General features: G+C 46.3%; 1 protein-coding gene across 1 annotated transcript; it reads right to left on the bottom strand.

Moving 5' to 3' along the window:
- Nucleotides 1-79,697: 79,697 nt before the first annotated feature.
- LOC146789811 (netrin-3) lies at nt 79,698-261,368 on the bottom strand. The gene is made up of 7 exons (XM_085632167.1): nt 260,822-261,368; nt 203,423-204,430; nt 133,720-133,908; nt 108,312-108,461; nt 107,977-108,030; nt 85,498-85,572; nt 79,698-83,305 (listed from the first exon to the last, which is right to left on the bottom strand). Exons 2-7 carry the CDS (start codon nt 204,387-204,389, stop codon nt 82,977-82,979), a joined length of 1,764 nt encoding a protein of 587 aa, XP_085488293.1. The 5' UTR covers nt 204,390-204,430; nt 260,822-261,368; the 3' UTR covers nt 79,698-82,976.
- Nucleotides 261,369-288,358: the final 26,990 nt, after the last annotated feature.

Genomic DNA, 288,358 nt, shown 5'->3' with positions numbered 1-288,358 from the left:
TTAGGCAAAGTATGAGTTTCAGAAGGCCAAACTCAAATTCTCTGGGTACATATTCCCTGATGGGGGAATGACTCCTGGTCCAGATAAAGTGCAAGCGCTATAAGCTACCAGCCTCCCACAAGATGTTACAATGCTGCGATCCTTCTTAGGCATGGCTAGTTATTGCTCGGGGTACATTCATGACTTTGCTAATGTGAGTGCCCCATTTGAAGGAAGTGGCCCGATTAGTCACCCAGGTCACTCGCAACCACCTCTCAGCCTTCCATACAAAATGAAGAGTCGGTGAGACAGTAGAGAATACAAACCAATATCTGTTTATTCAGGTCCACTCAGAAGGGAGCCCAGTCTGCCCAGTCGCTTAGGAATGTTGGAGAGGGACTGACTTCAGCTAGCATAAAGATATGTTATGTACATTTTAGAACCAATCAAGTAACGCCCACTGGAATTTTCCAAGCAGATGCAATAAAACAGTGAATTAAAGAAAATAAGTTTTGATTCTGAGGCCGGGCACACACTATCTACTACTCAAGGTCGCTCTGCCCGTGCCTGCTACTAGACAAGTGGGAGAAGGCCCCTCTAAAGGGAAAGGTATGCGCTAATAAGAACAGTGTATTCATTAGTGAAGCAAAACTTAGCCGTGGAGAAACACTACTCAACAGAGGCCTTTTCTTGGAAATAGCAAAGAATATGTTTCAATTATAACTCAAAATGGCGCCGACAAAATAAAATGGCGCAGCGAATGCTAATATACATAGAACAATGCGCAAACATGAATTTTTCTATTCTAACAGACCCTTCTTTTAGCATGAGCTAAAAAAATTCTAGTAATAGCAAAGAGCATAAAAATCAATAAAACAGAAAATCATAGGTAAACTTCTTAGGAGCACTCCATGTTGTTAACATCAGGAAGAGAGACGTATGGTCATCGATCTCCTTTTGAACCATAATTGCAGCATTGGTGTCATGAATCAATATTTTCCTCTTAGGAGTGAGAAGAGTGGTGCAAAAAGAACAACAGAAGGGAAGGCACTGAACAAGGACACAGCAAGAGACCAAAATCACAATGAAATAAATCACCTTTTGAAGGATCCAACTCCAGCTGCCAAAAAGAGGCCAACTCCAGTTCCCACTTTCCATTCCTTTAACATTTTCTAGGACATCTAAAATGTGTTAGGGCATATTGTTTTTCATATTTGTGATCCCGACTACACACTCGTTTCCTACTACCGCACACATACCACCACTCTTAGCTAGGATGAAATCGACTGCATATCTAGTCTGCTCGGAATATATTCGCATACTTTCCAATTGGGTGGTGATGTCACGCAAAGGTGCTACTGTGGAGTTAGACAATATTTGCAGCTTACAATCCTAAATATTCTCTAGCTTTCTCACCCCTGGCCATAGCAGTACCACCAAATGTAATTATGGAGGGAAGAATGTATTCAAAAGTAATACCATTACTATAATGATTGACTTCAAGATCTGTCACTCCTTCACATAATTCTTTGGTCAATGTCCTTTTAACCCATCCTAATTTAGGCTTTGCATGTTTGCAAGATACACCCAAAGGCAGTACCATCCCAATTGCCACATCATCTGTACCATTATGGACATTCGAATAAGTCCAATTAGACAAAAAGAAAAACCCGGGGTGTGCATACACCGGTCTATTATAATGTGCTGCAGAATACCTGGTTTTCCTCCCAAAGGTAATGGGGTCCTCTGGATCTACCAAAGAGTACGTGCCCTTAACCAATACTATCCCTGAACAATTGACATACAATATAGTGTCAGTAAAATTGATAATTGGACAACAAGCACGGTAATAACCAGATTCTCTGGGAACTGTCAATTCCTTGTACTGATAACCCACCAGAGTTACATTCTGTTTTTCCATATAGAAGTTGTTGCAATAAGTGTTGTTGTCACACCCCGGATAACCCATGCCTTGTGGCTTTCTATGATATAGACAAGAACCTGGATAGCGAAACCCAAATACTCCTTGCACTTCTACGAAGTCAAGGGGCCGAGTATAGGTATAATTGACAATTGACAATGGATATACTGTCCATAGACTAGTGACGGATTCAGTGGGCTAACAAACAGTCCTTTCTCCAAAGAACCTCGTGTGTATCTAGAAACACATTGCTAGAGCTGTCCTTTTCTTTCGGGCTTGAGGAACAACCTTATCCATACTATGTAAAGTTACACTTTGATCACTTTTCAAAACCCATGATACCCCACATAACATGATTAATAGCAAAATCACAAGGGCAATACATGTTAACTTTTGTTTACGGGTTCACACTGCATTGTGCTGGGCTACAAGAATCACTGGCTGCTCTCCCTTAGCAATCATTCTACCAGAGGGCTGCATAACGTATGATGAAATGGGTGCAAAATACAAGGAAATATACAAGTTCCCAGTGTCCGTCAGGGCCTCACTGGTACAGTCTCCTATTGTCCATCAATACATTGGCACTCTTGAGCACCGGCAGTGGAGCTTGCTCTGTCCTAAGCTCGTATCCCATGTCAACCAGGATAATATACGCCCAAGGGATACTTCGATCTATCCTGTCCAATATTTAAATAGTGCATAAAACACTCATCACCCTAAACTAACTCTGTTGGTACTATAGCAAAGTACGTCCTGACTTACAAAGTCCATCCCTAACTAATCTTTCTTCTCATTTGGTGCACCGTCCTCCAGCCGAGGGCGCATATTGTACCTAGTGCCCCCAGACACAGAGTGGTCAAAGAAGAGGGGCTCCTGGATAGCTCGTACTTCCGGAGGAACTGCTGCATTCAACACATCATCGTTTTCCTTGTCTGTTCATGTCCAGGTCAGTTTGGCATCTCTAAAGGGGACAAACGGAGGTACCATCTCGCACTCAGAGACTCCTACTCCATCCTTCACCCTCTGGTTGTAGGGCAGGGGCAAAGGTATCCTGCAGCAATGAGTCGCGTGAATCCAGTTCTTACGGCCAGCGACTTTTACTGCGGTGCGCGTAGCTAACAGGACCTGTTCCGGCCCCCTCTAACACGGCTCCAAACTTTTCTTCCTATGGAACTTTTTTATCAATACAAAATCTCCAGGCTGAATGTCGTGCCCGGACCCCTCTGGTGCAGCTGGCAGGGTATCCCAGACCTGGTGGTGAATAGAAAGCAAACTTTCCGTTAACTGGCCAAGATCATCAAGCAACAATGGGTATTCAATATCAGAAAACTGCCGAGGTTGCGGGACGCCCCAGGCATTTGCCAGGCGCCCGAACACGACCTCATATGGTGACAATCCTGTCCTAGAATGTGCTGTCGTTCTTGTTGACAAAAGAGCTAACGGTAAAGCATCTGGCCACTGTGGTCTCCTGAATTTTTGCCAGTTTGAGCTTGAGAGTACCATTGTACTTCTCAACCAAACCTGCTGACTGTGAATGATTGACAACGTGGAACTTTTGCTTTATGTGTAAACCAACACAAATCAATTGGATCACTTTTGCATTAAAATGACTTCTGTTATCACTCCAAATCAATCGGGGCAAGCCGAAACGAGGAAAGAACTCCTGCAGGAGTACCTTTGCAGTCGTAATGGCTGTATTGTCTTTAGTGGGATGAGCCTCAACCCATTTACTAAATGCACAGACAATCACCAAAACATACTTCAAATTATTGCATCTCTCTGGTTCAATATAGTCCATTTGAAGAACTTCAAAAGGAAAAGTGGGCGGTGCAAAGTTTCCAGGCGGTGTAGGGGTACCCTTTCCAGGACTGTGCATCATGTATACCATACAGTACTTCACTAAATCTGAAGCTGTCTTAGGGATATTGTCATTCTGCCATATAGTGTCCAACAATCTGCAAATACCCTTAGCACTAATATGGGCAGGACCATGGGCCATCGTAACCACAGGGAGAACATATGCATCGGGCAACATCCATCTCTGCTTCCCTGCCTTTTCAATCAAACATCCCTCATTGTTCAATTGTGCTGTACTTTCCTGCCACACTGCTAACTCTTCTACTGTGGCTTAGCTTTGTATCTCTTTTACATTCTCATGGGTGTCCTCGAACATCACATCCTCAGGCACCCACCTAGCCGGACCTTCTACAAACCGTCTTTTCGTCTTTGTCCGAGCCGTTTCCTTAGCTGTCTGATCTGCAAAAGCATCCCCCTTACCTATATCACGGTGACCTTCCGGTAGGCGCTACACTTCACTATGGGCAATTTCTTGGGAAGCGTTAAAGCGGACAAAAGCCTCAATATAAGGTGCCCATGCTGGATTCTGGTACCATGGGAAGTAAGGAACCCTCTCTCAGCCCAGAGTCGCCCAAAGTTATCCGCGACCCCAAAGGCATACTGGCTGTCAGTATAGATATTGACAACCAGTCCCTCACTCAATTTGCAAGCTCGAATAAGGGCAGCAAGCTCAGCAGCCTGAGCCGACTGATAAGGAACTTGTGATGTCTCTACTGCTGTATGCAGTGTGGTAATAGCATAAGCCGCAGTTGTAGTACCATCTGGTAATTTGAAACAAGAGCCAACATATAGTTCCCCTTGTGGGTCAGATAAGGGAACGTCAGCCAAGTCTACCCGTCCTTTCGTCTCTTCTTCCGTCTGGAAGATACAGTCATGTTGGTTGACTTCATCACTCTTGGAAGGGAGGGGTAATAACGTGGCTGGAATCAGAGTAGCACATCTTTTGATCATGATATGTTTAGCAAACAATGTCAATTTATAGCCAGTAAGACGTGCACTGGTGAGGTGCTGTGTTTTTGTCTTATTCAGAAGTGTATCCACAGTATGGGGTACCATGACTGTGAGGTCAGTCAGTATCTTGTACAAGTCCACCCGATTGTCTGATCGAAGTGTCCATGGAGCGACCGCTCTTAGACATCTCGGGAGGGCTCTCGTGACTAGATCAAGAACAGCAGAGAAATAAGCACGCAACCATTGCTTAGCTCCAAATGATTGTATTAGGACAGAAAGCGCACAACCAGCCACCTCATGCACGTACAACACAAATTAGGTGTGCCAAGTACTAGAGCTGAACAAAGAGCAGTTTTCAATTGCTCAAAAGACTACTGACATTCAGGCATCCAAAGCAAAGGCTCATGCACTTCTTTCGTTGTTAAGGCAGGGTTTGATTAGTAGGGAGTAGTTAGGTATCCACTGCCGACAATAGGAAATGATTTGTATAAAATTGCACACATCTTTCTGAGTCTTTGGATTAGGCATTGTAACAATGATACTGATGTGCTTAGAGGTCAACCTCCTACCCTCCTGCAACAGTAGGTGACCTAAGTAGGTGACCTCCTGTCAACAATACTGAAATCTAGAAAAATAAACTTTCTGTCCATGTTGAGCCAAATGCAACAATAATTTAACTGTACTATCTTTACACCCCTGCTCTGTATCAGAAGCAATATGGAGGTCATCAGCATATTGCACCAATACATTACCTGCAGGGAGTGAAAGGGAATCCAACTTACTCTTTAAAGCCTGACTGTAAATACTTGGACTCTCAGTATAGCTCTGAGGAGCTCAACAAAATCTAAAGCTTCTGCCAGCTAGTGTAAACCCAAACAAGTACCGGTCATCCGAATGAATAGGAATACTAAAAAATGTGTTTTTCAAATCAATCACAGAGAAGAATTTGGCAGTGGAAGGAATCATCGTCAAAAGTGTGGTAATATCTGGAACCACTGGAAACTGAGGAATCACTATTTTATTAACTTCGCGCAGCTCAGTCACAAAATGGTAAACATCTTTTTGATCAGCAGGACCAAGGGTGCCCATTTGAGAATCAGAAAAATGGGACTATTACAAATATTGGCAGACATCTCTTCAGCCACTCCTTTCTTAATCAAATCCTTAATAATTTACAATAAGGCTCGCTCTCCTGCCTGTGGTATTTTATATTGAGGAATACGAGGCAAAATAGTATTGTCTTTGACCTGTATCGAAACCGGTAGTATATGCAACAGCCCTACGTCTGTATCACGCGTCACCCACAAAGTGGGTGGCACATCAGCAAATTCAACAGGAAGAGACGCATCCTTTGACAAACACTGTTTAACACCTACTACATCTGGGCCCATTGTCATATAGACACCTGCCGGGAACAATAAATAGTGACATGCAATTTCTTCAACAAATCTATACCCATCAAATTCTCACCACAATTAGATGACAACAAAAATGGAGAATCCACAGTGAAAGGACCAATAGCCAATACAAGGAGTCTTGAAATGGGGCTCACAACGGGTACACCTGAAAAACCTACCAAAACATTATTATGGCCAGACAGAGCTGCCCCAGGGACCATATTTCGAGAAACAGAACTTTTTGTCGCACCTGTGTCCACCAAAACGTCCTCAGTCGAACCTTGCAGTTCCACTGTTACATAAGGACCATGCTGGTCTACAGGTTTTGGAACTAGTCCCCCACTCTGTCCCTGGCTGTCCTAGCTGTAAGACATTCCTGTCGCTTCATCCATATCCTAGTCATCATGGTAGTACTGCCCATCGAGGGGTCATCAAAATAATTATTAACAGAATGACGCTGTGAGGCTGCATCATTCTGAGCCCTATCAGCCCCACCAGCTCCACAACCCTGTCCACAAGAACCATGTCCTCTATGGACCGCCAACTTCTGCAAAAGCACAGGACACTCACTACTCCAGTGACCCTCCTACTTACAATATGCACACTGATTCGGCCCCAAATACATGAAATTCGGTTGTCTACTAGTGCATGGAAGCTGTCGGGCAGGACCACCACATCCAGAACCATTCCCTCTAAATGCCTGTTGCAACAACACCTTCGTCATCAAATCCTTATGCTTTTTCTCCCTCTCTTTCTCCTCTTGGTCCGGATGTTCATAATATTGAGCCATATTCAAAATAACACAAGGGGAAGAGGTTGACCAGGTACTTTCAGAAGCCTGTAAACAAGTCACAATTTCAGGAAGTAAATTAGAAACAAACCTGTCGACAAACAACAGAACACTCTTTCAATAGACATATCCTGCCCACTGTAATCCAAAAATGTATCCTCAAACCGAGTGAAGAAATCAGACACACTCTCATCTTTCTTTTGTCGGCACGCCGTCAACTTGTTCCAACTTACTTTCTTCGGAGGAATAAGACAATGCATTCATGTAATAATGCAGCCTGGCAAAGCAAGTATCTCTGCTCGGGGCTTATCACCTGGCTTTCTTTCCTGATCCCTTGCTTTAATTTGATCCCATGTACCACCCAACTCCACAACATGATCTTGAGTATGAATCTGCCTCCAGATATCAACCGGAACAAGAAGACCAAAAAACATTTCAATATCAGCAAGAGTCATTACAGTCGAAGAGGCAGCTTCAGTCAGTTCTTTATAATAAGTAGTAGGATTTTTCCTCGGATTGGGCAAATGAGTCTTACAGGATAAAACCTCACTTCTTTTCCACGGAGTATAAACCCATTGCTCCTGGAAATGGGCCGCAAAACCCGATCGAATAACATTACCTCGTTGATCCGTTAACTCTGGTATCTCTGGGTGATATATGGGATGAACTTCTCGCATCGGAAACTGACATAACATGGTAGGACTCTTCTCATGCAACCTGCCCCTATAGGCAACCAACGTGGTTATATTCCCAAAAACATGGCCTGGGTCCAAACCACTGGCATACACGCAATCTCTTATATTGAATATACTTTATGGCACATCATCCCCAAAATGTTTCTGTCAAAGGCCAATCAACGTAGAGGACATATGTTTAGGAGCATGCTGCTGTATAAAAGGCTCATAATCTTTCATCAAACCCCAAACATCCTCCAAACTGTAAATGGGATTACAACCCCACTGCTCAGCCTGATTAGCTACTACATTTTTCTCCTCATCCCCCACCGCAGACTGTACAAAAGGGCCCATACGCTCATTAACTTTAGGCAAATCTCTATCCTCAAATCCGCGTGTTGGCGTCTCAGCCCCCAATAATGCTGGGAAATGAACCATCAAAGATGGAGAAGCAACAGAAGCAGTGGGTAGGATCGTCGCAAGCGGGTGCGGAGCAGCAGAAAGAGCTGGAGACAGGGATGCTGAGACAATAGGTGCTATGGGGTGCTAACAGTCACAGTTGCCACAGACGACTAAGGCAAAGAAGGAGGAGGAGGAGCCGAAGCCACAGCCATCGTGACGACAGCAGTAGATACAGGGACAGTGGGACCAGCTGGAACAGGTGGCTGTGATGGCACAGGGACAGTGGGATATATCTTTTGCAGAGCATATGGGGGTGGTGGGAGGGTGTCTAACAATTCTTCCACAAAAGTATCTGTTTTTTCCTGGGCCATATACGATTTATCAACATGTAATCTAAATCTCCTATCTTCACATTTTACTCCCTTCTCCTGTTTTTCTCTATCATATGCTACAGCTTTCTGAGTCAGTGTCTGCATCTTCCCTTTCCGTGCCTCTTTCTCCGTCTTCATTCGTCTCTGCCTAGCTACCTTCTGCCACGTTCTGAGGGAATAAAATAGACTGTCTACTTCGTCTCTTGAACAACTGTTCCTGTGAATACCCAAATTGTGTTTATTTAAAGCGTCCATCAATGGCCACTGCAACTCTGCATCATCCCTCATATGTTTGTGCTATAATGTACTAAACATAATAGGGCCAAGACCATGCTTCACATACCTATCAAAATGAGGGGTGCCTTCTGGAGGCACCGGCTGAGCTTCTTCCAATCGAGCATCTGCAGAACAATAGCAACAGCACAAAGAAAACAGTTTACTGATACCAGGCATTCTCCAAAGAAAACAAGTTCACTATTTATGCCTGGAAAAGGAATTGCAAATGCTTTTATCCCAAAGACGGTCCTCAGACCGTACCAAATTCAAACTAAAATGGTACCATTTCCACAAAGAACCAAAACAAACTGACCTGATATATGTAGATCAGGCGAACTAATTCTCCACTGCCGACTCTTCAGACCAAACAGTCAGATCCAAGGGTTTCACCGTTTAGGACTCCAGTTGGGATGACCGCTGGGTGAGGCACCATCCGGCAGGACGGAAGGGGCAGCTACTAGCATACAATGCTGCTTACACAGGGATCTCTGAACCGTCATTCTGACCCGACAATGGCCTCGCACTCCCCGCAGTCCGCAGAAGGGGATGGTTCACTCTCCCTGTTCAGATGCCAACTGAAGGAAGTGGCCCGATTAGGGTCACCCGGGTCACTCGCAACCACCTCTCAGCCTTCCATACCAAATGAAGAGTGGGTCAGACAGTAGAGAATACAAACCAATATCTGTTTATTCAGGTATACTCAGAGTGGAGCCCAGACTGCCCAGTCGCTTAGAAGTGCTGCAGAGGGACTGACTTCAGCAAGCATAAAGATACATTATGTACATTGCAGAACCAATCAAGGCACGCCCACTGTGGAATTTTGCAAGCAGATGCAGCAAAACGGTGAAGTACATAAAATAAGTTTTGATTCTGAGGCCGGGCACACACTATCTACTACTCAAGGTTGCTCTGCCCGTTTCTGCCACTAGACAAGTGGGAGAAGGCCTCTATCTAGAGGGAAAGGTATGCGCTAATAAGAACAGTGTATTCATTAGTGAAACAAAACTTAGCCTTGGAGAAACACAACTCAACAGAGGCCTTTTCTCTGAAATAGCGAAGAAGAATACGTTTTGATTATAACTCAAAATGGCGCCAACAAAAGAAAATGGAGCCGCAAATGCTAACATACATAGAAAAATGGGCAAACATGAATTGTTCTATTCTAACACATTGAGAGACTTGATAAAACGAGATGTCCCTTTCCAGTGGTCTGCTGAATGTGATCAAAGCTTCAAAAGAATAAAATGTGTTGAATATGCAACCAAGATTACCTATTTTGATGCCAAGTTACATACTGAGATCACAGTCAATGTGATCCCGGTGGGGCTGGGAGCAATCCTTGCTCAACATAATGGTCATCTGAATGCTCAGAGACACATTGGGCTCGATTCACAAAGGTAAACTTAAACCAAAAGTCTAAGTTTACCACTGTTGCTATTCACAAAGTTAAGTTAAGATTAGTAAGTTTATTTATGTCCACACCCAGGCCAGAATCTCCACCCGAGTGCAGAGATTCCACTCTGCACCCAGAGTGTACTCTCCGCGAGAGTACACTTAGTTGCGGAGCAGAAGCTCCTCATTCAGGGCGGAGATTCTGGTCCGAGTGTGTATGTAAATATACTACTTGTACCTTACCTTTGTGAATTCCCAAAAGTCGTAAACTTAGACTTTTGGTCTAAGTTTACCATTGTGAATCGGGACCATTGTGACCTATGCCAGCCGTCGCCAGTCTGACACAGAATGTGCCTATTCTCAGCTGGAGAAGGAGAGTCCGGCTGTAGTGTGGGCCTGCAAACATTTTCATGTGTCTCTATACATAAACCGTTCCACTTTCTTTACAAACCACCAAGCGCTGCACACTATTTTTGGAAACCTAAAAGCAAAGATGCCCCCTTGCATTGAGAGGTGGGGGTTGCTCCTGCAAGAGTATTACTATGCAATTGTACTCAAGTCAGGTAAAGATCAAAACCCTTCTGATTACTTTTCACAAGCACGGTTACAGTGGCACAGTTTGATTTCCGAAACGGCCGAGGAGTACATTAACTTCATTGTGAGGTCCATCAGGATAGCAGCCCTATCCATTTAACAAACCATCATTAATTAATGATTATTTATGTGCAGGAAGGGACACCTTCCTGCACATTAACAATCATTAATAGCGTTTCGCAGTTCCAATATGCGCTGTGGAATGCAGCACACATAGAAAAAGCAAGAAAAAGGTAAAATAAAGGTAATTTTCTTGTTGTGCCGTTCTAATGCCTGGTGTCGCGTAGTGTTAGTTTTTGGTGCTGCCTCAGATGTGCAGATCCTTGTAAATCTGAAGTAGTGTTAAAAAGCAATGGGTATTGCGGTGGAACCCCCACAGCAACACTCATTGCACGCCACTTTCACTCAGATACCTGCGTGAAAGGGTACCATATTTACAAAGTGCCCTTAAGCCATGCAAAGTGGCTTAACGCCACTTTGTAAATATGGTGCAGGGCTTTGCACCACCGGAACGTTGGTAAAAGTGACATGTCGGTTGCAAAATCCCCTTGTAAATATGCCCCTATGTTTGCAAGGCCCAGCGCTTTAAGAGGAACTAAGATGACTTGAACAAGCTCCCATGACATCCAGACTTCATTCTTCGCTGTAACAGCTTTGCTCCTGGGATCAGTCAGCTCTGCTGTGTCGCAATCACACTATCGACCTCTGTCAATTAATCCATGTTGATGCACAAGTTTAATTTCGGCTTTACATTTCTCAAACAGCTTTCTTTTCATATTCTCAAGTGTTCTTTCATGTCTTCCTGTCTCCCTATTAAATGCATTTTAAATATACATCATTGCTTTAAAAAACACAGAAGCTTAAGTTTTCACATCCTTTTCCTGTTTATGATCGATATTTCTTGAGAGTCATGTTACGGACTGGAATCATAGCCTTATTCAACTCCATGTAATTGTGATAATTCTGTAGATCAAGCAGCTCAGCAGCCTTTTTCCTGCTGTTACCAACACACTCAAATGGCAAATCAATGTAATTTTCACTCTCTCACAGGTCCTCATTTACAAGAAACTGACACTGTACCAAATGCCCTTGCGACACCATGGAAGTGCTGAATTTACAATACAGGGCTCCATGGCGCAAGGATTAACAGATGCAACAGAAATTCAGACACATCTATTGGCGCAAAAGTGGCAAATTGCTGGAGTTGGTTGTAAAACTGTTGCAACTGCAGCAATGTGTCAGAACACATAGGCAAGTCCCTTTGTAAAAGCCCTTACACCTGGTCTGAGCGGGCGTAAGGATTTTGATACAGTGAAGTCATAGAGTAACGCAGTGAAATGTAATCAGATCTACGTGGCTTTTTTGCGTGGGAACGCCTACCTTGCATACATTATACCTGATGCAGGTATACTGTGTCGCAGGGCTCTGCAAACTTATGCCTTGGATCCAATGTTTAGAGATATGGCACAGTGTGGCGCATTGATTAAGCTGCCGCTGCATTAAAAAAAAAAGTGACGCAGCGGCAGTACAAGGGGCTTGTAAATGAGGCACAAAGAATGTACCATTATGCCACAGATTGTGTATTATGAAGGAAGGGCAGAAAATTCATAATAATGTGGAAAATGAGCAGCCTTATATTTACAAAGTGGTCCTGATTACACCCCTCTTCTACACCACCCCTTTCCCCACTCTCCCATAGACTAAAAGTGTTGTTTCTCCTCTCTTCCCCTGAATATTGCTCTGCTGCACGTCAAAGCTTTATAACATCAATTACTAAATCCCGAAACAAAAACAAATAATTTCTATTGTCCTCTATTTAAAATGGCTCCCTTAAAGTTGAATCTCAGGTTGCAAATGTTTGTACTGCTTCTTGTTTGCATCATTGCTGCCATTGCACTCTGTTTCCACAGCAATTCTGCTTGCAATTCTATTTTTTTTTCCCGGGCTCTACATCCAGTTGCTGTACCACACATTGTTCTTCTGAGCGTGGCTGCTGCACTTGTCAGTCTGCAGGCACGTCCATCTTATGCATTTATTTCTGCCACTTCTGTTCTAAGTCGCAGGAGCATGAAGCCATCATTGACACACACTGGCTGCTCTATAAAGAGTTGTGTCTGACAGGGCTCTTGGCACCTATCAGGACTTGGGGGTATCATGCCCATGATTGAACCCATCTTCTGCACCTCAACATATGTGGCTTGTGCAGTTTAGAGCTCGTCCTGGTCTCTTCCTTATCTGGGTCAATGGTCAGGAGTGCAAGGTCATTTTTCTCTTTTAAGAGTTTCTCACACCAAACATTGTGACTTGTTATTTTATTTAAATGTGTGGTGTTGCAGATTTTCATGGGTAAATAATTGCCCAGGAGAGGACCCTAGAACATCTCTTTACTCAAGCTTCACTTGACTTGACTTCGAGGCAATCCTTGCCTGCTCGTATTCCTTTGGTCTCTCTGAAGCCACAGATGTTATGAATGTTGAATAGCTTTATTCTTTTCAGCTTGAGCCATAACAATATAGTATTTTTTTAAACACAAGATACTGCTAATAAAAACGCAATATAATCACTGGGTTGTATAACCATATAACACTTTTACATTTTAAAAGTTTTAGTATTTTTAGTATTTGTAAGAAAGTGGGTTACTGATTGACAAGGGTGTGAGCCTTGGTCAAGCAGTACTCACAATCCTTGACAGGGAAAGGCACAAGGAAACCCCAAGTTAACCTGTGCTCAACCTCCTGGTAGCTTGGCACAGACCAGGCAGGCTTAACTTAGAGGCAATGTGTGAAGTATTTGTGCAACACTTCAAACAGTAAAACAATGAAAACACCACACAACAAGAGCCCACACAAAGCAAGAAAAAACAGAGCAAAATGTAATAAATGAAACAAGACCAAAATGACACAAAATCCAATCAGTAGAATGGGAGTTGTGAATTTTTAAAGAATAAAGTGGAAACCAGAGCTTGAAAGCACAAGATGCCAACTGCGGTTACCTAATCGTGCTGGCCCGAGTCAAAGTCAAAAGTTCCGTGATGAAGCGCAGGTGGGATATAGTCCAAGATTAGTCTAGCTGGAGTTTTACCTTCTCAAGTTTGGTGCCAATAGTCTGGAGAGGGTCACAGGGAGCAAGGAGAGCATTGCAGGAGTTTGTCGGCATGGCACAAAGAGCAGACTGGGTGTCGCGGATGAGCAGGCTGGAAGCTTTGCATTGGCAGTCCACTGCGGGCTGTCGATGCCGCAGTGCGAAGAGACAGGCTGGCAGTGGTTTGTGCTGATTTAAAGTGCAAGCGGAGTGGTCTTGGTGCAAACGGGCCTGTTAGCAGTCAAAAGAGACCAAAAGCTTGGTTTTTGAGCCTGTGAGTCACACCAAGGGTCCAGGACCTGAGAGGCACAACTTCGGGGTCAGGAGCTCGCTGCAGCTGGGTCCAGGAGCTGGTTAGGGAGCCTTTTATGGCTCAGATCAGGAGAACAGCAGACTAGCCCTTGGAGACATTCTAGGCTCTTGGGTTCAAGATGAAGTTGAAAATCCAGTTCTTCTTCCCCAGGCAAGAGGGCAGCAGGCAGCAGATCAACACAACAGGGCAGCAGTACCTTTAGAACAGCCGTCCAGTAGAGTTACAGTCCTTGTAGCAGTATAGCAGTCCTTCTTCCTGGTAGAGAATCCACAGGTCCAGAAGTGTACTGAAGGTTTTGGTGCCTGACGTCCAGTATTATACCCAGTTGTGCCTTTGAAGTGGGGGGAGATGCTTCTAGAGGTTTCCCATTGATCTCTTCGGGCATCCTGCCTTCCCTGCCCTTGCTCCAAGCTAACTACAGGGGCTATGCAGCATTGTGTTTGTAGGCAGGACACAACCTATTCAGGTGTAAGTGGGGCTGTGGCCAGCTCCTCCCTCCCATCCTGCCAGCGATGGGCCATCCAGGCACACCTAAGCTCCCTATTGTGTGTTTAGGAGGACTACACAAAGCTTAAGTGTTAGCTACACCCAGTCTTGTGACCAGAGTCAGGCTGCAGGCACTGAAGGCCAGATGTAGGGAACAATTTTGCATTTCTTAATAGACCGAATTGCTATTTCATTCCATTAGGAAATGCAAAATCGCATTCGGTATGTACGAAAGCCAATAACGCGGTCGCAAATGCAATTCCCACCTTGTAGAAATCGAATTTTGGAAATTGGCGAAATAGGAAAGCACAAATAATGATTTCCTATTTACAAATCTCAACCGCATGTAGGAAGGATTTCCTAATTGCAACTAGTCGCAAAATGGCTGATTAAGAAATACAATTACCATTGACTCAGAACACTGGTAACCATGTGCGAACTATAAAAAGGCACGCAAAATGCATCTGGCTCTTTCACAAAGGTAGCATTATACATTCTGTCGAAGAGGATGAGGATTAGGCTCTGAAGGACAGAAGGAACAGAAGAAAGTAAAGGATATTTAAGTTGATGGTCACACTACTTAACCAGACAGAGGAGGAGATCATTGACAGGTACAGAGTGAGTAGTAAGGTCATACATGGCATTGATAGATGAATTGTGACCCCAGCTACAGGCCCCAACACTTAGGAGCAATGCTATACCTCCCCATGTGCAGGCATTGTGTTGCCTACACCTCCTAGGGTCGGGGAGTTACCAGACGGTCATAGCAATGGCGGGGGTGTCACAAAGTGCCTTTTTAAGGTTCTTCCACAAGTTCATGGATGTAAGGGTTGGAAAGCTATACCAATACATATATTTCCCCAACACTCCCTAATCATTGCAGCAGACAAAATTGCGTTTCTACAGGGTAGAACAGTTCCCCAATGTCCTTGGCTGTGTCAATGGCACAAATGTTGCCGTATAACCCCCTTCAGCTGCAGAAAACATCTACAGGAACGGAAAGAGCACACACTCACTGAATGTGCAGGTGGTGTGTGACACCTCCTGTATCATCACAACCTTGTGCCCAGATTCCACAATGATATTCACAAACAACTGGCACAGGAGGAATTTGGGGATGGGCTCCCACTTGGAAAGAGAATCACAAACTCACTGAATGCACTAGCCAGGAGTGCATTAGTGATGTGACCTAATGGTTTCCCCCTCATGTTCTTAAGTTGACAGTGCTTATGTCTCATGGCCCTGGCTCCTCACACCTTACCTGACTACGATGACATCAAGTGAGAGATGATACAGCATATAATATGACATCATGGAAATGAAACTCCATACGTGGGGTAGTGCTTGGTGCATAACTGAGTGACCACCTTTTATTGAGCTAGCTAATAAGACATGAGAAACATAAATGTAACAGGGCAAAATATGGGCAGAACAAAGGAAACTCATAACACTGAGTTGTGCGGGAGTGAATGGTTTCATATTCTCTGATGTTTTTCCAGCCGCACTAGGTGGTGGGACAGACGCCCTGACAAACCCAGAGGGATTGCGGCATGTATGTCTGTTTGGGCATGGCTCCTGTACAGACATGCCACTGATGCTGGATCCCTACTCACTCTCATGTGATGCAAGGTTGTTGGGGAGGCACAGTTTGTGTGTTTGATTGTTTTCTAATGCAGTTGTGACCTGCACCAGCCCCGAGCGATGCCCTTACCTCAGTGGAACATGTCAGTCTGTATATTAACTGTACGGCTTGTGAGGCTTGCTGTAGAGTTTCCCACCCAGTTGATAGACCTGGGGAAGGTGTCTACATGGGACATGTACTGCCCGCGCCGCATCCGCAGCGCCTGATGCTCACGGTTCATCGCTGCTAGTCAGAACTCCTGCCCCTTCTCAATTGTCTTTGTCAAGCACTGCAGCTCGCTACTGACAGGGCCTATTTTCTTACTTTGCAGGTGCTGTGTCCTTAGGATGGACCTCTCCAGGGCACCATAGATGGACGGGGTAACAGCCTCTTCGGACACAGTCTCAGTGCATTTTCTCACTGACCTGTACTCTGCTGGTGGTGGGGCCTGTGAGATTTGACTGGTCGCCATCGCTGTCCTCAAAAGTGGGCAGTTGGAAGGTGGTGTCTCTCCTGCCTGTTGGTGTTGAAGTTCAAGCAGAGGGGATGGTGATGTGGTGGGCTCAAGGATGATGTCACTCCCTTTCATCTGCCACAGGTGCAGACACGTCTGGGCTATGATCTGTGGAATATTTATGTATATTGTTATTGTCATTAAATGGTTAATGTTTTAGCACTATATTGTTGTGACTCTGATGCATGTGTTTATGACATGTTTGTGTTGTAAACATATGTTTGTTGTGGTCATCAGCACTCAGTACAGCATGCTAATGATGTGCACTACAACTCCCATGATGCATTGTCTGGGTGGGCCAAGCATCTCAGTGGAGTATTTCATGCTGTGATGCATGTTATGTGGATTGCCTAACTTCATGTTATGGATAGTGCATAAGGGAAGATGACTTAGCCTGGCCGGTGTCTTCTGGAATGGAGGTGTCAATTTCCACAACAACGGCAACACTCTCTGGTACAAGGGTGTTTAGGTTGTCCTCCTCCAGTCCCATGTCCCTCTGCTATCCTGCTAGCCAGCATTTCTTTAGTACAGGATTGCAGGTCGTACCACCGCTTCTGTATCTCAGGGATTGTCCGTTGCATCACCCCTAGGGAGTTGACCTTCTCAAGGATCCCCTTCCAGATAGTGGTTTTCTCTGCCCCAGGGCTGAGAAGGAGGCCTTGCCAAACAGCTGGTCCATGATCTCCATGCACTCCTCTGTTAGGACCTCCAGCTTCTGCTTCCTGCTGCTCCCAGCTTTTCTCCCCTCTTCAGTAACCACGGTGTTGTGTGCTGCTGGCCTCCAGTGTTGGCGGCAGTGTTGCAGGGCCACTCCCTGCTCTAAGAGGGTGAATTAGGCCTCTGTCTGGTGGCCACACCCTGTAATTATAATCTAGCTCGGCTCTGACATCATCAAACTGTTTCCAGAAGTATTTGGGCCCCGGTTTCTTAAATTGTGTTTCCCTACTAGGAATTTGCATTTTAGCAATTTCTTAAAAAGCAATTTTCTAATAGCGAATATGAATCCGTAGAAATCGCAATTAGGAAATTGCAGGGTACCTACATTTTCATTCAGAATCGCTATTTTGGAGTTGCACTTAAACATTTGGTACATCTGACCCTATATGGCTAGCGCAAGAAAATGGCGACTTTCTAAAAGTGAAATTTTCAGAAGTGCACTTTAAAATCCGACTTCACCATAAGTCAGGATTTTTAATTGTGGTTCTAGAGACACCAAACATGAACTGATTATCTCTTTCCATTTGGACATTACACTCATAAAATGTAATAAGGCAACTCAAATGTTATCCTATGAGAGAGATTGGCCTTGCAGTAGTGAAAAACGAATTTAAGAGTTTTCCATTGCCAGGACATGTAAAACTTAAAAGTGCAAGTCACTCTTTTTAAATAAATTGCACCCTGCTCTCTGGGCTTTCCAGGGTCTATCCTTTGGGGTGACATATGTATTAAAAAGGAAGGGTTGGGTCTGATGACAGGTTTATTTTGCCAGGTCGAAAAGGCAGTTTCAAACTGCACACACAGGCTCTGCAATAGCAGGCATGAGACATATTCAAGGGGCTACTTATTTGGGTGGCACAACTAGCATTTAATTTACAAGCCCTGGGTACATGTATTGCCACTTTACTAGGAACTTACAAGCAAGTTAAATATGCCAATTGGGTATATAATAATAATAATACACATTTGTAAAGCGTGAAAAATCACCCGTAAGGGTCTCTAGGCGCTGGGGGCCGTCGGGAAGATTAAGCAAGCTATTGCCCAGAGTCACATGGTGCTGGGCTAATCTGCCGCTGGCGATCAAACCGTGATCCCCGGATTCCGGAGTCAGTCGCCCTGGCCGCAACGCCACACCTCTTCCTCACCTATAAGCCAGTATTATCATGCTTAGAGGAGAGAGCGCAAGCACTTTAGCACTGGTTTGCAGTGGCAATAGGAGAGCAAAAACAAGGTCAGTAAAAATGGAGGCGGAACTAAGGAAAAAAAAGTTTTGGGGTAGACTAAATTGAAGGCTGACAGGTCTAACAGTATTAATACAAGATACTTGAAAATAGGACAATGTCTGTGATCATTACAAACATGTCAATTGCTTAACCCCTTCGCCGCGGGGGTAATTCCCCCACAGCACGGGGGGCGGTGTGCGGCGCCGCAGTGCTCGTGACGAGCCTAGCTCGTCATGAGGCACAGTGGAGCTGTGCTCATGACGAGCTGAGCTCGTCACGACTCTGCCCACTGATTGATTCCCCCGCACAGGCGGGGAATCAAACGCTCATGGGCGGAGCGCGGCCGTTATGACGAGCCCAGCTCATCATGAGCACAGCTCCACTGTGCCTCATGACGAGCTGGGCTTGTCATGAGCATGCAAGAGGTTAAGCTTCAATCACATAACTGTTATCGAGAGTGAGACATGCAGTCCAGATGTTTCATGGTATGGACATAAACATTGCAGGACTATCTTTTCTGTAGTATAGGGCCAATGCAGTAATGCATGATATTATGCAAAAAGATCTGAATGACACCATAAGCCATTTGTGGCAAATGGCACTCAGCTTTGTGCAAAAAAAATATAAAGTGCATTACTGTGTTTACTTCCCCTGCCCCCGTTCACAGTTACAAAACCCATTGCTCACAGGGCCTCTACTGCCCTGTGGAAAATATGCTGTAGTTGGAAGAGAGCCTAATCTAAATTTAACTTATGAAGTTTGACGTGCCTCTGGCTGGATACAGTCAAGATAATGCCCGGGCCCTGGTAGTTGTTTTATTAAGTGGTAACTTGGGGTCCTTGAGGCTGACTTAGAAGACTTAATCATTCTATAGCTTCTATGATAAATATTCTCCTTTGACTAATTTGATCGCATCCGAGCAGATAGTTGCATTGTTATTCCAAAAATAACCGAGCCCTGGGTCCATAAGGATGTTTTTAACATGTGGTGCCCATGGATGGGGGTATACTTCTGTTATAGATTTTGAATATATTTCGCCATGACAGTTTCTGTTCTGTTGTAGCTAAAACTGTAAGGGATGAGTTCAGTTGTGATGATTTGAGTGTACTATATGATATGATGTTCTCCTTAGAGAACATAATTCTTCATCCAAGTTTCATAAGAAACTTTAAACATAACAAATTTGAATTCAGTCTAATAATCTAAAGAGGTGAATCAAATTGAATACTCAATCCAAAGTTTATTACCACCTTCAAAGACGCAGTTCATTGCAGAGAGGTTCTCTTCACATTCATGCAAATAACATTTATAGTGATATTGTTTGTATCTCCTTTCCTATATCTATTTTTAGATGTTTGCACTGTAAAGAACCAACAAGTTAATTTCATAATTCAAGTCCACCAAAAGAAAATATCAGATAAGTCTGTCAAATAATAGTACTGGCTCAGAAGCGCATTACCCAATCAAAGAATAGTTTTCAGCTTTGTAATGACTTCCTCTTTTTCTTGCAAAAATAACAGCCAGCCTCCAGAAAACACAGGACAAATAAGAAGTCCGACAGACCTGATGAACTACGACGGACTGACGTTCTTCCAGGGAAACGCGAAGGAATCAAAAACAGGAGGGAAAGCTACGGACGCAAGATGCCAACACAGCTAAGGTGATCTGAGTTCTGGAATGACGAGCAGTCATTTTTGTAGTCATTTGTGTGTAGCGTGCCGTCTTAAAGGTTGCGCGTTCCACCCATTAACCCTTTCGCTGCGGCGGGAACTCTGCCGCAGCTCTGGGGGGGGTTGGGGGGCAGCGCGGTGGCGCTGTGCTCATGACGGAGCCACTCCGTCATGAGCCACGGTTGAGCTGTGCTCATGACGGAGTGGTTCTGTCATGACTCCGCCCAGTTGCATTGTCCCCCCGCACAGGCGGGGAAAGAGCGCCGCCTGGGCGGAGCGGCCGCCAACGGTCGCGGCATGACGGAACCACTCCGTCATTAGCACACGGCAATCGTGGCTCATGACGGAATGGCTCCGTCATGAGCAGGGGAGGGGTTAAAGAAACCGCTCCGTCGTGACGCTGCTACTAAGGCGAGTCTGATAGGGGCATTATTGTGAAGTACATTCACAGACACCTTCTTGGATCCAGTCAGTATTGTTTACTTTACGTTAAGCTCAGCCCTGGGTAGCTGTGGCTGGGAGCAGTAAGGCTTGGCATAGGAACTTAGTGTGAAGCATTTAACAGCACCAAACAACGAAATAAGAAAATCACGCACCAATAAAAAGACACGAAAACTATTTACAAAAATAGAGCATATTTTTATTCGTTTTTAGAGACCTTGATCATTACAATCCAAAAGAGGGTTCTGGAGATACATAGTTTAGAACTTTTTGCCACCTTTAAATGCAAACACACACAAATGGCAAATGTAAAGTTTGAAAACGTTTGGAAAAGTTAGTGCTGGTACTCTGGCCCGACTTAGGTGACCAAATCCAGCAGAGAGGACCATATAGGATACTTTCAACAGTTATCTGGCCACCAGAGCATTTTTTCAGCAAGATCCAAACTTTACAGGACAACCGCCATAGAAGTTAATGTAGTGGTCCTGATGCTGAGGGATGCAGAGATACTCGAAAGGATACTCCGGTTGATACTCCGGTTGTGGTGCGGTCAACGGGGGTGTCTCAGTGGTGCTATTTTAAATCTACTATTAATACTGCTGACAATCTTACTTCTACGTGTACTACTATATCTACTATTACCCTTACTGCTACTATTAATAAATCTGTTAATACTAGTTACACTTTCATCATTTTTAATACTACTATTACTACTCTACTACATCTACAATTACTCATGTGAATAACATTAATACAGATGCTGTTACAATTTTTTTTTAAAGCTTTTACTGGCTTCACATTCTTGTATAGCAAGGATCAGAGTTCAAACATGTTACAACGTGTACATTGAAAGCATTACAGCTGATCTTTACACTTCAACTAGTTTAGGAGCCTTTTTATTTTACCCCTAGTGTCTTGCCCTTCGTAGAGCCAGTGGCGACTCCTCCACTAAGACTGAGAAGCGTTGTCGTACTGCTTTAAAGCAGTGCAAAGGACAGTGGAGGCTGGCACAGATCGGGGGTGGCGAGGCAGAGTGCGGGAGGTGGTGTAAAAACAAACAAATCTATGTACCTTATCACTGTGTCTCTCCTCCATCGACTCGGGCCGAAAACAGGAAACACCCAGGCTCCCCTGAGCCAATCAATGCAATGCAGCACTATGATTGGTCTGAGCACTGTTATTCAGAGGTCAACCAGGGAATGGGAGCCTGGGCATGTTCTCCACCCAGGCTGCAATGAAGCCTGGGTGGAGAACATGCAAAGTGCGCATGACTGTTTGGCTGGATCGAGACGGCCGGCCAAACATTCATGTGCACTTACAGAGTTTGCTCACCTCTCCTCCCCATGCTCTGAGAGCAGAGCAGCCCCACCCCACCCCACCCTGCAAAGCTGTTGCAGCAGGAAACAATAAAATGATTAAGGGTGGGCGTAGTTCGCGAAGTAGCACTTCGCGAAGCTACGCAAAGTGCAGTTCGCACTACGCGAGCTTCGCGTAGCACTTCGCGAACTGCGTAGTAACATGTTCGCACTGTGCAAGATGTTGTTTTCAATGATTGCACAGTGCGGACAAGCAACCGGCACTGTGCAATCATTGAAAATGGCATCTTGCACAGTGCGAGCTGTAGTTTTCTGCTGCTTGAGGAGATTTTTACTCGAGCGGCAGCTTTCTCAACGCGAACTGGTAGTTTCTCATCGCGAGCGGTCGCGAGCATACGCGACCCCTCGCTATGAGAAACCTGACCTCCTCGCGTTGGGAATCTCGCCGGAAGGTTTATTTTCCTTGTTCGCGATCGCCAACTTGATGTTGCTGATCGCGAACAAGGAAAAAGTCTCGCCGGGATGTCATTTTGCTTGCTCGCGGTCGCCAACTTGACGTTGAGGACCGCGAGCAAGCAAAAAATGACCGCAGCACTACGCAAGACTACGCTACGCGTGTTCGCACTGTGCTACGTGCAATTCGCGTAGTGCGAAGTAGCGCGAACTTCGCAAACTTCGCGAGCGTAGCGTAGTGCTTTGCCCAGGCCTAAAAATGATGATACGGTCAAGTTATTATCATTTTATTTTTCCTTTTTTTGCACTGTGAAAAGCAGTGGGGCAACACTCTTCCGTCTTAGCTGAGGAGCCACCACTGACAAAGTTGCACTGCAGCCAGGTTAACGTAAGCTGAGGCGGGGCCGGGCTCCTGTGACGTCGAGGGAGGAGGAGTGGTGGCTGCACCTTAAGTGCGCCTGACTGTTTGGCCAGCCGTCTCGGGCTGTATTGCACAGCCTGGGTGGAGAACATGCCCATCCTCCCAGTCCCTCTCTGAGCGCCGAACCACGGCGCTCAGACCACTAATAATGCTGCTGTACGGCAGCATTGTGATTGGTCAGGGGAGCCTGGGTGCTTCCTGCGTTGGAGGAGAGGTGGCATCTGGCGACAGCGACTACCAGGTAAGTTTTCCTTTCATCTTTTTCCCTAAACCTCCACCTTACCCACCCCTTCCACCTTTCTCTACCAGCTGCCACTGTGTAGATCTGAAATTTAACAATTACGTTAACAGTTAGCAATCACAACACAGAAACCTATAAACCTAAACTCAATCAGCAAGAGGGATTGGGATAAGTAGCAGAGTACACTTTACAGCAGTTTCTTATTTCTTGTAAGTCATCATTGTCCATATTTAGTCACCGCATTATGTAGCCTAATAGCCCATCACTATTACAATCTACTTTTTCTGAAACTTTTATAGGTTGATTACAACAATGCATGACATTAAAGCAGACCAAACGATATGCCTGGGGCACTGAGTTAGAAGAGAAACCAAAGCGTCACCCTAATGTTACTCTCTCAATTCTCTGTCTGTTTACATCTCACAGGAGGATTGTCATTGAGGGAGTACGTCTCTTGTATTACATTTCATACAGTACAAGTGCAACTCAGGACTTGCGAAAGGTTTTTCTCTTATAGCTCAGTCAGCACGTTTTAAGGGCTCATGGTGGTCCATGGTAATTTTTAGGCCGAAGCCTACCAGACAGCGCAGCTATCTGGTTTGCTAACAACATATTGGGGACATTCAGAGAACTTCCCTGGGAATACATTCTGCCTGTTGTTTACCACTGGCTGTGTGGTTTGTAACTCACTTCCTTTCCATTTGCTGCACTGTATGTTTTAGGCTGTCCAGCTCAAGTTCGTCCCTACCCTTGCCCAAACCCTATTTACTGTATTTTTTCATCAGTGCTCGATTTCTGTAAACATGCCTTTAAATCATGTTCTTATCTTGTCACATTTGCTGTGCATTCAAAGACAGAGGTCTAATGTCAGGCTCTCTCTTCCAGGGAGCTTGGTGTTTATATTTCTTCTCTAACTTCAAAGTGAGAGGATTTAACACAGGCCCCTGTGGCACGGGGGGGCCCCATTCAGGATGAAACCTATGAATATTTGCAAATACTGGAGACTCGGGCCCCTTTATCACATTCTGCTGGAGGGCCCTCCCTTTTTGCATTATCCCACTGATGCTTCTCTGCGGAGCCGACCCCCAGAGGTTGAATATATTGGGTCTCCAACGAGTAGCTCAGGAGCTACTGGTAGCTCATGAGCCTCCTCAAAGTAGCTCTCAGAGGTATAGCCAAGCATCTCATTCAGAGAGTCTGTGCATATTAAAGAAGGCGATACTGCTAATCTCAAGACCCTTAGAGAGACAGCACGGCAAACCAATGACACGCCTCATGATAATCAGATACATACTCTGCCAGCCTATAAGGCTGCAAAATCACCATCTGTCTCCAGTCTCAATCCAGCTAAGTACCAAGGAGATTGTACATGTTGTAGGGCCTGCTCAGAGTGCAGTCACACACTGTGTGTGAATAATGGGGCATGAAAGGAGTGACAGCAGTGGCCTGAGCAGTACCCAGTGCTGACCCGCCATGTGTCAGACGACAGAAGCAAGAGTGAATTTTCTTTTAATTTAAGTGCACGATCAGTCGCAGAGCGTAGAAGAATGATAAGGATACAGAGCTGAAACAATTAAGATCCACATGTGTGCACATTTATGTGTCTGTGTGCGTGATATTTTGTCCCTTCATAATAAACAGTATCGCTCACTGAAAACTTTAACTAGCGTCAAGGACAACAGAAATATAAGCTACCCCCCTCCCATCATAACAGGTTAATCTCTGGCACAATTGTTTGTTGATGTCTTAATAGTGCATATGGCATTATAAGGGTTATCCTCGACCATTCTCTGCATTCTTGGTCTAGCTGTGGCATTCTGGAAGCCATCATTGACCTATTAAGAGCATAACTGGCTAACTTGTAGCCATCCCTGACAATGGTGGCCGCCCCTCACATAAAAATGGGAATGCCTGATAGTCGAAAGATAATTCAAGCTTAGTTGGGTTGACCTATTGCTGTAGTTATGTTGTTTGTGCTCAAGGGTATGTAATGCTTTGGCTGTTAGTTCATTAATTAGGGAGATGCATTTAATACCAATTACATTTATCCTGGTATGTATTTCTTGTGGTAACCTCACCTTTATTGCTTGGGTGGTCACTACTGATAATCTTGCTTATGTTGTGTCATAGCTGGTTACTATTTAACAGTGATAAAATATGCTAGTAGCTCATGAGGACTGTACTTGATCAGAAGTGACTCCCACTACAGAAAAGGTTGGAGACCTACCATTTGGTTATGGTGGAGAGGTAGGGCTTTACCATGCTATGGTAATATTTCATCTGGTTAATGGTAACAATGTTGAGATTAGGACCATTGCTGCTACTTTATCTATTTAAAGGTGTTTAAAGATTTCCAGTACGCACATCTCCACCCTTAGCATTTCTGTCACACCCTTATACTGTTTGGGGTGCTTAGCAGATACTGTTACTAATACTATTTTTACTGCCACCATTATTACTTCTTAAGATACTACTTATGATACTACTTGTACTACCACTTCTAGGCTCCTGACTAGATATCTAACTTCCCTGTCAATTCCAGTTGTCAGGCTGCACAAGCAAAAACCATAGACCTGGCACCATGCCTTTATGGGACTCATCTTTCCTCCTGTACCCTCCTTATCCCATCATGCACTGGAGGTGACAGTTAGGTCAGTTCCATTATCCGGATACGGGCATCAGGATCATGGAGTACTGAGCTCAGCTTTCTTTGGCCTTTTCTCTTAATTTTTTTAAAACCTGGTTTTAATCCATCTCACTCTACATATTTTAGGACCAGGGTGGTTTTACAGCAGTTTTTTGTATGGAATATTACATTTTTCTTATTCTATCTTTTATGTTGACACCAAAAACACAGTCTCCATCAATGTCGAGGCCAAAGAGTCATTCCCAATTGGCATGGAGTCTTCCATCAAAACCAAGACCACATTCTCGATCTCCTTCACAGCTGAGGCTTTGTTTGGATTAGCTCCCCCGCCGAAAGAGAACAGGAGTGCCACGGTCTTCTGATTTGGAATAATCCAGGGGGTGCTCTTCCACTAGATATTTCATAACAGTGGTTAGTTTATCAATTACTCTGCCATGGAGCTCAGTCTTGCCACGTTTTTCACCAGTACCGCCTGCTTTTTTGGTACCTTTGACATTTATTTATATATAGAGCGCAACATTCATCCATTAGGATATCACGGCACTAGGTAGCAGAACTCATGGTAGAGGTGATATTAGGGTGTTGATGGATAGGCCAGTATTAAGTCTTAGGGAACAAATAAGTTTTGAGTTTCTTTCTGAAAACTAGGTAGTCAGTAGTGAGGCGAAGATCTTGTGGTAATTCATTCCAATGCTTAGCCGCCAGATATGAGAAGGTACGACCTCCTGCCCTTACTTTCTTTATGCGTTTTGTCCTGGCTTGCGCTTGATAGCGTGACCTTAAGCACCTTGTTGGTGCGTAAAATTCAACTTTGTTCCATAGGATTAAAGGCCCGCGTTGGTGCAGGGCCTTGTGTGTGTGACCGAGCAGCTTAAATCCTGCTCTTTGGCGCATAGGTAGCCAATGGAGCTGTTTCATACACTCAGACGCTGAACTGAATCGACTTTTGTTGCACACCAGCTTGGCGGCAGGATTTTGTACCACCTGCAGGCGTATGAAGAGGTAATCTGCCATGCCTACAAACAGTGCATTTCCGTAGTCTAACCTACTGATAAGCAGAGCTTGCGTGATTGTTCTTCTGCATTCCAGTGGGATCCAGGGAGCTAGCCTTTTTAGGAGCTTCAAAATCGCAAAGCTCCTTCCACATAGGACCCGCACATGGTCCTGCATGGATAAGGTATTATCAATAAGGACACCCAGATTTTTTGTACATTACTTGGGTGCTGGGGCATCTCCCAGTGTCTGGGGTCACCATGTAGCATCCCAGATTAGGTTGGCAACTCCAAAAAGCAGAATTTCTGATTTTTCTGCGTTTAATTTAAGGCAGTTATCTGCCATCCAGATTGCCATCTCCAAGAGGCAATTGTTCAATTTTAACCTAGGGTTCTCATACCTTTCTTCAATGGCTATCAACAGCTGTGTGTCATCCGCGTAGGAGCAAATGCTGAAACCCCATTTCTTACTGATTTTTGCCAAAGATGACACATAGGCATTAAAGAGCGTGGGGCTCAGGGATACTCCGTCTGGGACCCCATAGCTGATAGATCTTGGTTTAGATGAGGACGCGCCCATTTGTACACTTTGTGTTCTATTACTTAAAAAAGAACTGAGCCACTGAAGGGCTTTGGCATGAATTCCTTTCTCAAGAAGGATCTCCAGCAGAAGGTTGTGTGAGACCGCGTTGAACGCTGCCGAGAGGTCCAACGGGATCAGGGCAGCAGCCTTCCCTTGATCAATCAGATATCAGCACAATAGCCTTAGTCACCAGTGATCCACCAAGTAACATCAGTGCTAAATTGATCTGCTTCAAACGAAACTCGATCAAAAAGAGGAAGATCACGCTGTAGAGCTAAACCTCCTAGATCTTGTTCTCTTCCAAGGCACAATATATACCATAGTGCAGTGGTTCCCAAACTTTTTCGACCCACGGCTCCCTTGACCCATTGGCCATTGCCATGGCTCCCCCCCAGTAATTTGTTTTGGAGGGTGGGGTGGATGTAAGCCCGGCCTCGGGAGTACTTGCATTTTTCTCCCTGAAAATAATTGGGATGTTGCTGATGAAGGTATTAGAATCATATATGCAGGGTGTTTCGTATTACTAAGACGGCACCTCTAATAAAATATTCCTATTTACACTTCTGTGCCCATGCCTTTTTTAGAGTACCCTCTCAAACGTTTTTTTCCCACTTGCAGTGCTAGATAGCACCCCTATGCATGCAAGCCCCATTGCCAAAGTGTTTCTGCGCTTGAAGAATATTTGCATACGATGCCAATACACCTGTCCCAGCAGGGTGACTCATGGTTTTTTTAAACCACATACAGCTTTAGTTTTTGCTGTCCCCTCCCTAAAATTGCCTCCAAATCAATGCACGTAAAAAAATTCCTCTGATTTATTTTTTAAACGTCCATCTTTCTTGCTTCCAAATGTTGGCATTATGCCGTATATGGTGTTTTACTTCCCTGTGCTCAAGGAGAGAGCAGGCCTATCTGGAAATGTGTGTGTATTGAAAGAAATGTGTACTGGAAGTACCTATCATTCAAGTATAAATGTCTATACTTAATAATACTTAGTTTGTTTAATAGACAGGAAAGCTGTACTTTCCTGATAACTTGCATTGGTGTATAATGCATTTGGAAAAAAACGAAAATAGTAATGAGTCTAACAAAATAAATCTGGAATCTTCCGCTTACTTTGGGAGTATTGGAACATGGGGATCCAGTGAAATATGGTGGTCATCTCCCTCGACATGCCATCAATTAGACACTATGTTTACAGCTTTAGGCATGTCACTTTCAAATCATCAACATCATGTGTTTAAGTCTAATTAGTTTAACTGAAGCCAACAGACCCTTGAACATTAAATGCATTAAAGTGCTTGGGGTGCGGCTCCCCTGGCTAGGTTTGACGGCTCCCCAGGGAGCCACGGCGCACAGTTTGGGAACCACTGCCATAGTGGGGGGTCAAGTTCTCATAAAACTTCTAGGAAACATGGCGTCTCTCCTCCAAATTCATTATATATCATTATATATCAGGTCATTAATCTGTTGGGGACTATTCTCTGACTTTATCTGGCTCTCCTCCTTGCAGAATATCACCTATTGATAACATTAATACATTTATTGAGGTAATAGGAAGGGAGCAGCAAAGCTTACCAACCCTCTATCTGTAATTTTTGAAACACTGCATCACAGGCCATCCTCTAGACCTTCATTGTCTTTAGTCACAGGTCATTTGGAACCAGAAATTAAGTTATTTGCTTCTCCAGCATCTGCAAAATCTGTTTCTGATAGGCTTCAGTTACAATGTAAAGCTAATTTTAAAAAAACAGACGACTCTGGGAAACACTGTAGCACTCACTGTCATTCCTTTCAAGGGTGCCATCCTCCCTGGGACAACTGTCACCAAGCACCAAATAGTACAATATTTATATTAAGACGAGAGAGACTCTACAACGTTGCAACCGGCAGTTGTTTCCTTAAAGTGCAGCCAATTTTCTCCTTTTGAAATTCAGTTGGAAGGTCCTGGTGTTTTGCTTGTATCAAAAAACTGTCAATTTACACAATGGGGTACTGTTCAAAATATCTGTTCTTTATTGACTTTTCCAAAATAAACACGATCTGAAGCCAAAGTGTTTCATCTCAACACAAAGGGACTTCTTCAGGGCTGTCAATAAACAAATCAGAGACAACAATTAAAACCCAGACATATTAAAATTCATCACCACAATATTAATACAAAAAGCTTAGAGATTAAAACAATACCCTGAAGCAAATACATAGTACGCATTCTGAACCCCATGTTAACAGAACAATATACTATTCAGTACCTATTATTTGTCATTGTCCTAACAGTTAAACGTATATGACTGAGATGTCTGTAATCTTCCCTTGTTCTTTAAATCATTGCTGAAAACCATTCTTGATTCCTGTATTTTAAGTTCCAAGCATCTACCTTATTAATTCCATGTTTCTATAAAATATACCGAAACGTATCGGTAGATTATCCAAACTCGTGACACTCTACTAAAAACTGCCCTTTTTTCTCTAACCGTCTTCAAGGAGCTAACACCATGCCATAAATTTCACTTGTTCTCAAAAGTCAAACAAATAAACTCTGTCTTAACTTTGATGATTCCCTGTTGTTCATTACCTGTCTTTATTTCTAACACCTTATTATTACACCCAAGCAGTATTAGGAGTAGTGACACTTACCATCCTAATATGATTGATAGCCTATTGGATTAATTCTCTTTCATGTGTTCAAGTTTCACGCGAATACTGTAGTTATTCTTTTGTCACTTCTCCCTATTCATAAAACAATGGATTTGTTTGTTGCCAATTTATTGTGATAAATGTAACATTCTCATATGTATTCCTAAAAGGCACAAGACTGTAATAGGTTAAGTCATCTAACCTCGAAATTATAAATAAAATAGGTGTCACCATCTTGTAATGATCAAATGCCTATATAGGGTTTTTTGAGATTCTTGAGTTGTGGGGGGAAATACTCATACCTTAGCGAGCACTCATGCCATATGGTCAAAACAGCAAGTGTGCGCCATGATCTTACTTTAAGCCACGTTTTGGAAATACCACAACCGAATATCAGACACAAGCTCATATAATTGAACCCTGCAGTAATATTCACTAGATTAACATGCTGTGTAAGGGTGGTTATTCAGATGCCCAAACAATGCTCCAAACAATTACCGATCACTAGAAATGTGATCTCATTGTAAGTTTTTTTTTTAATTAGCATTTTCAACAATTTACATAACAATACAACCAACAAAATAAAACAGGCCAGTCATTGTTACATCGTGGTAGCATCTGTGATATGTCAGATGATAGATATTAATGCACATAGGTAATGGTTGGGCCTGTGAGCTCTGCTTTGAGGTACACGCACCTTAAAATATCCTCTTCGGGTTCGGGGATGTTCAACTATCATCTACATGTATGCATACATTAAAGCAGTCATATCGTTCCGAGTGCCAATTTGGCCACAGTTGCCTTCTTTCAGCATTGAGGGTAAACAACTCCACCCACCTTCCAAATATCCACCACGTATCAACATTTTATAGCCCGGAGTTTACATGCCCACGACACTATCCAGTATAGCCTCCTCCCGCCGCTCCCGAGCCCACTGCACAAAGGGTTCCCAAATGTCACGAGGACGGGAGGTCGGAGGCATCAATTCCCAGAACGTAGTTAGCTGTGAGTGTCCATAGACCACATCCGCTAACCAACCCTGTACCGAAGGTACCCCACTCCTACCCCAGCACTTCGCCACCTGTCTTTTAGCGAAAAGGAAAAGCAGAGCATGCAATTTACGCAATTTAGGCGGAGTATCCTTAACATACCCCAGGATACCCAGCTCCTGGGATGGGGCGTCAGTCCATCCCACAATCTGATTAGTCAATGAAAAAATTTGAGACCAAGTTTCGGGCAGGCCCATGCCATATGCAAAAAAGAAGCGGGTGAGTGTCTGCATCGCCAACCGCCAGCATCCTCTCTAAGCCCCATCTTATGCAGACTAATCGGTATCCTATAAAGTCTGTGCAAATATTTAAAATGTATTAGTCTCAATCTATAATTTGGAGAGAGGTCCGTCAGCTGGCCACAACAAAAAACCCACTGATCCTCCGTCAGCGGGGGATGATGCTCCTCATTCCAGTGCTGAAGCGACTGGGGTTGAACCACCGGCACTGTGTTCTGCATTTGTCTATATATCCTGGTGACTAACCTACGCGGGTATGAGGAGCCCACAACATTCTCCAGTGCTGGAAAGGTCGGAAGAGCCAGCGGAAATGCCCCGCTAAGCGCACGGCAAGTCGCCTGTAGTTTATGATACAAAAACAGTTTTGAAAAGGATACTTTCTGCCCCTCTTCCGCCACCAGAGGGGGCATAAATCGGTTGTCCGGAAACAAGTCAGCAAACGTGTGGAGGCGCATCTTCTGCACCAGAGACCCACCCACTCCCCCTGCAATACATGGAAGATATCGGATTCTGTGTCAGCGACATAGATGGAGCAAACAGAATCGGTACTCCCGCCCTCTTGCGCAATTCCTCCCAGACCCATCGCAGCATCTCGGCAGAATCTACGTCTCCCCTCGGACGTCGCGCCCTTCCACAAATGGCCACATTCAACGGGACTGGCGCCATACTATACTGCTCTACAGCTACATGAGGCTTAAAGGTAGTGGGGTGGATCCAAAAGTGTAAAAATTTAGCTTGTGCACATAGTGCGTATAGGCGCATATCAGGAGCACCCAGTCCACCCTGCTTCAGTGGTAAAGTTAGCATGTCCCAGGATGCCCGTGCTTGGCCGCCGGCCCACGTCAACTCAATCAACTGAGAGCGTAGCGTTGCGAAAAAATGTGATGTGAGTGGGATTGGAATGTTTGTAAATAAATATAAAAATGTTGGCAGTACGACCATTTTAATCAAAGCGATCCTACCCGTAAGTGACAGAGGCAGTCTTGCCCATATCTTCACCTTCTCCTCCAGCCAAACGACCGCTTGTCCATAGTTCAAATTCCAAATCTCCTGAGGGTGACGACACAGCCAAATTCCCAGATATTTAACCGCCTCCGCCTCCCACCTCAGGGGGTACTAAGAAGGGACCCTCGGGGTACTGTTCGTCAAAGGAAATATCACCGACTTTGACCAGTTGACGGAGATCCCCACCAACCCCTCAAATCGTATAAATTTGCGCAGCACTGGGTCTAGGTTTTCCTCCGGGTTCAGGAGGTAGAGCGTCACATCGTCCGCTTATAGCGATATTAACAAGCTTCTGGAACTGAATCCTATACCCCGCGCTGTGTGGTGCTGCCTAACACGAGCAGCCAGTGGCTCCATAGCTATTGCGAATAGCAGCGGGGAGAGGGGGCACCCTGGTCGCGTACCACGTGAGATAGGAAGTGGCTCGGAAATCATTCCATTTACCCTGACCCGGGCACTCGGCATGGTGTATAACAGACGGATTTTTTTTAATAAGGAGCGGGCTAAATTCTATTTGACCCAGTATAGTAAGTAAGTATGGCCATTCAAGAGTGTCAAAGGCCTTAGTGGCGTCAAGAAATACTGCCGCTGTGTGTACTTCTGGGCGCAAATAATGCAAGGTGGAGAAGATTGTGCGTAGATTGTGCGACGTTGATCGCCCCGGAATAAACCCCGATTGATCAGGAAGTGCTATCAGGGGCAGCATAGGCTGTACTCTATTAGCTATTAGTTTGGCCAAAATTTTCACATCAACATTTATTAGTGAGAGAGGTCTATACGAGTCCATTTCCGTCGCTGGCTTGTCAGGCTTCAACAATGTAATTATCAATGCCTCACGCATTGTTGCAGGCAACCTTCCCACCTCTAGGGCCTCCTCATAGACCGCCAGCAGTTTGGGAGCTAGTTCCTCAGTATACGCCTTGTAGAAGGCTGTGGTCAGACCATCTGGGCCAGGGGCTTTATCCAGTGGCAGACTCTTGATTACTTGGGCAACATCCCCCGCATCTATCGGAAGGTCCATATATTCCCTATGGGAGTTATTAAACCAAACCAGCTCAGTGGAGTCCAAAAAATCCTCCATCCCATCCGGGCATTTATCTTGAGTGGCCGTATAGAGGCCGGAATAGAAATCCGGAAAGGCACTTAGAGTTTCACTTTGGCCTCTGACCGTTTTGCCCGATTTAGTGTGTAGTTCACGAATGTACGTCTCTGATCTGGGCAGTCGTATCATAGTAGCCAGCGTACGACCCGGCCTATCTCCCTCCCCATACTGTCTAGCCTCCGCATATTTGCCCAAAAATTTCACCTCCCGGTGTGCTTCTTCGGCGTAATCCAATAGCTTAGCTTTCAGCAAGCCAACAGTGTCTGAGTTACCTGTCTCACAGAATTGATTTTCAAGTGCTTTTATGCTAGCTTCTAGTGTTGTGAGTGTACCCCGTATAGCCTTTAGCACTCCCGCTTGGCGGGCTAGGCATTGGCCCCTAATGACCACTTTAAACACCTCCCCAAAGGGAGGATTCAGTAGTCACCGACCCAGTATTCAACGCAAAATAGTCGATAATATCATTCCTGATCTCCTCTTTAAAAACCTCATCCGATAGGGCGTGGGGTGGGAGACGCCACAAAAAGGCGCGTCGAGGCAAATCCGGGATCGACAAATGTAACATGCTAGGGGCATGATCTGACAAGGAACGGGGCATATGCCTCACGTCCCTAGTCCACATGGCAACATCCCGGGATACCAACCAATAGTCCAAACGGGACCACGCATTTCGGTGCTCCGAGATACAGGTACCCTCCCTCACCGCAACATGCCTGCTTCGCTGTATATCAACCAATCCTCCATCTGATATAATTGCTTTCAGGGCCGTGCCAGCCATTGGATGTAAGGCTCTAGTAGCCCCGCGCCTGTCATCCGAGTCGTCAAGGACAGCATTGAAGTCGTCCCCCCAGATTATGGTACCGCAGCCAGTCGCCCTAGTCATTGCCCAGACCTTGTGGAAGAACTCAGGAGAGTCATCATTCGGGCTGTATACAGCCACGAGGACCACAGATATTCCACACAAAATCCCCTGAGCCAAAAAAAAACGTCCCTCCGGGTCCCTCTGTATCAGCCCTTCCTTCCAGTCCAACCCTCGTCTAATCAACACAGCCACTCCCCTAGCATAATTAGAGTATATGGCAGAGTAAACATGACCCCATCTATTATGTCTAAGGCGTGGAGATGGGGCGGTGTTCAAATGTGTTTCCTGAAGGAGGCATATATCAATCTTGTGATGAGTTAAATAAGCTTGCACCAGTCTGGACTTTCTACCATCATTCAGTCCCCGAACATTCCAGGTTAAACAGTTTAGGACATTAGCGGAGCTGCGTGTGTCACCTGCATTTAACATCTACCTAGTGATAGAACCAACAAAGCCCACATGACACAAATTTGACATCATCCACATATCTATCAAATCTTATACTGGCTAGAACCAACAAAACACATTCCCCCCACCACCCACTCCAACCCTCCAATCAGGTTGTAGATTACCCACCCCTAAACAGAACATATACAGCCAGAAAAAGAGGGAGCCTTCCCGCGGGGGCGTAACTGTGCTGGCGACTACCCCATATAAAAAAGGGTGGCCAGAAAATCTGCAGAGGGCTCAACCCGCCCAAGACCACATTAATAAGAAAAAATTAGTCACAACGTGGTGGTAACACATGAAGGAGAAATGTACATCCACAACAATAAAGTACAGCTTCAGTGTAAAGCACCATGACATAGCTAGTGAACAGTCTATACAGTATCCCCAGTGATCTCATTGTAAGTTGCCATTGTAATATTAACAACATTGCTAATGGGTGTCATCTTATAATGGTTCCATTCTTCATTTCTACATTTTAAAGAAATATAAATAATGTAACAGTCTAAGGGGAATAAGTACAATAGAAGTGGTGGAGTGAGGCTTCAGCCGTCATGGCTTGACACCTCACTCCGCCACTTCAGAAACACAAGGCTGCACCATATTTACCAAAAACACCATATACACAAGGGTCCACGGGGAAATAGTTTAACGGCTAACGTACCTTGATACCCCTAACTACATAGAAACGACAAGAAAAGGTACTAAGTCAAAGCTACAGAAGCTAGTCGGAAGCTATAAACAAAGTGAAAGGACCTCTCAAATGAATACATCAATGTGTCAGAGGCAAAGAGTCCATCAGCCCACCCTTATTGGCGGAGCATCGTCATTTGCGACTCTACGGGGTCAAAAGTCTGGGCCTACAATGTCGAACCAGCCGGCTCTACTGAGTGCCCGACCAAATGATCCCCGGTAGTGAAAACTCCTGACACAATGTGTAGACTCAAGAGAAAAGGTGCAGTGCTAAACAAATGATGGTGTACTAAAAATGACTACGTGGGCAAAAATATTCTTTAATAGAGATTGACCAGGTGTCATGTCTAAAAAAGACCAACTAGTCTTGAAAAAATAGACTATAACTCAATTTGGTCTCCAGGGTTCAACATGTTTCAGCCGAGGTGGTCACCTGACCCGGCTTTCTTCAGGACCTATATCAGTGAAACTAAAACTACTGCAAAAAGTGATATGTCAAAATGAGACAATGTGAAAAACAGGAAGACATAAGGTTTGTGGCAACAGCCACCCTACCGGGCAAGTAATTTTATGCTCGGGTATAGGAACTTGGTCCTCTTTCCTGAAACACACAAAAGAAAGGTACAACACACAATGAAAAACAACTCCCATAACCAGCTTCCACAGCGACTATTGGACACTGTCAAACTCTTGAAACCCAAAACATGGTTAATTTTTACAAAAGGGAGAATAGTAAAAAAAAATTATTTTGCAACTCACCCAACTTTCTGTGGGAGGCCAGCCTCACCTCACCCGGCTGACTGCTCGGAGAAGGAGGCACCGCTCTGTTGACAGGTAGGAGAAGACACAACAAGTTGCATATAGATACTTGTCTCTCTACTTCCCCTACTCTCCGTTCAACATCACAACCCCATTTAAAATAATAACTCTAAAAGAACCACCCTAAAAAGTCAAAAATAGGCCTGGTGTCTGAGAAACTGGCAATGTGTCGCCTTCTACCCAAACAGCTGTCTTACTCCCGGTGTGCCTATATATGAAGTTGTATGTCATGTAGTTAAAGGGCACCCTTCCTATGCTGCCAGAACCACAGCTTCATTCTGTGAATCCTAAAACACGGGACCCAACAGAGTTCTGGCCTTCCATAGTTAAGTTATTAAACAGAAGTGGTACCATGACATTAACCATTCCCCAAGTCCAAATGTCAAAAACTAGGGTCATGAAACAGAGTCTACTCGTTACGAGGTCAGACAATTCCCTCTCCTTACCTATCCGTCGATTCCTCGAGCCGGACTCCGCGCAGTCTGGGAGGTGACTGCAGGCAAGTGAGGCTTCTATAAATACACCCTCTGACACGGACGATCCTTCACAGGTGTAGGCAATCGTCTCGTGTCTATCGACGAGTGTCATAAGAGCGCATGAGCCGAAAGTGAAATGATAATCTCAGGCGCATGCGCAGTATAATATACGCGCGAGTGTGTACAGCATTTCCCTTGAGCCTGCGCTGTAGAAACTCAAAGAATGCATGACTCTTGCCATGAATGGGAAACTAGTCTACCACTCATGCGCGGTCTTCAGCACTGCAGGAAGATGAAAACCATCGCTCGAGGGTAAATTGAACATTACAAAGGTGAATTTCACTCCCTGCGATCAAACAGAGGGGGGCCAGAGTATAGTAAAAGAAAGCGTAAAACGATAGTGTTTTCACTCGTACTAACCAGCACCAAATAGTTAAAAAAACTCATAACACTGGATCACCTTGCGATATCCACACTCTCTCGATATCCCGAGGTGGAAACAATAGTATTTTAGGTGGTTCAGCCTCTCAATCAATTAGCCATCATTAAGACGGCAGGGCGAGTAAATATACTTGGACAGCCTATATAGCACAAATAGTGCTTGATCAGTCAACAGAGTCTCCAGAGTCTCAGTCAGCCAAATCAAGTAGCGACTCACACAAAAAGCATGGAACATCTCCTTCATGGGATACACCCCTCAGGTTCCAATGCACGACACCAACACCAGTGAAGTCTACCTGGATATTGTATATGCCTCGGTGTCAGGGAAGAAGGGAGGGCCAATTTATATACCCACTTTCTACAGCCACTCGGTGGCAAACTGCTCTGAGAGTTACACGCAGCCTGGGAGTAATGGTATAATCAATCGAGTATCCTTGTAAAAACGTCAGAAAATTTTACAAGACATATCTACAACGATCTCTCATTCGTAGGTATATACTAATACAGCCAGTGGAACCATGCATTCTTTGATGATTTCTGATTCAGGACAGTCAACGGCCATCATGCAATCTCCACTGTATTGTATGGGTCTAAAAAGTACCCAAACTCCAGTTGAGCAGACACACGGTTCAAACCAAAGTCCATGGAATTTTGTCATTTAAGCCATGTGTGTCGGTGCCCATCCTGAAAATCATCCTCTGCTCTCTCAGAAACAAGAAACGTGTGATGTCAGTAACATGCTGGGGAATCAGAGGTCGTTCCAGCACGACCCACCTCAGCTCATCGGCTCTATGTTGTTTAGCCAGGAAGTGATCCGTGAGGCAGGTGGACTGTTTCTTGCACCGGATCGTGCTTTTATGCTCACTAATGCGGAGCTTGACTTTGCGCGTAGTGTGCCCAATATAATGAAGAGAACATGGGCATGTGATCATGTATATGACGCCCTCAGAATTACAGTTCGTATGGCTGTTGAGTATCCAGGGACGACTGGTGCCTATGTCAACTGAGGTGGCTTTGGTGGTCTGTGGGCAAACACTACAAGAGCCACAAGGATAGTGACCTCGTACTGGAGGTAATGACCACAAGGTGTTATCAGGACGTAATGCCCGGGTCGCTGGTCGTGTGTGCACTAAACTGTTACGTAGGCTCGGTCCCTTTTTAAAAGCAAACAGGGGTGAAGGAATGTTGCCTGAAGCTACATTGAGAATATGCCAATGTTTACGGACAACTTTCTGTAGTCTGTTAGAATGGGAGCAGAAAGTGGTTACAAAGGTCAATCTCTCATTAGTGGGCTTGGGAGTACTGTTGTCCAACAGTGCATCCCGATTGTTGTTGGAAGCCCTCTTCCATGCTCTCCGCACCAGACGTTTAGGGTAACGTCGTGACTGAAGTTGCGATGCCAAGGCCTTGGCATGTTTCTCAAAGAGATCCCTAGTGGTGCAGTTCCTCCTGATGCGTAGGAACTGGCCCACTGGGAGGTTGTCTCTAAGAGCCCTAGGGTGGTAGCTGTCATATGCGAGTAAAGAATTTCTGGACATGGGTTTCTTAAAGAGTTCACTGTGTAAAATACCCTCAACAGGAAAGATAGAAATATCTAAAAAGGACAATCTCTCTTTACTGTGCTCAATGGTGAACTTAAGGAAGGAGTTTTGTAGATTGAGCCAGGTATGAAAAGCTTCAATCTCATGGGTCGTACCCCGCCATACCACCAGTACATCGTCGATGTACCTCTTCCATAGTACCAGATGTTCAAAAAAAGGGTTACTGTGGTTCAGTACATGTTGTTGTTCAAAAAGATGCACGTAGAGGTTGGCCAAGCTGGGCGCAAAAACGCTCCCCATGGATGTGCCAGAGATCTGTAAAAAAAATCTGATCCTCGAATTTGAAAAAATTCTCGGTCATAGCTATCCTGGCGCACTCCATGATAAAAGAGACTGGGGTAATACTATTGAGGTCACGTGCTTCGAGAAGTACCTTGATGGAGTCCAGGGTTTCAATCTGCGGAATACACGTGTAGAGGGACTCTACATCAAAACTAGCCAGAATATCGGTCCTGTTATCAAACTCGATATCTGGTAGCATCCGCAGGACGTCAGCCGTATCTTTCAAGTAGGTGGGCATTTCCAACACCATGGGTCGTAGAAAAACATCTACGAATTTGGACAAGGGCTCCAACAGTGAGCCAATCCCAGAAATAATGGGACGTCCTGGAGGGGGCCGTTGGCTCTTATGAATCTTCGGGAGGCAGTAAAAATAGGGGATCACCGGACTATTCGTCACCAGGAAACTAGCTTCCTGGGACGTGATCCACCCTTCTGCCTCACCTTCCTCGACCAGATGTTTAATCTCCAGGGTAAGTCTTGGCGTCGGGTCAGTTTCTAAGACACGATAGGATTTGGTGTCCATGAGTTGCCGAAGACACTCAAAAGTGCACACTTGAGGCGGAACCTGGTGTGCCAAAGGTGTAAAATTGCTTTTTAGGCGCAATCCAGTGTTGGCAAAACTAGAATCTAGTCTGGAATCACTGTCAACCTCTGGTGCCCTATTCTCGAAGAAGAAATGCAATCGAATCTTCCTAAAAAACTGCTCAAGCTCACGTCGCATCGTGAATGGGTCACCCAAATGGGTGGGCACAAAGCCCAAACCTCTATTGAGGACACTGAGTTCGTCCTCCGAAAGAGTCCTCGAACTGAGATTTACCACAAGATCATTTACTCGTTGGTCGAGCCGGGGGTTTGTTGCAGATTGCCCCTCCTGCTCCGAGTGTTCGGAAATGTCGACTCCGGTTGCCAATGGACGGTGGAATTCCCTCTCCGTTTGCCCCTCGTATGCCCTTGGCCTTGATCTAAAAAAGACTCGTTAGGGAAAAATTGTTGAGGTGGAAAAGATGGCATGTGTGGTGGAAACGGACCTGGTTGGTAGCCCCAAGGAGCAGGTGGCCACCATTGTCCTTGTCCGGGGTAGAAACCTTGTGTTCCACGCCGCTTGTTAACTCTCCGGGATTGCCCTCTCCCTCGCCCCCGAGAGAATCCAGTGTCGGGAGATTCAGAATCACTAGAACCAGGTTCGGACCCCGAAGATGAATAATTAGATCCGTAACGTCTGCCTTTATTGTTAAAGAGAGGAGCCACGTATGTATCGCTTGTGTAAGGGTAGATTTTCTCCCATGTAAAGCGTGCCAAGTCTTTTTTAAACTTATCTATCTTGTTGATCAAGATGTTGTCCCGATACTCTTTATTTGTTTTATTGGCCTCATCTAGGTGTTTTTTGTAAAGAGCAGATGTGATAGTGGTTTTAATCTGGCCCTCTAGTGTCTGAATTTCGATGAGGATGGCATCTGCTTGGCGTTTAGCCGTGCTGATAATTAAAATTAGCCAGTCACGGGTACAGCGCCAAGCTATGAGGGACCAGTCCCGCATGAATTGCTTATCCGTGAGGAACAGCCTAGGTGCATTGGTTACTATTAGACCAGTAAGGGCACATTTACCCCTCAAATATTCAGCCATAATAAGCCCATGAACGGCTGTACGTGAGTGTGTTTTCTTAAGATTTAGTAATGCACCCCAGTCATCCTTAGGGTGTCCCGTCATTTCTGGCAGGGAATCAAGGATGCTGGGATTATCAGAAAGTATGTTGTTAAGAGTTTCATCATCAAACGCTAGGCCGGCGAAGTCAGCCATTTCTGAGCAGGTGGAACTCAGAGTCATAAACTAAAAAATGGGGGAGCAAAGAAAGACCCCTAGGGAATCTGGAGTCTAAAATAAAGGACCCGCAGCCAAGGCTGCTCTAACAACCAAAAACACCATATACACAAGGGTCCACGGGGAAATATGGTGTAGCCTTTCATTTCCCCCTGTGATGGCGCTACACTTAGCAGTGTAGCGCCAACGCAGGCACCCTTGCACCATAGTGCAAGGGTGTCTGTTTGCAGGGGAGGATTGTTTATTGGGTAGGAAGGTGTCTCTTCCTGCACATGAACAATCCTGAAATGCCATTTTGTCACATTCATGGGTGCTGCTTAATGCAGCACACATAAACGTTACAAACTGGCATTTTTTTTAAAGATGGTTTATGTACAGGGGACCTTCCTGTACATCAAAAATCCATGGCATTTTGCTTTTTCCATGTAGGCTGCACACGGCAGCACACATGGAAAAAGCAAACATGAGGAGAAATAATGCATTTCTCCTCTTTTCGGCAACTTAAGACCAGGTTTTCCCTGGTCTTAATTTTGGTGTTGCCTCCATGTATGCTGCCCTTGTACATAGGGGCAGCTTCAAAATCAATGGGTGTTGTAGTGGAACGCCCACCGCAACAACCACTGCCCACCCCTTTCAAGCTAACCATAGCGTGATAGGGGGCATTATTTACAAGGCAGCGTTAAGTGATGAACGCTGCCTTGTAAATAAGGCTAAGCCCCAATTGCCACCACAACGTTGATAAACGTGACGTTGTGGTGGCAATAGGAGCGTGTACATATGCCCCTAAATGTGAGGAAAGTGGTTTATTATATGGTGTGTTTGTGCGACCTTGCAAGGTAATAAACTCTCAAACTCGTCTTGGGTCCAGTCTGGTTTGTTCACAATTCTTTAGCTCAACAATGGGTAGCTACGGCTTCTAGCATTCAGGCTTTGTCAAAGGAACAAGTATCAAGCATTCAGTAGAACCAAACAGCTGAGTAAGAAAGAAACAAGACACAAAGAAAATATGATATCAATTTATAGACATAGTTCTTATTTTCTTGAACTTTTGAACACCAAAATTAACACAATCCACCGGAGGGTTTTGGATATATAAATTATTAAGCAAACAATGCATCACTGCTTTTCCTTCAAATAGCAAACATGCACTGGCAACTACTGCCGGCAACATTTACTTTGCAAACTTAAAACAAACTGTATATAAAGGTTCATTTGGTTACTCCTGCCTGCTTGGACGACCAACTCTAGCAGATTGCAAGTCACAGGAGCCAATAGGCTTAGCAGGACAGCTACCTTGCAGCCAAAGCAGTCACCAGACTAGTTTCAGGATATGTAAGCGAACCACCATAAATTTAATTAGAGTGGTCGTGATGCAAGGGATACAGGATGCTGTAGATGCTGAAGGATAATACAGATGCTGATCCAGTGACAGGAGTCTTCCCGGGGTCAACCTTAGAAGTATGGTTGAAGTCCAGCCAAAAAACAGTTGCCACTGGATCACTGGTCTCCGGTTACAGCAAATCCAGCAGTTCCCATTTACTGAAACCAGTGTCCGTCTTGGGAGCCCATACTGCACTATGACTACTCTCCTGGGCCCAGCAGACTAGTGTACTTTTGAACATCAATCCTCTGTCCCTCGCTGCTCTTTAGCAGTCAGCAGTGATCAAGTGATTGTGGTTACCAACTTGCCAAGTCAGGCTTCTTCAGCTTTTGTAGGCCTGGAGCTGTAACAAGAAGTGAACCAACTGACTGTTAGAGCTCACTTTTTCTATCTGGGGATGACTTTTCCTCAAGCAAAGCACTACAGGCACAGTCCTCTCTTTGCTAGCCCAAGAATCAGCAGGTGCAATCCAATTTTTGGTGTAGCCTCTTGTCGGGTCCAGGGAACAGTACGGCAGTTCATCTTTGGTCCTCTCTCCAGTGCAGATGTGATAAGAGGTCTGGGTGCCAGGGGTGCTAATTTGATGTCCAAAACCTGACCTCGTGGGATGTGGGGACTACTAGCCAATGGGCTACTGGGCCCCCTCCTGCCTGATGACTACTGCAAAGTGTTTTTTTGGCTATCCAAGAATGCACTATTCTGCCAACTCACAAGATGACAGAACCCCTCTCTCTGTGTGTGGAGCTTCATAGCCCCTCATCCCCCAAGATATGGCTACCAGTTCAGGCTGGACTGTTCCCATTGGTTCAGGCTCAAGACCGATTTGCATATAGCTGGGTCAAAACTGAGGTGGTATGGTGTGAAAATAACGATGGACTGGGATGGTGGCCCGAGTAATTACCAGAAGCTGAGATTAATTCAAGCATTCTATCACTTTTTGTATAGTTTGATTAAAAAACAAAGAACGGCATATCTTGGTCACCATGCTGGGGTCCAAACCCTTTCTCAGAAGCCTGCCGCGGGTATCAACACACATCAGGGCTGCAGAAAACAAAGGCTGACTAGTCCAAATTCCACCTCATCTATCTTTTTTCCACCACCATACACTCTGCCCCTTTACCTCACTCTTGTAGGTTCTTTTTCTTACCTGCTTACTCCCTTTGTCATTCTTTTTCTGTCTTTATCTTTTTCCTTCTTGCTCTCTTTTAAGGCCTTCTCTCTCTCTTGTTCTTGGTTAAAGTTTGAAGATGAAAAGTAAGTCACGGTCTCCAAAAATGTGTGCCGTGGGCCCCACCTGCAATCCCTGGCTAAAATTATGTGCGGGGCAATGACTTTCAAAGAGGACTGTGCTGACTGGGCGCAACAGAAAGACGGCTGCCCCTTCAGTATTGGCCCATGGGTGATGGCGCCTCCCACATATCTTTTCTTCTCCTGGGCTCTTCTCAGCTGCCTCTGACCTGCGTCTACTGTGAGATTTGTATAGGATTCTCCACTCATAGACACAAACCGCTATTGTGGGAAATCTGACAGGTAACATCCATTATGGCTTTAGTCCCAGATTATCAGGCTGCTTACTGCTAGTATCTTTGCTTCTCGCAGTTAAAACTTCCTGTTCCACAAAGTAACTGGGCAGGAGACATGCTCCCAGAAAAGGAGATAAGGGCAGAGTCTTAGGGCACCTCTAAGTGGTGGTTTAGATTGCTGCACCTGGCCATTGTCTCAGTAAGCATAGAACTATTTGTCATAGTGTGCTGCAAGTCCTGGACCCTTCCTGGGTCTGGAGTCAAGATGCACAGTTAATGAGGTAATTTACTGTGAGTGCTGCCAGAACTACAGCATCCATTTTAGAACATACCAACCCATAATTCATGTTTCCCTATCCGTCATCCTTACCAAATCCTCCATCATCTACAACCATCATCCCTCACCCATTCCTCGTCCATCTGGCATTAGCAGAAACATTACAGTTATTGTACCTGTGGTCAAGCATCTTACCCAATTTTGCATTTTAGTTAAATGCTTCTTAATTCGCAGACTTCACAGGGGGCGCTGTTCAATATACAAACTCAATAGGGTTCGGATTCATTCTATTTTCTTGGAGAGCTGGCAAGGGGCCCAGCTGCAATGAATGCAGGAATTTGATTCAGACTACTGGCAGCCATCCAACCAGGTAAAGAGGTCAATATCAAAGTTTACAAGAGGGACAATTTGCAGGCTTTTTCACTTGAAGGCCCAGGGGGGACTGGCTCAGACTGGGTCTGTGTGTGTTACACACTGTTCCAGACAGTGGGAAAACAAGACCTTGGTCTTGAAAGTTGGAGGAGGTTGCATAGGCAAAGTGGTCTTTCTGCAGTTCATCGAGGAGAGCTACTTACACCGTGTGGCCTCCTGATGTGACAGAGTGAAGAACAGCAATGACTCTCAGTGGGCAACTGTGAGTAATTCAGGCACACTTCCCTACTCTAAAAAATCATACGCATGAAGGAAGTAACCCACAACACATCCATACAGTCGGTGCCGGAAAAGGCTGCACTAGGGATGACTACAGGGATTTTAAGGGGTGAACGTCATCTGTCGACCTCAATTCCATGTTTACAAAAAACCCTACTTTCCAATAGATGCAGAACAGTCACTAACCAGTAAGTAACCCCTTAGTTTGTAACAGAGATTACTCAGACCACCCAGATATTGTGGGATGGTTTATCACATTTTGGAATGGAAATTATGAAGCCCTCCTTTTGCTATTCTGCATTTAAAAATGCCCCCTTGACCCTGTTGTGTGCCCCCTGGGCAGTTGGCTTGAAACTACATAAAGAAATGCCCCCCTGGACCTGCTGCGTCCCCCATGGGTAGCAGGACCTACATTTAATTAAAGAAAATTGGCCCCTGGGCCCGCCGCATGCTCTATGGAAGGAAACCTTAAATTTAATTTTTAAAAATTGCCCCCTGCCCTGTGGCCACGTGCTCGAAACTGCATAAAAATATGGCCCCATGGGCCAGCCGCTTGCCACATGGGTGGTGGGCCCTAGATTTAATTGTTTTTTAATTGCCCCCTGGGCCCACCTCCTGCCCCTTGGATGGCGGACCATAGATTTAATTTTGCAAATTGGCCTAAAACTACATTTAAAAAATGCCCCCTGGGCTCGCTGTGTACCCCATGGGCTCTCGATTACACTTTTAAAAGTTGCTCCTTTGGCCCGCCACCTGCCCAGTGGACGGTGAGCCTGTAACTGCATAAACAAATGTCCCACTGGGACCGCTGCATATCCCTTGGGTGACGAACCGTAGATTTAAGTAAAAAATATTGCCCCCTTGGACCGCTGTGTGTCTGTGGATGGCAGGCCCTAAACTTGATAAAAATAAATGGCCCCTGGGCCTGCCACATACCCCATGGGTGCAAAAACAACAATTGATGGACAGAATGCAGAACAATGTCTTACATTCACCCCAGTACAGAGATCTGGGCCTAAATCCATCGTTTTTTTGCTCACCATGCCGTTCCAGTTTGAACCCAGCCATATGCAAATCAGTCTTGACCCTGTGCCTCATGGGAACAGTCCAGCCCGAACTGCCAAGCCAGGTCCTCGTCATGGGTGGCAGGCCCTACATTTAAGTAAAATATATTGCCCCCCCAGGCAGAGGGCCCAAAACTTGATTAAAATAAATGCTCCCTGGTAATCTGCATGCCCCATGGGACTGCCGGCCAGGGGCACACGGTGGGTCCAGGGGACAATATGTTTTATTTAAATCTAGGTTCCGCTGCCTATGGGGCATGCGGCGGGCCCAGGGGGCATTTTTTATACAGTTCAGGCTGTGAGACCCTCCATCTATTGGCCCAGTGGTGAAGAGGCCACTGGACCAATACAAGGAGGGTCACATTCTTCAAATTTTGCAGGCACTTTTGCTAAATTTCAGGGGTTTTACAAAACTGCCAATTTTGTGATTTTTTGGCAAATCTCGAAATCCTGAAGGGTCTGAATACTTACTAGTACTTTTGTTGTTTCTGGGACAGTAACCTCCAAATAACTGGGCATTCTTCAATGGAAAAGGTGAAAAATGGCTTAGCTGCCACATACTCCATGCTTTCCGACCTCACGACATACAAGCAGCAGAGCATTCTTAAATAGCCACTGCTTGAGTGGCCTCCATGACATCACATGGAGGTGTGAAATTTGCATTATTTGCTTTTGCATAAATAGGAAAAAAATCTGCAAAAATGAAGAGGAATTACACTCGCTGGTTACTATGCCGTTGCTCTGATTGACCGTTTCATGTTAAATCTGCCAGTAAGGATTGAAGTATTCTATTCATCCTTACCTGTTTTGAACTCCGGGACCTTATGATGTTATCTCTCAATTTTTGCAAGTGATTATGCACGTATATTTGCATTAAATTAAGAAATGAAATCTGGATTTTAATATTCTTTCAACTAATTTGGGACCTTGTCATCCGGAGTATAAAACTGGTTGTCACTATAACCAATCTATTATTTTTGTCAAGCTCTGATGAAGTTTCTTTGGCACACAGGAACGAAATCCGTTGGCTGTAATTCAAGCTATTTATATATTAATTTTAAATAAAGAAGATTTATGGACTGAACTGGCTCTGCTGAACAATTATTGAGTGCACCTGCCTTTTTCTTTGAACTTACACTAAATACAAAAACTGCATTTTCGTATCCATTTTGGATGCATAGACGCTTTTTGTGCTATGAAAAAAAGTAGCAGTGCAAAAAACAGAGGCGTAGTAACCAACTTTTACGTTGTTCTCATTATCTCGCGTTAACATTTTGTAACAAACGTGGTGTAATTACATTGGGTGACCTAATGGCATGATTTCGGGATTTTATTATAACACGTTAATGGGAAATTTGCGAGATTATGCCAGCATAAAGGAAATGTCGCCTCAAACGATGTTCGATCAACTGCGATTGTGCTTCGGGGTAACATTGCCGTCGATGTTTTTTCGAGTCTGAGGAACAAAATGCTGAAATACAACGCGAGATGAAGCGTTCGCACCTTGTGTCTAGAGCCATTGTGCCGGTGCCTGATGAAATACAGATGCCGGGTCGTCGCGTGTTCCCGGGGATGGGCAATCCAAGGAAAATAAACAGCGCGAGCGAAAGACAAGCCGTAATGTAAACTGCTCAAAGAGCCGATAGGCCGTCCGTCAAAGCGTCGCTCTACTGACGTCTGCAGACTGCGGCCTGAGCCAGCGAACTGCCGCCAGGCGAGGAGCGTCAACTGCAAGGCTGCGGGGACCCTAAAAGGGCGGCCGCCTTAGTGCCACAGGAAGGCACTGAGGTCGCCGGTATAGTCCCTGGGCCACGGCCAGGGAAGACTTCCGGCCAACCCATTTCCAGGGAGGGGGGAGGGGGGAGGGGACAGGGGTATTTTGGCTGTCCCCGCCCATCCTTCGCCCTCTTTGTCCCTCGCCGTCTCGCCTTGACGCCGTTCGCTCCTCTGGGTCTTGCGGCGTTTTTTTTTCGTGATCCCGGTTATCCCGGTGAGTGTTGGTGGTTGTTGAGAGCGAGAGTCTTTGTGGAGCGGCGGGGTGATGCGCTTGGTGTTGTTGCGTGGCCGGGAGGGCCCAGTGCGGTGCTTTTCATTAAGGTATACGTGGTGGGGAGCACGGTCATCATTATGCCAGGGGGTGTAGCTCAGTGGTAGAGCTCATGGATTGCGTGTAGGAGGCCCCGGCAGGGCCGGATTTAGGGCGGTGCGACCGGGGCCACCGCACCGGGTGCTGGCTTCTTGGGGGCGCCGTGTTTGGAAGTTTATTATGCTTTTGAAGCACCTGATGCTGCGTTTCTTTCCGCGGCAATTACCAGGCCTCACATAAATGTCCAGATAACTCATGTGATTAATTATCTTCCTGGAGAGAGATCAGCATTTTGTATAGTTGAGGTTTTGACTTTGATGAAGTTAGTGCAGAGGGTTAATTTGCCTGCTGCAAAGAACGTGTGCCAAGTAGATTACAGAGTGCGTATGATGTAAATAGGTCAGCAGGTTACTGTTTTCAAAAAAGGCATCCTTTTGTTACTTGCAATTTATAACTTAAAGTCCTAATATTCAACAGTGAGCTATAAACGTTCATCCTAGAACTGCATACACACCGCAAAGCATACATTATTAGAACATTGATTAAGGTTGCAAAAAGGGTTAATTTGGCTAGAAATCGACTCTGAGCTTGTGCTTCTCCACACCAAGCAACCTTAAACTATACTGCCTACCAGTAGGGAGGACATGAGACTCCTACACTTTGAGTCCTTTGGCTTAGGTAACATTTCCTATACACTGATTCACACGCGTATGATTGATTGTCTCTGCGTAATTTGTGTGAGATGCAAAGTGCTCGGACACCCTACACTGGTAGGAGTGGCGCTATATAACTTACACTGGGGGAGATGAGGGGCAGGGGGCTGGGGGGGACATCTGGGGGGAGGGCCCATCACTCGTTTTCCCCCCTACCGCGGCAACAGCTGGCCTGAGCGGGACTGTTAGGCCTCGAGGACGGCTCCACTGGGGGTCCAGCAGGGAGGTAGAGGCACTTGGTGGGGCCCAGTTTGCCCTGTCCCCGCCTGGTCGGAGCGGCCGTGAACGCATCCGGTGAGCTGCCCACCACCCCCCGCCCCACACGCAACGTTGTGTTCCTTCCGTTCGAGGTGCGGCCCCCACGAGAGTTAGGCGAGGGGTCGGGGCCCTGAGGGAGGCATGCTGGTGGCGGTCGCAGCTCACTGTCCACCCCCCACCACGCGGGCGGGGGCCCCCCGCGACCAGCAGCGGCGGCCCTGGGGTCCGAGTCAGGCCAGCGCCTGGAACTTCCCCTGGGCCTGAATTAAGTTTAAAAAAAAAAAAAAAGCAGTGACACGTGTTGCCAAGCAGTGGAAAGCCCTGCAAAGCTGAACTGGTCACCTTTCTATAGCTTATTGCGGTATTTAGGTATTAAACTGGTACTAATGAAGTGCAACCAATGCCCAGAAAGTGGACTAAGTTTAATAAAAAAAATGTGAAAATAATGAAGTATACCATTACAAGATGTGCCGTATGGTGCCACATCATTTGCCTTTTCTTGGTGCAGTTTTACTCGACCCAGCCGCATTATTGTCCCTCACAGCCACATACCTCCAGGGCGTATCTGAGGGCCTGGAGCAAACAGATAATTATGTAAGAAGTCACAATTAGGGGACTATCCCAGCGATGCCGCAGCACATGCTAGCACCGGGCGACTAGGACTGGGGGTTGAACGTGCAGAGATGTGGGGCGGGCAGCGAGGTTGTGCCGCTCTCCTCTCGTGCAAAGGTGAGGAGGTAGGTTCGATAGACGTTTACATCTTCAGTTTCCGAATGCATTGGTCCGAGTCCCTCTGCTGTCAGTTATTTTCAGCTACGAATACAAATGCAGCTGCTCATGTGTAAACGAGGCTGTACGCACTTGGGCTAACACAATCTTGCAGTGGCAAGCGTTGTTCACCAAACCCCTCTGGATGGCGGCAGTGGGGGGTTGGGGGTCGGCGCGCCACTGTAAATTACAGAATGGTTACTGCTTGAAAAGTGCTGCTAGGGGTAATACCAGGCTTGTAGCGAGGGGCTGGTGAATTGGTTGTTAGGCCCCTCTGTTATGTTTTCGTAAGCAGGGAGGTTAGCATCTGTTCTAATATCGTATTGTAATTTTCAGGCACAGCACTGGTTCAGGTGCAGTGCTTTTAGGCTCCTCCTGTCTCTTTGTAGTTAATTGGTTTTCTGACGGCCCGCCCGGCAACTCTTGGTAGCTGTATTGTTGTGGCCGCACATCCTGTTTGGGCCGGGTCCCATTTAAGAGAGAGACACAGAGAAGTCCACTAATATTCTGAGCATTAGTAAGTAAGTGTGTTTGAGGTCGCAAAGTGAGTCACGTGGGTCCCCCCCCCCCCCCCCCCCCCCCCTCCCGGCTTGCACCTGTGGCAGCCCGCTCTTTCCCGGACCTGGGCTGCGCCAGCCCTGGTTCTAGTCTCGGCGGGGGCAAGCATACCAGTGATTCTGGGCAAATCATTTGACCTCCCCTTGTCCAATAAATAAAATAAAAACTGTGTGTAATGTAAATGGTCCTCATGTAAAGTGCTCCATTACCAGCTGGTCGCGTTCGCGCTATACTAACTGCACCACTCAGTGCTCAAAGGAATGAGTGTGAACTCTGATTAAACGGGAAAGAAGCAAAAGAAAATCTGCCGGTTTAACACAGCTTTGTGTAAAATTAGTCTTTTCAAACCGCTGAGGGCGCCTGGCTGGCAGACGCGGCACAGTGCCGCGGAGTCCCCCTAGGCAAAGCAACCACTGCACGGGTGGGCAGTTACGTGACGCAGAGAGTTAGATTCACTAGTTATACAGCTTAGAGACTGCACTGCTGGCTCTGGATTGGACACAGGCGGAACCAGAGCTACTGACAGTGTATAGGGCTTTCCTTCTCTGCCTGCTGGGGTTTTTCCTCCGCAGCTGCTTGCGGTATCTTCGGCTTTTCTTTGGTGCCGGTTGGGCTGTTTGTGGTCCGGGGTTCCGCTAATAGCATTCAGACACCTAGAAACCTTGAGATCTTGTTGTTATGCTCTGCCGATCTGGGATGCTTCTTTCAGTTTCTGAAATATAAATATATAGATACACTGGGTCTGGCCACGAGTGTACTAGGGATGAGGGCCACAGTGGAGTTTGGCCGGCATGACTGGATCTCAGTATCGGGATCTCGTCCCTTGATGTTGAATTTATGAATGCTTCCATGTTGGACCTGTCAGCCCTAGGGCGGTCTCCCCATCTATTTTTGATCGTGCCTCATTTTTTCCACCCTCATTTTGATGTTGGACTTAGGTCTCCGGGCGCCTTTTCATTGCCAACCAGTGTTAAGGTGCAGGTGCTCCCTTCTCCCAAGATGGCTGCCACAGGCCCCTGCTACTGCAGAGTGGTTTTTATTAGTAGCACCCTAGCTGCCAGGAGCTGGCTGGAAGCCCACAACAATGTTGCGACACCAGCCCGCCTTTTTTGTACCATAGGTAGAATGGGGAAGCTCCTGGAATGTGCTGGAACCTTCTAGAAGGGAGGTGTGGTTTTACTTTTGCCGCCTTGGCTAGAGGTCACCTGACCTAGGGCTACTTAAGTGAGGGGGGGAACTTTTTCTAGTCAGTTGGCCAGTGGGGTAAAGCAGAGCTGGAGAATCCACGCAGGAGTGTAGGCGGTAGGGCCTAGCTAGGGACTTATGCCTCTGAGAGTGACAGGATTTAGGTGCTGCCTCTTAAGTGAGTGAGGGATCCTGTGAAACCCACTGATCTTGCCCAGCAGTAGGAGGACCCAGGGAACCTCTGCCCAGCCTGACTAGGAAGGACCTAGTCGCCAACTCATTCCCTACCCCCCAGGAACAGAACCCCCAAGGGCGCCAGAGACATCTGCGCCATTAAGACTTTATAGAACAACTGAATACTGAAACGGAATGCTGTGACTTCGTGTCAAGACTGAACCCTGAAACCAGATGCTAAGCTGATTGTGGCATTGCTGGGGATCGACCAGGTATTAGCGCTGTGACCCCTGCGCTCCATGTCCTGTCCTGGGATCCCCTGCAGCAAGCCCCGTTGAGCGCGGAACTCTCCGCTTAATTTGACACCCCCCCCCTGTCGCAGGGGCTAGAGCGTGCTCACCGTCGCGGCCCGGAAGCCTGAAGTGTGCCCCCTCATCGAGGAGAGGCCCGCGGAGAAGCCCGGGGCCCCGTCGCTGCCGTCGCAGCTGCTGAGAGAGGTGCGTGAGGCCGTGGCCTGCCCCCGTCGTGGAAGGATCAACTGTGGAGGCCGGAGCTGGGTTAGACGCCTCAAGACGTCGTGATCAAGGTAAGCCGGGAGGCTTGGGAAGGACCCCGGTGCGCCCCCTATCGACCGGGAGCAGCACCGCATCCGGAGACCCTGGTTCCCCCTCCGTGGGAGTCCCCCGTTAACCCAGAACTGTGACCCCTCCGAGGGATTGCCCCCTTTTCTGCAGACTGTCAAGGAGCGCTGTGCCCCACGAACTGCACCGGAGTGTGAGAGGCTCGCTCCGTAAGAATCGTTGTGCTCCGTGAACTGCTCCGTTCTGAAGCATTCATTGCTATTGATTACGAGTAGCGCTATGTTCTAAATGCTCCGTTCTGTAGTATTCATTGCTATTGATTACGAGTAGCGCTATGTTCTAAATGCTCCGTTCTGAAGTATTCATTGCTATTGATTACGAGTAGCGTTATGATCTAATGCTCAGTGCTGAGGTATTCACTGCTTACTGATTACGAGTAGCGTTATGTTCTAATGCTCAGTGCTGAGGTATTCACTGCTTACTGGTTACGAGTGGCGCTATGTTCTAAGGCTCTGCTCTGAAGTATGCACTGCGTGCTGGTTACGAGTGGCGCTATGGTCTAATGCTCTGCTCTGAAGGTTTCCCTAATTAAAGGTTACGAGGAGCGAATGATCGTAGGCTCTCCTCAAAAGTCCAAGGCTCAGTTCTTACGAGTGGTGCTGTGTTCGTCAGATTGGTCCCGAGGTGTACCAGGCCCGCTTGGCGCGTATAACGCGGTAACCGCCACTGAGGCGCTACAGGTAACCGAAGTAGCGGCAGGCCCGGGAGGTCTGCCCTGGGTCCCTGCACGCCCCCAGGAGTGGCGCTACAATCCCCAAACCCTACCACGGGGAGTAAGATATACAAGGGTGGCCTAGAGCCTGCAGGAACCATACTGGTGAATATGGTGCTGGCGGATCAAACGCTGACATAAGTGAATGGCCATTGTTATCTCATTAACTGCATTTATACCTCATTAACTGCATTGTTATCTCATTAACTGCATTTATATCTCATTAACTGCATTTATATCTCATGAAGTGCATTTATATCTTATGAATTGCCTTGTTATCCCATGAACTGCATTTATCTCGAACTGCTTGGATAAACTTGAGTTATTTGCATAAATCTCTACAGTGTGGCGTCCCTTATTGTGTGCGTTCCTTGCTTCAGAGGATGCGTGTGTTGTATGGTCGCTTTACACACAAGCCTTTGGGTGCCCAGCCGCTCGTGTCACGTTACCCCCTTAGGGCCTGGAGACCCCAGGTCTTACATTCCAGAATGGAAAGGCAAACTTAATGGATGCTCTTTAAGCTCTTTGAGATGAGATGCAGGCAAGGCGACCCCATGCTGGCATCTTTAGCATCTGGATTGGGCAATTTCAAGTTTAGGAGTACACAGCTCCCTCATTTGCAACCCACCAGATTTCCCCCGCGCAGCAGGCTGGTGGGGCAATTATGGAGGGAGCCGGAGGGAAGGTATTAGGGGTAGTTATTTGTCCACGTCATGGTCAGGCCATGTGGGTTTGTCCCAGGGGTGCATTGCCAAGGAGTACAGGCTTCCGGGTGGAGCACATGTGACTTGGCTGATAGGAGGAACCACACATTCTTAAGGCCCGTAGGGGACCATTCATTCGCCTAGGGCGGTCCTGAGGCCAGTTTATGGGGCTTTGATAGCCGCAAAGGCTGATAGAACCTTTTATTTTCCTGCAATTTTGTGCTTTAGGCAGCCAAGGTAAATCCCCGGGACCAGTGCATCTGCAGCCCCGACTCATGGGCTGGCCTGGCCTCAGTAGGGTAGGTCGATTGATGGTATTTTGTGCCGCAGCAGGGGACTAGACCTGGTTTTGGGGCCTTGGTTGCGGGGCCCCAGTAGGGGAGGTTGATTAATAGTATTTCGTGCCGCAGCAGGGAACTGGACCTGGTTTGGGGGACTTGGTTGCAATGTTTTGTTCCATTGGCAATTGAGACTGAGTGGCCTTGGAACACCTAGTAAATGCGCGGTGTGCTGGTGGCCGGTCTGTATGCCATAGCCAGTGCCTGAGCAAGCTGGGTAGCCCTGCAGACCAGTTGTAACTCTTGTAAACAATTGTAGCTTGCGCAGGGCTCCCTCGGTTCTGTCGGTGTCTTTTATATTAGCCGGGTGCTCCGGGGACTCTTCACCGCGGTGGCCGGGAGCAGGTGGAAGGTGTCACTTTGCCTTCAGCACCAATGCTAAGCAAAGATTTAAGCTTAGTGTTGAGGGAGATTGTATGTTCCCGGGTCTTTCATTAGGGCTCCTTACAGTAGGTTGACCCAGCGGCAAGGAGCAGCTAGGGTGGTTTACGTGTGCTTTACCGACCAGGAAGAAAGTATGCTTCGCGGGCCCTGGCTCACACTAAAGTGGGCAAAGAACCCACTCACCACAGGTGCCGAGGCCTGCACCGATGCCTTGGCGCCCCAGGTCTCTTCTGAATTGGCTATGGCTTCAGATGCTGAAAGGATGTCCGTTGTTATTTATTCGATCGTTAAACAATTGGTTATTTGCGGGGTTATCCGCGGGTGTAGAGTGTTAGGCTCTTGTTGTCTTTACATCGGACCTGTTTGATGCGGGATGGTGGTTTTTCTGGGCACAGACGCGTGGTGGGTCTTTCTTTGTCAGATTGGGGTTAGCCTGACTTCTAATCTCCCTGTGTGTCACATATGGTTTTAAGACGGGGGGTGTCAACTAGCCCTGTGCTGTGAGGCAAATGGACGGCATGTAGTTTCTGATTGAGTTGTTAGACCTGTTATTAACATTAAACACACCAGGTACTTTAGGTACTGACATTTGTACCTAAGTAATAGGTACTCTAGGACACATGTCCTCCAATACACACATCTCCAGACAGGACTGCCCCCCCCACAATTTTGAGCAAAAGGGAGCTAAATACTTGTGGGGTTGTCAGGCTTTGACAGAGGCTTGGTGGCGAGCTCGCACATCATCCGGCTCATATGATGATTCCGTGAGTTTTGGGGCAGGTCACAGGCCACATCTTCTCGCTGTGTGGGTTTTGTAGTGTGGTCGGGTCAAGTGACGGAGGAGAGCAATTATCGCTTGGTATATCTGGGCATGAAGGAATACCAGGCTAGATTGTAGCGTAGGCAGGTAGTGGTACTTATCGGGGATTGGATGTTTGTCTCACTGGCAGGCCGCCATGCATAGGGACCATGTACCTAGGTCACACACATCGGGCAGTGCCAGGTTAACAGGGACCTCTTGTACTAGAATATACAGGAGTGGTTCCCACCACGGTTGGTCAGATGGGATGCTGTCATATCTTTATTCTCACTGGATCCCCTTACTCCAACAATCTTATTGTAAGCTGAGGATGCCTGTTGATGCTGTTAGACCTGCCATTAGTTATTAAAATCTCCAGGTACTATGAACTATTCAGGCACTCAATGCATAGGTACTTACAGGATGCGTATGGTCAAGACATACTCCTTGGACAGGACTGCCCCATCTCGATCAAGGGGTAGTATGCATTATTTGGGTTGGCAAACGTCGCAGACATCGGTGGTTAGCTCGCACACATGGGTGTGCTGGGAGTTTGGGGGCAGGTTAGCAGGCATCATCTTGTCACTTCGTTGTCAGAGCCAGCAGACCCCTAAGGTTACAGCGCGCTCATGACACGTCATGTTGGAGGTAGGTCCAGGATGAAAAGTTGTGCTGAGTGAGGCACAAATCCAAAGCGATTTTGGTACCTGTCCGAGGGGTACATCTAGTTGGCCAGTCTGTGATTTTAAGTACATCCAGGGACCCCCTACCTTTTGTCGTATCCTGCTTATTCATTTGTTCCGCTGAGCTTGGGGGCAGGTCTGGCAGATCACACCTTACCGATTCACAGGCGGGGTATGGGGGTGGTGGTGGTCCAACCTCTTTTTCCTGGACCACTCCCTGTCTAGTTTAGCGGGGCTAGTTGTCCATCATCGGCACCTGCAGCGTCTCACAGGGGTTGCAGGATAGCTTCCTTCATTTCTCCTGGGACGGGAGCTGGCAATGTCCAAAGCCTTGTGGCCAGAATCTGATTGACCAAGACGTACCAGTTATGGTGCACCGGGCACTAAGCTGCAGAACCAGCTAAGTTTCAACTAATCCTGGTATACCGTCAGTTATAAACATAGGGCCGTTGGCGACACGTGAACAGGCACTTTCTGTCAGCTGGCGCGGGTGTGAGCTATTCCCAAGAGAGTGCGGGTTGCCTTGTTGTGCTGGGGATGGGTGGATGGAGCACTTATGCGGACATCTACCAGAGCACATTTTGCAAGTCATAGTTAGGTTACATTGAATTTATGGCTGGCATGTTACGAGTTGCTTCAGTAAGCCAGTTACTTTGGGAGTTGTCAGCGAATTGCCGGACTGCAACGTTAGGGGTGAGCCGGTTGGCAGACCGTTTAGAGGTGTGCTCCAACTCCGGCATGTCCAGGTATGGGTCTTGGTGCCTACAGCCGGCCCTGTGATGCAAGTTCACAGGCAGGTGGAGCGTCAGAACGGAAAGGGGCTTGGGTTCAACCGCGGGTCACAGGTGCAGATCCGGGCCGGTCCACTTAGCAGTTCAGTTTTGTGGTCGTCGAAACAAGTACCATGGAGTCGAGTAACAACAGGTGCTTTTTTCACGCCCTATCGCCTTGGCTGGCAGCGAGGCAGGTCGTGGAAGTTGTCTTCCAACTGGGGCGATATGGTCCATGTGTCTGGGGGAAATGCCCGGATTAAACTCAATGGGGCTACAAAGTGTTAGAAGAACACTTGGCATTCCCAGTATTCATGGAGAGGGGTATTTATACTTTGGTTCCTCTCTGGTTCACTCTGTCCTGTCTGCTCTCTGGTAAACTAGTAGAAGTTTGGGGAGGGCAAGGCTTCACACAGGGAGGTGACTAACGGAATGCGACGGACACATCCGACTAGTGCGAGACTCGGATAACTGAGTGAAAGAGGAAGCAAGGTGGGCTTGTCAATTCTTGCCTCCACCCGCATTGGCTTTTCCTGGCAGGAGTGGCTTGTCATAGGATTGCTCTTCAGCCAGTCTAGATTAACACTGAATCATCACCTAAGCATTGGTTTCGGGTCAGATCAGTCAAAAATCCACGGGGAGGTAGAAAGGATGGGGGCACCTGTCCAGAAGGGGCATCTGGCCCTCGGTCCTGTTGGGATAAGACTTGTTTGGCTGGACCTGGGAGAGGCCCGGTTATCAGCAGGTTGTAAGTAAATAGGCCTACCTTGGTGGGGGGCCCTGGTAGTGACGGTGGCCACTCCCAAGGCTGTGGAGGAGTTACAGGGCGATCCAGAGTCTGCAGATACCAAGGGGTACTTCATGCAGCAGCACAGCGTGGTGCTAAGCCATGATACCCAGGGATGTCTTAGCGTTGTCCCCTGGAAGAACTACGGCGCCCCGTTAGTCCTACGGGCGGTTGTGGGTCTGAGCAACCGGGGGCTGCCAGAAGACGCTCTGCCCACCTCTTTCGGGGGGGCGTGAGTAAGCAAGTGGACTGGTGGTCCACGGATGGGAGGGGTGGCCCCTCCCAAGATTTGGTATGCACCAATTGGCGACTGCCACGGTGTAATTTAGGCTTATCAGACGGGCAGGCGGCATAGGGGTTGGCCTGCCCTGGGATCGCCCGTAAGATAACCCACCATGTTTGCATATTGGTTATGCTAATAAACCTGCAGCAATATTTCTCCACTTACAAAAGAGTTGTGTGGTTTATTAATGTATTATGTGTGTTATGTGACTACAGTTGCCGATATTGGCACTTTGCAAGGCTGCCCGGGGGGGGTTGCGCAGCAGCCACCCTAAAAGGGCGGCCGCCTTAGTGCCACAGGAAGGCACTGGAGTCGCTGGTCTAGTCCCTGGGCCACGGCCAGGGAAGACTTCTGGCCAACCCATTTCCGGGGAGGGGACAGGGGTATTTAGGCTGTCCCCGCCCATCCTTTGCCCTCTTTGTCCCTCGCCGTCTCGCCTTGCCCGCCCCTCCGCTTACCCGGCAGCCGGATGTACAAGTTGTGAGGGGGGGTTAGGTTTTTCTAACATGTTATTTTGTGTTGCAGGAGGAGTCCAGAGTCTGCAGATACCAAGGGGTACTTCATGCAGCAGCATAGCGTGGTGCTAAGCCAGGATACCCAGGGATGTCTTAGCGTTGTCCCCTGGAAGAACTACGGCGCCCCGTTAGTCCTACGGGCGGTTGTGGGTCTCAGCAACCGGGGGCTGCCAGAAGACGCTCCGCCCACCTCTTTCAGGGGGGGGCGTGAGTAAGCAAGTGGACTGGTGGTCCACGGATGGGAGGGGTGGCCCCTCCCAAGATTTGGTATGCACCAATTGGCGACTGCCACGGTGTCATTTAGGCTTATCAGACGGGCAGGCGGCATAGGGGTTGGCCTGCCCTGGGATCGCCCGTAAGATAACCCACCATGTTTGCATATTGGTTATGCTAATAAACCTGCAGCAATATTTCTCCACTTACAAAAGAGTTGTGTGGTTTATTAATGTATTATGTGTGTTATGTGACTACAGTTGCCGATATTGGCACTATGCCAGACGCACGGGCACGCACAGCGAGCGTTCCATACACATATGCGTGCACTGTGCACACATGGCAGCAGTACTATTTCAAGACAACTTGGTGCGCACAGAAAGAGCCTCATGTCCAGACACACACAAGGGAAGCATTACACGCAGGAGAGGCAGAGTATGTGGCAGGGCTGAGTAAATTATGCACCAAGAAAATGGGTACATTATGCGGCACATTTTGTGATAGTAATACTTTTTAGGTCTTGCTGAGCCAGCGCATGCGCTGCAAGAAATTTAGTGTGTGGGTTTTCTAAGTGCTGCCACAGGCTTTTGCTGGCCTAACGCTTGCGTAGCAGCCATGTTGATCGCGATCACTTTCGCGACCGCGTGGTTTTGTCACTTTTTACGGCCGCGCGGCCAATGCTTGTTTTACTTCCTTGTATTTTTTGAGGCATATGCTCGCAATAACAAATACAACCTTTTTAAACCATCGCACAAGTTTGACACCCAGCCATGCTGGATTTGCCAATGCTTGTTTGAAAATAGAGCCAGTCCCTATAAGGAGTAGACAGATGCTGCTGTTTGGCAGCACACGTCCATCTGCGGCACATCAGAGAGGCTCGTGCCGAGTCACGCCTTCACGTGCTGCACTTAGCAGTGACGCATAACCCCAATCATTTCTACTGTAAAGTGATTCCAGAAAGACCTGCTTTCAAAACAGAGACGCTCCAGTCTTCTCTTGGAATCCACTTCTACGTAAGGACAGGAAGTTACTCAACAGGCATTTTAGAAAAGGACATTTTAATACTCGGGATTAATTTCACTGCTATTCTGCCAAACCGCAATGGCTGTTCCTCGGAGTGCAAGGACCTGTAAAGCAGGCAATGCGTGCTCTTTGTGCCAAAGGTATAGGTGTGTCTTCCCATTTCCCCAGTTCACCCAGTGGGAAATTCATTACTATTAACAACATTAGTAGCCATCTCCCTTCGGTGCTTCCTGGCAAGGAACGGGTGGTTAGAGAGACAATGCAGCAGTGGGATGCAGACATTTCCCAGAAAATGAATGATATTCGGATGGCATTGATTTTTCACTTTCCAAACCCCCTTATGAGGCCTAAAGCGCTTAGGGGCATATCTACAAGGCGGCGATAAAAAATTGTCGCCGCTTTTGCGGCCGTTTTCGGCCGAAAAGCGGCGATAATTTTATCGCTATATCAGCAAGGTCACGCTATCGCGTGAATCCTTGCCATAGCGCCTGTTTTCTAAACGTCCAGCTTCGCATCCATAATGAGATGCAAAGTGGGCGTTCCTTCCCGAAATAACTGGAGAAATGTCGCTAACTGATATTTCTCCAATTATCAAGGGAATCGCTAACAAGTATAGCGATAAGAAAAGTAGCGCTAACCATGGTTAGCGCTACTTTCCTTACACCTGCTTTTCAACTGACTTAGCCATGATAGCCTATGGAAGGTGGATATCATGGCTGAGTCTGCCTTGCCCTCTCAGCAAGCTTTCGCCAAACCTTGTGCGATTATCGCTGGATTTCCAGCGATAATCGCACAGTTGGCAGCTTGCGCGTTGAATTTTATCGCTTTGGAGAGAAGTGTTGCTGATAGCACGCTATCTCCGCGATAAAATTCAGCGTTGGCCGGCGATAATTATCCTCGTGCTAAGAGCGCTGAGCGATAATTATCGCCTGGCCTTGTAGATATTCCCCATAGTAAGCAAAGTTAGGTCAACTACTCCAAAACTCGTTCAGGGGCGTTAGTTCCTGGGAACATTCCGAACAAAATAGGGCTCCGCTTAATGGTACATTTAAAATCATATTTTATAATCGGAATTAGTCGACAGTAGAATACTTAAATTATTGTGTTTGCTGAAAGTAACGGCTTTTGGCATCAGTGGTGCCGAGCCCTCCTCCTAAGGGTACAAACCAGGGCTGGATCTTCATGAATAACCTTCATGCACACAAACGAGGCTAACAAAGGACAGCTTGTGCTCAACGGTGCAAGCTTCACTCTCACAGAACATGCCAAACAGGGTGCAGAAAGCGGTATGGTAGCAGCAGCGCAAGCATCCCACTTTTGAAGAACAAGTACATGATGACAGCAATGATGTAGGCTTCACTCCCTCGTGAAAGAGGTGATCAGATGCTGGGTTCCTTCTCTTGCACCGACCACTGTGCAGCGCATATCATCAGCTAAACGTCTGTACACATTTTAAGTGCCTCATAGATTGCCATTTTGCACGCTTGGGGTATTTTGGTTTCCCCATTTTAAACTACGATTTCTTCATTTTTAAAATGCGATTTTATAAACCTGTTGGTCAGTGGCGGCCGGTAAGCTTTGGAGGGATGGAGGGGGTGGACGGAACACACACAAACACACACACACACACGCACACACACACACACACACGCTCACATAACACTCACAACCAGGCACACACCTACAAACACATTCATTCACAACATTCTTTCCCAAACATTCATACATGCACGCACGCACCAAACAATTCACAAGCATTGGCATAGCCAATTGGTCTCGCTTTTGGGACTGTATAAGTGTTTAGCCATGCAACAGTTGTTGTGGCACCATGGATATTGTGCTGCATAACTAAATACTTATAAGGTCCCAAAAGCGAGACCTATTGGCTATGCCAATGCTTGTTTATTTAGTAATTTTTAAACCTAACACTATATGGGCGTTAGTTGTACCTCATTAGTACCAATGTATCACCCAAATATAGCAATAAACTACAGAAAGGGGGCAAGTCAACCTTTGCAAAGGGCCTCCCACTGCGCTGCAACGTGTCGCTGCATTTTTGCTAACTTTTGAACCGTTTGAGCTAGAAACAGCATTTATTTGTTGTTAAAATCTGCAGATTATGCAGCAGATTATGGATTATGTGGCAAATACGGCAAATCTACAATTACGCAAAAATCGCCACAGCTGCACAATAGCATAATTCCAGTGACCCCGATTATACTCAAATCGATTGCTACACAGACAACATCCAGACCCATTTCATTCTTATTTTATACAGTGCTTACGCTGTCCGATTGATGGCTGTTTCAAGGTGCCATTCATCGACGGGTTGGTTAGTCCGGGGTGGAAGGGAGAGCACCTACTTGTAGGGAAGAGACTATCAGATGTAAAACCAGACATCGGTCAGAGTTTTCAGTTTACACTCCTCTTGACTTAGCATTTCAGGAGTATTCAGTGTAGGACAGGGCCACAGGGAGAACAAGTGCAAACAGGGCAATTGTAGCAGAGGCAGAAACATTCTGGGCATGCTCATCAGTAGAATACATCAGTGCTCTAGATGGGCAGGCACTGTCCCGTACAGAGTATCTGCACTTCTTTAATGTTAAGGGGAGAGTGCCTGCACGTCTCAGCACTGCTGCAATACATTACAGTGCATGTGTACCGGCACTTTTTAGAAGCAAACGGGTACTCTAAATAGAGAGTACCTGCACTTCTATATTTCCATTTAAAGCACTGGAATACAATTAAAATATACATAGAATCGGCTTTGGCTCCAGCATGGCAGTTCATTTCTGTCACCTTCTGCTATTGGCTGTTTGGTGAATCATCTCGCCTCCTGTGGAGTGCTAGCATTGGAATGCACTTGGGACTATTTTACATCTCAGAAAGTTACCGAATCATCATAGATTAGATTCTTCATCTTGTAAAAGCGTTTTATACTGACAGTAAATCTCTTCGTTTTGCTTTTACACTGTAGCAGGCTTTTTTATGTACATATTTTATTCAGGCCCCAAATGCAAGCCAGACCTGTTGCCTTTGCCTATGCTTTTTAGTGATATTCAGCTGTTGTACAAGTAATATCTGAGACTCCATCATGAATCTCAGGTTGCAATTCTTTTGAATGGAACTCAAGTGTAGTCATGGATGGCATCCAATCAAGTACCCTCAGCGGCACAGGGGCAGCCAGGTGCAGAGTGCCAATACAGCGTCGGGCACCCAATACAAATAAATGGAGAATCTCGAAGTTGGAAAAAGGCTGCTGGTTCAGGCCAGGAGGCTGAACGAAAGAAACTTACAGCAGCACAGGTATGTGGGGATGTACTGCGGCATCGGGACACCGTCGGTTGATCTCCCAAGGCCCAGGGATTCCAGGTGCAGGGGTGTCTTTCGGCGTCGGAAATCAGCTTACCTGTGCAGGTCACAGTTTGTGAGGGGTCATCGTGCAGAGGCTGCAGGCGTCAACGTGGAGTCTGGCAGGGATGAACCCACAGTGAACTCTTGCTCTAAATTGCTGGGTAACCTTTGCTGGACTAGTGGGCCACTGGAACTCGGGCCGTGAGCATAGGGTGCAGAGGTAGTCGGTTTGGGGATTCTGCGGGCAGAGCACTTTGTCTTGGAAGGTGGTTTTCTTCAGGGCAGGTCCGCTGTCCATGGGAGATTAGGAGTCTTTTTTGAAGGCAGGCAGTCCTCCCAGGGTTCTGGAGGTCGCTGGACTGCGGGACAAGCCAATCTTCTTTAGCGGGGTCTTCGAAGGCTGCAGACAGGCCGGTAGGGCTGGTGCCAGGTCAGCTGATGTCTTCAGTCTTCCCTGATGCTCGGCTCTTCGCTGTAGGTCATCAGAAATATGAGAATTAATGTTCAGGGGTGCCCCTAAATACTCAATTTAGGTACTTTACAGGGGTTAGAAGGTAGTAGCGAAAGGCCTTTAGGGTGCCCACACAATTTGTATGTCCCCTCCCTCAGGGGAGGGGCATACCCCTAAGCTGGTTGGCTAGAATCCTCTAAAACAATATGGGGGATTTTGAAAGGAGGGGGTCACTTTAGCTCAGGTCATCTTAGGGGTGGTCCTGGTTGAGAGGGGACACACCTCTCCTGTTTACTAATTTTCCCGCTGACCTTGTTGCCAAAAGCGGGGCTTGGTTGGGGGGGCCATCTCCACTAGCTGGAGAGGCCCTGGTCAGCATGACAAAGGAAATTAAGCCTTTGAGGCTCATCACCTTTCAATGCTGCTCCTGTTTGGGGGTGGGTGTGAAGCACCTCCACCCAGAGCAGGCTTTGTTTCGGACCCACAAGAGCAAAAGGCTCTCACCTTAGGGGGTCAGACACATGTCTAGACATGGCAAGCTGGTGCAGACCAGTCAGGCACACATTTATGAGTTGGTAGGTTCTCTGAGGTGCCCTCTCAGTGCATTTATCAATGAATCCAGCCCTGGCATCAGTGTAGGGTCATTAATCTGAGATGTTTGGTACCAAACATCTTGAAATTCATTGACGCCATCATAAACCTGTGGAACTTGTAGTGACAAGTTACAGCCCATGTACTCAGTATGGCTTCACTGTGCACTTATAATCTCTAAGAATTGACTTAGACTTTATGAAAGAGTTAAAAACAAGGTTTCTATTATATAAAAGGGAGGCTAGAGAGAGGTTGTTTAGGAATTTACCAACCTCTGTTTTTTATTATGACTTAAACCTAAATAAAGGTTTCCAGGCATATTTAACTATAGTGACACGCAATTCCCATCGTTTCGTTCTGACACGCCTTAGGTTGGGAATTGTTCACCATCTAGTGTCATTTCCGCACATGAAAACTAGATCCAATTCCGTATGCCCATGTGATAATACCTCTAGACAAAGTTGTTGCCATTTTTTAATGTTTTGTAAATTTTATCACTTTTATAGGAAATTTTATATGAAACCCATTTTTTTAAAATATAATGTGCGCTCCACTAAAATGGCAATTAAGTTTTTATCATCTTTAGGAGATGCAGAAATTTGTTTTTATGTTGCATCTTATATATTGAAATGTATTGCTGTGAGGAAATCAATTATTCTTTCTGTGTAACATACAATTCTTTATTGCTCAATTTGCACATATTTTCCAAAACAAAGCCAGTATATGCACTTTATTAATGTTACGCGACACTTTTGCGAAAATTGCACATAATATATAATTTAGAATTATAGAATAATTTTTTGTTTTGATATTGCTGGAATATATGTATAACTACTGTAGAAGGTTGTATTATACATTATATGTTTTCCACTGATTTTATTTTATAATTTTGTGAAGGCATGTTTGTTGTTCCGCTTATATGGTTGTGTTTAACAAACCAAATAAAGCTTTGAACTTGAACTTGACTTAGACTTTACAGAGATATATCTGCCCATGCAGTTATTCCCTTCCATGGGGTGTGTGCACCCTGCATTAGGTCTGTAAGGCCTGCTGTAGGGGTGACTTACCTATGCCTCTTGCAGTCCTGCTAGGCCTGTCACACAGGGATGTGTGCCAGGTCGACTCTTCATTTGTATCTGCACCAAAACACACAGGTTGCAGTGGCAGTGTGCATGTGTTTGGTGAAGGGTCTCTTGGGTTGGCACAATACACACTGCAGCCATTAGAGACCCTCTCAGGTCACAATGAACTTGGTACCACTGGTACCTTTTACAATGCTTATATGTGGGCCAGAGGTGGGACAATTGTATAAACAAAGGTACCATTTTGGGAAAGAACACAGGCACTGGGAACCTGGTTAGCAAGAGCCCAGTACACATTTAGTCAAAGATGCATCAGAATCAGGCAAAAAGTTGAGGGTAACCATGCCCAAAGGGGTACTTTCCTACATATATGAATAAAAAAAAGCAAAGATACCACAGTGGAGGAAACTAAATCATAGAAAACCAATTTTAGGGGAAAACAATTATAATAAAATACAAATAAACAGAAGATGTAAAGGAGCATTTTAAAATAAAGATAATTTTAAGTAAAAATCTATAATTGCATTCAACTTGGGTGGAGTTTAGGACTAATGAGAGAATATTAAGTTCAAGGAAGGATGATATTTAGGAGTTATGAGAGGTTTTAGGGGTCTGGGATGGGGGGGAGGTCGGAGTTAAAGCATATAAAAGGGTTTGTAGGGTTCAGGGGTGGGTGGAGTTTAGGTGTGGTGATGATTTTTGGGAGATCAGGAATGGGTGGAGTTTAGAGTTGGTGAGGGTTTTTTCAGAATTCATGGATGAGTGGGGTTTAGGAGCGATGAGAGGTTTTTGGGATCAGGGACATGTGGTGGGAGAAATACATTTAGGGTTCAGGAAGGGATGAGTTTAGGGTGGTGAGGAGTTTTTAGGGTTCAGGGATGGGTGGGGGTTTAGGCATTGAAAGGAGTTTTAGGGTAAATGAATAGATGGAGTTAAGGGGTAGAAAGAGCTTTTAGGGTTCAGTGGCAGGTGTAGTTTAGTGGTCAGGAGTGGGTGTAGTTTAGGTGTGGTGAGGGTTAATTGGGGGCAGAGTTAGAAGGTGTTTAGAGGTTGTGAAGGGGTCAGGTATGGATGGTGTTTACGGGGGTTGTGGAGTCAGCCAAATGAAAGCCTCCGAAGTAATTGTTTATCAGTGTAAAAGATATACATGGGAAATAATGTCCCCTGAAGTAAAGCACTTAAAAAAAATACCTCCAACAAAAACCTGAAATTATTACCTTTACACCATAAAAATAAGAATGCAAAAGGCAATTTCGACAACAAAAAAATGGATTGGTTTCTTTGAAAAGGTAACTCCCCTCATCCTGCAAACATCCATTAAATAGTTTAGTTGAAGTGGTTTCTCATGAATGGTATGCTATGATATCGTTTTTCTTTAAAATCACATTCAACCACATTGTATAAGCTGTTTATCAAAACCATATTCTGTAGGATGAGACAAAAGCAGTCGCCATCTTAGAGTTGGCAAACAATGTTTGGGGTTGTTGTTTCTTTGCAGACGCCCATGCCAGTTTACTGTCAAATATTGTGTGCACGAATAAGCAGTTTATTGAGTGGGATTTCTCTCTAATTAAACGTATAAGAAACTTCAGCCCCAGAAGGTCAGCCTCAAAGTAAAATCCTCCTTTTAATTCCAACCTTAAGACTCTAGCGCTTGTGATGATTAGCAGATGCAGTGACTTCTTAAGACATCTGCCTTCTAATTTACCAAAATCAATGGCAAAATCTAAAATAAGAGCAGCAAAGCCAGGGCCAGACTTGGGAAGCAAAAGCAGCCTTGACAAAAATACTCAAACCAGCCCGCTCCCTTGCGCAGCCTCTCTCTTTCCATCTCTCTCCTATTCTCTTCTCAATCTCTAATATCTTTCTATCTGCATTCCCCCCCCCCACCCTTCTCTCTCTCCTGAAACTTCCCAGTACCAGCCATGGAGGACTCTAAGTGACTCTGAGGTTGGTGGACATATTGTGAAGAGGACCTCAAGGGAGGAGTTTGGTGGGGCAGAGCCAGTGCCGGCTAGAGAGGCGATCCCCTACTTGGAACTACAAAGTAATGAGGCAAAAGGCAGCAGGCAGATGTTGCTGGAGCTAAGGCAGCAGCAAATAAACAATGGCGCTGGAAGATGAGCACAAGAGAGCAGATAGCCTAAAGAGGCAGCACATACGTGAGCTACGGACCCTTTCCCCACCTAAGCCTCATGAGTACCTTCTCAGAGGAGCAACTCTTTCCTTTTGAGTCCAAAAGATCAGTGCAATGCAGCATCTATTGCGTGGAGAACAAGCGCTCCCGAACCCTCCCACCACTGGCATCCAGCTACCCCTTTCTGCCAGGTGAGTTGGTTGGTGCTTGCTTGCTTGCTGATGGCTCCACATGGAGGCCAAGCTCTTGAAGTGCCTACCCTGTTGCAAGAAGCCAACTGCAAGTGCCCTTGGTACAGTCTGAGCAGGCCACCTCTCTGGATGAGTCAACAGTTTCCAGCAACAGATGAGATACCTAACCTGACATGGGGAGCTTGACAGTGTGCCAGGAGTTGCTGGAAGCTGGGGAAACTGAGAAAGCCAAAGCACACTCAGAGTGTCCTGCTCACTCAGAGTGTCTTACTCTGGAAGGGTCACCACAGAATGCCCTGGTGCAAGTCAAACTATGGGAAGCTGGTCATTTTCCCTTCCATTTACATGCAGGTTGCTTGACATTAAGCCGTGCGATACAAACATCAAGCCTTCATTATGCTGCAAGTCACCTGGGGACATAACAACTATGTAATTCTCAAGGGGTTCCTTTATCAAGGGAAAAGGGAGGTAAAAAGACTCACAATAAGATGACATTTAGGTCTCTGATGGCACTGTACCAGTGATATGTCCGCTAGTTGTTTTTACAAAAAAATGCCTTTGCCACCTTTCAAAGGTTGGTGAATGGTCTCCTTAATGGACTGGCAAATTTCTTTGACATACCTACAAAATATAGCTGTCTTAATTCTAGGTAAAAAGGACCGCCTCTAGCACCTAAAGATGGGTCTCCAGGCCTGCAGAGAGATTACCTGACTGTCAATATGAGCAACTGCCTGACCAGGCAAAACCTGGCAATGCAACTTGGGCCCTTGCGGGGTGGAGGAAAGACCTCCTCCCTAGAAGCCAAAGTCCAAGTGGCAATGGGACAGGATATTCCCAAAACCTAGAGCTGGGTTATGGCTTTTACAGACCTCACTGGTTACTACCTACATTTTATGGAGAACCACTGGACCATACTTGCTCTGATAACTGCCCCAAACTTAGCAGCCAAAATAGCTGAATTTAGCTTCTAGATGTCAAACTGTGATAGGCTCAATACAGCTCCCAGGGTCGCACCAGTAGTACAGGCTCCTGATCAGAGTCAGCTCTGTCATAGCACAGATTGATGCTTGGCACAATGGAGTTGTCACAGCTCTGTGACATTAGAGCATCTGTTCTCTGCACAGATAACAGACTCGGTGACAATTGAAAGATACTCTTCGGCAATGGTCTGGGCTCTTAAGAGGGTCCATCCCAATTAGTCTGGAACCAGCTTCACTGTTCAGAGAGAAGCATAAATATTTGAGGTGACTGATGACCATAACATTTGGTTAACGTTGCTTCGGTGGCTTATTTCCTTGCAAGGTCAAGACTTCACTGTAGGGAATAAGGCAGGCCTGTAACAAGGAAACTCTGATAGTTTACTACATCATATAACAGAGATTTGCCTGGACTGAATGAAGCTCTAGCATGTTGAACTCATGGATAGCAAGTTGTAGGGTTGAAAGTCACTGGTGCAATAACCTTATGCCACCATGCAGCTGATTTTATCAGTTCCAGCATACCCTATATGTCTTTGTGACTAGGAAACTCGTATTTCGGGTCCTACAAGAGGTACTCCAAATGATTTGTAACAAACATACCCCAGCAACGTATTTTCCTCTGATGTAATGGGAGCTCACCCGACGTGGTCGAATACTGTCCCCATGTGAAGGATATAAAATAAAAAGTTGAGGGGGTTAATTGCTTCTTTCTCTTTAGTAAAATCTATAACCTGACCCCCCCCCACTATCTTCCTCTTGAGCTCAAGATGTAGGCCTTCTTTGTATTTGTATGTACATAACGGTATGACATACTCCTGACTGAGGATCCCCATGCATGCATGGAGCCCCCAGGTTTGTTGGTTGCCTTTGAACAGTTACGGACTGGACTAGTTGATATCCCATCTTGTTCCCTTGCATGTCCATGTGGTCCTTACTCTCAGCCCTCCCTGAATGGACCATTGTGGTCAGGCTCTCGCATGCCTGGTTTAAACCAAAAATTCTTCACTCGAGCATAGAGGAAGCTCAGCATTCACCTCTACGGCTGTAGCACCTTGTGTCAAGTCAGCCGGTGTCCTGCAATAAGGAACAGTTCAACAAAAGGAGAGGTCCAAGACATCGCCACTGTCCTCATCTGTAACAAAGATGTGACCTGGGCCTTCCTCATACCCTCTGACCAACTCAGGAAGATGGACTGGACCTCAGCAACAGCCTCTGAATGGCTGAAAAAGTATAGAGCAAATATCCATCTCCTGAAAATATTATGGGATGTTAGTCATCACCAGGGATTCATCGACTATGTGTATGTTATGGGATGCCCATAAACTAAGGAAAAGGGTTGTATCACAAGAAAGATAACCCTGGATGTAGTTGGTCTCTCCAAATGTTCAATTGTTACAGAAGAACAGAATGGTTGCCACAAATTGTCAACAGGAAGTTTACTTTTTGACCTTGGGGAAGGTCTGTACAACGCAAGAGAAGAAATATTTGGGCCAGAAACAGGACTCTGTTTCACACCTCCTGTTAAAGTTAGAAACAGGCAGATTGCAGACATCAGCTAGCTGTTGCTTTGACCTCAATAGAGGGTGGTAGACCATCTTGTTTGCTGACATCTTACTGGACCTCATTGCAAGAACCACTAAATGTTTATCTGCTGGAGTCCTGCTGGGAGGTCCTGATGTCAGTACTAAGGAGCCTCTTCATGACTGTTGCTCTATAGTCAAAATGAGTGTTAAAAAAGACTTGCTCAGCAGTCTTGCATTAACGTTGACATTCCTCACTTCTAAAAAATATCCAACTCTGAAATAGACACTCTACTTTGGGTGTGATCCAAGACTGTGAAAGGAGGGGCAAACCACAACTTTCTGGTGTATGCTAAGGGATTCTTCCTCTTGTGCCATACATCTCCCTCTATATCCATGACCTGAGGTATTAGCAGGCTTGCCTTGCTGACCAACCCTGTTTCCAGGTCATGCTGAAGGCCACCTTAAGCTACAGAAACTGCTTCCTACTTGTTGATGAATCGGCTTCTGAGATGCCCTTCTGTCTTCTGGACTGTGTTGTGTGTGTGTGTATTCTGAGTCTGGGGAACCTACAACAAGCTGCTGAACTCTAGAGGCATGCTAAAGATGTATGGCTGGAGTGCTTGAATTAATCTCAGCCACTGGTAATTACTTGTTGCCACATCAACTCCTGTTCTTTTTTGGGACCACCAAGACACGTAAGACAGGTCGCAGCCACATGCAAATTAGCCTTGGTCCTTCTCCTGTTGGAAGTGTCCACCCAAACTAGGTAACATCCCATCTTAACTGGTACACAAGCAAACCCTGATCAGTTTCGTCCTATTGAGGTATCTTCAGTAGAGTGCAGCTTGGCTCCAGTAGCCTAGTGAGCATGGGACCCTCATCTGGACATACAATAGGTCCCGCCTATGCAAGAGCTATTGGCTTTGCTGATATGTTTTAGTCATGTCGTACACCACCGTAACTGCTGTTCAGCAAGGCTGAAAGTTAAAGGAGTAAAGGAAAGTGGCGTGGAGTGACGTAAAGTAGAGTGGAGTGTTAGTGAATGGTGTGGAGTGGCATAGAGTAGTGTAGAATAGAGCTGAGTGGTGTGGAGTGTCATGGAGTGTTGTGGAGGGAGGAGGTGTCAGAATGGGAGGACATAGAGTGGAATAGAGTTGAGTAGTGTAGAGTAGAGTGTCAGAGTGGAGTGACAAAGAGTGTTGTGGAGTAGAGTAGAGCGAACATGGTGGAGTGGCGTAGATGGTGCGGAGTGGAGCAGTGTGTTCTAAAACACAGTGGCATAGAGCGGAGTAGATTGCCTTAGAGTGGATTGGCATAGAGTAGAGTAGTGTATGAGAGTGGAATGGCAGAGTGGAGTAGAGTGTTGTAGAGTCGGGTGGCGTAGAGTCGAGTGGTATAGAGTCAAGTGGCACAGAGTATTGTGGAGTGTAGTAGTGTGTCATAGAATAAAGTGGAGTAAAGTGGTATGCAGAAGCATAGAGGGGGTTAAGTAGAGCGTCAGAGTGGAGTAGGGTTGAAGAGTGGCATAGAGTGGAGTATAGTGTTGTAAGTGGAGTGTTGTGGAGTGACAGAGTGGAGTAGAGCGTCAGGGTGGAGAAGAGTTTATTGGAGTAGAGCATCATAGAGTGGAATATTGTACAGTGTAGTGTTGTATAGTGGAGTAGAGTGGCCTAGAGTAAAGATGTAAAGTGCAGTGAACAGAGTAGCTAGGCATAGAGTAAAGTTTACTTTGAGTAAAGTGTTGTAGAGTGCCTTGGCATAGACTGCAGTGACAGAGTAAAGTGGCATAGCGTAGAGTGGTGCTGAGTAGAATGCAGTGATATAGAGTAGATTGCTTCAAAGAAGAGTGTAGTGGCGCAGAGTGGAGTGACCCAGGTTAGAGTGGAGTGGTGCATTTTAGAGTGCAGAGGAGTAGAGTGGTGTAGAGTGCAGTGGCGTAGAGTAGATTGGTGAAGAGTGATGGGGAGTACAGTAGTGCAGAATAGGTTACAGTGGTGTGGAGTAATGCAGAGTGTAGTGGCGTAGAGTTGAGTGGTTCAGAGTAGAACGCAGTGGTATATAGTGCAGAGTAGAGGGGTATCGAGTACAGTGTTGCAGAGTAGAATAGAGTGCAGTGACGTAGAGTGCAATGGTGTAGTGTGGCATAGCGTACAGTGGAGCAGAGTGCAGTTGTGCAGAGTAAAGTGGCATAGATTAGTATGGCATGGCATAGAGTAAAGAGGCGCAGAGTAGAGTAGAGTGGTGCAGAGATCAGTGGTGTAGAGTACAGCAGTGCAGAGCAGAATAGAGAGACAGAGTGCAGTGGTGTAGAGTGGAATAGCTTGCAGTAGTGTAGCGTGCAGTGGCGTAGTATGCAGTGGCATAGAGTGTAGTGATGCAGAGTAGAGTGGCATTGAGTTCAGTGGTGGAGAGTGCAGTCTTGCAGAGTATAATGTCCTGACATGGAGTGGTGCAGAGTAGAGTAGTGCAGAGAGCAGTGGTGTAGAGTGCAGTAGTGCAGAGTTCAATAGAGTGGAGTACAGTGCAGTGGCGTAGAGTGGAGTGGTGTAGAGGGCAGTGGCGTAGAGTGGAGTGGTGTAGAGGGCAGTAGTGCAGAGCAGAGTGGTGTTGAGTTCAGTGGTGGAGAGAGCAGTCTTGCAGAGTAGAATGTTGTACTGTAAAGTGGCTCAGAGTAGGGTGGCGCAGAGTGGTGCAGAGAGCAGTGGCATACAGTACAGTGCTGAAGAGTAGAACAGAGTGGCGTAGAGAGTTGTTGAGTATAGTAGCATAGAGTGCAGTGGCATAGAGTGCATTGGTTTTGATTAAAGTCGTGTGGAGTGCATTGATGTGGAGTGCAGTGACGCAGAGTAGAGTGGAGTTGCGCAGAATGGAGTGGCACAGTACAGTGGCGCTGTGTGCAATGGCACAGAGTGCAGTTGCGGTGAGTGCAGTGGAGTAGAATATATTGTTTCAGAGTAGAATGTAGTGGTGCACGGTACAGTGCAGTGGCGTAGAGTAGAGTGACGTAGAGTGCAGAGAAGATAAGTGTTATAGAGTGGCTTAGCAAAGAGTGCACTGGCGCAGAGTGGAGTGGTAAAGAATAGAGAGCATTGGCATAGAGTGCAGTGTTGCAGAGTAGAATTGCCCCGAGTAGAGTGGTGCAAATAGAGTCGCATGGAGTGGAGTGGCACAGAGTGGAGTGGTGTAGAGTGCAGTGGTAAAGAGTGCAGTGGTGCATGTCTGAGTAGTGTGGAGTAGAGGAGTGCATTGGCATAGAATAGAGTGGTGCAGAGTAGAGAGGCGTAGAGTGAATTGCAATAAAGCTGAGTGGTGTAGAGTAGAGCACAGTCACGCAATGTGTAGTGGCATAGTGTGGAATGGTGTAGAGAAGATTGAAGTGGCGTTGAGTGGAATATAGCAAACACAAGGATATGATGGACAGAGTGCTAAAACTTTTCAAACACTCACCCCCAGTCACAGATCTGGGTTGAATCCATCATCGTTCTTTAGCTCAATTCGCTACCCCAGTTCAGACTCAGCCATGTGCAAATCAGTCTTGACCCTGTACCTCACGGGAACAGTCCAGCCCGAACTGCCAGGCCAGGTCCTCCCCGGACTGGAAAGAAGCATCCTGTGACCGGCTTGGCAGTTCGGGCTGGACTGTTCCCATGAGGCACAGGTTCAAGACTGCCAAGCTGGTCCCAGGATGCTTCTTTCCATCATATTGCATTTGCTTTGTTCATCCTAAATTGGCAGGGTATGCCCAGATGCTGGTCCTTTGCTCACTTTGCCACTGGATTCAGGCTATCCTGGCTGATGAGGGGTGTTACCCCGAAACTGGTCCCAGGATGCTTGTTTCCAGTCCCAGGAGGACCTGGCCTAGCAGTTTGGGCTGGACTGTCCTCATGAGGCACAGGGTCAAGACTGATTTGCATATGGCTGGGCCCAACTGGGGTGGCGACGTGAGCTAAAGAACAATGATGAATTCAACCCAGATCTCTGACTGGTGGTGAGTGTCTGAAAAGTTTCAGCACTCCGTCCATCATGTCCTTTTGTTTGTTTTTGTTGAGTGGAATGTGCCTGGTGTGGTAGCACACTGCCTTTACAGACAACACATCTTCATGATCATTACATTTTCACGAGCATACAGTTTTACTGATAAAAGTATGCAGCTCACAAATGACAATATGTGTAAGTGTAATCACCTAGTGTATTGATTTTATCAGAATTACCAAAACATATGCCTCATTTGTGCTTTTCTAATTCTTATATATTCTAACATATTTGCACAAATCTTTACCAACATTAAAATGTTGTTGTGTGCAAGAAAAAAAATTAGATTGTACAGCCTTCCTCAAGCACTACAACAGTAACCATCAGGATTATCACATAAATCCTATCACTTTCAAGTCAGAGAAAGAAAAGAAAACACAAAGCTCCCTGGAAGACGGAGCCTGACATTTGACCTCTGACTTTAAATGCATAGCAAATGTGATACGATAAAAACAAGGTGTAAAGGCCAATTTGCATAAATCCAGTACTGGCGGAAGATTACAGTAACCAGGATTTAGGCAAGGGAAGGGACGACAACAAATAGAGCCAGCAAAAAGAAATAAAGCAAATGCGAGTTACAAACAAAATAATCAATGTTAAGCAGTGGGCGGAATGCATTCTCAGGGAAGCTTTCCAAATGTGCCCAAGATGTTGTAAGCAAACCATACAGCTGTGCTGTCTGATAGGCTTAGACCTAAAAAATGATAGTTAGAATGCTTGCATAATTCTCAGTCCGTGGTAATTACTTGCGGCTGGACCTCAATCCATTTTTTTGCCTATCATGCAACCTCAGACCTGACACAGTCATATGCAAATCAGTCTAGGTCCTGGTCAACTAGGAATAGACAAACACAAACTGCTAGACCAGGTCCCCTCTGATCTCGAACCCGAGCAATGCTAGACCAGTTTCAGACGATTTGGGGCTCGTTAGTACGGTGCAGCTTGGTTCTAGAAATTACACAGACCATATTCCAGTCCTTAATTTCTTTGCCCACCATTCCACCTTAGGACTCAATCTTATGCACATGAGCCTTGGTCCTGCTCCATTTAGAACAGTCCACCCCAAACTGTCAGGCCAGCAACCCCCAGACCAGGTTAGGGCTATTTAAGCATTTGTATTAGAGTGTAGCTTGGTTCCGGTCGCACACTGAGCACAGATGCGATAACAGAATTGTGACCCCCCTTACATAAACAGAGGTCTGCGCGTGACTTGGAAAACTTCAATAAACACTGAATCATTCAGACCTTAGATCTTATACCTGCATTCTATACACGATATACCACCAACAGCTTACACCACCAAGTACACCAACTGACCTGCTCCATATACCACCATCTACACTATATACATCCCTTATCAACATCTACACCCTCACTCTAATGCTTACTTCATAAATAACTTCACTACATAGATACAACACCCAATAGTAACACTTGCTTTCTGAACTTCATCGCCATAAGATATTTGTCTCCCTGTGCCAACAGGGCGGAAGGCAGAGCTTTCTTGTCATCTGCCCTACTGCTCCGATCAGTACATGATGCAATTTCTCCCTTTGACCACTTTAGGCTACATGTGTCCCAAGCGGGACCAGATCAGGAAGCATTATTTATCTGCCATATTTTCCCTCTTCCCTATTTCCCTGCCCCCAGTTCATGTTGCTTCCTTTCCTTCATGACCCCTGATGAACACCTATACATCTTTTTGCAATATATGTATTGATAACTAAATGGTATGACCCTAACTCGGGAACAATGAAACACCTTTTTTGCAACAGGTGGGGAAACTATTGCACATTGCCTACTCTAGATTGAGTGGGCTGGAGCTTGCTTGGGAATGCTAGGAGTTGGCAGAATACACCTAGATACCACCACCATCTACATCATCATCTACATCCACACCACTCCCTATAATGTAGACCATCATCTTTAATAGTATGTCTTATTCACCCACATACACTGACCACCAGCACCTCACCCCTACATGTGCACTAGACCAATGCACTTGCTTGCCCCTGATACCTATGTAGTACATCACATTTTCCTATACCCCTTTCCCCCTTCAGAACTACTCACTCCACTACATACAACACCCCACCTTCTACCAACTGCAACCTCTTGAACAACACTCCTTTGCCCACACCATTTGCACCCTACAAAATTAATCGTGCCTTCCATCCCTGCTCTACGCTATCTACATCCTACACCATCTACATACTGAGTTACATACACCCTTACCCATTCTACACTTCTAACCTCACCACCAGGTACCCCATCTATATCCTCCATCTGCTACAGGCTGAACTGCCTGCTCATACACCTACCACCACCACCTACCTCTCTTCATGCTGACTGTACCACATACTACAAATGTGCTAGCAATGACGGCGACATGAAAACACTCTGCACCACCACATCCACCTATTTTTTTAAACAAAAGAGTGATTTATTTGCTTTTTCTAAATATTAGTTGCCACTAGTACTTTAAAAGAAACATGGATTGCACAAACGGTCAGTTAAAATTACCCTTGCAATCAATAACTGATATCATTATCAGTCCAAGATGATCAATAGATCATAAATCACTAGCAAATGCATCTACCATTCATGCCCTCTATAAATTACAACTATGCAAGGGGGATAGCAATGTTTTTATGGGCCCTAATACAATGAAGGGAAATAGGCCTTAATTTGGAAAGAGAAACGTGTGTAAGGCTGTGCCTGACAACCTCTCTGACCATCCCTCTATTTTCCATTCATTTCTCTCTTTTCCTCTATTATTTTCTGTTTTCTACATCTTTTTCTACTATTTTTTTTTTTTTAAAACAAGCCGTTTATAAACTCTCTGAATTGTTTTTGATTTAAATGTTTTTTTTTTCATGAATTGCAAATTCCAGAAATGTCATTGCTTTTCATAATATTATTCTTGCCTTATAATTGTTGATTCTTTGTAATACATTTTTTAAACAGAAAATAAAAATATGTCTGGCCTATCAGGACATACAATATTGAGCCGGTCAGGGTTGGGACAAGGCTTGGCAGCCGATTCATAACCATAGTGCTTATGGTAGAATATGAAACAGAATAACCCATAGAAAATGAAGGAGCTCAGCCAATACCAGTCAGTATGCTAGAAAAGATGGCTTTCAGCTCCAGGCCCTCGATTCCTCCCAGTGGATTCCTCATCCTCTGTTCCCAATATAGAACATATCAACCAATGGCATCGTTGCTAGCCTTTAATCCTAACCCCGATCACAAACAGTTTGGGGAAAAAAAATGCATTGAAAGAATCAATAATAACTTTTTATCTCAACTTTTTAAAAACATATATAAGGAACATGATTCAATATTCAGTAATTAAATAACTTTTACTCTGTTTTTCCTAGCAAAAATTAATTTCTCAAATTTCACGAAGTAGGTGTAAATTGGAGGGTAAATCATGATTAGTAGAACCGCTTCTCTCTGGCTGAACTCAATAAAATGCATATTTAACCTATCTTGGTGAGTCAACTGCTCTCTTCTGGCGCCCTTTCTCCTTTTCGAACTCAGAGCCTTTCCACCTGCTTTTGGCTCTTTTATTCGGGCTCATGTTTACCGAGCAGATAAGGTTCAGGGATCTCTACAGGGCACGCTCGGTCTTCCACAATACAGGAAAATAGAGGGGGGGCAGGGGGGGGGGTCTTGAAAGGCACTTTGCCTGAAACCAATGCATGCTTCCGGATTGCCACTGCCACTCCTGGGCAGCTTCTAAAGAGTATTCACTATGACTGTATTCATGTAGGTTACTTTTTGATGCTCTGATCAGTGCATGCCTGTGGGCAGCTCACCTGTCACTACTCAGTGGGCGCTAGAGTGCATTTACTCTTGCTGCCTGTAGTCAGGAGACTCCTGTCGGTCACTCCTGGACAGTGGCGTAGCAAGGGGGTGCGGTCTGCACCGGGCGGCATGAATTTTGGGGGCGGCGACATCCACATCCCCCGTTCTTACCTACCTGTGGAGAACAAATGCAGGAACCGCCAGCACCCCACTCGCCACCGCTCTTACAGCCGCCACAGGGTGGTAAACACTGAGACCGCCATGGGCTACAAAAGGCCTGCTACACCACTGCTCCTGAATGGACCCTCAACTGCCTGCAACCACTGCACTCTCGTCCGATGCTCGTCAGTCCCAGGTGTATCCCCTAAAGAACATTATTCCAAATGGTACATGTGGATGCTTGTGGCTCCTCAATGGACGCAGATCATGGGCCATGGCTTGCTGTATAATATTATAAGTTTCAAACGGAGGAGATAGAAGTATAAAGAGTGAATCCACTCACCTTCCAAATACAAATAGGTAATCAATGGGAAGTGAAACTGCTATTCACCTCTCCTAAAAGGGAAATCCCCCTGGATTTTAAAAGGACTCTCACCCACTAGAATTCACTAGCAGCGTGCTTCATCATTGAGTCGTCACCCAGAGCACGTGTCTGGGTGAGCTGAACCTTCCGTTCTGTGTTATATATAAAATGACCTCAAGTATCCTAGTGCAGTTTATAAAGTCTGTGGGTACTTGGGCATGGTTAAGAACAAGGAAGATGACAGTGGGAATAAAATAAAGGTCCTCTGCATCTCAAGCAAGTAGGGTCTACATGTTTCGGCCACCTACGCCCAGCATGGATTTCAGAGCTTTCCTCAGGACCTCTATACGTCAGATCCGTGTTCTCTAGAGTGTGAGGATAATACCCTACACTAAGTGTACCTCCCCCTTTTATTTTGATATACTGATATTCAAGTGACAGTTTGGGGATGGACAGCATAGTGGTAAATATTGCTGCTGATTGTTCCCATAGGACAGTACTGCAGCAGTTCAGTTATTGCCCCTTATAGGACAAAACAAACCTAGAAAGTGCTCTAGACTTCCAGAGCCTTTTAGGCGGACTTCAATAGTGTACCTTTGTTAGGCTCACCCTAAAAGTACATAAAGTGTGTCTTTCACCGTTGCAGCTCGGCCAGCCCATAGAACCTGGCTTTAGGGACACAGCAGCACCTCCCAGGTGCACTATCATGGATGCACGATGCTCACTATAACGACCAGGACATCACTTTCATTTCCCATTTCTGTGTGCTTATAGTGCCTCGGAGTAACCTGAAGTGACTGTGAGGCAGCACGTTAGCTCTACATAAACTAACACAAATTAATATCGCCAGACAGGGGTCAAGGCCTTAGTAAGTTAGAGAGACTGGGATGGATGGAGTACCGCTAGGATACTCACAGTACAGCATGTGTATGTGACGGTCTGTTCCAGGAGGTTGTGATGATATTACCAATGCTGGAATCTAATACTTCAGGACCACTTACCGACCATATCGTAATGTATGAATGTATCAATGTGGCATTTGTATAGACCAAGCCAAACGACAGCGGTGCACTGAGTAACGTATGCCATATAAGTGGTCTTACAGTATTGTATATTATTTTACTCATCATTCTTACATTTTAATTTGGAATTAATTTTTACCTCATCCTCCACTCCAGCCAGAGACTGGGAGTGAAGGAAGACTTTGGGCGAAAATGTAAATGAATATGCTGGCAAATGATTAGGAGACCCAGCGTGTAAGAAAGGAGCGGTGAGACATCACATTCCTTTGACTATCGCGGCGAGATTGGCCATGTAAAAGCCTCTGGTAGATTGGTACTTCAAAAAACCTCATAGAACCTACAAAGCCAAGTTCTGTGAGGTAACCTCCGCAAGTCCCTCTCCTTTTCTGATGTAGCTGAGCTCATGAGAAGTTAGCTTTCTCTTCTGAAGACCTATATTTAGCCAAGGTACGTACGCCTTTCTCAAACAAAGTTTTATATCTCTAGCTTGACGACCATTGTGAAATGAATCTTGGATTGATCCTATATAATGGACTATAACACTTCTGAGCACACTAAATTTCAGAAACAGTGGGAGTGCTGTCATTCTGAGAGGTGGTACACAGACAGGCAATGCAAGGACAAACAGAACAAGAGCGGCGACTAAAGAAATGTGTAGACCAGAGCACAATGCCCAAGACAGAGAGCCAAAAGAAAGACAAGGAGACTGATAACTCAAGACACTGACATTTTTCTGGTACAATATTTTATTAAATGTGTTTCTGATGAACTTTCTCATGGTCTATTAGAAGTGGGTGTCTGGAGCCAGCTCCATTTCTGGACATGATATGGGGTGGATCTCCTTCAATAGGGTCCAGTCACAACCGTACCACCTTTTCATTGAAGCTTGGAAGAAGAGACTGGTCAGTTCTCAGCACATGGGTGTACAACAAGGGTAGCCGCATGGCACTTAGAAGGTAAGAGGGCGACCAGCACCCCCATTACTCACCATATCACAGCATCTGCCTTATGACAGCTTGTCCTGAACAACTTATGTATACACAAAGCATCAGCATTCACCCTAGGGCTGCAATGGAGAGGGTCAGAAGGGTGCACGGGCAGACTGCTGTCAGGAGACCCCAGCTACTTGTCTTCATCTGAGCATGCAAAATTGTCAACATTAATCTAGATGAAAATGACAAAACATCTGCAAACGTAACAACTCAATAGATTATGTACGTGTTGTGTTATAATCTGTGTAACATATGATCACACATGCCTCAAGATATTTAAGGCAGCTTTCTGTTACATGGCGAGGACTTTAATAAGTGGTGAGTTTGTAGGTTTCTCCCAGACCCAGACCGGTCTCTCATGATAAAATGGGAGATTCCTCAACATGGACGGCCCTCTGACCAAACACTGAGACTTGGACGTTGACCGTCATGTGACAGGCGACCCTTAACATGCAAGCATTCACCCGTGCCCTGCTGGCTCTACCAACTCACTGCCCAGTTCACACGCTTGCAAATCCATGACAGGGCGGCCGCCTCCTTGTTCCGCCTGTCTTTATTCCGGAGTCTCTAACGAAAATGTTACCATGCCAGGCACAACAGTTTGTAGGTGTTTGTCGTTGAGCAAATATCAGGGAATGCACCTCTATGTATTAATGGTCAGAGGCGAAGACGGATAGATATTGACAAGTAGTTGGGAGTCACTCTGGCGGTTATGTTCACATTTGAAAAATATATAGATATTTTGTAAGAGCAGTAAGCCATGTCGGGTTGGAACCGTCCCTGGAACACTGCGTTAAACCCGCATAAAACAGGGGAACAAAAACCCATGAAATGTGTTCCAACAATTCCTCCAGTCCCTCTCTCAACTGAACAAAATGGCAGCAAAATTAGTTTGAAAATTAAATTGATTGGAAAAAGGCCGGACCCCACAATCACGCCGGAATAAATAAAAAACAAACGAGACCTAATTTCCTGACCACTGTATTTCTCTGGAATAATCTTAGTTTTGCTTTGAAAAAGATAGACTGGGTTAAACATTAATTGCATTGGGTTTTTCCAGCTGAAACAAAGGAGAGTATTGTATGGTGCATTCTTATACTGAAACGGAATTACTCAAATTTCCCAGTAGGCGTAAACTAGTAAAAAAATAATGATATTAATATTTGTTAAAAAAAAAAAAAAAGGAAAACATTCTTAGATATGTTACACTATATTCCATAGAGAGACTTTTCTTTACATTTTGCTGCATTTGTGCCTGCGGAGCGACATGTGGATGCCTCCCTCTCAGAACTTAGTCCTGTGGCTCTGGTGGACGAAGCTATACCAAAAAGTCAACTTATAGGAGAACTGCAATGTAAAGGGAATGAAAGCGTGTTCACCGGGTGGGTACGAGGAGCTAAAGATGTCGAGAAAGCATCTGAGAGAAGCAGTTCATATCAAATGTGGATTACATGAAAATGTCAAAATTAAGAGGAAGTGAGCTAACGTGGCGGGTGCGGTGGGTGTTATTCCTATATTCGTCTGGTTGTCCTGAAGTCTATTCACTATGCCGGTCTATGCTGAGGCCTCTCCACCACATTCATCTACATTGATATGTTGACAAGGTTCATGCATCTGCTCTGAGGTCTCTTAGTGATCATGTGTCTTTGTTGACATCCTTCTGCTGCTCGTGTACCGCTGATGGCATATCTACACTTGCCATGATGCATGGCAACTTTCCACGCTCTCAATCATCTGTTGTGAGATCTCTCCAAAGCCCATGTCACTGCATTGAAATGCACCACACATGTATCTACATTGAGATTGTCCCATTGCGCACGTATCTGTGTGAGATCACTCCACTCCCCATCCATCTGCCAGAGGTCTCCACATTGCATACGTAGGTCTAACCATACGGGCTTCAGGAAGAGGACTCAGCTGGCTGGAAAAGATTGTTCTTGCCCTGAAAAATTGAGATGTTGTTAAAGACACCAGGGTCTGACATTTGGGCTCACTAGAAGTCTTACTTTAGGGTCCCAGAGTGAGTCTGTGCCGGGCAGCCTGATAGGACTTTGTGTTACTAGGGAGTGGTAAAAACCTGTGCTGCAGCAGGCATGAGACAAAGAAGGCTCGTGTAGGTTGGTGCTTCAGAGGCGTCGCCGAACACATTTGAGCTTCACGAGTCCGGTACAGTTCTTTACTTCCAAGATCTGCTAGTCTAAGTGGAGACCTTTGTGATCAAAGTTCAAGCTCAAGAACCCTCAAGACACCGTCTCTGGAAGGCGGCACTCACCCCCTAGTTGAAGCATTGACCAAGGAAACAGGTTCTTTGTAGATGGGAATATTCACTAAGCATAGCAACAGTAGCGGTATTAGAACTGACAATTTCACTCATGCTTTGATGACTTCCACTTAAAATTCAGGATTATGACCCCCATAGTTGCAAATTAGCCTTTTATAAAATAGAGAACAGGTACTTCGAGAGGTGGGCAAAGTGAAGTTTGGACAATACCTGTTTCAGAAGAACCGACTGGGGTAGTATAGAAACCTAACCAGGAAGACTGCTGGGCATGCAGGGAGACTTTCTGTGTTAAAGGAACAATTTGGATTGAAAAATACAAAGAGACCTGGAAGCAAGATCCTAAATCCTTTTTGGCCCCCTCGAGGGGACCGAGAATCGTCAGGCACACGGGCAGTGAAGGAAGGCTGAGTAGACAAACCAGTTTCAAGTAACTCAAAGTCCTCAACATAACATGGAGTCCCTCCTCCACTGGTCTTCACAGCAGCGTCCCAATCAAAGGATTTCTCTGTACTTAGACTCCTTGTTTAGAAAAAGGCGCTTTGTTTCGGTTACTGCACTTATAGATTAAAAATAAAAAAATGGTCTTGATGAAACTGTTGCCAAAATATACACTATACACACAGGAGGTCCTCTTAGTGCTATATATGTACAGAGTCTAGCTGGGCCGCAGCCTGCCGCCATGTGCACGCCTTGTCAGAGGGCATGGTGTGCTTGTGTAGATCACGGCTTCGGGCACTTGCCCTTCTTCTCACGGCGTTGCAGCTTCCGTAGACGCCGAGTCCACGTGTCCCGCCACTGAATAACCACGCTGGTCTTATCAGCTGTTAGGCCCTGGCGTTCAGGTGCACCTTCACCTGTACCCATCACCAGGTACTTCCGACTGATCTGGATCTTGGGGCACTTGCATGCCAGGTCCTTCATATGAATCCACAGGAAGTTGTCTCCGCGCTTCACCCGCTCGTCTCGGCACTTGTAGACTGACAGCACGTTCACAGTGAACTTTGCCCAGTTTCCAATGGTCTCCATGTCTAGCACATTCACCTGGACCACTGCAGTAAAAGGAGAGAAACATGTGAGTAAATATGCAAAGGCAGTGCAAGCTTCCCTCAGACTTAGAGTACAAAACACTTCTTGCAGTATAAAGAAACATGTCACATTAGTAAAAAATGTACTACGTAGGCAGCAACAATTCAGGCTTGTCTCATACATGCAAAAGGGGCCCAACGTAGGTAGATGATGTTAAAGCCCCCTTTCACATCGACAAAAGTTACAGTACCAGTTGTGGTGCAACCTTTCCTTGCATTCAAAGAAAATGTACAACCTAGATTGCAGCTGTGTAGACTTCCCTCTTGCACACACAAATTATACAGAACAGGCAATAGGGCAATCTCTCCTCACAGTCATAGAACATGCACAATACAAGCAGGAGCTGACCAGGCTCTAGCACACAAATCATGATCAGAACAAGAAGCAGTGGAAGAATTCCTCACAAATGTGGAACGAGTACAACAAGGCGGAAGCACAACTAAGTTTCCTAACTTTACTTCATGCACACTCAGCAGGGGCTGGAGCATATTCGTTGCATAGTCTCCTCCCAAGAAAGAGGATGTCACAGTAAGAGGAAGGCTCAAGAGAGAGGGATGAAGCGGTAAGGGTGGAGAAAGAGTTGTAGGACTAATGGAAGAATAAGAGGACGATGGCAGAAATAATGGGAGAATGTTAGGGACATGGATGTTTAAAATGAATGCAAGAAATAAAGATGTAAAAGATAGATCCATGAATGATAAGCAAATTTAGTAATACAACAGATTTTTTTAAAAAAGGGTATGAAGGGACGTTGAGGAAGATGCACCATACAGGGAAAGAACAGTGAGAGAGAGATGTAAGAGACATAGTGTAATACTGCGAGGGATGCTAAAGCGATACATATGATGAATAGCAGAGAATAATAAAGAGAGTGGGACATTAGCATCTGATCAAGGTGCCAGATTAAGTGCTGATGTTCACAGACAACACAGAATAGGATTGTCACACACCCGTAATGAAAGGGGATATTCCTGTAGAACCCTATGGCCATTTGTACATCGTTTCAGGACTAGGTGTGCAACTGCACGACCAAGCGCACACAACTCAGTCAAATCTTCAGCCCAGATCACTAAGTCAGTGGCCGTGTCTGTTCTGCACAGGATAACAGTCCACGGCAGGCAACTTTCTGCCTTTATGGACATCACACAGGAGGAAAATCAGTTACTTGGAAGAAAGGACCAGATCTAAGGATTTGGGCACGGCTACACATGTGGGTGTCATGGGCATACTAGTCTGTATATTGCATGTCGTCCCCTATGATTTAACGTGAATGGTATTCAACTCTGAGGGCACAGAAGTAATAGCCCCAGAAGTGAGGAATCAGAGGATCAAGCCTTTCCACTGTATGCTTTTTCTCTGTATTACCAACTCCAGCTGTTCAATTTAGGATACAGGGACTAGTGAAGACCCTTTATCGGTGATCTACTTGTGCTCCATGTCCTGTCCACAACTAAGGCCGCTTACTCCTACTAACTGTATGCCAAAGGTGGGGCGGCTATGAACTTCCAAGACCAAGGGAGGTGGTGATCTTCCAAGGGAAGGTAGACACAGAGATTATGGGGCATTGTGACAGTCACTGGAGGGGCCCAGTGTTCCATTACCCTCAGACACAAGCACCAAGGCCATTTTAGAGCATAGGACTGCTGCGCACTCTCGCAATTTCACAGACATACATGGGGAGAACTATTTGAATGCAACAGTGAAGTGCGTGAGAAACGTCAGAGTTAATTTTCTGAGGAGGAAGCCTCAAACTTGAGGAACAAACGAGAGTGTGGTACCACAATATTGACTTTTAAATATCGATGTCAACTTGTACAAAATCACGACTATAGGTAGATGTGGAGTAGAGGAGTAAACCTATGGATGCTTGCCTTGACTATATTGTGCAAGTCAATATCCTGCAGTCTATATTGAATTTATGTAGCACTCAAAGTCGACATTTTGTATATGATATTGTGCCATACAACTACAACTGAGCATATTATTGTAGGAAAGGCAGCACAGGAAGATCCTAAACAAAGCCAAATGTCATTGCTTGACCCTAGGGTTCAATTTCCCTATGAACTCTCTCCCCCCCCCCCCCTAATCCCCCCAGGCCTGGATAGTGGTTCAGTACAAAAGGCACAATCTTGCATCGAAAGCTACTCTTCCTCACCATAATCCTTCTTGCAGTACTTCTTGAGGTTGATTTTGTAGTTCCCCTTCGGCGGCTTACAATAGGTTTCACAATCTAGGGAGAAATAAAAAGCATGATATTGTAAGAGAGAGACAAGTTTTTCTGGAATAAGCCATTCTATTCAGAGTTAAAGGGAGCTGCTGTGGACACGCTTGGCTTTCTAGACCTATAGATATGTGGCATCTTGAAACAGGCACTAACCAGGGCTGCGAATTAGCCTGCCATATAACGACTGTCACTGCTCACACGATGGTTTAGGCACGCGATTCCTGGCCCATCTACCAGTATTCAAGGGTGACATGGCTGAGTGTCCCAGTCACCACTGTAGGCACCTTTATAGGAGGCAAGAGTTGAGACGCCCACCAAAAGCTCAGTGTCTGGCAAGCACATTAGTGAAATGGTTGACACTTCTATCAGGAGCAGTGATGGAGCGATGATGGAGTGAAAGTGTTCTATGGCGGCCTTTTACGTCACTTTTCACAATTAGTTGTAACACGTGCAATGTCTTAAAACAGATACTCCATTATATAAGGACCAAACCACCACATAGTCGAATGAAATAACTTTTGTGTCAAACCTTCAAATCCAACGTGATAATAGTGTACAGAGCTACCTGTCAAAAAAGTACAAGATACAAAGGATTTCTGCTTAGAAAGGTGGACTAGGCAATAATACTTTGAATTATATACAACATAACATAACGCGTATTTGTAAAGTACACGTTCACCTAAGGCTATCTTGGTGCTGAAAACAGATGTTTATTGTTACCCAACTCGATGGTACTCATTTTATCGACCTCAGAAGGATGAAAGGCTGAGTGGACTCGCCGGGTTTTGACCCGTGACCATGAGGTCGAACACAGGCCCCTACAGTGGACGCACTAGTCCACTAAGCCACCAGACGCGTATATAAGATGAGTAAAGAAAAAAAAGACAAGCGAATTAGGAGGAAAAATAGAGAGGAACTGATTTGTCCAATTGATTGGTCTTCAGGAAAGGTTCCCTCAAGAGAGTGGATTTAGAGTGTTCAAATCAGGCTTAGTGTCGATTACTGAGATCACGGGAACAATAGTGTAGAAGGGGCCCTGGCAACTAATGCTTTCTTGCTCCTAAAAGTAAGATGTGGCCACAATGTGCCAAGCTTCTTGAGCTGCTCACCTTGCAACACTCGGATTGCTCTATAAGTTTACACCTTACATAAGTGCTAGAAGGACCACTTCCGCAGCACTGTGGAGCCCCATTGCTGCAGTAGCTTCTCTTCTTAGCCTAAAACAAACCATCTAACCACTTCAGAAATGATATCAAAGGTTTTTTTTGCTGCAGAAGGGACAGTCCATCCTATCACAGAAATACTATACTACCCAAATGACAAGTGACAAAAGCAAACTAACTTGTCATTACTTAATTGTTACCTTCCTCAAAGTTCATTGAAAGGTATTTAAATCCAGGATTTATCTTGGTTAAGGGCCTAATACTTTTCTCAAACATTCAAAATATTTAGAAGCACCTAGTGAGTTTTGCTCGTAAAAAGTCAACACAAAGCATATATAGTCTTTCTTTTTCAATCTATCTATAGGGGCCCACATCAAGCAACTGTGCTGTTGTCTGATTTGGACCACTATTTCCAATATATGTGCTGACTGACAGCCCAAAACCTCCTGCACAGCAGCATGGGATTACAGGCTGCATAATTTGATCTCTAAAGCGCGTGTGTACCCGTAAGGTCTCACTGCACTCATTTCCAGAGGTAACGGATGAGTTGACTACATTCTGTAGTTCAGGGCCGGACTGGCTGTAGCGGGCACCGGGTCTTTCCCCGGTAGGCTGCCAGGGTGGGGGCCGGTTTTGGGCCCCTGGGGGGCCGAAACAGACCCTTGCAAACAGCTCGGCAGCACCCCCTCTCCCCACAGGGTGGCGGCTGAGCAGTTTGCCAGGGCCGGTTTCAGTTCCCAGTCCGGCCCTGCTGTAGTTAAGAGGTTAATGGCTGTGGTTAGGCTTTCTGGAATGGCAGGGCCTCTAATTTATGAAGACATGTATCCTCACTAGTTATCAACGGTTACTTCTACAAGGCAGGGGCCGTAGGATTTTCAGCGTCTCAGAAGTTAGGCATGGCGAACTGTGAAGGGTAGTAAAGGTGGCCTTCAATCATAGAAAGCTTGAAATACACTGGTATTTTAATCTAAATCCTGCGACACTGAGCGAAGAAGCAGACAAAGAAGCTCTCTGCGTTTCAGTCTGTTCAAGAGATGGGATACTGCCTTCTGCAGTCACTGCGAATGGGTACTCAGATATGGTAGCGAACCCAGAGATACCCCCATGTGCATTATCCAAGCGGGGAGCACATGAACAACCACTGTGTGGAAACACCTTCCTCAATGACCATAGAAGCTACTATGTTCATGTCAGAGGAGGGGAGTCCTTCATGTTCTGATCATCTGCGAATGGGTACTCAGACATGGTAGCAAACCCAGAAATACCCCCATGTGCATTATCCAAGCGGGGAGCCCGCACACAACCACTGTGTGGAAACACCTTCCTCGATTACCAAATAAGCTACAATGTTCATGTCAGAGGAGGGGAGTCCTTCATGTTCGGATCACGCGTCACACCCTGCGCGCCATCATGGTGCTTCTGGGTGATGGCCAGAGTGTCGCATCCGGTTTTACCGTTTGTTCCACGACAGGTGTAATCCGTGCGGCTATGTCCATTTTAAACATAATTGTATCTGCTCCTGCGCCTACCATGGTCTGGTGATGCTGTGGTGCTGGGGGTGCTGTGCTAGACACCCCGCATCTTCCTGTCTGTCAGCATCTCGCGATGACGTACGGCTCGTAGCACAGTAATCTGTACACTGCAGGGACAAAGACTCCACCCCCTTCGTACCCTGAATGGCGCCGTTGATGCTCATCCATTTTAAGGACTCGCTTTCGGGTTAGAATTCCATGGAACTGAGGAGATTCCAATCCCCCCTCCCAGGTCGGCAGCTCCACAGATTTCCTTTCACGTCTTTTTTTCCTGCACGACGGCACAGAAAAAGACCATCATTCTTGCTGTGTGTCCGCGTCCTTCCCGCCCTCTGCTGAAGGCCTCTATTGGCCCTTTGTGAGCAGGGTTTTGTTGTCTCCTTTCTTTTATTTTTCTGAATTTGCGGCCCATCTTGGCAGCTCGGCTCCCCTTCTGTTCGGACAGGGCAGGGGCCTTTGTCTGGAGGAGGGAGGCTGGGAGTGACGCGGGCGGGTGGGCACAAGCCATTCAAGAAACGGCACTGGTGCGCCGCCAGCGTTTCACAGGCCGCCGGGGCTGTTCTCCCAGGGCGTGAGTGCGAATCTGGGCGAGACGGGAGGCGTCTGTGCGACAAAGAGGGCGTTCGTCCTGCTTTTATGTCAATGGACAAACCATGGCTCATGCATGTTCAAACGTGGACAACAATGGTATATGGAACCTCGGTTTTTACCTCTTATCTGACTGCTGTGCGAATGCCTGCATATAGGTCTCTGTATAGTGGTGCGTGTGTGTGTGTCTGTCAAAGACCATTGGTGCCAGGTGTGTGTGTGTCTTGTCTGCATGTCTGCCTGTGTATGTGTAGGTGAGACCATTGGTGTCATGTGTGTGTGTCTTGTCTGTATGTGTAGGTGAGACCATTGGTGCCGTGTGTGTGTGCGTATCTTGTCTGCCAGTCTGTCTGTGTAGGTGAGACCATTGGCACCGTGTGTGTGTGTGTCTTGTCTGCATGTCGGTCTGTGTAAATGTAAGTGAGAACATTGTTGCCATTTGTGTGTGTGTGTGCATCTTGTCTGTATGTCGGTCTGTGTAAATGTACGAGAGAACATTGTTGCCATTTGTGTGTGTGCGTGTGTCTTGTCTGCATGTCGGTCTGTGTGCATGTAGGTGAGACCATTGTTGCCATTTGTGTGTGTGTGTGATTTGTCTGCATGTCTGTCTGTTTATGTGTAGGTGAGACCATTGGTGCCGTGTGTGTGTGTCTTGTCTGCATGTATGTCTGCATTTGTGGAGGTGGGGCCATTGGTACCCTGTATCTTTACCTCTGTGTGCAAGCGCATTTGTGTGTTTGTTTTTGTTTGTGTGTCTGTATACAGCAGAGTACTGTTTCTGTTTGCCTATGTAAGGCAGATGGTGTTGTGCGACTGTGTGGAAGAGTGCCTTAGCATGTGCTTACATGCAAGACCACGTCTACGAATGTTTATTTCCTAAACTCTATGCAACTCTATGCACGAGTGTCTGTGCAGGACTGATGGCGTTTGTGGGTCTGAACAAGAGAAGGTGTCTGCAGAACAGCATGCATGTACATATGCATCTGAGCGTTTGTCAGATGCTGGGTGAAAGTGCTTTTTTGAGACAGCGTTGAAGTGCACCTGTCTGCGACTGTAGAGGTATCTTTGCGAGACAATGCTTACAAGCACCTGTGTCAGGCAGTGTATGCGTACATATGTGCTGGTAGGCGTCACTGTAAACATTGCAGAATCTAGGAATATGTGTTTGTGTGCATGTGATTGCGCCTGTGCATGTGTGTCACATGACAGGATGGCAGCTCTGTCATTTCAAGCCCATGTCCTTTCCGAGGTCAGGTTTGCTTCTGGTCCAGTGCTAACCACAACGACTGCTTCGTTCCATCCCTGCTGGACCTGCTGTGAACAGTAGAGGCGAGGGGTCCCAGCACTGCAGTATGGGGGCCCCATTGCACCAGAAGTCTGCTCGTGCACTAGTGAGCGGTCTAGCCTTCTTCATTTCATAAAGCCTGTGGGAAGAGCCTTGTGGCAGGCTGGCTTCAGCAACTTGAGTACCGCTCCAGTCCTAAAGATTCCCAGAAGTAGCTGATGAGGGCCTTCACGGGGTGTAAAAGATGGGAAGCGATGATACTCTCGATTCTGGATGAGTTGAGGTGGCAATGTCGCGCAGAGAGTCATGACTCATTGAGCTGCAGGATATTCCTTATAAGTAGCGCCAAGAAACCGTATGGTGTAAGCGCGCTCTACAAATATTTTTAACATAACATAAAGAGAGGGCAGCCTGAGCATGCTCGAGGGCCCTGGAGGGTTGCCAGATGCCAGCCAAGCTGGATGTGCCTTTTGACAAGAGCTGAGCCCTAGCATTTGAAATCCGTGGCGCTAGCTGCTGTCGCGGCCTGGCACAGCCGCTTCCGCTAGGCCGCCTTGGTCCCAAGAGGGGAAGTTGCCGCCCGCCCGGCCTGAAAGCTTCAATTCAGCTTTGGACACAAGGAGATTAGGGACAGAGCGGCACATGATTGCTTCATCCAGAGTGTATTGAGCAAAGCGTTCTAGCCTCACCAGCTCAGTCAAGCAGAATAAAGTCAATGCTGGAAATGCTGTGCGTCAAGTGAGCCCGGGCCAGCCTGTCCCTAGATCTCCTCCGACCCCCTGCCCTGGTGGCCCACGAATAAATATGCGAACTGGAGCACCAGAGTAAAGAGCGCACAAGAATGCCTGGAGAAGACCAAATGCAGTCTCTAAAGACTGGCTTGACTCAAGTCAATGAGAAGCCGATCACAATAATGACTGCCAGACTCAGAGTTCATAGGAATGGCACAAAAGCACTATCCATACTCTCATAACATAACGTTGCGCCATTGGTCTGTCACTATCTGTAGCGTTGAACTTCGCCGTCAATGCACATCAAAAGCATCGTGCTGATGAACCCCAAACAGGGCTCCTGTGATTGTTCAACATCATTGAGGCCGGCTGTACTTTGTTCACAAGCAATTTGAAGCAATGCTGACTTTACGATTATGCTGTATTTCGGAACTTTTGCTGGGAATTTCTGAAGCAGAAAGTCAGTGTTGCTGGTGGAAACTTTAACTTTCTTTCTTTTCAAGCTTTATTGCGGTTAAATTTACCATAAAAGCACATAAAAATACACAACGGTGCAACAAATCAAGCAATCCATTTCATGCATATAATCTCAGGTTTTTAGTTGATTGTTAGACATTGTTTTTTTAAAAAATTTAAATAATTTCCAGAATTCTAAAATTAATAAAACAATGATCATTCTAAAAATAATAAAATATTATCTATTCTCTTAATGATCATTAACTTGGTACTAATGTACAGCAGCATTATTTATCAGGTTCCTTCGAGTTATCCACATAGAATGCAGATATTTAGCTACTGCAGAGACAATCACTGCGTCTTTATCTGTTTTTAATATCCTAAAAAAAGCCAAATATTGCTTTATACCCAAGTTTTTACACAGCTGAATTATCCATTTCTTCCTAATGTAAACATAGGCTGGACAAAAAAGGGTAACGTGTACAGGAGTTTCTTCCTCTAAGCGGCAACCTGGGCAGGGGCGTACCGGACCCCCTTTCCACCTATCAATTTTATGGAAGAGAGGCAAAGTGCCATATCTAAATTGTAAGTACAGCTTCTTTGCTAAGGTAGGTTGTATTATGTCGATCTCGGGCTCGAAGCTATAAAAGGGCTTAACATCCAAGAAAGTATCAGTTAAGCTTGAAGTTTTTACAGAGCTAAAGAGGTTCCTTAGGTTAATTTCTTTGACAGCACTTGTCATAGTTTTCTTGGAAATGGCTGGGCAGGAAACCTCAGGATTAAGCCAGAGTTCCTCAAACCCAGTCGATATAAGTGACTGTTTTACGAATGCTAACCAAGGAATCCTACCAGATCCTAATGAAGCCGTAACAACTTTGAGCTCCTCCTTATAGTACACCAGTTCAGGAGTGCTCCACAGGCGCTTCCAATAAAGTAAGGGCCGGACAGCAATGACTTCTGCAATTGGGCAGATATTTAAGTCAAGTCTTAGCGGGACCAAAGGAGTGTTTTTTGGCAAGTCCAATAATTGTCTTATAAAATTATTTTCGGTTATTGATAGGTTGCTTGCTGATATGTGTCCCCAAAGTTCCGCCCATACAGGGATGATGCCCTAGCTTGAACTTTAAACATTTCAAGGGGGGCACTTATTATTTTGTGAGTGCAATTCTTCTGTACTTTTAAAATTCCCCCAGCTGCTTGGGTTAATCTTAAGTTGGCCTTGGCCAGTTGTGGACACTTCAACACCCACAGCCGCTTTGGGGATTTATTTAGCTCTTGGGTTGAAGCCCCGTGGTAAATGGGGTGTAGGAAATACTGAGGTATGCTTTATTTCCTGTTCTGTTAAAAGCCTCATAGACTGAGGGTTGTATTTCTATAACTGAGTGTCCTGGACGAAGGGGAGCTGCTTTGCGTAGTCAAGCCAGACAGGCGTGGTTGAAGCTTGTGTCCTAGTGCACATGTAAGTCCATCTGCAAATCGGTGTCTTTTAGGTCATTTGTTCCTCCCCATATGTCTATATTAGTGTGAATTTGTACTGAATCTACATATGCCTGCAGAGTTCACTCCTTAGTTTGTGTGTGAGTTTTTCAAAATTAATATGTGGATCAATGTACATTGCTGATCATCCTCCTGTCTGCACACAGTATAGCGACAACCGTTTATTGTCTCCTATGAGGTCTCAGTTTAGTCCCAAAAATTGAAGCAAAGATAGCGTTAGTCATTTTTTGCAACAATACTTTACACATGGTCAATTATTATGTTCAATGTATTCATGGTGGACCAATGAATCAATCTGAGTGCATGCCATCTAACACTCTATTGAGTAGTCACAATTGTCCCTTCCTGAGAGGAAGCAACAGGTTAAATTAGTTCCTTTTTGAAAGAAATCTACCCACACTGGTAAGATCTTCAGGAATCTCTTTTGTTCTGCCTTCTTCTCAATGTATACTCGGTCCCACTGTATAATGCATTCTTAGATCAAACTATCACACACTGATGACACCTAAATGTATATTAAATATACTTAAAATAGTAATTGAGTTATCCCTAGGAAATTAATATGTCCAAATCCCAAACATGAATGCAGGAAGAACTTGCAAACGAATAGCTCCAAAATACACCTTTTATTTTGGACATAAGTATCCTATCTTGCTTCCATATCCATCTCTGAATTTTGGGGTCAACAGATTTCTGAGACCAAAACTAAAATACACAGGGATCCACAAGACGCTTAGCTCGTTTGAGGGCACAAAGAAAGTCTGTGGTCAGTAGCCATTTTGATCAATTTGAGAAGTTTCCAATAGCCAGCTCCAAGACTACTATAATGCCTTACACACGCCTTCACCAGCTTGCCATATCAAAGAAGCTACAGAGAACACTCATCATATATATGCAGATAATAATGGATTGAAAGAAAGTAAACCTTATCATCTAGGCCAGAAAGTCACTTTGTCTTCTCTCAGTAAGAGAAGGAGGTTCTTTTTTTTTTTTTTTTAGTTTGTCAAATTGAGTACTCGGCCACATTCGTGGCAAGTACCCTGTCTGCCAAACTCTTGCTTCACTTGCTCTGTGTAGAGTCTGGAGAACTACCATGTTTTAGCCATGGAGTCTTGGTTGGCAGAAACCTATGTCCAATAGTCTGACCATACATTAAGCCATCAGTCCTATGATGTCAGACCATCCGCCCCAATTTTCCGATTTCCTTTTTTTTCCTTCTGGGCTGTTAGGGAAAACCTGGCGGTCCCCCAAACAGGAAATGGGATAAATGATGGGGTAAATGCCCCCCACCCCACACACACACAGAAGAGAACAGTCCCACCCCACACACACACAGAAAAAAACAGTCACCGTGTCAGGGACTTTTCTTTTTGAAAACAAATAAACTTTGCTGAGTGCCGTGCTTAATTTGTAACATAATAAGCACCGGTGCCCAAAGTTGTGCTCAGGAGCCCACGGCTGGCACTATGAATATCGGGGTGCCAAAAACCACGGCTGCATGGCTTGATTGCACCTCATACCTCTCTGAAGCACCACCTGACACTGGCTGCCTCTTTACCTTGCTCTTTTCAGTTTTTTCATCCCTGCTTTCTCCCTTTGGCACTGCTTTTCCATCTTTCTTTCTTCCTTGTGGGTTTTCTCTCTTTTTCTCTGGGTGAAAGTCAGCTGAGGAAAAAGAAGGGCCAGCCTCCAAAACTAAGTGCCAGAGAAACCCCACCCGCAACCACCGGCTTAATTTAAGCACTGGCTGAGTGGGCACACTCAACATGGCAACCGTACAGCAAACCTTCAATACCTTCAGTGGAGCCGACATGGCAGTACCTCCTCTGAAATTACAGAGATCCCCGCCTGTCTGGTAGAAATATCTAAATATGGCATGCTGGAGTCTCCCAGACCAGCGGAACACTGCCTTCCACTGTCCGGGCAGACCAGAGTACAGCCCGACGAGGGCTAAATAAGGATCCGAGAATTCGTTTCAAGGCAGCATTGCTAGACTTCCGGCGACTCCATTACCTTGCTTCTGCCCATGAAGCAAATAGAGAACACTTCACTATTCAAGAGGAGGTGCAGATAAGGAAAGCTAAAGGACTTCTTCTCATCTGCTGGTTTAGACTTTGAAAATAAAAGGGCCTCCTGCTTTCATGAACTGTGTCCATATGTCTGTAATTCACTTGGAATAGGGCTTTGACAAATATCTTCATTCAATGTCTTTAGAACCGGGGCCGGACTGAGAAGACAAATCAGCCCTGCACGTGAAAATTGTGACGGCGCAAGTGGCATGTGATGTGGTATATGCAGCGGTGGTGTAAGGCGCAACGAAGAACAAAGTGGTACAACAGCGTAACTTCTGGCGCCCCCTTTTTACGGACATCCTACCCATTGTCTTCTGTAATTTGTGCATCATTGACTGCCTGGATGTCTTGAATATGTAATACCTGTTGTACCACTTTGTTCTACGTTGCGCCTTACACCACCGCTGTATATACCACATCACATGCCACTTGCGCCGTCACAATTTTCACAAGCACTTGTGCACAGTTTCCTATCGGTTACATGTTCATTAATGTAACACAGTGCTTTCTTACCATGTGCTTGTACATATGAAGTTTAATATCTCCAACATGTTTTAATCGATTCCAAATACAAAGTAACCCCTACATGTATACGTCTCCCTACGCCGATTTAATCCTTAGCAATTCTTTTTTGCTTACTTTATTTGTTCCTCTAATGATACCCACATTGAGACATTGTAGTTTGATATAGCTTTTGTTAGTGTGGACCAATAATGCAAGGTACATGGAGGGGCCCCTGTTCTGGATTTAATCTGGAGCTCTCAGGCCTGAGTGCTGTGCTTAAGGGGCCCCCTGCAGCTCAGCCCCCCTCCGCACCGCAGGGGTTGCGGGGACTTGTGTTACGCCACTGACTGTATGATAGTGCAGGATAATACTGCTTAATGCATAACAATGTTGGTTAAAGCATGCTAATGTATCCAACAGTATAAGCCTGCTATATCAGACGTTTGTGGTATGATCCATTGGTGGATGCTGTAGTATTTGATATTTTGCTGCCATTAATGCACACATGGCAGCATCCTGCGAGCCCCCTAGGCCACTTCTGGGCACTCCGACTAATAGGCCACACTTTGTACCGAGTCACATTTTTATAAAAAATTGGTTTTTGTTCCCAGATTTCAATGTCCTTTAGTAGGCCTCTGCTGCTCTGGCTGTTGAGAGCTTCTGTTTGAGAGTGGGCTGGGAGGCAGCCCGGTTGGATTTCCCACAAAACTCCCTGCCAGAAAATTAGAGCAAACAAATCCTTTTAGATCCGCGCCCTCGTGTCTCCGATACTAAAGGAAAACAGGAGGCCTGAGCCCAGGCACTGCCAGCACCGCAAGGGGTGGGTGTCCCAAAGCCTGTCAGGGGAATGGTGCAAGAGAAGAGCCTGTCAGCAACTGGCCTTGTCCTGTGGGAGAGGAATGATGTAAGAGTAGCACCTCTCAGGAACAAGCATTGGCAAAGCCAAGAGGTCTCACCATTGGAACGTTTTGGCTTTGCCAATGTTTTTTTGCCATGCAGCACAAGTTCTACCTCTGCATGCCAACCTATGTAGGTGCACCGCAGGGGACCACATCTTACTCGAGCGGTAGACGCTGCTCCACTAAATTAGGAGCTTTTACCCGAATTCCCCAAATTCTGGAAATAACAAGCTCCTCCTTTTTTCTGTGTTATTGAGGGATATATAAGGGCTATAACAAGGATGATATCCTGGCCTGGAGGGGTGAATTCATATGTAGCTAACAGTTTACAAAAAGGGAATGAGTCTGTTGGTAGAAAATAGCGAATAGTGTCACATTAGTTCCACTATTATTTGTCTATCAAGGTGGTACTAAATTGTAAAGGAACATAATTATAAAAGGTAGGAGAATACAATGATGTCATGGGGATGAGGTTGAAAAACAAAAAGGATAGTTATAACTTAGATGTACTGGTACGTAAAAAAGTCCTCCAGAGGCCCTGCGGTGCATGCTAGTGGTTCATGGGTTCCATTATCCCAAGGTTTTGTGTTTATCTGGTGAGTTGGCCCCACGGGATATTGTTGTTCAAGCAATCTGTATGAGTCTTGAGTCAAAAGACCCACCACTGTTCCCTTCCAAACAGTCTTGAGGCAGAATCCACCACGTCATGTATGTGTCCAAGGATGGCCCACTGGTAATCCTGTGCTGTGTGTTTCTGCTCTAAGTAATGGGTTGACATCTTTGTTGTCGCACTGCCACGCCTTAAAATGCTGCAATGTTCACATATTGTCGTTTTTATCTTTCTGGTTGTCCTACCCTATATAGTCTAGGTTACACAGGCAAGGAGCCCGTTATGCTACCCTTGGAGTGTAACAGTTGGTGACATTTTTCAATTGACAGGTCATATGGTTATTGAAAAAGACTGTTTTTGTTGGTTTTGTCAGATGGCACACACTGCAGCTGCCACATGGGTAATGATCCATGACAGGTGTTATAGTACTCTGTAAAGATGTAATGTCACTCTGTCCCTTTCTGGGATGTGTGGGTACTAACAGGTCTTTGAGGCTTTATCTTGTTTGTGGGAGAACATGGGCATGGTATTGACAGGGACACCCTATTCAGAATGTGCCAATGTTTATTGATGATTTTTGACACCATGTTGGATGCTAGGTTAACCCCTTCCCTGCGGGGGTAATTCCCCCGCGGTGCGGGGGTGGCCCGCGGCGCCGCTGTGCTCGTGACGAGCTCAGCTCATCATGACTCACAGTGGAGATGTGCTCATGATGAATTGAGCTCGTCACGACCCCGCCCACTGATTAATTCTCCCGCACAGGCTGGGAAAATAATCGCGCGTGGGCGGGCTGCGGCCGTTTTGACGAGCTCAGCTCGTCATGAGCACGCAACGAGTTAAAGGTGGTGATGATGCATATTGATCATTCCTAGAACTTTGGAGTGGTAAGTACAACCCCTGATTTATCTTCGGTTTCTTTAACAGGCATAATAATATCCCGGATTCTAACTGTAAACATTCTTCACAGAGTGTGACTACAAGTTCCCCTCTCCCCCGGAGGAACCAAAAGGCAATGTTTTACTGAGTGTTCTTTATTTTAAAAAGTTGCGTAGTATTCTGGAATAACCTCTTTGACCACAGAGTGTTTGGCTTTTTTATGAAGCTCCCTTAGGGAGCCACACTAGATGTGTTCACATAATCCCATGCTTTCACGTCTCTTCACTTGGAGGTGCACACATATAAAAATAATGTCGAAAATTTTGAAAACAAAGGACGGTTTGAACGTACAGCCAGAAGTACGTGTCTTTTAACTCACCACCTTCATTTTATTTTCACAGATTAACTGAATAATTGCCGATCAGGTGAATCAACAATTAGGTTGTAATTGTATCTATTTTATTAAGCATGCAAGTTGTGAGCATACAGTAAAAACAGCAGGAGTGGGCCCAGGGAGTTAGTTTCCCTAGGTCTTGATGAAAAGCCGATAGGGGCACAGCTTGAAACATGTTGACGTTGTAGGAAAGCAGACAAATAATTTCTCCTCCTCTACTTTCTCCTTTCTTAACATACCGATTAGGGAAGAGATTAAAGAGGGCATACCCACTAGCCAGGAATTTTTAGACTTCACCCAACACTCAACCCCCCCCACTCCTATTTAACTACATCTTCTTGATCATTATATAGCAAAAGGAAGTGCTCCCACGTAGTTCATAGGTCACAGCATGCCTCATTCTGCACCGGAACGGGATGCGCCCAATGATGAAGCATGCCACCAAGGGGTAACCCTGGCAAATGAGGGTTTCACAACAAAACTTTCATTTTCTCCAGTGGAAGGTCGACCTTCTGGACTTAGCTAGGTTCCTTTTTGTGAAATTAGGCTCAACATGGAGGATGAACCTAGCTTTTCCTATCACTCCCTCTTGTTTTTGGTACAAGTCCAGAAACAGAGATGATGATGGTGCAAGAGCACTGGCCGGCTAGAACAAACATTGGCAAAGCCAATAGGTCGTGCCTATGTGAGATTTATTGGCTTTGCTAAGGTTTTTAGCTATCTTCAAATGGCTGAAAGTAATGTAAAAAAGAACTGTCTGACATAGTCAGCATGGTCTGCAGTATAGCGCTTTGAAAAACAATTCCGATATGCTGCACTGAAGCTAGCGTTGCTGTATAATATGGCTAAAAAACATTGAAAAGGCAAATACATCTCGCATAGGTGAGACCTATTAGCTTTGCCAATGCTTGGTATGGAATGCCGTATGGTAAAGTTATAAGTATTTATATAGCGCTAATGTTATAGAATAGAGAATGCCCTTGCCAAGGTTTTAGTGTCTCCAGATTCAGACGCGTTTTAGGGCCATACACAAACTGTGAAAATGTGACATATAATTGCGCTGAATGTAATATAACTTGTAGGTAGACAGGAAAGTTCAATAGGTTACAGCTTTTATTACAGTGATGCTTTAGACAATGTGTTACTTTTGGTGCAATGGTCACAAAAGAAACAAAATAGCACTCCTGACTGCTTCTTTAGTAGTAAAATATATCAATAATCGGTGTTCAGTGGGTTTCCTAGACCTTTGGCCCCTGTGGCACTGCACCTGCTGCACCATTGAAATCATGACCCTAGTGGCTGCAAGATAACTGCACTTGTGACTGCTTGTCTAGTAGTAACATGTAGCAATAATCGGTGTACAGTGGATTTCCAAAGGCTTTTGGCCACTGTGCCACTGCACCTGCTGCACCGTTGAAACCATGACCCTCGTGCCGGCAACGGAAAATGAGGAAATTGCTTATATCCAGTAATGTATGTGTTCCAAAAAAAAGGCACAATTGGAGAGGGAATACATAATTAATGTGCAGCTAAACAAACACAAAAGCTTTCATAAAAAGGGCCTTTAAACTTATCCAACTTTCCAAAACGAGTTGCTACAGATGTCTTTAATAAAGCATATACTTTACACATCAAATTTAAAACCAAGCATTGTTAAATTGTGTTACAATGTGACTGGCTCTTTTCCGTGAAAGGACCTTATCCTGTGCTTGACAGTGAATTGTCCATAAACAGTGTACATTTCCCAAGATCACCATATGTCAGGATGAAGTTGAGACTGAAATGCGGTTTTGTACTTTGTTCCTAAAACGGTAGTTCCACAAATTCAATGGACTCACCAAAAAAAGAGGAATGTTGCAAAAAGTATGCAAATGTTTTGTGCGAATGAAGAACAAAATATCTTTTGAGTTGACTATGTCTAAAATAAATTTTTTAAAAGGGCACAAGCAGGCTTCATGGAGAATACGCTGCATTGCTCTTTCCTATTAACGCTCTCACTTTGAAGTCAGCAGAAAGCAAAAATAAGACACCAGGCTCCCACGAAAACACAGCTTGACATTTGACCTCTGTCTTTGAATGCCCAGGAAATGTGACGAGATAAGAACAAGATTCAAAGGCCTGTTTATTTCAAAAAAGGAGATTGTGGAAGAAATCTGTAAAAACGGCTTTAGCATGGGGAGGTACGAACTCTGCACAGTCTAAATCAAATAAAGCCAGCAATTAGAAAGCCAGGAAACTGAAGATACAAACCACAAAGCCAATAGCAAGCCATGGGAGGAATGCATTTCTAGGTCAACTTTCTGAAAGTCCCCAAGATGTCTTTTCCATATCAGAGAGCTGAGCTGTCTGGTAGGCAGCGACCTAAAAAGTGATTGCGTCTTTGAATTTGTAGAGACGTATGCAAGACAGTGGTGAACCACTGTGTGTGCTTGGCATGATGCAAGAGAGCTGGCAGTAGGTCACCAAACCTAAAATGGTGGCTGGGAGTGACCCTCGTAGTCACTTATATTTGGGCTCTAATTGGGCTATATTTAAACAAGCCCAACTACAAAACGGCCGGTACCTGGCCAGCCCTGCCCCTCCCAATCTGCCCAGGGGGCAGACCTCCCTGCACTCGGCTGCCCCCCAAACCCCCCCTTGTACATTTATGTGTGCAATGGAACTGGAAATGTACTGCCTTTATTTGATAAAACAAGGTACCAATTTCTATGTGTGTGTGGAATAGAGCAAAACCGTGGCCAGCGCTTGTGAGTGGGGAATGGTTCATGAAACAGTGATCAGTCGCAGTGTCCAGAAACAGGCCATTTTGTGAGTGTGCACTAGATTGGTGCAAAAGTGCAGCCTTCCCGGAAACAGAAACCAAGTCCTGTGTTGAAAGGAATTAGTACAAGAGCACAGACTGCCCACAAAGAGGTCGTTTCTAGTCTGTGTGGACAGCAGATGAAGATTACTGGTGACCCAAAGAGAAAACATTTTCTCTTTGCTGGGAATGGTGTGAGAGCGCTGCCTGTCTACGCGCAGAGTATGTGTGGTGAGCGATGGAGGGCACTGGCGCTCGAACGCCCTTTTTTCAAAGACGACCGTGAATAATAATAAGGAAGAAAATCATATTTAAAAAATGCAGACAGCCGGGAAAAATGTAAAAAGCCACAGAAATGTGGCGTAAAATGTCTCAGGCTGAAAATGTGGCCTCCACCCCAGAGAGAGGGGGGCAGCGTGGAGAGGGGAGTTCTTTAATGAAATAAAAAAGCGGAGAAGAATAAAATCCAGCAACATTTAAAAAATCCAGCAACCACAAAGGCAGATTGTACTGCATTACCGAGCCGGGGCCTGCATTAAGAGCCAGGCACTGTCACACCCGGTGCCCAGGCTCTGGGTGGGACAGAGTCTAGGTCTTAATTCAGGCCCCGAATTGGCTCTGCTGTTACCTTGTTATCCTCTCCACTGTGGCCTTGTTTGCCACTACCTTGTCAGCAGTTCAATAGCCCCCCAAAATACTATTACCTCGTCACCATTACTAAGTTATCACCTCTATCGCGCCCAATTCTCCTATGACTAACTTTATCACTGACCCTTAATTTAACAATTTTTATTTACACTTAACCTAAGCCTAACCTTTCCCTTACCACAATACTAAACCCAAATCTTTGCTTTGCCTAACTCTAAACCTATATCTATTTGTTACCCTAACCTAAACCGTACATTAACCCTATCCCTTACCCCTACTCCAACACAAAACCTAAACCTACGCACTAACTTAGTCTTTCCTTTAACCCCTTGTGTGCCCCGCCCTTTCCCCGCCCTGTGCCGGGCGTTGAATTAGCGGGCGGGGTTCATGACGAGATAGTCTCGTCATGGGCACAGCGCAACCGCGGCCCATGACGAGACCATCTCGTCATGGGCACTCAAGGGGTTAACCTACCCTAAGCCTAAACCTATTCCTTCCTCTTTACCATGGGTCTACCCTTATACTTACCTTTGACCGTACTTTATCCCTTCCTCTAACCCTGCCTTAACCTCACTCTAGCTCTAAACATATCCCTTATCCTTACTTTACTTATTGCACTCAAGGTAACCATAATGACAAGATAACCATGATGACGAGTTAATGGTGTCTAGACAAAGGTAAGTGACAAAGTGAAGCTAACAAGGTAATTGTCAAACAATGTAATGTAGATGAGGCCCAGGTTAAGTTCGAAAGCCAAGTACCTTCTAGACAGTGCCGGCTGCAAGACTCTGCCAGTGGCAAGACCGAAGATGATTCTAGAAGCCCGGGCTACTGCTGTGGCCAGGACATGTTGTGGCCATGTGGCACACAGCTCAGATCCAGGCAGGGGGCTGACAGCCACTGCTAGGGTATTCTGAATGGAGTAACCATTGAAATCACAGGACTGGCTACACGCCCGAACACCTGCCGTTCAGAGGGCTAGCTATAATACCTTTCAACTCCCAGGAAAAAAACCTGAAAAGTGGCATTTTTTCAGTCAGTGGTCGTCACTCAGGGCCACATCCCAGTCCATGGTTTTCGCCTGGGCTCCATCTCAGATAGGCATCACAATTAGGGCATCTCACAATAACAAAAAGCAATGGGTTGAATCCCCAACTGGGCCCACTGAGACAGTCTCGCCACTGCCCATCCAAGGGCCAAAGCCTAGTCGCAGCTGGGAACAGACAACTCCTACAAGGGTCAGCCAGTGCTCGACCCTGGCCTGCTGAAAACCCCTTTTTGTCATGCAGCTTCTTGGGAGTGTTAGAGGTCCACCACATCAGTAGTTTTAGATCCCAGGGTAGTTTCCAGGTGCAGGGCTAACCCCAAAGTACAGAATTAAATATGGAGATGTGTAGCGACAGGACAGGAATAATGCAGGGACCCATTGCTAGGGACAGTCCAAATCTGCAGGGCAAACTCAAAGGGAAAAACAAGCAGATGTCTTCACCTTAGACTTTGACCATTTTCAGAACTTCACAAAAAGTTTGGAAATTGTAAACTTAGCATATATTTTCTGTTTGTACATTAATTTTCAGGAGGAGATAAAACCTACAAATGCATTAGAAAGGAAAGAGGAATGACTGGAGCCAAGTAAGTCAGACCACAGCAGCAATCCACTGAAATGAACAACAGAGCTAGCACAGACAGAGGCACTAGTTTCTTATTACGGCAGCTTGAGTGAGTTGCACGCTGGGCATCTGAACTGTAAACCCTGCTAGAATCACTCAGTCACCCTGTGAAAGTTCTCTTCTACTTTGTAGAACATTGATACAGTACACTTTGGAATTTTTTGGAGTGGTCTCTAGAAACCGGTTGTAATTGAATGGGTCAAGCGCTTAGGTGCTCCTGGGGGAACAACAGAAGCAAAGGGGTCTTGAACCACGTTGTGAGAGAGCTGAAAAGACCCAGGCATCAAAACGCAGGATGACGATATGTGTGAGCTAGGGGCAGAGAGACTACACCAAGACAAACAAGCATTGGCATAGCCAATAGGTCTCGCCTTTGGGACCTTATAAGTGTTTAGCCATGCAACAGTTGCATAACTAAACACTTATAAGGTCCCAAAAGCGAGACCTATTGGCTATGCCAATGCTTGTTTTAACTGCTGCAATCTATTGAAGCCTCAAGGAGAACATCAGTGCGGCCGCGAAAGTGATCGCGATCAAACATCAAAGCGGCTGCGAAAGTGGAAGTATTCGCGGTAAAGCGCGACGCGCGCGCCCGCGCACATGCACTGTAGGTCTAGGCTGGCCTGGTAGCACTTTTTGGAGCCCTCACAAAATGTATCGCCAGACCAGCGCATGCGCTGGGTCAGGCGAGACCTAAAAGGAGATGCAAGGAGCCGGGCAAAGAACCTTACATTTTTCATTTGCTTGTTTTGCTAAACCTAAAGTAATGTTGGAAATAAATATTCTGAGTGTAGTTTGATGTATTAGTTAGATTATTTTGGTGTTACTTTAAGATCGTCGTTTCTGTATAGTTCTTTGATTGTCCCCATCGTTTAGGTATTTTTCCGCAGAAATTTTAATCAGGATATGTACTAGCCTCCGCCCACCTCTGGGCACAGCTGGGAGCCTGTTTGGACCTATGTGTGAATGCAGGAGAGTTTACAAACGCCAAAGCCCTGTCCAAGGCTGTGCTCTTGACAGAGGCTGGCTCTGCCCAGCTGGGTCACCCTGCAATGGATTGGCGTACCACTGCCCACTGTTCTGGTACTACTGCAGAGAGATACATGTGCTCCAGATGCCTCCACTTCGCATACACCCACCATCCCAAACAGCGTGCTTGTGGGTAGACTGGGAGTTGGGAATGATAACCTTACCTTTCACACGAAATGCATAAACCATGCTCTACTGTGCCCCCTGCTGGAGGGTACTGGCACTACCAAACAATGACTTCACTCTATCTAGATCTCCCACCCCACACATGCTGGGCAGGGGTGTGGTTATCAATGGTGCAGTGGGCTTCAAGGTGCAAGACGTCAACTGCACCTCAATTTGAGCAGTTTTTTTTTTACTACCATAGGGTGCGAGCCCACTGTCCTCGATTACACTTGGGGTCTCCGGCACACTTGCCGGGTCTACAGAAACGGTAAAGTGCAATCAAGAGAGCTCATGCTCCACTTCTTGTTGCACCTCCTGCTGGAGAGGGAGAGATGTATGTGGGGGAAATATCCCGGTGTCTTGCATACAGCCCTCCCGTGCACCGCACAGGGGAAGGCTAGCACCGCATTAACTGTCGACTCGGAATCAGTTTTAGTCCCTGTAGCATTCTACCTTCTGCTGCTGGGAGGCTCGGCCTGCTGCAATGGTATGCTCCCAAGCAGCCAAACTGCTTGCACCATTTCCCTGCTGCGCCACCTGCTGGGGTGGCAGGGAATGCAGAGACCTCTTCATTGGAAAGGAACATTACATTAATCCCTTAGTAGGGAGCTACAGTAATCAAATTTCAGTTAATTTCATTGTATGTTTATTTCTGTGATTCTATCATGGGTTGTGAGATATAATCCCAGCAAACATTTCATTAGTACTAGAAGGAAGGCAGAAGGCTTGGGTGGTCATAGCAACATATTTAAATCGTTCTATGTATATTTATACATGTAATATTTTGTAAAGTGCACGTTCACCCGTAGCCATCTTGGCGCTGCATAACAGATGTTTATTGTTACCCAACTCAACGGTACTCATTTTATCGACCTCAGATGGATGAAAGTTTGAGTGATCTGACCGGGATTTGAACCTGTGACCATGAGGTCGAACACAGGTCCCTGCAGTGGACGCATTAGTCGTTTGAGCTACCGGACCCGGCTATTTTTAGGTCTCGGGACCATCCGGTCGGCAGACCGGAAGTCCGGAGATTTAATGTCATTGAGAAGAGGGGCTTGCACCCGCCCCTCTTCTCTCCTGTTCTCCATTGGCTGGCCTCTTAAATGCTGGCCAGCCACTGGAGAAGAGGTCCAGTCACTCCGTTGAAGCCCCGTCTTTTTCGGATCGGGGGGCGTGTTTTTTGCGAGAAGTCTCAGGGAGGAGACAACAGCAAAACACGCCCCCCAAATCCGAAAATGAGGCTCCCTTTCTCCGAGGCATTTTTGCTGTGCCTCGGAGAAAGGCGGTCCATACCCAAGGGTTGGCATCGTATTGCACTGCCCAGCATCACACGGCTTCTTTCCCCCTCTCGCTGAGCTGTGAACCCTCACCACGGAGGGAGAGGGCGAAGGCGAATCCCCTTCCCAGCGACACCAGCTGGCGGTCATGAGGCGGGGTCAGATACCCCCGAGGCGATGGAATGCTGACCAGGGCCCGACGGGCCGCGAGGGACACGGGGGCAGGCGGCTGTGGGGGATCAGGTGAGACCCGGTGGCACTAGAGCACTCCTTCCCACGATACAGGATGAAAGATGAGTGCTATTCTGGACTGAGCGACGGGGTGCGCGTGGAATAGGATGCGAGCTCTTCACTGTGTATCGTAAACTGTTTTATTTTCTTTATCAGCAGCTTTTAACGTGCCCACTGCGAGTTGCACTATAATTAATTTGTATTCCATTGGTGTTTATGTAGCGCCTTCAATAACCTCTGTGAGACCTGAAGCACTTTCTGGGTGGTCAGAGTACGTCTCTGTCTTTATATAGATCTATAAAAGCGCGCAGTCTGAAGCAGCCTTAAATCAGACATGTGGGCGCTATATAAGACACAAAGGCATGTGTAATTGTGTACTCTTCGAATTCCGCAGTTTTAGTTTCTTTGCTGTGTCTCCCTGGCGCTCGTGGTTTGTTTTGCATTTTCTACACATGTACAGTGCCTAGAAGCGGCCCGGATGCAGGGCAATTGCCCGAGTTCAAAAACAAAATTCGGACGTTAGCTCAGTCAATAGATCATAGTGGGCCTTCCTTCAAATTACTAAATCTATATATATTGTGTGCATTGTTGCTTCTTTGTAGTGCCTAAAACTCTCCAATACACCGTGTGGGTGCTACACACATATGTAGTGTATACATACATAAATCCGGTGTCCATCGGCTATTAGAATCGGGCTGCAAAAAGTTTCGGGTGACGGAAGAAAGATTTAACGGCCTTGGATTCACAAATTACTTTGGTTTGTTTTTTTGTTACATTACTTTATTGAAGTTTGGGTGACAATCAGTTTGACTGATAAGGGTTTTTATGTATCCGGAGGAAACTATATTGAAAATGTACTAGAGGTCTGTTACTTTGCAATTCAACGAAAGCACCCCGGATTAGTACGGCAGCGATTTCATTTCTTTGGAAGGAAATGTCGTGGGAGGGGGCGCTTGCTTGGTCACAGCTGTGCCGATTGTTAGAGAGTAGAACAAGCATTTACAATGCAACGGTCTCGGCATTGTTAAAGTTAGAGCTATTGGCATTGCTCATGACAATGCCGTTTCTTTAAATGTTTTAAAAACAAAAACATAAACAAAAATAATGTCAAGAGCAATGCCAATAGCTCTAACTTTAACAATGCCGAGACCGTTGCATTGTAAATGCTTGTTATACATTGAAGACATGAATGAAGGGAAAGAGGGTTCAAAGGCGCGGATTGATGAGCCCTGGTGGACCTAATAGTGCTGCCCTATACTGGACAGGCATAAGGCGCTGCAGGTTAGAATTGAGAATGATTAAGAGAAATCTCGCAGGCACAGATATTTACATTTAAGGTGCACAGTTTGGAGCTGTGTGGCGGGGTTCCAGAAATCAGTCTAGGGGGTTAGAAGTGAGGTGCGTGTGCAGACCCAGCTATGAAAGGGTGTGCTAGACGTCAGAATTGAGATGCACTGACGGAGCCCAGAGGGGGTGCCAGTTCTAGATTAGCAGAAGGGGAACTGATGTGCATTACCCAGTCTTGGCACCAGAGTCCTGCAAAGTCTCTAATGTTCACATGTACTAAACCTCGCTCTAAGAGAAGCTTTTTTTAAAATAGAAAAAGCAGTATTTAACTGAAAGGCTGCTCTGGAGTGAGGGCTGCTGGCAGGGACACTAGATCGCAGACAAAGAAATCTTGGCGGGTAAAAGAGGCGCTTCAGGCAAAAGCATACATACTAAGACTTTCTGTCAACTTCCCTGGGTGGTTTCCAAAAAATAAATGGGATTTTAAAACCTCATTTGCAAATATTTCTTTCTGTATTTTTTCCATTGTTCATTTTCCATGACCAAGTTTGGAGATCGCGAAAAAGGTGGCGATGGTCTGTCTCCTTCTCGGAGGCCTCGTCTGGGAGGAACATTTCTATGCTACAGGTGACTTGGGCCAGAACCGAGACAATCCCACATGCAAGCCCCTTACAACCAGGAGTAGTGACTTACTTGTTGGCTCCTCGGTGCTGGTGACCACAGGGGTTGTGATAATAGCTGGGATCTCTGGAAAGAAATACAGGCAGTCAGGTGGGAAGTTCAGGCGAGTACTAGGCGCAGGCAGAAAGAAGCAACTAGCCGCAGCAAAACAGTATAGCACACTGAAAGTACAAACATGCTACAGGCAGGAAAAATAATGCTTTACAGGAAAAGGACATAACAGGCAGGAATAATGCATTAACTTTGGATAATTTTCACAGATGGCAGACAGCGTCAACCCCACTACTCAAGCACAACTACAGAACTCTACTGTAGTTTAAATGTAAACACATGGGCACACAACTCACTGATGCAGGGGGCCACAGGCGACCGGCTTTGCTGGTAGCCCTTGGCACAGCGGTTACAGGTCAACCCCGTGACGCCATCTTTGCAGGGACACTGGCCGGTGGTCTGATTGCAGGTCTTGCCAGCTGCGCCAACAGGATGACAGTCGCATGCTGAGTGGAGAAAGGGCAGAGGATTACTTGGGGAATACATACTGGTGGCATGCCAGCAAAGTGCAGATGCAAAGACACATTGTAAACACACAGGTGGCAAGCAATTCATTCCTCCTTTGTTCAAAGTAAGAAAGCTCAGTGACAGACAACATATATGGAAACAGAAGAAAACCAACGAATGGTTGTCATTTCATGGAGTCTTAGCAGAAAATAATGGTGGTTGTAAAGGCTGGGTGTGTAATTTATTTCATGCACAGACAAGTTAATTATTATAGCCTGATATTTATTTGCCCAAAAAGATACACAATAAGAGAGAAATTATATAAACACACTGTGCCATTCCTTAATTACACACAATTTATTCTATGCAATAACATTGCATGGATCAAAATACCTGGGGTGTAACTTACTTCTTGCATTTATTCCATGGATTAATGGAGCGAGATAGAAATTATGTGGGGTGTCATTTAAGATGAGGAGTGATAGAGGGGACAGAGGTACGAGGGATGTTAAGTATCAGAGGAAGTCTTTCTATGCATTGATAAAATAACATTGAAACCATAGGAATATTCTGTCAGTCACTTATTACCTTTATTATCTATTATATGCGTTTATTCCAAGCAATGCTGTTAGGTAGGACTGGAATATCTCGGGACACACGGTTTTATTGAAACTAAAATTATTGTAGCCAGTTCAGACACATGATCTCCCACAAGAGTATAGGTATGCGTACAAGATGGGGGTTCACTCTAACTCCTTTTCTGACAGAACTAGGAAAATAATTTAGGAGCAAAATTGGCAGGCACGCGCACTGTAAAAGATTCATCTTCATTTTAAGTAATCAAACAAATGAGTGGATTGACTTATCAATAGGTGATTCTCACTTTCTGTTGCGCCTTGTCAAGGCACTATAGGTCACTTTGTTCGGAAGGCTGTGGCCGGTAATCCATTATAACCAAGACCACTCGAATAATGCGATTCTGCGGCAGTGGTGTTTTCCACATAATTTGGTCCTCCTCGTCTCATAATTCCAAGTGGTTTTATTTATAAGGCACTGATTCAGGTAGAAGAGAACTGCTTGGTTGTTAGTATTACATGCATGTATTCGATTCACTAATAAGGATTTATAGCGCTTTCTGGAGATGTTGTTTATTCCGTGCATGGTTACATGGAGATGGAAAGCCATGTTTCAGGACGTTCTTTAATCCATGTAACTGTATAGTCATGTGGAAGGGATAGAAATGCCGTGGGTACTCATATTGGTCAACTCACACTTATTTGGCAAGAGTCACCCTCTTTTCAATACTACACATCCTCCTAAAAAGCGACATGCCTCAAGAGACTTCCATTCCCTCACCCTCTCTAAAAACCTGCCTCACCCTCCCTAAAATGTTTCTTTTCTACAGTCACTTTAAGAGGATCACCCTCTTAAACATCTTGCCTCGCCCTCATTCGTGAGGCAACTGGTTTGCACTTTGCAGCTATGGGTGGTATTAATTCTTAACGGTTCCACAGTGAGATGTTATCACCTGGGGATGTGAGAGACATCCGGAGAAGGAGGTTCTCCACAGAAAGTATTAGTGTGTGCCAACGCCAAAGGGGCACTCTTGATTCGTGAAGGGTGGCCAAAGGGGCCCTCTTGATTCGTGAAGGGTGGGGTGTCTGACTCCCCACTGGTGGTCCTTCCAGTGCAGCGCCGCGGGTCTCGTGGTGAGACCGAGATAATCTGGGATTTAAACCAACACACGCCAGGCCCTGATTATTTTTAGTGCAATAACAGGGCATTGCTGCAGGCCCGCCTTGTTAAATAAAACGGGGTAAAGGGGGGGGTTGAATCACAAGGGGGGGTTGGGCTGAACGAGGCCCGACCTCGTCTTGCTCTGGGCTCCCCAGGTTAAGCTGCTATTTATTAGCGGCCCTGGCCCACACAGCTGTCAGCCATCAGTGCAAGGCCGGGACTTGTGTGCCCGCCATTTTGTCCGTGACAGGGCGTGCTCTGCCGCAGCTGCTGGAGGCGGGGGAGGGAGGGGGCTGGCTGGAGCCGGCCGTGTGAAAAATGGGAGGAATTTTAAAGGGGCTCAGACACCGCAGCTGGTCGTGTCAATTAGCCAGTCCCAGGCCAGCAAGGCGGGTGTGGGGGGCGCTCGTTAAGGCTCATTAGAGGTAACTAATTGCAACCTTGTGAAGGGATAAAAAAAAATAGAAAAAAAAATCAAACAGGGCAGGGCGGAATGGATACCAGCGGTGGTTTGTTTTAGTGTGGGGAACATGTGGCAAGGAGGGGAGCTGGTGCGTTCCCCACAGCTGCAGAGCTAGTTTTATGTATTTGGAACTTGCATGTAGCATTAATGCCCCTTCTTAATAAACACTTATAACTTCTAAGCACTGTCGATTTCAGAGATAAGGGAACTCGGGTAAAGAAAAATAAAGTAATTAATCATTGTACACAGAATTTAGTCAAGTGGAGAACACAGCCCAGCCTTAATCCAAACCCTACAACCTGTCTATTAGGTAATATATTCCCCTTATATTAGGGTATGGTAATAACAGCAGCATGGCCTTGGGTACCTGGAACTCCTTTTGTCTCTGAGGAGGAGGAAGTAGGAAGGAACATCCAGGGCACAAGTCCTAAAAAAAGAAGTGGGGGGACGCTCCAAGTTAGGTGGTGTCACCGGAAGTGACCTCACAGCCGGAAGTGACGTCACGAGATGGAGTCCCCACTAATTAACAAAGGTTAGAAGGCGATGGGGGCAGGTTCAAAGGGCAAAGGAGAATGTTTACGTTGGAATTAGTCACCGTATTGACACTCAAAGGAGCGGGGAAATTAAAGATGCGCTTGTTCGGTGCGTATTTATTGCCCACAGTAAATTTGCCGGTCTCCGTCTGAAATGCATAAACACATACTGACCTTTCCTAATATAGGGCCACGAGCGCCCGTCTGTCATACTGAACGGCTCCATCAACGTGAAACAACTTAAAGAGTTCTATTCGCCCTCTCTCGATAATAGAAGGTTAGGTTTGGTGAGTGCTGAGCGCGCGCGCAGGCTCGGGTACCGGCTCCATCTTTTGGGCAGGGTGGACGGCGTCCACCCGGTAAAAACCCAGTAAAATAAGTGGGGGGACGCCGTCCACCCGCGTTGTACCCCGACTCGAGCCCTGGGAACATCTTAGGTGACCACTAAAAGTAAGATTGCCGAAACCTATGCTGCAGAGTGACCAGGGCAAGCTAAGCGTTCCTCTAATTCCTTACCACATCACCACAATATTTTCATCTCTAACCGTTCATTTTATATTCTATTGTTTTTTTTAAATCACAGTTAGGTCGACTGACGGGAACTAAGCCATAAAGACCTAAAAAACAGGAACACTGTAGAAAACCCCCAAGGTTTGGCTTCCTGTTACGTGAATTAGTGTCACCGCATCTGCTGGGGAATTTAGACAATATGTGACTAGTTTGCGAATATGGCCAGTAGGACCAAGAAAAAGTCAGGCAAGTGTCAGGGTTTGGCAGTGGTGTGCCTGACTTGTGATCTTATGACAGAGATTTGTATAGTGCAATGTATTATGCTACCACCCTACATGCTTTCAGGGAACCAGCATGTTGTTCAATTTCCCAATATCTCTAAAGAGGTCATTCCATATGGTCTTCCTTAGCAAAGGGACGGTACATCAGCACTGGAGTTTACTAACCATCTTTAAATTACACCCAGCATATACAGCCATATTGGGGCCATCACAATAAAGAAAAAAAAATTGATAAAAGCAAAGGAAAAATCCAGAAAATAAGAAGGTACCCTTCGCAGAACTTGTGGCGATTGCCATTTTCCTCCATGTGGAAGTGAATGAAGCTAGCTACATTATGGTAGAAAACAGTTGCAGGTGAGCCGTGCCTGTCCCATCCAGTCTAATCCCTTTCGTGCCTACGCTTGACAACACAGATCCTACTCCAGTTTTACTCTGATTTCATTCTGCAATTACTACCGCTAGACCAGTGTCAGTTCCTTTATGAATTCCGTTGCTGTTTACAATTCTGTCCCACAACTGATTTTAGGATCCGAATACTCCCAGTCTGGTTCGTGCCCCAACACAACCCAAACGAGGCACCCACAGAACTCACGTGGATCATGAATTTAGTGGAACATTTTTATTATGCCATGTCAAAACATACTCATGTTTAAAACACATTCAAGGAAGGAACATACTTAAGGTCAAATAATAGCAACACATCATGAAGAATTAGGCCCTCATGGTAAGGAAAACCACTACACAAGGAGTAATTGGCCAGCACGTCGCCGGATCGATGCAGGGGCCTGACCATGGTGGCCCGTGTCCTAAGTTTTGCGCCCCCCTATGGGGGGCACTCTGTCCATAGGCTTCCTCCAGAGTGCAGGTTTTCCATCATGCATGGAAACTAAGACAGCTACAATTTATAGAGAAGTATACACCTACAACAAATCCTGGTGGTAGGGTTAAACAACCTGACAAAGGTCTGCAGCTTAGAGAAATATCCTATTTGCTGTGCACTTTTGATAACTAACATGCTTTTTTAAGTACTTGAAGAACCTCCTTTGTAGCACTACACTCTAATCCAAGGATACTCAAAATATGGCCCGAGGGCCACATGTGGCCCTCCTGACCTTTACATGCGGTCCCCTGTTCTGCTGTTTATTTGACGTAGCAGTAACATTCAGAAAGCTTTAAACCAGTAAGTATTTATTAACACATTAACTGAAGGATAAGTACAAAAAAAAAAGAAGGGGTCCTGCATTACTTATCTTAGAAAACCCCTTCATTCTAAAGACATTTTGCACCAAACATAAAAATACGACTAAGGCTCTTCAAAATTAAAAAAATGGAGAAGAGGCCAAGGCACCGGAGACAGGTTTGGGCCTGATCGGACCGGTCAGGTTCAGTGGCCTCATTTTGAATTTCGTGGTCTACGGCGCGCCACATGACAGGTGGGGTCACCTGGGCAGTCGCCAGGGGCGGCAGGACACGTTAAATATTGGGAGTTTACCTGCTCACTCATCGCTGCCTGGTTGCCCCTGGCGACTGCCGAAGAGGCCCTGGCCCCTATTGAGCACCAGAATTATTATTTTCCACCCGTGATTATTGCTGTACTGAAAGGCATTTTTTTTAAAGGGATAGTTTTCAAACATGAACTTGGAAACATTCATGCCTTCACAGCTCTGACAACAATGCCATCAGTAAGCAAAGACACAAGTCAGTTGTCATATGCATCCTCTATGTGGCCTAGGTTATTATACATGTAACATAATAGTTTATTAAATTAAATACTACAGGTTTTGCACACTGCACATCCTGAACTCATATTTGAAAGTGCCCTCATGTGTGACAATGAAGAAAAACAAAGCAAAGTGAAATAAAACAATTGCCTAGGATTACACAGTTTGGTCAAGTGAGGAAGACGGGATTGTGCCAAGGTTTGATTCCTGCTTCTAACCACTCTGAATATCAACAAATAGGAGACTAAAAGCAGAAGGAGATTGTGAGGCATAAGATTCTATTTAATTCCAGTTCAATAATCAAGTTACCTCCTTTGTTCTCTTGACTCACCAAAGGTAGCAATCACAGGCAGAGAAGGCTGCCCTCAGGGTGCAGTAAAGGGGTAGCGGCCTAGATACAGCATAAAACAGTATTGTCAAATCACAGACTCTTCTAGAGACTACAGGCTTAATTTAGAGTGCAGTATAGGATGAAAGTCTTTCCCTTGTGCTCACCTGCCACCACCCAATGCCCTCGCCCGTATCCTGCTGGCATCAATGCTACCCTCAGTCACACCTCAAACCATCCTTTTTGGCCCCTGGGAGCATGTTTGTGAGTACCCATGCTCTAATCCCTCCGTCTATGAAACAGTTACCCTAGTGTTAAGGAGAGGCCATAACACACAGCACAACCATTCAAGGAGTTGCCTTGCACCACAAGAATGCACAAGGGATCTGGGCTCCACGTTACTTGAAAAGCTATTTTGTTCTCCTCAGGCTTTCTTAAAATAATTTTAAAGTTATTTTTTACATAATTATTTGAACAGAAAAACTGCACAAAACAAAAGCAATAGTAGGACAAAGGCTATGGAATGAAAACAATGTGCATTACTTCTAAAGAAGTGAGGGCTTACCTGTCTAAAAATCAAACTCTCTCCACAGCGATGATCATGATGTAAGAAGGAGTTCTGGGCCAGATGTACAAACCATATTTGCTTGCGCAAACGGGTTTGAGACCCGTTTGCGCATGCAAAAACCTACAGGGCCATGTACAAACCCTATTTAGCGAGTCACAATTTATTTGCGCCTCGCTACATAGGAGTTGCGACTCGCAATTAGGAAGGAGCATTCCTAGGGCGTCCCTTCCTAATTGCGACTCGCTACCCTATGTAAGAATGTTTTGCAATCGCAATTGCGGATGCAAAACACTTGCAATTTACCACCCTCGTCAAGAGGGTGGTAATGCATTCGCAAATGGGAAGGTGTCCCCATGGGACACCTTCTTTTCAAATGCAAAGGGCTCCACTAAAATGAAAAAGAACCCAGATCAAAGATAGGAATCCCTGGTTCAACGGATCCCTCAACAAGGAGAGGAGATCCCTTCGACAGACCGAACGAAACTGGAAACACCCACCAGCAGTCCCATCTAAAACTTTGCCAGGCCAGAAATGCCTACAATAAGAAAATCCTCAACTCTAAAAAAGAATTCTTCCGAACTGAACTTGAGAACGCCAAAAATCGACCTCGCAAGCTGTTTGACCTGGTCAAACACCAATCCAACAAACTAGCGAAAACCTCCAAAGAAACACCTAAACCCCTAATATCAAGCGAGGAATTATCATTCTTCTTCTGCGACAAAATATCTGCCCTAGGAAATGAACTTAAATCCGTAACTCAGCACCAAAATCAAAATTTGCCGGCTCTACCTCTTCTCTCCGCGCTGTCTTCCAAAACCTCACCCAAAAAACAAGCGCACTGGTCCAACTTTAAAATCTATGATGAACACTCTATTTCGAGAACTCTTGCCTCCTTAAACCCGAACAATCACTTCAATGATCCTCTCCCTTCTAACTGCCGCCTCTCAGGCTACCATCCCTTCCTGGACCTCAATGATAAACTCCTCCCTCCTACAGGACTCAATTCCTGATTTTCTCAAGGCTGGCCAAGTTGTCCCCATCCTAAAAAAAACCTACGCTGGACCCTGCTTCCACTGCCAACTATAGACCCATATCCAACATCCCACTCCTAGCCAAAGTGCTGGAAAAATGTGTGCAACAGCAGCTGAGCCAACACATCAACAACTTCCACCATCTAGATGACTTCCAATCCGGATTCAGACCTGGACACAGCACAGAAACCACCCTCCTCCACATCGTGGATGACGCCCTCCAAGCCCTCGACCAAGGCTAAAACTGTCTCCTAATCCTCCTAGACCTATCTTCTGCCTTTGATATGGTTAACCACGAAATTCTCATTGAACGCCTCTAACTCAGGATGGGTTTGGATGGCACCGTCCTTGAATGGTTTAGATCCTTCCTCGAAAATCGCTCACAGAGAGTCCTCATCGATGGTAATCTATCAGCTCCGTCTCCGGTTACGGTTGGAGTCCCCCAAGGATCAACCCTCTCCCCTACGCTCTTCAATTTTTACCTTGAACAGCTCACTGTGGTGCTACGTGCCGCCAATATCTCCTACCTTATGTACGCCGACGATACACTGATCTACATCAAAATCTCTTCCCCTGAGGACATTTTCTCCCTGAATGAGGCCCTGAAGCTGACAGTCCATTGGCTCACCGCCAACCAGCTTAAACTTAACGTAAATAAAACTGAATTTCTTCTAATCTCCCCACCCCAAACAAAACCAGACATCCAGAAATGGATCAAGACCATCACAGCTCTAAACTGCCCTCCTACCATTGTTGACTCTGCAAAATCCCTTGGAATAACCCTTGATGGCAGCCTGAACATGCATGCCCATATAAATTGGATAGCCAAAATAGCCAGATTCCACCTGAGTTACCTAAGAAACCTAAAACCATTCCTCGATGTTTCCGACATTAAAACGGCAATCCAGGCACTAGTCATTTCCAGACTAGAATATGGATGCTCCATTCTCGCAGGGCTACCCAAGAACTCTCTAGCCCCATTGAAAGCCTGCCTCAATGCCGCCACCAGACTCCTAACTGGCTCAAAGAAATTCAACCACATCCCTCCCCACCTCAAAGTTCTGAACTGGCTTTCTTTAGAGGCCAGAATCCAATTTAAACTGGCCTGCATTACTCACAAAGCTCTTTACTCCAATTCCCCTGCATTTCTCGCCCCAAAACTCGTGATATCCGGAGGAGCCAGAAACTCCCGATCTGCCATAGACCTGTTGCTGCAACTAGCACGCTTCCGGAAGAATACAACCTACAATCGGGCCTTCTATGGGGCCACTCCAAGAATTTGAAATCTCTCCCACCCACCCACCATCATAAGACTTCCGTACTTGGCACACTTTAAAAAGGAGACCAAATCCTTCTTAATGGGCAAATACCTCATACAGCGATTACATTACAATTACCTGAACGACATGTTCCACCCTCCACCTCGGCATTATCCATGACTTCCTGCGCTCCTGGGCATCCCACTCAAGAGTTCAGACTGCGTGCCTTCTTTTATAATGTTTCTACCTGTTTTAATTTTGATCCCATATGCAGCCGGGACCTTAGACTGTGTGCTTTTTTCTGGTATAATGTATCCACCTATTTTACCCAAGTGGTCCCTTTCTTCCTAATGCTTTTTATACCACCCTTAATCCTGTAAAGCGCTCTGATACCCTCACGGGTCTGGTTCGCGCTCTATAAAACTATAAAATAAATAAATAACATATTTTTATGGGGCAGACTGTGGTCCCAGGGACCACTACATGCCCTTGAAAAATTAAACGAAAATGTTTCATTTTTCTTTTTTAAATGCATCCTGTTTTCCTTTAAGGAAAATGGGCTGCATTAAAAAAAAACTGCTTTATTTAAAAGCAGTCCCAGACATGGAGGTCTGCTGAGCCCAGCAGGCCACCATACCTGTGGGGGCCAGCCATTCTCAATAGGGTCGCAAATTGCAAGTGCCTCATGAATATTGATGAGGCATGCAGTTTGCAACCCCACTGAGAATCGCTAACAGTGTCTCTGACACTGTTGTACATGTCATTTTGCAAGTCGCAAATTGCGACTCGCAAAATGACATGGTCGTACATCTGGCTTTCTATTCCCAAGCCCACCCAGTCCATGGTCCCCTTCTTATTATGCCCTCTTTAGCAATAAGGAGGAACCGCTTCAGTCCCAGAGTACTTGCTGTACATTGTGACGAGAAACTGTAGTCTCCCTTCTCAGTCCCTGATTGACAGTCCGCTACTGAAGCACGAGTGCGGTTCTGCGACTAAGCCTGTTAATTCCCAACCTGATGGTTCACTCATTCCTGTGAAGGAGAAAACCGACCATTAAAAAAGACTGTTGTTTTTTTTTAATGTAACTCCAGACTTAGCGCAAAGATGGGCAACGTTGGTAAAGTTCCTGAGTTCTGAGGATGTAGAAGGCTGCAAACAGGTTAAATTGGCAACTTTAGCTTAACAAGAAGAGAGGAGTGGCGAACCGGAGTCAGAAATGTGGAATTAAGTAAAGAGGAGGTCAACCTGAGTAGATGAGGGGTTAACTGGAATAAAGAAGTATCTAGGGAGTAAAGGAGTTGATAACCGGAGTAAATGAGTGGTGAACAGGAGTAGCCAATTGGTGAACCTGCTAGCACACAAGCAAGTCCAGGAGGCGATGGGAGCTGTTGAATGAAATTCCCACTTTGGAGAGCTAACTAGTTAAGTGCCACAAAGCTTTTTTAAACCTGTTGACCCCACACAGGCGTTCTGCCTGGCTCCCAACCCGAGAGAGGAGTCGAGAACATTATCAAACAAAGGAAGAAGTAGTCTGAAACCAAGGCAGGGTCTATCCCCTCCTCCTATTCCCCCTCTCTTGCTTGTTCGGTACCACTGATCATGGCAAAAGCCTATGGATTTGTGAATGAATTTCGACTCCAAGGTATGTACTTTTATTTTATACAGCATATTCAACACCGAGGTCTTACTCCTGCCCAAGCTGCATGCCAAGGGTGATGGAACTTGGGGGTAAGGAGGTGCTGAAGCACCCCCTAAAATCCTTGCAGGAATTCAAAAGAAGATTGATAAATAGAGGCCCTTCATTTAATGGGGTTGGTGTTTAATATCCCTTCTGCTACAAGTGAGTGAATTTTGTAACCTGCGGTTCAGTGTTCAAGGAGAAGGCTGCAGTATATGAAATGATTTCTAATACAGAACAAGACTAAAGTACTTGTAGGGACTGAACAAACATTTCAATATTTCAAAATATATCAGCAGCAAGTAAAGAGAAAAGTGAAGATTGGTCAAATCAACTATTGTAAATCTGTACTATTGTAAATTATGTGTATTATTACTTTCTAATTCAAAAATGTTTTTGAAACAAATATTTTAGTAAATCAAAAACAAACCAAGAAATTAAAAATGTTGATTGATGTGCTGTTGTCCATACCCTAGTGAAAGCTGGTAAGCACCACAGGGGCAGATCTGGCGAATATGCTGTGTACCCACGTCAGCAGAGCTGGTACCGCCTAACTATATCGTACCTTGAGGAGCAGGAGCAAGACCTGCCTAACTCAAGGAGCGGTCCCCAGGGATTCTCTGAGTACGTCTTCCCTTGTCCTGCAGGTCCAGGGATGACCTGCTTCAGGCGGCGCCTCAAGACAAGCCACATCAACAACCACTGCACCTGGCAGGCCAGATAGTAAAGTTTGTAGTTATTGGCTCCCAGGTCCACACCTCGCCTATGTTAGACCAGTGGCGGCTTCACCGCTATGGCAAAAAAGAGTGTCGCCCCACTGCTTTTGAGCAGTGCAAAGTAAAGGAAATATAAAATGATAATAACTTTGAGTTAATATAATTTTATGTTTCCTTTGCGGGCGCTCTCGGAGCAAGGCATGGGATGAGTGGTTTGCACACTCTTAAGTGCACAATGACTGTTTTGTCAGCCCTCTAGGTTCACTCAAAACAGTCATGCACACTTTCCCTGTTGTTCAGCCTGCATGGAGAACATGCCCAGGCTCCCATTCCCTGGTTGAGCGTCGAACCAGGATGCTTAAAACCAATCACAATGCTGCATTGCAGCACTGTGATTTTCTTGTCTTCCTGTCCCACCAGGAGAGCAGGAGTAGAGACGCGGGACCCGGCGGCAAGGTAAGGAAGCCCCCGCCTCGCCACCTGCGAGTCATGCCGGCCGCCACTGTGGTAGACACAGCTTCGCCATGCCCACGAGCGGTCGACCCGTAGCCCAGATCAAGGCAACGAGCCAGCTGTTCAAGTCCTGAAACACAGTGTGGGCAGCAAAAAGTATACATTGGCAAACACTTAAAGGAGATGCAGTAGGGCAACCATCTTCGCTTGCACCATACATTTCATGGGTGACAATTACAGCAAGCGCCAAAACATTAATGATGCTCAGAGAGAGGCGACCATTCTGTTTAGGTTGCCTCGTAGACATCCTCCAGGTCTTTGTACACTTGTACTCCCAAATACCGGAAGGATTGGACAGCAATCAGGACATAAAAGGGTCCAGCCTCCTCCAGTAGAGCAGAACACTGGTTCAAAAATGGGAAAATACACAATTTGAGTAAGTTCATTATGTGCAGGTTAGACAATGTGCTGAATGAGTTCAGCAAGCACATAGTAGGTGCCACCTCTGTGATGCCATCATTCAGATCGATCAGGATATAATCCGCACAGAGGGAGATAGGTTGTGTCTGACCATCCAGAGTCAGCCTGTGATCACTCTCAGCGAGGGATGTCCTGCACGCCAGCAGCTCCATTGCGAGCACCAACATTAGCAGTGACAGCAGCCCTGCTGGGTGCCTCTGTGGAACTGCCTGTCCAAATCCTCACACCTGAAACTTACTCTCACCTGGGGCTAAGTACAGCACTTGGATCCAGGCCAAAAATTCCTCTCCAAACCCCATGCGGTGGAAGACCGAGAAGACATAGGCCCATGATATACTGTCGAAGGTCTTCTCCATGTCCACCAGCACCGCCTCTGCTCAACGGAGCTCTGCCTGCGATCTGTCGATCATATGGAATATCTGTTGTATATTCAAAGAGGTACTTCGCCTGGGAACAAGGCCGCTATGGTCTGGGATATCCAGGGATGGCAGGCAGTAAAGGATCTGGATCGCGATAATTTTCCTCAGGGTCTTGCAGTCAAGATTAAAGAGGGACAAGGTCAATACGCATGTCTGTCGATTGTGGCGCCTCCCGCTTTGGTAACATGATGATAAGAGTCTCCAGAGAGGACTCCAGCAGCTGGACTTCCTGTGAGTCATAGCGTACATCTTAGCCAGGGGCTTGAAGGGCTCAGTTTGGCAACTCTTATAAAATTCAAAGGGAAAGCCATTGCTACCAGGTGTCTTACCCGTCACCAGCTGTTTAATTGCCTGTGCGATCTCCCCTTCTGTGATGGGTACCTCCATTTACTGGCAGTTTTTTTAGGCCAACCTGGACAGAGGTATATTGGCCGAGAAGGTTTTTGCCGTGATTGGAGCTCATCAATCAGGTGTAGCTTGGTTCCAATGTCATGGTGAACATGGGACCCACATCTGGGCATACCCTTGCCACTTAGAGCCGAAAGGGCCGAACATCAAACACACAAAAGGGAGGAATGCTTGTAATAAGTGTAACCACTGCCAATCACTTGATGGACTGGAATGTGGCCCTGGTGATTGCCAGTTGAAGAGATTAATTCAAGCATTCCATCCATCATCTTGTTGTTGTTGCAGTTTACACCATAAGTGAGAATGATATGTCCAGGTGCAGGTCCCATGCTCACTGTGCCATGGGACTCAAGCTACACTTCACTGATGAGACCTAAAGTAGGTCAAAACCGGCTGCTTGTGGTCCCTTTTCGAGGAGGCTTTGCCCGTGCAGTTTGGGATGGATTGTTTCAACGATGAGCAGGATTGCTATCGATTGCATAAGGTAAGCCTTTGTCTTGAGTAGCATGGTGGGTAAAAAATAATGGAATGGAATGGTGTATGCCCTGACGCAGCTCCAGTGCATACTGTACTCAAGCTATACCTCACTGATGACACCCAAGTAGGTCAAAACTGCTCTGGGATTGTTTGTGGTCTGTCCTTGAGGGGACCTTGCCTGGCATTTCAGAACAGACTGTTCCTGTGAGTAGTAGGTTCAGTACTTAGTTGCATAGTGCAAGTCTTTGTATAGGTTAGCATGGTGGGAGAAAAAGGAAGGCCTGAAATGGAGCCTGAGCAATTGCCAGTTGCACAAATTAATCTAAGCATTCCATGTATCATCTTGTTGCTGTTGCAGTTGATGCTTTAAGTGTGATGGGTATTGTCAGACGTAGGTCCCATATTCACTGTGCCATAGGACTCAAGCTGTACCTCATTGATGAATCCTAAGTAGATTGAACCCAGTCTGGAGGTCCTTGTGCGCCCTTCTGGCGGGGACCTTGTCCAACTTCGGGCGGACTGTTCCGATGAGGAACAACATTGGTACTGCTTTTCATATGGCAGGCTTTTATCTAACAGTGACAAAGTGGGCAAAAAACGATAGACGTGACTGCGGCCCAGAGCAACTGCCGAAGGTTGAGATTAATTCAGGGATTCCCTCCATCACCTTGTAGTTGCTGTGGTATGCTGATGGCGGCACACCCAATCTGGGAATCATCCTAGCACCACTGGTGCCTGCTATCGAAGTCACTGTCCATTCACTAACACTTACACCCTTTGTGAATCGCAGAGGTATTCATGAAACTGTTCCTAGCGGATCACTGCCCACCTGTTCATCTCAGACCGATGGGAAAGGAACAAAGGAGCATTGTGAGCATGCAAGGAGTACTGTTCACCCTCCGATATGAAATAAATAGGCCGCCTTTCTACAGCGACGGCTTACTCACGCTGCCAAGGCTGCAGTACACACCTGTGGATGACACCCAGGTGGCATATCTCCTGATCAAACATTCACCACATGCCGGGTTCAGCACTCACCTACTGACTCCAAGTTGGCATAACTTCAGAGCAGGCGTTGCCTACATGCCAAGTATAGTGCACAGCTGCTAGTCCAGAGAAACAAGCCTCCTACGCTCTGAATCTGCTTGGCATACGGTGTGTCTGCCTACACCAATAGGAACAGCAAAAATAATTAAAAAAAAAAAAAGGTTTTGCGTTCAAAGCACTGATGTGGCCTCAGTGCACAGTATAGCCTTAAATCTTTATAAAGGCACTACAACAGAACCGACAATTCCCGAGTTCTGAGAATAAGGCTGGAGAAAACAGGCCTGAATATCGCATGTACCGGCGCACCATGATGGTTCTTTTTTCATCTTTAAATGTGGACACTGCTAAAACAGTCTTGGCATATGGCGTGTTCTGGCACAGGAGACGGGGAGAGATTTTTGGGGTGATGGTGGCATCTCATTGCCTAAGGATATGAACTTAGTGATAAATAAATAAATATCACAAAAGCAGAAGCATCCAAACATAATCAACAGTAACATTTGAAGAGAGACTGCATGAGAAGCCGGTAGTGCCAGGAGTGTGGGTGCCCACAAGTCTCAAAATCCACTCCAGACTTTCTGCCCATGGGTATGTAATGAATCCCCTTCCTCTGGAAGCCACGCGCTCTGACAGTCCCAGCTTGGAGAAGAGGTGAAGAGCTGGTAGGGTGGAGAAGGATGGATTCTAATCTACATTTCATCAATGTAACAGCAAAAGTTATTGGAAAAGCAAACAAAGATTTTATCTTTTTGCTGATTTTAAACAGATGGTGGAGTATCCTGCGCGCTCCGAGCGATCAGCAAGGCGAGCAGCGTGTCCCATGCGTAACACATACCAGATGGGGCCTTTCCAAGCTACATCTGCGGTGAACATGAAGCCCTCTCCACCCATGTTTCACAGGAAACATTAGGGCGTCAGGGGTAGATGTTAAGAACAGGGCGGTGATATTGAGGGGAACCTAGGATGTCTTTAACCACGACCAGGCCTGTGGTACCGGTCCACTGCTCATCAAAACCACAGGCAAAGACCCCTTTGTCTTTTTTTGCAACATGTATGTGATGGAATAGCTGAGGGGTGTGTGCAAGTTCAGAAAGACAGTCACCTGAACCACAGGCTCTAGCCAGACTCCCTTCCCTGGTGGCAGCATTGGCCTCTCGCGGCTGTTTGGTGGGCTATCGGAAACATGGCAAGTGCAAACCGCCAGCAGCATCTTCATGACTAGGCTCATGGAGCCCACAGGCTCTTCCATCCTCTCAGGCTCTGGTGTTGGTCACTTCAGAGCACGTCAGGGGCGGGGAGTAGTGTTTTGTATGAAATAGAGACTTACCCTGCTGATGCTGTACATGTTACACGAGAAGTTGACAGACATCAATTAACAGCGTTGTATCTTTTACTTCCTGGGAGCTCAAAACATCAACAAAACTTGACCAGTAGAATGTAGTACCTTCACACACCAAGATGGAAAGTGTACACAAATGTGACTTTATCCCTTCAACACCTCTTGCTTAAGTCCTTGCTTGAGTGCAGCAACATATTTGGAGCGCACCTTCAAACCTAACACACAATTCCTAAACTTATCATCCATTGGGCACTCTTTTTTATGTTTAACAAATCTCTTTATTTTTTTCAAAACGCCAAGCACCAACAAATCTCTTTATTTTTTTCAAAACGCCAAGTACATACAAATGCCAGAACGGCATTGTCATGCGCATAAAACAGAAATCTCCGACAGAATCCCAACATCCCCGGTGCACCACATTGAATTTAAGAAGTACTATTGACATTTAGTGGAACCCGCCCTCCCCACTGCGCCCAGAAACAAGGACAGCATGATGTGTTCTCTACTGGCTCCATAGGGCACTCTTTAAACCCACACTCTGCCTTTCATGCACAAGGAATGGAGTAGTCTCTTATTTGTCCACATGCGAGTGCTTCAGGGCCTCGTCAAGCGTCTGAGGAACTATAGACGTGCTGCAATACTGTACAATATGCCACACCTCTTTACCCAGAAGCTCAAATGTAAATCGGGCTTAACCCATACTATAGTTTCAGTATCAGACTACCCCACTCCGATTGCCACAGAATAATTTGAGACGCCATCACAAAAAATAACCAAAAGCTACCCTCAACCACTGCAGACATATATTTACTCCATCCTCCAAAGTCTGTTTTACATAACCCTACACTTTTATTCCCTACAGATCCACACCCCAAAACATGAACTTGCATTAGAGCTACCTTGAAGTCAGACGCAACTTACCAACATGAGCGACCTGAACGCTAAGGTGCGCACTCTTCATCCATTAAATCCAACACATATCAAAGCCATACAATCAACTAAACAAGTGATACTATCAATCTGACAGAAATTAAAAACTGTTCACTCAAACTTCTCAATCAATGCAACCAAGAAACGAAGATCCACAAATTGATAAAAAAAAATACACGGGCATTTCACAATCACATAACAGCATACCCATCCCAAATCTATACATCTTCGCCAGCTTCATAACATGTATTTATAACAAATTCACCACTACCAGGACATTTGACATTGATAAAAATTTGTATTGTGTGCTATTACCCGGAAGGGGAAACCTGGCACTGTTGGGATGAGCCGGTGTCAGTGATCAGTGAATGCAAGTATTAATTTGCACAGATGGAGAAGTAAACAGTCATGTTTTTAATGGCGTACAAAATTAAGGATGGTTATGCAGAAGCCAAAGACTAACAGCGGTGGTATTCCAGAGTTTCGCTGCCAACTGTTTGAAAGAGCAGCCTTCATTGCAAATTTGGCAAAATCGATAAACAATGATAGCACTCGAGGAAGAAGATCAAGCACCTAAAAGGGTTGTACATATGGGATTTGACATGAATATATGATTTCAGTCTTATGTGTGGCCTATATGCAAAACAGAGGCTCTTGAAAGTAGGGTTTTTAATGATTGGGCCCTCATGAAGAGACAGCAAGCAAGTAAGATGTGAGTGTCCTGAGAGAGAAGTAGAGGAGACAAGCAGTGTTTGGAGTTCTCTGGAGCCTTACCAGCAGGAATAGAGGATGACCCAGATAAAGTGAATTGCCGTAGTAAAGGCATGACGGAATGATGCCTGGACTATGGTCCAGCAGACAGTGAAAGGGAGAAGGTGGACAATCTTTCAAAGAATTATAACGTAAAAGAAGCTGATAGAAGATATCCTATTGACATGCATGGAGAGAGACTAGGAATAATCGAATAGGCCTTCTAGGTTTCACACAGGAGAGATGGGAGTGGGTGAAGGTCCGCGATCAGGAGTAATTAAATGACTGTTCAGAAGACCGAGGAAGATCGCACAACAATGTCTTTGGTCTAGTCACTTGTCACTGGTGTAGCAACCTTGCCATGGGTCCTATTTGAAAAAACAGAAAAATGGCTTCCACAAACCCATTTTAGATATTAGAAGATTGTCAGAATTTGGGTGCAGTAGCACCCTCAAATCCTTGGGCCCTGGTGCCACTGCACCATTCCCAGCTATACCCCCGTCAGCATTGAGTTTTAATCTATTGACAATCATTCATCCATCTAACAATGCCGTAAGGTGATTTAAAAAATATATGTGAGCACAAGAGACGCGGTCATTATGTCTGATAATAATCTGTGTGTCTTCAGGATAGTTCAAGAAGGTGAAGCCCGATGACTGGTTGAACTTTGCTTGAGGGGAAAAAATTGATATTAAAAAGGGAAGGGCTCAGGGAGGAGCCCTATGGAAATCTATTTGTGAACAACTTAAAATTGGAGGGAAAGGGAGGAAACATACCTGGGAACTATGCAAAGCAATTCACACTATGGCGTTGTCAGGTACTGCTATTTGATGGTGGTGGAAAAGTAACATTTTGTGTGACAGTGTATCAATATATTGCAGAGAGGTCCAATAAGACCAGGGGCTTCATGGCTACCTGAGCCCAGAATGTCTCTTAGATAATTTAGAATAGTAAAAACAGGCTAACTCTGTACTGTGAATGAGACAGAAACCTGACCGATCAGAGTGAAGAAGATTCTGGTCTTCTAGAAAGAATGACAGTTATTAGTCGATTTCCTTTTCCTAGTCCAGTAGCCAAGTCCACAGCATGCATACAGATCCAGGATAATCCCACACATCTATTACAAAAATACCAGTTGCTTATCCAGGGGCATCTGCTCCCTCTTCCCTACAATGTCACACCCACAACAGTAAACAACCTCGTCATCACAAACTAAGGCCATAACACAGGGCATTGAAGCCGATGTGATTTAGGGAGACCAGGCTTTTTAGGGTGTCCATGATCACCCAGGGTCAGTGTATGTCTGTGAGGAGGGACTCGGCGCCTTTAAAGGGCCTCTAACCAAATTTACAAGGGGCCCTGTTTTTGTGTAACGCCACGCACAAAGCTATTTGCAAGTTGCCTCTTGAGAAACCCCCATCATCCCTCCGTCTGTGAAAAGTTTAAAAAAATAGAGTAGATTTCTCCTCCAACGCATTGGAAGGGCTTAACCACATTTTCTCCTTCTCCATTTTGCACGCCTTTGCGTCCCCCTTAATTCCCTGTAATTATGATTCCCTCCAGCCATGCAGGATATTAACAGCAGAGGTTTGTATTGACCCATATAAACGTGTGAAAGAATCGGAAATTCTAAATAAATCAGGAATTATAACTCCACAGTGCTGCAGGGGAGGATGGTGGGAGGAAAGGGGGGGTTCCCAAAAACGAAAGCTTTTGAAAGCTGTCCAAGACAGGAAGTAGGCCCGAGGCCCTCCATGCCTCAGCCAGAGAGAGGCTTGTTGGTTTTCTGAAAAACACACACTTCCCGAAATCTTCATGGAAAAGGGAGTACAGTCTAGTGCAGAAATGGGTCAGACTTTGCTAGTTTACTACTCTTTCCTGAGCTGTCCAGCTTCACAGATGACAGACTTTGTTACTCTGCTACAGTGCCAAGTTGTCCAACAGTAATATTGACATGTTCTATTACTTTTCCTGCTAAGGTACTGTGTAGACCGCATGCTGGAGCTTTGGGTCATGAAAGGGATGCTTTGGGGAAAAGTGTTGTGGCCCAAAGTTTTTCTTAGGCTGCCGGGTTTTGATTCCATTGCTTCCTTCTTTCCTACACCATTGTACACTTTAATCTCTGTATCTCGCTCTTTCATTTCTGCTTTTTCCCTATGTTTCCCTTTCGTCTCTATTGTCTTAGTTTTCTCTTTCTTGTTGCAATGAAGAAAGAGAAGTCAAGATCTCCAAAATGAGTGCTGGTGCCCACCACCTGCAACCACCAGCACAAATTAAGCACTGTTGTTAGCCACCCGTGGTATTGTGCAGAGCACAATAAGGGCAGCATCTATCAGGGAGTAATTGAATACAAAGAAACCAAGAGGAAGGAGGGGAAAGGGAGTGTTTAAGCCACCAAATAGCCTTTGGCAGAAAGGTGGCAGCACATGAACCTAATAGGCTGCTCTACCGCTACTGGTGCAAATGGTCGTTTGAGTGTAGACCCAGGGATTATTGTGAACAAACGCATGTTGCTCACACTGAGAAAATGTCAGTAACCACATCCGTCTCGCCGGACGTGTGGAGTGTTGGACCCACATTGCAAGCATGCAGAGCAGGTGAATGTACTTAGTGAAGTGCTCTGTGGATAAGTCATATCCGCTGCTTCTTCGACCGTGACGGGTTAGCAGTATGTGCGCGTGTAAAGGGACACAAAAATGCCGCCTAGCCAAAAGCTAACCTAAGCAGCTGCGCCTTGTAAGAGAAGGAACCGCAAAAGCTTCGGCTGCATCTTGGCCCAGTGAGCAGGCGGTTCAGGAAGGGGCCAGCCAACACTGACGTGTCGCAGGCGTGACCGCATCTAGTTAGGTCGACCTCAGCTTTGGGGAATATCCTTGGCCATGGGGAAGTCATGGAGAATTGAATTTCCGAGAACTATCCTTTCGGCGTCCCCTGAGGGACAGAGCGGGAAAGCAGGACTCACCACTCGCATATTCCAAAAACCCATCGTTCTTTGAACAGTATGACAGTTTCTCAAAAGAAGCTAGAAATGTTGGGCATGATGTTGGGACTCTGAGACCACAATCTCTGTAGACCCCGGATCCCACTCCAACCCTCTGCACCCACCAATCAGAAGGAGACATGGCGGATACAGCTGCTCCCCCCATCACCTCAGTGTCAGAAAGCCAGCGTCCTGGCCTGGGCTGCCTGAAGAAATCAAAGCTTGCAGGTAAGGCCCGTGGGCGGCTGACTTCCTTTTGAAGTTTTATTGGACAGCCCGGGGTAGTTTGCTTGGCCACAGGGGGACAAGGAGAACCTTTTTTGTCTGGCTTTTTTTTTTAATTTAATTTTCATGTGTAGGCGAGTGGTGTGTGGGGGGGGGGGGGAGAGCGGGTCAAGGTCGAGGACGTAACATCTTGGAAAACACTCCAAGCTCCTTTATGGACGTCGTAAATTACTTTCCTGTTGCACGCTATCTTCAAGCGATTCACACTCTTTGAACGGCCCTGGGGCGCCCGGCCTGGATCCCGGAACCCTCAGAGCGTCAGAAAGCGCGGGCCCTCGTTGCATCAGCCCCACGTGTGACGAGCACCCCCTGCAAGGTCCCTTTCCTCGTCCGCGCCATCGCCCAAGAATTCTGGACGTTTTGGAAGCTTCGTTTTCATACGTGTACATTTTTGCTAAATCATTCAAAGCCGCTGTGAAATTGCATCTGGTTAATAGCACGTGCCATGGATTTTTGCCGCAGAATTACTTTGTGTCCATCTTCACTGTTGCACACAATCCCCAATCCTTCCATTTCCCACCAGGTCATATTTGTTCCAGTACTTGTCATTTTGCCCATTATTGCCTCGATCCCCCCCCCCCCCCCCCCCATGATGGGGTTGCCTCTTTCTGTCTAAAAAACCCTAGTTTTATGGTAAAACTCAGTGCAGAGATTATCCAGAAAATTTAAAGCAAAATTTCATTCTCTTACCAATTAGTGATATAGAATTCACCTCTTAGGCTAACCCCAGAGCGCAATGTCCAAGTTCCTTCTGCAAAAATAGACTGACACAGGCACGCAGGGGCAGCCCCTTTTCTCTTTTCTCGTTCATTCCTCTTCCATCCAGGCAGGTGCGATCCCTCTTCTCTTTTCTCGTTCACTCCTCACCCAACTACTTTACTGCAAGCCTCCATTTCATGCATGCCAAAATGGGCTTCATACAGCGTTCCCCTTCATCCTATCGAATCTACATGCTCCCTCCGAATATCACTTTTGCTCCACAAGGACTCCTTTCTATGCTCCTTTGCTCTCATGTTTCTGCTCTTTTTGCCATCGAGTCCTTTAAATGTTCCTTTAGACTTCTTTCTATGCCCTCCGCTACACCACTTACCCCTTCTAAGCTCCCCCCCCTTCTACTCACCTTTCCCTGCCCCAGATACCAGTCTTGTGCTATCCTTGACTCTTCCATCTACTTTTGCTCCTCCATTTACGTATGTTCCTCTGCTACATGCAAATCATCCCTCTTTTTTGTCTTGGACTTCTTTCTGTGCACCCCTTCCACTCGTTAGTCACCCCTCAAACGACTCCCATTTAATGGCTGTTTGCAAGTAGTTCCTTTGGGTGCTCCCTCTTGAAAATTATGTTCCTCTCCTCCCAGGAGGTACCCCCCTTTCTCTTAATAGGCTGTTTGAGATTTTTCCCTACGTCTCCCTACTTAACACCCCAGTTACCCCTGTGTCTCCTGTCTATGCTCATCGCCACCCCATTTACCCAGAACTTCCTGTGACTACATCTTTCTGTCATTTTCCTATTCTTTATCGCCCCTATTGCCACTCTTAAATAATGAATATATTTCCTTCTGTACCTCGGTTGACTCCTTCTTTTTTTCTCTTCACTCTTCCCATATATTGCTCTTGCTTCATCCTGTATTAGTTTGTGTGTTCCCCTCTCCATTTCACTCTGTTGCGCTGCCTCGTCTCCTTTGTATGTGAACCTCTCTCCCCTTAAATACCATTAAGGCACTCTTGACTCCTTTATATCCTCTATTACCACAATCACCTCGCCTGACCAACTTACTTGTCTCTATGCGTCCCTCCAACCCAGTTACCTCCATGCTTCCTTGACTCCTTTCTGCTTTTGTCTCCTATCCGTTGTTATTCTTCATGCTTCTTTTAAAAGATTTCCATGATTCACTCCCTCCAGTTAACCAACTGCCTCCTTTGATCGCTCATTGACTGCTTTCTTTCCCTTTTCCCAAATACCCCTCTCGATTCATCCATCACTTATTGGTTGTCCTCTTTTAAATGTATTCGTTCTGCTCCCACTGGACTCCTTCCTTGTCTCTTAATCCTGGCTAAGATTAGACTTCCAACTTTCTATCCCCACGATCTCAAAAGTGGCTTGCAACAATTCAGATTTCTTAAGCAACATTACTAACATCGAAGAGTTTCCAAGTTGGAGGCAACGGGTCAGGTTTTTCAATTTCCCACTGACCAATGGTAGAAGTTGCAGTGATGCATAGAAGAGCGGGAGAAAGATCATTGGTTAAGATAAGAAGATGTTGATAGGAGTAGGGAGGGGCTCCAGCTCAGCAAGCAAATAGAGCCTCAAAGAGGAGCTACAAACCTATGATAGAATACAAATAACCAAAAAAGGATTCTGCCTCACAAGCATGATAGGCGAACCGGCAGCAGCATATCTGAATGCCATTGTGGTTCCTAAACGGAGTCATGCTCTTGCGATGAATGTGATCACAACATTCTGCCGCTCATCCATTAAATGTGCACTGATTGCAGGGGAACGAGCATTTATCAGGACAAAAATCTCCAGACAGCGTACTTCATGCCCACCACAGCAAAATACTTGAATAGCACATGGCCTGGTATCACTGTTGACAGATCCACACGAACGGACTTCTAGCCTGACTGATATCTGAACCTCTGAATTTCAAAATATTATAAGTATATGAGGCATCACTTCAATTTTTATCTTCTGCTATTACTTTGACGATCAGTAAAATAAACAAGTGTTCCTGTGGATATGTTTTAATTAAATTTAGGACAGCTTTCAGAGCCTTGACATGCTACTCAAGTGGAAAGCAGTCAAAATGCACAATATTTGTTCAGCAAGTAGTAAATGATTTATATTTATATACATATGAAAGAATAAAAATATCCTCGATTAATGATGCTCCAAAGTGATGACCTAGTGGCAGAAAATATACTGACTTAAACAATACCGGAAGACTTGACTTCCAGTCATAGAAAGAATCACACATGATAATGTGATCAGCTCGTATATTTATCCTTGTTCAACAACATTTGGTTAACAGTTCAAGCCAAACAAGAACATTTCAACACCAAAGAAACATTTAGACAGGATCTTCATCTGGACATGTTAGGATGTACCCTACATACCAGTGGAGTGTATGCCACTATCACAGTGGAAATAGGGGAAAGATGTCACTTCACTTCAACCAATACGCAAGCAAGGGACCAAAGATCTCCACCACAGGAACAAGGAGTCAAAGGTTGCCCTGAAGTTCCAGCGTCCGCGCCCAAGACAATGTTGCGAGCATGTGCCGGAATGTCAGGAGCTCCCTTGACCCCATGTTCCTACAGTGGGGACCCATTATTGTATGTAATTCTTTGTATGATTGGAAGAGACTTCTTCCTGTTTTGTTGAAAGAAGTTTATTTACTGTAACTTGGTCACCACTCACATCTCACGTTTTACTCTTTGGAACACCATGCGTAGAGGATATATTTGTACCTAAATGTGTATACATATATAAATACATCATTTACTACCTGCTGGGCTGAGATGGTGTACTTGGATGCATTCCACTTGAGCAGCATGTCAAGGCTATCATAAACACCCTAAATTTAGAATAAGTCAATTAACATTACCAAGGTACTAAGGTACTGTCAGATATTACCGATTACCATTACAGGGGCCTCTTATTCAGGTCTTGCATTTGCTCAAAATCCTGATACGCTATGGACTCCTAACCAGTAGGTTGTTACTAAAGGCTAAAATAATGCCAGCCATATCAGTGATTGCTGTTATTGCGATTTATGCTATGAATTATTTCCATATTCATGAACTCTATTAACCAATGGTTCCTTGATGAAGCTGAGCCTTTAACCTGTTGTAAAGCAATTGTCGTTGGCTGAACTATCTTTGGCTAGTTACTTGGATTTTCATACTTCACAACTATCTCTGCTAGTCATTAGACATTCAGCCTGGTATCGGGATTAACGGTATGCCAAACCCCAATATAGGCGTTCTGGATTGTCAGATACGCCATCCACTGTTTGTTTCTTCCATAGAGTCTAGATTTGCACTGAAATTTTGCAAATATTTTGGATTATGGCGGTCAGTGCTCCCTGCTCCAATTCTTGATAATCCCATATGCTACAGCTCTAATTTTATTTCTCTGTCATTTTTAAGCTCATGTAGAGGGTCATATTCCTTCACGGGAACTCCGTTCTTCAAAAGTTCCCTATTCCCCTGTCTCAGGACAGTGGCGTAACGAAAGTTGAGGAGGCCCCCTTGCCACGTACACGGAGGGGCCCCCACTCCGTATCTAATCCGAGCTCTTGGGCCAGAGTATTGTGCTGTGGGGGACCCCCTGCAGCTTGGGGCCCCCCCGCACCGCGGGGGCTGCGGGGGCCCGTGTTTCGCCCCTGTCTCAGGAGACATCCCAGTAGAATGAGCAGTGGCTGAAAGACATCTCTGGAGATATCCCAGTAGAAAGAGTAGTGGCTGAAAGACTTTGTCTCAAGTACTAACCTCCCACCTATGCAAACCTGTGCTCATAGAAGCCAGGCAGCGAATGAGCACATGCAACTCTAACAAGAGAGCACTCTCACTTGGACACCCAACCACGACCAGGCCTTACCCTGACAACTGTTGTTGTGCACATTCACAGCCAATCAGGTATGTGTCCCCCCACAACCCAAAGAAGTGTGCTGGATACATATGGTGCATTGTCAAGAAAACACAAAGAGTGCCAGCAGATAATACAAAAGGCAAGCCCCACTAGATAAATGGCTATTAAAACAGGGGGTATAATAATAACCAAATGAAAAAAGTATGTTGGCCCCTCCTTACCGCAGAGGTTTTATTCAAGACTAAGCACCCAATGTTGAATGTTTTCGTACCTTTGCAGGCTTTGCGGTCCGTGATGGTCTTGCTCATGTCCCTGTAGAAACCCTCTTTGCAGTAATGGCAGTGACGGCCTGCTGTGTTGTGCCGGCAGTTCAGGCACACTCCGCCACTCTTCCTACCGGACAGCTTGTAGAGCTCCATGTTGAAGCGGCACCGCCGGGCGTGCAAGTTACAGTTGCAAGCTACAAGTGGATAAAGCAAAGAAAAATTTCATTTTTGATGCAATGAACCACAGACAACCACATACATCATGCCATCGTTTGACATTGCACCATCCTCCTACGCGAGGACCTGCACAGGACTCGCAACTCACACATTGTTGATACTATGCTGACTCGCTTGGTCTCTAATCACCAAGCATCTTTGTTTAATTCCCTTCCGCTTAAGGATTATCATGGTTTCTTTCAGGAGGCACATATAACACAGGCTACAAAGACCACATAAAATACCAATCGTAGATGAACAAAGTGCCTTCATACAGATTCACGCACACAGATAACCGCAACATTGGAAGGGTGACGGTTTTAAGCAATTCCTCTCCTTTCTTTGAGACAACGCCTTTTGTAACTATAGAGGGTGCATGGGCCACAGTCTGACTTGGTCCTTTTAGGTCTTGTCTACCAGTCTTCCCTACCAGACAGCACAAGCTGTCTGGTTGTCAAAGACGTGTTGTGAACCTACATCGGGCTTACAGTCCGCCCTGCTTACCGTTGGTTGGCTTTATTGTCATTCATTTATTTGCTTCCTATTCAATGCTTTGTCTTTCTCTTCTTGGGTTTGTCCCTCCACTGAAGCATCCTCACTTTACCATTCTTTTGATTGGCTGACTTGTATCCTTCCACTGCTCATATTTAGGGAACTACTTTTTTCATTTTTGGTTAAGTTCCCCATGAGAGCACATGTTTTCCAGCTCTATCCCTGACGTTTTGTGATGCATACATGCGCCTACACAATGACGCAACCAGCAACAGTGGTAAGATCATGATATCTTTTTACTTCTTTTTTATTTTGCGGACACTATGCAGCATTGACTAAAAAGCAATTTGCTTTAGCATACTGCATTGGCAAAGCCAATAGTTCCAAAAGGCTAGAGCTGTAAGCTTTTGGAATGCTCGTTTTTAAAGCCCACACAAAAAAAAACCTAAACCGGATTCATTGAATACAATGCAAATTAGGAACATTATAGTGAAAAAACATTCATTGTCTCAGTATAGCACATGGTATAACAATTGATCCCACCCTAGCCTCTCAAACATGAAATGTACTATGGTAATCAAAGCAAGTGGAAAAAATAGATTATTGAGCAAGGCCATTACAAGACTGGCAGTTAGCCAATACCAGAACCCTCTGCATATGTGTAGGGCATTATATTGCAAAATCAAGGACTTCAGGTATGGTGGTTAAGAGAGCTCAGGTCCAAACAGAAGATACAAGCATTATAGCTTGAAACCTTTTGGCTTTGCCAATGCTTTTTTTCTCCCCACTTTGTAATCTCTGTACATGGCAAGGCGGCCATCTTGAAATTAATTTTATTAAACTGAAAAAAAAACCTTCAAAGATAACCCCTGCTAAAGCATACACATTCACAGTGGTTGATCGATTGATTTTCTAAGGGTTCAGTACAGTCAATACAAGAGAGCCAACATGCGCGCACATGCAAAGACAGTGGCCATCTTGAAAGATTTTTTCTTGAAGCAAAAGAAAAATCATTTAAACATGGCCTCTGTGCATGCACACAAGGTGGCCATCTTTTTACTTCATTTTTAATTTAACATTCTAAGATTAATTTGAAATTTTGTGTAACATGACAACTGGTTATTTGGACTCTCAACACAATAGCACACATTTCAGGTAAATGTTACATATCATGTTCAGGTTTTTTATTTCAGTGATTTTTTTGTGATATTCTTACAAATTGGCTCTCCCTTAGGAGTGCTAGCGTTAATGTAGGATGTACGCTTGGCCAATTTATTCGTTAGCCATATTCCTCTCAGCCACAAATGTGTTCAACACATAGAACAGCTGAAGAAGACCAGAATGAAGCCAAGGCTGAAACTAGAGACATTCACTGATAAAAAGAGGCAACACTAATGATAAGAATATGTTGCTGAAGTCAGAATCAGAAACATATTGGCCTTATGAGTAGTGAGCACTGCTCATCAATATGAACAATAGACAAGGCAATGCTTGCCAAGGAGGGTCTCCCCAACCTGTCGTTCTACCTTTAGCCACCTCCTTTAGATGAAGTCTACCTCAAAGTTGTAGCCAATCAGTTGCCCACGCATAGCATAGATCCTGAGCTTCTCTTCTCTGCACACCCGGTTGATGTTTATCTAGTTATGGAGATGGCCCAGTGCAATAAACGCCCATCCATGGCTCTCCTCCTTTGGAGGATTTGAATGTGCTGGTCCCTACCTCAGACATGTGTGAGAGGCAGCTATACAAAAACAGTAACTCAGTCACTAACATCTTAGAAGGTAGGTCTTAGGCAGATAATGACCACCAAGGCCATCAAGAATGCCCAATTTACTGCCTAGGTTTAAATATGATCACCCTTCATATTCTCCAGCTTCAGCCTTCTTTATTCCATATGATACATCCTAGTTTCTAACGCCGGCCTGTTTTTCATACTCATTTGTTTTCTTTAACTTCAGCACTCCTTCAAGGTGACTATTTTATAAAATTTCCTATACATTTACTCCTGCGTTTGCCATTCTTCAGTCTCATGTAGTGGCCATGCACTCAAGGAGTGACCTTCCCCAGACCAATGCTGGACTCTTCCAGGGTGGTGCCCAAACCATCCATGGAACGTAATATTCAGATCCGTATTTGTTGCAAAAGGTTAGCTGAATGAATCAGGCAATCCAGGGCACAGCGTGATTTTTACAACTGGAGACGATCTGATCGACGTCCTTACTCCATCACGATCAGATCAGATCGTCTCCAGTTGTTAAAATTAATCTGTGCCCTGAATTGCCTGATTCATTCAGGCAACCTTTTGCCACAAATACGGATCTGAATATTACGTTCCATGGATGGTTTGGGCACCACCGCCATGGTCTAGATCTACTGAATAGCGGGAATTGTCCGTAGCTGGCCCTTGCCACGTTACGGGCATTGGTGTAACTAGGTTTTGGACTCCAATTGAGCATTGCAAGAGTGATGAGGGTCACTTCACTCGTCCCCTTGTCCTGAGGAAGATCCGCATAGCTGAGAAATTAAAGTACCTCTTTAGCAGATAAGCCGGATCGAAACGTTGAGGCTACCCCCTACCGCACCTGGCCCAATTTCCCCTGTTTACAGGCTTAAGGAAACTCTCGTTACAAATTCAAATGAATAACTTGCATGTGGCCAGGTTGCATCTAACTGTTTATTGATTATCAATTTTGTACAGTACTGTAAATATATGCCCTTTACTTTTCTACACACTTTGAGCTCTCTTGACTCCTATATATACACTTGAGCACTCCTTCTTACATGTTCCCTAGAACATTTTCCTACCTTCTTGACCCTCTAATGATTGTTCCTTTAAATGACTAAATAAATATATTGTAATAATACTTAGTGGTTTTTTCTGCACATTTATTTTCACGATTTACAGACGTTTGGGAGCCGATTAATGTAAGCTCAAATAAGTTGTTAATTCTGTTAATCTAACTCTTTCTTGAATAATTGGTCCAGGACCATTGTTTCTTTATAATATAGGGCACAAAACAAAGGCTGAAGTTAAGGGGCCATCAAGCCTTCTTTTGTTCGAGTATCCTGAATGGGAGCTATATGGAGCCTCACACCAAGAAGCAATGCATTCGAGGGGAAACAAAGGCACACGACTATTTTGTTTTATTTCTTTTATATAGCTAATCATCCCAAGGCAGCATGTCAGAGCGCTTTACAACCCAGGTATACATTGACAATAATCCATAGAAGTGTAAATGTAAATCAACGTCCAGGATGTGTTACATAAGACAGTGAGGGTTTCAAGGTGTAGGAGTCACATGTCCTTAATAGCTCACTGTGCTTTATAAAAAGGGTTGCAATTAATGAATTGCAAGTGACAAAAGAATATCTTTGTTAAAAGCAGTAACCCACTTACCCAGCTACATAAAATACAAATCAGTCATTTGCATGTCACATTTGCAGGAGACAAGTTAACCCTGAATGCTACTTTGATTAAAAACTGAGGCTAAAGAAAACACAGATCCCTCCCTCAAATGTGTTAACCTCCAGAATTATTTTACCATTAATATTATTCCCTGAGATTTACTGGGCACACAAATCTCTGCAGCAGGTGCCTTAACCCCATTAGATATTTTTAAATGGACACTCTGAAACCAATTAAGCAGAACAGATTTACTGCGACATTTCTCTTTGTTAGCAATTTCTTTGTGGTAGAGTTTAAAAAAAAAGTAAAAATGAAGGCCCAGATTTTGCGTTTGGGTGGCATCACTTTTTTAAGCACAACCCAACACAAAATCTCATTTGTTTAAACTTGTAATTTACTCAAATGTACTCATCCTATACATATGTTTGAGGTGTTAAGAACTGATGTCACTTCTTGTGATGACACTTCCTGTGATGTCAAGTGTGATGTCATACTCCGTGATGTCAAGCGCTGTGAAGTCACTTGCATGCTGCCTAACTTGATTAGTCACCCCACTTTTTTTTTTAAGGACTTGTTCCCTGATCATGAGTATGTACATGACAACAATTGTTGCAAAAGTTGCATGTTTTACGTGAACTGGCAAAGCAAAATAAATCTCCAATCTAGCTAAGCTGCAAAGTCTTCCAAAGACCTTTGAGGAGGTTGAAAATATATGTGCAACTTCATACACCTACAAGGAGAGCACAAATCTACTATTGAGGTCTGGTACGCTGGAAAGCATGCGCCAAATTTGTCTTCCAGGTCTAGACCATACAACAGATGAGGATTTCCTCGCTGAACAAATTACACCCAATAAAACCTCAGGAAGTTGACAATGCTCAAGACCAGGCCTTCTGAATAGTACAGAGGAAGCATTCAGAGTGGACGCATTCATCCAGGCCACACTACCAGAACTGGGCACAGTACACATGGGGCCTCCAAATCTGGATGCGCTACTCTACATGCGGCTTCTAGAGGGAGCTTCCCTGATAAGGCCTTTTGAATTAGACAGAATAGTATGGCGAGGCCAACAAAAATAGACACAACACCGCAGATGAGGCTCACTACGGAAAGTGACAAGAAACCTCCGGCTCACTTGTGTATTAACAACAAACCTCCGGTTGACTGTTGTATTAACAGTAGCACCTGTGAGCTTACAGGCCTCTCTGTTTCCATGTTTGCAGTTCAAATTAACAAGCCCCTGGCTCTCTGCTCACTTCAGAGCTTTGAAGTCTGGGAGCTTTAATTGGATTTGAACGGCTTATTTTCCTTGGGTTTCCAGTTCTACAACATCACAGGCAGTACAGAGGATATGAAGGGACCTGGAGGTGTCGCCTTCACAGCCTGTTGCCGCCCCCAAGAGTGGTGTGTGGTCACCATCTGCTCCTGGGTGATTGTAAGCGGTGGTGGCCATTACTGTTCTCTTCCAGGAAGAGAGGGAAGGGGATTCTAGGCAAAAAGATGGATGGAGGAATAATCTACAATACCACACCAAACACCTGGCCACGTTGCATCACAACATAGCCATAGCATGAGCAAATACAAAAAAAAAAACTTTACCATACCAAGATATTAAACCAGATCACATACTACCACATTACACACAGAGCACAAAATCCAAATTCACAGCACCACCACACTACATGCAGAGACGTAACGCATAATGATGCCCTACTTTGCAGAATGTGATGAGTGGCCCTGAATTTCCCATATCTGACAACACTCGTCGGTCAATGGGGGTCCCCTTGAAGGTTTGGGGTGCACCCCAGCATTATATCTCAAACTACATAAGAAAACATGGTATGCCATAAAACCAAAACATTGAATACAACACACCGACCATACCACATAATGCTTATGCCATATCACATTTACCGCACCACATAATATCAAAATACACAACATCATACCACACCAAACAACATCTAGTGTGGGAAACATCACTCTGTTTCACAAAATACTCATGTATCACACATCTACGTATCATGAAGACACAAACTCAAAGAGGTGGAAGGACAGAACCAATAACATGTCAGGCAAGCCTCATTAAACAGCAGAATACTGAGACTCACAAGTACACAGCAAGGGGTATCACTTGCCAGACTGGAGAGGCTACCGCCAACATATGTGGTCCGTAGAGCTTGGTAATGCTCAGGTGAAATCTTGAGGGTGGGTAGGCTTGTCGTTCTGAACGTGAATTGTCTGTGCAAAACACATTAACTAAATCATGGGCCCAACATCAAATACATCCCATCACCCAATATCATAAAATATCCATCCCAAACATAAAAACACTCATCATGTACATGCAAAAAACATACCCCACCACACAAACTATACCCCAAATCATGCTCTACCATGTTGCACCACACTGTGGTTTACACCACAGAACCTCACTTCACACCTAGTGTGCTCATAGAACATCGCTTCAGAAACCACGTTTCACCACATCACACCTTACCACAACGTATGCCAACCTTCCCCACATCGTACTAGACTATCCAGCTTCACAACATATCACTCCCAACCACACCATTCCACCCAGCAATACGTTATACCAGATAGGGCAACGGATTGTTACCATACAGTACTACACTACACAATACAAAACAACTTACACAATATTAAATTCTCTATGCAGAGATACACAGAGTTAGCTGTGCGTGTTAAAATCCTGAAACTATATTTTCAATGTGAATTTTCTACTTGGAAAATCAGAATTGAGATGCATATTGCCACAGAGCCCAACTTAGTCTAAGGTTGTTCTAATTAGCCATCAACAGTCAAAGACTGGAGTAAATTCGATGAATTTGGCTTTCCTAGGACAATCAGCAGCCTAGTCATTTCAACCACTGCCAGCCACAGGCAAGGTCTTCCATTTTAATAAACCAAAGGTGACACTTGGAGAGGATGGTCTCCATAACCAGGTGACAAGTGGGAGGCTGTAGGAGACAAAAAGTGCCAACTTGGGCTAAAAACTGCACAATGTTCCACCAAAGCAGGAAGACTGAGAGATTGTAAGTAAAAACTGAGTTCATCCAGGTCCACAACTGGAACCTCAAATGACAGGAACTGAATAATCATGCACAAGTTGTTTATCATGCATATTTCAGCAAAAACCACAAACAGATTGCAGTTGCACCCATGAACTGTCTGAATCATGTGCTCAACAATTATACAATCTGCACTCTTTCTATCATGTCAATACAGCATGACTGTATTTTTTTGCATGGTCTGCTTAGTACATCTGCACAGGTACTGGGAGCAACAACACCATGTGTACCAAGCCTGAGGAACTCAGAAACACTGCACCATTCCTATTTTATGCTTAGCAGAAGTACACACACACACACACACAAATACACACGCAGTAAGTCCTACACCAGTTGCATCATAGGCTCAACTTAGGGAGACACAGAAACTATAACCTGCACTATATTTATCAAGCCCCAGATAGGCAGACATAAGAACATCTCTATATATTTATATATATTACCTACTGGTGGTAGCCCGTAGGTAGTTACAGTTAGGACCTACTTTCCATGGGAAAAGCAATTATTTTTTCGCTAATAACTTTGTCGCCATTTGACGAATCTTCACAAATTTTCAAAACTAGTTTGCCAGGCACTTCAGCTGCTGTCTGGAAAGTTTCTGGGGGATTTATCAAGCGGAGGCTGAGAAAAAGGGGGGTGGGGGCGGGCAAAACGTGTTTTCCCATGCAATTTCCCATAGGGATTTTAGGCACTACTACAGCCCGAGCCTCTGAACAGAATTACACCAAATTTGGCAGAAAGCTAGATCTTTGTCCAGAAAGAGTGCTTCTTGTAATATGGTGTAAATCAGTTCAATAGTTTGTAAGTTATACATAAATATTTTTTCTTTAATATCTAGAGACATGGACACACTGCGGATCCACGCGAAAGATTCACAAATCCATGTACCAACAACAATGCTATGATTGGCTGACCTCAACCTGAGAGAAAAGTTGTGGCTTACATTTAGTGAATTGGAGGAGGGGGAATGAAGTAGAAATAGGATATAAGGGGTTAGAATAGAGGTATCCTGACCCCCCACACATGTCATTGGTTATGTCATTTGAAATGTCATCACTGACGTCATCAGTGATGTCACTGACCATGTCACGAGTGATGTAATATGTGACGTCATCTGCAGTGCATTGCGGGGGCGCGAGTTATAATTAGCTCAGCTACCTATAACGTCTGAATTTCCATGGTTTTGTACAAGTGAAATGTCAGCCTAGCTATGAAGTTCCTGTAACCTGTGTTTTTGTCCCTGAACATTTAAGGTTTTTTAAATGCTACTTTCTAACTATAACTTCCCTGAAACTGTGGTTTTTTTCAGTGAATTTCTAAGGTTTTTTAAAAGCTAATTTCTAACTATAACGTCCCTGAAACCTGTGTTTTTTTCAGTGAATTTCTAAGGTTTTTTAACTAGCAGTCACGTTTGCAGAGTGATGAAGAAAGGGTTCTGGGCATCCGACCAGCTCTCAGGAATTCTGTTGCGTAGGACTTACAGGGGGTACCAAGAAAGCTTCTTGGCACCCTCTTGAGTAAAGCCGACTTCATCCCCCAACCAGTAGTGTGCCAGGAGGAGCGTTTTCAGAGTGTAGGACAAAGGGGCCGTGGCCTCCGAAGACCTCTTAGCAATTCCACTGTGTGGGACTTACTGGAGGTAACAGGTGGGGTAGTTAGCCCCCATGTATGTCCTTGGGGGCCAACTATCCCTCCTATTATCTCCAGTTAGTCCCACAAAGCAACATTGCTGAGTTCTGATAGAAGGCCATGCCCCCTTTGTCCAACACTCTGCAAAAGTGCTTCCTGGTGTGATGTTGGCTGGAGGAAGACCTCTTTGCTGCTAGGGGTCCTTAGGGCCCAACTAGCCTATCTGTTGCCTCCAGTAAGCTCCACACAATGGGAATGCTGAGAAGTGGTCACAGGCCACGCCCCCTTTCTCCACCACTCTGCAAAAACGTGCCTCCGGGTGCACTGCTGGTTGGGGGATGACATGCAGCTAACATGCAGCTCCCTTTGCCCAAAAGCAATTTTACTTCACTTCATGGAAACAAGAGCATTTTTAATGCAAGTCATGCAAGTCCTTCACATGTCAATCTGAGTTGTAAAGTTCCCAAAATGTATTGAAAACACAACTGGAACAATGCTAACTCTGTGACAAAGGCGACTATGAGCATTTGCCCTTACACCTCAGCTCTAATGTGGAAGAAAATGGCAATAGTGTTTCAGTAAAGTGGTCCCCGATTTGACAAATGTTAGGCTGAAGCCAGAAGCCCATAGGGCTTTATACCCCAATCTGCTTCCGGGTCTTCCCCCGCCCCAAAATCAGATGGTTTGCGGAAAAACTCCACACATCATTAGAAATTATGGCTCTGGAAGGTCAAACAAAGCACATTCTGTTCGGCTTCCGCGGACAGAGAGACCCTTTTACCTGTCCACTGCAATAGCACCAATCCCTATTTAGGTCTCACCTAGACATCGCATATGATGGCACTTAGAGACCTTTTGTTTTCTATCAGTGGGCTTAAAGTATGCCCATTGCTTACCACTGGTACGCTTCATTGTCACTATCATTTATCCATTTCTTATTAGTCAGCTGCTGTAGGCTTTCTTCCTCTTTGTGTGTTTGTCCCTTCCCTGGAGCATGAATGCTTTACATGGGCTCTTCCACTGCTCATTTTGTGGGCACTGTTTTTTAGGTCTCGCCTGACCCAGCGCATGCGCAGGTCTGGCGAGACTTATTGAGAGGGCTCCAAAAAGTGCTACCAGGCCAGCCTAGAGCCACAGTGCATGTGCGCGGGCGCGCGCGCCGCGCTTTACCGCGATTACTTTCACTTTCGCGGCCGCGCAGCCGCGTGGCCGCTTTGCATAGCCAATAGGTCTCGCTTTTGGGACCTTATAAGTATTTAGTTATACAACTGTTGCATGGCTAAACACTTATAAGATCCCGAAGACGAGACCTATTGGCTATGCCAATGCTTGTTTTCTTTGATTTAAGCACCCTATCAAAGTGTGTCTTTTCAGATGGTTCCCTCACGTATTTCTCACCCCTCTATGTTCCTCCCGATTTTGTGTAGAGTTTCTGCCACCCACCTTTGTTTCTTCTGTTGTCTGTGTTGCCTGCTTCCACCCTCCCTCAGTCAGGTTGTCTGTGTAGACGTGCTCCTACCCTACCTTCCATTGTCTATGTCGCTCCGCTACCACCTGCCCTCCTTTAGTTTATCTTGCCTCGTTCCCAACCTTGCTCCCGTTGTCCATGTTTGTTTGCCTTGGTTTCACCATTGCTCCCACTGTCAGTGTTGCCCTGCAACTCACCCGCCATCCCATTGCTGTGTTGACGTGATCCAATGCCCCAATACAAAAAAAAAGCACTATTATGGGGATATTGTGATAGCGTCGTTTTCCCCTGCTCCTTCTATTGTCCATGTTGTCCATCCCACTCATTCATCCCCCCCTCAGTTTTCCGTGTTCGCCATACCTGACATAACATATAAAAAGTGAACTATAATGCAGACTGTGTCATAGAGATTCCTTTCCAACGCTCCTTCTTTTGTCTCCATTCGTTGTCCGTGTTACCCACCCAATCTGTGATAACAAAAAAAATGTGCCTTGACCTGGACACCACATGCCACGTACTATGCTTTTTGTTTTCCTCTTCTGTCCTCCTTGTTGCCTCAAGCCATGATTTGGCCAGCACTGGCTGTCCCATACCGTTTTTACCCCCAACTTTCAGCCATGCGGCTGTACAACATGGCTAAAAAAAACATTGACAAAGCCAATACCAAAGTTCATTTAGACGAATGAGTGGGTTTCACATCGGGTGCAAATGCACTTTGCTCTGGTTTTACCATTAACACACATTTAGCGCTAAGTGCAAACTTCGCCTCATTCTGGTCTTTGATCAGGCATTTACGAGATGTCAAAAAGTAATAAGGAGAAATGTATTAATCTGTACAAAACAAGCTTGCACACATTGACTCTCATTTAATAGCGTTGCTGAGTAAATTGAGCGGAGAACACCCCTCCTCTCGCAGTGGCTTTTATTCTTATTTGCACCAGGGTGTTTTTGCGCCTACTGCCGACAACAAGTCTAAACGACTATTCAAATAGGCATACCGAGCAATAGCAGTGCTTAATTTGAACAGGTGGTGTCTGGTACTGGGCACCAGTACCTAGTTGCCAGCACCGGGGCTAATGACGGTCTGCCACATGGTGGTGCTGTCTGGCTGATTTAGGTATGAGCACAACAGCCGTTTATTAATTCAGTTTACATTTACAATGACTAATGCCGGCCTCCCAAGCCATTCCGATAGCTTTGAGCGCCTGGAATAGTCTCAATCGTCACACTTGTGGGAGTGTGATGTTAGTAGTTGTGCTTGTACTGCCATTGGTAGCTGGCAGGGGCAATGTGTGGTGCAAGCTGCAGTGGCCTCCAGACGAGCGCCCCCGCACTTATCCTTTTACAAATGAAGCCCTGAGAAATAGCAGGCAACAGACAGGCGCCAAGAGAAGAATCAATTGGTAGAGCATAGACTACAAATCACATCCCTTCTGTCTGCACAGTGAAGAATTTGGCAGGAGAGCCCCGCCATTTGGAAGACATTGCTCTAGCCAGGGTGGCGCAATATGCACATCTGCGCATCACCTGCAGAGGGAGCGAAGATTGGCGAGTACAGATGTGCTCCTGGGTGAGAGCTCGAAGCCTGGGGCCGATTGAAAGCAGCCGGCAACATTACACCTTCCCCCAGACTACTGGTGCACTCTTGTACCAATGCCTGTCTAACCGCAGAGGCGAGCATTCGCAGTATGTCGGGCCTTTGAGGAAACGCCATTTTCTTGTGTGTGGACGTTTTCTATAGCGCGAACTCGACCAAAAAGGTATCAGAGCGCTTTGCAGGCGCACCAATTGCGTGATAGACGGACACAATCGTTTTGTTAGGAACGGGAAGATTAATTGATTTGCCCCGAATCACAGGGTGTTAAACATCCCTGCCGAGACTCGAACCGGCTCCCCAGCTTCCACGTCGACCGCTCTAGCCGTTAGGCCACATCCTCTCCATTGGTCCCGCCAATGGATTTACCAGAACTGTTAATTGAAATACTACCCAAATTCAGAAGGATGTGGGCAATAACACACAAACACAGCGGTCTGCATTCCTTTCTTCATTTAAATGTGGGACATTGGCACAAGCGTTTCAGTGATGCTAATAGGCATTCATTCCCTCGCAGTCACGTGGTATTACTGCATTTTTTGACGCAGTGGTACACATTTTTTTCTAAAACTGCATTATAATGTTAAATACATGGAAACCTCATTTGCATACATAGCACAAGTTTTAACATTTCCAAACTAGCTTTAAATGAAAGCGCAACACACAGCTTGCGGACCCCTCCACCTCTACTACTACTGCGCCTGTTTCAACACTAGCTCCAGTAGGAGCCGAGGGCAACATGCAGCTGCCCATTCCCATGTTGCCCTTAACACTTACCACCATGTTGGCAACTGTAAGTGCCTATACTCTGGAAGTAGCTTACATTCAAGGTTTAAAGGCATCCTTTAAGATCCCCAGTCAGTTCAAACCACTTCACGCACAGGGCGTTTCATTTGAATTTGCGTGTTACAAGTTGGCATGGTTAACACATAGGTGCATTCAAAATGGCTCAATTCTTTTTTCCTAAGAAAAGCTATAGGCCTCCTTTAGTGTTTGGCAGGATGGGAGTACACCAGAGACAGGTGGTGATCTCACCACGCCCACCTCACAGATCCCCACATCATTGTGAGTCAAGGAAACTCAGGGTTTCTGACAGAAAGCTCCACCTGGCTCTGCTGCTGGATATCCTTGGCCCAGTGTCTGTCCCACCTAGGGATGGGCGACAGTCACTGACTTTCCATGCCAGGGGTTGGGCCCAAGTAGGTAAAGCTTGGCAGTGGCCACCAAGAGTGGGGAGAAAAACCCCTGCCAGTCAGGGTCATTGCTTTTTGTTTTGCTGAACCAATATCCTGCTTTACAAGATTGAGTACAAATAAATGTAAAAAAATGGCTGCGGAGAGGGTGAGGTGAAATACGCATGGCACCCGCTCCAGACTCAGCGACTCAGCTCTGCCTTCTAGGTACCTGCTGCACCTTCACATAAGGCGAAGAGATCCCCCATCAGGCAGATGCAGAGTTCCAAGTGTAGCGAGTAGTCCTGCGTCAGTGGAGTGGAGGCCGGAGCCCAACCGCGGCCCGTGCAGGTAAGAGCGGTGGGAAAGGGGAGCACAGACAACAACAAAGGAACATTTATTTAATTCTCCCTCGTGGTCGTCTGTCGAGTGAGGTTTTTGGGGCCCTCGAACCCCAGTAACAGTCAAAAACAGATGTCTACTTTTCCAGTAAGGGAAAATACATTTTTGTAGGTACAAAAATGGAATTTCATTATAGCTTGCATTATCCATAATTAGAACCCTAAAAACCAGCCTGAGGAACACGAACGCCTGTATCTCGAGTAATTCTGTTACACGCTTGACATTGTTTGGATCATTTTTTCCCACAAGAGCAAAAGCTTCTGTATTGACACTGTCATAGCTATTCTCATCCAGTACCTACAGCTATAGGACAAGCTTCATTTGCAAGCAGGCCAGTTCTCCTGCACCACATGAAGTGAAAAGGTCCTATATGGCTTTTAATCTCTGGTGACGTCTATCACAACATCAACTTCATGAACATGTTGCCCATCAACATGGTTTTTTCAAACAAAAACATTAAAGTACTCAGATTAATGCAACACATTCTTCTCTCAAGAACTTATCTGAGGCCATTGTAAAACCTCGAGAGAAATACCAGGCCTGTCCATGGTTTTGCCACTGTTGCCCCTGAAGGAACCTGTCGATTGTTCTACTCTCTGGTTCTAATGCCACCCCCCCCCCTCCCCACCCCTACCTCAGAGCTACTTGCACTCAGATGGCGACCATGTCAAATCTCATAAAAAAGAATCGGAATCTACACTGATGTCAAGAGATCCCAGCACACTGTGGAGCTTAAACAAGACTGAAAGTCACAGGAGAACACTTACATTTGCTCTGAAAGAGTTGTAAGGAGACATGCTGGCATGTTGCTCTCGCTTTATCTGTTTTTTTGGCTGTAGCATATTTCAGCTGCTAATGATGACTCAAACTAATTTTTGCCCGGATCATGATCGTTACGAGAGGCATTCCCAGTTCAGTGCATTTGGTATTGAAAGAACCAGAAACTGCACCCCCTTAAAGTATTTGGCGCCACTGGACTATAGACCTTCCGTGGAGGAAAGAACCACGCCATGCATGGAGCCACCATAGTCTTTGCCTACTGGAGGAAACCAAACCACAAGTGCGAACGAACCTCGGCTGCTCTCCCCTGCAAGAGGAGGCTGGACAACCAGCCACCAATCGCTCTTGATGCTCCTGAAGCCGACCCCTGCTTCACCTTCTCCAAGAGGCTTTAGGTCCTTCTGATACCTCTGTTCTAACAGAGGCTCGGGACTACTCTTGACCATCTCTGGTCCAATCAAAGCTAGAGGAGCAAAAACACCTGGCTAGCGTACAATGGGACTGCCCGGTCCAAAAATCCCTACATCACAGAGCGAAAAAAGTCACCCTCCAATGAGTGGACTGTGTGGTATCTGCCTTGCGCGAGTACTCTCCACGTGGACATTGTATTACGTCATGTCTTGTGAAGTTCGGGGCGGGTCGCGAGCACCTCGCCAGCTGACAGTTGGGTCAGTTGGACGGGACGGCCACAGCAACCAACGCTCGTTGAATCTAAGGGATGATACGCTACATTTCAACATAATAAAGGTCTTCAAGTACTTCCGCCTCATCCTGATTATTATAGAGTGCTCTCCACAAGTGTCTACCTTTAACCTCCTAGAGAACAACAGGCAGAGAGGTATTACTCTTTTTTTTATGGAGAGGTAGATTTATTCCATTAAGGAGAAGATGTGGCATAACGCCCAGATCTGCCGACTTTGGAGCTGGGGAACCAGTCTGGTCATCGGCTCAACATCCTGTTATTCTGGGCAAATCACTTAATCTCCCAGTGCCTACCAAAAATGAATGTGTCCTTGTGTAATGTAACTGGTGCTCACGTGAAGTGCTCCGATACCTTAGGGGCGAGTTCGCGCTATATAAAACTACAAAAAACAAAAAATAAAAATAGAGGGATCTGGGTGAAAAAACAGCAGCAGCACAAGACTTCTCGTTTCTCAACCAAAATCCTAGCAGAGTGCAAGAGCCCTCAAGCTGCCTGCATCCAAACCCCGGGTGTTGTCTTGAGATTATTGTACATTTCACGCCTGTTAACTGCAAATATGGTGGTATGTGGTGGTGGGGGATGCGGTGGGTTCAAAATGCACGTGCAGGAGATAAAAGAGAAAGAGCCGGCCGGCTCCCTGCTAACTTTTTAACACCAAGTCAAATTAGAACAAGATTTCTCTTCAGCACAGACCGGGCGGCCCTCCACCGCCGCCCCCCCCCCCCCCCTTTCGATGCTGAGGAGAGAGTATTTCCAGGCGTGCTGGGAAATTCGTTAACATGTCAGACAAAGATTTAACATGCCAGCCGGACAGCACCGGGCTGGAAGGGAACCGGTCGGCCCAATACATCCCTCCTTCACCCTTAGCGCCATCAACGGGAGACACCGCCTCTGAAAAGAAAGTTGATTTTGGTTTTTTTGAGATACCAAATAGAGGCAGAAATACCAACATGGATAAACGTATAAAGGCAGGCAAGTCTGGGGCAGAGCCAATCACATGCCATGCTGAGGCTGCCAGCCTCTTTGGAGGTGGAAGCGGTTAATGTGTGCCAGATTGGCCCTTTAATGTGATTTATGAGGTATTTACAGCTAGGCCAGGTGGACCCCAGACTAGACAAGGGGGGGCGATGAGGAAAGAGGAATTTAAGATACTTTGCAGGTGTTGCACAAGCCACCAAGGGATTGAGATTTTAAAAGCCTCTGGCCTTTATTATGTAATATCCCACAATTGGTTGCACTGGCACCGCAGAATATATGGTACTTTTATGATTTTTAGAGAGCTGTCGTCATTGACCAAGCCGTCGTAATGGCCAGGCACTCGCCCCTAAGTGGGGTTTTATTATAGAATGAGAAACTGTAAACGTAGTTATTTCTTGTTTTAAATTTGTACTTGATATTTGGTGATTTGTAAAGCCAGCGTTTTTTGCTTCTGAGCCAGTGTGAAGTTTTCATAAAGCCATCCTCAAACAGACATTTTAACTGACTAGAAAATCCTCGCCAGCATCATGTAAAAAAATAAAAATACATATGCATAAATGTGTAGAAAGGCTTAGGTCAGACCTCTTCATGCATTGTTCTTTTCTACAGTCATTGACATTTTGCCAACCACAGCATGGAGCAGTGGGTCGGCCCACATCTATCACTGCACTGATTCATTGCACCGTAACAGCATTTTAACCTCATCACATGTGCGCATCCACCTAAAAAAAAGAGCACTTCAGACTAGTCATGCTGAGCAAATTCCTTATCAATGTTTTGTCTTTCCATGCTCTGATATATTTTTGTCATCTTTTTTTAATTTAAACTATGTCTTCAGGTTACACTAATCCAATAGTACCTTTTTTTCGTTGCACCAATAAGAATCACTTACCATGCGTTGTGCATTAAAACTAAAAAGTGTTCAAAGTGCACCTGCCAGCCAGCATGCATCATAACTCTTCTAGAAAATTACACGTAATGGTTCAGATTTTTATCTTTAAGAAATGTATTACCAGCACATTCACCAAATGTGTGCAGCAGCATGTTTTCTCTATTTTTGTTCATGTTTGTGGCATGTACTTGCAATAACAACATTTAAAAAAATAAATATTCAGCTTGCTTAGGGTTCATTGACTTTGCCAATGCTTGTTGAGGTTGTGAGTAATGTGGTAGGTCATTAGCACATTTTAAAGGAGTTAAGGTTGGAGAGGGTTTTTGTGTAAGTGTCCAGGGCCTTGAAACCTTGATGAGAGAATCACTAGAGGAGTTGGCATGATTGAATTAGATTCAAAAGCATATGTGGAAACTGATGAGGAGGTAGTCCAGCCATTCGTAGATGAGGACTAGCAGTTGGCATGGTTTCATAATTTTGACCAATAGCCTATGCTGGAAATATAGAGGCTCATACTACAGAAGTGGATGGTGCACACTGCCCAGCTGTTCATCGGAGTACGACCAGGCGGCGCATATAAGCCTTGACAGAAAGCTCAAGATGTGCCAGGCACCACCTCCCACTGGGGTGATAGTGACTTTTCAACCCAGCAGCTAGGGTAGATCGCGGTAGATAGCATTTGGATGAACCACTTGAAAATCTGGCTTTCCGTTTTTTACTACCCTAAAAAAAATGCTGGTTCATCACTATGATGTTAGCGGAAAATAGGGCAGCATTTTTCTGTGCTTAATGCGGGTGATGTTTGAAGGGGACACAGGCAGATCTACCCAAGCTGAAGGTGCTGGAGGGAAGCTGCATGCAATATGGTTGCACGTTCCAAGAGCTCTGGAACCGCCTAGCCGAATCTCCCGGCAGGTTCCATCTGCTGATCTCAGATGCTTATGGGACAGTGGTGAATGGGGGAGGAGCATGAAGCAAGGCAAACGGGTTCTGTCCATTGCCAGAAAGCTCCTGCAAGTGAGCATTTGTGGTCATTGAAGGAGGCCCCATGTACCTGGCAACTGTGTAAATTGGCGGATTTGGGGCTGGGAAGTCCACATCGTCTAGTGCGACAGACGGTGGTAGAGGTGTGCACTTGCACTGGACAACTTCTACCTCCAGAAGCAGAGATTGTAGCAAAAGAGGCTCTCCCATGTTGGCAAAGCATGGGGCAGTATTGTCACAACTGGTCTGATAGAGGGAAGCTAAGGAGCCATTTTGGGAGAGGCATGGTTGGCGGCAAAAGACAACTGCATGCAGTTGGAGCATCAGAGTTAAGCTCCGAAGTTGGGTCGGTCGCTCCATAAATGTACCGTCGTATGGAGTGTTCCAGAATGGCAGCAGAGCCCTGAGTGAGGAGGATGAAGGAGACAGAAGAGGAGGGTGCCCGAGAGGGGTCTCATTGCATTGTGAGGACAAAAGGAAATGATGGTGGCCTCGGAGATTGTTACAAAGAAATCAGGGAGAGTGGAAAAGATGGTTGCTGCAGTATATAGATATTTGGAGAAGGTAGAGCAGTGAGTATCGGAGATGGAGGCCACTGTGCAAATTATGATGAGGTGATTAGAAGCAGGAGAAAGTGATCTATCTGCATTGGAAGTGGAAGTCCACAAAATGCAATGTTCATAGAAAATTTAGTCAGAGGCGTTTAAGGCATGGGTAAAGTGGGCTCTAGCCTAGGGCCCCCGCCTTTCAGGTGCCCCGATACAAACAGCTATGCTCTACAGAGAGTTTGGCACGAATGACCTTGAATAATTCTTAAACAGATTAATTTCAATGCCGTTTTCTTTTCATTTTAATGTGAATGGTGTGTGGTAGACTATTACAGAAATTTTGCTGAAAAATCTTGTGTTTGTTTCATGCAACATCCATAAAAAAATGTCTTCTAGATCAAAACAGGATCTCACATATGAGTGTCTCAGAGATTTTTTGCAGTAATAGTTGTGAATTGGTGCTGTGGTGAATACACAGGTTACTAACTTGGAATATTAGATGCAAACACACTCAGGGGTCGATTACGATGTCGTCCGGAAAGGCTCAGAATTGGATTCGGGTCTACCTAATCCGATTCGGAACCTGTCTTGCTGACCGATTGGGAAAGCTTTCCTAATGACCAATTATGATGTTCGGTTCTGAATGGCATTTGGAGGAACCGAGTCATTCGGAGCTGACTCGTAAAGGTCTACAGACAGTGTTTCCGACCGAGCTGTTACGATGTCAGATTCCGACAGCCTTTCCGAATCGGGTGTTCTGACTCCGATTGGCTGCCAGAATCAGACTTTGGGAGCCCGTAGCAGGCCCCCCTTCACCTGGGGCCTTCCGAATCAGGCCTGTGGGGGTATCCATGGGTCCCCTCTTTCCAACCATGCACGGTGTGGCAGGCACCAAGGGGTGCCGGCCACAGGGTGCATGATTTCCCCCAAACACCTCTTTCTTCAATGGGAGCCTGTGTATTCGGTTGGAACACAGGTCCCATTGAAGTCAATGGGAGTCCGGCCGAATCGTATTTGGAAGCATCGTATCGATCGGTCGGTCTCCCCGGACCTAATTCGGTCGGAAACCATTCCTAGACCAATTCGGTCAGAATGCTTTCCGACCAACATCGTAATCCACCCCTTTGTTTTTGGACTAGTCTGAATGTGCACTCTCAGTGACCTGATCAAAGAGGCACATAAAAGAGCAGAAATTGGATCAAAAATTCAAAATAGTTCCAAAAAGGGCCCCTCAAAATACGTGTGGCTCAGGGCCCCTAAAAATCCTTAAAATGTCTCTGAATCGGTGTCAGCCTGAGCATCATGAGACTGTGAAGTCGAGACTTTATATAATGTGCAGACAGCTGTGAATATGTTGGTGCTTGGGTTTCAACCTTTGAGTGCTGAGGCTAATGCAAGCATTTTTCATGGACCATCTGGTCCCAAAGGGCTACACTGACCCTCCCTTTGTGCAAAAAAGCTATTTGTTTACTCAGTAGCCAATCTAAAAAGTCTAGTGCCTCACCCAGTGGCACAATTAGGGAGGTGCTGCCTAATTTGGAAAAGATTGATCCCCTTATGAAAAAAAAAGCAGTGGGGCTGAAACATGAGCTTCAATAGCACAACCAGTGGTTACTGTTCATCCCGGATGTCAACACTGCGACCCAGGAGACAAGGCAGTGGCAGCTAAACAAGACAAAAAAGTCATTGGTTCTAAGTGCCACTGCTACGTTTTGGAACCCAGCAAAACTAAGTGGTGTGGGTGGGAAAATCTTCCTGGTTTCGACCCCGAAGTGGCACAACACTTCCTCAAAGTAATAAAGAAGCCCACCGAAAGCCGAAGAATGGCAGAAAGGTGCATACGCTTTATATGATGTTGCTTTATTCCCTTTTCATGCTGCTGATCCACGAGTCAAGTTCTAATTGTTTGGATATGGCTCGACTATGGAATGGAGAGTGTTCCTCTAGTTTGTCTTCTGGTGGCTTGTCCTGCCACACCTAACACTGACCTTTCTATCCCTTTCCATGAGCCACCGCTGGCAGCAAGTGATCTGGTTGTGAAATCCCTCAATGGCTTGGTGCAAATAGCCGGCAGGAAAATGTGTTTACTATCATGGTAAATGTGACCTAATATGGTTCAGAATATCTTACTTATGGACTGGCAGCAAGTACGTTCCAATCCACCAATTGGTGTTCGGCTGGTATTCCCCTTCCTTGCAGTAGCAGCTCCTCTGTTATGGCGGAGGAGCGTCGCCCCACCTGCTGTGAGCACAGCAGGTACACACATTAATAAAAAGGTAAAAAATACCATTTTATTATAATGAGCTCAAGGCTCGCGCTGTTACAGCGCAAGGGCAGGGGGCAGGGCTGATTTGAGCAATTGCACTATTACTGCAGAGCCGGCCAATCCGACATGTGCACTTCAGAACTAGGATTCCCAGGGCTGAGAAATAGCCAGGGGGTTGGTTGCAGCCACATGCCCCCAGCCTCATAATGAGCACAGGGTTAGCCTGCTCCAACCAATGCTGGAGCTGTGCTGCGGCTCCAGGATTGGTTGAAATCATGTTGCACAAGGGAGGAAGTCCTTCCCTTTCCTGCCGGAGTCACAGCCGAGGAGAGCACCAGGACGTAGTGATACAGGAACCAGAGCCTATATGCCAGCAAGTGCAACATATATGGTGAGTTGTTTAGGCATCGCACCTCACCATATGTTAATGTTGCTGTCCGCCACTGCTTCCTAGTGATACAGCTGCATAGGAGTTCGATTTGAAACAGAAATCCCGCTTGGTGGTTGGTTAAAACAAATTAAATTTGCGGGGCAGACGTAGTAAACCTTTGTGCAAGCACTGCAAAATAGGACGGTTGAAACGCTTGCACAAACTCCACACATATTGCTTTAAGGGGATGAAACAATGATATTATTTCACAGTCCTACCCCATAGTGTTACATTGTAAACATTGCAAACACTTTGCAATTTAGGAGCATGGATCTCAGGCACAGCATTCCCAAAGCAGAGTATGAATACGGTCAACTGATGGCAAAGCAGCAAAACATTGAAGGATTAACCATTCACAACTTCAAGGACTCCATTATTGGCCTCTACTCTATGATTCTTTTGGATGTTTAGCACGAGTCAGGTAAGCAGTCCCAATGGGCCCTACAAGACGCTTCTGCATCATATTTACCCACAATACACCCATTCAGCTAGGACGGCAAAATGCTAAATTGCTTTGACTCGCTGGCCATATCCCTTAATCAGACTCCTTGAGCCTGGACCAAAGGCAAAATAACATGACATTTGAAGGAAACCAAATGAATTTTTTTAGAGTCAGATTTTTCTCTTTCTTAGTTTTGTAAAAATAACTTGTTAATGCACTTTCTCTCTGCAGCTGATCCAAGTGATGGGGATGGGGCACCAATAAAAGTGTTCTTTGAACCATACTGAGGCAATGTCCGGTCAAGCATGAGTTAAGGGACATTTTATTGGGGGACTTCACTAGCCATCTCCCATACCCCAGGTTAGCAGTGTTCTCCTAAAAGATGTGTTGGAAGCAGGGCTGGACTGGCCATAACAGGCACCGGGCATTTCCCCTTTGGGCCGCCAGGGTTGGGGGCTGGTATTGGGCCCCTGCTGGGCGATTTTCTTACAGGGCCGTTTTTGCAGCATAACTGCAATATCGGCAGCTGTAATGAAATTGGCAGAAACCGGCCTTGATGAACAGCTCGGCCGCACCCCCAACCCCCTGGGGGGCTGGACAAGCACTGTGCCAGGGCCGGTTTTGGGTCCCAGTCCGGCCCTGGTTTGAAGTGGACAAGAGGATGTGAACACTAGCAGTCATTGTGGAAGTGGTACACGCTCCTCTTGACTTCAAGAAAGGCCAAAAAGTTTTTCAACTACAATTGAGTACTTGCCCTTTGTGGACCTAGACCTGTTCAAGAACTTACAAGTTAGATTAACTTTTACAGCATCTTATCTGGAAGTGGCACAATCTTGTTAAGCTTCTATGGATAATGTTGCACCCCATTGCTGGTGGTGTCTACAAGAGCTGCCTAGAACTAGCCATAAAGAGTACATTTGGGACCTACCAATAGTGTCACAGCTTATGACTCGTGTTCTGTGATCTGAAGAAGTTTCCCTTGGAAGACAGACCTAACCACACATGAGAAGACTGTGGGAAGAGTCTTTTCTCAGGATAAAATCATAACTTGAACAAGATATGATAAAAGTTGTTAAAAAATGGGGACCTTTGATGCATAGATAGACAAGTGTTTGTACGGCTGTTGACTAAGACCAAGGCCTGTGATGCAAAAATGGTGCATGTTCAAACATATTTTGTGTCCACAGGGACCCGATAGACTGGAGCAAGTGTTATTTCTTTGCCTGTTTCCTGTTTTTAGGTCTGGCCTAGAAACAACAGCCTCATGTAAAAATAATAAATAAACAAGACTTGTCAATGCTTTTTGCCAATGCTGTTCAACATTAGCAAAAAGAGGGAAACACATGTTTTTTGCCAAGGCTGTACAACATTGGCAAACAACAGAAAATAAGTGCAGTGGGGGCTACAAGCCATCATGCATGTGCGCACGAGTCATGATGCTGCAGTGTCCTAGCATGATGATTCATATGCACGCCTGCATAACACATGGAGGTGCACATATAACATGATGCAGCTGCTTTTTTATGTACTGTTCCAAGACGGAGGACTCCAATCTTGGAGCAGTAAAAAACATATATATTTCTAGAAATTATTTATATGGGAGCAAAACTGCATTTTGTCTCACTTCTGTCCGATGGCCTCTCAAAAAGGGTGAGACCAAGTCACGGGCTGCCCTAAATAGCTCCCGGCCATTGCCACATTGTGAGTGGAAGTGGCACATCAGTTGGGTCTTTGGCAGGGCCGGACTGAGAACCCAAAGCAGCCTTGGCAATTTTGTCAGGCCAGCCCCGGGGTGCAAAAGTGTGCAGAGCTCCTTTTGTTACTGAGGACCGATATTGCAGCACTGCTGCAAAACCGGCCCTCAGTAACAAAACCAGCCCCGCCCCTAAAAACCAGGCCCCAGCCTTCTGGGGAAACACCCACTGCCCGCTACAGCCAGTCCGGCCCTGGTCTTAGGTTTCCTGGATCCCGTCCCACTACTATAGAGACAAGGATGAGGAAGTCCCTTTTTGTCTGCCTATAGTCTCCCCAGTTTTTAGCCAAAGAGTCGCAAGAGCAGCGGGGGGGGGGGAGAATCCGCGTGGGTCCCTGAGCCTAGCACCTCGTCCTTTAAAAAAATTATTTAATCTGTCCTGACTGCGGAGGTCTCCGGCAAGCGTGTAGGACATCAAATGTGGTCGTCAATACTAGTGTACCTTCATGGTTATATTTGACATGTTTATGTCTTAACCCCTTGTTTCAGAGGTGGAAACAAGTAAAGCTACACTTTAGACTAACTTTACACTTGTAAATGATAAACAGTCAAAAGTAGTAAAGTTACTTAAAAGTGCAAAAGTAAACTGGACGTGTAGGTTTACTCTTGGGAATATTTCTAAACCACTGCTACGCATGCGCACTGACCGCGCTACTAGTGTTTGTCTCAGCAGTGCTTCTCTCTGTGTTTCCAATGACGCGTTGAATCAGCAGGCGTCCTATAATCTTAGCCTGAGATTTTGCCCCGTGATGAATTAGTGAATGTCGCAGGTCCAATGAAACGCAGGAAACACACCCATCAGTTCCGTGGGTTCAGCTGTTCGTGTGATGCGTCTCCAACATATTTGTAGTAAACTACTACAAATACACTTAAATCATTGTGAAGATTTGTTGTAGATAAACAGGTACTGCGCAGCAGTGTTCATGAGTCAATACTCCTCCAACAACTGTCAAACGATCGCTCCAGGGCTTTAAGTGGGATGAAAAAACTGTGGGGGTCTCTCAAAGGGGCGTGGTCAATGTAATTAAGGACGTGGCTAAAAAGTAAGCTAAAAATCTGTGTTTAGCACATTCTACCGACCGACTTGTATTTTGCTGTTCCTGTTATTGCGTCCAGATATATGATACAACAGGTCACATCATACCTACATGTCAGGACTATTGGCTTTGTCAGTGGTTGCTAGTTGCATAAAAAAAATAAGCAGCAACTATGGCTTGTATAAGATATTGAAAAAACTTCCACTTAAAGCCCTGGTGACACCACGACAATGTTGCTGCAGCTCCTGAGTTTCCAAAAGAGAAGGGACATCCAGAGAGAAAATGACTCTTTAAAGGATTTCCCTTCCTCTACACTGCTTACCACACGCACATCGACGTGCCTGCTGTCACTGCAGTCCGGGGGAAAAAAAAGGACCGCCTGTGCCAGGGCACAAAACAGAGCCCGATAGAGACCCGTTTCCAGGCCCCCTTTAAAAAACTGCCGGTGCTCAGACCCGGTAAGACCCGGCCCACTTAAAGCCCTGGATCACTCTACTTACAACATTCTATTAAGGAATCAGATGACACACAAAGGCTCCTAAACGTCAACCCAATGCTTACCACTATATTTACCTTATGCAATTTGCAGTTTTTATCTAGGTTTCATTTTTTCATCATCCTTGTGTGTTTAAACTATGTCTTCAGGATACAGTAATTCAAAGCCAGCAGTATAGGTTTCGCGCCACAAATCATATTTTCTTGTGATATGGATTATTAATACCTGTTCTAAGTGTATCTTCCCGTTAAGAAGCACCCTTATTTTTCTATTAAAATTATACATGATTGTTATTTTTTTTTATTTAAAGTTTTTATTGCAAGTATTTGTCCACGATATTTAGGCAGCATGTTCTCTCTTTCTTTGTGGCACAGGATTGCAATAAAAAATAATAATTACCATTGCCCCACCTTGCCCAGGTCAGATCTGTTGGCGTTGCCACAGCTGGTATAATAGTTGAACACAAGAGTCAAAACTATGTCGGTCTAGGCTAGGAGCAATCCAAAAAGTATTTTTTCCGATTATTAACCGACACCGTCTAGCGACCTTTTTAGATTAATACGTAGAAAACAGTCTGTAAATTCACATTTGGATTTAAATTCTCCTTTGTTCAATCAATAATACAGAACATTCCATTTTGTTCAATCAATTGTAAAGAACATTTAATTACACAGGCGGAAGGAAACCCCAGAAGAGGAAAAATATCAGCAAATCTGATTATGAAAAATATCTTCTGGAACGTTCCTGAGTGGAAAATATATTAGTCTAGCAGGTAACTTCGTGATTTGTAACATATGTTGATCTTTGATGATTGTGGATAATGTGATGAAATGTTACTTTTAACAGAACTGCAAACCTGAAATGAGTGAGAAGTTTGCTTTCTGTACAAACACCAACATTATCCAGCTGTCCAATTTCAATATTGTTATTTTTAAGGAATTCATTTTCTGTACAAATTGAGATTCGTCTCTTTATTGACACGTTTATTTGTTTAACTAGAGATAATCATTTGCACAAATCTGTTATGCAATCAATTCTCTTTACAGACGTTGAGTTAATATTTTTTGCAAACCCCCACAGCTATTCTGCAGTCAAAAGTTGCAGAAGCATGTTGCAGAGTTCTACGCTGTAAGTTCCCTTATGTATCTCTAAGTTACAACCTCATTTTACAGTTTTCCGGAGCCCAGTTGTTTTTCAGGAACTCTCCTTAAGGACAGAAGGGGGACAGATAAGATAGGGGTGTCAGTGAGCTGGTTATTATCGCACGATTCGCATAAAGTTTCTGTATAATGCTTTCCCTCAATCCAGTGGTCAATGTTGGGATCAGTGCAGAGCAATGGGAATTATGCGGAAAATGCTGTGGCCGCACAATTATGGATTTGCTGCACGTGCCACATAATTCATCATTTTCAGCATACTTAGCAAAATATAACAAAAACAAAAATTATATCTCAGATGGATCAAAAGTTGCTTAAAATGCTACCACACATGTTGCTACGTAGTGTCAGGCCTTTTGAGCGCTGTCAGTTGCTGATCGCTGTATTTTGGTATTGACCTTATATTAATCACACAAATCTTTGCTCATACAGTGCGCAAATGATGTTAAACTTTAAAAAATGTGCCGCAGTGCACCACCTTCGCTTTTTCTCACCGCATAATTTAGTCAACCCTGCTGCATAATTCCTGTGGCCCTGGATTAGGAAGTAGGAGTCGAAATATGGAGGGCAGTCTCCAGAAATCACCATCAGAGCAGGGCTAGCAGTTAGTTTGGCCTGAACCACACGAATCAGCTGGTTTGACAGTGGGCTAATGATTCAAAGAACACTTCCAGTTTGAAAGACAGTGGAATTGAGATGAATGTAAACAGGTGGGTGAGGAAGTAATAGTCAGAGATGTATGAATGAGGAGTCTAAGCAAGTGGTGTTCTGTGATCGAAACATCAGTTCTTTTTGCAACAGAAACCCCACACATGCTGCAGTTTATCTTCCAGAAAAGTGGGGTAGGATGAGGAAAGGGATGGAAGGATTATAAAGGAGAACAGTTTGCATATTAGCAGATTTTACCCTAACGAGTGACTCACTGAAAATTTAAGACAAATGGCCGATTCACAAAGGGCCTCCGCCCTAATGGCGGAGGCCCCGCAGTCGTGGCGGAGTCACCGCACTCGGGGCAGAATTTCTGCAATGAGACTCCCCCATCACTGAGGCCTCCGCCATGACGGCGGAGGCCCTGTGTGAATCAGGCCTGGAATGATCTGCCCTTCCTTCCCGTGGATGTTGGGTGGTTCTAGAGCGATCTGCCTCATATTGATAGCAAATTATTTTGACCCTCCTTGGATTCACCTTCCAGGATTCGTCGGTCATTGGTGGGAATACTTCTTTGCGTGAGGTCCTGATTATACCTCGACTGAAACCAGGAAAACCACCCCATGATGTAAGATCCTTCTGCCATCCATTGATTCTAAACCTCGATTATAAGATCATGAGTAGAATCCTAGCGACCCCCCGCCTCCATCACTTCCCTACCCTTATTCATCGTGATCAGGCAGGGTTCATCCTGGGCCGTAATACAGCCCATAACATTTGCAGGCTCATCACGCTGTTGGAGGTGGACACATATTAAAGCGCAAAGGCAGTGATCTTCGCCATAGACATCAAGAAGGCTTTTGATAGCCTAGAATGTGCTTTGCTGTATAGCGTCATGATGCATTTTGGTCTCGGGCGGAGGTTCGTAGCTTAGACCTGGCTATTGTACACGGACCCCTCAGTCAGGGTTTGAATGGGTTGCATCATTTCAAAAGACTACAGAGTGGAGCGTGTACTAGACGGGCTGCTCTCTGTTGCCCTTACTATTTGCCCTGGCAATGGAACCACTCGCTTGTTACGCCAGGGCTGGGAATGATTATAGGGGAATACCAGTAGGCACTCCGAGCCATCATATTGCGTTATACGCAGATGACCTCTTGCTATTCTTACATGACGCGAAGGAAGCTCTGGTGGGTGCTCGCTATCTCCTAGGTTGGTTTCGACCTCTCTCAGGGCCTTCGAGTTAATTAGCAAAAATCTTGCCTTTTCCCCACACTGGCATCCAGAGCCTTGCCAGAGGGATTAAGGGCGTTGAACTGGGAGCCCAGGTGCCTGCCTTATCTGGGTGTGCAGATTTACCATGATCCAACGGATCTTTTAGAGGGGAATGTGGGAAAGGCTATCCGTGCGCTCCACTCCAATGCTGAGTTTTGGAAGACCTTCCCCTATCAGTGGTGGGACAGGTTGTATTACTCAAAATAATTGACCTCTCCCGCTTGATATATTACTTTGTTGTCTTGTTGTTTTGGATCCCTCAGGGGCTTTTCCGAAGTATAAGCATGCTGCTTACGGGTTTCATTTGGTACTCAGGCCACAGGAGAGTGGCATTGACCACACTTCAGATGCCAGCGGCGGAAGGTGGGTTGGCTCTCCCCGATTTTGAGACCTACGATCTGGCTGCACAGCTTCAATAGCCGACACAATAGGAGGCGGGCAGACTCTCTCCACAAAGGAAAATGAGCCCCTATGTCCCTGATGTTCGTAGTCTAGCTACAATACTGTTTAGACTTCATAGACCCACAGGAAATTGGTGAAGCTGCCATATTCCCAGGACATTCCGCTAAGATTCCTAGAGGAGCTGCCGCATGGGGGAGATTGACGAGAATTGGCGGACTGGGTGGCTGCGGGTGCGAAGACAGTTTTGGTCCTTTTGGAAGCTGAACTACTACTTCCATTTGAGGAGTTTCATGAGAGATATGAACTTCCTTGGGGGTCACTTCCTCCTTCATGGCATGGTCACGACAGTCATTCGTATACACTCGGGGATGAGCATGGTAGAACCACCTCCTGACAGAGGCTGCCAATCTGTGGTCACTTCGTCTGGAACTTTTAAAGCAGTTACCTGTCTGTATAGACGACTGCTAGGGGATATGCTTTCACCCCTAGGCATCCTTGGAACCTGCTGGGAGGAAAACTTGGGTGTTTCCATCCCGGAGAAGGACTGGGAGACCATTGTGAGCAGAGTACCTAAGGTGTCCAGAAACACTTGTTTTAAACGTATCAATTTTTATGTACTACACAAAGCGTATCTCACACAGGGGAGGATTAACAGACACTTTGCAGTAGACAGTGCAAAGTGCCCTAGATGTGGTGAAGGAGGGGCCACATTTTTTCACGTTTTGGGACTGCCCGGGATTTTTGGATTATTAGAACATTACCGGAATGCTGGCCGAGGTCACCTAGAGGGAGGTCATGTGCACTCCTGGCCACGGTCTTTTGAGTTGGTTCCCGCACACTGCCAAAACTAAGGCCACTAGCAGGTTCCAGGACCTGGCTTTTATCCTGACCCAGAGGGGAATAACCAGGAACTGAAAGGCCCCAGGAGGACCACGGGTGGAGGTGTGGATAAGGAACTGATAAGGTGGGTGTGCTATGAGAGTACCGTGAAGCTTTGAGAGGCACAATGAGGGCATGGCTCTCTAGACGTAGCTAGGGCTTTGGAGACTTTGGTAGATACCTTGCTGCACCCCGACCCCTTATCGTCAGAGGAGATGCCAAGCACCCCCCAGCCACTGTACTGGGAACTAAACTTCACAAAATGGACCGCACATGGGAGGTAAATGGAGGCGAGACCTCTTGGGGGGCTGGGATGCATGCGGACTCATGCAGAACCACTTCCAAAGGAGATTGACACATGCACCATTTATGGACTCAGGAGTAAACCAGGGCACGACAGAGGGGAGAGGGAGGGAAGTTGAGGGAGATGGGGAATGCTTTTCTACTGATGTTGTGTGCAGTTGGGAAGATTGGAGGAGAGAGGAGCGCCATTGTTTGCGGGGAGACGGCTTCTAGAACCCATGATACCATATGCTTTATCTGCCTACCACGTGTATGTTGTTCTCGCATATGCCTGCATATTGTTGTACTACCCATTAGAAATGTACGATGGCACAGACCTGTGTCCCGCATACTGGTGTGTCAGATGTTCAAAACTGCAATAAAATGTGTTTTTAAAAAATGGTGTGAATGCTTCTCTTTGGCGGCGTTGATATAAGGATACTTAGGGTCATGGCTGTTGGGGACACAGGCAGCAAATGACACCTCATTAATAGCTTTACAGCAGCTTGTCATGGGTTAGTAAACCACTACCAGAGCTAGGTGATTCTTTCTGGCTCCATGATCAGGCCAGGCATCCAAACCTCATGAAGTGCCTTACTCTGGCATTTTAGTAGCACAGTGTAGGGGTTGGGCACATAAGTTAGTCAAATCTGCTGCAATGTGCAGTAGGCACTAATAAGAGTACCTCACAGCCTTATGTCTCAAAAGTCCAGCTGAATATATTGCTTCCTGCAGCAGAGCTACACCTTCCTGAGAGCGCCCCATGCTTCACAGAAAGCTGTATACTTGTAAATGTGGCCAAAATTGTGGCATGGTCCAGCACAGTTGAGGCCTGGTCAATGCTGCCCATCCAGATCGCTAACATATCCGAAATAAAGAGCTAACCTGTGTGCTGTTGTAGAGGTGTGGTTGCAGAAGATGAACTCCTTGTGGGGAGAAAGCTCACCAATGTCTGCCCCCCCTGAATCACAGTGGTGCCCATGAAGTATTTCTGCTTCCAGCTGGGCAGTGAGGTACTTATTCATGGGTGGGAAAAAGGCAACTGCTCTGCCGACTGCCCCACCTGTAGGTATACATAGCTCCTGACAACAATGCCCAGCAACAGCGGGCCCTCTCTACCGTGCAAGACGAGGCGGCCTTGCTCCACTGTGCTGGGTGGTGGTCTGCTTCAGGACACTCGATCATGGGACTCACATGATACTGGCAGACATGGGGAACAGGAACAGGAAGGACCGAAGTGAGGGGGGAGAGAAAGAAAAGGCAGAAGTACTAGAGTGGCAGGAGAAAGGGAGGATGGGTTAAAGAGGAAGCTGGAGAAAGGAGAGAGGAAATTAAAAAAGAGAAGGGATAGAAAAGAAGAGAGAAGGGCAGGAGAAAATGAGGAGGTGTGAAAAGAACAGGACGTAGAGTGAAACAGAGGAGAAGAGAACGGCTGGATGGAGGTGAATGGAAATGGAGAGTAGGGCAGAATAAGGGAATGGGTAAACAGGAGGTAAAAAAGAAGGGGGCAAAGGGCACAAAAAGAGAAAGGGACTTGGGAGGAGGAAGGCAAGAGTATAGTGAAGGGCACTATAGAGGCAGGAGGAAAGAGGATGGGAGAGAAGGGTCGATGAAACTGAAAGAAAAGAGGGAGGGACGAAAAGCAGCTCAGAGGGTTAAGGGAAAGCCACGAGGAGGAGGGCTCCCATAACGTAAAAGTGGGGTGAGAAGATAGATAGGGTGAATCAAGAGCAGAAAGAGACACAAAACCGAGACAAGAGGATAAAGAGGCTAGAAAGATGCAGGATATGTGCCAAAAGGGAGAGGCTGGTGAGACAGCGAGACAAGAGGAGAGCTGCAAGCATCGGAGCCCGCCCCGCTCCAGTCAGACAGCGCGCCTCGGGTCCTGGTAGGCGCACTCTGGGTGCTCTGCGGGCCGCATCCCTGAGCATTACTTAAGCCGTGTCCAGCCCTCTCCGGGCCGCGTCCCACGAACGGCTCGACTGGATCGATGCTCGGCACGGATGGATGACACACGAGGCAGGGGACCGCTTCCCCTGATGGAGGTCATCGAGCAAGGGCCCCTGGGGCCGCGCTGCCATTGGGAAACTGACATCATTTTTCATCTCCGGGGCAGGGAGGGTGATTGGACTGTGAAGGGATTGAGATTCATTAGCCTTCGGTCATCGGAGACGATACTTGATCTGCAGCAGGTCTAATTCAGGGGAGTCGGGCAACGTTACTTGCTGCAGACGAGCCCTTCCGGCCTGCGAGGACAACAGGCACTCGGCACATTGACCACAAGCCTGAACCAGGGCTGCTAATGGGCAGCTGCTGTCAGGTACCCAGTACCTTCCCTTCTTTGCTTTGGAAGGGTAGTACCGGCACTTCTCGGCAGCAAACAGGGACTCTGGGACAAGGAGTACCTTCACTTCTATGTTTCCATTTCAAGCAGTACCGACAGCGCGCACCCACCTGTACGGCCTACGCTACCCCGTCTTTGTAAGGAGGCGGGATGGGGTACTTGAGAAATATAGAGGATGAGGGGGTTCCACCAATCAAGAGACAGCACCGCTCTGATCACAGGGAGAGCGTAAACGCTAAAAAGTAAGGGTCGACAGGGTCGTCTTTAGCGCTGGTGGCGCCCAGTCCGACAGTCATTTTTGGCGTATCCACCCCCATAACCTCCCCTTAGATTCTCTCACTACCACCGGCCAAAAGTGCCCCTGATCTCACCAATCATAAGTTATTGCTAAACACGGCACACCCCCTGAGGCCAGGACCTCCTCCACAGGCCAGCGCCCAGTGCGGCTGCACCGGTCGCACCTCCCTAAAGCCGATAGCATTAATAGCATGCAGAGGTGGACAGACACATGATATATATATAACGCAATAAGAGCACAAGTCTGATCTTCATGCATGACGCAGAAGCATCTCACGCATAGGCCACTCTATGAGCCGACACATTCCCAGCCCAGCACATCCAACACCCATGTCCGCTAATGCACCGTGTTATGGTTATGAAGCACTATATGGGTGAGACTGCAATATAATCCTCAGGATAAAGCCTTGTGAAACACAGATACGCATTGGTGGGTTAAGCCGCGCAGTCTGGTCGTCCATCTGCCGATACTGGCACAGACCTGGGGTTTCTTGCAATTCTGTGCTGTCTGGGACTTTGAAGTCTTCCACTGATGGCTGCTCCTGCTTTTTCCACCTCAGAATGCTTCGCAGAGACTTAAGAACCAGAGCACCTTCTCATTTCACCAGCACCCGTGAGTTCCTTTCAACTGGACAGCGGGAACAGCCTTAAACGAGTATCCGATCTGCAAACACCGAGCCCAATGCGTGGTTCCTCCTTGTCAAAGTCACAAAAGTTAGCAAACCTGCTACTTGCTCCACTCTTAAATGACTCACCGTGACCAAGAGAACTCAACTTAGTGCCTGTGCCATCGTCCAAGCAAATCTACTCTGGTCTCCGCCCTTATATTAATATTTGTTTGGAGGTTTTATACAGAGTTGTTGCCTCATGAATTCTTTACAGGGCTGTACAGGGCGAGTACTAGATTCCATCTGGATCACATTGTCTTTTCTGCCCACGAATCCTGAAGAACTCCGGTACTCAAGGCAAACACCTACAGATGGTGCGAATCCTCACCATGGCAACTTGTCAAGGTCCTGTACTCACTATCCACCGGGGATCACCTCACACTCTGAAAAGCTCTCCAGGCCACGGCTGTTCAGTGTAATCCCATTCACTTCCTGGCCCAGCGAATTTCCTGTCTTGCATTCTGGATCTAGTGCCCTGAGGTCATTCATGAACAATGTGAGCTCCTTGAAAGTTAAAATATAATACAATCATAATATTATCTGTTTATACAGCAAACGCCACATGCTACCTCTTGGCGTCTACGTGATTGGCCTATCCATTATCCAACTTGACACTACTAATTTAATTAACCTAGTAGGTTGAAAAGCTGAGTTAGCGCTGCTGCAGCTTGAACTTCTGACTCCAGGTTACACAGAGATCTCTGGAGAGAGCACTCAGACAAATGAGCTGCCTTTCTGGCTGTCACTCAGAGGTGAGTGCACGTGCCTCACAAAGAGGTGTCGCTTGTCCCATCGTCCACTATGTCCTCCCTTGGCTGTGACACAAAGTGGATGAGTTTTAGATTTGGGAGCATTAGGGCTTTTTGGTCAATTTGTTAAATGGCTTCTTATTTAACAGGTAAACATAGTACACATCAACATATGGATTCAGACTACAAAGAGCCCACTGTATAAAAACACTCTTCATCGCCTGGTGCACACCCCTGGTTTTAATACAATACTAAAGACAAATTATGGAAGATCATTCAATCATGCATGCACCTCATGGTCTTACTAACTGCATTATAAACCCAACCCAGATGAGCATTCCGACAAGCTAGCTCATCAGGCTAAAGCACTTGATACACAAATCCATGAGCAACCGAAATCCAAACGTTGATTCCAGCAGCGGCCTGTGTAGGTAAGGGCTTTGGGGTGGTGGGGCCAGGTGTGGGGGGGGGGGATTTCGACAGACAATGACAAGGGAAAATTAATTATTTATTTCATTTCCCCTTGTGGTCGTCTGTCGAATCCCACCCCCAACCCGGCCCCACCTCTCTTACCTGCACGGGACATTGCTGGTTAAATCCGGGATAAGCCCACCAGTATCACATTTTTCTGAGTATTGCGAGTAGTACAAACCACAACATTCCACTTTCACACTGGTCTTCATGGTTTCCATGTATGAATTCTCATTGCACTGCTAAAGGGCCTATCACAATGCCAAATAGTTACATGTTTGGCGCTGTGTAATTATTGTTGACCCAACTCCAGCAACAACACAAATTTATGTATATACATATCAAAACAATTCTAACAAAAAGAGTGGTAAAACACGGAGCTGCCTTCCAGCAGGTGTGGTGGAGCCAAAACTAGAAAAGGAATTTGTGAATATCACAGAAACCAACACTGCTAAGTAACTGCAACAAGAGAGGCTCGGGCTGACTGTACAATAAGACAACTTCAGGAAGTTGCCTTAGGGCACTTCCACAAACGACCACCAGAGGGTCTTCCAACAAATGGCCTATACTTGACCTTGTTAGAAGGTAAGGGGTTTCTCGAACAGCAAGAGGGTCTTCCAGCAAATGGTCTATACTTGACCTTGTTAGTAGGTAAGGGGTTTCTCGAACAGCAAGAGGGTCTTCCAACAAATGGTCTATACTTGACCTTGTTAGTAGGTAAGGGGTTTCTCGAACAGCAAGAGGGTCTTCCAACAAATGGTCTATACTTGACCTTGTTAGTAGGTAAGGGGTTTCTCGAACAGCAAGAGGGTCTTCCAACAAATGGTCTATACTTGACCTTGTTAGTAGGTAAGGGGTTTCTCAAACAGCAAGAGGGTCTTCCAACAAATGGGCTATACGTGACCTTGTTAGTAGGTAAGGGGTTTCTCGAATAGCAAAATGTCAATTTAGCAAGGACCAGAAAATCATTTCACTCACTGAACCAGAGACCAAGTAGAGTCTAAGGCAGCAGCGGCACCTCCGTAATGATGGAGGAGTGTCGCCCCACTGATCGAACCAGCAGTTAAAAAATAAAATGATAATAAAACAATTTTATCATTTTATTTTTTAAGTGACAGGCTCAGCCTATGCAGGGAACGGCGGAGCCAAGCCAATGCAGTGAGGAGAAATGGTGGGCACTGTAAGTGCACCAATCGGTTTGGCCAGCCGTCTTACAATGGCCAAATCGACATGCGCACCTAGGTTTCACCAACCCCGATGTGTTCCAAGCTGGGTGAAGAAACAGCACAGACTTCCTGTGCCTGAGTGAGTTTCAAACCAGCCTGCTCAGGCCAATCCCGGCGCTGCTCTCATGCTTGGTAATAGCATGAGAGAAGCATCTGGATTGGATAGGGAGTCTGTAATGGTTTTACTGCCGGGAGCAGGAGAGCCTGAGACGCGAAGCGGCCAGCAGCATAAGGCAGGTTTTCCTTTTACATTTCTTATTAATCCCCACTCCCGCTACCTGCCACTGTATATTGGCAGCAGCCGCGACTGGTCTGAGTTGGCATAAATGGGGCTCACCTTTCCTTTACATCTTTGGGAATGTATCACAAAGAAAGTCAAAGTCGACATGTGGGCCACCATATGCAGCTGAACAGCAGATTCACAAAACTGTTCAGCCATGCATAATGTATCAATGTTGTAACCTTTACATGGAAACACATGACATTCACATACATTACTGATCTCAGCCTTTTCCCCAGAACTACAGAATGTAGGAGCCACCTAGCATTATCAGAGTCTGTCACTTACAGATGATGATGCTGGAGGTTTGATTTAAGGTGAATAGTTGACCTGTTGGACATCTTGTTAACTTTATTGGGTAGCTTGGTTAAGCCACCAGTACAACTTGTGGGAGGTAATGGGAAGGTTGAGCCAGATGCAGCATAACAGTCACTACACACACAATAAATCTGAATGTCCTGTTGGAGAATGTGGAGAAACTCTATATAATGCTCAGAAAGAGCTGACGAGGAGTGTAATCATGCTTGGGAGGATGGGTAGGTAGGGGAGGTTGCTGATCACATTTGGAACCTGTTCTCCAAGCATTGTTGGGGCATGGCATTCGAATGATGGGAGGCACAAGTCAACAAATATGACAAACAGAGTATAGTGGCAACGGCAATTGAAATACCCAAGCAAAAACAGAAACCAGCCCTGGCAAACTGCTCAGCTGGCCTCCCCTGGGGTGGGGGGGGGGTGCAGCTGAGCAGTTTGAGAGGGCCGGCTTCGGCCGATTTTGTTACAGGGGGCCGATATTGCCGAACCCAGGGACACAAAACCGACCCCCACCCTAGCAGCCTACCGGGGAAACGCTTGGTGCCCGCTATGCCAGTCCGGCCCTGGCCTTAAAAATCTATAAAATGACACTTTTTTTTTAACGAGAGTGTGCAAGGCATTACCCATTAGAGTTAAGCTAATTCCTAATCACAATGTTTCCCTTTTTATTTTAAATTCAGGCCCAAGCCCTCTCTTAACCATAATTCTTTGCTTGTCACCACCACGTTGCCTCGGACTGGCTTGATTTTTCGCAGTAAATGACCTGTTTAACAGCCAGGCTATTTATAAAGGGTTGTCCGGAATACAACGCATGAATCGATCCACTCCACACAACGGCCTAAGAGCGGTCTAGCCCCGGCAGATGAGCATGCCTCAGACTCCCTCGGGTCCTGTGACCGCCTCCCATCTCCTTTGAATATTTCCTTCTGGAAATTGATTCAATGACAAGACATAGAGGCTCCTGGAACGCGTTCTCCAATCTTTACTGGTGGTTTAACTCTGGCATCTTTTGATGTAAATGCTGGGGTTCACACTCTCAGAGCATTAAGTCTTATCCCTCTCCCTGCTATTTTGAGGGGTAAGGCCCCTGCCCGATTCCTAGGATGCCTCCCTTTCTTTTCTGCTAGGACAAATCCGCCATCATCTCTGAATCCAGGTTAACATGCTCCCTCGGTGAACCAGGGGCGGCTCCTCTATTAGTGCGAAGGAGCGTCGCCCCCCTCCGTCCGTCAGCAGATGCAAACTTGAAAAATAAAATGATATCAAAACAGTTGTATTATCATTTTATTTTTCCTCTCTGTACCGATTCTTGGTGTGGGCCATCCTCATGCCAGCACTGCAGCAAGCACGGAGGGGGAGTGGTGGACACTGCTTCAAGTGCGCATGTCGGTTTGGCCGGCTGTCTTGCAACATGCACACGAGCTGCCGTGTGGACATCAGCAGGCACAGGTTCCCAGACTCCGTCGAAGCTCAATACTAACCTGCTCAGGCCAATCCCAGTGCTTCTCTCATACTGGTTAATAGTAGTACCAGCATGAGAGCAGCGTCTGGTTTGGCCATAGGTGAGTCTGAGAGCCTCAGCATTTGCACTAGCAGAGGAGCAGAAAAGCGTTTAGGCAGCAGGCAAGTTTTTTTTTTTTTGTTTGCTTTTTGTTATTGTCCCCCTGCACTGCTCCACCACTTTTCCCTGACACCAGCCGCTACTACGGTGCACCCATTTAAGGATTAGCAGGCAGAGTCTATCCCAACTGCATCTAGAAAAGAAGTAGCGAGCTGCTGAGGCTCTTGTGCAGCCTACCGGCTGCACTGTATAGTGCACTGATGCCACACTCTTGATTGCTGGGCCACTCCTTAACCTATGTACTCTGGAGCAGCGAAACTTTCTCCTCCAGGGGAACTACCTGCAGAGGTGGGGTAACAGATCTCTCCAGCATGTTGTAGGTTGGTAGTCTAGAAGTTTTGAGTAGGCCTCATGTTGACCAATTCCCTGATCTTGTGCCATTCGTCCTACCAGCTCCCTACATTTGTACATTTTCGAAAGCTTATGTAGTGCTGACCTCGGTGCGGGGGGTCTGCGACTGGCCATGGCACCCCCAGTTGAATATCATTTCTACCCTATGTAGGAGGTTAATAATGGCTGAGGAGGCAAGGTGGGACTTCATGCTGGAGGAGTCATCATTCCAAAACAAAAGTTCTGCAGTTTGGAGAATGTGACTTACCACTAGCTCATAGCTTGAAGGAAGTTATGGCAGCATAATTGGATAGTATAGTGCAGACAGCGGTGTCTGAGGCCAAGAAGCCTATTATGGACTCACTAAAGTCGTCCCCAAAGAGTGCTTCACTCTATGAGCGGTTCTAGGAGAGTACCCAAGGCAGGATCGGCAAAAAGTATCCTCTAACAAGTCGGGCGAGCATGTGTCCAAAAATAAGGGAATATTTTTGGAGGCAAAGGATGACAAGGTGTCCTTTCATAAGGTGCTGCAGCTCAAGCAGACTACGGAAGCCTTGCAAGCCAAATAACAGGATGAGCAGGAGAGCTCTTCTACAGATTTTGTTGTTTTTACGATGCAGAATGGAACTGAGTTGATGAGATTCATGATGAAAATGTGAAATGTTGGATAAATGTGGAGAACGGTGATATACTGTTCCAAGGCGACAAAGATGGCACAGACGGACATCAAGATATGGCCTCTTTAGTCATGGACAATGATAGAGTCCAGATGGGATGGTTTTCTACAACTAACACGCTGAAAGTTTGACACAGCATCGGGCCGAGGAAGCAAGACCCCCTCAGAGGCCAATGTTGGGGATTCAGGAGAGGGAGCAAGACATTGCTCGGAATGTATTGTCCAACCGAGATCCTTGCAGTGCTGCACAATATATGTCTAAGAGACTGAGGAAGCCTCTAGATCGAAAGGTCCCCATCAAACTCAAGGTGGAATGTCCCCTCGGGGATATAGTAGGCAAAGTGGAGGTCATATGGGAAGTGGACATGAAAAGCATTTTTTCCTGGTACACATGGGTCTGAAATTCACAACATGTTTTTAGAGTTATGTTTTTACTGCTGCTAAGTACTAAAGAGTAAAGTAGCCAGAATACTTCCCCATTTGCTCATGCTGTGAGCTATTGAAGTATCTTGTTTTGCCAGAAAATAGTGTAACAGCCCCAGAAGATTTGCTCCTTCTTGCGACACAGAGGGTCTTGTGGGATTTTTAACTGTCACGCATAAATGGCAACTCCCTCACATGGCATCTGCCTATAGTTCATAGGCAAGCTCCAGGTGGGGTCTTCAGGTGAACACTGGCCTCCAAGACCAATTGTGTTTGTGAATGATATAGGGGACAATGGGGTAATTGTGCTGATGGTGATAGGCTACCCACACTCCTCAAAGGCCCCAGATGGGCGTTTGTGATGGGACCCTTGGAAACAATAAAACCAATGCTACCGTGTGAAGCCGCAATGCACTCTGGGGACTTGGCGTGAAGGCTGCATGCTTTCAGTGTTGAAAAATGAGATGGCTGGGTTCTAATGGACGGTTTCCTCAAGGAGGCTGTGAATGGTCTTCTAGACCATAGAGAATGCAGCACTTCTGATCACTTGCCCACAGTCCAGGTCATTTTTTGCCCTTTTCAATATAGGCCTAGCCTCAATTCCTTTCCAGAATCTCAGCTAATGTCATGATCTCATTGATCACTGAGGAGAAAGTTGCATCAAGGAACCTGCTCCCCCCTACATGTTGGGTCGTGAGCAGATGATGCAGACAGTGACTCCCACTTACAATCCAGCTGAGCTGGTTCTAGCAGACACAGAGTTAATATCAGAGTCCCTTACATGTGACAGTGAACAACACAGACCAAACAGGGTTAAATCGACTACTTTGCAACTCTGTCTTGAATAGATACCAGTCACACAGACATTGAATTCCATGGTTTCGGGGTCACACGTATGACCTTACCTAGGTACTGGGTGTCACACAAACTTGCCCATGTTCATCATTTCGTGGTTCACTGACCATCGTGAATCCCCCCTCTGCCAGTGTCAAGCCCACACTACAGCTTTATGATTCCATCAATAGCATAATACCCATAATGCACTGCCAGGGTAAACCTGGCAGGATAGGGCCAACACTGCAACTCCATGGCCACCACTCCAGGTTACATTCATGTGGTATAGTTCTGCCCATACGCAGCTTCCTCAAATGATTATAGCAGAGCCATGGCTGATCCTGTAGTCTCATGTTCTTTCTGCGTCTCAGTGGCATGCCATAAGCATGCTGCGATCTCAGGTCATGCTCCACCACCATGGCTCACCTTCCTCTGGCACACAAGCACAGCACCACCATGGCTCAATCGGACATGCCAGAAACACGCTACACCTCTATAGCGTGACATACTGTGTCAAACCCATACTGCGAGGTGAAGGCCGTGCATAATCTCAATGTATCACCCATACTGTGAATCCAATGATCAGCTTGCAGCCCCATGCCCATGTAGCACTTCTGTATCATGAACATGCTGTATGGCCATGCCCATGCTGCACCTCCCTGGTCCACCAGATTACGTCACACCCTTAAAGTGAGTTGGAAGCCCGTGGCTCAACCTGCAATGCCCTGCATATGCTACTCAGCAGCATAGCACAGGGTGTCAAACATACCGCGCAGGGTCATGAACAGGAAGTCCCTCCATGGGTCACCTGACCATGCCACACTCACTTGCCATGCCACCGCTGGGGCTCCACCGGCAGAGCCATGCTCATGATGCACTTATGTGGCACACACCTGTGCTGCACCTCCACGGCTCGCCCCCAGCCGGGTCAGACCTCAGTGAGCTGCCCTCCCTGGAGGTCACTGAAAATTTAGTCATGGAATTACTTGTTCACTAATTAAAGTCGAAGATTTCAAGTTACTGATTCAGCCAGCCCAATAACTATACAGGGCCAATCATTTACCTGCTCTCTCACCTCTGACCTGACCTATGCCCCTCCACAGCCTAAGAACATGGACTGGGTGAGCACACCAGAACGAGGGCACCAGGCAGGCCCAGGCTTCAGCGGGCATAACACAGCTCATCTATTCTACTTTCAGCCTAATAGGCACCGTTTTTTTGGTTCAATTCTCCCCTCTGCCTCCCCCTTGCCTTTCCAGATACCGATGGTCTCTCCCGTTGACCCCACTGCGGCCTCCTCCATCTATTGCCTCTGTTTCGCCTCTCCCTTCTCCTAGTCTTTACCGATCTTTTCCTCCCCATTTCTGAAGCTTTTCACCCCTCTCCTCCCAGGTTTACATCCACTTTGGGACCCCAATCTCCTCTCAACCCCTCTTTCTCTACTCCACCCTTCTTACACTCTAGTATCATCCTCCCACCTCCTCTTCCTTTCTCATCCTGAACATCACCTCTTCCTCTTCTCTTCCTCCCACACCTTTCTCCACAACTCCGACCCCACCTCCTCATGCCTGTTCTTTCGTATCAGGTCCTCTCCAGTGCCAGGGCCCACATCAGGGGGCCACTGCTGCTTGGACCACCCCTTGCCCCTGCCAGCACTGCCAGTGACAGCACCCACAAAACCATGAACCACTACACCCTACAAGCGTGACAATTCAGACTATTCCAGCCCCCCAAAGCTATACTAATGGCTTGGATGGCAGGTTTTAGTCATTTTAATGTACATTGAATTAATAAACAACTCACTGTTGTGCTCATCTGTAAATTAGACAAACAGGGCCACCATGTGGCAGACTGTCATAAGTTCCGGTGCTGACATTAAGTGCTGGTTCCGAGAACCAGAAACCACCAGCTAAAATTAAGCCCTGGTCCTGCCCTGGTCCTCTGCCTTCCCTAGACACTAGCCCATCTCTGTCCTTTTCTCTCTGCCACCTCTGTTACCTCTTCCTCTCATGACCACCTTTCTCTTTTAACCTCTTCGGTGCCCGTGACGAGCTGGACTCGTCATGGGCCGCGGTGGCGCTGTGCCCATGACGAGTCCAGCTCGTCACAAACCCCGCCCGCTAATGTAACGGCCGGCACAGGGCGGGGAAAGGGGCGGGCACCGAAGGGGTTAAGGTGGTATCCCCATATTCATTGCCTCCCTCTAAAGATTCGCCCTTGCTTGTCCTTTTTTGCCCTTCACTTCCGCTCATCCTGTCAGACTTGTGCTGATGCTTTCCTGACAGGCACATGCTGGAGCGACCAGGGCCTCCAATTGAGAACCACCAGACCGGAAGGAGGATTTGCTGGTCGGTGCTGCGGGCCTCATTGGCTGTTCTCAATCTCACTCTGACACATAACAGGTCTAAACAGCGATCCTCCCCCCGCCAAGGGAGAGTCCATAGCGGGGAAGCAGGGAGTGTGTTGGACGAGGTATTCAGTGGAGTCCACTTTTCGGAGCACACTAACTACGACTTTTACCGTCACCCATAACAACCCCCGTGCAACTTCCAGCCCCTAAATGCCTCTGGGGTGTCTAGAGAGGTGTGAAGCATTGGCGCTGTCAATATTTTTTTAGTCATATTGTATAGCTGGGAAGCTGTTAGTACTTGTATTTTTTGCTGATGAGGCAAGAGCAGTGCTTAATTTGAGCCAGTGGCTGCCGGGGAAGGGGGTAAGAGGGGGGGCAGCAGCACTCATTTCTGGGACTGCCACATCTTTCTCCTCATTCAGACATATCCAGAGAGCAAGAGAGGCAAACACACACAAAAGAGGAAGAAGGAAGAGAAAGACGGAAAAATTGTCACAAATAGAGAAAGGAGGAACTTGCAAGAGTGAGATAAAGGGGAAGGAAGTGTCTGGTAGTGGATTAAACATGCATGAGGTGGATTGAAGACTGCGCAGGCTTGGAATTAGTAGTGCTGAAACTTAATAGTGCTGGCCGCACACTTTTGGGCAGAGCTCTGGGCATAGCACTCATTCTACAAATTAAACACTCAGAGGGTGAGAGGACAAGGTAGGAAGCAACACCATGGGGGTGCAACACATACAACGGCGAGTCTCTGAAAAAAAGCGATATGACATTGTCGGCACTGGCTGGGTACTAGAACATTTATTGTGTGTGTAGTTCAGGGCATGAGGCAACAGGGGAGGAGGGCAGAAGGCAACAAGGAGAGAGAGAAGAAGGAAGGCGCAGGAGGCAACACAGAGGGAATGAATGGTGCAACATGTATAATAGCAGCTCTGTAAAAAAGAAAGTCGTATAAAGCAGCTAATGCTGGCTAAGCAATAACAGTTTTTTTTATTGCACGGCAGGAGGGAACATGGATGGATGGAGGCAAAATGGAGGGAGGGATAGAGGCAACATCACAGTTAGTGTCAGAAGGGCAACAGGGGCACCCAACAACACGTGCAGCAGGTAGGGACAAGCAACAACGTGGACAATGGGGGCAAGAAAGCAACAACACAGACAGAAGGAGGGGTAAGCAACAACATGGACAGCGGGTTGAACAAAGAAGCACATAAGAGAGTCAGCTTCTAAACACATGCTCTCTCACGAAGCGCTTCACCAAAAAGAAAAAAGTAACTCCCAAAACACAAGCAGTGGAAGAACACAAGTCCTTTGGCCATATTCCAAGGGAGGGTTAAAGACATGAAGAGGATGTGAAGGCTGCACGTGTTAACAAATGAGAAGCAAGCAAATGAGAGTGATGATGATCCCAACCAATGGTAAGCAATGGGTGGGCTCTAAGTCCACTGTAAGCTAACAAAATGTCTTGCAAGCGAGAGCACATGTACTGCATTGGAAAACCAATAGATGTCACCTATGAGAACTATTGTCAAAGCCAGTAGCTCAAGAGTGCCTTAAAAAAACTTTGCTTCACTTTGATTTCTTCCGCCTAATCAGGGGATTGGGGGTAAGAAAGCAAAGTGAAGAGTGTGGGAAAACAACAAGAAAGAAGGGCAGGCAGTGAAAGAAAGCAACGGGAAACGAGGGTGGGCAAAGAGGAACTTGGCAGCGGGAGGGTGAGAGGAGCACATGGGTGAAAGTGATGAGCGTTGAGCAGGGGCTGGGGGAATGAAGGCCACAGGGAGAGATCAACGTGGAGCCCGAGTGAAAGAACTACAAGGGCAGAAAGCCATGGGGGGCGGGAAGGAAGCACCATGGGTTTGTACATCACAGACATGGGGCCGGGGGAACTAGAAGAAGGAGAGATCTGGAAAACACACACAGTTTTTTAAAGTGCTTAAACAAAAAGAGAAAAAGTAGCTCCTAAAGAAGAGCAGGGGAAGGACATAAGTAATGGATCCATTGTTCCTCCAGGGGATGGACAAGGCCCAGAAGAGGAAGACAAGCCCACACACGCTATTGAATTAGAAGCAAGCAAATGAGAGTGACAATGAATCCAGCCAATGGTAAGTAACAGCTGGGCTCTAAGCCCACTGTAAGATAAAACATGTTTTGCAACAGACAGCATATGCACAGTCTTTGGCAAGACATAATAAGGGGGAGTTTTGTTGGAGGAGAGACAGGCTCTCACCAAAGCCCGTTTGGTGGTAATGAACACCTTCACAAATTTATGACCGGCCTGAGGAATCTAAGGTAGTGTTCAAGTATTTCAGGCAGTCCGTCCGACATTATAGCACATGCATACAAAAATACAGAAGACAGATAGAACAAAGCAACAACTTTGTGTAGGCCAAAACATCCCCACATCCGGACGATACCGTACAACAAAGTACAACATATCAGACAGTAAATCACTATACCAAAACACGTACCCGCCTGAATTGCATGACAGAAAAGACGTTCAAACCCATCAATACTGCCCGTTTCCTGCTTGCTATTTATCTGTATATTTATTATTGAAGCATGGGGTTGATGAGTAAACTCATTGCTGATATGCCTAGATGTTAGGAGATATACCAGCAAGTTTACAGAGTCAGACAAGGATGAAAAAGAAGTGCAGGGTAGGGATGAACAAACAATACGTTAACCGATTAAATATTGTGTGTCTTGGTCATCACTGTACAAAGGAAAATGGTATATGCTTAAATGGATCCAAAATGGAGGTGCTGGGGTGAACAGCAGGTGGCACAGCGACACACGCCACTGATCTTTGAGCCCCAGCTCTAAAGACCAAAAGCATCAGGGTTAGGGTTGACTCAGATGTCTTGTTAAATTTACATGCGAGCACAGTTTTCAATGACCCATTCCTATCGCTTCACATGCTCAAAAGGTCCAGCCAACGCTAACATTCAGACTGAGGCATGGTGGCCATGAGTACGCCAGTGGTCTCAAACTGGATTACCGCAATGCTAAGCATAGGGACCAATAAAGAAATTAATAAGAAAATTGTAGGGGAAACAGAACCAGGCGGCAAGGCTATTCGGGCCTTGAAGAGATTACACTTTCTTTGACATAGCTTGACTTCATGCCAGTGGGTACTGGGTGGCATACAAGACGCTGTGAACCGTGCATATGGCAATCTTGGGTATCTCTAGAGCCTGGCACCACAGGCCAACCTTCTCAGGACCTTCAGAATCGTACATTCCTTGTGCATCGTTCAGATCCAACTCAGACAAAGCAAACCGATCAGGGTAGAAGGCAACTGAAGCAGGAATGCACAACTCTTCAGGGACGTCCTATCAGAACTACCTGATAGGATGGTCTTGGAGACAGCACCAGTCTCATACGCCTGGCAGGACAATTCCACCCATTCCTGCTCACATGCTGGCACCATGGGACGAGACCTAGCAGTGAACCCATTAGGAGTATGTCACACCACCGTCCAGCCCCCCACTGATATCAGTGCAGGAAGTGGACGCTAGCTAATTTTCTCTACCCCAACAGGCTTGTTCTTATGGCAAGCTAGGCCATTCAACTTGAACCGAGACTGTAATAAGGCTTTTTGTTAACTGAGAACTGACAAGATAAGTGGCAAACCAAAAAAAGTTGATGTTGTCTGGTTGGCGAGAGTGAGTCCCCAATGTTTGTCTTTGGCTAGTGCGTGTGCAGACCCAGAGAATGAGGTTGTGAGTTTTCTGGAGATTTTTTCAGTGTTGCATGTCAACTGTGTGCCTTCCCTGAAATGTGCTGGGGGCAGGAAAACTGCACTGCATCTGAAAATGGTGTTTCTTTTCCTGTGATTGACAAAAGCATGTACTGCTAACATCTGTACTTTGTGTTGGGAAAACTGATATTGGGTGACGGTTGGTGGGATGGCGGTGGCAGTTTAGGGATGGTTGTGAAGGATGGTGATGGTGGTAGGTGTGTGTGTGCATGCATGCATGTGTGTGTGCATGTGTGTGTGTACATGCGTGTGCGTGATGCTATTGACTTTACCAATGCAGGGTTTTTTAGACTGCATCAGCATTGGCCACGCTAACAGGTGTGACCATCCATATCAAAACTATAAAAAAAAAATCTATACTTTAGGTTGCCGCCACGCTGCATGGTGCAATAAGTGTCACAATGTATTGTTGCCTCACGTAATAAGTGGCACTTTGAAAATATATAAAAAAAAGTCAATATTTTTAAGGTGGCTGCTGTGTAGCGTGATATACCAGGGCAACCAGTATTATTTTCGATACTGGAAAATTGAGTGACGCAACAGGATGCTGCAATGCACATTGTGTCATGCAACACAGCGGCCATCATTAAAGTATATAATAACAGTGTTTTTGATACTTTTAACAGACCCGGTTGCCACTATTAGTTTTGCCAGTACCGATGAATTTTAAGTGCCTCTGTAATGATAAAGCCAATAGCAGCTACCACCATGGAGTGGGAGCGGGGAACAGGAAAGTTCAGTGAAAGAACATCACTGGCATCACCAAAGCTGCCTTCTGGTCGTCGAGGAGGCGCATCAGGAGGGCGGGTGGTAGGAGAGAGATCAACGCCACCATCCAGCTTCTGCTGCACCGGATAGCAATATTAGGAGTGCGTGTGGGAGGGGAGAGACAGGGTGAGTGCGGAGGGAGAACTGGAAAGAGCACGAGCGCCCTCAGTAAAACAAGTCCTGCACTCCCATTGAGTTTTAAAGAACAAAGGACAATAAAAACATTTCCATGGTGTCAGCAGTGGAAAAATACACCTTATCCAATCAAAAACAAGTGTAAACCAGCTGTACTCCAGGGTGGGACAACCAAAGTTTGGAGGAGAGCCTTCCAATAAAAAGCAGGGATTCAAGATTGACAAGCAAGCCATCTAATCATGATCAAGGCTGACACAAAGCCCACTCTGTGCAGTATTGTATAAATGCTATCTGCGACAGAGCTTCAACGGTCTGTGGCGAGATTGGAAAGAAAGGGAGAGAGGGATGGGGTTTTGCTCTGCTACTGCTGTACCTCTCGGTGTCAAACTGAATCTTCTGTCGCAGGATGAAGAACTTTGAGTAATCTACTTATGTAATAGCTGAGGGAATATATGCAAAGTAATCCCCTTCTGTAACATAATTTAGGGTAAGTTAGTTAAAGTAATTTTCTCTAATTCAGTACCGTACATATAGTTTAAATTATCTTTTATATTTAAATCCAGAGTGAAAAAAAATCGGAGTACTCTTCTTTAACCCAATTGTAACCGAAAAAAGGTAAATTGAAAGTAGTTTTCTCCACCCCACTCGTTAGAGGGAAAAGAATATGAGCAATCTCTTCATAGAATATCATGCCAGATAACGTTATAAGATTAATACTCTGCAATCTGATGAATGGTAAAGGAGTCTGAGCAACATCTGTAACCTAATGCGTATTCCTGCAAGCAAAGTAATCAACTAAGGGATAAAGTAATTGGCATTTTTACCAGTGACCTAATGCAGAGAAAAATAAGCAGAGCAATCTACCAAAGATGTTAGGCAAACACCCTAATGAATATACATTAACACATTACTACCCGGCGAAAGTCAACTTCTATATTATTGCCACAGTACAACCTGACTGGTGAAATTTCTCCTTACTCCCTCCCGGTTTCTATGCTACATACACTTGTGTAATGAAGGAAAAGGGCCTGAGCAGTACTCCCAAGGCATAATATATATCTGTTACTTTGGCAGTCTGACCAGAGCGATGCCTTCAGACTATTGCATACAGCTCTCTGGGTTTTAGAATTATGCCATTTCTATTTCTTTAACTGTGCATTAGGATTGTTCCTGCTACATTTGTAAGGTCTACAATATTAAACTGTTCTGGGGACCAATCTCTGAACATTGGACATGTTAAATGCATTTATTTTTATCCATTCACTAGAAAATCTATCAGACAATGATTGGAAATGCCAGAGATGAGGAGGTTTGCTGTGCCTGTGGAATTTAATTTAAGAAAAAAAGGAGATGTTTCTGTTTCATATGAGGCTGCAAACAACTTCAAATTTATGGTGAGTAGATAGAATTGGGAAAATGAATCAAATTTGACATACATTGTGAAATAGACATTCCCCATTTATTTTTTTATCAACACCGTTTTCGATGTTTTCGCCACCCGATCATGCCTGACTAGAAATTGTGTAAATGCAAATTTTAAAATGGAACGCCCATTTTTGACCTTCGAGTTTTCTATGCAATAGCTCAGAATACGGCTGCGCTTGTCACTTTAAAAGTGGTTTTGTCAACTAAAGACAGACATTTCCTTAATGGCAGTCTTTGGTGGGAGTACATGGTGTCACACAAAACACAAGAAATAAATGGATTCTGTCAAGGCAATGATGCCTTTTAATGAACCGATGAAAATAAACAGCTGTTTTCTAAATGAGCCTTCCGATGCGAAACGCTCTCTCGACTTTGCAACAAATCCGTGCACGACAACCACATACTCCTACTGGAAGCTTCCCTCCATATGCGGTGGCAGCGCACGTCAGCCCTGCACAGCCGTCACTCTAGAAACTAAAGACGGACATCGATTCACCTCAAACGGCGGAGGTGTGGGATGTGACAATATGAGCTGGTCTTTTGTCCCACCCCTCAGCGGCCCATTTGATGCGGAGGGGCTGGAGGAAAGGAAAGGACTAGAACAGCCCTTATATGTTTTGTTTTGGACGTACCTTTCACGACCCCTGAGAAAAGAGATAGCAAGGGCTGGGGCTACCAAACAACAAGAATGGGGCAACAGCGGCCACACCTGACTACCCCCAAGTTAACCCCACGGTTAACTTGTTATAGTAGAACATGGGTACTCGCAAACATTTGTCCAGGGGGCACAAATTACGGTCTGTGGTGTGACCGAGGGACGCACTGATACCAGCAGGGTGGCGGTAGTGGGTCTGGGTGGGTCAAATATTGCGTAAGGAGGTCTAAAAAATGTTGAATAAAGAAGCAAGCATTTATTTGGAGGTTAATCAATGCTTGCCCCTTTAATTAGCATTGTTTCTGAATATTAGTGCTCAGCAACTAAACAGCAGCTCGTGCTGCTGTTCACCAGGGGGGCTGCATGTTTGTTTGTCTTTTTTGCAGAGTTTTTATATAGCGCGACCTTGACCCGAATCCAATCAGGTATCAGAGCGCTTTACATAGCACCAGTTACGTTACATGAGGACACATTCATTTTTTTTGTTAGGCACAGGGAGATTAAGTGATTTGCCCAGAATCACAGGATGTTCAGCGTCATTGCCGAGACTCGAACCCAGTTCCCAAGGTCCGAGGTGGAGCGCCCTAGCCGCATGTAAAGGTCAAGAGGGCCGCAAGCGGCCCTGGGCCATACTTTGAGTATCACTGTGGTAGAAGGTGCTGGAAACGTGTAACCAGGCATTCCTCAGGGAGATCACATGACTTGTATTAAGGAAGTGACCTGTCATTTACTAGTCAGTCTCATACAGGGACACACGCTAGTATCAACCCTACCCACTTCCCCATCCCCGCCCTCCTGGTGTCTAAATTCTCCTGCTTGTCCAACAAAATGAGCTTTCCCAGGTTTAGTAGGTACTGAACATGAAATCCGTTGCTGTTGACAGTCCAAAAGTGAGCATGACGTACTCAATTATTTGCACCATTCTAGAGGGTATTTGCACCATTCTAGAGGGTACACTCACGCATGGCAAACTGAATTGTTCATTTGCACTCAGTTACTGGTAGGGTAATTAGCCAACTCAATAGCACTCAATAACACGTGCTTTTTCACCCTCGGAAGGATAAATTGCCGTGTTGTTTTAGAAAATGAGTTCCATGTGAACACTTGTCCCTAGTTTATATGTTGTTCCAAGGAGCATTGGAACCTTTGTCCTGTCAGTTACACGCAGTTCTCTGCAGTGGGCTTGTAACCCATTCAGCTATTGTAACACAGACCACTCTACCGATGCTCCTATATGTACAGTGAAGTAAGGACAATTTCCACCATTTTTAGATCAGGCTTGACAGTACAGCTGTCTATCTGCATGACATTGTTCCCATTTTTTTTAAAATACACGGTCAGGTTCATGGAGACCCCTCTGACTGTCAATGCCGGTTTGAGCCACTCTTACTTAAAGTTTACGTGTTGGTTTTCTAGTTTGTCACTCTTCTGGTGGCCAAGCAGGTACTAGGGCTGTACATGCCAAGCTTAAATTCCCTTCCCCCCTTCCAAAGAACCCCCCCCCCCCCCCAAAAAAACATGAATTTAGGTCAACTTGCATACCACCACCTACAGATGTGAGGCTTAGATGCTGTTCAGGCCTCGGCCTTTCAGAGATATAGGAAGTGTGTAGCGAGACATGTTCGCTATTGGTGTTTAAAAGCCCCACATTGGTCAGACCTGGCAAACTCTAGTCACGTCTTCGCTGATACGTGCGGTGTTTCCGTATCTCTCCCATCACCTTTCCAAAAATGAGCTCTTATTTGGCCCCGGTGCTTACAAATCTCCTCCATTTTCTCTTTGCCATTCACCTGCTCTGTGATGACCATTCTCCAAGTGTAGAATTCCATCCAGCGGAATTAAACTTTCCAACAGGCTTTTAATGGGTCGGGGCGGCTTCATTATCCGGCATTTACACACCTATCCCAGTCTGCCAAAATGCATCTGTGGCAGGTTAGGAATGTTACTGGCTGTGCCCTCTAAATCTCATGTTGTACAGGCAATGAAGAGGTAAAGACCCTTTCACCCTAAAGGTACCTAGCGGATGCCACGTGATAAATCCAAAGAACTTTAGCCTTGAGGAAGCAGGGGGGATGCGGAACCCTCCAATCTTTCCTAGTGATACAAGTACCTCCGGGCCCTGAGCGCCACTGGAAATTGACCTGACCTAAAAGACCACAAACTGTGCGAGCCCGGCACAGGGACCTAAAGCTGGGCGATGCCATTCTAATGCAAAATCAATAACCGGACAGTACGTTTGAGATGCTGTTTGAGAGAGAACTCTGGACAGTGGTTGACCGAAAGCGCACTATGGCTACGGTCCAAAGAGGAGATGAGAGAAAGACTTGGAATATATTGCTAAGAGGTGGCAGAAGGCTGTGGGTCTAAGCAACGCAGAGAGAAGAGACCGTGGCCCTGGAGGAGGCGGAGTGGGTTGAGTGGCAGCCCCAACACCAGCCGTAAGCCTGAGAGCCCCCACTGTCAGCACAGATTTCAACTTAGGCCCCGAAACCTTTGCCGCCAGACCCAGACCCACATCAAATTCGAGGGGAGGGGTGATGCAGCCTTTTTTCAACCCCTCCATCTTCCCAAAGTCTCAGGCACTGAGCCTGCTGAACACGATCTAGTGACTGAGGGCAGGACGGACCACTTGGTACGAGTCACGTGTTGCAGTTCTAAATTGGGGAGGGATGTCGTGTGCCGGTACAGACGGAATGACGTGTATCCTGACGCCGTACTCGGTGTCGGGGCGTAACGTGGGTGGCCTGAGTACAGGGGCACCGTGCACTATGTGACCGTCGAATGCATATCTTTGTGTCTGTCACGGGGCCCGGTCCCCCTACATCCTGGAATGCAGCCCCCTCGTTTGGCACAAGTGTCCCTCGTAGGAGCACAATCACACCAGATGTGTAAGGTTGCAATGTCTGCATTTGTCTTTAGATGGGGGTCATCACACCCTACAATCATCTTTTCTATATGATCTTTCACTAGTCGTTAATCCTCACCAAACTTTACTCCTTTTGCTCAGTCTTAAAATACACAGATTCGCCACCATGGAGTCAAACAGACGACGTTCAGCTCAGCCAGGGCGAGTTGGAGGAGTTACTATTCCTGTACAGCAGAGTACTATTAATATAGTACGAAATAAGACAAAAATAAATGAAAAGAACGTTTTTTCCACTCATAAACATGTTCTGTTAAAGAAAGGAAGCAACGAAATGTCAAGTTAAATAAACACCAGCGGATCTGGGAGCAGGCCAGACGAAGCAAGGGTTGGGACTGTGTCCCAGGCAGGGATGCGTCCTGGGACAGAAAGGAGCAGGGCTGGCATACTGCATCTATGCGAGCCTGCTTGTATGTGCAGGATTCCCGCATCCGCAGCCTGTGTGCGAACATGCCTGTCTATGCTGGGTTTGTGAGCCTGCGGCCTTCAGGGATGTTGAATTCCAGTACCTGCAGCATGTGTTTAGACCTACCGATTTACACAGGATATCCGCACATGCGTCCTGTAACCATACAGGATTCCTGTATCTGCAACCTGTGTGTCAACCTGCCTGTATTTACAGGATATCTGCCTTTGCGAGCTTGTGCGGGAATGCAGGAAAACCGCAATCCAGCATTTCCTGCTACCGCAGCCTGTGTGTATAGAAGACCCCAATGACACGCTGCACAGGCCAAAGCAGGTTTCTGTGGCCTCTGTGTGAGCTTCCCTATGCTTGCAGGATTGTGGTCACTCCAGGACTGATCCGGCCTCACAGTGTGGGGGTCGCAGACACTAGGTGTTCTCGCCTATTTAGGAGTAAAATGGGGCTTAGCAGAGATATTCCAGTGCAGTATGCATTTAACCCCTCCTTTCTTGCTTTCAGCTTCTGTTAGGTCCTTTTGTTATACAAGGATGGCCAGCAGATGTGCAGCAGGGTCACTTGTGCTTTTCTAATCTGCTAGGTGTGGGAGTGGTTGTACTCTATCTAATATGTCAATGCCTGGATTTATCAATGGGGGTATTGTGAAAGGGACCCCCCCAGCACGCATTCACTCGTCTGACAGGCTGTGAAAGCTATTGTCTATCTGTCTTTAGGCGAATCCCACTGTAACAGGCTGATGGTTCTCGCCAGAAAGTTACATCAGGATTGGAAGAGAAAGTACAGCCTTGTTGTGCTGATTTCTATGCAATCATTTACTTAAAGGGTCAGTTTCATGGGGCTTCAACCCACCAGACCTTTCCATAACCTCTTAAAAATATTGTGAGAGTGTGTGTGCGACTTTGTAGCAGCCTCTTATGAGCACAGCAATCACACTCGCTAGGGCTATGTTTTCGCCACATATATCGTTGGCTGAGAAAAAAGTTCATTAACGCGTTCCGATCCCGAGGGACCTTTGTCAAGATCGGAAGTTAAGAGGCACCCCTTCCTATAATTACAGTTCATGATCAAAGTTGAGAATTTAGAATGTGGTATTAACAATTTCGCACTACATATTCAGATACACAGTTGTTTCAAAAGTACTAATGATGAAATCTTGAAAAAGTGATTGTGGAACAAGAAAATTTCTTCTATACGTTTACAGGAGAAACAGCTTTTACCTATTGTACATACATTAAGACATTGCCCACAATATTCTCTGATTGTTAAGAGAGAAGTCATATTTTATACATACAGATAAAAAGCCAGGACAAATGACCATTAAAGTTGGTAGCAGTCTGCCACCATCTAGGACTCCATACGTTGCTCTCTTTACTAGGGCCTATAAAATGGCCTCTGCCATGAAACCATTCAGCGCCCCTCATATTACAAGTAGACGAAGGGGTGAAGTCAGTAAAGGTGGTTAATGATTGGTCACTGGAACATCACTAACTCCACCTCCTCATACACGGATGAGCAGTAACAAGGAGCTGCAGTGTTGTTGAGGCTTTCTTCAAAAACTGCTGTACTGGAGGAGAGCCATGGCATGTCAGGAAGTTGGACTTTTCTTTCCAGGACAAAAACTATTTTTAAAAGAGGTCCAAGGGAGCTGCATAGGTAGAGACAGTTTCAAGGTACAAATAATGTAAGGCTGTTCCCTTACAAAGTGCAGGTTTTGGAATATGCTGAATAGGTTTTTGAGGGGCAGGACCAACTTGAAATCTTCCCGACGAGGTCATGCCTCGGTGAGATTGACTTGGTTGATTGGTCCTGATCCTCCAGAGTTCTGGAATTCAAAAAAATGTTTTATCTCCCAACTTTTCAGAGGCTGATGAAGTCCAGGTGCACACAGCTAAGTGTCCAAGGATCTCAGGGACAGAACTAAGGGATCAGTATTTACTCCAACAGAGGCCACTAGCAGAGGTTCAGAAAGAGAACTAGTGGTTAGTTGTATTTTTGTACAGTTCAGTGGGTAGAGGTGAATCCTAAACACTCCCTAACCAATGAGGAAAGAGTTCCTGGGAGCAACCCTACCCACTTGTTGTAGTAGATCTTGTTTGATTTACTGCAAACTATTCCAGATTGCATAATTCTAAGGGAAAACCAAGATGCCACAGGCTTTCTGCCCCTGAAGGAAGCATGTGGAAGAGCCTGGGGTGTGTTTAAGGTAATGAGCAGTTACGTCCTCGAGCACTACATGAAACTTGTTCTGGGACCAGAACCCACTCCCCCTGTGCCAATGTCCAATTTGATACCTTGGGCTTAATGAACAAAGATCATTCCTTTCTCAAGTCTACTTTTATTCTAAACTATGACTGGTCAGCCTTCACCTCTGTCCCTTTCAAGTTAATGAAGTTCCTTCAGCCACTCAAGCTGCCCTGCCTGAGCAGATGTGTATCCCACTCTCCCTACCCAGCTTATCCTGTCAACAGGCCAAAGCCATTGTTGATTCTCTAGCAACAGTTTTCACAACTCATTAAGGCCAAGGATTGGCAGGCAGCTACTGTCGGACTAAAGTAAATTAGCCTCTGCAGCTTCAGGAACGGGAAAGTTGACTTTCTAAAAGCTATTTTTCCTAATATTTATTAGAAAACCAACTTCACCTCTGAACTGGATTTTAATAAATATTAAAAATAGTGGTTTACTATATCCGTAGCTTGTCACAAGTCACAAATAGTAAAAATGATGTATTACTCTGCCCTCTAGTTTTCCTCATAGGACAACCAGAGCTTCCCACAGTGAAAATATTTGAGGGCTTATTACTGTAGGGATGTCCCACTTTTAAATACCATGCTTCCTACTTTTTAGGTTGCATGACCTACATAGGGGTGACTTATTAGCATTTAAAAGGGAGGTTTTTCCCTGTCAGAAAGGGCTACCTTGACAGTACATACTACAGGTTTAAGCTGCAGCAGTCAGGCTGCAGTAGGCCTTAAGCCATGTTTTCCTTGCCACATTAGTGGTTGGACGTAACAGTCAAAAATATAGTTCCCTTCAGGTATTTAGTGGTTGGCACAATAAGTGCTGCAGCCCACCAATGACATTTGTGTTTCCATGCCAGGGTGTAGTTTCTTCACCATATACTATGGCCTCAAAGTAGAATTAAATATGCCAATCAGAAATTAGCCAATTTCTACCCGATTTAAGGGGTCCAAGCACACACACTGGGCACTGAAAAGCAGTGACCCATTGTGCAGGTAAAAACCAGCAATATAATTCAGCATAAAATGGGTGTAACCATGTAGAAAAGGGCATTTTCTCACAATTGCCTACACAGGTATTTACATATTTATTCATAGAGATTGATTGCTTCTATTGATTAAGTACATGCCTAAGCAAAGTTGTTTGTAATGTCTTTGTGCTAAGCCTAGGAACAGTTGACCACTTAATTTGCATTTGCTCTTCATTGCTAGATTTGCACAAAAATATCTATGTTCAATTTTCAATGAAAAATCTCGCAGAGCCATGCATATCAGTAGATGCTTTGTGCAATGTAATTTCAATAAAAATGGTGGATAATCACCTTATAAATAAAAATTCACCATTAGGTGGGTAAAACGGAGAATTTCAGTTTCATAGATTTTATTACCTCTTGTTCTTAATGTTTTTTAATTTATTAAATAGACATATGATTTTGTATGCAGTGTTTCAATCACTTAATTCTAAATATGGTACTTTGATTAGTCTTGCACAATAAACTTATTATGACATACTAAACATACATGTGCAAAAAGAAAGGCATACAAAGCTAGAATCTAAAGAGATCTTCTTGGACAGGCATACTCAAAGTACGGCCTGATGGCCGCATGCGGCCCTTCTGACCTTCACATGTGGCCCCCTGGTCAACATCTGCATTAGGCTGTTGTTCGTTCGACTCAGCAGGAACATTAAAAAGATGTTGAAAAAAGAGGCAAGCCTTTATGTAAAGGTTAATTGAAGTTAAGAAAAGGAAGTAACTAGATTGTCCTGCACCACTTAACTGTAAAAGCACCTTCAGTTTCAAAACTGTTTTGCCACAAAAGTGTAAATTATGTAAGATCTCTTCAAAAGTCAAAAAGCGTATTGCATTAACATGCAGAACCCTTTCACCTTAGTATATCAGATATCAGTGCACTGACAACTATCTTTTTGAAGTTTTCAAGTATGAATTTAGAAACAATCATTGTTCCCCACACACTGACAACAATGCTGATTGTGAACTAAGAGGCACAGCAGTTGTTACATGCACTCTAGGGTGGCCTAGGTTCCTATTATCCATTAAAACCCTTATAGTTTATTAAATCAAACACAGGAGAAAGGTTTGTACAGTGGACATCCTGAAGTCATGTATTTTGAGGTACTCGTGTGATAATGAAGAAAAAGGAGGGAAAGTGAAATAAATCAATTGCTTAGGATCACACAATTTGGTAAAGTGGGGAATATGGGTTCAATTCCAGGTTTTCTGGTTCCACATTGTGCAATTCAGCACTAAATGTATAGGTTTCCCCTATACCCACCTTACTGCTCCCTCCCACACCGGACCACCACCCTGCTGGCATCAATGCGGCCCTCAGTCACTTTACAGACAATTCTTTGTGGCCTTTGGTAAAATGTTAGCAAGCACCCATGTTCTAAGATGTTAGAAGTCACACAAGTGATTGGAGCGGGAGTGCCATACTGCCAGAAGCAGAGATAATAAACAGGACCTTTCCCCCCCAAGCAAGTGGGTCTCGAAGAGTGCACAAGTTGGAAGAAGCTAAGAGACAGCCCTGTGAGGCTGGTGTGATGTTGAATGGACGCAGATGTCTACAGAGGCCTGTGGCCTGTGGAAGCTTGTGAAAATTGAAGATGCAAGCCCTGCAAATAATTCTCTTAGGTACACACATCTCTCAGGTCACTGCATGTCAATGTGGAAGGCAATCATTTGTAACTCAGATGATTGCCTACATGCTCCCAAATTTCTACTGATAAAGCAGTTTGCCTTATGGACTTCGTACCATCTATAGATCTAAGCTGTCATTGTAGAAAACCTATTCTATCACTTACAAAATACAACCTTGATTCTCTAGTTTACTGGACTGTGGCTTTGTGCAGAAGAGAGCATACAACTTCAATAGAGAGAGAATGTTGACATTTTACTTCAGAAAATATTTTCCTGTATCCTAAGACAGGACTGCAGCCTCACCCCCCCTGTAGGACTTCCTGTTCAATCATGTGCTGTGATCCTAACATACATCGAGGAGCTTGGAGTTTAAATGCAAATTTACCTTTAGCAGGTGAAGAGATTTCAGCAAAACTATTCAAGGGAAACTACACAACAAACAGCAAATGCCTTAAAGGTTTCTCATGAGCAGGAATGTGTCTTTGTATAGGTTTTCAGTCCAACCACTGGCTTTTCCACAGTAAAGCAGGGTTAATGTATACCTGCTCTTCATTGGTTTTCAGTCCCCAAAAAGTTTTTGATAGAAAGGTTTCCATTTCCTTTTTACAAAGGGGATGCGTGGCAGCGTGTAGAAGCTATTCGTACTAGTGAGTCAAAAGGACTGCTACCCCAACCCAACTACCATTTCGGTCTGTATCTTCAGTAGGTGGAGGGAATTGGACTCTGGCAGTAGCAGTAGGTCCATTAACCAATCCTGTCTGGGCCATTTGGGAGATATTAGAATGAGATAACAGTGCTCCATTTTCATCTTGTTGAGAATCTTCAGTATGAGAAGAAATGGAGGTTAGAGTGTATGCATAAACCCTGGACCACCTCTTTGAAAGGGCCTTCCCCCACGACTCTGGGGGTGGGTATCAACTGACGGAGAACTGGCATTTGGCATTCTTGTCTGTCACAAAGAGATCCAGTGCTGGTTTGCCCCAGCATGAGAATATCTTCTCGAGCTTCAAATGATCCAATTCCCACCTGTAGCAACTGTCTCTGGTTCTGCTGAGAGTGTCCACTAGTGTGTTATTCACTCCTGACACTTGATGAGCTCTAAGAGATATTTTGAGGGCTGTGAGTCAGTTCCAAAGGTCTCGAGCCTCCTGAGAGAGAGTCAGAGACCTTGCTCCCCCTTGCTTGTTGATGTAATATTTGCTGGTCGTATTGTCTGTACAGACCAGGATGGAGGCTCCTGCTATACGTGGCAGACAAGCTTGTAGAGTGACTTTTAGTTCCAGGCAGTTGGTGTGCATTGATTTGTGAAGTGCGGACTATTTTCTCTGGATGTGCAGGTCCCGTAAATGGCCACCCCAGCCCTCTGAGGGGGCATAGGTAAAAAAAAAAAGATGAAAAGCCTACAGCACCTGGAATTCCTAGGCAGTTTCCCGTCCATATTCTAACCAGGCCTCCATGCCCCGGGGACCGCCACCTCCCAGGGACTTCTTGATCAGAAAGGGGGGGGGGGTCTCGTGCCTCAGAGACCGCCACTTCCCTGGGGCTGTTGCTAAAATTAATGCGAGGTGCCCTGTACGGCCTCCCCCACAGTCCCAGGGACCGCCACCTCCCTGGGGCTAACACAAAATAAATTGATGGGACCTCACAGACCCCCACATATCCCAAGAACCACCACCTCCTGGGTCTAATTTGTATTTTTAAAATGGGAGGGGGATGGCGCGGCTCCCTCCCGAGTGCACCTATCTGGGGCAGGCCCAACTGCAACAAAGGAGTGGAGCCATGTGGCCCGCCCTCCTGGAGCTATAGATAGGCCTGGGGACTGCCACCCCCCATGGCCGGCTCCGGCTGTGTCCTCAGGTGCCCAGCCCCGGGACACAGGTGTTTGCTGTGGCTTGACAGAAGCTTTAACCACTCCCGTCAAGCCACAGTAAACACTACGCTTCCAGCAAGCAATAGCAGAGATATGCTCTTACCTGCTGGAAGCGGAGCATTCGTCTGTTTCCCTGCCCACTGTCAAGCGATCAGGGAAACAGACAAATTGCTTTCACACATAGGGAGCTGCATGTTTACCAGCTCCCTGTGTATGAAAGCAGTGCATGCTCCCGCAGGAGGCGGGAAACCGGCAGGGATTGCAGGGGCCTTGAGGCTCCCCTCGCAGACCCAATGCATACTGGTTGCCCTGGGGTACCCAGGACATATGGACTGGGCCTGGGGTAATGGGGTATCTGGGGCCAAAATTGGCTAGGGGAGCCAATTGGCCCCCCTCTTTTAGTAGAAATATAATGTAATAAAGGCCAGGCACCAGGGGATGGGGTCCCCAGGGCTGAAATCAGCCCAGGCAGGGGGGGGGGGGGCACTCAGCCCCCTACCCTATTACAAATAGGCTGGGACTCGGGGGATGGGGTCCCCGGGGCTGAAATTGGCCCAGGGAAGGAAGGCCAATGGCCCCCTCCCCTAATATTTTTTTAAAGGCTGGCCACTGGAGGTCATGCCCTCTTTCTCCACGACTCTGCAAATGTGCCTCCTGGTGCTCTACTGGTTGGGGATGAAGTCCCCTTGGATGCTGAGGGTCCTTGCGGGCCATGAACCCCTTCTGTTACCTCCAGCAAATTCCACACAGTCGGATTGCTGAGAGGTCATTGGATGCCCCATCCCCTTTGTCCACCACTCTGCAAATGCACCTCGTGGCACACTACAGGTTGGGGGATGAAGTCTCCTTGGATGCACGTGGTTCTTGGGGGCCAAGAACCTCTCCTGTTATCTCCATCAAGTCCTACACAGTGGGATTGGTGAGAGCTGGTCGGAGGCCCCAGCCCTTTCTCCACCACTCTGCAAACGTGCCTAGTAGTTAAAAAAAAACACATTAGAAACTAACTTAAAACACCAAAAGTTTACAGGGACGTTATAGTTTGGAAATGTAATTGAAAAACTTTAGAAATTCACTGAAAAAAAACAAAGGTTACAGGGACGCTATTGTTAGGCTCAGATTTCAGTCGTACAAAACAATTGAAATTCAGGAGTTATAGTTACCTAAGCTAACTATAACTTACACCCCCACAATACACTGCCTATGACCTCACTTATTGCATCACTCCTGACATGGTCAGTGACATCACTGATAGCATCATCCACAGAACCACTAACACACCCAATTACAGCCCACATAATCTCTTGTATGCCCACTCACACAACCACATGCCCAGTCACATACCAATTCACAGACCCATACAAGTACTCATGCATCCACTCACACACCCACTCACTTACCCATACAGCCTTTCAACACAGCCACTGACTCACCTATACAACCAATCACACACTAACTCAAACCCCCACACAACCACTTACGTACCCATTCAAACCCATACAAGTACTCACACATACGCTCACTCACCCATACAGCCATTCACACAGACACATTCTCCAATACAGTCACTCACACACCAATGCACGTAACCAAATTCCCACTCAAAGAGCCACTCTCTCACCCATACAGCACACTTACATGCCCAGTGACTCACTCATTCAGCCATTCAGACACTCACTCATAATACAGCTACTCACCTACCCATACAGCCACTGACCCACCCACTCACTCACCAATACTGCCTCTCGCAGTCAGTCACTCACTCACCCATACAGCTACTCACTGACCCACTTATACACCCATACCGCTACTCACACAGCCACTCACACATGGATACATACAGCCACTCACATACTGTATGTTAAAAGTAGAATTGCTCATTAGTAGGAAACCTAGTATACCTGTTAAACTTTTGTAGTAGCCTAGTATATATGTTTAACATTCATAAATTCTTAGAAAACACACTCACTTGATGATGTCAGTAATGTCACTGACCAGGTCATGAGTTATGTAATGTGTGAGGTCATAAGCAGTGCATTGCGGGTGCGCAAGTTATAGGTAGCTCAGGTAACTATTACAGCGGAATTTCAATGGCTTTGTACGAGTGAAATCTGAGCCTAACTGTAACGTCCCTGTAACCTTTGGTTTTTTCAGTGATGATATATAATATATATATATTTCCATAGAAGCCCACAACTGCCATGGCCAAGCGTCTAGTTTTTATTCCACAGCCTCTTTCTTCAATTATTTTGTTTCTTTAGCACACTCTTGCAGGTTCTTTTTCATCCCTGAGTTCTCCCGTTGTCACTGTTTTCCTAACTTTCTATTCCGTCTTCTTTCTCTCTCTGGCAGAGGGCCAAAGTATGATAATGAAAAAGTGACCTTGGTTCCCTAAAAAGAAAAACCCACAAAAGTGCCAATGTCCACAGTCTGAACAAATTAAGCACTGATCACACTTATTAATGGAAGAAGTGAAACTACAATTTGCAAACATGGTAAGTAAAATCTCTATCCTGAATACTAATATGAACAAATGGGTTGGTTGAAAACCAGGATTCCCTCAGACTCACCCTTTTGACATGGTCTCAGTTGACAGCTATGCTTTCTGGAGCTGATTAGTGTGGGTCGTCATCCAAGTCTTAGGCATGCCAGCCTGCGCCTGCATTGGAGCCATGCCACCAGCACATATAAACAGGTCTGCAGTGCACTAGTGAGCTATTTCTGCTTCGCATTATCTGTTTCTAGTTCTGAGGTGCTCGTGTTCCTCTTGGCAGGCTGGCCTAGCCAAAGAAAGCAGGACATCCGGCAACAACTTTAAATTGGGTTACTGCCCCCTCTGTCTGGCTTGGACTAGGACTTCAGATTAAGGCCTTTACACTTGGAGTGGCAATGTGTTTGTGACAAGACGATCCGGTTCTTTATCGAGCACCCACACATTTAGTTCATTCTCCCTAAGGTTTGCACATTCATAATTTATTAATTTGCACATTTGTAGAGTTCCATTTAAGAGGGCAATAATATGTTCAGTAAGACATGACTCTGTGTCCTCAGTGACGTCATGTTTTAACGATTGGTATTATTAATTTTTTCAACCCAGTGGGTTCTGGGAGCTGTAGTGTCAATCACTGCAGTTTGTCTAAAGCTGTAGTTTATTCTGGTTTGTAAAATTAAAAACTGGACTGGAATCGGTACCGGACTGGGAACTCAAACGAGCCCTGGTAATTCAGCTGGACCAGACCCGAGGGTTGAGGGAGTGGGGAGTGCTAGTGAAAAGCACCGGCCCGGGAAGGCCAGTGGGAAGCACTGCTACCGCTTTTGTCGTGGGGGCAGATATTGCAGCACTGCTGCAAAACCGCCCCCTGTAACAAAAGTGGCCCCCACCGCTCCAAAACCGGACCCCACTCTTCCAGCCCACCAGGAAAATGCCCGGTGCCCGCTTCCGTCAGTCCAGCCCTTGCTGGAATGTGATGTACCCGATATCCAGGGGTAATTCGATAACTTCAATGTTCCCTGTCCTGGGTTTCTGTTTGACAAACAAACTGCATTGCATGAGTTTTCGCTTCAGTTAAACTAACACACCTGAAACAATGATTTGTAAAGACCAGAGCTGGGCACTGTGACAGAAGTGATATGGGATCCTCTGATAACCCTAAATGAGGGCTATTTATGATCTCAAGAGGGTGGTGTCTGCCTGGAATTGGTCAGATGTGCTATGACCAATGTCCTACAGCTCTCTAGGGTGCATTCACTCCAGAGCATGTTCAATACTCTGAGTCCCTCTATAGGCTGTGTGTGTCGTGAATGTACTGAACGATTACGAGTGACGTGTTTACAAAATAATCTCCAAAATTAATAGTGCCACATAGCTGGGAGTATACAAAAAATGATGGATGGAATGCTTGAATGTAAACTCAGTCACTGGTAACTACTTGGGCCGCATCCCAATCCATTCTTTTGCACAATATGCCACCTCAATTTGGACCCAGCTGTATGAAAATTAGTCTTGACCCTGCTCTGCCTGATCTGCCAAGCTAGGTCCTCCCTGAACCAGGACACAAGCAACCCAGGACCAGTTTTACCCTTGTTATGGGCTCATCAGATGGGTATAGCTTGGTTCCACTGAAACAGTGTGTACTGGACCCACATCCGGGCATACCTGTCCCACTCAGGTGGTGTAACTAAGGTGGTAAGGTTTGCAAAATAGCGATGGACTGGGATGCGGCCGGAGTAGTTACCAGTTGCTGAGATAAATTCAAGCATTCCGTTCATCACTTTTTGTATCCTTTAGTATGTCGCCCTAAGTGGCAGGGTTATGCTCAGACATGGGTCCCATACACACTGGGTCACTGGACCCAAGCTGTACCTGGCTGATGAGCCCATAACAAGGGCAAAAATAGTCTTGGGTTGTTTGTGTTCTGGTTCAGGGAGGCCCTGGCTTGGTCCCCGTGTAATTTACTTGTGGTTGAGATTAATTCTAGTATTCCATCCATCACTTTTGGTATACATAGATGGGAGGGCATCCACGTGCTACACAGCAGTTCTCATATACTAAATGATACTAATTAACCCATATGTCCCCTTACTTGGTTTTAGAGACATACACACATTTTATTTCTTTTTTCTATTCTCTTTCTTGTACCAATTCCTTTGTAATTTCAATTATATGCTTAAATGGGTCCCTATACCAGAAGTGCATGGATGCTCACACCTTATCCAACTTGCTTGAACCACTAATGCAGTGCTACTCTGTATATTTGTCAAATCAGACTGGATTGCAAAGCTCTACAGGTTCTCGATTTCACAAATTGCAAATAAAAATTCAAAAATACAATACAAATTCCGAAAACGAAATAAACATTCCAGGAAAGAGGTAAGAACTCCATTATATAACAGGTAACATCAAGGATAAAGTCATATATCGAATTAAAGATGCATAAATAGGGACAATTTACGTCACTAACGGACTTGGACTCCAATGCCGTGAAAACTCACCAGGCTTGTCCGCCACTAAGGGGCAAAACTCTTGTTGACTGTAGACTCAATTACACACCAACATGTTTTGATGCTGGACATAATTTCTCACGCACTCATTACATATGCTTCACTAAGTCCCAATATTTTGGGTCTCATTTTTTTTGTGCACTCAGATATCCTAGTACGGGATCAGTTGTGCTATATAAAAACTAACTCAATAAAAAATTTGAAACTCTCCCAGAATCTCTAATTTTGTGTCATATGACCACATTAATGTCCTATTTTGTCATTTCTCTCGATTTCTCAACTATTTCCATGCTGCACAGGGTTCTGATGACCAACCTGGATTATTTGAAACAAGTGTGGTGTGAGATTTTCTACAAAAAAGGTCTGTAACATTTTTCCTGGAAAAACCTTTATTGTGGGAGATTTTTCCTCCATAAGAATTCAATTTTAAATGTTTGTCGTTCCCCCAAACCTACTTTTTGCAGTTTTTTCAACATGCATTTTTTTTCATTCCTGACCAAAGTTGTGAATTGGCAATTTTTGAAAAAGGGTTCATGAAGTTGGTAACATCCAAGTTCACAAACTTCACCTTTTCATTTATATAAGCATATGATGATGAATAAATGAATAGCGCTGTACTGATTTTGTTCATGCTACAGTCACATGGGCAATTGTTGCCCCATAAATGGCAATGACGACTGACCTTGCTCAATACAAGTGAGATCCGACCTAGTACCAGGTGAAATAGCTCTACCCTGCACCATAGAAATGCCATGGGAGAGGGTGGTCTTGTGGGTGCCAATGTTGAATTCGAAGAACTGGCCTCCACAAACTTCTGCCTCTGGGGCTGGACTAAGTAATCCTGATCAAAGTGTCATCTTGGCCTCCATTCCCTGGTCTGCTAAAACTGGGAGTGCTTTGGAAGAGGCCGAACAATGTCAAGGTCCAAATGTCAAGGGCTATACATTCACGCTGGTGCAGCTTCTTGACATGGTGGATCCACTGAGATCCTTTTCTTCACTGAATTTTCGATTTGTGCAGGGTCAGAAGTCAGATTCTCGCTTCGTGAATTCAGCAGCAGGCACCACTTCCGGGTGGGCCAGGCACCGTCTAGGAGGGAAAGCCTACTCAGGAGGAGTTTGTGACAATTATTCAACTGTAACCGCCATGATCACCATTCCAGTAAGTCATTAATTAGGTGACTTTTTTGTGGCATGCCATTGGGAAATTGCAATGCAAATCTGCAAAAGTTTCTCTCATGGACGTTGATTCATCGAAATGTCAGGAGTAGCAGGAGTGACATCATATGCTATGTGACCCCCGCATGATGGCACAGAAAGTGACATCACACAAACTTTGACCTAGTGCTATCACAAGAAATGACATCACCTCCCCTTTGACCCACCCTGATGATGTCAAAAGAAGAGACATCGCAAGGCATTTGGCCTGATGACATTACAGGAAGTGACATCATATGACCATTGGACCCTATGAAATCTAAGGAAGCTGCATTGCATGACCTTTTGCTTGGTACTATCACAGGAAATGATGCATCTAACTTTTGGCTTCCTACATCACTCGCAGAGGCTTGAAAATCTCTACAGATACAAAAGAAATACCCTATAAACAGAAAAACTTCAAATCCTATTCAAAATGCAGCTACATACATTGTTTCAGATAGTATTTTCCGATATACAATTAAATAATGTAGCATTGTTTAAAAATAGTGTACAACAATGGAAAATACGTTAGTCAAGTTGAAATCAGCCTTTCTCAATATCAAAGACATATATAATAAAATGGGAAGGCTGATGGGCCTATAATCTTCAAAATAAATTCACTTTATCATTGGTTTTAGAAACTAAGAGTACCATGTAATTAAAACTCAGTCTTGAAACAAGGGTAACAGTACTATTTAATGCAGATCAAGTTCTCCCAGCAACCTTCCTTTCCATGACAAGGTATACAAACTTCTAAACCTGTGGAGCCATTGAACCTTTCCAGGTTTTCTATGGTTAACTTCTTCTACAGAAAACATGCACATCACTGGTACAGTACTTGTGTTGATCAATAATATGCGTGTTCTGCATTAGCACACCTTGCCAGCAACAAACATCTTATCTAACAGCCAAAATGCCCAAAGGCATAAATGCTTGCTTTACAAATGCAGATGTTACAGTCCGCATTTAAAAATGACTCCATTAATCACTGCTCCTAAAGAAAAACGTTCCACATTTTCAAAATCCATCACACACATACAGAGACAATGAATCATATGTGTGTAAATCAGTGTATAGAAAATGTTACATAAGCTAGAGGAGACTACAAGGTGATTCACATGCCATGCATACTGGTGGCCACTTGTTCTGAAGAAGCTCGGGATTCTGAACATAACTCAGTGATTAGGGTTAACTTTAATAATAAGAATTTACTTCTACCCAAACAAACCTTTCTTAGAAACATAAGGATAGACAGACTGGGAAAAAAGATAGCTTTCTAACCTGTACCATGCAGTTTACATGCAGCTCTTAGATGGCAGTTTATAGCTCACTGTGCTAGATTACAAATGTAACTTATGAACTGCACAGTAACAACAGAATATCTGTGACAAAAGTAGTAACTCACCGAGCTAGCCACATAAAATCTTTGATATGCATGGTACACATTCTTTGCATAAGGCATTTTAACCCTCTGCACTTCCTTAGATAAGTGAAAATTGTCACTGGACAAAACTCTCTCTCTCTCTCTCTCTCCAGCAGGTACATTAATAAATCACCAGAGTTAACTTGACACATTTATTGTTGCCCGAAAACTGCTGAATATACAATGAACTTTGCAGTGCCTTTAAAGCTGCTGCACTACTGTAAAATCAGCCCCCAGTAACAAAACCTGCCCCATCCTTCCAGATTCCCAGGGAAACACCCGCCCATTGCCCGATGCCCGGTACGACCATTCTGGCTTTGGTGGTGTTCAAAACAGACAATGTTTTGTTAGCCAGTCCAGCAGCACTGATTGGGGTGCGCATGCTATGGCTATACAGATGCAGTGTTCGACATAAAACAATGGCGATCAATGTGCTATTCACATTACGTAAATGATGGTTAGACCGCTGGAAGGGTTGAACCTGAAATGTGTGCTCTTTAACAATAATTTCTGATGTTTTGCAGGGCATTTGAAAATCCTGTGTCAACTTCAAATACAGATAAGCTTATCTTACTTTACTTGTTGCTTCTGTTAGAGGTTTGCCCAGGGCCTGCAGCTCACTGGAGTCACAATGACCAGCCCCGCCACAAGGGGAGCCAAGACTCTAGTCGAGTCGATGTGACAACTTAGTCAGTTTCACTCTCACACAACCTCACCTGCCCCGTGGGTGGGCCGTTCGACTTGGTCAGAGAGTAACAATTAAGTGAAGCAAGTCACTCACAGTCCCGTACCGGACTTGCGTTTGATTTTAGTCAGTCACTCTAGACTCTTGACACCCAGCACCCATACAGCAGGCATGAGTCTGACTCGACTCTGAGGCCGCACCAGAGCGGCTTTTACTGCCGCATTGGGATTGCCCAATACATTTTGCCAGTGTTCTCATCATTGGTAGTGCTTTCGTGCTGCTGGATTGATAGCCCTGGGACCTATTTGGCGGTTCTGAACAGTGGTACACATATAGCACCAGGCACAATGTCCTGAGCTAGGGTAGGGTGCAGCAGGTGCATGCTTGCACTCACAAATATGTGCTGCTAGCTGAAGCACGTGTCGTCAGTCAATGTCCAATCATGCCCAGTCATGCTGTGCGCACTTTGTGCTTATTCGCTCAGCTTCCTGGTCTAGGCCCGCAGCACATGCATACAATGTATCAAATCTAGGACTCCGCTAGCCCGCCCAGCCTGGGGTCACCATAGCAACGAGTGAGACGAGTTCCTTTCCCCACCCAGGCCCAGTTTGCAGGCAGAGCTTCAGCACAGCAATGCAATCAAGCACTGCTCACACTGTGGATGATTTTGTGCCATCAGAGCACTTGCAGAGGTGGACAAACAGCCAAGGGTCGTAAGCAAGGTGGCAGGGGTCACAACAGGTGGCTTAGGGGTTACAGTTGCGACCACTGACGACCCATAATTGAAGTCCATGGTTTCTCTTCTACCTATCGTGGAGACAGAGATGGACTGCTAGTTCACAGAAATCTATAGTTATTTAAGAATAGTGTGACACTGGCTGGAGAAATGTGACCAGGTATTTGTCTGGAGAAGAAAAACTTTTTTCTGCCACGATTTAAATTTTGTGATTCTTAGTGAATTGTTACAGAGAACTGTTTGTTTTTATAAAATTGACTGCATGTATTTATATGTGAACATGACAAAGTGTAGTATGAAATGTTTTATGAACAGATTGTAAGATTGTAATAAACAATATTTTTTAAGTATAACAAATTAAAATTGTAAATCGTAATCTTTTCTGTTGATTGTTACACTGAGTTCGTAAATAAGGTGTATCTTGTACGCATTTGTATCTTGAGATTTACAACATTAGTACTCTTATAAATGCCTAGGGATTTTCATTCCACTGTATTAGTGCCCTGCCCTAGGAATTGTCGTATCAATTTACCAGGGGGTCCTTTTTATTTTCCACTAGATTCGTCTGGAGAAGAAAATGCATCAAAATGAAATGGCGGCTTCGCTGACATGCTGCAAGTGAACTTTTCTCCAGCCAACCACGTTCCCTAAAACATAAAGTAACTAAGGGCCATCAAACTGGGGCAAGCCCAGTCTAAGCTCTTCACAGCAGTCAAGGGATGGCAAGACCCAGGGCATCACATATGACATCATCAAGGTCATAAGTGGTCCCTTATGATTAGGTACACGGGTATAGACAAGGAAGTGAGAAGTGAAGCCATGCCCCCAGGTTGTGAAACCATGTACCTAGAAAAACAGTAAGAAACAAATACAGCTAGGCATCAAATGTAAACTGCACACCGTCCTTTTTAGGTCTCGCCTGACCCAGCGCATGCGCTGGTCTGGCGAGACTTATTGAGAGGGCTCCAAAAAGTGCTACCAGGCCAGCCTAGAGCTACAGTGCATGTGCGTGGGCGCGCGCGTCGCGCTTTACCGCGATTACTTTCCCTTTCACGGCCGCTTTGATGTTTGATCGTGATTGCGATCGCAATCACTATCACTTTCGCGGCCGCAGGGCCGCTTGGCATATCCAATAGGTCTCGCTTTTGGGACCTTATAAGTATTTAGTTATGCAACTGTTGCATGGCTAAACACTTATAAGGTCCCAAAGGCAAGACCTATTGACTATGCCAATGCTTGTTGGATTTGGCTTTACAGCACCGATGAAGACCTATTGTTAGCAATTCTATAAATATACATAGAGGGAGCCTTTTTCCCTGCCTAGAAAAGTATTTCTCCATCTCCTCATGCTACTGGCTATTTGATGTATCATTCCTTCCTCTACCAAGTGCCTTCATTGGGATGCATGCATGACTATTTAAGAGCTTCAAAATAAAATGTCACTCAATCATCACACTGTTGGTCACATTCAACTCTTAATCTCCTCTATGCATGCTATGCATAAAACGATCCTTTTTTGTAAGTTTTTCCCTGGCAATGTCAAAAACCAGACCTAATTGCTTTATGTGCACAGCAGCATTTAGGCATACATACAGGGTTCCAGCCAAAAAGAAAAGTGCCTCATTCCATAGCTCTCCACAAACCTGGTAGACTTCATCTGGAAACATCCTATCTGTACACATTAAAATAAGCTGACACCAAGGCAGCAGAAAGCCTGGCTTCAATAGCTCAAATCAGGTTACCATCACAAATGAAATCAGAGGTGCAGCAGAGATAAATGAGGCATGTATGCCCTTCACTTACCCAAGCATTCGTTGGCTTCACGGCCGCTAGCCCGCTGCCATGGCCGGTCGTAGTGGAAGGGCTTGCAGCGATCGCACTCTGGCCCTTCAGTGTTGTGCTTGCAGTCACACACCAGCTTGCCCTCCTTTTCCTTGGAGCAGCGGGAAGCATGTCCATTGCACTTGCAGCGCCCACCCACCTGGAACTCGCCCACTGCGTAGTAGTAGGAAGAGAGGCCAGCTGCCTCATCCTCATCGTTGTCGCGGCCTCCAAGCTCTCGGAATAAATGTGGCCGGCTGAAAATGACCCGGACGTCTGTGGCGGTCACCCAGTCCTGCAGCACGGGGCTGTTGTCAATGTCCTGGGCTGAGGGGCGCCCATCAAGCGTGCTGAAGGCTATAAGCCCACCGGTCAAGGGGTATAGGTCCGTGTGGCCATCAGTGCAGAGGGCCTCCTGTTCATTTTGCTTGGTCACAGTGGCCTTGTGTGGCTTGCCATAGATCTTCCGGCACTGGGAGGAGTAGTACTGGTAGGGCACCCAAGTCTTCCCATAATCCATTGACTTGAAGATGGCTACAGACTCAGGCCGTGGCGAGCAGAATTGCAGGCTCACATAGGTGATCTCAAATTTCTTCCCCAATGACAGCGTGAGAGTAACATTGTGCGGCGAGTGGTGAAGGTTCTCAGATCTCCAGCAGGTCATATTGGTGGCAGTATTGAGGTCTGTGAGGTAAGAGGCTGGGTGCGACTTGCGGGGGTCGGCAGAGTCACAGTAGCGGCTAGGTGGCCAGCCACAAGTGCTGGAGACCTGCACCTCCTTACCAAACGCAGCGTTGACAAACTCAGGAATACAACGGCGGGGAACCCCACCCTCCTCATAGCAGGGATCGGGGAGTGCCTGCTGCACAGCAAATGGGTTGGCTGCCCAGGTGACGGTGAGAATGCAGACCACAAGGATAAAATGTAGTATGTGCAAGGAATCCATCATCGCCAGGCCTCAAAACCTACAGGTAGCCTCGCTCTATATACCTGAAAAACAAAACAAAATGGAAGCAAATCAGAACCACGATTTTGAGATTTATTCAAGTCATCGTACAAAAGAATGAGATACATTGTTATCAGCCAGCTGAAATAGTTCTCTTTATTTACACACTGATCCTTTTAAATCTACAGCTATTGGTACAGACAAGCTCTTAGCTGTATTTGGAATAGACATGGTTGTTTTTTAGAATAACTGCTGTCTTGGCCTTATATATGATCTCTTTATTCTTTTTCACTGTGCTTGTATGTTTCCTGCTAGTTGAGTCCATCTTGCAGGAGTAGTTATTGGATTGGCCACTCAACCAAGTGGAATTGCTAAAGGTACATAACACAACCTGTGACCTACTATTACTAGTTAAAAAGCTGGATTTGGGTTTTATATAAGTTTGGTGAACGTGCATAAATGCATAAAGCTTTTTTTTCCCCCTTCAAATCCTGTCTGACCTCTGACTGCCTCCCAGCTACAGAACAAAATAGTTACTCAGATGCCTGGTGTAAGATTCACACAAGCACAGACAAGCTTAACCCCTTCTGTGCCACGCCCTTTCCCCCTCCTGTGCCGGGCGTTACATTAGTGGGTGGGGTTCATGACGAGATAGTCTCGTCATGGGCACAGCGCGACCGTGCTCCATGACGAGACTATCTCGTCATGGGCACTGAAGAGCTTAAGGCGCCAATCGGCAGCCATAGTACACAGGCCTTCCGCAGGTCTGATGAAATGGATGCCCACATTGAGGCATTATAGAGTTCTTTTATACACTTAGAGATCCAGCTCAAGGATTCCAAACGAGAAAAAGCTCCCAGGACATCCATCCATGACATCCAGACAGACGGCCAACATCTAGGAGTCTCCAGTGCAAATCCGCAAGGATTTCTATATGGATGATGGCTTCCTTCCCACACTCAATAGCTTCAGACCCAGTGCAGTCTAGGAAATCCCATTCACACAGGTACAGATGTGGCTTCAGACCCAGACCAGCATTTCACACCACCACAGGCAGGGTAGACACATTAGATTCCAGTGAATCGTCAGAGGCAGCACTCCTCAGGTACGGACATCCTCCAACTGACCCTCTGTGGGCAACGGGTTGCCACCCATTTTACCTTTTTTAAGAAGTTAATGCTTGTGGTTTTCATAATGAGATCCTTGGGGGTGATGGGGATACTCTTTTGTACTACTTGCCATTAAAGCCTTTTTCAACCCCATCCTTGAGCTGAGATATGCACGGGTAACAATACCACCACAGTGCACCCAGTCTATGCAAACCCTGTTGCCATTTCAAGTGCTTCGCAGGGGTTATGGTTAGGCCTGGGCAGAGTTTGTGGAGTTCCACTATGCAGAACTCTGCTAAGTGACCCAAAAACTCTGACACGCTATTCAGAGGTTTCGGAAGTGGTGGAGTGCGTTAGGTTGCGCCGTTTGTGCTGATTTTTAGCACCTGGTGTTTGTCCCACTCTTGAAAATCAGCATGAATGGCACAATGTGCAGCACAAGAGGTGCTGCTTTTTTCTGCCGCTCGAGCAGATGTTCTGCTGCAGCTTCCTCAACGTGACCGGAGGGTTTCTCAACGCGAGTGGTAGCGTCCATCCGCAACAGCCTGCATTGAGAATTCTCGCCGGGAGGTGGTCTGGAGTAAGATTTTCCTCGCTAGCGCTCGCCAACTTAACATAGGTGAGCACGAGTGAGGAAAAAAACTCTGCTCTGCTGCGTGGAGTTTCTTGGAACTCCGAGCGCTACGCGAATTAGGAAACACTCTGCACACTCCGCAAGCGGACTGGAATTTCATGCCCAGGTCTAGTTATGGTGCTGAACTTCTGGGTGTACAAACCTGCTCCACATCTTGCATTCCATTAACTCTCTATTATGGCCGCGATCCTCAATCATCATACGATTTCTGGCCCCAAAGTTTGAATAGTTTTCAGGGACTTAAGAAGTCCATTTTTAGTCAGCCGCAGAAGGGACAGAACGGAACACGTGAGACAGCCCATCTTAGAGACTGCATGATAGAAGACAGAAGCCTCTATGATATGACCTGCCAGAAGAATTTATGGAGCAGTGCATCAACTGGTGGCATAGAGTCACTCAACTTTTTAAGGAATACGTCCTAAAATCCCATGCCTATAATTGTGGAAGTCATTTTACTTGTTTGGAAGTATAACTACACCTATGGATAACATTTTGGGGAACGGGACCTCCGTTACAACAATATTGGAGGTTCCTAGTTGGGGGGGGGGGGGGGGGAAGTATCAATCAAAGCTTGTTGACCTTGGACCGCCGTATACATAAAGTGCCCTGGGGAGCAACAGACATTTGTGCCTACTTTGCGTGCCCCTGGTACACTTTGGTATTACAGAAGCTTGTGCGGCCCATTCTGTAATACCGATAGCGCTGGTACACAAAGCGTCAGCGCCACCTGCAGGGGGCACATGCGAATGAGGGAATTCCTTCGCCTTTGTGCCCGCACCGTATTACAGGCGCGGGCACAGAGGCAAAGAAGCCCTCAGGAGGCGCACTGAGAGTGTGCTATCTAATTGGTAGCGCACTGTCAGAGCGCCACCCTGATAATAACCCGCTGGAGGGGGGAAAAGGGGGTCCCATGGACCCCCCGACATCCCCTTCAAAAATGCAGCGGGTTGCCTTCTGCACTGTGAAAACACAGAGCGGCTTTAAAGTAGCCGCTCCATTTTTCACAGGAATGCGCTGCCCCCAGGACAGCCAGAGTCCGCAGCTGACCTGGGAGCAGCGCATTCATGGTAATAGGGCCATGTTCACTGTTTACACCTGGCACAACTTTTTAATGGTGTGCCCGGCGCAAAGAATGAAAATGCGCATTTACCATAATACGGCCCCTTGTGCCTCCAACGGAGGGCAACATAACCTATGGGACTGGAAAGAATGTCTTTGCAACCGGAGGAACTACAGGCATTGGAAAAAGGAAATAAAACTCACGTCAACGAGCTATGATTACGGCCATGGTTCCAAGGCAGAAATTCATATTTTAAACACAAAAGAAGCTATGAAAATCTTTAACTTCCTTCGTGGTATTTTTGTAGATTTTTCTGCATCTAACAACACTCTAAAAGGATTTAAATGCAGCGCTGCCCTTTAGTACAGTTGTTTACCCCACCTCCCTTCACCCTGAAATGGTATGGTCTCCTCCAGAGCGCGAGGCTTGTATATCAATTGTTTACAATCACGACATTGTCGCTGCCGTTGGAGAGTTAAGGGAGGTGAGGCAGGAGTGCGCTGCCGCCCAGCTCCTGTCCTGTGTGTGGTCATTGCTGACCGAGACCCCAGAGCCCTAGGGGTGCTTGTGGGGGGGCGAAGGAGAGGGGCGTTAATGTATTCCTAAAGCTCTTTGAGCCACGAAGCGTCTGCAGCAGAGAAGAGGCCAACTGTGCAAGGGGAGGGTAGACGTCTGAAACAACAAGAACAGGGAAGAGCTGAGGACCACACAGCCAAATGTGTGGACTAGGAGGACATTGCCAAATGTCTAAACTAAGAGGGGGGAACAGAATATGCGAACTAGAACCACACGGCTAAACGAATGAACTCTGCCCACGCTGCTAAATATAAGAGCTAGCAACACAGCTAAACATATGAACTAGGAACACGTAACTGGATGTATATACTAGGACCACACCACTAAAAATAAGAATAAGAGCTAGGACCACACTGACGTATGAACTAGGACGACACAACTGAATGTATGAACTAGGGCCACACGCTAAATGACCTAAGACCATATGTCTGACGTATGAACTAGGATGGCAGAACTGAATGTATGAACTAGGACCACACGCTAAATATATGAGCTAGGGCCATACGGCTAACGTATGAACTAGGCCCACACGCTAAATATATGAGCTAGGGCCATACGGCTGACGTATGAACTAGGACCACAAGCTAAATATATGAGCTAGGACCATATGCTAAATATATGAGCTAGGACCATACGGCTGACGTATAAACTAGGACCATATGCTAACTATATGTGCTAGGACCATACGGCTGACGTATAAACTAGGACCATATGCTAAATATATGAGCTAGGACCATACGGCTGATGTATGAACTAGGATGGCATAACAGGATGTATGAACTAGGACCACACGCTAAATATATTAGCTAGGACCATACGGCTGATGTATGAACTAGGATGGCATAACAGGATGTATGAACTAGGACCACACGCTAAATATATGAGCTAGGACCATACGGCTGACGTATGAACTAGGACCATATGCTAAATATATGAGCTAGGACCATACGGCTGACGTATGAACTAGGACCATATGCTAACTATATGTGCTAGGACCATACGGCTGACGTATAAACTAGGACCATATGCTAAATATGTGAGCTAGGACCATACAGCTGATGTATGAACTAGGATGGCATAACAGGATGTATGAACTAGGACCACACGCTAAATATATGAGCTAAGACCACTGGGCTGAACGTATGAACTAGAACCACATAGATGCATGTATTGGTGATTTTATGATAATTTATAATTGTATATGTCACTGAATTGGGTAACGTGTAATATTTCTGTAAGCATTTATTTCTTGGAAATAAAGAATTTGATCTGATCTCATAAATGTATTAATTAGGCCTGCATGGTTAAATGTAAAAACTAGGACCATATGGGTAAATATGTGAACTGAGATCACACAGATAAACGTTTGAACTAGCAATGCCTGAATCTTTGAACATGGACTACATGAGAGACAATGAGTTTTTGACCATCTGGCTGACAGTGTAAAACAGGGCAACATGAATAAATGTATGAACTAGGCACTGCTGCCCAAACGTCTGAATCCGGGCGGTGCTGCTGAAAATCTGAATTTGAGAAACACATGGTGGAATGTCTATATTAGGATCACAGGACAGATGATGAGCTTGGACCCCTACGCCTAAATGTATAAACTAGGATCATAGAGCTACAGGTGTGAACTAAAACCACAAGACTAACCGCAAAATCTAAGATCCCCCTGCTGAATGTCTGAAGTTGGAAAACACAGTTAAGAAGATTAACAAAAGGGTGCCTTTTGACAGAATATGTGAACATGGATTACGCGGGTGTAGGACTGACCTCGAGAAAGACACAGGGGAGTGTGGCTCAATGGTTAGAGCGGCAGACCCTGAAGCAGAGTTCTGGCCAGGGACCAGGGTTCGATTCCCGCCTCGGCGGGGCTCGGGCTCAATTTCCTCGGACCTGTCTATTCTCGCCTCGGTGCCTATTCTAATCACGGGCCCCACGCTGCAACTCTGGGCAATAGCTTGCTTAGCCTCCACACCGGCCCCAACAGTGCTAAGGATGCCTGGCTTCACCCTGGGGGTGCCCAGGAGTGGACACTTCACAGGGAAAGCCAGGAGGGGTTCCACAGCGGTATGAGTATCAGCGCCAGGAAACCGCAAAGGCGACACCGCAAGGTGTCCGTCTGGTGACAGTGCGCTCTATAAGTACCTTGACATTTACAATATCACATGGGTAAACGTATGAATGAGGACCAGAAGGCTGATCGTAGTTCAGTCAGTCTGGTTTTCCCATGTTACATGCAATCACCCAGTAAATTGAATCAACTAAAAGGAACACAGTGCCGAATTTCTGGAATAGGCCTTCAGAACTAAATATCTGAATGACCACACCCAAATGACAGAATGTGTATACTATTATTGGGTTTAATGATCGAACTAGGACTACATGGCTGATTGTATCAATTTTGACAACGGGTTTGGCTATAAGAACCAGGACTTTAAAAATGATTGTACTTACGGGTTCCAAACTAGGTGAATGACTACTGAGAAGTCCTTCATATGCCCTTGTACATACCAGCCAGAAGTACAGAGACTTGCCAAGGTAAGTGACACCCTTATTCCTGATCACGAGCCAGATTTACACTAGAACACCCTAACTCCCCCATTCTTCAGTTTATACTGCTTTGCCACTTCCCCAGTTCTCAGTCTCTGACCCTCTGTTAACACACAACTTAGGAATGAGTCCATAGCCTTGAATCTGAAACAATAAATGAACTCCTCGGTGTGAAGCCTGCTGAAGACTCATCCCAGGGGTTCAGCCGTTCTGCACCACCAAAAATTACTTATTACTGGCACTAGTCAGCACCCAAAGAATCAAGGAGTTCAGGACAGGCGAGAACAAATCATTTGGGGTATCCAGTTGGGGTCGCCAAAAAATGTTAATTGCTGCCATCAGTCAGCACCCTCTGAATCAAGGGCTGAGAAGAGGCAAGAACAAACTGTAGGGTGGAATCATTTTGAGGTCCGGCTGTCCCGGCAGGTTTGGTAATAAATGACGGTGAGACATATTTCAGGACATGAGCAAATCATTTCTTGTAATAACTGTTATAGTTGTATGTTTGGAGACTCTTGGATATTATGGATTGTATGGATGTTAAATAAATAGTTTGGGTTTTCTGGAAATAAATAAGACCTGTAGACTTTTTTTTTCGACAGCTTTTATTCTACAGTCTCAACAGTGCACGACCAAAGATGGAAAAGCTGGTACAAACAGCTACAGACTCATCTCTACAGGGTAGCGTTATATGTTATTATCGCTATTATGGAAACTACTTTGTATACTTCTGGCTAGGTGCTATATGTGGAACATTTTAGAAGGGTACAGATAGCATTGCAGTTTCTTTCCTGTCTATACATAACAGAAGGGATAAACAAAAAAATATTTGAAATTAAGCCTCCAGAAGTGCTCCTGTTCAAGAAGAACCAAATTTAGCAAGGAGAAGACAGAATTGTTTGGATAAAGGGCAGGAGACAATTATTCTTAGGGTCTTGCTGTACTTTTCCTATACAGGGCATGGTCTCCTGGCTGTGGGAGACACGGTCTGCTGTTCCGAGTTGGTTTATTTAAGATTAACTTAACTACAACTTTATGTTTTCCACAAAAGTATAATATAAATAGATACATGAGGTATTATGTCTGGCCCTCGTTATCCACTGGTCTGTGTCATTTCCAGTCTGCTTCAGCTGTCCACTGCATACATCATGGGCAATGGGTCATCCCACTCTTCCATTGGCAAGCTTGCACTGTGCATGACGGCGTTTTGCCTAATCAAATCTGTACAGCCACCTGATAAGAGGGGCACTTCCATGGCCAGGGTGGTGTACCTGGGCTAGCCCATTATTTTTGTATTTTTGTACTTTTGTACATATTGCATATGTTTGCACACACAATAAAGCCAATGGGCCTTGCCCATGATATCCATTTGCTTTGCCAGTGCTTTTTACCTTTAATTTGCTGGTGCCTGTTGGCCACTTTGAAAGGATTTTTCTTAAAAGAAAAATCATTCAAATATATCCACCGTTTATGTACACACATAGCAGTCATCGTTGATTTTTTTTTCAAGAAATATATTTAAAAAATACCTGCCATGCATGCGCAGGCTAGAATTTCTCACAAGGAAAAATAAAAAGTAATTCAGAGATGGCAGTCATGCATGCCCACCCAGTGGCCATCTTTTTACTTTCATTTTAATGTATCATTCCAAGATGGCAGACGGCCATCTTGGAATGGTAAATTAAAAAAATATATATATATGCATGGGATGCCATGCCACGGTGCAGAAGCAAGCAACTGGATAGCAGTGTGCAGCTTACAAAAAAGGAACAAAACAAATTGGAGCCGGGGCCAGTTGAAAGCATTGGGAGGGGAGTGTGGAGGTAAGGAAATGACCGAAAGTGAGCCATCCGATAGCAAGAGCGCATCTTCAGGGCCCACGAAAAAAAAGAAGGAAAAAAAACCCAAAATTGAAGGGATCCTTAAAGAAAGCGAGGCACGTGATGCATCCCTTGATTTGCTGAAAGCCAAATAAAATAAAAAATAGTCCCCTCAAGTAGGATACAAGTCAAACAATCTCTTGCCTGTAGGTACATAACAAATGATCCACTGGTGGAACAAACACAAGAATAGGAAACAAATCTATGGAATAAGAAGCAGAATATTGAGATTGACAACAAAGCTATTCAATCCTGCCCAGGGATTGACCCTCGGACCGTCCTGTTATTCAGGTTTTGGTGGCCTGGGGACCTCAAGCCGAGTTATCTCAATGGGCCAGTGAGGCTACTGCGCAGTGCTGGACTTTCTGCCACTGTTCAGTTCACGGTCACTGAAGCCACTACCACATACAGAGATCTATAACTGTGTCACTGAAGCCACTACCACATATAGGGCCATATGTAGGAAGCCTAATACCGGTCGGTAACGGCCGATTTTCGGTAAATATACAGTTACCGACCGGTATTTAGGCTTTTGCTATGTAGGGAGATCATTTCATGATTCGGTAATTTACTGAATCGGTAAAATTACCGAATCGGTAATTTTACCGATTCGGTAAATACCGAATCATGAAATGAGATGTAGGGGGAGTGTGTGGGTGTTGTGCGGATTCGTTATTTACCACCAACTAAAAGTTGGTGGTAAATGACGAAGAGGTGTGAAAAAGCATTTTTGTGCACTTTGCAGTGTGCAATGTGGCAGACATGTATGTGCGCCACATGTGCACACATGGACGAATCAGGGGTGCAACAGGGTGTCAATGTGACACCCTGCCTCCCATGATGATGCCTCCCCCATTACCGAATCGGTATTTACCGATTCGGTAATGGCAACTGGCTTCCCATTCATTCCTATGGGCCTCCAGGCCCATAGGAATGAATAGGAAGCCAGTTGCCATTACCGAATCGGTAAATACCGATTCTAAAATACCGACACTTACCGATTCGGTAATTTTCTACCTACATTACATTTACCGATTCATAAATACCGAATCGGTAAAATTCGGTATTTAAGAATCGGTAAATGTAATTTACCTACATATGGCCCATAGAGATATATACCTGGGTCACTGAAGCCACTACCACATGTAGAGATCTATACCTGGGTCACTGAAGTCAGTCCCCACTGCAAGGGATATACCCGTAGGCCAATTAACTTCCCACTGAAGAGTATATACCCCCCTCAGGGAGGCCGCTATGCAGTAAACGTGTATTATATTTAAACTGGCGTGTAAATTATACCACTGTCTCTATAATGACCAACACCATTGGACAATAACTTATCTGTAAACGTGTATACCCCATGCCCCCTGGCGCGGAACATGACGTCACCGCCCCGCTTCTACGTCAGTCTTACACTCGTCAGTGACCGTGAGGGAATGAGCAGGCTTCTCTCTTGGCGGTTCGTGCACACTCTGTGCTGAATTCGCTCCATTCCTCGTTGCTAAAGGTAAAAGTGCTGCTGCAGGGAGGGGGCGGGGGTCTCCTGTCCCCTGTCTTAATGCCTGCACTCTCCGAGGGCTCCTTGCCTTATTTGGCGCTAGTTCGCCGGCGCCCCTCCCGTCACACCCCGCGCGCCGCGCTCACACTCCAGGCCTGATTTATGGCGTGTTTACTTTCTCTGCGGGCTGAGAGGGCCGAAGAGCCAGAGTCACTCAGGAGAGGCTGACAGGGCTCGGGGTGAGTTATGATGATGATCGGGCTGGAGAAGGAGGGAGTGCAGAGCTGGTGCAGCACTGCAGGCGAGAATGGGAGAGAAGAGGTGTATGGAAGACAAGGACAGCAAAATGGGAGGACATGGGACGACGGCAAAGACGGTGTTACAAAAAGGACAGAGGGGAAGATACAAACGAGGGAGGGAGCAGGCCAAAGGATTAGGAGAGAAAGGAGAAAGTGGTCTGTGAAAAGAGAATTGATGGGAGGGAAAGAAGAAATGGGAGTGAGAAATACATGGTGGGGAAGAAGAGGAGCAGCGATGAGCGACAGTAAGCGAAAGGGGGAGGAGATGAAACGAAATAATGGAAGGAGAGGAAGCAAAAGGAAGGTGTAAGGGGAAGAGATGGGTGGAGAGTTGAGGTGCCAAAAGAATTGAGAGAAATGAAGAGTGGACGGGAAGAGAGGTAGGGAACATGCATGGGAAGAGAGAAAGACAATGGTTATAGTGACTAGAAACATGGGAAGAGAAGAGAAAGCAGGAAGCAGAGAAAGAGAAAGTATGGGCAAATAGGAAGTGAAGGGGTGGAGAGAGACATACAGGTATGATGGCAGCAGAGAAAAAGAATGCTGTGAGTGGAGGACAAAAGGACGAGGAGTGAAAGACAAGGGATCGGGAGGAGAAACGATATGGGAAAGCAAAAATAAATAATTATGGGATAGATGATGGCGAGAGAAAAAAAGGAAGCATAAGAAAAAGGACGTGGAAAGTGGACAATAAAGAAAGGTGGAGATGAAGCAAATTGGTGAACATGGGAATGATGGGAAGAGATAAAGATTGATACAGGAAGCTAATGTTTGTAGAGGGAACAAGAGGCAGTGGGTAGAAAGGTGGAGAAGACCGAGATACAGAAAAGATGGCGAGACAGGAGAAGGGGTGGGACAGCCAGGAGGAGAGACATGAGGGGCCGTAACAAAGAAAAAAGTGAAGAAAAAAGAAAGGGATGGACAGAGAAAGGAATAGATAGAGAGATAGATAAACCATAAACAGGGGAAGGGAGAATACAATCGAAAGTTTAGGGAGAGATTGTAAATGGCAGGGAAAAGAAGCAATTAATATGGACAGGTGAGGAAAAATAGGATGAAATGAAGTGAGAGTCATAAAGGAGTGCAATATTGAAAAAATGGGACGAGGGAGGACACAAGCCTAAAATGGAAGAAAACTGGGTTGTAGACTGCTGGAGAGAGAATGAGAGAGAACAGGGAGAAACAAAAAGTGAGAAAAATGGATTGAAAGAGAAAGAGGAGGAGCAAGAGGGGTAGTGTGGAAAGGAAAAGACAAAGTAAAAGGTCAAGAGAGAGCATGAGACAAACAAGGGAGAAATGGGGGTGAAAGAATTGTTAGAAAGTAAGGTGAAATAGGTGGAGAGCAAGGGGCACAGGAGAGAATGAGAAGATGGCCTGGGATAGAAGGGAGAGTAGGAGACATAGGGTTAAAGTAATGCCGTACGATGAGAATACTGACTGGCGGGTGCCAGATCAGGAGTTGGAGAATAAGGAAAAATTAAGAGAAATTGAAGACGATGAGAAGGCCGCCATTCCGAATAGACTCGCAACAATATACTGGGGCAGGATATATATATGGTGTCTCCATTTTACCAGTTAGTCTGGGTCACCAGGCCCAGTATGAGGAACAGCAGCGTTGAACCCGGAATTGCAAGCTCTCATTTTGCCTGTTTTCCTGGATTCCTGTCCCAGTTCTTGCTTCAGCAGGCGGAAAATGTGTACAGAAACATTTGATTCTACCAGATGCATTCCTCCACCTGGGGAAACATGGAATTGTATGAGATGGTAACTCCCTGGCTATATAAACCTATCTGAGTTGGAATGGGCCCCAAACACCGTAAAGAGGCGATGAGAGGAGCGAGAGAAATAGGTAGATATGCAGAGACTCTGAGACCTCTCAGCCAGACGTGGCATGGGCTGGTTCTGTCCTGGGCTTGTCAAGCGAGGGAGACAGCAGGAAGCCACTCCGATCCGTTCATAATATCCGTAGCGAAACTGCAGATCAACTCACTAGCTTCACTGAAAGATATAGGATTCAGAGGAGGACTCCGGAGCCAACACCAAGCTCAACCTCGCCTGTAGCTGCCAGGCCAGTGCAGTTCCATCATAAGGTCCTATCCGACCAAACTCTTCACCATCTTAGCGGAACTAAAAATATAAGATGCTCAATCTCCAAACAGTTGAAGTACCTTGTGAACAGCACACTTCTTTGTTGGAGCGACTTCTCATGATAAACTCTACCACAAGAGATCAGAACCGAACCGAGAGGATGTGGCACAACGGCCAGAGCTGTCAACAAGGGGGTTGGGGATCTGGGTTTGAGTCTCGGCGTTGGCGCAACATCCTGTGATTCTGGGCGACTCACAATCTCCCAGTGCCCATGGACAGCACTTGGATTCCCTCACGGGTGATAAGCTGCAGTATATAAATCTAGAAACTTAAACTTAACATCAAACCTTCAGGGATCATCTGCAAGCTCACATCTTCTACCTTTACCTCAACTAAGACACACCCACCGGTCCCTCTTCTTAAATAGATCGTTTTCCTTCAGTTTTGCTCAATATTTTTACTGTTTGTTGTACATTTCTTTTCTGATTTATCTGAAGCGCACCAACATCCTGTGTAGAGCAGGCAAGCTATATAAAAATAATTATAATAAATAAACCACATTTCAAACACTGGTGTAGAAACCACCCAGGCCATGCCAGAAGAAACCTTTGCTGTTAGTACCAGAACATGCGAGGTTGCATCGTCCTTGCCATCAAACGATGGAGTTCGCTAACAGAACTCCAGGCCTGGCATTGGGCCACTGTAAATCCTGCTGATTGCCCCACCACAGCAGACACACAAATCCAAAAATCACAAACCTAAGTCTCGAGTCAAAGGAAGTTAAACAAAAAAAAGCAGTTACATTCTGCTGCTTAAAGTGCACAAGGTTACACCAACATACTAGACTAGCCATGTGGTTAACTAAGATCATCTCATACATACAAAAATGTATCCAGCTTGGAGGTGGAGACAATGACCTGACCAAACAGCCACACACCCATAAAAGCTGCTGGTGGTTCAGAGGTACAGTGTGTACATGTTCTAATTTACCGGGTTTCTTTTCTAGATCAGCCTCAGTTGAGCCCCACCCTCCTTCCCCAAGCCATTCATTCAGACTGGCATGGCTAGAATGAACCTTGGACATCTTTAAAAAAGGAAAGTCTCCAATACTACCTCAGATTATGCCTTTTGCGTGACCATAACTTGCACTAGGGGAAACAACCTTTACAACGCAGTCATTACATCGCACTACATTTACAATGCAGCTATAAATCGCAACATCCTTTACAACGCATGTCACTACAATGCAGCCATTACATTGCATGTCACTGCAACGCATGTCATTACAACGCATGTCACTACAACGCAGGGATTATATCGCATACCATTACAATGCATAGTACCCCTACACTATCCAACACTTACCCTACTGTTGCACCCACTGGAGTTAGAATAATAATTTATACCCCTACACTATCCAACACTTACCCTACGGCTGCACCCACTGGAGTTAGAATAGTAATTTTTACCCCTACACTATCCAACACTTACCTTAAGTGCAATGTAATGGTATGCGTTGTAATGGCATGCGTTGTAAAGGTATAATTCGAACTAATGGAATGCGTTGTAAAAGTAGTTTCTAAAAATGTGATGTAGTGGCATGCGATGTAAAAGAATGCGTTGTAAAGGATGTTGCGATGTAAAAACTGCGTTATAAAGGCATGCGTTGTAAATGTATGCGTTGTAACGTCATACATTCTGCACCAGGCCATTAAAAAGAGGTTGCAAAAGACCTAGAATCACTGTTTATGCTGACAGATTTAAAAAAAGATAAATAAAGAACATAACCTGTCCTCTGTCCACAGGGTTTGGCTGCCCAAAGAATGCAGGATGAAAGTAGATAAGAACATACGGTTTATTCTTGAAAAAGGCAATCAACTAAAAGAAATCGTGGTTTGATGGAAAGGGAGAAGTGGCAACCTCATGAAAATGCTGCAAGCGCTTTGGAGTCTTGAGAAAAAACACCTCAGTGCCAAAAATAAGTCTGTAAACAACTCAGCGTCAGTCTCACAACCACTTCATGATGGCCTGAGGCTAAGAGAGCTATGTGCCAAGGCCTTGCAGCACAAGGATGCCACCCGCTGCTACTGGAAATACACATGAAGTGTGGCACTCACAAACTAGTGTTCACCTGTACTGATGTACCAACAGAGATAGCGGAGCAATGTTACTAAATTAAATTACTGACACATTCTGTTCCCTCTTTGAAGCTAAAACAGCCCAGTATATGGGCCATAGCTCAATTAACCAACCCAACAACAAAACCCAGTCACACCTTCTTACTTACAAAAAATTGTAAATAATAGGTCATCCTCATGAAATCATCAAATCCAAATTCAATTCTTCTCATAAATATGCATTGCGGATATCTTAAAAATCTATCTGGATATTAAAATTTGGTGGCTCCACATCTCCCCTTAGAGGTTTACATCCTTTAGAGAAAGAATGGCTCTCCTCCTGGAGAAAGTTCTACAACCCTCCTCTCCTAATCTAATCCCTTAATATAAAAGAAAGGAGGCTGTATATCAGAATTTTGTTGGCAAAACGATCATCTGATGCAAATACAGTGTCCTAAATATTGTTTACAAAAATATCTTGCCACTGAATTGAAATGGGTCGAGCATTTAGTAAATTCTTGTTTGAACATAATATTTTTGTCAAACAATAGCCTGTCCACATTTTTCTGTTATCATACCTCCCTGGAGGCTTACTTTGTCCTTTCTTGCCAGGGTTGCTAACAGATGTGCCACCAAGAAGGCGTTACTGCTGTCTGGAATTCCAGGGCTTCCTTATTGTCCATTCTGGCTTCTGCTCTCCCCATGACACTGAAACTGCACTGACCCTCCTGTACAATGTGCGGACACAGTTCTTCAACTCATATTCTTGGCTCTCGTTGACACAACTTGCCTTATACTGCTTCCTTGCCATCTAGGATCAGCAAGAAGGATGCTTCACTGAACAATGCTTTGTTTCATCTCCTTCCTTTGAAGAGATGTCAGATAATGAATATGATGAGGATTTGACAAAGGACCAATTGCTTCTCTGGAAGCCACCCACCTTGCAGAATGCTGAATGTCTCTACCCTCCCTTGTCTGCTTACAAAGCTACCTGTGGACTGACTTTCAAAGTGCTCTCCAGATCTTTTTTTGTATTTGTGCCCGTCATGGCACTTCGTTGCTGAAACCTGCATATGCTAACCAGCCAGGACATGTTACACGCCTTTGCTAATACTAATAAAGGCATCTCCAGTAACCCTGGGCATAGTTTGCGTAGTAGCACTACGCGTAGCTACGCGAAGTGCACTTTGCACTACGCGAGATACGCGTAGCGCTACGCGAACTGCATAGTTCGCTGTTCGGGATGAGTGCATAGTGCCGGATGCTTGTCTGCTCTGAGCAATCATTGAAAACGGCATCTCGCACTATGCAAGCGTAGCTTAGTTGGCTGCCCAGGGTAAATCTCCAGCAGAATTGGGCTGTATGTTAAGATGTGTTTGCTGTTCTTTCACTACGGAAGCAGATGCCCCATTCGACAAATTTGACAATAGGTTGGGCAGCCCAACCTTTTAGTTCCAGTGGGCTTCAAATTATAGATCCCGCCCCCCACCAACTTACCTGAATCAATGACATGTCCGAAACATCTTAAGTTTGGGTACACACAGGTCATGTTTTATTTGACCAAAAACAGAATATCAGAGAAAGAAACCTTAACATAAGGCATTTTACGTCTACTAGAGAAGATAATAGTTATCAGCACATTAGCATATTCAAATCTTATAACATATCTCAATAAATGACACACTTTGAGCTAGCAGTTCTATCCTCTAAGTTCACCACAATATTTACAACTATTTACAATTTCTGGTTGAGGATAAGTTACACAACACTAATGCCACATTTTTTGTATACATTTTACCCGGACCACGCAGGTGAAACCACCTGCATCCCCTGACTTGCTGAACTGAACATCTGTTGAGACTCCCCTCTTCGCCACCCCCCATACCATGGGGTAACATTTGCTCTCTCCAGACATCTAGGATGCCTCTGAAGCCAGATGGAACCATATCTTTGGTTGCTCTGCTTTCATGCATCATAACTTTGACTTTTGACCTTAAATTTCTCCTTAGTCTAAAATTTAGTGAGTCCCAGTTAACATTTCCCTCCATTCCCATGTCAGTTTGTGAAGGAAACCCTGGGTGTCTGTTGGATGTATGTTTAACTAGAGGCAGTGGGACACCAGGCCAAGCCCTGGACAAACTTTCACCTCTAATCCCTTCTCAGTTTAGGGAAGGCTGATAAAGTGTCTAAGACTATGCCTTTTTTAGGTCTCGCCTCACCCAGCGCTTGCGCTGGTCTGGCGAGACTTAAAGTAAGGGCTTCAAAAAATGCTACCGCGGGTGCGCGCTTGAGCAGAGGCGCCATATGGCGTGATTACTACTGCGCGCGCACCACTTGCGCACATGCACTGCAAGCTGTGGCCGGCGGTAGCATTTTCCCCCCGCCACGGCAGTCATTTCTCGAAGCGGGCGCTTGCTTTGTTTTTTCCTGTTTATTACTGCTCTGTAGTAATGGCGGCATCCATGCTTTAGCTTAAACTTCTTAGACTAAAGTCGGGTGCTGAGATTGCTTCAAAAGTAAAGAAATAGACAATTCTTTACTTTTGAAACAATCTCGGCACTCGACTTTATGTTTAAGCTAAAGCACGGGTGCCGCCATTACTACAGAGCAGTAATAAACAGAAACAAGCATTGGCATAGCCAATAGGTCTCGCTTTTGGGACCTTATAAGCATTTAGTTATGCAACTGTTGCATGGCTAAACACTTATAAGGTCCCAAAGGTGAGACCTATTGGCTATGCCAATGCTTGTTCTGTATATGTGCTGATGGCAGTCAGTTCACAGGGGATGAGCAAGGTTGCACTGGCCATCATGATACTCTGGAGTTATCCCGGTGGACCACAGAGCTTGAAAGCCCGTAGCTGCCAAGTAATCCAGGTTCATGCGTGATGTGCTGCTCCAGTCCTGGTGTTTCCTCTGAATTCTAGGACTTGTAGTCCTGTTTTATGATAGAATAAACAAAACTACAAGTCCCAGAATTCAAAGAAAAAACCCTTGACAGGAGCAGCACATCACATGTGGACTTGGGAAACTTGGCAGGGCTGAACGCCCAGCTGTCTGAAGGAAACACAATGGACATAGCAATATATGTGGCCGCTCTATGCCATATATGCATCCACTTTCATTCTGAAGAAGACCTCCATCTAAAGCACCCAAGGATTTGAAACATCAACAAATATTCAGACTTTCTGTAATAATCTAGTAGTCCTGAGTAGACACAGATAATTTTGATTTAAATCTTGCATTGTTTGACACTGGCAGCTAAAGTCACACTGGTTACTTTTTTTTTTTTTGAAAACATGTTTTATTGGTCGATTGCACAGATGTTACAGGACCCTGAATATCAGAGTCGTCAACAAAATCACATTGCAGCATATCTCTATAGCAATCTATTTGTACGCTTGCCATCCAGCAATGCCACTGAAATATATCTCGAACAATAACAACCCCCCCCAAACTCCCCCCACCCCATCTCCTGCGTCGCACCATATCCACGGATTCCCCACCACAGCCCTAAGGCCCCACAGCCACGTTATATTGTGATAAGATGTCTTCCTCTCTTGCCTGGCGCCCCCCCTGCTCGACTAGTTTCCCTAGGCATCCCCATAATTAATCCTCTTCTTCTGCTGGTGGCTCCAGCCACAGCCCCCGGTAATCCGCCCACCTTTTCCATATTTTATAATGCTTGCGTGGACATCCTCGGGCTACAAATATGGGCTGTTCCAGCCCCATACAAAAGTCTAGACCGTTTTTCCATGCTGTGATCGATGGAGCTCTAGGCGCCCTCCACGCCCTGGCGATATCCCGCTTTGCTAGTGTAAGGCCCAGCCGTAGCAGGTGCCGCTTATATACGTTGCCCCCAATGCCGTCCATGACATGTAGTAATGCAAATCGTGGCGTGCGTGGGATCGCCCACCCCAGCACGTCGGACAGACAGGTAATTACCCCCCTCCAGAATCGGTCCAGTGCTGGGCAGTGCCAAATAGTGTGAATAAATGTCCCCTCCTCCTGACCACACCTGAGGCAGTCCAGAGCAGCAATCAAGCCCGCTCGGAACAGTCTGGCCCGGGTAAAATAAACTCTATGCAGATATTTAAATTGTATGAGGCGCAGTCGCATCGCTATAGTCGCTTCCCTCAGGGCTACCAGGGCCTCCCTCCAGTCGTCCTCATCTAAGGCACCTACGTCAGTTTCCCAATCTCCCCGCAACTTCTGGAGCTTCGGAGAGCAATGAATCACCAGGGCCTGATAGATCCTGGAGATCTTTTTGGTCTCCAGATCCCCCATAAAAAGTCTCGCTTCTAGCGGGCTAAACTCTGGGAGAGATGTCAGGCCCTCCAGGCTGGGGGACAGTGCATACCGCAACTGCAGATATCTGTAGAACTGTGATTGGGGCAAAGAGAATTCTCTCTGCAAGTCCTGAAATGATTTAAGCGTCGTGCCACTCATAACGTCTCCCAATGTCGAGATGCCTATGTCATCCCATCCGCGGAAACCTCTTAGCGCCATCAATTCTGGGAGGCGCCCATTGCTCCAGAGGGGGGTCTCTTCGGTGGGAACATTCCACCAGCCCATCCGACGCAGTGTCTGCCGCCAGATCAGGAAAACCACTCGCGTGACCGACGGCAGGCTGCTGCGCACTGACGCCGAGTACAGGATAGTGTGTAGTGTATTAGTTCCCATAAGTAACCTCTCCAGCGCATACGTCGGGTCTCCTCTATCCCCATACCACCACTCGTTGAGAACAAGGAGGTGCGAGGCCTGATAGTAAGATAAGACATCCGAAGACGCAAGTCCTCACACTGGTTACTTTTAAGTTATTTTACTGATTGTTTATTCACATAATCACTACTCACATGCACTGTGCCACTTTAATGTTTTTTTGGAGCACTGAATTTGTTTTTGAAGAGTTGCAGGATCTAAATCATTCATTCAAAATTAAATCTGACTAGGAGTTATTTAATACATATGGTCAGGTAGCCGTCAATGTCCCTTGGGGACACCCCTTCCCCATAACCCCACCCACCTTCACACCCATAATCAGAGACCATGATACAAAATCAAAATCTTTGGGTTAGGGGTCCGAAACCCCCCCACCGTATTTATTAAAGCATCATAAAGGGAACGAGAGTGGCTGTGGGTGGTCAATGCATGGGCTACTCCCTGCATTTTGAACCAGAAAAAGGCATTCTGGTTGACAGCCAGCACGATCACTGTATTAAGATAAATTATTTTAAAATTTCTGTAGTCGTTTTTAACCCCCGTACTTTCCAAGACACCAGGGTCTGATCATTAGCAGTTTTGGGTGGAATAAAATTGTAAGTCGGAGGTTTAACTGCACATAGACTTACCAGGTGTTGTAAAAGCTGAGCAAAGTTCAAAAGCAGACTGGATGCCTGGCCGGTAACTTGCCTGGTATTTGGGGGAGAACAATGAGAAAACAAATACTTTAGCTCTGCTGCCCGTTATTCCACATTCCTGGCCAGCAAGTCACAATTAAGGGTACGGAGGGCTTTCCAAGCGATTCGCTATTTGCGCTGTGCGAGTCCCATCGAACAAGTACCATGCAGCCATATGCTGACGGACTAGGTTCGCTCAGACTCCCATTGAACTCTATGAGAGCCCGTGTACCGACGCGTACACAGGCTCCCATAGCAAAAAAAAGGTGGGTTTGGAAAAGCGTACACCCTGTGGTTGGACACCCCATGTTGCCCACCACACTGTGCATGCTTGGATCGGGGGAACCCATGCGCACATCAGCGACCAATTCAGAGAGCTCCGTGTGAAGGGGGCCTGCTATAGCCCCCCAAAGTCCAATTCCGACAGCCGTTTCGTCTCACTGAGACCGAGGTGATACAGCTGTCCGAATCGTGCTTCGTAACTGCTTGGTCGGAATCCAGCTCCATTGCGTGTCACGATTTGCCTGCGAACGAGTCGGTTGGACAGGATTGGGTTCCGGAAACTATTTGGTCGATGCAGACTAGATCTTCACATCGTACTTGGTCATTTGGGCGGGTTACGACTCGGTCGGAAACATAGGCCCTGAATCGGATTCGCTCATTCCGTACCCGTCTGGAGGCCTTCCTAACGAGATCATAATCGGGGTCTAAGTGGGAGTGGTGGAGTGATACAGCAGGTAAACTGTAGTTTTGTTTGCAGTTTTAAGGCACCACCATAACTGTACATCACCTGATCGGAGCCAACATATTTAAGAATGGTGTTGCATGGTTGTTATTTTGTGCTGGCGTGGTATGGCGTGGTATGGTGTTCTGTTTGTTTTTTCAACATAGGACCCTGTTGACATGAGCATGTTTTTTTCTATAGTTACTGGCATGACCAACAGAAATTGTACCACAAATTACTCAATGATCATTTCTTATGTGTGTCTGGGCTACCTTGGACTTGAGCTAAGAGAGAGGTTGAGTGCCTGAAAAGCTATTTGTGAGAAAGGGCATTCATATGACTTTTTCCACATGTGGCCAAGAATCAGGGTGCGTGTGCTACCTGGCTAACTACCGTACCTTCTTGAACCTAAACAAGTCCTCGTAGGAGACACATGGGTTTGCGTAGCCTATGGTGGTCAGTGTTGAGGTAGAGGATGCAAGGCTATGAACTCCCATTAAGGACGATTCTCACGATTAACATGCTGTTGGGGAATAAGGCTTTAGCATAATTTATCTGCAGGCCTCTGTTGCAGGAAAAGTCCAAGATACCTCCCCCCTTTTTGAGAGAACAGTGGTATTCTGCTTGTTTTAAAACCGAGTGCTTCCTGCCTCACTGTATTGGAATCTACCACACTTTAGTTTTGATTTCACCCTTTAGCAGATTCCTGAACTACATTCTGAAGTCTCAATTTTCTTCTTTTTAATTCTCGGTTCTCTCTCTCCTTAGACCTGAAATTACCTCAATTTATTAGGTTGTAAATTATCTAGCCTAATTTGGACTCTCCTTGGACTGTGATCATGGTCTTTGGCTAGGAGTTCCTCACAGAGCCTACAACGCGTCCTTTTGAGAGAGGATCTAATAGCCACAGCCTCCTGCAGAGATTGAGTCCTGCCTTACCGTTGCTGCATGCAATGTTCTCTCCATCTGTCTCTGCCAAACACCCTGCTTCTTTCGGTTTATCTACATTTTCACTGTTGGCTTCCAAGTACCCACAATTTCATTTCGGATAATAGGATACCAGCGGCTGCTCCTCCGCGATGGCGGAGGAGCGTTGCACCACTGCCTGGGGCAGAACCAGCAAATGAAAAATAAAACAATGTTCTAGCATCGTTTTATTTTTTGTTTTCCGGCCCGGAGCCAACTTGTGCAGGGAGGGAGGGGGAGGAGAAGTGCTTGTGCACCCCCTACATGCGCATTTGTGTTTGGCCGGCCGTCTTAGGCCTACCTAAACACACATGCACACTTAGATTTCTCCACCCCGGCTGCATTCAGCTGCCAGGCTGGAGAAACCTCATCGACTCCCTGAGCGAAGCTTCTTTCCGGGCCCACTCCGGCCAATCGGAGATTGGGTGGGAGACTGTCCCAGGGGCTGCTGGGACCAGGAAAAGGACAGCAGGAGCGACGTAACGTGGGAGGCCGATCGGTAGGTTCAGGTAGGCTCTTTTTTTTATTACTAACACGCCTGCACCCCTTCCCCCCACGCCTCCTCCCACCCGCCCACCACCCTTTGTTAGTGGCAGCCACCACTGTAGGATACCATAGTTTGCACCGTGACTTAAGTTTGCAGCTAGCCTTACACTAGTGACATGGTTCTGTTCTGACGTGCTCAGAGCACTGCACAACCTGTTACTCGTAGAGTTTTGGTACTGAAGCAAGGCCTCTTCTTCCCCTTGTGTGGTTCTCTTGATGCTGCTACATCCTCTCATCTGTTCACGTCATTGATGTGAGGGGAAATCTAGAAGGATGTGTGCATAGCCTTATCTCTGAGGGATGGGGGTTTTGTTGAGGAAGACATAGTTAGCTGAAGCCACAAATCTAGAACGGGATTGTGCAACTAGGATAAAGTGGTCACCCATGGCAGGGGTACTAGATAGAATGGTGCCTTGTTTTTGGGGGTAGTTCAATGCCAACTTAGATGCCACCACCTGCAACTATGGGCTGATGTGCCCCATTTTAAGCAACATATGGCAGAGGGCATTGATGATTCTGATATACTCTAATATATCTCGGTACTCCTAACAGACATTCAACAAGGCCCAAAAGAAAACTATTATGTTACCAGACAGCCCTTGCCACGAGACAAATCACACACTTCCATCCTATGGGTAATGGGATTGCCTATCAATTTAGAGGGTGCCTAAGGAACTGGCAAATCCCTAAGGCCTCGAACCTTTTACACCAAAATCACACACACACCCACAGCAGTGGCATAGCTAGACCTACTGCCAACCGGGGCGGCCCATAAGTATCCCGCCCGGTGCAGGTAAGAGCGGAGGCGATGGTCAACTTGTTCTGTGGGGGCAGGGTGGCGGACGACTTTTTCACGGGGGATGGTTGTAGTCGAGAGACATGACTTGCTCACCTCTGCCGCCCGCAAAAAGAGTATCACCCAGGGCAGAACCCCACCCCCCCAGCTACGTCATTGACCCACAACTCAATTAATACAACAAAGCCACCTAACCGAGAATGTGACCAGTGCACAATACCCATACCACATCATCGCAAGCAGAATCTGACCCCAGACTGCGGCTGTAAACCCGGAACCAGTAGAAAGTGGAATGGTGGCATCTCAATGGCAGAACGTGAATTCTTCAATCGCCAATAATATAGCATGTTTAATGAAAAAAGCAGACAACATTACGATGCACGGTAGGAAGGAAAGACGTGCTGTCCACTGCCCCAATTTACTAGAAGCTGAGTAGGTGGAAAATCATTCCCCTTAGACTACAGGGTTTAAGAAAACCTGTTGGCAACCTACACTGAAAACTTTCATGTTCTTTCAATTTATTTAACCCTCTGTCGATGCACCAGGTGTGTTTGTGTTCACAATACTACCGAAGCGCTTAGATACCCAGAAGAATGTAGGAACATAAAACAACTACAAGTGCATAACTATTTTTTGTAAAGAGGTGCTGTAGAAAAAGTTCATTCATTTTGGGTCTCAAAATGGCAATGGCGACTTGCAAAGAGGGGCATATGTGCCTCGGTGCACGTACATCTACTCAGTTAGTAGAATCTCCCGTAAACTGGAAAATAATGGACTGGTTCAGTGTGGTGCGATGCTGGACGGCTAGAAATGTGACTGACTCTTCCCAGCCATACTAGACTTTCAGAAGGACTGGCCTCGGGGGAAATCTCACAATGGGGGCACATAGCTATTATGGGTGCAGCTGTTCCGGGGCTGAAGGGTGTGTGGGGCCATTGCACCCTAATAATGGCCATCTTTTATTAACCACTGAGTGCACGGGGGTACCTACTTTGGTTGCATTAGGGCCCAAAGCATCTTTGCCAATTAGGCCAGCCAGCTTATGCAGGCGGGAGGTATGCAGTCCGAAAGCTACGGACTGAAGCAAAACCCACCTGCGCTGCAGTGCGCGTGAGATATGCTACAAGTATACCTCATTAAACTGTCCACACAGCGCTACACATAAATCTTGAACCCAAGGGCAGGCAACATCTCAATAGAGCCTCCTGGGAAATATCCATAACGTGGTAGAACAACGCCGGACCCAGGCCCTGCCAATGCCCACACAGCGACACGCCACACATAGGCCTCCGACCACCCCTGCGGGCACGTCTCTGCCGCGGGAACAGGCCCAGGGCCTTGGAAGCGCGCGCCACCGCAGTCCCCGGGAGGCCGTGGCCACGCGCCCGCAGCTGTTCGCACTTCAGCCGCCATCAGAGCAGGGTTTTGTCGAGAAAGTGGCTACTTGTCCACTTTCCTCCGTCTTTGTGACTCACAAGGAGGCTGTTCGCGTGGGAGTGGGAGGTGCCCACCAAAAGGCTCGTTGTGCGGATGCGTTCTGTTTATTTTGGCGATTCCCCGGACCTTTCTGTTGAGGCTGCAACTTAAAAATGTGGAATTGCAGATTTCTTTCACCCCACGCCCAAGCCGTGAATGAACTGAAACTACTGCATTCACGACTAAGGGCCTGCGATGCTTCTCCGAATACTTTATATGGTAAAGGAACGGAGCAGAGTTCACATGCATTTCTGGAAGTTAAAGACTCTACCGGTTCACACTCTTAAATTCATATTGTTTATATGCACGTTGTTCTGCAAGCAATATTCCATCTATAGCCAACAGTGGAGCCCACTGGATGAGGAAAGAGTGCTCTTCTGGAATCAAACTTACGATTGTGAGTGTGACCCTCTGACGTCACAGCAACATTTGCGAGCGTGCATTGCTATCGCCAGTGATACCTTTATAAGGAAACCCTTTTGGCTTTAAAGCTATACTCATAAACGTGCACTTCGGTCCAGTGCCGTCTTAATGCATGGGCATCCTGGGCAGTTGCCCGCGGGCCCCATGATCATAGGGGCCCCATTTTTTTTAATGTCAAAACACTGATTTTGTTGGCGGTACCAACAAATATACGTTTATTTTATCAATAATTTACTTTTTGATTCCTGTGAGTGGTTGTGCAGACAGGGCCCAGTGCATTGCTTTGCCCGGGGGCCTATAATGCTGTTAGGATGGCCCTGCTTCGATCGTAGAGCTAGCTACAGTAGTATACGTGTGTCCATCAGGTGGCAAAGCAACAGCTGCAAAGTGTGCACTTCCAGAAGCAGAGATCACCTTGCATGGCATACGCCTATGAATTCAGAGCTATCATTGGACGAGAGCACTTTGGGTCACAGAACTACTGTGGGGGAACAGCCTCCCTTATGAGTGTACCTCACCGTGTTAGAGCTCGCCATACACATTTCTCCTTCTGGTGGTAAGTCACATTTTGTAAGTGTGCTCTCCCTGTGGCTTAGTTTGTTCTGCAAGAGTGCTTGCCTGTTGGTACATCTTCTGCTGCGTGCGTGCTGATGGCACTGCTACCCTAGTGGCGTAACGATAATTGAGGGGGCCCCCCTGCAAGGTACGTGGAGGGGCCCCCTCCAGACTCTATCAGGAGCTTTCCGGCCGAAGTGCAGTGCTGAAGGGGCCCCCTGGAGCTTGAGGCCCCCCCTGCCCTACGGGGGATGCGGGGGTCTGTGTTACGCCCCTGTGGTACCCTTTATTAGTGTGCCACACTACTTCTTGAACTACCCTTATACATATCCCTTGCAGTCTCTCAGGTGTACCCTTCCAGTGGTAAGGGTTTCCTTCAGCGTGGCCTTGGAGTAGCGTCTGCAATACAGCGAGCGCGCATTTAAAAGAGGCTGCTGGTGGGCACGAGGCCTGCCCTGTTGCACTAGTACATGTGTGTATTAAAGTGTACAGGCTCTGTAGGGTGCAAAACCATACCATTGATAGCTAGATAGTGCCGCAGCAAGAGTTACATATGTGTACTGAGCTTTTATAGAGAACAAAGTTGTGGTCATACTAACTGTTGATGTGCCAAGCCTAATCAATCAGTCAGGGGTAGTAAAGTGTGGCTACTCACCCGTGAGGTTCTCAAGGCGTTGGGAGGAGGGTGGGTGGCTGCTGGTCCGTCTGTGCTTAGGTGTTCAGTCGAAGAGCCAGGTCTTGAGGTCCTTCCTGAATTGGGTCAGCGATGGGAATTGTCGGAGGTGGGTAGGCCGGGTGTTCCAGGTCTTGGCAGCGAAGTAGGAGAAGGAGCTTCCTCCAGTTCTAGTCTTGTGGATCCGAGGGACGGTTGCCAGAACCAGCTGGGCAGAGCCAAGGTGTCTGGTGGGGACGTGGAATGAGAGGCAGTGGGTCAAGAATGCTGGCCCTGCGCCGTAGAGGGCTTTGTAGGCTTGAGTTAGGAGCTTGAAGATGATTCTTTTGTTGACTGGAAGCCAGTGAAGTTCTCGAAGGTGTTCGGAGATGTGGCTGTGGCGAGGGATGTCGAGGATAAATTTGGCTGTGGCATTTTGAATGTTCTGAAGTCTCCTGAGGAGTTTCTGGGTGACGCCAGAGTAGAATGCATTGCCGTAGTCAAGTCTTTCTGGATTTGGTGGGGATCTATCTGATTGTCTTTCAAAGCAGGCGGAGCGTGAGGAAGCACGATGATGCAACAGTGTTGATCTGATGGTTCATTGTGAGCGAGGAGTCCAGTAGGATATGCCAAGGTTATATGCGCGGTCTGTTGGGGAGGGTTGGGTTCCCAGTGTGGAGGGCCACCGTGAGTTGTTCCAGGCTGAGGATAAGGATCCTAGGATGAGGACTTCGGTCTAAGCCTAAGGTACTGGTAGTTAAATAACTCAAATACTTTGTGCCGTTGCATCTCCGCTCTCGGACTGAAGCACAATCTTTGCATCGTCATATGCTGGACAGAGAAAAGAAGTATGTGGGATGTGGAAAGTGTAGTACAACAGTAGGCCTGGCCGGTTAACTCCGCTCCGTTTGCAGAATTTTCCGTACTCTGCCGAGCATGCAGAGTTCCGAAAAACTCCGCTCCGCAAAGCAGAGCGGAGTTTTTTCCTCGTTTACGCTCACCAATGTTAAGTTGGCAAGTACGAGTGAGCAAAATCCAACGCTAGACCACCTCCCAGCGATATTTCTCAAAGCAGGCGGACACGGATGGCTGTGACCATTCTTGTTGAGAATCCATCCGCTGGCATCGAGGAAGCTGCTGCTCGAGTAGAAAATTTACTTGAATGGCAGAAAGAAGCAGTGCGCTCTTGTTCTGCGCATGATGCTGTTCATGCTGAATTTCCAGTGCCGTACAAACACCAGGTGCTGAAAATCAGCGTGAACAGTAAGGGTGGGCCTGGTGCTCCGCTCCACCCACGGAGTGTGCGTAGTGCTGCCTGCTTCGTGGGGCACGAAGAAGGCGTAGCAGGCAGCACTACACTCACGCCACGGCAGAACAGAGTTGCCCGCCACCCGCCTCCCGCCCTCATTTTAAAATAAATTAAAGTATTTAAAAGTAAGAAAATATCTTACCTGAGGTGTGGCGTCCTGGGGCTCCCAGTTCCTCCTTCAGCGGCAACTTCTTCCTCACAAATGCGCGGCCGCCCACGCATGCTCATTTGTTAAGAAGAAGTTGCCACTGAAGGAGGAACTGGGAGCCCCGTGACGCCACACCTCAGGTAATATATTTTCTTACTTTTAAATACTTTAATTTATTTTAAAATGAGGGCGGCGCGTAGTGGGGCTATGCGGAGTGTGCGAGTGTGCGTAGATTTGGACACACTACGCGATGCTCCACGAAGCCCCACTACACCCACTACGCCCAGGGTTAGTGAACAGCGTGACCTAGCGCACCCCGACACTTGCAGAATGCCGCATAGCTTCGTGTTTTTTTTTGGGTGCACTCCGCTAAAGCCTATACAACACAGATATAGCATACTAGTCCACTTGTGGTTCCCCTGGCCCTCTACGAGGGCCTTGCGTGCCTTTCTCCAAGTATCCAGTAGCCTTCTCTGGTCAAGGTGCAGTACCTAGCCTCCACCTAGCTCTAGCTCTGCACTTGACCCACTAGCCATGCCGTTCCTTTTGTTGCCACTAGAATCCTAAAAAAAAGGTAGCAGGTTGGAGGCGCTGCTTGGGTTCCAGAAAAACAAATTAAAGCCACAATGATCTCTCCACACTTATTATTTCATTTATATGGGGAAACACTTGTAAATGGCATGCAGTGGTAGGAGACCCACAATTAACAACCAATGGTTCTAAAATCTTAACATATGCAATCATCAATCCAGTTTTATTTTCATCTCCACTGGAATTAACAACTCGGATGACAGACACAAAATGCAGCAGCCATTTTGTATCGCAACTTCAGAAAAATTCTGCATGAAGACTCTTTTACTTAGATTTTCACAAATCCCTCTGCGTAAATCGTACAAACAATCGACTGTGTGTCTTTTAACATATTGCTGGAATCTCGCAGTCAGTCCCTTTGCTCCTGGAGGTACACCTCAAATATGTATCAACAAATCTGTAGCAAGTCAACTGAAGTCCAGAGCCGGCAGAGAGCAGGGCATTTTTTTCTGATTTATGAGAAAGGCAAGAAAATGTTTGGCACCGAGTGCCGTGGGCGTGCGCCATTCTGACACATACTTTGTGTTTTGACGCCTCCTCAGAAGTTTGCATCATACTGCATTTACCCTTTTATGTATATGATTCCCAGAGCCCAGCCTTCATCATCCCAGAGCAGGCTGAGCTGTGGCGGGGAAAGAAAGGTGGTGAAAACCCATACACTGTTTAGTCTACGGTGGGAAAAAAACAGAACATTCCGTGTGACCACTTACACACCACACACCAGTTCTGCAGCTTCCTTTCTGGAAAAGCCTCCCCTGGTAAATCAGCAAAAATGTCCCCGATGCAAAATGCTCGACCACGTCAAATCCATCTCCCGGGTGTGACTCCAACAGGCGTGTGTGACTGTCGACATGTTTGGGAGCGTCAGTTATGCATCTTTGAAAGCTGGCTGTCTTGGCTGACAATCACAGCAAAAGTAGGGCTGTGCAAAGTTTTTTCCACCCATAAAGTACTGCAAAGTTGCACAATATTTTCCCTTTCCAAGATTCCCTGTTTAATTCCGCTTTCAACTCTGCAAAGGTTCTCTGGGTGTTGAAATGCTCTTACACACTAACAAAAACCAACCAAGATTGAAAACATATGCAAATCTATTCTCAGTTTTTCTGTGCCTCTCGGCAAATTTATGTAGGATTTTTTGCCCAAAGTTAAATGTTTGTAACATAAATTGTTGCTGAAGTTAAGATGTTCATGTCAAGCTGCAAAAATATGAAACTTCAGAAATATGCATGGCATTCCATGGAACTTTGGTAAGTTTGGAATAAATAAACACTAACTAGCACATGCATCAAAAATGCCATTTGCGATTCCTTATTAGCGAAAAATAAGGATTCGCTAATAAGGAATTGCAAAAGCCTATGCATGTAGAAATCGCTTACAAAATAGCAATTTCTAAATATTTCTTAATTGCGAGTCGCAAATTGCGAGTCACAATTAAGGAATACCTCCCCATTCATTCCTATGGGCCTAGAGGCCCATAGGAATGAATGGGAGGAAGTTCTCAATTTGCGATTCTCAATTAGAGAATCGCAAATTGAGAATGCAATTTCAAGGATGCAAGGGTGTCAAAACGAAACCCTGTTGCACCCCTGAAATCGATCTGTGTACAAATGTTGCGCACACACATGTCCAAAGGACATGTGTGTGTGTAACCTACCACTTTGAAAAATGCACTTTCGTGCATTTTTCAACGTTTTTGCAAATTACCATGAAGTTCAACTTCATGGTAATTTCCGCCCCCTATCAGCGAAATCGCTAATTATTTTAATTTAATGCATTGCATTTAAGGAATCTCAATTTGCGATTCCTTAAATGCAATCGCAATTTGAGAACTCGCAATTAATTGCGAATTCTCAAATTGCGAGTGCCTTGACCCTTCATGCATCGCAAAAACCCTTTTTGCGGGCGCAAACGGCCGATTTTTGCGAATCGCACCGTTTGCGCTCGCAAAAATGGTTGATGCATGTGCCCCTTAGCAACTTCACACACTGTCAACTGAGAATACCTTTTTGTTGTGACAGTATTCTGGTTAAAATTTAAGAGGGATGAGTTCCTCCTCAGCATGACTAAGTCTACAGCTTCTAACCATGCCTTGCCTCTGAGATGAAAAGCCTTAATAAGGCGGTGATAGGAAGTCATATGTGACGGTGATTCGTCATGGTCTACTTTGATTCCCCCTTTACAACAAGAATGTCTTAAAATTACCACAAGTGTAAGACTGAAAAAAGGTTACGGTATTTACCCAATTTATTTGCGTAAAAAGTCATTTCATTGGGCTGGCAGAGAGGTTGTGCGAGACACAGGGCTGTCTCTTGAGAGGGCTGTCCTCCATTACTGTCTCCGCTTTTGCCTTTCTTTGCACTCTTTCAGGAGCGGCCGGTGTCAGAGGAGAGTGGCAGGACGGGGGCTGGGTGTAAAGGAGACAATGAAAAAAAAAAAATCGCTGGTCTTCTGCTCCTCTTCTAGCCCCACTGCAGGCACAGGCTCCCAGACTCCACTGCGGCCAATCCTGAAGCTGATCTCATGCATGAGAGAAGCTTTAGGATTGGCCCGAGCGCCATAGATTTGCGCTCCCAGGGAAACTGGGAGCCTGTGCTATGCTGTCTCCAACCCAGCAACGCAGTGGAGAGGCGAAGCTCCTCCGGCATGGCAGAGAAGCCGCCGTTGCACTCTTTTAGGAGTTGTTGGTATCAATGATAACTGTGACCGTGGTACAGAAATAGGGAAACTCAGTATGTGTATCAACTATTGAAATGGGTGCTGTTCCCTGGGCTTGGGAGGAATCTCCCCCAGCACCTTTGAATAATTTGCTGCCGAATAAGTGTGGCACACCCTGGGGTACCAGCGTTGCAAGTGTGCCATGGATGAGGGTCTGCGAGCCTGCCAGGGCCCCGTACTGCCAGGGCCTTTCTCCTCCTCATTTATTTTCTCTTGCCAGTGAGACTCCATCTTACAGGTGGGCGAGAACCTTGGTGGTCCACCTCCAGCTTTTGAGTTTTAGTTGCATGGGGCTTCATTAGAGCAAGTTTGCTTCCGAACCTTTTTTGTAGTATCTGATTATATCCAAAGAGAATTCGGATCGTGCACAGACACGGCAAGTGATGAAATTGAGAAAATTGTTGGGCATCCTCTTTTTTTAAATACACGCTTTATTTTGAGCAGCAACACACCTAACACAAGACCGTTGATCGGCATCGCTGTACCAAACAGCACGAAACGCTGGATTGTCAGCACGAGGTAAACGCATGTTTTAACCGGAGCACTCATCCTGAACGTCGTTTTCACTTTAGTTCACGTATTGCGAAAGGCTGACAGCGCTTTCTCACTTCTTCGCTCCTGGTCCGAACACGGATAATTTTCACATGACGCCCGGACGTTGTAAGCACTTTTTTCTCTTGCCTTTTCTGTATTTAACCAGCCACTGAACACGGTTTTAATTGCGGTCACTGATGTTTTTTCCCCTTCGTAATCACCATTCACGGCTTCAATCACTCTGATTTGAGTAATTCACCCCTGTTTTGCACAGCACGTTTTTCGTTGTTAAATGTTTTCATCATCCGCAGCACACAATAGTATTGTCACTCCATAATCTTGGCATCGATTTCTAACTCTTTAGGCAGGGTCCTTTTTTGTCTTTTGTTTTATGGCATAATCACTCATTGTAAAGTTTAGTGACATGTATGCATTTCTTTGTTTAGATACCCCTGATGAAGGGCCAGATGGGCCCGAAATGCATTGGGATCATGTTTATTAGATGATATGGTGCGTACACAACATTACCATCATAGCATCTAACCGTACGGATCATTCGGAAAAGTTGTTCAATAAATTTGGATACTAAGCATCAACCTTATCTCAGTTCAACGCTTTGTTTACAATTTCTAAAACAATTTCAGCACATGCTTTAAATGGTGTGCCCAGAGGGACATTGCCTGTGATCAGCCAGCGCATGAGTATCTGATTATATCACCACCAGCCAGTCATTTTGTACACAACCTTCTCCAAAACAAAATTCCTTTATCTAACTGAAGTATCACTAGAGGAACTTGTGTAAGCAGGGAAGGAACTTGCAGCTCCTAATATCCTGCGGGTAGTAGGCCAACCCATGTATACAGCCGGGCACTGAAGGGAGGAACACGCAGATGCTACGTAAACTGCACCCTACTAGACCAAAGACATTGGTCCTTGGGAAGAGATTCAACCCAACAGTAAGCTCTTGTTTGTGAATTTATGCACTCGCCTTCTTCACCATCAAATGTCAAAGCATCCACCTAGTTCTGAACAAGCGACCACCTAAAAGGTAAAGCACTTAATTCACTTTAAGCATGGCTTTCCAGTGGGCTGAACTTTGTTCTTTCGGTCCAATATGTCTTTGCAAACACTAGCTGTACAGTGCTTAATTTGTAAAAAAACGAAGTGCCAGGGCCCGCCTCAGGAGGTCACTGCACCAATCTCATCTGGGAATGCCCGTTACCTCCACCCACTACTGTGACAATCATGATACATTGTCCAGCCTTGAAAAGACTAAGGGCCTCATGTAGGTGGCATACACTTTACCGATTCTAAAATACCGAATCATACCGATTCGGTATTTAGGAATCGGTAAAGTGTATGTAGGTAATAATTCGGTAAATGTTACCGAATCGGAGTAAGTCGGTAATTACCAAATCGGTATTTACCGATTCGGTAATGAGGCATACCTTCCCATTGATTGAATCAATGGGAAGGTATGCCTCATTACCGAATCGGTAAATACCGATTCGGTAATGGGGGGAGCACATTCAAGGGTGGCAGGGTGTCACATTGACACCCTGTTGCATCCCTGATTCGCCCATGTGTGCACATGTGGCGCACATACATGCCCTAGGGGCATGTATGTCTGCCACATTGCACACCTCACAGTGCACTAAAATGCACTTTTCACACATATTCGTCATTTACCACCAACAATTAGTTGGTGGTAAATAACGAATCCCCACACCCACCACACAGTCCCCCTACATCTCATTTCTGTATTCGGTATTTACCAAATCGGTAAAATTACCGATTCGGTAATTTTACCGATTCGGTAAATTACCGAATACAGAAATGAGCCCCCTACATGTCAAAAGCCTAAATACCGGTCGGTAACGGTATAATTACCGAAAATCGGCCCTTACCGACCGGTATTCGGCTACGTACATGAAGAGCTTTTCAATTAGGCCCACCAGAAAATGGAGGTCTGATAGGTCATGGTAGTAGACAGTGTCCCTGAAAGGGACTAAAGTGCCCAACCAAGCTGGCAATAACCAGGAACCAGATAGGACTAGGGTGGTTTAAAATACATCCACCTACGAGGTTTTACAATTTCCAATTTTTGCCATTCACAAAGGTTTTGAGCATTTGCATTTTTCATTCACTCGTGCATAGTTTTTACTCCTGCTGAACTATAGACTGCACTGAGGAAGCTGTTGAGCTCATTTTGAGAAAGTAGTGGCACTCTGAAGAAAGGCATACAGTGAAACTACTACTATCAAAAAGTGACATTTTGATGTATCTGCGATTCGTAGACGGCTCACATCTGTATTAATGGGTGAGTACTATTAAAGGTTTACTCTAAGCACAAAACAATCCTGAAAAGCTCTTTGTGGTGACGCTTTCAAATGTGATTAAGGCTTTTTGAGGCATTCGCTATCAAAAGACTTATATTTGGGACATGAAAAGAAGTAATTTAGCATCTTCGGGTATAAGTAGGTGTGATGAATTATAGAGGTTGCCTAAAGAAAAAGATTTTAAAAAAGATTATTAACTCATTATACCATAACAAGTGTCTAAGTGCCTGCCTTTTGTCCTGAGAAAGGTGCAGTAGACTACTAGGGCCACCAAAAAGCAGCGTCAACAGTATTTTTATGATCACTGTTTACAATCAAGATCTAATTGAATGTGATATATCTAGTATTTTATCTCGTATTGTAATAACAGGATATTTTTGAATTCATGTAGGATTTCAAAAGTGTGCTGTGCCTTTAAAATACAAAACGAAGGGCAATTAATGTATAGTTAGTATATATTTTTATTATAAATATGCACTACGAAGATTACTGTAAGGCATTTGTTAAATCAGCAAAACACACAAGATGATGGACGGAATGTTGCACATTGTCAAAACATTCACCCCCAGTCAACTGATCTGGGTTTAATCCATCACCGTTCTTTAGCCCACTCTGCCACCCCAGTTCAGACATGGCCATATGCAAATCAGTCTTGACCTTGTGCCTCATGGGAACAGTCCAGCCCGAACTGCCAAGCCATGTCTTCCCTGTTTTTGCATTTGTTAAATCAGAACATCGCTTATGTGTAACATTAAAAGTGGGATACTGTAATCTTATGTGAAGTTGCAACAAAATACGTTTTATGTAAGCCCAGACGGAGTTTTTTCCTCGCTCATGCTCCCAAACGTCAAGTTGGCGAGCAAGGAAAATCCACCTCACGGTAAGATTTTTCCTCGCTCGCGCTCCCCAACGTCAAGTTGGCGAGCACGAGCAAGAAAATTACCTCCCGGCGAGATTTCTCAACGTTGGCGGTCGGATTTCTCAATGCGGGCAGTCGTGGGTTGGCGTGACCGCTTGCGTTAAGCAACCTTATGTTCGCGTTGAGAAAGTTGCCGCTCGAGTAGAAAATCTATGCGAGTAGCAGAAAAAAATAAGCGTCCTCTTGGGCTGTGCATGGTGCCATTCACGTTGATTTTCCATTGCAGGACGAACACCCGGTACTGAAAAGCAACGCGAACAGGCTTGATCAAGCGCACTCCGTCGCTTGCGGAACTGCACATAGTGCGGCCGAGTTTGCTGGTCACTTCACAGAGATTTAAACAAAAAAATGCTTGTCACTCAAATCTAAATTTACCAAAAAGTGCTAGACATGGAGTTGCGCAGTGGCAGACTTTTACAAAGTTTAACTGGCCCTCTTTCCCCTGCTGATTTCTGCATCAAAAGCGTCAAACTCATACTAATGATGTGAAACGCTTGACCAGACAGTATTAATATACGGTAAAATGACAAAACAGTGCCACTGAATATACCGCATAATTCTTCTGGTTTTTACCGTCTAATTTAGTTAACTCTAACGCATGATTTTGCCCGCGATTGGTGCATATTTCCAGTAGCCCAAAATGCAGTGACTCTCACACTGCCTAAACCCTTTCTAACTGTCCAACGCTCTTTGCGCTTACTGGCACATGTGGAGTGAACTTGTACTATTTCATTGCCTTTGAGAAAATTAGCTCAGACAGCCAGATGTTGGCTGTTGAATAAAGAAACTGTTACACTGAGCCAAATATGAGGTTTTCTTTAATAAGGATTTGGAAAAAGTAAAATTTCGCACGATAATCTAGAATGTCCCATGTAAGCCACTTAGCAGGGGATTTCACCCCAGAATCAGGCAAACCACAGACAAAAGTGACACTGACTTTGTTGCATGACATTTTTGCAGCAAAAAAACAAAATAAGGTTATCACTTGTTGTTTAAGTCTGTGACAAAACCCTTTTGCACAGGATTGCTTCGGGCAGTGCATTGCGACATTTTAGGGCCGGTGCCCTTTTTTCGATTCATTATTTCGCTGTCATATCACGGAGATTGTTTCTGTTTATTTATTATGTTTGGCACTTTGAACACCCAGTGAATGTGTTGGGCGATGTGCCAGGGCCGTCCGTCCGCCCGGGATGAAAGTGAAGTTGAAGAATCTGATGTCACAGCGGCCTCTACTGGTAGACCAGGGAGAAACATCAAAACACGGTTTAAGAATGGGGTAGTGCCATTCGCGCCGTCTGGGCTTCGAACAATGATTCGGGGTATGTTATGACATTGACAGGCAGCGATATCAAAACTACACTGCAGGAACGCAAAAACACGACGCATGAAACAGTACACCTCAAAACTCTTAAGTCTGTATAAATGCATATTGAACATACTGAATTGATATGCTAAAGTGGTTTAGTCCAGAGTTGATTTCCTGCCGCTGATTGAAAGTTGATTCTTGAGCGAGGAGTCGGCTTCATTTGAATGACAAGCATTATGGCGACAGATGGGGTGCAGCAGCAGGTAGATTCGGATATGTTAACCTATCCAACACTCAGTTTGACGAGGGCCAGGGGAGTCTGTGACTAGTAAAAGTGTGGCCCCTGCGCAAATGGCACGGTCCAGATTTCCCTGAATGGCCTTGGAGTCGCGTCAGCAATAAAGCAGGCGCACGTTTAAAAGCGGCTGCACGTGGCCTGCCTTGTTGCACTAGCACACGTGCATATTAAAGTGTACAGCTTCTGTATGGTGCAAAACCATACAATTGAGAGCTAGATAGTGCCACAGCAAGAGTTAAATATGTGTACCGAACGTTTATAGAGAACAAAATTATGCTCATAGTAACTGTTGATGTGCCAAGCCTAAGGTACTGGTAGTTAAATAGCTCATTTACTCTGTGTCGTGGCGTCTCTAGGCGCTGCGGTGCCAACTGCCATTGGCAGTAAAACATGAAAAAGTGAGTTGTGAACAAGAGCCAACATACCTGGTGGGAGAGGTCTGTGCTTAGCAAGTTAGAATATAGTTGTGGGTAGATGTGCTCATCATTGCAACATATGAATCAGGTGAACTTGGACCCAGATACAGGCAATAAGCAACTGGTTTGTATCAAATAATGTGAGGTAGAATTAGTTTGGCTCAAATCTTAAAAACAAGTTATCTAAAAAAACTATTATATTGAACAAACTATACGTTTACTAAGTAGCGTCTACAAGTTAAAATCTATTACTTTAAAGACCATTAAAGGAGGACAGGAGGAGGGGTTTAACCCAAAAACAGGGCTATGGAAGGAACAAGTTAGGAGGTGTGGTTATGGGGCAGGAGGGGGTACCATCCCGCTTTAACAATAGTAGGTTCTGTATCATCAGCAGGTGCACAGATGAAATTGATTTTTTAGTATGTCTTGGGAACAGTTTTTGGATCGCACATGATTTTAATGCATTGGGGACTAAAAGTGCATTTTAACGAATTGGGAAATTAAATTGTATTGTAATAATGGGAAGCTAAGATACATTATGTATTTATTCTTTTATGATCAATTCTTAATTTTGATCGAATAAAGACTGCGTTGATGATGGATCGCACATATGTGCACAGGTTACTTTTAGCGTGGTTCTTTGTTTCATGTGCACTGTATATTTAGATTGTGTGTGCATGTCTTTACACATTTGCACACATACAAAACTATAGAGGGCACCAAAGATGAATTTCCAGGATATAAAAGTCTGCCAAAATGGGCTGCAACGCATGCAGAGAAGTCGGCCATCTTTTCACACCTACTGCACACCTTTCCATGACTCTATACAAGAATTTGGGCAAACGGTGTGTTCAAACAAATTTACTGACAACTAACTGCGCTTTCATGGTAACTCCAATTGCGAACAAACGGCATTAAAAACTGTAATGTACGGTAAAAGTATTATAACGTTTAACGCAGAATGCACGAAAAACTGTTGTTTAGAATCTGCAGATATTTATTCATGGTTTTTCTTTCAAAATAAGTTTAAAAAGTATTTTAACTTGATGTGAAACATCAATTAGACACATGCATCATGGGATGGAACACGTAACGTCGTCGTGGCTTCAGCAGCATCATGCTGTAAGGATCAGAAAAACCTAAACACAACTTGTGGGCGTTGAGATCCGGCCTGGTGTACAAACCCCTAACTGAAACCACCCTAACAAGTAGGTGTCAGAAAGCACAATTTTCCAGAATAAGTTGAGCGTGACCAATGAATTGCAATACAGTGGCCAATTTTGCACCTCCAGGAGTCCCACACATGACTGCCCAGACCAAGAAGACATAGCTGAGGTTGCACTCAAGTGAGTGACTGCAAAGCCTACCTGTCTACAAACATTGCCCCATAAAAAATATACACATTAACCGCCATTTTGTTTTTATCATGTCAACCATAAACTTCCGATGCGGTCATATCTCAGGAACCGTAAAGAGAGAGGCACATCCGGTCTTCCCCATCGTTTTTTGTTTCATCTGTTCTATTGATCCAAGTATAAACTCACGATAGATTCCTTTTAAAAGAAACACCATTCACCGCCTCTAATAAGGTATAAATTAAAGCAACCTTCACAACACGACCTCTGAGGAAGCTAAACAACTCTGACACACCTACCACTGCAGAAACTAGCAGCCTCTGGGTTCACTTTTGTAGGGGCAATTATTCAGCAGTCCAGGCCAGTAGGGAGAACACACAACCTCACTACTGCTATTGCCAAGATCGTCCTATGCTGCGGAAAAAGCCAGCAGGCCGTCTTCTGCTACAGAGGCGCCCACGGACAAGATAAATAAAGCTCTGTTATCCAATAAGGATCAGAGATATTTTAAAGAGTTTGCTGGGGTGGGATTCCTGGTTGTAGTTCGCAGAGTTTCGCTACGCGGAACTCTGCAAAGTGACAAAAAACTCTGCGAAGTTCTGCAAGTGACGGAGTGCAGTGCGAACTGCCATTCGCACTGGTCTTCCTGTCGCTCGGGTAGAAATTCTGCCCGAATGGCAGCACATGAACTTACCGTTCGCGAGTGCAATTGGAGAAAAAACTCTGCTGCACTACGCGGAGGTGAGTTTTCTGCACTTCGCGAGATGCATGGAGTGCAGAAAACTGTGCAAACTCCGCTAACCGAGCAGAGCTCACTGCCCAGGCCTAAAGTAGCACACCAAATGTTGGGTGCTGTTGTACTACTTGTCATTTGGCCTCAGCGTGGCTGGCTAGACTGTTCTGCCTCCATTGTACCCAAGAATAAAGCATGAACCTCGCCAAACAAACAATATCATTTCCATGCGGAGGCTTGCTCCTGTCGGAACCTCTGCTCATGATAAATCCAGTGGTCTAGGATTTAGCAAGAGCCAGGGTGTCGACAAAAAGGCTCTAGCTATGGTACATTAGCATTTACAAAGCAATGCTGAGCATTCTTTAGCATTTAACCCCTTCAGTGCCACGCCCTTTCCCCGCCCTGTGCCGGGCGTTGCATTAGCGGGCGGGGTTCATGACGAGATAGTCTCGTCATGGGCACAGCGCAACCGCGCTCCATGACGAGACCATCTCGTCATGGGCACTGAAGTGGTTAACAGAAGTTATGCCTACAGCGATCTTTCTGTATACAAATGCCTAGCCGATAAGCGCCAGTTGTCTGAAATTGGGGAGAAATCGCCCCATGCAACTGGAAAGGGCTGTGTACATTTTCATGATTGGGGTATCTTATCTCATCTAATATACATTGCTGTGTGTCTCTCCCAAATGCTGCCAGCTCGCTTGGGTTGCGTAGTACTACAGAATCAGGTTCATATGGTTTTCATGGAGGCAAATAGAAGAATAGATGACACTTCAGAGCCAAGTCTCACCCAACCCCTAACTTCCCCATTTTCCAATCAAAAAGGAACCTTCTTTGTCTGAGATCCTACAACAACATTTTCAGATTCTATGTTTCCCAGTGGAGGTTCAAGTTGGGTGCAAGTCTATATGTCTGCGGCGAAGGATGGCGATTTTCTCAAGATTGAAAGACGGTGCCCGCTCCATAAATGCAGGAGGAGAGAGGGTGCAGAGGACACGCAGAACCCCGTGGGAAAGACACGCAGAGAGAAGGGGCAGGGTCACAAAGACACATCTAGAGAGACACAGAGCACATGATGAAATAAGGACACGCTGAGCGGAAAGCCCTGACAGGGAGAGGAAGAGGATGTGCAAAGAGCACACAGACATGCATGTCCCTGACGCAAAGTTACAATGAGAGGCAGAGACACAGACTAGCGAGCAGGATAACATGCGGAGCCTCTAGGGTAAGCTGCCACGTGAGAGACAGAGACACGTAGAGTTACATTTAGAGAGGTTTATTTGCAAAATTCTAAAGAAAAACGATTCACTGCCTGAAAGAGATGCAAGGTTGGAAAACATGCACAGACAGAAGGATACTGGAAGACAGAGGCGTGCAGAGACAGGCAGGAGGAAAGAGAGTGGGACATCACTAAAAGAGCGCTCACAGAGAGCTAAGGGGCCACAGATGAACCGGCGAGAGCCTCACGTCAGAGTCAGAAGAACAGCAAACACGATCTCTGAAGGGAACGTGATGTGTTGGGGGGGCTTCAGCTGCACCCCTCTCTCTGTCTGGCAGCTGGTGACACCCACTGGCTGCGCCCTCCATGGGGCACAGGTCATAGAGCCCGGACCCACGCCCCAACCTGCTGTAAAGCCACAATCAGCTAGTCAGTCCAAGAGTGTGGGTAAAAACGGCCATGTTTAATCAATCAAAACATTCATAAACATGACAAGTAAAACATTATTTAACTTTCAAATTTAAAATTCACTTATTCACACTTTTAATATTTACAAGCGTTCTCAATAGGTCATAATCACTGGTTATGCAATATCTAAGTATTCCAGCACTAAGGGGCCTTCTGGCTCGCATCCCCCATCTGAGAACCACGCAAGGCGCAACCCACCTGCGTCCTTGAGCGGTGAGCCCCCAGCCCTCGGTCCTTGTCCGTCTTTTTCCGGGGGCCCACCCCTCTACCACCAAGCTGCCAAGGAGGCTCGTGTGACCTGTCGCCCTTGCCTCTCCAGCCGGTGTCGCCATTCTCCCTGCGGAGAGCTTACCGTCCCTCCCCTCAGTGCTGGCCTCGGTCTGGCAGCTGGTGACACCCACTGGCTGAGCCCTCCATGGGGCACAGGTCATAGGCCGCAGCCCCTTCCCAGGGAACCCTGAATAAGGCCTTCTGTTCAGGCTGCCACTAACCCTGGGCAGGCCTGAAATACGAGCACGCACACAGTGCCTCCACATGGGCCCAGCCTCCGCACCTGGGCACGAGACCACTCAGCCCATGTGCTTTGGAAATAGGAGGCTCTCACCTGCTCCATGGGGCTTGTGACTCGAGGGTTGGGCTGGGGTAGATGCTCCCCGGAATAGAAGGCAGGGGCCTGGCTGATGTCAGGTAAAGGATATTCATTCTAATGGGGTAGCCCAGTATCCACCAGAACCTGGGAGAATAATGAAAACAACAACTGCTAGTTCTGTAGGGAGGAGAAATATTACTTCTAAGCTAGGGTATTCTGGTCCAATTCACTGAAACGTGCCAATGAATGGCACATAAATGCCTTAAAACACAACAAATAAATTAGTACGCACCAGAGACACAGAAAAATGTATTATTTCCGTATATGGACATTCATATAACGCAGAAATGCAAAGTGCTACACATCACAGGCACAGGACTTATACAACAAAAATAATAATTAACATAGAAGAGTGTCTTTTGGAAATGTGGTCACAAAAAAAGTAATACAACATTACAAACAATTGACAACATACAAGAACCACTTAACATGTATTGTATTGTAATTGCATTTGTATAGCGCTTACTACCCCTGATAAGGCGTCAAAGCGCTTTTTTCGGCGAGTAGCACGCTACTCCGGGACCCATAGAGGATTAGTGTTGAATTAGTAAAGTGAAACATGCAAGTAAATTTTAAGTGGTGGATAGGTCAGTCAGTTATTTGGATTCGGAAGGATAGAAGAGAAAAAAAGGTGTATATTTATATAGCGCTTGTTTACCCCTGATGGGGTGTTGAAGCACGCTACTGCGGAAAATGGTGTCCATTCAGAACTCTACAGTCTGTTCAAACATATTCTCATTTTTTGACAGTTGATGTTAGTTATTGGTACAAAACACCTATTCATATCGATAACGTTTGGTCCATTCATTTAAGTGTGTTCATAAACCACATCATAACGGGTATTCCTCAGGACTAGAAATCATGGATTCAGCCTGGTTAATATATTAACAACGCATTGCATGATGTTCACATCAAAGTATGGACAGGAAAGTACCCCTCCACGTAGAGAAGAGGATTGGAAGGCGGGCACGGACTCGGGCACGCCGCCATTATAGCGGTCACGCTGGGCCCCCTGCACTCGGGGAAGGCGGGGTGCGCCGCACGCAAGAGTGACATGGCGCCCCGACCATACCCAACCCCCTCAGGTGATTGGCTAAGCGCGCATTGAACGGAAGCACTTGCAGGTGCTTCTGGTTCACGCGTCCGGCCAACGTCGGGCAAGCCGGTTAGAAATGGCTTGCTGACCCCGCGCTTTAATAGCCTGATCACACATGATTCCTAGGCTCGAGTGGAGAGGGGTGAGTCTATGTGGGCCTTTAATCATTCGGTTAAGAGGATGGCGTTCATCTCTCAAGTTGAGGTAATTAGGTATTCATGGAGAATGTATTGGCATGGTTAGAAGGGGCAAGGCACAGGGCATGACCTTCTGGTGGGCAGAGGGGTGAGGCCAGATAGTCGGTCAACTATACTAGCCTGTGGTGTTGAGGTCATGATTGGTGAGCATAGTTTTGGGTCCTTAGCGGGCATCTCAATTGTCAAATGGGGACGTCCGAGAGGGAGACAGAGGATCTCTCACGGAACTCCAGAGGCAGTTACAGCCGGTAGACTGGAAGGGTGCGGTAGGAAGGGCAGTCTCGCTTCCAGTAGGCTGGTTAGCCAATCCCCGCAAGCGCACAAGGGCGCAAGGATGCATAACTGAAACGCCCCTTTTAGGGAGTTAACGTTGAGGGTGAGGGGGGGGGATGGGGGATTTATCCATCCGGTAAGCTGGACCCCCTGCACAAAGCCACTCCAGTAGGAGGTTGGGACCTAGTTTGATCGGGATCAGGGGCTGCCAGTCATTGCCCTTGCCGTAGGCTCTAACAGGGATACGCAGAAATAGAATATCTTCATCTCTTAGCTTACGATAAGAATGGTTATGTATTAGGGGCATAGCCAATTGACATCTTGTACCTATCAATGTATTGAACTTTCTGCGTATTGTACATAATGTAAATAATAATAATTTCAATGTTTTGATTATTTTATGTAATGAAATACGGCCGGGGTTGACGACCCTTAATCCAAGTGGTGGTGTTGAATTGATTGCCTTGGGGGAATGTGGGGGCGGTGAGCCCCATGGGAGCCGGGAGGGTCCATACCCCAAAGGGTCTTTTGTTGATAAGGGGAGGGGGCTTAGGCAGTACCAGACCATATTGGAAGGCGGGCACGGACTCGGGCACACCGCCATTATGGCTGTCGCGCCGGCCCCCTGCACCTGGGGGAGGCGGGGTGCGCAGCCCATAAGAGTGACGGGGTGCCCCGACCTCCCCTGACCCCCTCAGGTGATTGGCTAAGCGCGCGTCGAACCGGAAGCATTTGTAAGTGATTCTGGTTCATGCGTTCGGCCAACGTCGGGCAAGCCGGTCGGAACCGGCTTGCCCGACCCTGTGCTTTAAAAGGCTGGGGAGCGGAACGAATGATCTCTGTTTTCACCGCTCCCCAGCCTGCAGGTCACAGACGGGTCAGGGCCTCAGTCAGAGGCCCCAACGATTCTTTTTCCCCACCCATCATCCCCTAAGGCAGATGAATTGTGTTAACAGTATGATTTTCTATTTTCAGGAGGAGTAATGTAATGGAGTCTACTTGTCTGTTGATTTGTCGCAATGTCCGAATAAAATGTTTCTCTTAACTAAATTGTTCAATTTTCAGGAAAGTTATTTAGTTGCGTTTTTATGTGTTTCCCTTGGTCAGGCGGTAAGGTCATGATTGGTGAGCATAATTTTAGGTCGTCAGCGGGCATCACCATTGTCAAATGGGGATGCTCGAGGGGGAGACAGAGGGTCTCTCATGGAACTCCAGGTACAGTTACAGCCGGTAGGCTGGAAGGGTGCAGGGGGAAGGGAGGTCTCGCTTCCAGTAGGCTGGTTGGCCAATCCCTGCATGCACATGCACACAAGGGCGCAAGGATGCGTAACTGCAACGCCCCTTTTAGTGAATTAACGTTGAGGGCATGGGGGGGCCGGGGGAGGTATCCATCCAGTAAGCTGGACCCCCTGCGCAACAAAACTGTGGTAGGAGGTTGGGACATAGTTTGATCAGGATCAGGGGCTGCCAGTCATTGACCTTGCTGTAGGCTCTAACAGGGAAACGCAGACAGAGAATATCTTCATCGCTTAGCTTACGATAGGAATGGTTATGTATTAGGGGCATAGCCAATTGACATCTTGTACCTATCAATGTATTGGACTTTCTGCGTATTGTACATAATGTAAATAATAATAATTTCAATGTTTTAATTATTTTATGTAATAAAATACGGCCGGGGTTGATGACCCCTAATTAACCCTGGCCAGCCAACTACGCTACACTCGCGTAGTTTGTGCTACTTCGCGCTATGCGAATTGCACGTAGCACAGTGCACAAATGCGTAAAATAGTTGGCATTTTTTGCTTGCTCGCGGTCCTCAACGTCAAGTTGGCGACCGCGAGCGAGCAAAATGACATCCCGGCAAGACTTTTTCCTCGTTCGCGATCAGCAACATCAAGTTGGCGATCGTGAGTGTGGAAAATAAACCTCCTGGCAAGATTCTCAACACGGGGAGGTCAGGTTTCTCATTGCGTGATGAGAAACTACCAGTCTGCGTTGAGAAAGCTGTCGCTCAAGTATAAACCTACTCGAGCGGCAGAAAACGATAGCTTGCACTGTGCGAGATGCCGTTTTCAAGGATTGCACAGTGCAGACAAGCATCCGGCACTGTGCAATCATCCTGAACAGCGCACTACGCAGTTTGCATAGCGCTACGCATATCTCGCGTAGTGCGAAGTGCACTTTGCGTAGCTACTCATAGCACTACTACACAAACTACACCCAGGGTTACCCCGAATACAAACAGTGGTGGTGTGGAATTGATTGCCTTGGGGGAATGTGGGGGTGGTGAGCCCCATGCGAGCCGGGAGTGTCCACACCCCAAATGGTCTTTTTGTTGCTAAGGGGAGGGGGCTTAGGCAGTACCAGACTATAGGACAAAGGATCAAACGTATCCAAGTTCTGAAAGGATCCTAAAAAGTAGACTTACAAGAAGAAATCGCACATGGTCAGATTCCTTGAATTGCCGCAAGTCACCAATGTGCAGGGCACCACGACTGTTGGCCCTAGACGAGGTCCGCTGGGGCAGCCGAAAGCCTTGGAGATCCTGAAAAAGATTCTCTATTCAAGCTTCGCAGGGGCAGAGCATGTGAATCTAGTCCTGTGCCTGTGCCGTGTAGCACTTTGCATTTCTGTGTTATAGGTATGTCAATATATGGAACGAATACATTTTTCTGTATCTGTGGTGCCTATTACTTAAATTTGTTGTGTTTTAGGTCATTTATGGGTCACATTGACACATCTTGTTAATTGGACCAGAATACTCTAGCTTCGAAGTAATTGATATCTTCCCTACAGATGTCAGGTAAAGAGTAAATTAAGAAATGGTAAATTATGTGGTGTAATGCAGCACATCTTTTGATATTATTCCCTTATTACTTTGTCATTTTTACACATGGTAACAAGGCCTGGGAAAATGTTTCACCTGATCAGTAACAGTTTAATACCCGAGCGCAACAATAAGCGATTGTAAGATGCTCAGTCGGCCTTTGAGAAGGACCTTCCGCTGCACAGCAGCACATGTTGCCATGTTCTCTGCAACTTTTGATCCATTTGAGGTAGAAATATTTGTGGGTAAACTCTGTAGGTTATGCAGCAGATTATGGACTATTGAGCAAATGCTGCAAATCCATACTAATGCACAAAACGCTGCAGCTGCAGAATCACATAATTCCAGTGGGCCAAGGAATGAGTTACCAAGTGGTCGCATGCAAGAAGCTGATGCATAGCTAGGTATGGGATGGCCCATTTGCCACCCTCTCATTTTTTTGTTAACATAGGGTCTTAAGATGACGAGGCCTTAAAAGGCTTCAGTCATTTATAGAGCTATTCTTGTCTACCTCTCAACACCGGTGCTTAATTTGTGCCTGTGGTTGAAGGTGGCAGGCTCCACAACTTATTTTTTGAGGAACAGGACTTATTTTTCATCTTCTAACTCTGATGCCAAGCAATAAGGAAAAAGACACTAAAAAGGAAGAAAGAACAAGGAAGACAAAGATAGAAATAAGAATCAACAAGAGTGGGATAAAGAGACAAAAAGCGTGGGGGTGGTGGAGCAAGACACAGGATATGAATCAAGTCTAGGCAGCCTTGGTATGTGGCAAACCCTTCATTTGGCAGCAGCAGTAGTAGGTCCCTTTTAAACAGCCTGTGTTCCTACACTTTTTCTTTCCAATTGAACTCTACCATCAATGTGATTTTATTGCAGTTAACCCAGTGAGGCTTTTTGGTACATGAGTGAGACACTGTCCACAGTTTGTCAATGGCTTTAAACTGTAAGAAATATCTCTGCACCTTCCAATAAATTAGTTCCATCAACAGGAAACCTTGTGAGCATAGAGGACGTCAGTCCATGGCTGCAGATTAAAAGTAGTATCACTAGTAACTATGAGGCAGATACTAACAGTAGAAGGGAAAACTCCAGGCAACTGCACCTGGCAATTTAAACAGTGGCATAGCTAGTGTGCTACAAGCCCTAACGCAAGGAGGGAAAACAACCCCCCACCCTTGCTTGATGGTAAAAAAAAAAAAACAGCTTAAAAATGGAGTGTAGCGGGGACCCCAAATCCTGGACCCTGGTGCCACTGCGCCTGCTGCTCTATTGGTAGCTATGCCCCTGAGTCTGAAGCCAAAATATGTCCTGACTTCGAAGCAACAACCTCCAGACTGTTCTTCACCAAACTAGTAGTGCCAACCTAAAATGTCTCCTCTGGTCTCAGGGCAGAAATTGCTAACAAGCAAACCAATTTTCTCTGTCAAGACCTACCACCTTATTTATAGTCTTTCTCCTTTTCTGTAAACATCCTGTTATTTAAAAAAAAAAAAAATTTAAAAAAATAATACACAGTTTTCGTACTTCAATGAAGATGATCTTACTGTATATATTTACATGATGCTTTAAGGTGTGTGGTAAGGTAACCAAGTAAAAATATATTCTTTGCTAGCGCGGCCTTTATTTTTTTTAATGTAGGTAGCGCTAGTGCTGGGTACAGTGATTTATTTTACTGTGAGGAGAGTGTCTGGTGCTGTAGGCTGAAACTGCTATGAGGCAAACATGGCTACTGGAATTATGTGATTTTGCGGCTTCAACATTTTTTACATAATTACAGATTTGTCTCATTTACCACAAAACTAAAAAAAATTGCTGCACAATCTGCATTTGTTTTTAATGGTTTGTTGCTCAAACCGATTAAAAATTGCTGAAAATGCGCTATCACATGCTGCTGCACTGTGGAAAGCCCTTTGCAATGGTTGACTGGCCCCTTTTCTGTGCCTTTTGCTTTATTTGGGTGTTAAAGTGGTACTAATGAAGTGAAACCTTTACCCAGGGAGTGTCACCCAGTGCACAAATGACAAAACTGACCAAGTAATATTACTGCAAAATGTGCTTCATTATGCCACAATACTTGCCTTTTGTTGACAACTGAATCAACCCTGCTACATAGTTTGGTCCTCCCCTGCCGCATAATTACAGTGGCCCCAGAGGAGAATGATTCAAGGCATGAGTTATGAGGAAGGGAAAGGGTGAAAAAGAGCTGGTGTCAGTGGTTTGAAGCTTTGGTTGAGAGTAGCTGATGTCAAGGATTAGAAGGAAGTGATGAGAGCGGCTGAGGCCAAAGGTTAAAATGATAGAAATGAGGGCTGAGGAGAGTGCTGGGAGTTTTGCGGAAGTAGTGAGGGGAGTGGCTGATTCCAGGAATATGGTGGAAGGAAAGAGGAGATTAGTTCATAGCAGAAGCTATCAAGAGTTGATCGGGAGAATTGTAGGTGCCGGTGGCTGCAAGGAAATTACATGAAAAGAAGGACTAAATGTGGGGTTAGAATTAGAAGAATGCAATGCGATGAGTGGCTTGTGTCAGGGGTACAGGGAAGCAGTCTCTACATTAAGGTTCCATTTACCTTTCCAAACACTTCTAAAAGCCCGTAGCTCAGACTTTTCTGAAAATCTTGAAGCCAGAAAGATAATCTAGAATAGCAAAAGGGGAGGCCGCATATGTGCCCACTGTCCAGGGTGCTGCTTGGTCTGAGAGAGGAAATTGCCCACAAAGCCTCCTTAATTGTATTTATTAGCTCGGCCGAGCAATCAAGGCCTAGCTCATGGGAGGTGGTGTGATGGCTGATCAGATGCAGTATAGACCAGTTAAACAGCACACACCCAAACGTATCAAGGCCAAATTAGTCATTGATTAAAAGAAACTTTAATTAAAAACTTTAAAGTGATAGCACTGTAAAATGAGAACAAATGGTATATGTCCAATACAGAGATATTAAAGAAAGCAAGGTTAGGACTATGGCCTAAATCTGTGGTCTAAGCATACCTTGACTTCTTCCTGCTGTCCAGTTGTTTGCACCTTATAAATGTTCTTATTCATTCATTTTTGGTTCAAACAAATCTCGTTGACTATCATTTGTGAATAATATGCTATGAGGGTTCAGCACCGTGGACAGCTCCGGAGCTGTCCGAACTGCTGAAAGTTTTTTGCCTGGAGTCGAAGGAAATGCCACAGGGTTAAGGCAACTCACTGGCAAAGGGGAGGTGGGAGGGAGAACCACGAGGGTGCAGTCTGGGTTGAGCTTTTAACCTGATTGTCTGTGGTTTCTGTGAACGAAACCAAAATCCAAAATTTAAAATCAACTCTGAAAAAAAGGTCCATTTATCACGGGCCCCACAAACTGCAGTCAAAACTGCCTGTTCCCCAGCGTGGTACAGGGATGGCCTACCTACCTTTGGTTAAGATCAAGAGGTTACCAATTGCTTTAGTGTCCAATAGCAAACAAGCTACCAACTGTAGTCAAAAGACTCCAGGGCCATAACAACTTACGAACCACTGGCCATGAATGGAAAATGTCAATGGTGCTCCTCTGTTGAAAGTCCTGGACATCGTATAATTGGGCCAGGTGGGCCTCTTTATTCTGACTACAGCAATTTCACAGTCCAATGGTGCACTGCTGCTTAGGAATCCCCTTTTACCATTGCCTAATGCCAAGAAAGCGATTTGTACCCCTGACCTGAAATGGTGCAAAGGTAATGATGGGCTGTGCGGTTCCATTTACAAACTGTGGATGTAAAGGTCAGCTAGTTAGCGGACCTGTGGACATCGTCAAGGAGCGAATATATGTTCCTCTTGCAACCCATGACAATAGGGATCTGCCTGCACGCAGAAGATAATGCGGCAGTTGTACAAAGAGGGTGTTTTCCCCAGATTCCTGTCTGTACAAATGTGTGTGACCACCAGAGAATGTGACCACACATGGCCTGTTCGCCTGCATGTTGGTTCTCCTGCAAGTCTCGTCAGTGGCACGCTGGGGCAATTACAAGCTCCAAGGCACTGTTGAGTAGCTTCCATGTTGATCTACATCCATTGTCATGAGCGCCCTGCTCATAAACAAGCACCCTTGGAAGACACCGCAGCTGAACCTACTTGGTCCTAGATTTGTGGAAACCCACATTTCAGCATCCTGTGAGAACCAGCAAAAGAGCCACATGGATCCAAGATAAATTTAAAGAGGCTTCTAAGCCCTGAGTCTTCAGGCCTAGTATCATTGGAGTTCTTTGGCATAGGAGCTGGGCAGGAGGCCAACTTCAATTACCAGTGGAGCATCTGTGAAGGGAGAGTACCAGTTTAATTTCCGCGTGGTCTGAACTCCTCAAATCTGGTTGGACAGTAGTAGGGGGTTTTCAGCATTTAGATCAGACGCAAGAAAATGTACACCCTATATGATGATTTTTCACTTTTTAAGGACAGCAGCTTTGTGGACGGGCTTGTGCATCCTCCCACCCCCTGAGGCATGGACAGCCGATGCAGACCGATTGATTCATTTTCGTAATGGGAATAGAGAACTCTAATTCCACAAGATTTGCATCACACTTCAAAGGTGGAAAATGGGCCACAATATGGGAGCCGCAATGATGGTTCAGGAAGGGATGTCTCAACCATGCGCTACAGCAGATTGGCTGGATCCTCCACAAAAAAATGCTATCAACAACCAGACACCCAGTTGTACAGAGACATTTCCCTTTCTCTGTCCTAGGGTTCCGCTGGACGAGCACTGAAGCTGATATCTGGGTGATCCTGCGGATTAAGGGGTCAATGGCATGTCTAAGGAGGGGAGCTTGAAATGAATTTTAAAAAACGACACGTAGTTGGACATTGCTATCACTAGCTCAGCCCTTTGGTCCTGCAAGTGCTTTTGGAGGGAAGAAAACCCCTGCATAAGCTTTTAAATAGGGAATTTACACTTTGTCCTACCATCACACACACACACTGGTTCAACACCTTTATCAGCTATGTGTGTTTTAATTTTCTTTAATAGTTAAGCTTGCCAGTGGACCCCCCCCCCCTCAAAATGTTATCTCATCCGTGCATTGTATACAGAACACAATCCATTTATGTTTTCTTTCAGAAGTGTTTGTTAAATGTGTAAATCAGGACTCAAAATGCAAGTCAGACAGACTGGCTTTGTCAAGGCTTGTGTATTTGTTGCTACGGTACGCAAGTGGTATTTGTATAGCGTATACATAGCACAAGAGCGCTCCCTGGTGTAACAAGGGCACCATGAGCCCTAATGCAAGCAAGGAAACTGGGCCCTCCATCCATGGCCGGCTTTACGACAGTGCGACTGGTGCGGCCACACTAGGTGCTGACATGTGGACGGGGCGCCTACCTCAGGGGGTCGCTGTGTACAGCAATAATTTAGGATTGGAGAGACGAGGGCCTGTTTTTCCCGGTGGTAGTGGGAATATCTGAGCAGGTGGTCATGGGGTGTAGGGGTGCCAAAAATGATTGTTGCACTGGGCGCCGCCAACGCTAAAGCCGGCCCTGCCTCCATGCGCTAGTTTTATGGTACAATGCAGCCATTAATTGGGGAACATTGGGCCCTCATTCCACTGGGCCACTACACCTGATGCACTATTGATAGCTAAGGCCCTGAGAGCACTGCATAGGATAAAAAAAGGACAGTCAACAAGCGGCTGGGGGACAGCTGAGAGTGGAAGTGGACTGTTACTGCGTGCGGACACAGTATCCTTTAAAGAGGCGCACTGTTCTTGGCGCTGCGCTTAGATTGGCTATCAAATTGTGGCCGATAAGTCGAACAGCACTACCTAGCAGGCCTGATTGCAGCCCCAGTAGGCGATGGGCCCTTATCATTAGTGCAGTAGGTGCAGTGGCACCTGGGCCCAGTGGAACCTGACAATGCGGTATTTTACTCCCCCAACAGCAGTAAAAGGGAGCATTTTCTTTGGCTGCACCAGGGCCCACGGCCTCCTTGCTACACTGCTGCGAAAACCCTCTCCAGCGTCACTGGGCATGTCTTCAATTCTTTGCCCTGGGCAAGAGCTCATACCTCTTTATTTTGCATGTTTCACGTAGCACCATCTCGAGGTATTTAGGCCAACATGCCACTCTAAAAGAACACTGGTACACAGTAAAAGTGTACACAAGAAAAAAAAAAAGAGCGGGTTGGAAAATTCTGCATCGGTTTTCTTCCCTCACTCTCCCTGGCAGGACATAGACTCCCTTCCCCGCTATTTTTTTGTGTTTTTTTGTAACTCGGTTATGAGGAAATCTGAAACTTGGCTGCAGTCAGCTAGGCTGCTCGCACCCACTCCTTGTTCCTTCAGCGCGCGCATCAACTCCGGCGCGTTGCCATTTGGTGAAGCAATCCCATCCCCCGCTCACAATAAATAAACAGCGAGTGATACCAAGTACCAGACTGCCCCTGTTAACACCCACGGTCCATAATATATGGCCACACTTCACCGCCGGAGGAAATTCAAAGTTTCCGTCGGCGTAAAGTGCCGTCCAGTTAGATGGCCAGGCCACGTGACCTACCGTTGCTGGTCGGTAACATCACGCCAATGAGATCATTTATGTAACGAGGTATCTCATTCGGGGGGGGGGGGGGGAGTACCTCACCCAGGGCACCGAGGTCCACCCCCGACAATTTTGGCGGAAATACCGCGCGGTGTTTCGGAAGTGGAATTCAGCACGAATAGGAGTGCATGTTGCTGGCGTAGGGTGGATTTTTCGCGAGCCACGGCCTGGTCTCCGCGGCCGCCACCCGTGTATGTGCGTGTCTGTGGAACTGGGGTGCTGGAAGCTGTGAAGGGTGGTGGGGAGTCCACCCCACCTGACGGCCGGCGGCAACGTCAGAGGGAACAATGATTTCGCCCCTAGTCCTGACGTCATGCACCACGTCACTGTGACCTCCAAATCCACAGCACCACCCCTCCCCAAACTCTGACAGTGACCTCCAGACCACAGGATTGTGGCGTCTGACAGTGACGCCCAGGCCCACCTCGCCCTGTTGATAGCATATTTATGAATGACATTTTTTGCCAGAATCGGCTTAGTAAGACTCCAGCCCAGCCCCAAAGCATGGCCTTTGACCTCTGACCGTGACCCTCAGACCATGACAGCCTGACCTCCGGCAGTGACCCTCCCCCAGAAGACACACCTTAATCTAATTACATCTTGTTGGCAAATAACATGTTCAACTTTATGTTCTTAGTGTATTGTTGACACTGCATGCCATGATCAAAAGTCGTCACCTTTGACACCTGACAGTGACCCCGACACCCCCATTTATATTATATTTAGAAAGCACATGTTCGGCTCTACGTTCTTAGGACTGCTGGAGGCTGCATACCTTACTCTACTCGTCGTCACTGACCCCCGACTCCGATTTCCTGAACCCCCTAACATTTGCCAGTGACCCTCAGCTGTACCTCACGGTGACTCCCCGCGCCACTCCACTAAATACTCAGGTATGACTGTGACCCCAGCTTCACCTCCTCATGACCCGATAGTGACATTCAGCGGCACCCCATCTGCCCGGACAGTGACCGTGGCCACCATCGCAGCCCGACAATGACCCCCTGCAGATGCCCAACTGACCTCTGAGGGTGACCCCCAGCACCATCTCCACCTGAACCCGACAGCCCAGCAGCGCCCCTTCTGACGTGACTGTGACCTCCCGGCAGTACACGGCCTGACCTCTAACAGTGCAGCCAGCCGCACCCCATCCTGCCCAGCCATCACTGCCCTCAGCTTCAGGCCTCACGGAGAACCCCCAGCCGGACGTGTTTGGGTCAGCGCCTCTCGGCCAGGCCGAAGTTCTCAGGCTCCATTCCATTGGTTTAGCACTTTGTGCCACTGCTCTAGTGGCCGGCTGTATGCAAATCCGCTTGAGGCTGAGATCCGGCAGTAGGCAGCTCATCGCCCCCCTGAACACAGCAGCCTGCTCATCCCTTTGAATTATCTCACCTGCTCCTCCCTTCCGACTTCACCTTCCCCTGAAATCTGACGCCTCCCTTCCCCTCACCCTGAGAGCTGTCACCCTCTCTCCCCTTTTACCCCACGGCCACGCCTGACGGGTTACTGGCCCGACACACAAGGAGAGCTGTGGTAATGCTGCCCCCCCCCCCCAACTGATACTGAGAAATGAGTCTGCTGCAGACACCCACCTCACCCTATAACCTAACCGCGGGCTACCCTACCGCTGATACCGGACAGCAAGTCTTCGTCAGGAAAACGGACAGCCTCCTGCCCTACCTCACCCTTAGAACTGAGAACCCCAAGCCTTCCACATTACCCCGAAAACATACTGCCTCACACGTCTCCCTGACAGCTGACAGACTGCTGCCTCAAACCTCACCCTGTGAACTGGTAGCCTGCTTCCTTATACCTCACCCTGAGAACTGACAGCCTGTTCCCTTACACCTCAATACTGAGAGCTGACAGCTTGCTTCCTTACACCTCACCCTGAGAACTGCCAGCCTGTTCCCTTACACCTCAATACTGAGAACTGACAGCCTGCTTCCTTACACCTCAATACTGAGAACTGACAGCTTGTTTCCTTACACCTCACCCTGAGAACTGACAGCCTGCCTGCCTTACACCTCAATACTGAGAACTGGCAGCTTGCTTCCTTACACCTCACCCTGAGAACTGACAGCCTGTTCCCTTACACCTCAATACTGAGAACTGACAGCTTGCTTCCTTACACCTCACACTGAGAACTGACAGCTTGCTTCCTTATACCTCACCCTGAGAACTGGCAGCTTGCTTCCTTACACCTCAATACTGAGAACTGACAGCTTGCTTCCTTACACCTCACCCTGAGAACTGACAGCCTGTTCCCTTACACCTCAATACTGAGAACTGACAGCTTGCTTCCTTACACCTCACCCTGAGAACTGACAGCCTGTTCCCTTACACCTCAATACTGAGAACTGACAGCTTGCTTCCTTCCACCTCACACTGAGAACTGACAGCTTGCTTCCTTATACCTCACCCTGAGAACGGACAGCTTGCTTCCTTCCACCTCAATACTGAGAACTGACAGCTTGCTTCCTTACACCTCGCCCTGAGAACTGACAGCCTGTTCCCTTACACCTCAATACTGAGAACTGACAGCTTGCTTCCTTACACCTCACCCTGAGAACTGACAGCCTGTTCCCTTACACCTCAATACTGAGAACTGACAGCTTGCTTCCTTACACCTCACCCTGAGAACTGACAGTCTGTTCCCTTACACCTCAATACTGAGAACTGACAGCTTGCTTCCTTACACCTCACCCTGAGAACTGACAGCCTGTTCCCTTACACCACAATACTGAGAACTGACAGCCTGCTTCCTTACACCTCACCCTGAGAACTGACAGCCTGTTCCCTTACACCTCAACTGAGAACTGACAGCCTGCTTCCTTACACCTCACCCTGAGAACTGACAGCCTGCTCCCTTACACCTCAGGCACACCTCACGCCGAGAACTGACAGTCTGCGGCCTCACACCTCACTCTGAACTGAAGACTGTATTCAACCTGAGAACATGAATACGTGTGCCTTCTACCTTACACGGAGAACTGGCAGCCGCCTGCCTGCCTCACATCTGTCCTGAGAACTGACAGCTCACTGCCCAGCTACCCTGAAACCCAGAGCCGCGAGCCTTTCACTTCAGCAGAGAGCTGACAGTCTACTACCTCACCCTGAAAAGTGGGGTCCCTAAACCTCCCGCCTCCCCCTCAGACCCGAGAGATACTGATCCAAGGCGCGGCTTTGGGGTCCTACCCTCAGGGTTGAAGGGAACTCGTCATCTCCTCAGCCACCCTCAGGGTTCACTAGCAGATCCCAGGGACTACTTCCAATGTACCTGACGGCGGTGCGCATCAATACACGCGAGGAAGCACCCCCGCCAGTCCCCTCAGGGCCCTGTGACACGAGCGCCCCGGCACAGCACGGCAGGTGACACGAGCGCCCGTGCACTGCCCGGCAGGTGACACGAGAGCCCCGTGCACAGGACGGCAGGTGACACGAGTGCCTCGGGCACAGCACGGCAGGTGACACAAGCGCCCGTGCACTGCCCGGCAGGTGACACGAGCGCCCGTGCACTGCCCGGCAGGTGACACGAGTGCCCCGGGCACAGCACGGCAGTTGACACGAGCGCCCATGCATTGCCCGGCAGGTGACACGAGTGCCCCCTGCACAGCACGGCAGGTGACACAAGAGCCCCGTGCACAGTATGGCAGGTGACACGAGAGTCCCGTGAACAGCGCGGCAGGTGACACGAGAGCCCCGTGCACAGCATGGCAGGTGACACGAGAGTCCCGTGCACAGCACGGCAGGTGACACGAGAGCCCCGTGCACAGCATGGCAGGTGACACGAGCGCCCGTGCACTGTCCGGAAGGTGACACGAGCGCCCCGTGCACAGCATTAACACAGGGCTGGAGGCACGACCCCAGGCCCCGGTCCATGCAGCAGGTGCCTCCGGCCTCCTGTCACACTCCCACAGCAAGAAACCCCCGGGCTCCGGTGAAGCACGGGAAATGACCCCACGCCACAAGTTAAGTAGTGAATTACAATCACAATGTGGGTGCAGAAGCCCCTCCCGCCAAGGCGACCCGGGGCCACTGCACCTGCTGTGCTCTCGATGGCTCCGCCACAGCACTGGCAGGCAGGTGCTCAACAGAACTCACAGGTCACTCTCAGGGGCGAGTGTGCACGCGGGCAGTTAGTCAGTGAGTGAACGGAAGGCGCTCGCATCACCTCAGTGCCAACCCTGGAGCCGGGCTCACCTCGCCGTGCTGACCTTATGAGCACCCTCTGTGAAGTACCAACCCGGTGCTGGAGCTTCACGCCTCCGGTGTCAACCCGTGAGGACCTCGGATTGAAGTGCATTGGCCTCTTTTTTTGTAGAGGGGGGGGGGGGGGGGTCCGGCCCCTCTATCCATATTAAGGAGTTGGACATTAAGCAGCATTTCCAGCGAGGTTGGGGGAGGGGGCAGATCCGTCACACGCCTCAATACGGATACCCTACATTACTAGAGGTGAGAACAGAAATACATGGGGGGGGGGGGGGCCGCTGCGGGAACGATAATGAAACGCTCGCCTAAACCCCGACAATACTGGGGCACACCCGTTAAAACATCTCCCACCACCACAGTAGAGACCAGGAGCCCCTGGGAAGGGGTGGACCCGTAACACTCCGCCACCCCCTTCTTAGCCACCCTGCAGAAAAGCACATTCTATTCTGAAGGTGGGGGGGCTCCCACCACTTACTCCATACCTAGGACCCCCTATGTAGCGTGGCCATGCGGTGCACACTGCGGGCTGCCTTTTTCTTGCGGGGGTGCGTGTATGGGGGGCATCTTGCGAGGTCTGTGAATTGGGGCGGGTTGATGGAATTATCTGCCAGCTGACTACTGGAAACTAGAGGGGGTGTCCCCAAAATATATAGAGTTTGAGGCAGATCCCCCTCCAATTAATGTGAAGTTAAGAAATGCACCAGCCACTAACCACTTCATGGCATCTTGAAAGAGCGGGCGCAGACTTCGCCGCTCCCCCCCCCCCCCTCCCCCCCATAGATGGAGCAGCCAGGTGCATGCCGATAATCTATAAAAAAGACGCACTGAAACAGTAAGATATTGTTCACACTCACGAGCCCCGTCCCACCCACTAGAACGCAACCCACGCGCCTCCAGTACACACAGGGCTGGCGCAGCCTGGACTCACCGGGGGCAGGTGCAAGGTGGGGGCCGCACGGCCGGGACCGGGGGTCCGCTGCAGGAGACGGACAGCTCCGCGTAAAATCCAAAATCCAGCAGCGAAGGGGGCCCAGGCACAGACACCACCCGCAGCACACAGGGCTTCCCAGGCAGCGCTCAGGGAGATCCCGGCGTCGGAGGCAGATCCGGGGGGCGAGAGGGCCGATCCGGGGGGCACGAAGGCAGGTCACGGGGGAAAATGGCAGATTCTGGTTTCTGAGAAGTGATCCAGGGCAATTAGGGTCTGTGCTGGAACAAACGGACAGTTCAAATGGCCTGGGCGGATTGCGCTGCCTGATGGGGCAGGGGTATGAACGCTGAGGTAAAAGGGCAGAGGAGCCGCGCTTTGCTGGATATCTTCAGACAGAATGAAGCGGTTCCAATAAATCCACGAGTGAAAAGTCTGAGGAGAAAAAAAAGGAAACTCCCCCTCCGGGAAAATACGAAGCAGATCTGGGAGAGAGTTATCCCGGGCCACCGGTGTGTGCGGAGCTGTGCCCTTACTGCGCTAAACCAGCCTCCATCCAGGGCGAGCCCCCCTATCCCATCCAGAGAAGACCCCTCCCCCTGCTCCCACCAGGGAGCCCTCCTCCTCCAGGGCGCCCTCTTCCCTTTCCTCCCTCCCCCTCACCATCCAGGGATCCCTCCCCCTCCCTCCATGCGTCCTGCCCTCCTCGCCCGGCTTCAGTTTTCTGCGGTGCTGTGAAGGCAGAACATTCATCATTTAAAAAACAGAAAGGCGAGAAACGAACATGACAGGGTTAATTGGTGGCCAATGTGGTGGTCGGGGGGATGGGGGGGGGGGGGGGGACCGTAGTGCAAGTGGGACGGGTGTTATTTAAGGAAGATCCCGCTGGTATCCGCACTAGGGGACATGAGCTAGTTGGGATGGGAATCGCGTATACTAGAAGGGTGCGTGTCACCCCTGATGCGTGTGGCCGCGCGGCAGCGAGCCCTCAATGGATTGGGTGTGTGCGAGGTTGTGCACGTGCATTTATAGACTAGGACTGAGGGCTGCGGGTGTGGGCTCATGTGACTGAATGCTGCGGGTGTAAGCTCTTGTGACGGAATACTGCTGCTGGTATGCACCGTGTGTCTGGGCGCTGCAGTCCTGTATTGTGCTTCATGGTGCTGCAGGTCTGTTGTGCTTCATGGCGCTGCAGGTCTGCTGCATTTCAGGGACAGTGTGCTGTAGGGCTGCTGTGTTTCATGGTGCTGCGCGTCTGCTGTGTTTGAGGGTGCTGCGGGTCTCCTGTGATTCATGGTGGTGCGGGTCTGCTGTGTTTCAGGGTGCTGCGGGTCTGCACTGTGTTTCAAGGTCCTGTGGGTCTGCACTGTGTTTCAGGGTGCTGCGGGTCTGCTGTGTTTTATGGTGCTGCACGTCTGCTGTGCTTCATGGTGCTGCGGGTATACTGTACTTCATGGTGCTGCATGTCTGCTGCATTTCAGAGACAGTGTGCTGTGGGGCTGCTGTGTTTCATGGTGCTACGAGTCTGCTGTGCTTCAGTGTGCTGCAGTTGTGCTGTGTTTGAGCGTGCTGCTGGTCTGCACTGTGTTTCAGGGTGCTGTAGGTCTCCTGTGTTTCATGGCGCTGCACGTCTGCTGTGTTTCATTGTGCTGCAGGCCTCGTGTACCTCATTGTGCTGCAGGTCTGCTGTGTTTCACGGTGCAGCGGGTCTGCTGTACTTCACGGTGCTGCGGGTCTGCTGTGTTTGAGGGTGCTGCGTGTCTGCTGTGTCTCATGGCACTGCGAGTCTTGTGGGTCTGCAGTGTTTAAGGGTGCTGCGCCTCTGCTGTGTTTCAGGGTGCTGCGCATCTGTGTTTCAGGGTGCTGCGGGTGTGCTGTATTTGAGGGTGCTGCGGGTCTCCTGTGTTTCATGGTGCTGCGGGTCTGCTGTGTTTCAGCGTGCTGCACGTCTGCTGGGTTTCAGGGTGCTGCAGGTCTACTGTGTTTCAGCGTGCTGCACGTCTGCTGTGTTTTAGGGTCCTGTGGGTCTGCACTGTGTATCAGGGTGCTGCGGGTCTGCTGTGTTTCAGGGTGCTGCGGGTCTGCTGTACTTCACTGTGCTGCGGGTCTGCTGTGTTTCACGGTGCTGCGGGTCTGCTGTCCTTCATGGTGTTGCGAGTCTGCTGTGTTTGAGGGTGCTGCGGGTCTGCACTGTGTTTCAGGGTGCTGCGGGTCTCCTGTGTTTCAGGGTGCTGCGGGTCTCCTGTGTTTCGGGGTGCTGGGGATCTGCTGTGTTTCAGTGTACTGCGCATCTGCTGTGTTTCAGGGTGCTGCGGGTCTGCACTGTGTTTCAGGGTCCTCTTGGTCTGCACTGTGTTTCAGGGTGCTGCGGGTCTGCTGTGTTTTATGGTGCTACACGTTTGCTGTGTTTCATGGTGCTGCAGGTATGCTGTGTTTGAGGGTGCTGCAAGTCTGCTGTGTTTGAGGGTGCTGCGGGTCTGCACTGTGTTTCAGGGTGCTGCGGGTCTCCTGTGTTTTATGGTGCTGCGGATCTGCTGTGTTTCAGCGTGCTGCGCGTCTGCTGTGTTTCAGGGTGCTGCGGGTCTGCTGTGTTTGAGGGTGCTGCGGGTCTGCTGTACTTCACGGTGCTGCGTATCTGCTGTGTTTGAGGGTGCTGTGCGTCTGCTGTGTTTCATGGTGCTGCACGTCTGCCGTACTTCATGGTGCTGTGTATCTGAGGGTGCTGCGCGTCTGCTGTGTTTCAGGGTGATGCGGGTCTGCTGTGTTTCAGGGTGATGCAGGTCTGCTGTACTTCATGGTGCTGTATGTCTGCTGTACTTCATGGTGCTGCGGGTCTGCTGTGTTTCAGGGTGCTGCGGGTCTGCTGTGTTTCAGGGTGCTGCACGTCTGCTGTACTTCACGGTGCTGCGTATCTGCTGTGTTTGAGGGTGCTGCGCATCTGTGTTTCAGGGTGTTGCGGGTCTGCTGTGTTTCATGGTGATGCGGGTCTGCTGTACTTCATGATGCTGCGTATCTGCTGTGTTTGAGGGTGCTGCGCGTCTCCTGTGTTTCAGGGTGCTGCGGATCTGCTGTGTTTCAGGGTGCTGCGGGTCTGCTGTGTTTCAGGGTGCTGCACGTCTGCTGTACTTCACGGTGCTGCGTATCTGCTGTGTTTGAGGGTGCTGCGCATCTACTGTGTTTCAGGGTGCTGTGGGTCTGCTGTGTTTCATGGTGATGCGGGTCTGCTGTACTTCATGGTGCTGCGTATCTGCTGTGTTTGAGGGTGCTGTGCGTCTGCTGTGTTTCATGGTGCTGCGGGTCTGCTGTGTTTGAGGGTGCATGCAATGGGAGTGGGTGCCGTGTGCAGCAGATATGTGCAGTTTGTTTCAGGGTGCAGGAAGGGATGTGTTGTACGTCAAAGGTGGCATCAGGACAGTCCAGTGTGCAGTAGGTCTGTATTTTGTGTTGAGGGTGTAACATATGTTGGCGGTTTTTTTAAATGGTATACTGTAGGGGAAGATGTGTCCTCAGAGCCAGAGCTGGACCAACGGACCCATCCAGCCTCTTTATTTTACTTTTGCAGGTTGTTTTTCGACCACGATGCCTCCCATTGTCACTGTTTCCCCTGCTTTCTTTCCCCTTCTGTGTTTCTCTCTCTCTTTTCTCTGGGTCAAAGCCTGATGATGAAAATAAGAGCAGGTCTCCACAAATTACTTCCGGTGGGCCCCACCTGCAACTACCAGCCCCAATTAAGCACGGTTAGTCCCCCTGTGCCTAAATAAACACAAACCTCTGGCCTTATGTGGTCTAACATGGAACTAATGTAAAGTGCGCCGATGCCTCTGAGACAAGTTCGAGTTATGTAAAACTGCCGAAAAAACTCCACCCCAAAAAAACACAGGTCTTTTCTCCGCGCGCGAAGGCGCTGCATTTCTGTACTGTGTTTGGAGCATAGGAGCTTCCATGCTGTCTTTCGAAGAGCGCCACGTCCGTGGTGCTCGTTTCGAGGCGCAGCCCGTGAATCCCCAAGGACTGGCCGCCTGTTTCCGTTCAGGGGCCCTGGCTATGCCGTGTATGAGCCGGGCCTCCAGCCTTCTCTGCCGTTTGCTTCGGGCTGCATCGGGGCCAGGGTACAGCGTCTCTTCGGTGTCTCAGGGCGCTACAGAAGCGGGATCATCGGAGTGAGTGGCGCTACAGTAGGGCTGGGCTACAGGCAGAGACGGCCGGCCTTTGCTAAGATAGTGCCCTGGGACGAGAGAAATGTAGCGCCCTTTCTGATGGTAGTGCGTTAAATGAGGCAGTAGGGGGTCCTTTTGCGTTCACTGGTCAGTTCCTGGATGAGCAGGGACTGGCCTCTGAACACAAACATCCCCGGACCTCCCCCAACTCTCCTACATCACTGAGAGCGTCGATGCCTCGTGCAGATGATGGTTCGGTTGATGTGTGCCAGCAGGGGTCAGAGGGCAAGGAAGGGGGCTGCAGGGGTGTTAAAAGCATCGCGACCGTATGATAATAAAAGACTAAACCCACTTTAAACTGAAAAATCATACAGAAACGGACAGACGGGGACCAGGACACGACTGGAGAAGATGCTCCGTGCGCCCGTCAGAAAATTGGCGGCCTGGGCCCTGCTCCAGGGGCGTAACACAGCCCCGCATCCTCCGCGGTGTAGGGGGCTTCCCAGCTGCAGGGGGCCCCCTTAGTACAGTGCTCGGGTCTGAGCGCTCCAGATAAAATCCGAAGCAGGGGGCCCTCTGTGTACATTGCAGGGGAGGGGGGGGGGGGGGGGGGGGGAGGGGCCTTAAACTTTCGTTACGCCACTGCCCTGCTCGCCGATGCTAAAGGCCGCCCACTCAACACCATCGACACCTGTAGCCTACAGGTGTGGAAGCTGTTTAGCGGGGTAGGTATTGGTGTATAGAGCTTCACGCGGCCCATGAGATGTTTTGGCTGTGACGCATTTGGCTTTGGGTCCAAATGCTATTTCCTCCGCCACGTTTTGGCACTTACGGTGCTTTCTTCTTCAATAGTGTAATGGTCCATATTCCTAGGTGTGGTGTTGCGGTCTAGTCCGCAGCGCGCTCGGCGCGTGACGTCACCGGACTTCCGGCGGCGGCCATTTTAGAATCGGAATTAGCGCGCCGATTCGAATAACGATCGGAGCTCCAGATCGGCGCTCCTGCTGTGTATATGCATATCTAGAATAAACCCTTCAACCACACCTACGAGAGTTGTCTTCTGTGGGGGGACACATCAGGAAGGAAGGGACAACATTACAATGGCGACGAGGAGGTGAAACGGCCCAGCGCTGCCTCCACAGTGTGTGCCTCGTGGTTATCAAGTCATCTACATCCGCGGTCACCACCCCGACCAGCAGGAGCGCGGCAGTGTCTCGGAGGGAAGAGGAGGGCGCGCATCTAGTCCGACGGGTCACACCTGAGCCCGGCCCCGGTCAGCAGCAGCCCAGCGGTGCGGAACGGCGCCAGGGAGAGTCCGCGTGGCGAAGCGCACACACACACCGTGGCGGGGGTCACAGGACGCAACGCGAGAAGCGGCAACTCCGACCGAGAAGACGACCCCGGCGAAGGCAGCCCCGACAGCACCCGGGGGTCGAGAAGCTCGAGCCCAAGACCGCGGCGAACGGAGGCAAGGAGCAAGATGAGTGCCACATCGACAGGTTTGCCAAACCCGGTACCTTTCCTCACGAAAGCAGGGGTTCCGGATATGCCGTGGGAGGATTGGAAGCCGTATTTCTTGAATTTCTTGTTCGCGTTAGAAGAGGAGAGCGGCGCAGAGTTCCCAAGCACGCGCAGGAAGAGGATACTACTACACCATTTGGGCCCTGCACGCCAGAGAGTGTATGACGATTTGGTGAAGGTAGTGCGGCCCGCGGCAGACGATAATGTGTTTCAGCACGCGATCGACGATATGGACGCCCATTACCGCCCAACCGTATGCGTAGCGGTCGACAGGTACAACTTCTACCACAGAGCGCAACAGAAAGGGGAAACGATTGATCAGTATGTGGCGGCGTTACAGAAGCTTGCCCCAACGTGCAAATTTGGAGCCTTCCAGGAAGAGTTGATCAGGGACCAAATAGTAATGCATGCAGCGAACGCGTCCATCCAGGACAAGTTGTGGGCTAATGGAGATGAACCCCTTAAGACCGTGGTAGCCATGGTGAAGAAAGCAGAAATGTCCAAGAGGTGCGCGGAGACAGCAAAGAAGGACCGACTCCCAGAACAAGCGGTGTGCAGGATAGAAGATAGGAAAAGCCGCGAGAGACAGGCGGCAGAGCAGCACAACACGCGACAGCACAGGAAGCCCGTGGCCCGGGGCGCGAAACAGCAGACACAGGGACAAGGGAGCACCAACACGTGCTACAGATGTGGCAGTGAAAGACACGCCGCCAACGACAAAGGGTGCCCAGCGTTCCGAGCTAAGTGTGCATACTGTGGTCTGGTGGGTCATTATGAAAGAGTGTGTCGAAGGAAAACGCCAAGGCAGCAAGTGAAGTACGTAGCACAGGAGTCGTGCAAGGAGGAAGAGCAGGAATGCCAAGAGGAGGACGATGAGATCCTGATGATTGAAGACCAGATCCTGGGGATCGACGGCGCGGTCGACAAGAAACCGAGGTGTGACATGACCATCGGGGGAGTAGGAGTCACCATGGTCGCCGACTCAGGTTCCCCCTACACGATCATAAAGAAGAAGATATGGGAAGAGGACTTCGCACCGGCTAACACTCACCAACTGCGCCCAACGGACATCCATCCGGTGACATTCACCGGGGAACCCATACCCATGGTAGGGTACTGCCCCCTAACATTTGAGTTCAAGGGCAGAACGTGCGAAGGAAAGCTGTACGTGGCAGAAAAGGGACCATCGGTGTTGGGATGGAGAGATCAAGGGAAGCTGGGAATAAAACTGAATCCGGGAGGCCGTATACAGGTACTCATGATGGAAGAAGACCCCGGAGTGGGAGCAAGGCAGTGGAAGGAGGAGTTCCCAGAAGTCTTCAGAGACGACATAGGGAAGCTCACCAAGTTCACGCACAAAATTAACCTCAAGGAAGGAGCCCGACCGGTGTCCCACAAAGTGCGAAACATCCCGTTCCGCACCAGGGAGGCAGTACAGGAGGAACTGCAGAGGTTAGAGGACAACGGGATCATCGAGGCCATAGACAACGCGGAATGGTTGGCCCCCTTAGTAGTGGCGCAGAAGCCGAACGGGAAGGTGAGGTTGTGTGTAGACCTCAGAGAACTCAACAAAAACATCGTGGTGGATAAGTTCCCGCTTCCCCGCATCAACGAGATGTTAGCCAAGACCAAGGGCGCCAGGTGGTTCTCCACAGTAGACTTGACGTCTGCGTATCACCAGATCGCACTCCACAAATCGTGCAGCCACCTCACATCGTTCATAACACCGTTCGGGTGCTACAAATTCCTACGGATGCCGTTCGGACTTGCCTCGGCAGCGGCAGTCTTCCAAAAATTGATGTATCGCCTGTTCAACAAGATGGAGGGAATCCAGTTCTTCCAGGACGACATCTTGGTGATGGGCGCCTCCAAGGAAGAACATGACCGGAGGCTAGCAGGCGTCCTGACAGTACTAGAGCAGAACGGGCTCACGGCCCAGTGGGACAAGTGCAAGTTTGGACTGGAAAGTGTCACGTACCTAGGGCACGAAATCAGCCAGGAAGGCATAAAACCCAAAGCCTCCAACGTGGCAGCCATCAGGGATGCACCCACACCCACAAGCAAGGAGGAAGTACGGACATTCTTGGGGATGGCCGAGTTCTACAGCAAGTTCGTATCCCACTTTGCATCAAAGACCTACCACCTGAGATCGATCCTGAAAGACAAAACAGCGTTCACATGGAAGGAGGAACAACAGATGGAGTTCGAGGGGATGAAAAGAGAAATATGTGAAGCCATACCCATTCAAGGGTTCGACCCAGCAGCCCCCACGACCCTGACCACAGACGCGAGCGACCGAGGCTTAGGAGCCGTGCTAACGCAAAGGTCTGCACAAGGAATGACAGCGACGATCAGCTTCGCGTCCCGCACGTTGGCAGACAATGAACGCAAATTCAGCGTGATCGAAAAAGAAATGCTAGCCGTCGTGTGGGCAGTGGAAAGGTTCCGACAGTTTTTGTGGGGAGGACGGTTCCTCTTACGAACAGACCACAAACCCCTGGTAAAGGTCCTCACATCCAATGGCCATGAGCACGCTACGCCAAGGATCGCAAAGATGACGCTGCGACTCCTCAACTACGTGTACGACGTAGAGTACATCCCAGGCACCAGGAACCGAGTGGCGGACTACCTGAGCAGGGCGGCCGCGAAGGAATCAGCAGAAGCGCAAGACGCAAAAAATTGGGCAGAGTACGCAGTGGCGTTCATGGGCGATCACGAAAAGGCCATCAGCAAGCAGGAATGGGAAGAAGAGTACGGGTCTGACGAGAAGGTGAAGGCCGTCAAGACATATGTGACGCAGGGGTGGCCGGAGAAGAGGTTACTCGGAGAAGAACTCAAACAATACTGGGAGGTCAGAGAAGAACTGTCGCTGGGGGACAACCCGTGTTTCCTGTTCCGGAGCAACAAAGTAGTACCCCCGTTGGCGCTGCGACCCAGAGTGGTGGCCATTGCACACGAAGGTCATTTAGGAATCGTGAAAACGAAGGGAAGAGTGAAGGAGGATTATTGGTGGCCTGGGTTGGACCTTACCGTGGAAAGGCACGTCAGGTCATGTGAGCAATGCAGCAACGCAGACAAGACGCAGAAAATGCTACGTCCACCGCTGGGACACTTCGACTGCCCGGAAAACCCGTGGGAAGAGATCTCTATAGATGTTCTGGGCCCCATACAAGACGCCAGTGGCAACCAGAAGTACCTCACCGTGGTCGTGGACAGGTACTCGAAGTGGCCAGAAGTCCATGTGGACGAAAACGCAGAGACAGATACCATCTTGGGATTCCTCACGGAGGTGTTCATCAGAGAAGGGATCCCCAAAGGAATCCTCAGTGACAACGGCCCATAGTTCACGTCGACCAAATGGGAGGCCTTCATGGACAGAAACGGGATAACCGCCAGGCGCACGCCTGTGTACCATCCTGCGGGGAACGGAGCCGTAGAGAGATTCAACAGGGTGATAATGGGGTCAGTGCAAGCGGCCATCGGGCAGGGAGCAAGCTGGGAGAAAGAACTCAAGCGCCTGCTATGGGCTTACCGGATAACTCCCTTGTCCACAGGTTACAGCCCATTCCGCATACTGAGAGGAAGAGAACCGTTCACCCGAGACAATGTGGCCTGGAAGAAGCTCACTGTGCAGAGTCATTGGTCACCGGCTGTGGTGCGCAGGAACTTGGAGAAGGCGCAAGCTGTGTACACTAACTACTACGACGCAAGGCATAACACCAAGGAAGTCGCCCTGGAGAAAGGAGAGTGGGTAAGGGTGAAACTGCCGGCACCAGGTAGGAAGGGGGACAGCAAGTTCACGCCCCCATTCCAAGTGGTGGAACCCTATTCCACATCAGCCTTACTGAGCGACGGGAAGATATGGGCACAAGACCGGATGGCTAGATGTACCAGGGCCGATGAAGCCGAGCTGAACATGGAGCCGGACAGCAGGGCAGGAGCCGAGTCCACACCGGCGGGAAAAGGGGAGTGTAGGAGACCAGAGGGAGAAGCAGGAAGCGTTCCCAAAGGAACCTGGAGTCCAAGAGGTGGAGGTGCCGAGACTCCAGGACTAAGTGACCGAGAGTCAGAGTTGGGCGGTCTTGAACCACTAGAAGCGAGTGGGGAGGCGATCCCGAGTGGGGGGAGCAACACCCCTACCGCAGGCGCAGGAAGCAGGAGGACACGCTGCGGGAGGAGAATAATGCTGCCACGAAGATTCGAGGAGTTCAGCCTGGACCACAAGTAAGACTGTTCTGGTGTGAAGGTGGGACTGAGACTTTTGTGTTTGTAAAGGAGGGAGATGTGGTGTTGCGGTCTAGTCCGCAGCGCGCTCGGCGCGTGACGTCACCGGACTTCCGGCGGCGGCCATTTTAGAATCGGCATTAGCGCGCCGATTCGAATAACGATCGGAGCTCCAGATCGGCGCTCCTGCTGTGTATATGCATATCTAGAATAAACCCTTCAACCACACCTACGAGAGTTGTCTTCTGTGGGGGGACACATCAGGAAGGAAGGGACAACATTACACTAGGGTGGAGGGGCTGACGTTGAAGAGGGTTCTTTCGCGACTCCTTTTAGTTCAGAGTACAACGCATTATAAGAGCCGACACAGACCGTTCGCGCTGTTTGGCCCCTCCCTCGCTGGGCTGCTCACTCCAGAGACTCTTCTCTGAGCCTCGGACATCTATAAGGTATAAAATATCCCCTCCTGTTTGACGGCGCCAGAGCGCTCACGAGTCCTAGGTCCGTGAGACACTCATCCAGTCAAAGTTTTTCCTTTGCATTGTGGGACGTGTAGTTCGGATTTTATAATGAGTCAACAGGCCTCCACATCCAATAATGCAAATAAAAACCTGGGCCATAAAAGCTGCTCACACGTGGAAACATGAGCGCGCTGCAGCACGCACACAGCCACCGGATGACCCCCTCTCAACAACCACATCTCACAAGGAGAACGGTCCGAGCCTACGGGACGGGGGCGGGAGACTGCAGGATGCCGTGTGCGGTCACATAAAAAGCTGGAACTGGCTGAGCGTGTCGCGCGTGACTAAGGCCACTTGGCAGGGGCGTATCTTTCAAACGTGCATCTGGTGCAGTGGCGCCATGGTCTAGGGGTAAGAACGGGTATTTCTCCCAAATGATTGCAGTTTTTGTTACTGCCAAACCTGGTGGTGTCATCTGGTAAATTCGAAATCTGAAACGGCATCTCAGTGGCCGCGGGCTGGGACTGCAGAGGTTAGGAGGGGAAACGCCTCTTTATAGAGCCACGCAAAGGCGCATTCCTATACGACAGGCAATCTGAGTTCCCTTACACAAAAGAACCGCACCATAGCACCCTGGAAAACGGCAGCTGTTCCAAATCTCTCAGAAATAGATGGATTACAAGTATTCCCCCCCAAGTCTGCTAAGCACCCTGCCCAAAGGGTCACCTGTGGTGGTGCGGGGTCGGAGGGGGGCTTGAGGGAGGGGCGTGGCCCCGATTCAGGAAGTCGCGCTGCTTCATTCAGCTCCTGCAGCGAGGTCGTCAAGCGATGCAGAGTTTCCACCCAAACGCATTCCGCAGTCGGACCCAGTCGGACCAGTAAAAGTCCTCCTGGTTGGGCAGCTGGAAACTCAAGCCTGGTGTTTCCTAAACCTGCTTCGATTAGGATAGAAACATCTTCGCTCCGATTGCATGCCACGTCCATTAATGTGGGCCTCAGTTTAATTAGTTTCTCCTCTTAATTCATGTTGCACGGGGAGCATTGAGTTAAACGCTCGCTGCTGACATTATACTATAATTAGGGTCACCCGACGTCCCAGTTTTCCCCGGATAGTCACTATTTTAAGAATCCTGTCCCAGTTTACGGACGCTTTTATTGATTTTAAATATGTCCCCGCTTTTGGGACAAAGGTCAGGTGGGAATCAGAAGTGAAAGGCATGTTCTCCTTTCACATGCACCTCTAAAGTCTTAAAAATGGGAAGTTATTTTGTTGATTTCTGTCTGGCAGCACAGGAGGAGGTGTGCTGCCTGTTCCAGCAGCAGAGAGACAGAATAGGGAGGAGGGCGTGGGGTGGAGGTCTGGCCATATATAATATAATGTAAACATAGCCTTGTAAATGGTGTACATACACACACAAGGCTCCAAAAGAAAATGGGACAGGCCAGGTAGAAAAGTGAGACTAACAGCTTTAGTCCTACTTTTATGTCTGATCTGTTCCGGTCTTTGCTTCTAAGAGGCTCATTGCTATGTCGGTCGGTAAGCCTCTGCCCGACACTGTCTCGCAATCGGGGCCGACCAACTTACAGTTAGCGGTTGCGACCGCTGGATTACGAAGGATTCCTATGGGAGCTCGTGTTACACAGAGAACCTGCTGTAACACAGGCTCCTATGGGGAAATGGTGTGTGTGTGTAAAACCCTGCACCCTGTTTCAGGCACCCCATGGTGCCTGCCACACAGTGCAAGGTTTTACTCAACTCTAGGCTACGGGGGCCCCCAAAGTCACTTTCCGACAGATATACACGGAAAGGCGATTGGAAATTGACATTAGAATTCAGAGGGCAGAAACGTTGTCTAAAGTGGTATACAATGCAGTTCCGACAGACACGACTACTCTGCAAGTCGGTCGGCACCGATTTAGAATGACCATGCGGTTTACGTTCCGATCACGAACATCGTAATCGGGCAGGCGGAATGTAAACCGACCGGGTTGGTCGGAAGGGCTCCGATGCATTCGAGGAGATTCCAACTGTTGGAAGGAGGCTTTCCACCTGATATCGTAATTGGCCCCTTAAAATCTGGCCACCCTAGCTGCAATTACAATTGCAAGACTGACTGAACCTTCAATTCTTACGAGGGCAGTAAACCGGGAACATTAAAGCTAATGATAGGAACATCTGCCACTTATAGTGTTTAGAAAAGGCAGAGATGCGGTACAAAATGCTATGTGAAACAATCATTACCAAATCGATTAGGTGCAGACTTTACAAACTGATGAGATATTTATAACTTTTTTATGGCAAGCATACGCCAGAAAAAGAAAAAAAAGCCACTATCTAAAAGTGATGGCTGTATAAAACAATCTCATAGTTTTCAAAGAAGAGTACCTATACAATTAACTATTCATGCCCTTTTTAGTTTTCATTCAGATTATGAAAATATAATTTACATTGCTGCAAAAAGGGCCCACTTACAGTAACCTGAAGGCATAGTTTAAACACAACAGGATAAGTAGAAATACATTAAGGATACAGAATTGAAAGAAAAAACGACATTGGCAAAGTAAGCATGATACCCACAGTAGTGTAACTGAAGTACACTTCTTTTAACCCCTTCCCCGCTCATGACGGAACCGCTCCGTCATGAGCCACGGTTGCAGTGTGCTCATGACGGAGTGGTTCCGTCATGCCGCGACCGTTGGCGGCCGCTCCGCCCACGCGGCGCTGTTTCCCCGCCTGTGCGGGGGGACAATGCAACTGGGAGGAGTCGTGACGGAACCACTCCGTCATGAGCACAGCTCAACTGTGGCTCATGACGGAGTGGCTCCGTCATGAGCACAGCGCCACCGCGCTGCCCCCCACACCCCCCAGCGCTGCGGCAGAATTCCCGCCGCAGCGAAGGGGTTAAGGTAGATGTGAACATATGATCTGAAGATAATGTTTTTACAGTGCCAGGATGCCAAAGGCTGAAGTGGGTTGACAGTGCGGTATGTTGTGGTGGGCGGAAGCAAAATTGTGATGACAATTGATCAGACCAAGGAATGAAGAGAGCTGACCAACAGATTCTTTATCTACGTACACATCATTTTTATTAGTGTTTTTTTCTCCTGCTTACAACAGGCTGTTGCTCGGCCAGACCTAAAAATTAAAAGGAAGCAAAAAATATCCCACCAGCCATTGTCGCAGAAGTGAACTATTTTGAAAGTGATTGAGCACATGCAAAAATACTGTCACAGCGAAGAAAACAAATGGCTGAAGAGGGCCGATTCACTGCCCTATGCTGTATACTGTAGTGGGCAGAAGCAAAAAGTGAATGACACTTCAACAGACCAATGGATGAGGAAGGCAAACCAAAAGTCCCTGCAGTTAAATATATTTTGATCATGTATTTTTTTGAAAACACGATGCTGACAAAACAACTAAGCAAAAAACCCACAACTTAAGCTGTCTCTAGGCCAGATATAAATTATTGATTATTAACTATGAGTCAGCTTCCCTTGAAGAATCCTTTTTGCCCCAGAAATGATGAGTGATGCACATGGATACAGGGATTTTCCTAGAAATACCCAACTTGACCTCACGAGGAAGGAGTTACATATTCCTGCAGAGTATTGTATTATGCAGCCACGCATTGAGAGGACAGATGTAAAAAACATATCTAATCCACTTAAACACAGATCCAGGTTCACATGTATGGCTTGGATTCATTGCTGGCAAGTGACTGCATGTCATGTGCAACTCCTTCATCGGGCTTGTTTTTTAAAATCTTTTGGCTACATAGCACTTTGCATTTAGGGACTTGTAGTTAGGTCTTGCCTACCCAATAGCATTAGCTGACCCTACCAAAACCTTATAGTGAGCTTATGACCTGCTCATTGCTTTCCATTGGTTGGTTTTGGAAAAGGTGTGGCACCAGGGCGACGGACTCCAGAATCTGGGGATCACGGTTCAATCCCCAGCGCCGGCGGCAGATTAGCCCATCACCATGTGACTCCGGGCAATAGCTTGCTTAATCTTCCCGACGGCCCCCAGCGCCTAGAGACCCTTACGGGTGATTGTTCGCGCTTTACAAATGTGGATTATTATTATTATTTTATTGTCACTCTCACTTGGTGGCATTGCTATCTGTTCTTGTGTTTGTGCCTCCACCACATCATAGATTCTTTACTTTTGATTGGCTGATATAATTAGGGCTCCTGGTTTTATGGTATTTATTTTTTAACATTTCGGTCTGTATCTATCCATATTTATTTTGTGGGTAATTTTACCTGTATTTATCAACATTTATTTTTGTCGCAGGAGAAGACGCTGCAGCTCATATTTTTTCATATTTATTTAAACAGACAGTGCACACTTGCACTCAGGTGTTATAGGTGTATATATACGTAAAATTAGGAAAAACACAATACATTCATCTGAAAACTTTGCAAAGATAATTGTAATTGAATGTAGGCCTAAACAGACCTTGAGTAACTTGCATTGAGAAACCTTTACTGTGGGACTGTACACCACAAGGACCGTAGGGGAAGATAAAACTCCCTTTGTGAAAACAGGCCTTTAAATCCCTTTCTTATCCAGTCACATTTGCTGTGCATTCAAAGACAGAGGACAAATGTCCAGCTGTGTCTTAGCAGGAGGAATACCAAAGATGCAACTACCCTAAATACAGCACAATCCGTATTCTTCAAAAGACTGTTTACAATTCCGCTACACATCTCACAAGACCAAATCCGTCTAGAATTTGGATTAAAAAACCAGATCATGGCCAGACAAGGTGCTTTACTGAAGTATTATTGGAGGATGAGGGAGGCAGAAGATAACACCCTAGCCCATCGTTGTTGGGTTGAGATCGAAAGTCAAGCTAGACATGCCAACTCAACGACGAGAATATTGCAGGAATCCTTGTCGGCGTTACAGCTAGAGGAGGTCTGGTCATCAGCAGTAACGTATCCTGGATTTAAAAACGCGGCAAATTCCGCAATCAAGAGGAACTCCCTATTAACTGACAAAAAGTCTTTTTCTAAAAAACATCACGCCTGGGCCGTGATTCAGACATACCAGAGGCTAAAACCGCAACGGTATCTGACTGAACATATTTCCTACTATAAAAAGCATTACTTGATGTTACTAAGACTGGGTTCATTCCCCTCAAAAGATTTAACCCCGCAATGGAAATACGTTAGGCCATCGAAGGAATGTCGCCTTTGCTGTCAAGGGGAGGAGTCATTATTACACTTATTATGCATATGCCCCATTTTATTGAAAACACGTAAATCCATTCTTCGGGAGATCTTAAAGAAAGAACAGATCAGAACATGTAGAGTTGCGGTCATCAGGTGTCTTGGATGGTTCTCAACTCCACTCTCCTGCAGTGCTATAAAATTTTGGAAAGTAGCAGCAAAAGAATTGGACAAAATTTCTTCATGACAAGCAAACATTTAACTTTTTGATGGACTTTCTACTGTGATCGTGGCTCCCTTTTCCAATGATTTCTTCCAGATCAATGTTTCAAAACGATACCTAAAAAAAAAAAAAAATAATAATAATAATAATAACAATTTTTTACATAATTATATCTTTTATATACATATGTTTATATAATGTTTAGAGCTAGAATTTTATGATGGTTTGCCATCCTTTTATGATTTTTAAAGAATTAATAAAAGTATTTTTGACAACTATTCATGCCCTTTTTAGTTTTCATTCAGATTATGAAAATATAATTTACATTGCTGCAAAAAGGGCCCACTTACAGTAACCTGAAGGCATAGTTTAAACACAACAGGATAAGTAGAAATACATTAAGGATAAAGAATTGAAAGAAAAAACGACATTGGCAAAGTAAGCATGATACTCACAGTAGTGTAACTGAAGTACACTTCCTTTAAGGTAGATGTGAACATATGATCTGAGGAAAATGTTTTTACAGTGCCAGGGAGCCAAAGGCTGAAGTGGGTTGACAGTGTGGTATGTTGTGGTGGGCGGAAGCAAAATTGTGATGACAATTGATCAGACCAATGGATGAAGAGGGCTGACCAACAGATTCTTTATTTACGTACACATCATTTTTATTTGTGTTTTTTTTTCCTGCTTACAACAGGCTGTTGCTCGGCCAGGCCTAAAAATTAAAAGGAAGCAAAACATATCCCACCAGCCATTGTCGCAGAAGTGAACTATTTTGTAAGTGATTGAGCACATGCAAAAATACTGTCACAGCGAAGAAAAAAAATGGCTGAAGAGGGCCGATTCACTGCCCTATGCTGTATACTGTAGTGGGCAGAAGCAAAAAGTGAAGGACACTTCAACAGACCAATGGATGAGGAAGGCAAACCAAAAGTCCCTGCAGTTAAATATATTTTGATTATGTATTTTTTCGAAAACACGATGCTGACAAAACAACTAAGCAAGAAACCCACAACTTAAGCTGTCTCTAGGCCAGATATAAATTATTGATTATTAACTATGAGTCAGCTTCCCTTGAAGAATCCTTTTTGCCCCAGAAATGATGAGTGATGCACAGGGATTTTCCTAGAAATACCCAACTTGACCTCACGAGGAAGAAGTTACATATTCCTGCAGAGTATTGTATTATGCAGCCACGCATTGAGAGGACAGATGTAAAAAACATATCTAATCCAATTAAACACAGATCCAGGTTCACATGTATGGCTTGGATTCATTGCTGGCAAGTAACTGCATGTCATGTGCAACTCCTTCATCGGGCTTGTTTTTTAAAATCTTTTGGCTACATAGCACTTTGCATTTAGGGACTTGTAGTTAGGTCTTGCCTACCCAATAGCATTAGCTGACCAGCTGACCCTACCAAATCATTATAGTGAGCTTATGACCTGCTCATTGCTTTCCATTGGTTGGTTTTGGAAGAGGTGTGGCACCAGGGCGACGGACTCCGGAATCTGGGGATCACGGTTCAATCCCCACCGCCGGCGGCAGATTAGCCCAGCACCATGTGACTCTGGGCAATAGCTTGCTTAATCTTCCCGACGGCCCCCAGCGCCTAGAGACCCTTACGGGTGATTGTTCGCGCTTTACAAATGTGGATTATTATTATTATTTTATTGTCACTCTCACTTGGTGGCATTGCTATCTGTTCTTGTGTTTGTGCCTCCACCACATCATAGATTCTTTACTTTTGATTGGCTGATATAATTAGGGCTCCTGGTTTTATGGTATTTATTTTTTAACATTTCGGTCTGTATCTATCCATATTTATTTTGTGGGTAATTTTATCTGTATTTATCAACATTTATTTTTGTCGCAGGCAAAAGAAGACGCTGCAGCTCATATTTTTTCATATTTATTTAAACAGACAGTGCACACTTGCACTCAGGTGTTATAGGTGTATATATACGTCAAATTAGGAAAAACACAATACATTCATCTGAAAACTTTGCAAAGATAATTGTAATTGAATGTAGGCCTAAACAGACCTTGAGTAACTTGCATTGAGAAACCTTTACTGTGGGACTGTACACCACAAGGACCATAGGGGAAGATAGAACTCCCTTTGTGTAAACAGGCCTTTAATTCCTTTTCTTATCCAGTCACATTTGCTGTGCATTCAAAGACAGAGGTCAAATGTCCAGCTGTGTCTTAGCAGGAGGAACCCATTCTCTGTTTTCATTGCAGAATAACTTGGCTGGGATTATTTAGACCTACATAAGAATCCGTTAATTTTCTTCTCTTTTTTTTTTTTTTTAAACGTAGGTGATCATTATTTTCCAGCATACACTATGATAAATCACGGTTTATAAATTGCTAAAATGCAAGGTGAGTGTTCATATTTAAGGGGAGGAGGCGGTTGTGAAATCATTGTTTCAACATAGGAAACATTTTCCCTCCCGGAGCAAAAACGCAGAACAATGGAACTCGACACAAAGGTATTGGAGCGCTTTACCCGAGCGCCAGCTGAATTTCATCAGCTCATATGCATTGTTTACAGGCGTGTGGAAATGAAGTGATATGCCTAGAATCAAATGATGCTTTGCCGATGCAGCGACCTCAATGTAAATGTGGGTGTGATTTTTAGTGGCACCAGAAAACATTCCTGAAACTGCCATCCACCCTCATCCTAGATGGTCATCAAAGTCGCGACAGCACCACATCGTGCTCACCAATTAAAGTTAACGTGCAGCAGATGGTTAAGCATGCAATGGGACTGCGAAAATGCGTACCCTAAAACATTACTCTCCCCACTGGAAGAGCGCACCGGATGAGGATGACTACACCAAGCTCCCCACGGTGGTCCACTCGTGATTAATGGAATGCAAAGAGAGAGTGCAAAATGCAGCGCTTAGAGTCTGCCCCCTTAGTAAGGCACCCTTCATGCGCCAAGGGCAGTTGCATGCCTCTATACACCAGATTAGGCAACCCTGGGCAGGAGTACGGCTGCCCTGCAGCATTGTCTGAATCTGGTTTCTTGATATTTTTCCAAAGTACAAAAGTTTTCCATCTGCATTTATATGTAAAAATCAGTTTAAACAGAAAACCGGGAGTTACATATTATTCCACCACTCACATTTAGGGAACTACTTTTTTCTTTTTCTTTCAACATTCCATGAGAGTGCATGTGTTTTATTTGTTTTTTGGGCCTCTTTAGGCGAGTCCTTTGCTCACTGCCAGTTTCTTTGCCCTTCTCCTGCTCCTTCACTCCTCACCAAACTCCTACCGTCCGTGACTTTTTGTTTGGGGGGGGGGTAGGTATCTGCCAATTGCTTCTGATCTGCTCCACAATACAAAAGGCAGTTTGATGTGCTACTACAGACTCCCTATGCCAGCACTGAGGGGGAGAGACGGTAAGCTCCCTGCAGAGAGAATGGGGACACCGGCTGGGGAGGCAAGGGCGCCAGGTCACAAACTAGGTCATGGGGCAGCGGCCCCTGGTTATTCCCTAAGAGCCTCCTTGTCAGCCTGGTGGTAGAGGGGTGGGCCCAGAAATGGTGGACAAGGACCAGCGGGCTGAGGGCGCACCTCTCAAGGACGCAGGTGGGTTGCACCTTGCGTGGTTCTCAGTTGGGGGATGTGAGCCAGAAGGCCCCCCTTGGTGCTGGAGCGTTAGAACGTCTTAGGAATAATGAAGTTAGTTATTAAAATGAGTGTTTATGATTGCCAATATTAAAAGTGTGAATATGGATTTGTGAAATATGTAAATAAGTGATTACTATTTGTCATGTTTATAAGTGATGATGTTATATATTTAAACATGGCCGTTTATACCCACGCTTTGGTATCAAGTATTGATTGTGGGAATTTTCATAGGGGCAGGGCTAGGAGCATCCTAGGGGGTCCTGGCTCTATGTTCCCTAGATGTGCATTTGCTGGGTGATACATGTTTGAACATACCCCACTAGGCAATGATGCGGCTGCTAGCAGGGGCCATGTCATTGTGCCGTTTTTTGGTGTCTCTTTACTCTTAGCATAGTAAGCATGTGATTAACCTAGCAACATACAAAATGCTCTAGGCCCGGAAAGTCTTCTATGAATTCTGAGACTTGTATTCTTGTTTATTCCATTATAAAAATGGGACAAGTCCCAGAATCCAAAAAATAGACCTGGACCAGAGCAGCCCATCATTTGTGGACCTGGGAAACTTGGCAGCTGATATGTCCTTGATGATACTGCGCCCTCTGGTAACCTTACAGATATCAATAATAACCTGAAGATTAAGGTTTGATATTGAAGGTGCTAGTTATGCTCTAGCGCAGGGGTCATCAAGCTGGGTGGGGGGGTCTCCAGTTATCCAGGGGGGGGCTCCAGTTATCCTGGGGAGGGGCACCAGGCTCTGGCCAAAAGACACATTATGCTGATAACAGTGCTTTGTTTTAAGCTGAAAAAAATGAGCGGCAGAAAGCCGCTCCATAATGGGCCATCACTAACATGTTTTGTTGTTTATATCGTAGCTGAAAGTATGTGTCAAAAGGGAAGGGACTCCAAATATTCTTTAAAAACCCCACTTCTAATACTCACACTTTGGATACGTGTACGCGTAAAGTAAGGCCTGCTTTACCAGAATAGTACGTCTGACAATCATATATTTGATTGCATTTTCAAAACAGTAACAAACTTAACTGCAATCTTTAAATAAGTCTAGACATATTTAAACATTGCCAATTTAATAGAATAGTTGTAAAAAATTCTGAGGGGACCCAATGATTATTTTTTTTTCCACAGGGGGAGGGGATGCATTAAAAAGTTTGAAGACCACTGCTCTAGAGAATGATGGTCTGTACAGAGTAAAGGCGAGGGGGCCCCACCTGGATGAATTTTAATACAAGGAACTCAACACTGGGACTTCTCTGGTGCCCTGTGAGCCAGGGAGCCTGTCTGATATCTCTATAGGAACATTTAAAGGGGTCGGCCAGTGGATGTTATCACAACATCTCAAAATCCCATTTTACATCATCATATAAAGCATCATTCTACATAACCTATTGTTGGAAATGTAGGACTATAGAAAGAGTACAGCTTTGTTTTCTGTGTTCTGGACCCCCTTTAACCCCTTCGACGCTCATGACGGAGCGGTTCCGTCATGAGCGTCGGTTGCGCTGTGCGCATGACGGAACCGCTCCGTCATGGCCCCGCCCGCACTCAGAACCTTCAGCACGGCGCGGAAATCCGCGCCGCGCTGAAGGGGTTAAGAGTACCTTTTAATCTAATATCTCAAGTTTCCCAATTTCATATGCGAGTGGGGCTCAGAGCCTTGCTATTCTCTTTGAATTCTTTGGTTTGTTGTCATAAATCCATTGTGGAGGAAACAGGACTAAAAGTACCATAATGCAATGTGTAAAAAAAAAAAATCACAAAGGAATTATTAAGAATCAGTAAAGAGCTGTTAAATTCTTCAATACCTATATTCGTTTGGGGGAGACACCATCTTTTATAACCAAAATAATGTAAATTATTTTTGTGCGTGAAGTGCTTTGCGAAATACTCCCGTTCTGCAATTTTAAAATCTGAGAGCAAACTGAAATGGCGACCAGTCGACACATAGGAGCACCAGTCCGGACAAGAGGAGTGCGGCGAATCACGCGGAGTAGACGATATCTGTTTTATCAAACACATTTGCAAGTGTTCAATACTACCTCCCATTTTATTCCACGGGTTGTTTGAGATCTTGAAAGCTGAAAAGAAAGCATGTTACAAACTTCGAAGGGCACAAAACACAGGCAACCTCCCTCCGCAAGGATTTGAACAAGTTATGCTGGAGCAAGCGCATTATCCCACCGAACTACCTTTAGCTAGAGTGATGTCGGCAAGTCTCGCAGCCGGATATGACCAACTCTCCGAATTCCACGCGCTGCATCCTCTTCCAGCTTTTCCTCTCAGCCCAGCCTCTTGACTGCTGGCTTAGATCACCTGTGGAACAGCCCCCTCGCCCCCCCTCCCCTGATCTACACAACTAAAGAGGAACCTCATTTTATCAGCTAATTGGCCACTTGTCTGGTGTTAAGAGGTCAGCTGCTCCCCCGGGACTCTCCGCTGTGCTGAATGCACATTTCGGCCTTGCACGCTGTGTGAGAGAAAAGGAATGCAGATTTCAGCGGCCACCTTCCCACAGACTGGATGTGCGGGCATTGTGGGCTGATTGGCAGCCTGCAGGGGGAGGAAATGAGAGCTCGAAGCCCCCCTCCTCGGGCATACTCATAGCTCGAGCCAGGGAACGCGGGGCCTGCCCTGGGGCATGCATCCTCGTTGCTTAGGGCTAGCGCGTGTTTGTTACCAATATTCTTTTCAAATAAAATGAAGCGAGTTACTATTTCCCCCCCCCCCCCCGTTTTTTCCATGTAAAGTATTTCTGAAAACAGTCCGTCCCATTTAAATAATCTCCCGGTATCTCTGCCTGGGACTGGGACGCTATCGGAGATTATGACGAGCACACGAAAGACGTAACATCGTCACGGAGCTCCCACGTTCCTTAGATCCAAACTGTGGGTAGTTCGTTCAGTGAGGGTGATCATTGCATTCTGGGACTCCTAGTTTTTATTTTTTTGTGGGATAAAACGGGACCACGTCACAAAATGCAAAGCGGAAAGACGAGCTACTTATACATGGAACTGAGGAACGTGTGTGCATTATCATTAGGGTGGCCACCTAACTCCATGTTCTGAACTTTCACTTGCAAATCACTTCTATCAGGTGACAGCCTAATTACTTTAAGGAAAGCAAACTACACTGCAAGTCCCAGAATGCATCTGCTGACCAGGGGTGGCTCCTCCATTAGCGTGAAGCAGCGTCGCCCCACTTACGTGCCCCACAAAGCCCCAGTGATAAAAAAATAAAAGGGTAGTTGATTGCCATTTTATGGCAAGTTGCAGACATAAGAGACCCATCAAAAACTCCATCCCGCTTTAGCTTCTAAAGTTGGAGGTCCACGTCATCCCAGCATCCATCCTTTCACTCATCCATTTACCCTTTCATTCCGTCCATCTTCCCACCCTTTCACTCCATCCATTGATCCACCCTTTCACTAATCTATCCATGCGTTCTCCTCATCCATCCACTCTTTCACTAATCTATCCATGCATTCTCATCATCCATCCACACTTTCACTCATCCTTCGACTCGCCCTTTCATCCATCCATCCACCCTCTCATTCATTCATCCATTCTTTCACTTATCCATCTATCCACACTTTTATCCATCCACACCCTCTTTTACTCATCCATTTATACTTTATCCATCCATCCATTCATCTTTTCACTCTTCCATTCATCCAACCATCCACCCTTTTACTCACCCATCCTCCCTTTCACTCACCGACCTAGGCATCAGTCCTTTCACTCACTCAAACAACCACCCACCCACCCTTTCACGTCAAATATAGACGTTTCTTCAGCTGGACTGCAGACAGAACAGGTCCATCAGGAACTCCATTCCTGCTAGCTGCTAAAGCAGCGGGTGTGAGGAGTTCACAGCGCCCCTGTCTGTAGTTGGTCTTGTTGGTGTCATCCTAGCTTTGTCTCCAAATGTGTTTTAGCTGCTTCCAGTGGCACTTAGTTTGAGCTCATCTGTGTACAATACTTGTGGTCTGCTTCTTGTGGCCTTGGTGGCCTTGCACCAGGGGCACAAGAAGACAATGTGTAAGTAGACATAGTGGACACCGTGAGATCAGCAACTGGCAGCCCAACTAGCAGCAAAGCAGTACAGTCAGGTGCTCAGTGCGTACAATGAGAGGCTAACTCGACAAACCTACATTCTAGATCTAGACTTCACGCTCGTTCAGTCCCTTCTAGACCCCTAACAGACCCGACCCACAGCCGAACTATTAATCAGGACAGTTAAAGATGTGCTGAGAGCTGACTAGCTAAAGAATTCCTACAAATTGCCCATGAGAGACCACACACCATCCTCTAGTGATTCTAATGAGGTCAAACTCCAACACCAATCCCCAGACTCTCTTCTTCCCAGGTCTGGAAGAGAGAATGTCCATCCATGGCCCATGGTCCCGAGAAGATTTGATTAACATTAAGAAACTGTTTCCTTATATACATGAAAACCCTTTAAGATTATGAGAAGTGTTACAAATGGTGTTTAAAGTAGGGTGTGTGTGAAATTTGCGTAATTTGCTTTTGTGTAAATAAGGGAAATTACAGCAAAATGACAGCAAATTTTTACTGCAAATGGCACGTAATTATGTGAAGTAGCATAATGGCATAATTTACAGATTTTCACATACCAAGTGTAATGCAAAATTCTAGAAATTACGCAAATTACCCCATCTTCATTTACATTTTGTCCAGACCTATTTGAAAGTTACAAATCTAATTGGGCAGAAGATATTCAAGTTGCTGAGATTGGTGGTGCTGAGTGAGTTGAGAAATCTATTGGTGTAAAAAGGCGATTGGCCACATCACATACCTGCTGATAATGTTGCTTGTGGCCACTTCTAAAGACTGATTGTTAAATGTGATGATTGAAGTATGTCCAATCAGGACAAATTACATTTAGACATGAAATTGTAAAGGTAATAAAGGATAGTCTCCTGCTGATTACCAAGACAGGCTAAAGGATGTTTCAGAAGGATATTCAAGCAATGCTCTTACTATGGAATCGGCTCAGATGCTGGTGGCGCTGCGTTTGTCGGGATTATTGAAAACAAAATGCTTGGCTGACTTGATCACCACTGCCAATCACTGCACAGGGGTGCAAGAAAGGCAGAAAGAGCCGATAGAATCCAAATTAATGACTTTGCAGACCCTAAATGAGCCTGTAACCGGAGGGCGCATTTAGGGCCCGGAGTACCGACGGAGAGAGCGGTGCCCCATCCTGAGCTGTTGCCAGGTTGAGGTGAAATGGTTACCCAGCAGATTGCGGGTAATGTTTTTTAGAAGAACAGACGACTGATCCAAGTTCCTGTTCAAGTTTCCTTTTTTGTTGACACCACACATACACATTTATGCAGCAGCACCATTCTAGGTCCTAATGAAAGCTCTGCCCACGATGTGGCTTTAGGCTGAAACATGTCGACCACCATATTCCATCTCACTCAAGCAGTTTAAATCTATACTGCTGGTGCACTGTCTCTTTTAATCCTAGTAGGGAATGTATTAGAATAAAGTTTCCGATTTACACTCTCTAACTAGTTTTAAATTGCACTTCCTGCACATTTAGCTATTTTTTGCGCTGCGTCCTTCCTAATATTTACCAAAAACTTATCATTTGTGGATTTAGTAAATTCCACCTATATTTTGAAACAAAACATCCCTGAGCTCCTTCCTCGTAGAGAGGAGGTTGTAGCCCCCTGAGGAACTAGGTTTTACACAGGGAGTAGATTCTCAAATGATGAAGCATGTCACCTACGGTGAGTGAGGGAATATGGTCCGGTACGGCCTACCGCCCCCTCCTCCCCTGACTGAGACAAAAACCAATATAACCTTTTGTTTGGAATAGGGGGTCGTTGACCCCCGATCGTATTTATTAACAAACAAAACACAAGTTATATTCATATATACAATAACGCAGAAATGCCAAGACAGGATTCGGTACATTTGCTTCATTCCTAGCTTTAACAGAGTTCTAATACATAAATGTTCCTATCCTAGTCTAAACACATTGGTGATCACATTTCTGCGTATTCCTCTAGGCCTACGGCAAGGTCAAAACGCTGGCCCCTCCCCTTTTACCGAATTGTCCCGCACACCCCAACCGGAGTGCGCATGCGCAGGGGGCACAGCTGACCCGGAAGTACTTACCCCAGGCAACCCCCATACGTTCAAGACTTACTCCATAAGGGGCCATACAGACAGCGCAGCTTACTTACGCCCGCGTGCGGGGTGGCCAACCAGCCAATGGAAAGCGTAACCCCCCCTTTGTCCCCGCACCGTTCCAACCAACCGGTTGTAACTGCCCCTGGAGTCTGGTGAGAGCCACATGTCCCTCCCCTCTGGGCGCCCCACTTAATAAGGCGCCCCAAAAGATGAGTCAATTTAGTCTGTCCAACCTATGACCTTACCGCCCGCCCTGGAATACCGCCTAAAACACAACAAAAAAGGCGTATACAACATATTTAACAATTGACAACCTGTGGAAAAAATTACATAAACCATACTTTTCCTTCAAAAAACTCTTATTTCAGGGATGGTGGGTGGGGAAAAAAGGATTAGAGGTCCTCCCGAGGGAGGAGGCACACGCGATGGGTGTGCTGCCGAGGGGAGCAAGAGATCGTCCCTCGCGCTCCCCCTGGCTTTAAAGGTCCCCGAGGGTCTCCCATGCCCCGGAAGTGATCCGATCACTTCCGGGGCGCGGGGGAGCCTCCAATGACCCGGAAGCGATTTCCATCGCTTCCGGGGCACGGCCCCTAACGTAGGCGGGGCCAATGAGTGGGCACGATTCGGGGGGCACGGCCGACCACCATAATGGCGGCGGGGCCGATGCTGGTCCGGTACGGCCTACTGCCCCCTCCTCCCCTGACTGAGACAAAAAACCAATATAACCTTTTGTTTGGAATAGGGGGTCGTTGACCCCCGATCGTATTTATTAACAAACAAAACACAAGTTATATTCATATATACAATAACGCAGAAATGCCAAGACAGGATTCCGTACATTTGCTTCATTCCTAGCTTTAACAAAGTTCTAATACATAAATGTTCCTATCCTAGTCTAAACACAATGGTGATCACATTTCTGCGTATTCCTCTAGGCCTACAGCAAGGTCAAAACGCTGGCCCCTCCCCTTTTACCGAATTGTCCCGCGCACCCCAACCGGAGTGTGCATGCGCAGGGGGCCCAGCTGACCCGGAAGTACTTACCCCAGGCAACCCCCATACGTTCAAGACTTACTCCATAAAGGGGCCATGCAGACTTACGCCCGCGTGCGGGGTGGCCAACCAGCCAATGGAAAGCGTAACCCCCCCTTTGTCCCCGCACCGTTCCAACCAACTGGTTGTAACTGCCCCTGGAGTCTGGTGAGAGCCACATGTCCCTCTCCTCTGGGCGCCCCACTTAATAAGGCGCCCCAAGAGATGAGTCAATTTAGTCTGTCCAACCGATGACCTTACCGCACAGGCCTGTATAGTAGACCGACTATCAGGCCCCCCCCCAAAACCCAAGGTCATACTTACCAGTGAGCTCGTTCGAGCCACGCCAAAATATTGCCCAAGAATATCTCATTGCCCAAACGTGACAGGTGCACCCCATCCTGTACATAGCATACGTCCCCCCTAATGCACCCATGGGCAATTACCTGCAATCTGGGGGTCCTAAACAGCTTGTCTATCTTATTATTGATCCTCTGGGCCGAGTGATTGAGAGCCTTCACCGATACCCCTCCCGCCACTGAAGCCTTGGAATCATGTGTGACCACACAATAACCGTCCTAGGGCAGCGCCTGGCCAGCCATGCTGACTCTGACAGCACCGTTTCCAGTAGGACCCTCCTATTCAAGTGCACCAAGTAGTTACCCCCTAGATGTAGGATTATAGCATCAGGAGGAGTGTCCAAGGACTCCAGCATGTGACCTATGCGTTCCCTGAACCTGTCAAAACGCAGCCCCCATGGCCAAAAAAGGAAAACCTGACACCCAACTGTTCTGCGCGCGCTGCCCCATTACCTGCCCTGAAGAAACTCCCTAACCGAGAAACATATGAATGACCAAACACACACGCATGACGTTCGGTCCTTGCATCCGGAGAAAACACTGTTGTCTTGACTGTGTCCT

The sequence above is a fragment of the Triturus cristatus genome, chromosome 10, assembly GCF_964204655.1.
Source record: "Triturus cristatus chromosome 10, aTriCri1.1, whole genome shotgun sequence".
In the NCBI taxonomy this organism is placed as follows: domain Eukaryota; kingdom Metazoa; phylum Chordata; class Amphibia; order Caudata; family Salamandridae; genus Triturus; species Triturus cristatus.
The sequence above is the reverse complement of the archived record's forward strand: the minus strand, read 5'-3'. Positions and strand labels throughout refer to the sequence as shown.

Coding starts and splice junctions, on each gene's coding strand:
- LOC146789811 (XM_085632167.1), bottom strand. CDS start 204,389: ATGATGGATTCCTTGCACATACTACATTTTATCCTTGTGGTCTGCATT. Junction 133,909..203,422: donor TGAAGCCAACGAATGCTTGG/GTAAGTGAAGGG, acceptor ATCCACTTGTAG/CTTGCAACTGTAACTTGCAC. Junction 85,573..107,976: donor CAGCACCGAGGAGCCAACAA/GTAAGTCACTAC, acceptor ATTTCTCCCTAG/ATTGTGAAACCTATTGTAAG.